The sequence below is a fragment of the Candoia aspera genome, chromosome 1 (genome assembly GCF_035149785.1).
Source record: "Candoia aspera isolate rCanAsp1 chromosome 1, rCanAsp1.hap2, whole genome shotgun sequence".
Lineage (NCBI taxonomy): Eukaryota > Metazoa > Chordata > Lepidosauria > Squamata > Boidae > Candoia > Candoia aspera.
The window spans coordinates 151,348,309-151,597,864 of NC_086153.1; the positions used below are offsets into that span (position 1 = coordinate 151,348,309).

The window sequence follows — 249,556 nt, forward strand, 5'->3', positions numbered from 1 at the left end:
GATCTGGGGCACACTTGGCATCTGCAGGTAGTACCTTAAACCAAACACATTTGCTCCTAAGATCATGTATCATCTACTTAGGGCAGTCATGTGAGCCTGGGAAAAGTCATGGCTGCATTAAGTTTTTGGGATAGGTGTTAACATGCATGCCAATGCATGCTTTGAATTCCATGCTGTCCTTCAAATCTGGATCTCTGCACAATCCTGACAATTATTTAATAACTCTACTGCTTATGTCATTGTACCAGCCTGATACTCTCCTATGGAGAGAAAAAAAATAGTATTAGTAAAAACACACTTCGTCTTCACTGTGGGTAGCAAACTGGTTTAATGACACTGCCAACAATAAGCAATGCAAACAGATGTAATCTTCCCTATATGGGTAACAGCTCCTTCAGGTAAAGATGATGCCAAGAACTCTGGTGGTTGCAACCTTACAGCTGTTAGGAGAGTGTAATATTTTCCAGCTTTTAAGACAAATAAAAATGCAAGAGAATTGACCAAGTTATGCCACTTCTATGCATCATGTCACAAACAAGCAATAATGAATTTACTAAGTGTGCATCCAGGATAATTTCACAGATTTCTAAACTATGATACCAATCTGTATTACTATAGTGTGACTGTAGTCTATCAGTGGCTGAATATAAGCAAGTCTACAGTATCTCTTCAACACTGAATATTTCACAACATGGTGGATTTTTATTTGAAATATTTCCAAAGCCTACCAGATGAAGCTTTTAGTTCAAACCTAAAGCAATGATCCTAAACATTGCTAAACGTTGGCTCATATCCTCTAATCCTGGCACACAAAACATATGCATGCATCAAACACCTGTCTTTAGCTTAAAGAAATGGTAATCATTGGTTGGGAGAAGTGAGTCCAAGCAACCCAGCCACGTATACACAAACACCCAGAACAAGTGAGTGGCACCACAAACTGAGCAACACCGACAGTGGCATTTTGGTGGGAAAAAAAGTTCACGCTGCATGGGAAGGCATTTGGGTATGACGGACATACAAGAGTTCTATTCAGTACACTGGAGAGAAATCCAACCTTGATATTGTGTCCATATTGATCTTAGGAAACCAGAGCCATACATTCAAAAAAAATGTTCTGCAGAACTCAAAGAGGCTGTCTTGCTCTCAAGTGAACGTTTTCAGTTGATGCAATGGCATGAAATGCTATTTTACATTAAGATTGGGGCAGTCCAACATGCCAGTGAGACACTAGTTCCACAAGGCGGAAGTAAACTGGAGACCCCTTGGCATCTCTCCCTGACCTCCTTCCTGGATGGTCCCTTCCAGCCCAACTCTCAGTGCTGGAAGTGCTTTTAGACTAGTGTTTCTCAACCTAGGCAGCTTTAAGATGTGTGGACTTTACCTTCCAAAATTCTCCCAGCAGAATTCTGGGAGTTGAAGTCCACACATCTTAAAGCCACCCAGGTTGAGAAACACTGTTTTAGACCTTTCCAACATAAGGGATTTCTGACACTGGAAACCACCAACCATAGATAGTGACAGGGAGAGGAGGAGCAAGACTCTGATACTGGATTTACCTTCCAAGGTTGGAGCGCTCCCTCTGACCTTGGAGAGCAAAACTCAGCCACTTCTACAGCCCTGGGGTCCTTCACGCCTGAGAAGACGACCTAATGAACCACGTTAACAAACAGCATGCAAACAAATTTGAATGTAGTGAATACACTTACAGAAAAGCAATAGTGGCAAAATGCATTACAAATCATATTCAGAGATACAAATAAAGTTGAAATTAATTCCTCATCACTACTGGACACTTCCATGATTCATTAGGCAAGGAATAGGAAGTAATTTCCTATTCCCTTCTTCCTGGAGTTTTTCTACTTCCCAGACTAGTTTATAACTCTGGGATATCCTCATGCTCTCCCTTCCAAGCACTAAGCAGGTCTGACGCTGCTTAGATTCTTAATATCAGGCAAAGCTGGCTGAGTACGGCCACCTTCTATTTACAGGTAAACCAGCATGACTTAATTAAATAATAAATATGTCTGGGTGCCAAGAATAAAACTAAAAAATTAGCTATAGGTCAAATCTTGCCTTTCATCTCATACTGGAATGCTAGGAATCACACTTCCTCTAATGTTCTCCCACTGGAGCACTCTTTAGACCCAGACCCACTTAACTTGAACGGGTTGCAGCAGACTAAGCCCTAAGAGATACTCGTACAGCAGTCATTTCATACATACGTGTGTTATCTTCCACATCTTCTACCCACCGGCTGCCTCTGTTCCTTCTATCATCTCTGCTTCACCGCCAATGCCATCCAAGAAATACTAACATAATGCTCGCCAAGCCAAAAGCATAAGCTGAATGCAAGTTAAGACTGCAAATACTGCTGAAGCTGATGGTAGAGCAGCATGTCACTATTTTTTTCAACGATGTTGAGCAGCAGCAGCAACAACATGAGAAAGCCGGTGATAAGAGGAACAGGGATATGCTTATCCTGACCTTGTATGACCACAGTAGATACTATTTAGACTTCTTCAAACAGATGAATGTCACCTGCAGAGCTAAGAATGTAATTCTCTCTCTCTCTCTCTCTCTTTCACACACACACACACACACAGTCTTTGTAAAATACATGACAAGCTAGGTCAAATGATTAAGCAGCAAAAGAAAGTAGGTAGAACAACCTGTATCTCTTTAAGGGTGAAATGTCATTGTAAAGGAAAAAAAGCAAAACCCAAGTGGGGAGAAAGATTATCTAGATTGCTGTGCTGTAGTGATTTTCCTCTGGAAGGGAATCCGTATCTGAAGGAATATCAACACAGATGAACTTCTCATCTGCTGTGATAGCTTTATCATACCAAGCTTCCATTGCTTCATTCTGCTTTATGTGTGGACCAGACTTGAGAAAAACACTTTGGAAAAAGAATTTTCCGATGCTATAAAAGGTTGTTAGCTACTTCAGACCTAAACTGTTCTGTATTTTCACATGCCTACTGAATATATACTCACCCATGCATACTGTGTAGATCAAAATGACATGTTTTCTACCAGCAGCTATTGAAACTATCACATTTAGATTCATATTGACAGAAAATGGACAGTATAAATAGAATTTGATAAACAATTCTCCATTTCATTTATCGAAAATAAGATATACATTCTCATGGATTAAAGGCTTATCCTAGGGGAGGAAAATGGGCATTTCTGGAAAAAAAATCTTTTCATTCTTCTTTTCAAGTGAATTGTATAATTCCAATTCCCAGACATCATATATTCACATGCACCCTGACCAAAATTTTTGCAGCTCCAAGAAAGAGAAAGCTACAACTGATTCATTCACATCAATTCCAATCTACTCTCTTGCTTATTACAGAGGATGGATCATATTGTCCAAGATCTTCTGATCTGGTTTCAGGAATTCTGCCATTGTCACTAGTCTAAAGTAATGTTAACTGTAATATACAGTAATCATTTCTGATTTATCCTTGTCATCAAAATAAACACAAGGTTATAATTTGTACATCCTTTAAGATACCCTCTAAAAATCAAGTTCTCTTTACAGTACAACCCAAAGCATCTTTGCCCAAACTGGGACTTATAGGGCTAACTCCAGTCCTATCGTGAAAGTCTCACTTCAGATAGTGGACCAAATGGGGCAGCAAGTTGGACCCCAGTCTCTTCGTGATTCACTGCTGGAGCTGCCACTTCACTACACCTAAATCACACAGCTCTTCTGAAGGTTTTGCTGCTCCAGTTCGACACTACAAGCAATGCTCCAAAACACCCTCCAGATCAGAGCATTTTGAGTGGGCAACAATCTCTGTTGTTGTGGGCAGATGACACGGCCACCCTGTGTCATTCTGAGGATTTCCTCAATGACCCTGATTCTGGTGATCAGGAAATGTCCAGGTGGGCAGGAGTGAGGTGACTAAGCTCTGCTGCCACCAGGGAAAGCATCTGCAGGAGTGTGTGAAAAGGACCACAAATGGGTCTCTTGCGGCCACCCTTTGGGGCTTATTCCTAATTATGAAACTTCACTGAAAATTCACACAATCTAGTTCCACTCAAATATGCCTGGGATTGCATTGTAAGGACAACTTTGTATTTTGTTTACCATTTCAGTGCTATTCAGTGTTGTGACTTATTGTGTTGTATCTGTGGTAATGCAAATCACATGTAAACAACATAATATTGGTTAATATTTTAAAATATATAATAAGCAGTGTCCTTTATGATGGCCCTACAATGAATAATGTTGAAAAACACTATTCCTAGGACAGGAGATGTGGAGACTCATATCATGAAGGTATAATTTCATTTCAGCTGACTGGGTTTTAACATGGCTGCATGAGAACTTACTTCAGAGTTAACTTATACAATCCTATGCTCAGTTATGTGGAGGAAGATCCATGAATTTAGCAGTTCTTGCCTTTCTGGGTAAACATGCATAGGATCAGTCCATTAGCTCTCCACTGAGGAACGAAAAACAATACAAATTCATGTTCACAGTTACACCAAATGAGCCACAGCAGGATATTAAACAAAACACCAGTCAATTAAGCAAAAAGCATTGATCATGTATTCCATAATGATCCTTGACCATGACACAGGATATTTCTACAGACAAGTCACAATGCCACACGCTGCACAGATCGTTCACTTTAGGTCCCCGTCGGTCTCTCCTTGAATTGATTTTTTAATGCGGAGCAACATGGTTGTAAGCCATTGATCCAAGCGGGATATTGAATCAAATTCTTTAACCTAGTTAGAAGGTGGAATGTAAATGATCAGGAGACGTTGTATAAGCAAAGAATTCACATTTTCTTCTTCATGATTTTAAGAACTTTGCCGAAGAGGAAGGCTGTAACTATGCCATCTTCGTTGTTATCCCAAATTAGAAGCAAGTAGGAAAGAACAACTGTCTGTACTGCAAAACCATTCAACACAACCAGCCACCCATTTGTGCAGCTTTAAGAATCTGGGGTGAGAAAAACTGCAAGTGAGCCAAGTTTCTTGGCAGTCCTTTTAACCTCTCCCCGGGCACCAGAGTTCCCTGCTAGGAGAGGGGAGAGAGTGCATCATGCCTGTTCTTATGTCCACCTAGAACAGAAAGCCCCAAAGAAGAGCAACGGGCCATTTCAGGAAGAACAGGGTTTTCCATCTTTCTCATCACCAGCAGACTGACAAATATCACCACAGACTAATAACGTGCTCATTTACAAGGCGGTTTCCCTCTGAGACTCTAAGCGAATTATGCTCCTGATTCTTGGCAATCATTTATACAATTTGTTCTCCTCATTCCTACATAGCCCAAAAATTAATCAATGACCCTTATAACCAGAGTTTATACATCTTCCACTGAGAAAAGATAGAGCAAAATTTTGACACAATGACTCTTCCATGAAATAATGCAGATACAGGTAGTCTTCACTTATCAACCACAACTGAGTCCAGATTTTTGGTTGCAAGTCATAACAGTTGTTTAAGTGAGTCCAGACTTGTGTTTATGACCTTTTTTTTCTGTGGTTGTTAAGTGAGTCACAGCAGACATTAAGTGATTCAAGATCAGGGCTTGTGGTTTCCTTTGGTTGTTAAGCGAACAGCGTGGCTGTTAAGCAAACCAGGAGTTATTTTGCAGTACTGTGGGGGTGGTGATAGTCATGTTTTCCACCAAAACATGACTACGGAAATGCTTCTGTGGCTACAGTAGTATTATTTGCAGTTAACATTACTGTTATTTTCAACTAATATTACTAGTTGATTATTAAAAACTTTTACTGTAAGGTCTTCATTGGAATCTTTGTTCTACAGTACAGTTCTAAACAGGTTTAAAGGTACTGTACAACTTTTTTTTCCTGCTGTAGTAAACTGCAGCTTTTGTTACTATACAGTACTGTATATAAATCTGATTTTTTATAAAACAACTGTTTTAAAAACAGTAAACCAGCATTCAGTATTGTTAAATATAATTAAAAATCAGACAGGCAGAGGATGGAACATGCATGCCATCATACGAATCTCTACTTAAGTTAAACAAAAACTGGGAACACATTAAAGGCAAGCATGCAATACTGTACGGAAAAAGTACTTACCTTTCCTGTACAGTAAGGCACGCGCACAGCTGCCTCTGCCGGCTGCTAAGTCACAGGCGGTAGTGCGACTGCGTGGCCGGGCCTGCCGCCTCGGAAATCCAGCATTGGAAGCCTGGAGGCCTTCCTGGTTCCAAAGGGCAGTCATGTGACCCAAAATGGCCACCGCTTCCAGGATGGCCGAATCCGGGTCACATGATCGCGGAGGCCTTGTGAGGGTTGTAATTTTGGGCCCCAGTCAGAAATCTACTTTTGGGTACCATCCTAACTTCGAACAGCCTTTAAGCGGCCAGTCGGTAAGTGAAGACCACCTGTATTCAAAAAAGGCTCCCTCACCCTGTGTGGCCCTGCTCTAGGCACTGACCCTATTTATTTAATTTATTAAGAAAATTTAAATACTAAGGTGAAATATGATAATAGCATCATCAAAATATTGCACATAAACCTCTACTTCAAATTCTACAAGTCAAATAAGTTAGATTCAAAATTAAATTAGTTCCACTGAAATCAGTGAAAGAAGTTAGTCATAATTTCAAGGCCAACTCCTTTCAGTGGAAACTGAACTTAGTAATGGAGGGTGCATCCAATACCCATTTAACTAGAATTAAGCCCCACTGAATTCCAACTAGACAGGCATCAGGTTGGACTGTAATGGATGCCTCTCTTGCTTAAATGCACCAGTTGCACAGTTGTGGTTTGAAACTGCTAATGAAACAAAAAGTTGACTTTTTTCTGATCTGAAACTCAGTTCAAATGTTTAATTAAAACAGAGGTCTACTTACTGCTTCAGTGTATGCTTCACAGTTTTGTTCCTCATGAGCTTCCAGTAATTTCTAGCAGGGAGATATAAAAGGATTACCAGCAAAAATAATCATTTTACTACAATTTCCATGGATGATGTGTGTGTGAAAGAACTATATTTTTGTTCCCTACAAGTGAAAAAAGGCCATTCATTACCTGAAGAGACATTTTACAAACTCTCATAATTGATAGTTAATTAATTAGTTAATTAATTAGCCTTCAACTAATTGGAAGGGACGCGGTGGCGCTGCGGGTTAAACCACTGAGCTGTCGATCGGAAGGTCGGCGGTTTGAAACCGCGCGGCGGGGTGAGCTCCCGTTGCTCGTCCCAGCTTCTGCACACCAAGCAGTTCGAAAACATGCAAATGTGAGTAGATTAATTGGTACCGCTTCGGCGGGAAGGTAACGGCGTTCCGAGTCGTCATGCTGGCCACATGACCCGGAAGTGTCCTATGGACAACGCCGGCTCCAAGGCTTTGAAACGGAGATGAGCACCGCCCCCTAGAGTCGGACACGACTGGACTTTACGTCAAGGGAAACCTTTACCTTTACCTTTAGGAAAAGCCATTAATACCCAAACCTTTTTTATTTCAGTCCTATCCAAACCCTTGAATCTGAAAGACATCTTGCTAGAGGAAGTGCTTGCAGTTACCAACACCTACAGATTCAGAGACTGTGACCTCATAATGGTATAGATATAGGCAGGGGAGTGGGAGAAGACCACACCGTTCTGAGATCCCAGATGACTGCAGGTATCACAGAGGACAGACAGCAAGATTCAGGCATGTAGGGAGGAGCCACAGAGTACCTACATCAAACTGAGGTCCCAACAGGAGATTTACTAATTGGGAAATGAGTCAAGATATAAGCATGGGGGAGAGTAAGATATAAGAGTTTTGAGGAAAGTACTAGAGAATGTCAGTTCTGTAAGTGGACCCCTCCACTACAGTATGCATTGGTTCCATATCAATGAAAGAGAAAAGAAAGAGGGATGAAGTATGGAAGAAGCAGCAGCCTCACCAACAGAAACAGGAAGAAGGGAAATACTAGATTATTATTTTTTGTTGTCTGAAATGCTTCTCCAAGTTCTCTCCTACCAGAGCAGGGATTATACAGTAGCCCAGTTGCAAATAACGTTAAAGGAAAAGGAAGTCAAACAAGAACAGAGTATAGCTTGGAGATTACACAAGACCAAAGATGATGGGGAACTTAGAATCACAGAATGTAAGAGTTGGAGAGGACCTTGGAGAAGATTTAGTCCAACCCTCTGCCCAGTGCAGGAATCCACAGCATTCTTGACAGAGGGCCATCCAGCCTGTTTCAGCAAAGGTGAGGCCAACAGTTCTAAGGCAGTCAGCTTTATTATTGAACAGCTCTTACTGTCAGCAATTTTTTCCTGATGTCCAACCACACCTACTTCCTTTCTACCCATTGTTCTTTTACCTGTCTTCTGTAGAAATTTTGTCCTGCCTTCTTTATGACAGTCCTTTGTATACTTGGAACAGCTATATTGCCTCTACACAGTCATCTCTTCTCCAGGCTAAACATTAGGCTACTCCTACATTTTTTATCCCAGTCCCCATCTTCTTGATTGCTGTCTTCTGGATATGCCCTAATTTGTAAAGACCTTCCTAAAACATAGTGTCCAGAATTGAACACAATATTCAGCATGTATTTGACCAACCCAACCCCAAAATAGAGGACAATTATTTCTTTTTATCTTTGTAGTATGCTTCTGCTGATACAGCCTAAGCTTGCATTTGCTTTTTTTTTTTTTAAACAGTGATATCACACCTTTGGTTCATGTTCAGCTTGTGAACCACAAAGACACCTAGATACTTTTCACATACCATACACTGCTGCCTGGTAAGTCCTACATTCATGCCACTGATTTTTCTTACTGAAATGTAGGATTTTGTATTTGTCCCAGTTGAAATTCATCTGACTAGTTTCTGCCCATTGTTCCAGCTTGTCAAGATCCTCCTGAGTCTCAACACTATCCTCTAAGGTCTTTACTGTTCTCCATATCTTTGTGCACCCTGCAGATTTGATGATCGTATTTTCTAACCTTTACCCAAGTTATTACCCAAGAAATGCGGATCAGCACTTCCTTTCAACTTGATATGAAGCCATTAACATACACATCTTCTTTTTCTTCTTGTAGAGGATAATGTTGTACCAGGACTGGAAGTTCCCACTAATGCCACTAACTAGAAGTCAGCAGACAATATCGTATTTCCATGGAAATGTGACAGTTGAAGTAATTTCCATAAACTACTATTGGCCAAGGACCAGTAGTGGTGATCCTGCAATGAAGACATACACCTGCTGGATACAGTGGTTGAGTTAGCTCTATAACCAATGGTAGCATAGTCTATCCCACACTTTACCACCCTCTTTACTAGAATCTCATGGGGGACTTTATACTTCACTAAAATCAATGTCCTCTGGCAATATACCTGTCCTCCATGGTTTCTCAAAGGAACTCTCAGGAACAGTCCCCACTTCACCGTGACGAGGCAGCACAACAGGATTCTTCTCCTACCGGTGGGCCCACTCATTCCTTTTTCTTCCACTTACTACCAATATAGCCAAAGAAGTACTTTTGTTGCCTTTAGCTTCCCTTGTGAGCCAAAGTTCCTTTTGCACTTTAATCTATCTATCTATAGCATCTCTCTCTCTCTATTTCTCTATATCTATCATTTATCTATCTCACTTTTAACTCCTGGCTTGATCAAAAACATCCCTATACCCCTTTAATGGCTACTTAAGCTGTTCCCCATTTTCTTTTTCATTGGAATGGTGTAAATGTACTTCCACTATCTTATTTTTAAGCAGTTCACAACAGTCCTATGTTCCCTTTGAACTAAGGATTTCTGTCTATGGGATCCCTAATATTCTTTAAGCTTGTTGAAATTGGATCTCCTGAAATCTCTAGTATGCACATTCAGTTATGCTCCAATCTCTCTTTCTGTAGTATCTTGAGCAAGAGGACATGATCACTTCCTCCCAAGGTCTCTGCTGCTTTTATTTATTCAACCAGCAAATCCCTATTGTTTAGGATCAGATATGGCTCTTCTTCAAACTTCTGGAAAATGAATTAAACAGCAAAATCACTGAGGCATTTTTGGCCTCTTGCTGTCTTGGCCAAGTTGGTTTTCCCACAAATGCCCAGGTATTTGAAGATTCCCATAATTATGTCTCTCCTCTCTTAAATGTATGTAAGCTAGTCCAGAAGGCACTATGCAGATCTTCTGCATGGCTTGACAGTTAGTAATACCCCCCAAACCCTGCTAACATCTTTGATATTTCCCCTTGTATTCTTACACAAATTTATTTATTCATTTATTTATTTTCAAATTTTGTTACTGCCCATCTCCCCCAAAAGAGGGACTCTGGGCGGTTGACTGAAATGAGCCAAAATACTCTTGACTCGACCCTCATGCTCAAATTCCTGGATCTCAATATATGTGGGCACTGTTTTCACATATAGTGCCACTCCTCCTTCCCTTCTGTCTGGCCTATTCCTTTTGAATAGTTTTATCCTTCAACCCCTGCATTTCACTTGTGAGCTTCGTCCACCAGGTCTAGTAATGCCTACTAAATTATTTTTTATTTATTTATTCATCAAATTTTGCCACCGCCCATCTCCCCCCCGCCCGATTTGCCTTCCTGCATTAGATTTTTTAGTTCTTCCTGTTTCCCATATGTTGTGCATTTATAGAGCCACAACGGAATCCTTGGGTCACATGACTTGACCTATCGCTTCTTTTATGCACTCATTATTAATTGCTTCCCCTTCCTCATCACACTTCCAACTTCCATACCCTGTACTTGCAGCACACTGCACTTTGGGTTCTCTTTTCCCTCCCTCTCAAGATTCAGTTTAAAGACTTCCAGTTCAGGTTGGCAAGGTATTTTCCAAATCCTTTCTTCTCAGTGCTTGTCAACTGCAGCCCATCCCTAGCCAGAAGTCCCCCATTTCAGAAATGTAGTCCAATGAGTCCAAACCATGGTCATTGGCACTACCTGTGTACCCAGTTGTCCATTTGAAGTATCCTTTCTTTGACAGGAAGGAGTGAAGAAAATACCACCCGTCCCTCCAGCTCCTTTACCAGCCTGGTCAGCTTTTCATAGTGCCTTGTAGTGTTTTCAAGCCTGTGTAATTTATTCCCACGTGGATTAGTAGGAAGGGAAATTTGTTGGAGGAGTTAAAGAATCGTGGGAAGCTTTCCAATCACATTCCAAAAGAACATTGAAAATAATCAACCTCTTTATCTTTTATGAGATCTTGAGTGAATGGTTCAGTCCATTTTAAGAGTTCCAACAGTATAATGAAAAAAGTTCTGCCCCCTGACTTGCAGGGATTGGAAAATAGCCTAAAAACGTATTTCACTATTTAGCTAATGTTCAAATCAAACCAAGAAAGAGGTTGTTAGTTTTTAACATGCAAACTGGGATGGTCATTCTTCCTCTCTTTTCACAGGGTGACCATAACCCTCCCTCATCATTTAATAAATAAAATACTTCTAATTAAGACCAGCAACCATACATCAATTCTGTTTTCAGCACAATGGAAAACATGCTGTTCCACTTACTTTCAATAATTTACATTCTCTTGAATCTGTGAATGCTGGGAACATTTCTTCATATTTCTCAAGAGCCAGCTGAAAAACAGCAGCTGCATTTAATTCATGTCAAACAGATGTTATCTCATGATAGATGCTTTCTCAGAAAACTAGCCAGAACCGCCATGTTGAATAGCCATTCAGCACCATGACATACACAGGTTATGCTCAAAACAAACTCACGAGATGAACCTGAGTGGCCACATACGCGTCTTTCTGTAAAGTGACAAATTGGGATATTTTAGGGTTACACCAAGCCACATATAAGAGATGAAAGCCTCCCAATATGTTTTCCTGAAAAAGAACTGCATGAGATGTTCTCTACCTGAGGAATAACAGGCAAGAGAGTGGCAGCCCCACCAGGTAGACCAGACCAGAAGATCCACACCACAAGAAGGCTAAAGCTATTTTTATTGAGAGCGGCCATAACAACAGAATCTTGCAAATCTGATTGCGCTGAACCTCCTCCTCCTCCTCCTTATACTTCAATGAATTAGGGAGGCGTCCATCCGAGCCACTTCCAAATACTACTTGTCTGTTGTGGACTTAAGATATGTTTCACCCCTCATCACTTTGGTAACAAAGTTTGAATATCTCTGTCAAGGCTATCTTCCATACTCCCTACAGAGAAACTGCCTAAGCCTTTCCCATCCCACGGTTAGTCCACTTAAAATCACCCTTGATCCAGCTGCTTTTTCTGCTCAGGGAAAATACCAGGAAGTCCCTATCTACACTATAGGTGGGGATCTCTCCATGCATCTCCTGCACGGCATGTAGATTAGTTCTCAACCTGCCATGAACTGCAATTCTTGCAAAATGAAACACTGTGCGAATAACACTTGCATTGCACATCAGTATTAGACTGAAAGATTCAATAAAGTAATAGTGATAGACACAAACATCTGCAATTGTCAAATATGTTGTTCCCAGTCAGTTTTGTTCAGCAAATACGGCCTTGCTGGCAGTTCCAGTATCTACTGTCAGCCTGCAATGGTGAAAATATGGAGCGCTATTTTTGAATCAATCTGTTTTATATTGAATTCAAACCTATGGCTCCATATTTGCAAATGATAACACTGGCTCTAACAGACACATAAATCTGTCAGCTAAGTTGTATGGCAAGTGTACAAAGCAATCAACTTATCATTTTTGTTATAGTCCTATGTTTACATAGGCAAGCACAGAAAGGGCATTCAGATTTGAAAGCAGAACTTCAATTAAGAGCAGGCATTATTGATAGTATAAAACTAATAAAAATATTTTGTTTATTCTTGGGACACCATGGCATTCTGATCTGTATGATGATGATATATAAAGGACTGCACTAACCTTCGCATTCAACTCGTCAACAATAAAGTGACATAGAGCTGCTTTAAAGAAGTAATCCTTTGCGCTGTGCTTGAGCAATGGATTATCCATTGTACTTGTACCAATCTAGGGAGATAAAAATTATATTTATAGTTGATAAAGTATGGAAAAGCAGTTGAAAACAATATGTCCATCAGTTCCTTGAGAATCCCTGTCCTCATAGTTGAAATGCATGTTTTTCCACCACAAAAGGACCCATTTTCCAAAGTTCCCAAATGTCATGTTGTTCCTTAACTTTCTCAGTAATACTTGGTATTGTAAATACTTTTTTAATTTCATAACACATTTTCCCACAACTGGGATTTACACATATTGAACCTCATATGCATTATTGCTTGGCAAAATCAATCAATCTCGCTCAATAATCAATGCCCCTCTTCAAGCATTCGATCCTAGCCAGACATTCTTATCTCATCAAATTTCCCTCTTACATTCATATTGATAGTTTAGAAATTACATATTAAAGCAGTTTGTAAGGATAATTGGATTTTGAGATTTTAAAATAATTTCAGGAGGTTATAAATATTGGCAATACTACATAGTGGTAACTCCCAGGATTTACTTCCTACAAGTTGGGGGCCACGGTGGCTCAGCGGTTTAGACACTGAGTCAGAGGACCATTAAGGTCGGCAGTTCAGCAATTCAAAACCCGAGAGCACAAGCCGCGTGACAGAGTGAGCTCCCGTCAGCTTGTCCCTGCTCCTGCTAACCTAGCAGTTCGAAAGCATGCAAATGCAAGTAGATGAATAGGTACCACTTTGGTGGGAAAATAACAGGGACATGAAAGGAGCCCCCTTGGGCGTCCCCCGGGCAACGGTGACATCACCGGCAAATCCTTTCAATGCAGAAGCACCTTGGTAGGTACTTGTGACATGGAAAAAAAAAAAACCTTCCTACAAGACCCCTTTTCCTCTGGCTCCGATTACTGAAAGCAATAACCTTGCTTAAATTGTTAATGCTAGAAATCTTCTTCCTGAATTAGTATGCACATGTACAAATACAGGTGTTTCTTTCCACCCATACCTTGAAATGATATATGTCACAAACTGAAACTTCTCTGTTGGTTTGGATTCAAACATTCTCAGCCCAATTGCTTCACTCGGCAGACTGCACAAGGTTAGTGCTTAGATTAAATGGACTCCTTGCCTCTGATTTATAGTTTTTCCTTAACAAACCAAAGGTAGTATTCTCACCTGTTCAAAAATTTCAATTGCTTTCTGATATTGCTCCAACTGAGCAGCATATCCAGCTACCTTCAGCAGACACTTGTTAGCAGAGCTAGAAGCAAAAGGCATAATTAACTGAAAAGCAGAGAAATACATGTAAGAAAATCAAAACGTACCCCTGTCAGGTGGCACTAAAAGGATCTAAGCTATTTAAGATACGAGTCATTTTGTTGAATTTAATACAGAGCCATCTTCTGATACATCTGTTCCCACTAGCCAATTTTCAATGATCATGTGAACAGAATTTCTGAGCTTTGCATTGTAATATCACAACTGTCAGGCAAATAGAATGCCAAACCAAGAAAGCTGTTTTAGGATCTGGAACTTCTATTGAACCCTCAGTAAGGGAATCATAGAATTTCATGTTACAGTAGCAAAAGAAAAAACAAAAGAGAATGAATATACCTTTAGACTGTCAACATAAAGAATGCCTTTTATGAAAACTTGCCTGTTAGATTCTTCCCCTTTGTAATAGTCTGCAGCTTGTTCATAATGGGCAATACCCTAAAAAGAATTCAACACATTCATATTCAACATTATACTTTCAGGTATTCTGGTAATAGATTGCACAGATTCAGGCCATTTCCCTATAACTGTAGGGACTTAAAGTGTCTTCATAGCATTACCCAGCCATCAGTGGAGTAATATAAAGCCTGTCCACATCACTGTTCTTTTGACTCTAAAAGACCTATAAGTTGCTAATACGGACATCATCCAAATTTACAGATGCTAAATGCATGATCAGGATATTGTTTCTCATAACAGAAGGGAAGCTCTTCAGAGATACATGTACAAAAATATTCCTTTCATATGCTATTTTACTAAAAATCCATACACTGAGAGAATTGATGAGTTAAATCCAAAAGTGATGTTCCATTCATGGAATAGACTTCCTCTGGTCACCAGGGCCTCTCATGTAGCAGAAGGAAACTGAACAAACTTGGGCAGTAGCTGTGAAATATAAAGTTATGGGTTTCCTCAATTCTTCCAAATTCAATGGGACCTCAGCAAAGTACGCCTAGGCATGAAACCCAAATCTTTTCAGATAAACACATTAGCTTACCTTTTCAATGTCTACCAGCTCAGATTCATAAATCTCTGCAATAGTAATGTGATGCTTGGCAGCAATAGTAAATCGGCCCTGGGAAGAGAAGAATTTGGCCAGTGTACTCTCTTTTTGAAAGGGGTAAACACTGAATAAAAATTGATACAAACTGAATACAACTTGAATTAATGACTTAACACCAGTAGGAAAGATCATAAACTGGAATCCCAGTCTAGCACTTTGGGTGTCTTACCATGTCTGTGTAAATATCGATGGCAGCATTTAAGCAGTTGATAGCCTCTGCATCGTATGCATTTGGAGGGAAACAATGAATACAATCAGCTCAGACATCCAAACGTAGTTATTTTACCAGCGCAAGGAAGTGGATGGTTTATATCAGCACATTCAACAGATAGATTCTCAGCTATTCTTCTATGCAAAATCAGCTGAAGACCAAACCTCTTCGCCTTTTACTGCTGGCAGTGCAGATTTCAGGTTTATAGGAAATTCATTAATTCATTCATATATAATAAAGTCCTGAAGTCCACCAAGTGACCTTGATGCAAAAAACATACACCCAGAGTTAAAGAGTTCTGAATTCAAAACCCTGTTTTGAGTGCTGAGGAGGAATAAATGTCATGGTCTTTCTACACACAAAACATTCCTAGTTATCCCTAGCTCTCTTTATTTCAGGAGCTTAGTTTTGGGCAAGAGAAGGGCAAAACGTGTTGCTGCTGCTCTTACTGAAACAAACTGAGTGGGAAACCTTTGTTGCCCCATTCACTGCAAATCACAGAGACGTCCATGGGCAAATCCAGACCTACCTGTTGCCCATCCCTGCTCTACTCTACTATTGCTGCTATCCAGCAACGCCTTTCAGGAATTGATGCTCTGGCATAGACACAGATTCCTAAGAGTTCCTCTGTATAGTTCTGTGGAAAGGACAGCTTGGTAAACGCAAAGGGGCCTGAGATCTCCATTCCCACGACTGGGGACACATGCAGGAATTTGACATCTGGCTTCCAGCACTTGAGTCTTTCCATCAGAATTTCTATGTAACCAAGTCACATCTTTAAGTTGAAGGTATGTGTGTATGAATCTTCTTGGATCACATACAGAATGTTTAGAAGAACAAGAATTGTAATTTATTCACTGAGATTTTGTCTACTCCTATTGTGTCCAAGTACTTTTCCAGATCTTTTGGTATGGCACCAAGTCTTGTTGTCGTCATTATTTTCATTCATTATATACTAACCAAGCATGTGAGCATACCCCATTCTATATTCAGACCAAGGAGAAAACAGATATTGTGAAGGGTAACCTTCATGTGTAAATCCAGTTCAGATTGGAGCTTTAATATATGTAGGAGATGTGCATTAATCCACTTTGTCCAATCTGTTGCCCTCCTGATGTTTTATGACTACAACTCTTGAAATTCCAAGGCAATAGGCCCAGTTGCTAGTCTTGATTATCATGGGAACTGTAGCTCAACACATCTGGATGGCACTAGATTTGGCAATGCTGGGCTGGCCAAAAGCCCATGTATACTATTCTGCTGAAGTATGCACAATAACTTAATTTCATGTCCAAATTAATGTTTATGTACATGAAATATACACCTAAAATTGTCTCTCATTAATTAAACTACCTCCTGATCTTCCTATACTGATCTTTTAAATCCTGTAATTAAACTTTTAAATTCTCATGAATTGGCAGGACAAAGTTAGTGATCAGCAACATATTTAGATGTACCTTGTTCAAAAAGATTTAGTTTAAAGGGAAGAAAAATCACACAGGCATTTTTTCTCAATCATACTCAAGATGAAAGAAATTTGGGAAGGCATATATTCCGTTATACATATATTTATACTCACACTGTTATCCCATCATGGCCAATGACCAACTGCATATAATAGCTGCGTGGATCAGTATTAATACTCAGTGGATCTCAAAGTTCCCTAGATGCTTTCAGGATTATTCATGTCCATCTGAAGAAAAGCGAGCTTGTTGTTTTTGTCTGATGCCTTATTTCTTTTCACACCCCCTTATAATCAGTGATGTTCCTATCTATCTCACTTACCAAGAAGAAGTGCCAAGAGAAGGCCACTCTACCCCAAATAGACCTTACCTTGAGGATCTGCCTTTTTGTAAGCATTCCCCGCATCAACAAAACAGGTAGCTGAATCGTGCTTGCTCTGCAACTGCATATGGAGTTTTGCTGCCTGACAAAAGGCATTCCCTGCAGCTGAAAAGGAAAAAGGGCCAGCAGTTATAGGTAGCCATTTGAATCAGAAACAAGCACTTCCACCTCGAAAAGAGGGGAGAGAGGATTTAAAGAACTGCTGCTGAAAACCCGCCAACAGGAAGCTCCATTGGGCTGTTAATTCCCTTAACAAAGAAAAGGAGCCTTATACTACTTCCCAGTTTTCTCTACCTGCCCCAGACACACGGTTGCTGAAATCAGCCACGCTGCTTTAAATCTTCTCTCTTGGGATTACAGGTAGTCCTCAATTTACGACCATTCGTTTAGTGTCCATTTGAAGTTACAGTGGTGCTGACAATAGTGACTTATGACTGGTCCTCACACTTACAACCCTCAAAGCGTCCCTGCAGTCTGGTGATCAAAATTCGGGCACTTGGTGACTGGCAAGTATTTAAGATTGGTGGCAATGTCCCAGGATCATGTGATCACCATTCGTGACCTTCCCAGCCAGCTTCCAACAAGCAAAATCAATGGGGGGAGCTGGATTCACCTAAGGACTATGTGATTTGCTTAATCCCCATAGCAAAAAGGTTGTAAAATCAGGTGCAGTCACATGATGCTTCACTTAACGACTGCATCACTTAGTGATGGCAATTCCAGTCCCAATTGTGGTCGTAAGTCAAGGACTACCTGTATCAGTTTCTCTAAGCAAGTAGAAGGGAAATCAGAAGTACTGGGTCTGTTCAGCCTTTTCCTTTCAACCAGAATTCTAAGTGGATGAAAGTAAATGTGGTTTGGTTACATGGAGATTCCATTATTTAGATCAGTGGTTCTCAACTTTTTGAATCCATGGCACAATATGGAATATAGCAGTAATTCTGTGGCACACCAGAAAATTATTACTAGATATTTTTGAACATGTAAAGCATGGTTCATGGGAAGTTAAACTTTTGTTTTTAAATACCTGCACTGTATTGGATACATGGATAATACAGGATATACATAATACAAAAAATTGGGAAAAAAAAGACAAAAACATTGTGGCACACAAGAAATAAGCCCATAGCAACCTGTGTGCCGCAGCGTGCTGGTTGAGAACCACTGATATAGATGAAACAGAGACTTCTCTTGTTAGCGAAGCATGTTAATGGTCCTATAACAAACCCTCAAGAATATGGGGGTTCAGGTTCATAAAGATTACCCAAAAGAGAACAGTTAAATGAAATTAACAGTTATGCAACCAATTTTCCTAATCTTTACTTAAAACGAACTAATCCTGAAAATACCACTCCTCAATTTGTATAACCCGGAGTTGAAAATATCCATAATAATTCCTAAGGAAGCATGAATCACTCCATTTCATTTTGGGAAAAAGGGACTGGATCATCAACGAAAAGCAGAGTCAATCTACTGTATGCAGAGATGGATGGGTTTTAAAATTCAGTACTAGTGGATCACAACTTGAAATACCAGACAAAGCAGCTAAATTCCCAGCTTGTGATCCCTTATATGTGCAATTAAGGAATGTCGTTTCAGGACAATGATTTTGGATTAATCACCTCAGCTATTTGCAACAGTATCTGAAGTTCTATGCAAAGACTGAGGGACCTGTAACCCAGCTCTCAGTAGCCCCAGCCAGCATGGCCAATCTTGAAGGCTGTTGGGAATTGAAGTCAAGCAATATCTGAAGGGTTACAGTACCCTCCACCCGTTGTAGCAATCTACAGATAAATAACATCCTTTTTATTTATACAGAAGATAGAAATGTCTATATATACCACTCCAATTTTTGGCTATCTTGAACATATTTGCAGCTCTTGTATACATTTCACATGCTTCTTCAAGTCTTGTATTTCCTCTAGGAGAAATAAAAGGAGACACAGAATTAGAAGCAGGTAGCTAGTGTTAATACTATGGAACCACCAGATAGGAAAACATATTGAGAGAATACAAAGAAAAGTTGTAAGAATAAACAATGCGGAAACCAGTTCCACATAAATAGCGCACGTTGCAGAGCAATGAATCCTTGGTGTTGTTGATGCACTAGAGGCTGAATTGTGCACAGCGAGTACTTGAGAAAGCCACAGAAACTTTTGACATCTTTACCAATGTCCCCTCCTGACACAGTTGTGCTTTTGCTCTCTCATACACACATACATGTTACTTGAAGATGGATCCAATCACGGCAGGATGCAGAAAACTGGGTTTTGGAACCACACTAGAAGAGAACCTGGGAGACTACATCATTAGCTATTTAAATATTAACAAAAACCTCAGAGCCAGTACAGTAGTGGGGCTAAGGTGCTGAACTAGAATGGGGGAGATGTAGGTTCCAATCCCCACTCAACGGAGCTTCTGGATAACATCGGGCGAGTCTCTCTCTGTCCAACCTACCTCACAGGGCTGTTGTTATGAATATAAAACAAGGGGTGAGCCCCATGAAAACCTTCTTAAGCTCCTAGAAGAAAGATGGATGTAAATAAATAAATAAATAATAAAATTAAATGGATATGAATAAGCAAGCAAACGAAACACCAACCTACTGGGCATGACTTAGGTGTTCCATAAAGAGAAAAATGAGAGTCATCATCACATGGAAATAGATCATGGATGATGACAGAGCCAGTTTGGTCTAGTGGTTAAGGCGCTGGGCTAGAAACCAGGAGTCTGTGAGTTCTAGTCCCGCCTTAGGCATGAAAGCTGGCGGGGTGACCTTGGGCCAGTCCCTCTCTCTCACCCCAACTCGGTGCAATGTAGACTAGCCCCTCGTGGTGCACCCCAGGCAACGTGACTTGTCACGGCTAAATAGTCTACACGTCTGGCTGCTGGACCTCACAAGGATTTCCCAGCACGAAAAAGCAGCATGAACATCGAACTGCTTTGCCATACGATTAAAAAACAACAACATGGATGCTGTTAAATAGTGCCTTACTATTATAGCAGCCTCTTTCCAAGTGAAAGTAAAGGTGCCAAGAAAGTCCATCAGGCTAAATTGGCCATTTATAGTTAGTGGAGGGCTGATCTATTTATATATGTTATTGTTCATAATGTGATCACACAATTTAAAAAAATCACTGGAATTATTTAACAAACCAAAACATTACATTAATCCTAATTTCTAATTTTGGGGTGTGGGGCAAGAAGGAAGGGAGGGAGGGAGGGAGGGAGAAAGGAGAAAACCACACTCTCCAAGCAGGATTGCCCACGCAGATGGAAGTCCACAGCTTCCTATAGTCCATGGGACACTCTCTTAAAAGACCACAAAATTACATTGACATTGTGTTATCAAATTACCTGTAAGGTGCAGATTTCCTAAGACAGTACAGGTTGATTGAAACTGTCCCAGTAGTAACAAGAATTATTACTGAAGAATTCAGTAGTTAACAAGAACTTCCCCAAATCTGGAAAATATTATTCCCTCTTAGACACTAATATGAATATTTTTTATCCTCCCTCTCTCTCTCTCTCTCTCTATATATATATATATATATATATATATATTTCTTGTATTGTTCTAATTTTTTAAAAAAATAATCATAATGCAAATTGCTGTTGCTGATAATTTTTATACAATGAGTTTTTTTAATTGCTAGTGAATTTTATTTCATTGTCAACATTGTCAACACTTTGTAATTTCACAATTACTTAAATTTTTAGTTGCAAGTTATTCTGAGTTGGATGTTATCATTGGAAAAACAAGCCGTTGAATTTAAATATCTGTATACCTTATTCAAAATAAACATTTCAAAAGAGGTTTGACAGCAGCTCCTACAGAACTAAATCAGTTTTATGGTCATTGTAAGGGGAAAAAATCCAGCTCCACTTGCTGGTTTACATGCAGAAGAAACCTCACTAGAAATTTGTAATGATTAATTGATTGATCCTTTGCTCTGTTTGCCCAGAAGCCCAAGAAGACTCCTAAAAACCACATGTTCTCTTAAACAGTGGAATCATAATATTATTAATAAAATGTGCCCTAAAACTACCAAGGATCCCTAGCAGAACATTTTTAAAAGGTCAGAACACTATATTTTAAAAAAAGAAAAACAAGAAAACATTTTTCTAACCAAAAGACCAAAACAATTTGAAGGCCTCTGCCTATGGCTTATTTCAAGAACAGGACCCCAAAGTGAGCATTCCTTCTGCCTGTGATTCACACTCAGCCCTGCAGAGTATGTCTTGCTGGTATTAAAAGCCAGGAGGGCTCCTCTAAGGAGAAAACCACCCACCCACAGATGCACTAAGCTCAGGCACAAAAAAGCCTTACAATCAAAGGCAGCACAGTATTTCTCATTTTCCTGATTTTAAAACTAGTGCCCCATTCAGAGCCAAAGCACTGTAAGCTATTCTACTGTTTGTCAAAGGTCAAGATGACTCCACTGCCAGTTCATTCCATGCATGAAATCTACCAGTGGAATCTGGTCAGAAAGAGATTTAAGGCGGCTATGCATGGCGCAGACAGATTTGTCCTCTATCATGTGATACCTTGAACATAAACTTTACTACAGCCAAAGACCAGCAGAGAATAATAGAATACAGAAGATACCAAAATAGTATACTCTAATAAGAAGGGAAAGACATAAAAAAACCAGTCATAGGATAGTGAGGACTGCCTCAGTCAATATTGGGGGGGGGGGGAGGAGGGACTATAAAGATATATGATAAGCAAGCCAGGCCTAAATAGAAATATAGTGAATAAGGTATAGATAAAACTAACACCATTACAAATTCAGCCTACGTAAAATATACTAGACAGCACATAAAACATGTAATGTGCTAACAGCTCCGACACAAATTGCCTTCCTAGGTATTGGAGCAACCACTGACTTACCTTGACACCAACAATGACAAAGACCACAAAGAAAATTGCCAGAATCAACCCACAGACCCATTTGCACTGCACTGACAAGGCTGGGAAGCAAATGGGGATGGACTGCTTCCTGCTTCCTGATGTGAGTACCTCTGTAACCTTTACACAGAACAGATATGAGATGCTGAAGACCTGGGTACAGTGGTAGAGTGTCTTAAGGAGAGGGAAGAATGGCAAATTTCCTACACTGAGGAGTTCCAGGCCGGGGGAAAGAAGGTTCAATTCCTGAAGAGCTCTGCCTGCCCTCCAACTCTCCCTAACGTGCCTTTCTTTCCCAAATTACTTCAGCATGGCACATCTGCTAACTGTAGTAAAAATATTCCTATATTGTGCTGTATACAAACAAATCTCAGGCAAGTTGTTGGAGAACTTGTAATCCAGAAGTGCAAGAAGGATGTAGTAGATCACAGTTTGCACATAGCAGCAGCACCTGGTACCAGTTTTTGCCAATTCATCTTCAGGGTGAAAGAGAGAGAATGAGAGAGACCGACTGACCTCTGACGAGTATCATCTTCATCCTCAGAGATACAGCCATTCCTGTCAACTGCAGCAACAGTGCTTACTGGCACCACCCCCGGAATCACAAAACATTTGTTTTCTCTGCATTTTCTGTTTTCTCTGCACTTAAAAGACTCAACAACTGCCAGAATTTTTCCCTGTTTTTTCCCCCAGTATGATAAGCAGGAACAGTTGCACTGAAAATGGGAACATTATGTACGGGGAACACAGAGGTGGTGTCCCAATCCAACAGTCCCCACAAATGGGTATTTTTTAAAGAAAGAAACAGAACACTGAGATACATAACCTGGGCCTGAACTATAATTTATAATGCCATTAGATTAACAAATCTAGTTTGGCACTAATTGATAGATCTAATCCCTTTAAGAAAGACAGATATAGAACTGAATTAAAAGGTTATCCAATACCAGATAATCAGCTAATAATCTGAAAACAAATCATGAAATTTTCCTTGTATAAAATAGAAAGCAGATGCAGAAAGTGTTCGGTTTGAATTAAAAATTCTTAGCCTAATTCTCATAGCAGCAACTGAAAAGGTAAATAATGAAATTACTGTACCAGTTTAGAACCATAAGTGGGATTCGCATGACTTTCCACGCTAGAGGAACACAGAGCTCTTGACTTCTAATTATTAATACAGATGATTTGGGTTATAATTTGGAAGAGCGTTCAGTCATGGACTACAGCCTACTAGGGTACAGTCTGCATACACTGGGTCATCTCAGTTGCTGTTTATGAAAACTCTCCAGAAAGATAAGCTGGGGGGGGCGGGAGGAACTGGAGAAGACATATACGAATTCTAACCTCCTTTTCTTCTTTTGCCTATTAAGAGGCTGGGTCGGTATTTTTATTTTATTTATTTATTTTATTTATTTTCTATCTCGCCTTTTTTTAATAAATAACTCAAGGTGGGAAACATACCTAATGCTCCTTCCTCCTTCTATTCTCCCCACAACAGCAACCCTGTGAGGTGAGTTGGGCTGAGAGAGAGGGACTGGCCCACGGTCACCCAGCCGGCTTTCATGTTTTACCCCTGGCCTCAGAGGCTGACTAGGAATGTTTTTCGTTTAATAGTTTTGTAATCTTTCTTCTTGATGTTCATCTGCTCACGGTGGCATGCAAAATATTAGGAAAACTAAAGAACACTAGAACAGCAATGCTAAGAGTAAACAGCAAAACAATATCATTAGCATTAACATAAAAGGAACTGAAATGGCAATTATTGAAACACAGTGCCATTAAATCACCACAAAGTGCTCTTCTAGAACCCAGAAAAGTATAGAAACATTTTTACTTTATTTATTTATTTATTTAGTAGTAGTAGTAGTAGTAGTTACACCCAGCATTTCTTCAGGGACTAAATGACAGTGCAATTGTGGGGAGGGGATGTCAAATGTTTCTTCTCATTTTATCTTCTTACCTCAGACCTTTGGGGTAGATTGCTAAGCTTCATGATTAAGCAGAGACATGACACTTGGCTTCCCCAATCCCAGACTAGTATCTTAATTAGTAAACCATATTGTAAAGATGCAAATTCTCTTTCAAGTGAAGCTGAACTCCTGGTGGCTCCCTGGGCATGTTCACATTGGGTTTTTTTTTTTTTTGGCAATATATAATAGTAATAATAATACAGAAATGGGCTGCTCCTTCCTGCCTTCTTCCAGGATGGAGTTTTGGTATTTTCTGGCTTCCCATCCCTGTGCTAACCAGGCCTAATCCTGTTTAATTTTCTAGTCTAGATGAGGTTTGGATAAGTGCTGCTACTTTAAGGAACCACACAAAACACCATCTTCCTGGTACTCACCAATCTACTAGTTTTCTCACTTGTGGATCAATGAAGAACCCTAAACAGACATTCTTGTATCCTCAAGCTGCCATGAAAGGAAATTACTGACAAATTGCAGAAGATAGCCTTTATGTCTGTTATAGCTAAGCTGCACAGCAGGTAACAGCACCTTGATGACTTAATAATCAAGTCATTAGCTTTCACAATTCACACACTACTTTGCTGCCTCCATGAAACATTAGTCTCAACTGACAGAGAAAAAAATGGTAGGCAGGTGAACCCAAAGACCATGAGACATAAGAAATCCATCCAGGCTAATGGAATTTCTATGCCAAACTTAATTCTACAGAAAATAAGAATCTAGATCATTTGCAACACAAGTCCTATTTTGGGTCCCTTATGGCAAGAGTGTATGACTTTAATGAAAGCTTCATTTACATTTACTTAAATTTAAATACTGTTTATAATTGTCCATTTATGCATTTCATAATTGAAATAATATTCCCTGTTCAGTTCATCCCACTAAAAATTACAATCTAGTAACAACTTTTTAAAGTCTCCAGGTGGTACAATCAAGGTGACTCCAAATTGTACACTTACAGAGCTAGTCATCGATATCATGAAGTCAATTATATCTGTGTTAATGCTAGTTAATTCTTATCTGGCTGGAGATGGGAGCTTGAGTCCAACATGTTGAAGGTACTGGGTTAGGGACAGCTACTGTATCGTTAAAGCTGTATGTTAAAAAGAAACCCTAGAGAGGGTTGATTGTTATGAATTAGTTATCACAAATTGAAAAAACATTTTGAGGCATCATAAACGCTGATTTTGATGGCAGCTGCATCGAGCCTACACCCCTCACTGTCCTCACATATACTAGGGTTACACCCGCTGACTTCCACTAACACTCTATGCCTGCGACCAAGCCCACGGGATAAAGTATGCGGCAATAGATCCGGGAACTCCTGTGCTGGAATTACAATTTCACCAGAGCCCCTGTGAAAATTGTTCTCATTTTGTAGACCTCTCAGAGGTGCCCCCTTACTTCACAGACTTCCTGCAGGGCCTTCAGACCTTCTCCAGCCGCTTGACAGGTGGAAACAGCAGATTAAGGCCCGCTGAAAAAGCGCCGTTACTTACAACTCCTCCCCCAACAACTCTTGAGCGTACGTGCGAATGTCTAACTCCAGATTGCCCTGCCGCCCGCAAAGCTCCGGCCCTGATGGACGCTGGTTCGCCCGCTCGAAGGTGCCACCACGACCAGAGTGTGAGCCCCTCGTCCAGCAGGGCTGCCCTCTTTCCCCATCGCCACCCCGCGACTCTTCCATCGCCCGGGCCGCCGGGCCTAACACAACCGGGGGTGGGGGGTGGGGATCGCCAAGGCCGCTGGCGCGGAAAGTGCCCCAGATCAGAACAGCCGGGGATGCGGGGAGGTAGCGCCAGGCCCGAGGACAGCGGTCCTTGCTCCATCCCCGCCTCCCGCTTCCTGCTCGCTGGCTCACCCGAAGAACCCTCTGAGGAAGGACTGGGAGGATTTGACCCGCTTCTCGGCCTCTGCCAGGAGCTGCACGGCCTCCCGCTCCTTGTTGCCCGCGGTTGCAGCATCCATCTCGGCGGCGCAGGAAGAAGGAAAGGCGGCAGACGCCTGCGATGCTCTGATTTCTGGCGGCTGTGGGGGGGTACAAGGAGAGGAAGGCGGAGACCGCCCTGCTCCCGCCCCGCCTCCTTCCCCTCCTCCGCCTCCTGGTTCTAGCGGCGCCGCTCGTTTTCCTCCCCGCCCCCACGAATGAATGTTCTGAGCAACCTGCAAATGGATTCGCCTTTATTACGTCATAAAGTTCTCCCCGCAGGCAACTCAACTGGAACGCCCCGCTCAGAACTGTGTAGCACGACTCAATATCTCCCCATTTGGCGAGGGTGGGGAGAGATCTTTGCCTTCTCTGTAGCTGTCCCCATGCGATGGAAAACCTTGCCTCCTGGAATAGGAGTGCCTTGAACCTCCTCGCCTTTCAGGAATGACAGAAGACAGTCCCATCAAGAGCTTAGGACCTACCGGTGTGCAGACTGCCTTTCAGATAAATTGTTCATTATTGTTTGCTCCTGCTTTTATTTATATGTATTCCCTAGCTTATGGAAAGGAGCCAATGGAAATGGGCAATATATAAAACTGCGAAATAGAAATGCATTTGTCAAGAACTTGCCAGATCAATCTTACCTCACATTTAGATTAGTGACTTTTTTTTTTTGTAATGGTGCCCAGGCCAGATGTGTGGTTGGGATAGGCCATAGGATAAGTGTGTTGATGTGGCTATGCGGAAGTGGCAAAGTGCAGGGTTGATCATGAGCAGAGCCTCTGTGGAAGACTTGCTTGGAGACCCAGTATTAGATCTGGGTCTGAACTGGTCTATGTGGCTGCCTGGACTGTGGGGTGAAGTGGTGGCAGAGTGGCAGCAGTCAAAGTGCTGCAGGTCAACTAACTGGCAATGCACAGAGTTGGGCTGGAGGTCCTGCCACTCAGCTTCTGTGTTGTAGACTCTGTGCTGCTGTGCTGGCAGTGGAGCTAGCCACGATCCTCATCCAGGTGGCAGCAGCACTGTTCGGTCTGCTGGGCCTGCCTCTTCATCTCGTTCAGAGCAGCGAAGGCCCAGGGACCCCCAGCCTCAGAGGGGATGGGCACCCAGATGGCAGTGCTGAACGGCAATGGGACAGAGCAGACCGGTGGATCAGCTGAAGATCTGCACCCTGTAATTACCACAAGGCCTGCCTCATTGGTAGTGGCCGTTTTACTTCAGCAGTGGTGGAGCTCAGGAAGCGGGTGCTATTTCCCCACTTGCCAGCAGCTTCAGAGTTTTTCACCTTTTGGTGCCAAAGAAGTGGTTGAGGGAAGGATTAGGGCTGGCAGAGGAGCTCAGGAGTAGTGGTGGGATTTGATGACAGAGGAGCTCAAGGGTAGTGGTGAGGGGCTGGTATTGGTAGGGTGAGAGGTGGAGGGGGTGGTATTGCCATCCGATTTGTGCCAAATTGGTAAAGTCATTGGGAACAATTTGGATTCTAGCTATCCCAGGTGGGACCAATGCAAGGGCCTGGTTGCTACTTAATATCTCAAGGCCTGGATATCTCAAAGTCCCCTCTCCCTGTAAAAATCTGCCCACCCAGCCTGGACAGAGAACGCCCGCTCAGGTTCTGACCTACTCAGAGGTGCAGTGGGAGGGACTCCAAAGAGAGCAGTTGTCTACAGGGGTTTCCCTCCTATGGAACAATTTACCCTCCAAGTAAAAGATGGCCCCCAGTCCTTTTTGGCAAGGCCTTTGGGATCGGTTCCAGAATCACTGCTGTAAGGCTTGATTTATTATATTTATATATATTATTTTATTATTTTACTGTATTATATATACCATAAACTGCCAAGAGTCCAACTGGATTAAGACAGTGTATAAATTTTATAAATAAAGAGACGGATGGCGTTTCTGAGCGGTTGTGTTTGGGGGTTAGGTTTTTTTTTGGTTTTTGGAGTTGGCTTCTACATAGAAGCATACAAACAAGCAATGCGCAGAAGTGGAAGAAGAAGACAATAGAATAGGAAGGACAAGAGACCTCTTCCAGAACATTAGAAACATTGGAGGTAAATTCCAGGCCAAAATGGGTATGATCAAAAACAAAGATGGCAAGGACCTAACAGAAGAAGAAGAGATCAAGAAAAGGTGGCAAGAATATACGGAAGACCTGTATAGGAAGGATAACAATATCGGGGATAGCTTTGACGGTGTGGTCAGTGAGCTAGAGCCAGACATCCTGAAGAGTGAGGTTGAATGGGCCTTAAGAAGCATTGCTAATAACAAGGCAGCAGGAGACGACGGCATCCCAGCTGAACTGTTCAAAATCTTGCAAGATGATGCTGTCAAGGTAATGCATGCTATATGCCAGCAAATTTGGAAAACACAGGAATGGCCATCAGATTGGAAAAAATCAACTTACATCCCCATACCAAAAAAGGGAAACACTAAAGAATGTTCAAACTATCAAACAGTGGCACTCATTTCACATGCCAGTAAGGTAATGCTCAAGGTCCTGCAAGGTAGACTTCAGCAATTCATGGAGCGAGAATTGCCAGATGTACAAGCTGGGTTTAGAAAAGGCAGAGGAATTAGGGACCAAATTGCCAATATCCACTGGATAATGGAAAAAGCCAGGGAGTTTCAGAAAAACATCTATTTCTGTTTTATTGACTATTCTAAAGCCTTTGACTGTGTGGACCATAACAAATTGTGGCAAGTTCTTAGTGGTATGGGGATACCAAGTCATCTTGTCTGCCTCCTGAAGAATCTGTATAACGACCAAGTAGCAACAGTAAGAACAGACCACGGAACAACGGACTGGTTTAAGATTGGGAAAGGAGTACGGCAGGGCTGTATACTCTCACCCTACCTATTCAACTTATACGCAGAACACATCATGCGACATGCTGGGCTTGAGGAATCCAAGGCTGGAGTTAAAATCGCTGGAAGAAACATTAACAATCTCAGGTATGCAGATGATACCACTTTGATGGCTGAAAGCGAAGAGGAACTGAGGAGCCTTATGATGAAGGTGAAAGAAGAAAGGGCAAAAGCTGGCTTGCAACTAAACCTCAAAAAAACCAAGATTATGGCAACCAGCTTGATCGATAACTGGCAAATAGAGGGAGAAAATGTAGAAGCAGTGAAAGACTTTGTATTTCTAGGTGCGAAGATTACTGCAGATGCTGACTGCAGTCAGGAAATCAGAAGACACTTAATCCTTGGGAGAAGAGCAATGACAAATCTTGATAAAATAGTTAAGAGCAGAGACATCACACTGACAACAAAGGTCCGCATTGTTAAAGCAATGGTGTTCCCCGTAGTAACATATGGCTGCGAGAGCTGGACCATAAGGAAGGCTGAGAGAAGGAAGATCGATGCTTTGGAACTGTGGTGTTGGAGGAAAATTCTGAGAGTGCCTTGGACTGCAAGAAGATCAAACCAGTCCATCCTCCAGGAAATAAAGCCAGACTGCTCACTTGAGGGAATGATATTCAAGGCAAAACTGAAATACTTTGGCCACACAATGAGAAGACAGGACACCCTGGAGAAGATGCTGATGCTAGGAAGAGTGGAGGGCAAAAGGAAGAGGGGCCAACCAAGGGCAAGGTGGATGGATGATATTCTAGAGGTGACGGACTCGTCCCTGGGGGAGCTGGGGGTGTTGACGACTGACAGGAAGCTCTGGCGTGGGCTGGTCCATGAAGTCACGAAGAGTCGGAAGCGACTGGAGGAATAAACAACATGGCTTCTACCTTGATGGATCTCAACAAGCCAAGCAGGGTCTGACTTAATACATGGACAGGAGACTGCTAAGAAATGCCAGATTTGCTAAGAATTGCCAAAGAATTGTGTCCCCATTTTTCAGCTTTTTGTTGCCGAATTTCAGCAATGCAATGCCTTGGAGAAACAAAAAGGGTTTAGGGCCATAGGCATCCCACAGTCCAAGGGTTTTCAATTCCCAAATGGTTTGATTCAATACCAAAACATTCTGAAACCATGAAGAATCTTTCCCAAAACTGGATGTGAATGTGCCTGACATTGATGATAATTTAATTAGTGGGAGGGCAGCACAGTGAATGTAAGTTTAAGGGGACTCATAGCTCTCAAACTTCTCATCAACTCCAAATGTCCCATAGAAATTAAGAGAAAATCTGTGAAAATATTGTAGTGCTCTAAGACACGTTTAGTTACTTTTCAGAATAAGTAACTAAAAAGTAATTAAATATTATGCTAGTGCATATGTGCCTTTGCTGTGCAGCTAAGTAAAAAGGATATGAAACACAATGACTCACACTACAGTCAAGCACCAAAAGACATTTACATTGCAAATATTTTTAAAAGTTATGTTTCACTTTCTGCTTGAAATCTCAAAAGACTTCAGAGTAACCAAAATGCAGTATCACTCTATATGACTTTAAAACATCCAGTAAAAAAAAATGGAAAGAAAAATGCACAGAATTACTGGTCTGGGATAATATAAGACAGTGTTTCTTCAACTTTTTTCTCGCAGGACCCTTTCCCACTTTTGAAATTATGGAGGACCCCAAAAGAGCTTTTGTTTGTATGGGTTATATTTATTGATATTTACCGTATTAAAAAATTAAAATTCATCATTCGTTGCCGTTACTACTTCTCATGATTGTTTGATATGGTTTTAATATTGTATTATTTTTCGACATAGGCTGACAAATAATTTTGATTTCATGGACCCCTGAGAGTTTTCTTGGCAAGGTTTTCAGAAGTGGTTTGCCATGGCCTCCTTCCTAGGGCTGAGAGGGAATGGCTGGCCCAAGGTCACCCAGCTGGCTTCGTGCCTAAGATGGGACTAGAACTCCTGGTCTCCCAGTTTCTAGCCTGGTGCCTTAACCACTACACCAAACTGGATCTCTATTATATCCTATCCCTGTGAGTAAACAAATTGTTATTTTCTGTTGGTCTAAAATTTGACATGGCTGGGGGGGCAGCCATACTTACTTCGAGAGACAACTTCCAACTGGGTGCCACCACCAAGAATGCCTATCTGTCTTAGGCTGCTGTTATTAATATCTCATCTTTCCTCCAAATTCAAGGTGACATTCATAGTTCCTCCCATTTTATCTTCACAATAACCCTATGAGGTAGTTTAGGCTGAGCAATTATGAGTAATCTTATCTATTCTCCCTAATCAAACATGCATACTATTTTCCCATCTAATTCAAGGTTTATGCATGAACGTGCTTCTATCTGTCCTGTTTCAGAGAGTTTTGAAAACTCATATTAACATTTTAGAGAATTAAAGCTTTCCAATTCAAGAGGTCGCAGTCAGGCCACTCACACCAGCTGGGAATTGTTGGAATTTCAGAAATCTATCAACCCAATTGAGAATAAAACATTGCGCCTTAGGAATCTGGTTTTGGAAAAATCATCTTACTGCCTAAAATGCCGGAAGGGGAATTCATAGCTAAAACGCTTTTGACAGCGTCGTTTCAAAAATTATTCTGAGTTTACTTAGGGACATGAAGCAGCCTGTTCTGCTCTCATTTGACTATCACACTTTTTCCCCACAGCTAGCCAAAAAAACACCCCTGGAAATGCTCCAACTGGCCTGAGGTGGTGAGAGAAATTAGAGGACCCAAGTTTGAAACTGCTGTTTGGCTGGCCTCTAATTAATCAAATGCGTATCATGTGCCCGAAGCTTTTGTTTCCTTCTCCTGTCAATTCTCCCAGTTCTCTAGTAAATACAGGAGCTCCGTTCAACAACATATGTATCTTTGATTACCGAAATCATGGTGCAATGAATCTTATTTTCTGGGTTTGCATGTAGGCTAAACTGTGGCAGGTTAGTTCAGTGTTCCACAAGACTTGGGCATGAAAGTTACAGGGAAAATGAGGCTGGAAGGAGGGGGTTTGTGTGGAGAACTTGGCAGAGGAATAGTTGAGCACTTCTTGGTCCAGTACTTCCTTTTCTATAGCATAGGTCCCTTCTGTTAAACAGTGTCATGCAAGAGGTGTGCCTTCTCTGTGGCAGCCCCTGCCCTATGGAACAGCATCCTACACACACACACACACACTGAGATTTGGATGGCCCTGACTCTGCTAGCCTTCCGAAAAGCCTTTTTAAAACTTTTTTTAATTAAAACATTTGGGGGGGGGAACAGTAAATAGCTACAAAAGGAAGAAAAGGGAAAAAAAGTAGTGGATAAAATTATGAAGTATCAGTAAATGGAGTTTACAGTCATTATAAAATTTAAAGTTCAGTATTTCATGAATGGATTGATTGTAAAGAACTGACTACACTGTATCTTTTTTTCCTATACAGTATATGATTTTTATTGAAACTTTAAAAAAAAGAAGATAAAAACTAATACAAACGAATACAAAGTAAGGAAGAAAAAAGAAAGAGAAAGCAAAACGTGCAAGAAAAAAAAGTTGAAGAAAAATAGAAAAGAAAGAAAAAAGATATACAGAGGTGGCTTCTGATATTCTTCACAGCAGTTATAAGTACAATTATATTTTAACCTCTCCCTCTAAAGTTACATCCTGACTCTCTTCTTTCTATAATCTATCTTGTCTAATCATCAAAGCCATAAATCATAAGTTCGTTTTTTCATTTTTTATGCAAAAATCCATAAAAAGTTTCCAGTACATCATAGTTTTTTAAAAAAAAGACTAGGAATCTCTATAAATCTCTGAATAAGATGTTAATATCACCACTGTTTATCATTATTTGAAGGATGAATGCACATAATCATATATAAAAAAGAAAATGATGTGAAAAAAATAAAAATAAGAAAACATTCTTGGAAAAGTACTTGATTTCAAATTTCCTCCCATTGTACTATACCCTGACTGATAATTATAATCAACATGCTTATAAATATTTGAAATTATTTCTAATGACAGTCTTATACCAACTCTTTTCCCCTTAAAAACCATACTCTAACTGTCCAAGTTTGCCTTCTTGTGATGAAGTCTTAAAGATTTATTTATTTATCAAACTTTATCACTGCCCATCTCCCTCACCTGGGGGGACTCTGGCTTTTCCATCAGGTATTGGGACCAGAATGTTAGCTGAGCCCAATATGTGTGTTTTATAATGCATTATGAGAGATATTTGTTTGGACCCCCAGTTGTATTGCATTGCCTTTTTAAAATTCTGCTTCCATTTCTGTATGGAGAAAATACAAGCCTGGTCCTGATGTCAGCTGATACTGGAACTTACAAAATGACACAAAACTTTATAACATTGGAAACATTAAAGGAGATCTTTGAAGAATGGAGCCAGAAATTAGTAGCTACAACATCCACAGTCAGCAGTGATGTCTGCTTCTATGGATAGACTATATCCAAAAGATGTCAATAAAGGAATGACAGATGTGGAACAAATTTTATATGACAAGACAAAGTACCAAAAGTGTAACTATAAATGACAGGACAAGAGACTGATTTGGAAAAGGATGCTTTACTGGATATACAAAAGAAACTGGAATCAAATAATTAAATTTGGAATGTTTAGCTGAAATTAAAAGGGAAATTCAAATGATAAACCAAGAGAATTGCCTGGAAAAAAAATTATTGCATTTACAAAAGGGGCTTGTTGAAGCCTTGAAGAAATTTGTGTGATGGGATAAAAAAGAATTGAAGAGAAATCAGATCAAATGTATTTTTCCCCCTCTGCTTAGAATCTTTAGTCCCCTCTAGTGTCCAGTTTCTAAAATCATAAAATAGCTTATCATTGTTATGACTTACAATAGCCAGGATAGCCCAAATAAGTCTGTTTCCCATAAGAAGCTATTTATTTTTTATAGTTAATTCCAAAATCTTAATGGTAAAAGTCAATATTTCAAATTTATTTTGACCCTTAATCCGTTTATAACTTTCTCAGATCAAAATTTTATTTAGCTTTTTGCTATTTCAAATTGTTTAAGTTCTCAAGCTTATAATTTTTCTTTTGTTCAGAGTTAAAGATGTTACTCACCTCATTGTTCTGAAGGTCCCTAATAGCTTCAAGATGGTTAATAGGCAATTTCCAAAAGTGATTAGTAGGGTGAGGATTTCTATGATATGTCATATTTTTTCTGGAACCTTTATTTGAATTTATAAGTAAGTTAACATGTTTTAGAGTAATCTGGTGAGAATTAGATGCTTTTTATTTTGCCTGAAAAGTCATATTTTGACTTTTTAAAGGTGTTATGTCATATTTCTGCTTAATTTTGTAACAAATGTCATATTTTGGTCATATATTTTGGTCATTGGCAACCCTCCTGATAAGCCAGCAAGTTCGAGCCAGCAAAGAAAGTGAGAATTTGCCTGGTTTTTTTTTTTCTTATTTGCTCCCCAACTCAGGGGTGTGTGTGAGGGAGGGAGGGAGGGAGGGAAAGGGAAAAGGCTTCTCCCTTGACCAGGCCTGAAAAAAAGGTGAGAATTTGCCTGTTTTTTCTTTTTCTTATTTGCTCCCCAACTCAGGGCTGTGTGTTTGTGTGTGTGTGTCTAGGAGAGGGAGAGCAACCTTTTTTAAAACGACTTCAGCAGGCAGAGGCTTCTCCCCTGGTCAGACCTGAAAAAAAGAGTGAGAATTTGCCTTTTTTTCTTTTTCTCATTTGCTCCCCAACTCAGGTGTGTGTGTGAGAGAGAGAGAGGTGGTGGAATCACATGAGAGTTGCAATCTGATTTCAACATGCCTAAAAGTAGATGTTCAGCAAGTGTGAAATTACGGCGTCTTGTTCAAGAATTTGGGGAGCAGATTTTCACTAGTGATGGTGATATTTTGTTTTGTAAATTGTGTGAAGTTAAGGTATCGGCCCAAAAGCGTTTTAATATTCAACAACATTGTGACACCACAAAACACAAGAGTTGTTTAGCAAGATTTGCCTTCACTGAGAACAGGCAACATCTCCTTTTTGAGAGAGGTTCTTCTTCAACTGCAGATTCATCAAATACCCAGTCAGAATTTTGTAAGGATCTCTGTACAACAATGGTTACTTCAGATATTCCCTTAAGGAAATTAGGTAGTGGTAGCCTCAGGCATTTTTTGGAGAAGTACACCAGCCACCCAATTCCAAATGAATCAACTGTAAAGAAAAATTACATCTCTGCCTTCTATGAAGATGTGTTAGAAAAGATAAGATCTGCTGTTGACAACAATAAGATACAGGTTTCAATAGATGAAACAAGTGATGTAAACAGAAGATACTGTATGTAGCCAATGTTATTATTGGCACTCTGAAATGTGACAAGCCTGGTGAAGTATTTCTTCTAACATGTGAAACTCTACAAAAAGTAAACAATTCCACTATTGCTATGCTCTTTGACGATTCTATGAAACTACTCTGGCCAGATGGTGTAAAAAGGGGAAATATCCTTGTCTATGTAACAAATGCCGCTCCATACATGACTAAAGCAGCCAAGGGACTTAAACTTCTTTATCCAAAAATGATCCATATCACATGCCTTGCACATGGTATACACAGAGTGGCCGAAGAGATTCGAAGCAACTATCCTGATGTAGATAATTTCGAATGGGAAAAAAATGTTCATTAAAGCTCCACTTTGAGTACAAATGTTAAAAGAAATTGCTCCTACTTTGGCTCTCCCTCCCCAACCTGTCATGACATGTTGGGGGACTTGGCTGAATGTGGCTATGTATTATTTCACAAATTATGCTTCTTTGGTGTCCTGTTTCACTGACTGACTCAGAATTTGAATGCAATTTAATTAAACAAAAACTACAATAACTGAAAGATCAATATCAATTAACCTGAAAATTATTAATGATTTTTAAAAAGTTAAAAGCTACAGGAAATTCAGAATACAACAAAAAATGAATTACTCTCAATAAGGTAATTAATTCTGAGGTAAATTGATTCTCAAAAGTCAGTAGAAAGAGATATAGTCAGTTGCAGCAGGTAATACAATTAAGGAACAATTCATTTGATTGTGCAGTTTTGAATTTATCAACTGAATGAAATTAATAGAAGCCGCTAACTCAGGGCAGTAACCAGGCAGCTCTGAGTGGTTTGACCACATAGAGTCAGATGCTGAGGAATCCAGTTAAATGTATTAGAAACGAGATTGATCTATGGTATGACTGGAGAGTTAAACAGAAAACTGTAAAGCAGTTACTGTGGCGATTTCAGAGGACTGAGGTAAGTAAACAAAAAACTGAGGCAGAGAATTACATCTAAACGTTTTTTGACTAATAAGTCAGACGGTCAGCGCTGAGCTACTTCGCAGTGCAGATATGAAGGCAAATGAATGGCAGTGAATGCTGAGGCAATTATTAAAGGATTGCAGAATTAGGGTCCGATGTGCTGGAAGCAGAGGGTGGTTGAATAGTATCTGTTACAGGTAAACCGGTTTTACCAAGATCACTAGAATTGTCCAAGTCCAGAAACGGTTCAGAGAGTGCTAAGGAGGCTTCAAATGTGAATGGTTGTCTCCAGCGCCCTTCTGAATCTTCCTGCGGCTTTCATAGTCCACAAGATTGCACCGTTGCCGATTGTGAACCAATCAGGCTTCACTTTGCTCGGCTCTCCTTACCTCGCACCATTCTCAAGCGCTGATTGGTGGTGGCGAACCCGATTCACTGCCTGGCCTCCTCAGCTGTTGCTTCTTTTCACTCAAGGCTTTTCTTCGCTGGTGAGTCTTCCTCCATTTTTTCCTCCACTGGGCTTAGCGGTTTTTTCGGGGTTGGGCTTAGCGGTTTTTTCGGGGTTTGACTTAGTGGTTTTTCCGGGGTTTGGCTTATCGATTTTTCTGAGTTGCCCTCTTCACTCTCCAACTCAGTCTCAATCCTAACAAGCAGGTAGTTAAAGAATTTGACTGTTGTGAATCTTCCTCCGTCAAGATTATGCAAGATTCCTTTTCTGAAACCTTGGCTGGAAACTTTGCACATATAGGAACTAACTTCAGCGGATTACCAAGAGCGATCAATCACCCACCTTGAAAGTGTAGGAATGGAACTTAGTGATGCCCTGAACATTGTAAAACAAACTGAGAGTGATTTAAAGCAAGCAAAGGGGAAAGTGGGTGAAAAAAATAGTGATACTGCAAAGAGGGCTGCAATCTAATCTGGGTTATTCAACACTTTGCAAAATAAGTAACATTCTAAATGGAATCGAAGCAAAATTTGAAGACTTTGAGCCAGAACTTTCTCCAGATGAGTTTGCTTTTTTCAAATTTGTTCCTATAACCTCTTGTGATGTTGGAGTTTCTCCAGATACAAGAACATACTGGTGGACAGCAGAAGGAGTTTTGAGTTTGATAAGCTCAAGATGCACATGGTCATCCAATGCAATTCTGTTGTTAATGAAAACTAATCCAGGGATGACCATTTTACTCTCAAAATGTTCATTTGATTCCTTCAATACTAGCACTTCTGCACTGGAAGTGAATAAACCTTTTAGTGTGTGTGTTTGTAAGCAGATTTTTAAAAAATTGGGTGCTAATTTCAGAAAAATTGTAAAGTCATATTTTTGCTTTAAAAGTCATATTTTTGCTTTAATTGATCATATTTGACCATTTAAGGTCATAAATGCTTGCATATTTCTAACATTTTTAGGTCATAGAAATCCTCACCCTAGTGATTAGAAAGCGAGGGCTGCAAACTCAGTGTCCTTAAAAGGCTTCGCCATGGTTGTGAGCATATCCCTTTGCCTCCCAATGCTTAAACCTGCAGACAACCACTGTCCAGTGTCCTCACAAGGAACAGCCATCTGGAGCACATGTGGGTGATCTCCTGTCCTCTCATCTGGAGAGGTTCCACTCACTGGTTCCTTGGTCTTTGCTGTGGTTGCCAGCTCTGCTTTTGCGGAAATGACTTCAGTTTGCCATACCTCCCCCGGAAGTCCATCTAACTTCATTTCTGCTGTTGGAGTGGTTCTTTTCCTTTTGGGTAAGGGGGTTGGACAAGATGTTGATGGCCATTTTGACCCCATTGTTAACAGTAATAGCTATTGCAGGTATGGAAGTGAGATAGAGGACGCAGAGTTAGAACAAATGCATAACATAATGGTAAATGCTTGAGTGAGGGCAGAAAGGGGTTTTGGCAGGAAGAAGTCTTGGCATATTTCTAGTCCTTTGGTGCAAACTGGCTATTATAGCACAAATTGCATAATAGTGAATTTTTTTGTGTGTGTAAAGCAAATTCTTGGATGAAAATGGTCAATTGTATACCAGCAAACTTGAAAAAAGTGAATTTGCATAAAGCAAGGGACACCTGTATCTGTCCAGGCAGCTTCTGCCATTGTAGCACTAAGTGAAACCAATATTCAGCTCTGACACAAAGATTAAACCACAGCCTTGAATGTTGAGGCAAGAATGAATGTAATACATCCTTAGTATCAGTGGTAAAGGTAGATGATAATTTAAGCTTCAGTTAGAATGGTGAGGAACTTAAATATTGCCTGTCTAAATGCAGTCTTTGAAATTCCCTGGATATCTCAAGGGGTAATAATATAAAGTATCGGAAAGTTTATTGAGTAATGGTCTGAAAAATCAATCCAGGACAGTAGAAAGCTCAGGCTCAGGGCTGCGGTATCAGATCTTTCTATGCCTAGGTGGAGAAAGATGAACAGACATTTCTAAGAGTCAAAGCTCTACAAGGGGAGGCTAGGCAGCTCCTGTTGAGAATGCTTTCACCTGGAATCCTGCAATGAACAGAGATGGACTTGGTGGCCTACATAACGCCTTCCAATGATTCAGTGATTCTGCATCTGATGGCAGTAAATTCTAGTTTAACTACGATATGGAAAGAAATAATTTCCTCAAAATAGTGTTAATGGACAAGCCTAAATTCTAATATTGGCTGGAAAAACTTCTGTTTACCTTTCCCATGCTGTGCCTCATTTTGTATTTCAATATCCCAATTTGAAACCTGACAGAAAAGGGTCCAAATAATCTGCTTCCTCCAGGATCCTCTGCAGCTGCAGCCCAAACACCTTCTCAACAAAAAGGGAAGGCTGGAGACTGGATGAGAATTGTCCAGTGTAGTAAGTTCCAGCAGTGGCCTCTGGAGGAGTGGATGCACCATCACAGCCTTCAAGGCTAGTGGCAGCACCCCCCCTCTCAAAGAGGATAACAGTACAGAATGAACCCAATTGTAGGACACCTCCCAGGCAGTTTTCATAAGCCAGGAGGGTCCAGGTCCTAACAAACAGGTGGCCAGCTTGTGCATCAGTTCTGCACACTCCTGGGTCAAGAGGCTTTCCTCATGGTCTGTCATTCACGTCTCTCAGGTCTCACTCAGGTCACCATGAGGTTGGATTACTGCAATGCACTCTACACAGAGCTGCACCTGAAGACCAACCATAAGCTGATGAAGTTGAGCTGTAATTCCCCAAAGCGTATGCCTTTTAATAAAATGTGTTAGTCTGAAAAGGTGCCTCTAGATTCCTAATTTTCCACTAAACAGAGACAAAACAATTGAATGAGTAAGTTACACATGTGGTTGTTTTTACTGCAAAATCTGGTGCACAGGAGCAATCCACCTCAAAATAAATTAATTTTCTCATGTTCTGTCATCTGGAAGGACTTATAACAACCTCCCAAACCAGTCCAGGTATTTTTTTTTAAGTCACATTTCACTTTCTAGCCACTATTCCCTCTGGGGACAAACTGACTTTTTTTTGCCAACATTTCCATGTTTTAGCAGACTAAACATGGAGATGTGTATAGTGGGAGTAACAGCCACCTTCATTTCTGAAATGAGTGTGTATCTGGACTAGTTCCATCATAGTTAAGGTAACTAAACTTAGAGGACTTTTTTTTAAACACAGGCAGCTGCTGTGCCAGATTGTTGAAGTTACCACAGTAACCTTATTCATTGGCAACAGTGAAAAATATAACCTGTCCAAACTTTTTTTTTTGATAGAGTTGAACAAAGATACCATTCCATGGGCTTTCAAACCTAAAGAAGAAAAGAAGTGGAAAAATAATCGCAGTAAAGTTCTTCTCCTGGATAAGATTGCCTAAGCAACTTACCTCCTGCTCTCCACCACCGCACAAGCCCATTTAAATGAAAAGAAGCTATCAGTGTAACTCAAGAACTAGAAAAGGGCTGGAAGGGGGATCTGCTATAGACCCCCGCGGATGTGAGCAAGTTATCCTCTGCTTCAATTTCCACCTTCAGAAGGCTGAGACCTAAGGTGGAAAATTATTTCTCTAAGAAGCACAAAATGAAAGAATACTTGCTATAAGACAACAGCATGTGATACTTGAGTATGCTTTTATCACGTTAACAAAGGCAAAATTGGACAGGATCACCTGTAATGAACTTTTGAAGAGGCTTTCAAGAACCAGGCAGGAAAAAAAATGGGACAGCTCCTTCATGGCTTTTCAGCCTTTAAGAACACAGTGACACGGAAATGTCTACAGCATGTTCCCATTCCTTTACTCTGTAGAAGCACCACTTGATGAAATAATACATACCCCATAATCAAAATAGCTACTGTAAGGAAGTTATACTTTCACATACAAATATCATGGAACATTTTTTTTAATCCAGTAGGGATTTCAAGTTACTGGCTTTTGTTTCATTTCATTCAGCTAGATTCTGCATCACAAATTTACTGCTTGAGATATAGATGGTTTTAATTTGCTGTTATTTAAAGTATTGTGCCTCCCACCTTCATTTTTATTCCCTTTCCTGAAGCACTCTGTAGCTATGCTATAGAACGATTTGCAATAATAATATATCCATCAACATAATTACATCTCAAAAATTCTATTTGACAGTATGCTTGGGGGCTAGAGAATCATCTGAACTTTCATCTCTCCTAAGGAGATCAGATTTTTTTTTTTCCTAAGACATACAAAAACCATAGACCTATTTTAAATATTTTATGAATTTTCCCCAGATAATTTCTGAGGTCTTAAGAGACAGTATCTGTCTATCTCTAAAACCAGTGATGCATCTGTTCTCATAGAACACATGCTATTTCACACAATAACATAAGAAGCTGAGCTGTTATGGAAAGCAAGTGTAAATTAAAACTAAACAAGATGGACATAGGGAGAATCTAACAAGATGGAGTATTAGAAGCTCTTCATATATATTCATATTTTTATATTAACATCAAGTAAGATTACTGATTGAACAGCATAAGGCAACCTGCTTAGCAAGTTTTTAAGTGACGAGACCCAAATGGCTGGAATCTCTTTGAAAATCTACCATCCAGAACAATAGCAGAGTAGGGTATAAAAAGCAGATGGCATAAGCAGATAGTGTTCAAATATATGTTCCTACAACAGAATGTAAGACATAATTAATTTAAATTAATTCTGACTGAGTGGTAAGATGTAATGCTTACAGTTGACTCTGGATGTAAATATTAGGTAAAGGTAAAGGTTCCGGTTTAGTTGTGCCCAACACTAGGGGGCAGTGCTCATATCCATTTCATGGTGGAAGACACTTCCGTGGTCATGTGGCCAGCATGACAGTCACGGAACACTGTATATTAGGTATACACACAGTATTTCCAAACTATTAATAAAATGCAGAGTTAGACTGAATGTAGATATAAAATGTGCTTTTATTTTTAAAGAAGGATAGTGCACAGACCTTAAGACCATATTGTCTGTTGAGGATAAACACAAAGCTTTAGAAAAACAAACTACTTTATCCAAACAACTGGGTTGTACAGACTTACAATTATGGAATAATTCATACTTAGTAATTCATACTTGCATTTATTGATCTGTAATATCAATTAGCTTTGCACAGCAGTGACAAGGTTCATATCATACAAATTGATTGGCCATTGCAAGAAAAAAATAAATATATATATAGTTTCATTTTTTATTATGCATTTAACACTTCAATAAAAAGTTAAAGAAACTTCTGTTTCAATTACCTGCTATTGTAGAGAGGTATGAGCTCAAGGACATGCAAACAAATATGTGACAAATACTCTATACCATAATTTTGAATGTTATACACAGTATACGTTAGCTAAAGGTTAACGACTATGACTCTATTACATTCTGAAAATCAAATTAAATGGTATTTTGAAACAACAACAACAACACATCTATTGGGCTAGGAATACAGAGATGATAAAAACCTCATTTTACTATCTCCATATAGAGGCTTGTGGTTTTTCAGCAAAGATGCAAGCATTTTATTCAGTCCTTACTACCCTTGCACCATGTAGCACCACAAGGGTGCAAAGACTGCTGCATACTTCTACAGCATCATGCTTAGATCTCACTGGCTTTTGGATTGTGCATTTAACATTTAAGTATAGTGGTATTTTTTCAACCCATAGTCAAACACCAGCAATTTGGTTTATAAAGATTGACAACATTCGGAAACACCAGCAAACTTTAGATACAAAAACAGTGGGGAAGGGATGCTATTCACCTGTGGGTTGCTAAAGAGATCACACTATTTACCATTATGTCTGGCAATATAAACAGAAGAGAGCCACAGCCTGAAGGAAACTGCTGGAGGGGAGGATAGAATCTAAAGATCGCAGTGTGATGGCACATATTTGTATAGATGCATGCATCAGAGTAAATGCATGCGCTTGAGGTACTTTTTCACTAGAAAAAATACTATACAGTACATTATTCTCTATTACGACTGAACTTGAATCAGTTCAACAATGATATTTGGCTGTCTGGATCCTAGCTACTTAGATAACTATTGCATTTCTGATTCTTCAGAAATTAGGTGCCTAAGTACAATGCCACAGATTCTGTCTTAAACTGCTTAAAATGTATGAGAACCACAGAAATAGAATTATTCAGGCATTTTAGCAGAATTTGATAATCTAACAACATTTAATTTTTTACAGTGGACCATGAGTTATTGCTTCATTTAGATGCAAGAAGAGTGGAGCACTGCTATCACATTCAGTGAAAATAATTAGATGTTCATACGAAACAGCATTTTTTTCTCTGAGAGTCCATTAGAATTTGGGTGCACTTTCTGCCATTCTTGACCTTATGTGACTGCTACTGCACTTACACAGACCAATATTAAAGTGGCTAACAGTGGGGCAAACACAGCTTTTAAGCTCTGGTACCTCCTCCTTCAGTCGTTCAAGCTGCTCTGTCTGGAATATATTTGGCTGTTCAGGCATCCAGTCATAAATCCTAAGGCAGACATACAAAGAAAAGAATTAAAATGTATTATCAATCTATAACAAAGCTGTACTCGAAGCCTCATAAAAGTTTAATCCTGACACTTAGAAGTCCCTTAAAATTAAACGAATCATCATCACTTAAAACGTACATTTTATACCCTAGCACGTTTGTCTGTGTCAATCAGTGATTGTTTCAAAAGTAGGAACTCAGCGTCTAGTATGTCACTAAGTGGAAGTCTGGAGGCAACAAACTAATACAATATGGATGCCAGAAATGTTACTGGTTGTTAGGCATTAATAGGTTATAAAGCTACCCAAATTTCAGACTACATGCATCAACTCGGCATAATTCCACTACTTATTATTTGCATGCTGTGTTATATAATTTGTATATGGAGTGGGGTGGGCACTCCACAGTGGCCCAGGACTTAGAGCTTGTGTTGCCAAAACAAAGCAATAAAATGGCCAACATTTGGCAAGGTATCTTGTCATGTTACCAAATCTGGGTTGAAAGAGAAATGGGAATCTGACCACTCACTTCCATAATTACCCTCCCCACATGGATCAAGACTGTGTGGCTGAAATCTGGGGGGCTGGAGTCATTTCAAGAGTGGAAACAGAAGTAGTTTATGCTCCAGAGGCTTCCTGTCTCATTCATAGCCTTAAGAACCCAGAAAAACACCCAAAGGCATGCAAACCAAAACCAAAACCAAAACCAAAGCCAAAACCCACCCCACCCCTCCCTTTGATGTGGCCACTCTTCCAGAGTTGTCACCCCAAGTCCTCCAGGGAAGGGGTCCTCCCTGACCTAAAGTCCAGTTGCCTAAAGAAAGCGCAATATACACTTCGTTTCTATGTCAAAAGCATGCCATACAAAAGGAATTAAAGAGAAAAGAAGCAGGGATCCCAGAATTGTTTTAGAAAAGCATTCTGGAAGCAAATACAAACCTGGCACATCACGTGGAAGTTGAGGATCTGGTGAAACTCTGGAGGAAGAGGAATCCATGTGTCAAGGGCTAATTAGTTGCTCGCCTATTCACAGATTCTAACCTAGCAGGCTTGACAGATTTAATGTTCTTCCAAAGTGGGGTAGACAATCTCTGTTCTACAACTGATGCTGGATTATCTGATGATTGGCAGCACTGGCTAGAATGGGAGATAGAGTCCAACAGCATCTACAGCCACAGGCACCCCACCCCTGCTTTAGATTCTTGTCAATGGGTGATAAATATATACTGGTTATTTTTTTCCCCTGTTCTCCCAAAGCCAAGAATCTCCTCAGGGCTCTAATTTCAGAAATATTATGATTGCCACTACAATGTAGTTGCAAACAGACTATTTTGTTTAAGACTCTCACTTTGGCCTTATATTTGTTACGCTGTAATGGATTTTTGATGACATCAATCCCTCCCTGACACAGTAAGTCTTAGTCTTAATCACAAAAATTACAAAGTAAAGGTAAATCTGAAGCCAAATTGCCTCTTTTTCTTTAAAACATGTCTCTTACAGCATGAGAGAAATCTTATTGCCAAATAGTTACACTGGTATATTCCAGCCTCCATGTATTTGTGAGATCATATAAGCCAACGGTCCTTCAAAGAATGAAGTAACAGTAATAACAGCAGCAACGTTCCAGCCAAAGAAAGCATTAAAGGAAGGAGATACACTCTAGAAAGATACATGATTCAACTGGGCTTTTTGTATGTGGTGCAGCATTACCCTAAAGGAGATGTGCTGTAACTGATTCTTCTATGTGCTCCTCCATTCACAACTCTGCAGCCTAGCCTTCCAGCAATAGCTGCACTTCTGGTGACAACTGGCTTATTAAAATAGCAGGAATTAAATCACCACGTACTCTTGCTTTCGAGCAGGAAAAGAAAGGACTCCATCTGCCAAGCACATGTTGCCCTGTGCTAGTGTTCTACCAGTATGTCAACAAATCTAGTAAGGTATGATAAAGAAGCAAGCCAAAGCTTACAAGTTGTTTAGTCTGACACTATTAGTTGAATTTTTGATTGAAACGGAAGATACGCTTAAAATTTAGTCTTGCATACATGAAGCTGGACAAGCTGGATTAGTGCTTGGAAAGCCCAAGTTGTAGGCCTCTCACCTTTGTGGAATATAAATTAATAGTTGTGTATAAATAAATAAAATAAAAATAAATGATGGATCCCCACTGGGTTTCAAATTAGCTTTTTTGAAAAAAGAATTATTAAAACTGGTTATGTGCTAAGTTTGTATGGTTTTAAATTTCTTTTCTTGCTGTGCTTTAAGACAGCCTTTTTAAATAGCTGTTTGAAAGTGCAACTTCTGTTTCTGAATACCTAAGAGGCAATCCTAAACCCAAATAAGTTTGCCAATTATTGACTGGATCATATGCTCAGCAGAATTACCCGCCTTTGTAACACTGACATAATACTGAGTAACTTGGTGCCTTACATATTTATCTTACACCAATGGATAGAAATATCACTGCTGGTTAATGATATCCAACAAGATGGTTTTAGTTCTGACTTCCAAACCTGAATCCTATAAAATCTTTTATTTTTTGTGTTCCTTTGTCATGCGCTGCCTACCTCCGAATAATACACAGACGCTGATTCCGTGAAACAGGCTCTGGTTTATTCGCAGTGTAGATACAGTATAGGAAAAAAGCTGAGAGTGACAGGAGCGCGCCGGTGCGGGGTTTAAATACCCCGCGCCGGTCAGCGCCCCCTCACTCGCGGCTACGTCACCCCCCTTTGTCCAACACGCTGTCCTGCCGGTAGGTGAGGGGTTGCGAGGCCCCGCTGGTGTTCCGGGATCGCCCATCATCGGTTTCCCATTCCTCCGGTGATTGCTGTCAGCTGGGCGATCTCCGTTGCGTTAGCGCTAACAGCTTGGGTGTGCCTCGCGATCCGTTTAGCCATTGTCTCTTGTCCTTCAGTCTTTGTAAGTTGATGGCTACTTATCTTGAGCCCCTTCCCGTTTCCTTGTTATTGTCATGTGTGCCATTGCACTGATGTCTTCAGCTCAACGGCACTCATGACATACTGCCCCCTGTCCGAATAGTGCCCCCCCCGGTTTTCTGGTTTTTTTTTTTTTTTTACCAGGAGAGCTGTCAAAATGGTTTTTTTTTGGTTTTTTTTTAAATTTCCCGCCGGAGTATTTTTCGCCCCTCCCTTTGTTCCGCCCTCTACCACGTGCCTCTCTAGGGTGTGTTCTTAGTGCGCATGCCCAGGTCACACCCTGGGCGTGCGCATGCTCCGGCCACACCCTGTTTGTTTGGCTCAGTTCGACGAGGAGAGAGGCGTGGCTGGTCGGGTGCTTATCAGCTCCAGGTAGGGCCCTTCTTTTTTATTCTAAGTGCGTCGCCTTTGTTATGTGTGCTCCTGGGCGTTGCCCCCAGGATGCACTGTTGACTTGCTTGCCACTCCCCCGTGGGCCCGGGGCGGGGGGAGGGTGCTGACGACCGCTTGTTACTGCCTCGTGGGCCCGGGGCGGGGGGGGTGAGTCCCGGGGCGGGAGGTCCACCCAAGTCGCGGGCTTGGGGGGGCCCTTTCCCTTGGGGAACGGTAGGCGGGGGGGCGCGGGGGAGGGGTTATGCAGATGACGGTTTGCTAGTCTTGGTTTTGGCTTGTCGGGGTATGCCCGGTGAAAAGCCCGGGTCAGGTCAGGCGCGTTAACGTTGTGCGCCGCCACCCATTCTGGGTGGGGGAAGTGTTTCCACCTGACCAAATAGTGTAAAGTTCCCCGTTGCCTGCGAGAGTCGAGTATGTCCCTTACATCAAAGTGATGTTGCCCGTCGATCATCACCGGTGAGGGCAGTGGCGTGCTTGGGTGCCATCGAGAGGTGGTTGCCGGTTTCAGGAGGCTGGTGTGGAACACCGGGTGGAGTCTCCGTAGGTTGTGTGGCAGGTCCAAGCGTATTGCCACCGGGTTCACTATCTGCGTGACTCGGAACGGCCCGATGTACTTAGGCCCCAGTTTTTTCGAGGGTTGGGGTGACTTTAGGAATTTGGTGGATAGGTAGACCATATCCCCCGCCTGGAACGTCGGTTGTTGGCGCCGGTGCTTGTCGGCCTGCTCTTTGTAGGCCGCCTGTGCATCCTTCAGCGCTGCCGTGATTATTGGCCACGATTCCGCAATCTTCCGTCCCCAGTCGCTAGCGTCCACCTGGGGTTCCGGGGGTTGTGGTAGCTCCGGTATGGGGACGAAGTCGCGCCCCGAGACTACCTCGAACGGAGTTTTCCCCGTGCTCGTGTGGACGGCGTTGTTGTATGCGACTTCGGCGAATGGGAGCAGTTTGGCCCAGTCGTCTTGGTGATAGTTGGTATATGAGCGTATGAATTGCTCTAGGGTGGCATTGAGGACCTCTGTGGCTCCGTCCGTCTGGGGGTGCCAGGCGGTGGATAGGGCCTGTTGGGTCCCCGTCAGCTTTAGGAAGGCCCGCCAGAATTTAGAAGTGAACTGTGTGCCCCTGTCGGTCACCACACGTGCGGGACATCCGTGTAACCTGTACACGTGGATGAGGAATAGTTTGGCTAGTTGTTGTGCGGACGGGACCGACGTGCAGGGGATGAAGTGGGCCTGTTTCGAGAAATAATCCTTCACCACCCAAATGGCCGTTTTCTTCTGGCTGGGTGGGAGGTCCACTATAAAATCCATGGAGATTTCCTCCCATGGGCGGGAGGGTTCTGCCACCTGTTGTAGAAGCCCCGCGGGTCTGCCTGGTGCCCGTTTGGCCCTAGCGCACGTTGGGCAGGACGCTACGTATGCTTTCACGTCTCGTCTTAGCGCGGGCCACCAGAATTGACGCCTTGTTAGGTGTAGGGTCTTAAGGAACCCAAAGTGTCCCGCTTGCTTGGCGTCGTGTGATCTATGCAAGATCGCTTGGCGTTGCGAGTCCAGGACATAGGTTCTGCCTTCCCCCCATGCCAGGTCCTGTGCCATCGTTACCTTGTCGGGGTTTGCCAGGAACCAGGGGTCGGTCTTGAGGGCGGCGGCGAGGTCCGTGCGTATCCCCCCTGGTAGTTGCGGTTGGCGTCGTCTGGTCACAGGTTGTCCCGCCGTCGATTGCGCCGTAGAGTCGAGCTGCCTCCGAGCGCCGCTTCGGGTGGTCACGGCCATCCCCAGTTGCGAGGCGGATAGGACCGTCCCAATGGTGTCTGGGGCGGGCTCTTCGTCTTGGGGCAGTCGGGAAAGGGCGTCGGCCAGGAAGTTCTTTTTTCCCGGCATGAACTTCAGCTGGAAGTTGAAGCGGCTGAAGAATTGGGCCCATCGGACCTGTTTTGGGCTGAGGCGTCTGGGCGTTCGGAGGGCCTCGAGGTTCCGGTGGTCGGTCCAGACCTCGAATGGTTGGGTGGCTCCCTCGAGTAGGTGTCGCCATGTTTCTAGCGCCGATTTTACCGCGAAGGCTTCTTTCTCCCAGACGTGCCATCGCCTTTCTGTCTCGGAAAATTTCCTCGACAGGTAGGCGCATGGTTTCAGGGGTCCTGTGGGGTCCTTTTGGAGTAGGATGGCCCCCAGGGAGAAGTCTGAGGCGTCGGCTTGGACCACGAACGGCCGTTCTGGGTCCGGGTGCGCGAGGATTGGCTCCGTGGTGAACAGCGCTTTCAGCTTGTTGAATGCGGTCTGGCACGCGGGAGTCCAATTCAATAATGTGCCCGGGTTCTTGGCGCGTCGGGTGTCCCCCACCCCTTTGGTTTTGAGGAGGTCCGTTAGGGGGAGGGCTATCTCTGCGAACCCCCGGGCGAATGACCTGTAAAAATTCGCGAAGCCGAGGAAGCTCTGGAGTTGGCGTCTGTTGCGGGGGCGTTCCCAGTTCAGCACCGCCTCGACTTTTGCGGGGTCCATTTCTATGCCGTCTCCGGAGATTCGGTACCCCAGGTAGTCTAGGCGCGCTTTATGGAATTCGCACTTTGTGGGTTTGGCATAGAGCTGCGCCCTTCTGAGTTTGTCGAGGACTTGCCTGACTAGGGTCACATGTTCCTTGTGCGTTTTAGTGTAGATAAGGACGTCGTCTATGTAGACAAGGACCCCTTTGAACAGGTGTTCATGCAGGACCTCATTGATGAGCTGCATAAACACCCCGGGGGCCCCCGCGAGTCCGAACGGCAGCACTTTGTACTGGAAGGCGCCTAGGGGGCAGTTGAACGCAGTCTTCCATTCGTCCCCCTCCCTGATTCGGATGCGGTAGTACGCCTCGCGAAGGTCCAGTTTGGAGAAGACTTTGCCCGTGGACAGGTGGGCGAGCATGTCTTTCACCAGGGGTAAGGGGTATTTGTTGGACAGGGAAGCCGCGTTTAGGCCCCGGTAGTCGGTGCAGAGCCGTAGGGTGCCGTCTTTCTTCTCCCGGAATAAGACGGGGGCTCCGACCGGTGAGCATGCTGGCTCTATGAATCCCCTCTCTAGGTTTTTATCGATGAACTCCTGGAGGGTTGCCATCTCCTTCGGGGTCATCGAGTAGATCTTCGGTCTAGGTAAGGGGACGTCGGGCAGCAGGTCGATCCGGCAGTCCGTCTTGCGGTGGGGGGGTAGTTGGTCAGCTTCCGCCTCTCCGAAGACCTCGGAGAAGTCGGCGTATTGTTCCGGTAGGTCTGCTGTGGTAGCGGCGTTGTGCTGTGTAGTCGCCTCTGCTCGTCCCACAGTGGGGTTGGTTCTGCCCGCCGGAACTGGTGCCCGATACTCGCCGTCGCCAAATGTTAAGGTGCGGGTCTCCCAGTCGATGCACGGGTTGTTTGCCGCGAGCCATGGCATTCCCAGGACTGCAATGGGTCGTCCGATGTGGGTGACGAACGATGTGCGTTCGGTGTGAGTGCCCATTTGCAGGGTGACCGGCTCGGTTTGCATCGTGGCTGGTTTCCCTCCCGCTGTTGAGCCGTCCAGCTGGTGGAATGCCAACGGCGTGGGGAGGGGGAAGCTGCGGAGGTCGAGTTTGGCGACTAAGTCGGGTGGATGAGGTTTTTTGAGCACCCCGAGTCCACTAGTGCCGCGGCCATGGTGGCTCCGTTGCCGGCAGAGAGTTTGATTGCCGCCATTATCACGGAGCTTTCGCCGTTCCGTCGAGGTGGTCCGCGCTGCTGTCCCACCGCCTGCCTCGCAACGCGTTTCAGGGCAGGCGGGGAGCGTTTCCCGCCGGCTGGTCTGGGTCTACGGCGTCCTCTCCCACCCAGTAGGCGTCCCAGCCTTCCTCTGGTGTCGCTGTGGCTCCGGTCATTCGGCGGTGAGGGGGCGGCGGCGGGTTAGGTGGTTTGGGGCTAGTTTTCGGGGTGGGTTTAGGCATACTGGTCGGCGGTCGGTTGGCGAAGCAATCTGCCGTCTTGTGCCCTAGTTTTCCACACCTCCCGCAGGGCCCCCGATTAAATTTCTTCTTTGGGTATGTGGGGCCGGCCGTCCCCACGTGTGATGTGGGTACCTTTTTGCAGGTGTTGTTCGTGTCTTCCGTAGTTGTCATGAGGAAGGTGCGGTGCGCGTGTTCTGCTTTCCCCGCGAGGTGGATCCACCCGTGTAGAGTTTCTGGGTCGTCGCGGTAGAGGGCCCATTGAAGTACGTCGCGGTTGAGCCCCCTTTTGAACATTTCCAGCAGGGTGGTCTCGGACCAGTCGTTGACCTTCCCCGCGAGCGCTTTGAACTCGAGGGCGTAGTCTGGGACAGTGCGTGTGCCCTGTTTAAGTCTTTGGAGTGCGCTTTTCGCCCTCACTTTGGCTAGTGGGTCCTCGAAGTAGCTTTTCATCTCATTGATGAAGGCGGGGAAGTTGGCGGGGGAGCTGGACTCGTACAGTTGGACATACCAGTCCGCCGCCCGGTCTTGTAGTTTGATCGCCACAGCAGCGATCTTGTCCGCTTCGGAGTCGTAGGAGTGTCCGTGCCTCCCCATGAACTCCCTGGCGTTCGTGATAAAGAACGACAGTTTCGCGGGGTTCCCATCAAAGAAGATGGGGAAGTCCTTTGGGGCCCGGGCGTTTTGTGCGCCCCTTCCTCTCGCTTCCTGGCCTGTGGTGTCGTCCGCCTGGGCCGTCTGTTGACCTTCATTTGGCCCGTGGGGGTTCGGCGCTTCGCTCGGGGTGTGGACCTGTGCGGGGACGTCGTTGGGCGGCACGGGGGGCATGAGCGACTGAAGCATGGTCCGGAGTTCCTTCAGTTGGGTCTCCATGGCCGCGAGTCTAGCTTGTGCGTCCTCGTCCGCGATCCGCGCCACCGCTGGGGCCGGTTCCGTCGGTGTGTCGGCGGGGGTGGGTTGCCGGTGGGGTTCAGTCTCTCTCGGCCGTTGGTCCGCTTCCTCCGCCGTCTGCTGGGTTGCTTCATCGTCCTCCCCCGTGCTTACCGCCGTTGGGCTGCCGCTCCACGCCTGTTGCTGGGGTGCGCTGTGGGGCGCAGGGTTCTCCGCTGGTCTCGGAAGGTATGTTGCTCCCTCCCGTGGCCGGGTTGCCTCCGTCGCCATCTCCCCTTGGGGTTGGAGCTGAGGCTCGGGTTGGGTCGGGTGGGCGTCCATGGCTCCGGGAGTCCGCGGTGCCTCTGGCCTCGATCGGTCCTCCTCTGCTTCTTGCCGTGCGGCTCGCCCCCCTTGTCCGCGTCGCGCCGGCCTCATCTTCCTGGTCCTCTCGCCGTCTACTCCTCCCGCGGCTCGTTGTCGTCCGGTGGGGCTCGGCGAGGCTGAGTTTATGACTCTCAGCTTTATGTCATGCGCTGCCTACCTCCGAGTAATACACAGACGCTGATTCCGTGAAACAGGCTCTGGTTTATTCGCAGTGTAGATACAGTATAGGAAAAAAGCTGAGAGTGACAGGAGCGCGCCGGTGCGGGGTTTAAATACCCCGCGCCGGTCAGCGCCCCCTCACTCGCGGCTACGTCACCCCCCTTTGTCCAACACGCTGTCCTGCCGGTAGGTGAGGGGTTGCGAGGCCCTGCTGGTGTTCCGGGATCGCCCATCATCGGTTTCCCATTCCTCCGGTGATTGCTGTCAGCTGGGCGATCTCCGTTGCGTTAGCGCTAACAGCTTGGGTGTGCCTCGCGATCCGTTTAGCCATTGTCTCTTGTCCTTCAGTCTTTGTAAGTTGATGGCTACTTATCTTGAGCCCCTTCCCCTGTTTCCTTGTTATTGTCATGTGTGCCATTGCGCTGATGTCTTCAGCTCAACGGCACTCATGACATCCTTTGAGTCAGTGTTGACTCCTGGCAATTGCATGGACTAGTCCCTGCAGTTTTCTTGGCAAGATTACAGACCTGGTTTGCCATTGCCTCCTTCCTAGGGCTGAGAGAAAGTGACTGGCCCAAGGTCACCCAGCTGGCTTTGTGCCTGAGGCAGGACTAGAACTCACAGTCTCCTAGTTTCTAGCCTGGTGCCTTAGCCACTACACCAAACTGGGTCTCAAACTCTTATTTATGCCCTCTTAATCTTGAGTTTTGTCTACTGCAGCATGGGATTCCCTTGGGGGCTTTCTGAAAATTACAGCACTCAAGTCAACAATCAAAACCTGGTTTCATCCCATCAAGCCCTTTACAGCATTCTCTATTTCAAGACTGCCTACTTCACCACATAATGCCTAGAGTCAACTGAGCACAGCATCCTGACAATGATGTCCTTACCTCACATTTGAACAGGGGCAGCATGATGTTTTCCAAGTAGCTTTCCAGCTGTGAACTGTCTCCAACTAATCACTGCATTTGGACAAGCATTTAATGGTTGGTCAACCATAAGATAGGTGGTTATTTTTTTTTACTCTCACAGGAAAAGCATGCTGAATGTTAAAGTCTTGAGTATTTAATAACTGAACAGCATATGGAGAAGGGAGGGCAGGGATGCAGGTGTTGTGGCATCCAGATTGACTGTCAGATAGACTATTCCTTAGAATGATTAATCGATTCCAGACCACTTAAGGATGATAAACTCAGACCCACTGCCCAATACCTTCAAAAGTTTGCAAGGTGCTACAGTCTTCTTACCCATGATCATGCCTATGCCTATTCTGCAGTGCACCAGTTGCTGTTTGTTTTGTATAACTAAATATATTCCTTCCAAATAAGGATCAAACAATTAGCACACAGAAGAACACACCAACAGCCACACCTCAAATCTGATAAACAGAATTGTTTTGTCTCCACTGTCCTTCTTCCCAGAGGAAGCCAGAGCCATTTACAAGGGGATAAAAATACTCTTAAATGAAACCAGCACAGTAAAAGAATATAATGAATATCTTCAGCATTGTTATCCAACAACTGATCTCAAACAGAGAAAATCCTGCCAAAAAACCAGAAACCAGGAAGCTGAAAGCCAAACAGATTGTTGGACATAACCAGATTTCCCACATATTATGAAATCTGTGAGGCTACCTGGGATATTCTCTCTGAAACTGACTACATCCATAACACCCTATAAGGTCAGTACACCTCCATCTTTTGCCAAATGTCAGTTATAGTCCCTCTCCCTGAAAGCACTGCAGACACCCCCTAAATGCTCTTCACAACATGCTCCTGTTAGTATGATCAAACTTCAAGTTTGCTGTTAGGTCAGCAAATGAAAAACTTTATCTGAAAGTTGTTGCAATCAGAGACAGCTGATCTACTTCTTCAAATACTTCACCAACATAGTAAAGCCAAAGTGATTGATAATTTACCAATGAATCTCAGTGCATCCTCCTCAGAGAATTTAGGGGTGTACATGAAATGGAAACCTGCCAAACAGTTGTGAGTGGGCTGCAGTTTTGCAGAACTGACACCTAAACCATTCTGGTTGTTCTCAGTTGCAGCCAGGGTAAGGCTGGTGTACCTTGCTCCTCTCTTCTTCTTCATGGCCTGTGCACTGGCCCACCCACTAACCTTCCTAGTGCCTTATCTTCCTTTTTTGCCAGTTAAGGAAAAGCTCATAGATAGTTGTGGCTATTCAAATGACCCACCCCATCTCCCGAACAACTGGTCTTCCCTTAGTCACTGATGTCCTTGCATTTTTCTCACTTTCTCCATTCCACTCAAAACTCTTCAGCTCAGAACACAAGTTTCAGTGTGTGTCTGCATCAAACACATGTTTCAACACAGAAATGGACTGCCTGAAATTAACTGTTCAACAGATGGAATGATTCATGCACAGAATACTTTGCATATCCATTACAGAAATGTATTGGAAAGGAAATCAGGACAAAATGCTTACCAAAGGTATAGATTCACATTCTAGTTATTTGTATGACCTGATCTGGATTCCCATATCAATATGCAAATATAAAGAATCCCTTGTGTAGAGCTTGACTCCAGATGACTACATGGCCACATCCATGCAGTTTACTGACCAAAATGCAGAAATGATTTATTCAGTGATATTTGTTTGATTTCCCAGTCTAATCTACAGGTCTGAGACTTCTTGGTAATCCCCCATCCAAGTACAAATCAGCTTTAATGCTGCTTAGCTTTTTTTCAAGATTAGCCATGATTGCTAGGAGTTAGTCCATAATTCCTAAGTAAACATATATTTGGAAATAAATGTTTTAAATCTGCTGCTTGCTAAATCATTTGACACAACATTGAAAGCAACTATAAATTTGGCCTAGGCAAATGTTTAATTACTGCCCTGATACATACAAAATGAAGACCACCTGCCACACAACAGTGTTTGGTGATGAGAAATGCATGTACCTTTATCTATTCTTCCTTCCTCCTTTTACACAGGCACCCCTGAAGCAAGTATAACTATTACAGTGTGCTGCTGACATCATGGCAAAGCTGGCTGCACATTTGCATACAGTTAAAACTGCAGAAAGCATTTTGTATTAAGTATGTTCATCATTCCCATTAGTGACATTAGTATAGTCACTAACCAATAGTAGTTCTAGGCATGAAAGCCGGCTGGGTGACCGTGGGCCAGTCACTCTCTCTCAGCCCAACTCACCTCACAGGGTTGTTGTTGTGGGGAAAATAGGAGGAGGAAGGAGTATTAGGTATGTTCGCCACCGTGAGTTATTTTAAAGGTGGGATAGAAAATAGATAGATAGATAGATAGATAGATAGTTTGGTTTCAAAACTGGAAGTGCAGATGACATGGATGCAAAGGATGATGATGATGCTAATAATAATTTATTAAACTTGTAGGCTGCCTGACTCTCAATGGCTCTGGGCAGCTCACAATAATCAAACAAAGAAATTACAATAAAATCAATAAAACGTAAGACATAAAACATAAAGATAAAAGATGGCAAGTGCAATGAAGTGAGGGGTCTCTCCCTCACCGAAGGCCTGGGTGAAGAGCCACGTTAGATGGAAGCAGTGAGGATACTTCTGATTACCTGACTTTGATTAGCAATCACCCGGCCTAAGATATGCAATTAATTGATTTAATTCCTAAACTAGAACATAACAACTGAAATAAATTTGTTTCTGTTTACAGTCTGCTCAGACATAATAGGGCCCAACTCAAAGAATTCAGAAAATTTCCACATATTTAAGAAAATGGCTTTGTTTATACAAAATGCTAAACATAATTTGGCTAACTTAACCCAAGTGCTATGCACAAATCTATTTCAAGAAGCCATGGTGTATCTTTGGTAACAAGCTACCATCTGAGAACAGGTTGGTTTATAAATCCTAGCTTCTTTTAATAATGGCTTGTTAGTGTATTTGTGCCTTGATTTTGTGTTCTACCTACTTCTTCTGGGAACTGGCAGAAGAAATCTAGACAAAAAACCATGGTTAACAAGCTATGACTATTTTGCTCTTCTTCAAGAGTGATTGTTTGTTCAGTAAATTATGGTTCAAATAAATTCTGGATTAGCGTTTGACCAAATTAAGCCACAACGTTGCATAACAGAAATATAACACATGGGAAACGATCACAATGGGAAGAACAAACTGGAGACAAATACATGAATATACTGGAAAAAGTAAATTAAAGGAGAAAGCAGCACTGAAAAAAGGTTTTGATTTTAAAAAGCCCCAACAGCAGAAGCATATAGGAATAAAAAGAATTCCAAGATTCACACTGAATTGTAGTAGCTATCTGTGCAAACTGTTTATAAATTATATGTAATAGTTAGAATGTTGTAATACCTATCATATACCAAACCATGAACTCCATATTCCCTCAGCTTCTTCCTGTTCTCTGGCTCATTTGCTTCATCCCCCCAGCAAAAGACAACTAAGCCACTAGATATGGCATGGTCAACATAGGATGGATTTTTCAGCAACTCTTCAGTATGTGCGTTAATACCCTGGAAAAGAAATATGAAGCGTTAAATACGTGTACCGGGGGATTGCAATGCAAGGATCAATTTGAATGCATCAGGAATGTTACACAGAAGGTGATTATGTTTATAAAGACATGGCAGTCATTACAGTACCCTTCTAGCATTTTGTTTACAGCAAAGAAATTGACATCTTTAGCAGGGGCTATGCAGCACTTCAGATCTGATCCAAAGAAAGTACTTCAGAACACACAAGCATTGCATTCATCTGCAACCCCCTGACGTAGGTGTGGGGGTGGCTGCTTTAAAGTGCTGCAGAGAGAGATTATGTTCACATTTCAAAATACCTTCTGGAGGTCAAAGCTGCTGTGCTACCTATGCCCATGAACTGGAAACAAAAAAAAAAAATTACCACCCAATCGTCTAGTTGTTTCATGACTTACTAGCAAATTTTCAAAGCGTGCGAAACTTGTAGCAATTGCTGTTGTACGGCATCTGAGATCCATGAGTTCTGGGTAAGTATCACATTTTCCTTGAGTTAGAAACAGTATGGGATATTTATTTTGTTTATGTCTGACCCTAGAAAATTAAAATAAGATAAAGTTTTGATATCTTCTGTATGGTTCTAGTAACAGATAACATTTTTCTTAAATAAATTTATTTAGAAAATTTAGAATTAATATCACTTAAGCATATGGAAATGACTGTGAAGTTCCTAAGTGTTAAAGTACTTACAAAATTAGAGAGGAGTAATGACCACCACCTAAGCCCTTTTTCTTTTTAAAAATAAAATCTACATTTTTAACAGCCCAAATAAAAAAGTCACAAGAGACTGGTGTCAGGCTGTGCCTGCAATCCAGTAAAGACACAGACACTAGCGCAGGCTTAGGTTCTGGCTTTATTGAAGAATAGAGTGCATGCCCTTTAAAATGCTGAGAGTGAGGGGAGTGCGCCAGAATGGGATTTAAATAGCCCGTGCCGGTCAGCGCTCCACCCCACCTTATTCCAGGTGCGTCCCACGAGTCCCACCGGTTTCGTCCCTGTCAGGTGAGAGGTCGTTAAGCCCCCCTGCACCCCAGGCATCGCCTCGATCACCTTCCTGAACGGTAATGATTCATTGCCGGGCGATCAGGCTCTTAATCCTTTGACAGCTCGGGCGCGCCTCTCTTGTTGTTTAGTCAATTGCTTGTTGGCAACTTTGTATCACTGTCTTCCGCGTCGCTGGTCTCGGTTGTTACTTAGTTTCCTGCACCTGTTGCTTTCCTTTGTGTTTCATAGTTGCCTTTGCCTTAATCCGCCAGGGACCCATTTCCCTGTATTGTCATGCAAGCAGTTGCGATGCCACAAGCATCGCAACGGTGATCATGACATACTGCCCCCCTTTAGGAAATCGCCGAGGGTTTGGAGGGATAGGTGGTATGGAAGTTGCGGATCAGGTCGGGAGCCTGGATGTCGCGGGCAGCGACCCACTCAGAGTGTGGGAAGTGTTTCCATTTGACTAGGTACTGGAGGGAGCCCCGCAGCTTGCGTGAGTCTAGTACCTCCTTGACCTCGAAGTGTTGCTGTCCATCTATCATCACTGGCGGGGGGCATGCGTGCGTGGGTGCCACCGGGAGGGGTCACTTGCCGGCTTAAGCAAGCTGCAGTGTAGCACCGGGTGCAGCCACTTTAAATTATGGGGCAGGTCCAAGTGCACCGTGACTGGGTTCACGATTTGTGACACCTGGAATAGCCCAATAAATTTGGGGGCCAGTTTCTTAGACGGTTGCGGTGATTTCATGAATCTGGTGGATAGGTAGACTAGGTCCCCTACCCAAAACGTTGATTGTTGGCGCCGGTGTTTGTCCACTTGCAGTTTGTATGCGGTTTGCGCCTCTTTAAGCGCATCCTTGATGACCGGCCAGGAATCTGCGAGTTTCGCACCCCAATCACAGGCGGCCACTGCTGGGGACGGGGGCTGGGGTAGCTCAGGGATGGGGATGAACTCCCGACCCAACACCACCCCAAAGGGGGTTTGTCCCGTGCTTTGATGTATCGCGTTGTTGTATGCGACCTCTGCAAACGGGAGTAGGTCCACCCAGTCGTCCTGGTGGTAGCTTATATAGGAACAGAGAAATTGCTCCAGTGTGGCATCAAGGATCTCTGTAGATCCATCTGTCTGGGGATGCCAGGAGGTTGACAGGGCTTGCTGGGTGCCTATCAGTTTCAAAAAAGCCCGCCAAAACCTCGAGGTAAATTGTGTGCCCCTATCGGTCACCAAGTGGGAGGGGCAGCCGTGGAGGCGGTACACATGTACCAGGAAAAGTTTCGCCAGCTGTTGTGCTGACGGGATCGAGGCGCAGGGGATGAAATGGGCTTGTTTTGAGAAGTAAGTCTTTGACTACCCAAATGACTGTTTTCTTTTGGCTAGGCGGTAAGTCCACAATGAAATCCATTGAGATTTCATCCCAAGGGCGGGAGGGTGCTGCATGAACATCTGTTGAAGGGCGTACTTGCCCATCGCACACACCGGGCAGGCCACATACATTTTGACGTCCTTCCTCATCAAGGACCACCAAAACTGTCGCCGAGTTAGGTGTAGGGTTTTCAGGAACCCGAAGCGGCCAGCCTGTTTGCTGTCATGCGATCTGCTAAGGATCATCGGTCTTTGTGAGTCAGGAACATATAACCTTCCCTCCGCCCATGCGAGGTCCTGTTCCATAGTTACTTTGTTAGGGTTGGCGAGGAGTCAGGGGTCAGATTTTATTGCTGTTATAAAATCTGCCCGTAGCCCACCTGGCATCTGTGGTTGCCTGCGCCTTGGGGCGGGTTGTGCCGGAGTCGTTTGCAGGGGGGGGGCAGGCTGTCCCCGAGCACGTCCCCAGGTGACAGCTGCCAGACCCAGCTGGGAGTCAGAGAGCACTGTCCCAACGGTGTCGAAGATAGGCTCCGCATCCTGGGGTAGTCGGGAAAGTGCATCTGCCAGGAAATTCTTTTTCCCTGGGATAAACTTCAGCTGGAATTTGAACCGGCTGAAGAACTGAGCCCAGTGTATCTGTTTGGGACTGAGGCGCCAGGGCGTATGGAGCGCCTCAAGATTGCGGTGGTCTGTCCAGACCTCAAAGGGGCAAGTCACCCCTTCCAAAAGGTTACGCCAAGCCTCCAGTGCTGCTTTAACTGCAAGGGCTTCCTTTTCCCACACGTGCCAGCGCCTCCGTCTCTGAAAATTTCCTAGAGAGATAGGCACATGGCTTCAGGATTCCAGTGGAATCCTTTTGCAGTAGGATGGCCCCAACTGAGAAGTCAGAGGCGTCCACCTGCACCACAAAAGGCCGTTCGGGGTCCGGGTGGGACAGGATTGGCTCCGCTGTGAACAGCGCTTTCAGCCTGTCAAAAGCGGTTTGACAGTCGGGAGTCCAATTAAGCACGGCCCCTGGGTTTTTGACCTTGCGCGTCTCCCCGACGCCTTTGGTCTTTAGTAAATCGGTTAAGGGCAGGGCAATTTCCGCGAACCCCCTCACGAAGGACCTATAGAAGTTCGCGAACCCAAGGAAGCTTTGAAGCTGGCGCCTGGTGTGTGGGCATTCCCAGCTCAAAAGTGCCTGAACCTTTGCGGGGTCCATCTCTATGCCCTTGTCAGAGATTCTGTACCCTAAGTAGTCCAAGCGTGACTTGTGGAATTCACATTTGGACAGCTTAGCGTAGAGTTTGGCTTTCTGGAGCTTAGTGAGAACTTGTCTCACTAATCTCTCATGTTTCCTCTGAGTCCTTGTGTAGACTAGGACATTGTCTAGGTAAACTAGTACGCCCTTCAACAGATGTTCATGCAGCACCTCGTTGATGAGTTGCATGAAGACCCCCGGGGCCCCTGCAAGACCGAAAGGCAGTACCTTGTACTGGAAGGAGCCCAAGGGACAGTTGAACGCCGTTTTCCACTCGTCCCCCTCCCTGATGCGAATTCTGTAGTACGCCTCGCAGAGGTCGAGTTTGGAAAACACCCTTCCCTTTGACAAGTGTACCAGCATGTCTTTTATGAGGGGAAGGGGGTATTTGTTGGATAGGGAGGCGGAATTTAATCCGCGGTAATCTGTGCAGAGTCTCAGGGTGCCGTCCTTCTTTTCTCGGAATAGGACGGGCGCTCCAACCGGCGAGTTTGTCGGTTCGATGAAGCCCCTGGAGAGGTTTTTGTCCAAAAATTCTCGCAGCACTGCCAATTCCCTCTGGGTCATGGGGTAGATTTTGGGCTTGGGTAATGGGACGTCCGGGAGCAGTTCGATTGCACAGTCCGTCTTGCGATGGGGGGGTAATTGGTCCGCCGCCTCCTCCCCAAAGACGTCCGCGAAGTCCATGTATTGCTCCGGCAGTCCTTCTGAGGGGGGGGGGCGTGGGTTTGGTCGACGATCTCTGCCCTCCCCACAGTTAGAGCGGAGGATTTCTCCTTTGTTGGTGCTTGGTAGACCCTGTCCTCGAACGTTATGGAGCGGGTCCTCCAATTTATGCAGGGGTTGTGGCGTGCTAGCCAGGGGATCCCCAGCACCACTATGGGCTTCCCCACCGGGGTTACCACAAAGTCTATGGACTCCCTGTGGGTGCCCATTTTCAGGGTGACCTTTTTTGTACCCTGGGTGGCCGGTCCCCCCCCCCCCCCGCTGTAGAGCCGTCAAGTTGTTGGAACACCAGCGGTTTAGGGAGGGGGGAGCAGGGCAGTTTTAGTGTGGTGACAATGTCTGGGTGGATTAGGTTTCTGGAGCACCCAGAGTCCACCAGAGCTTCGACCGCGATGGCTCTAGAGCCGTAAGTCAGTTCAATTTTTCCTGCCAGGATGGAGCAATCTTCACTCACCCTGGGGTTGTCGCGCCCCTCCTTTACCGCCTGCCCGGCGGCGCTGCTTAGGACAGGTGGGAGGCGTTTCCCGCCAGCTGTTCCTGGGCGTCAACCACATCCCCTGCGAGGTAGGTGTCCGCTTCCTCGTCTGGGGTCGCTAGCGCTCCTGTCAGCCGTCTGGGAGGGTTGGGTGGCTTGTGCGGCGCCTTCGGTGTTGGTCTGGGCGGGCGATCTGTCGTCCTATCCTTGAAGCATTCAGCTGCCTGGAGGCCCGTCTTCTCACACCTGGCACATTCCCTGCGGGCAAACCGCTGTTGTCGCTCTGCGTCCCAGGTCGGGCCCGACTGTGGGACTGGTCCTCTCCCGCTGGGAGGGGTTCTGTCGTTCGTGGTTGCTAGCATGAAGGTGCGCTGGGCGTGCTCAGCCTTTCTGGCCAGACAAATCCACCCGTGTAGGGAGTCTGGGTCGTCCCTATAGAGTGCCCATTGTAGCACCTCATGGTTGAGGCCATCCTTGAACATGTCGATCAAGGTGGCCTCAGACCATTCCGGGATTTTACCCGCTAGGACCTTGAACTCGAGAGCATAGTCTGCCACCGCTTTTTTCCCTTGGCGAAGACCTTTAAGGGTACTCTTGGCCCTTTCCTTTGCCAGGGGGTCTTCGAAGTATTGTTTGAGCGCGGCTAGGAAGTTGTGAAAAGTGGCCAGGGCTGGGGCTCTGGACTCCGACATCTGGATGTACCAGTCCGCACCCCTGCCTTTGAGTTTTGTGGCCACTGCCGAGATTTTGGACGCTTCCATCTCGAAGCAATGTCCATACTGGGCCATGTAGTTCCTGGCGTTCGTCAGGAAGAATGACAGGTTCGTGGGGTCTCCGTCAAACTTCACGGGGAAGTCCTTGGCGAATCCCCCAACTTGCGAGACCCCCACCTGTGGGTGGTTAGGGATGACCCCCACCGGGCTGGGACCATGAAGCCCTGCGAAAGAGTCCCGTGCTTGGCCCCTTCCTCTCGTGGTTGTCGATGGGGTGGGTAGGGTGCCCCAATCCCCTCTTGCCCCCTGTGCAGCAGCAGTCTTTGTGAGCTTGCTCACCACCGATGCCATGGCCTGGAGCATGTGTTCCAGGGCTTGTACCTTGGCTTCCAGGGCGCTGACCCTGTCTGGTATGACAGGGTCGTCCGTCCTCGGTGCTGCCAGTTGCTGCCCGATCGGCAGACCTGTGACTCCTTGCTCGGGCGTTTGGGGGTAGTGGAGTCTCCAGGTGGTGTAGGATGTCCCTGTCTGGGGTCCTGCTCTGCCGTCCCACGTGAAGAGTTGTTGGCCCCCGACTTCGTCTTCCGTCGGGGCTCTCCAGTCCAGGCTGGAGCTCCAGGTCTGGAACTGGGGTGCGGTGTGGGCAGGGAGGGAGCCCGTGTCCCATCTCGGGTGCACCGACTCTAGCAGCTGTTGGGTCTCCCCCTCTTGCGTTGCGTCCTTCACGCCTCCGGTGTGAAGCGCCGACTCCATGGCCGTCCCCGGTTCCGTCATCGCCAGTGTTTTCTCCCGCAGAAAATTTTTTTCCTGGTGGAGACTGGCAAGGTTCGTTTTTGAGACTCTCAGCTTTATGTCAGGCTCTGCCTGCGATCCAGTAAAGACACAGACGCTAGCATAGGCTTAGGTTCTGGCTTTATTGAGGAATAGAGTGCATGCCCTTTAAAACGCTGAGAGTGAGGGGAGCGCGCTGGAACCGGATTTAAATAGCCCGCGCCGGTCAGCGCTCCACCCCACCTTATTCCAGGTGCGTCCCACGAGTCCCACCAGTTTCGTCCCTGTCAGGTGAGAGGTCGTTAAGCCCCCCTGCGCCCCGGGCATCGCCTCGATCGCCTTCCTGAACGGTAATGATTCATTGCCGGGCGATCAGGCTCTTAATCCTTTGACAGCTCGGGTGCGCCTCTCTTGTTGTTTAGTCAATTGCTTGTTGGCAACTTTGTATCGCTGTCTTCCGCAGCGCCGGTCTCGGTTCTTACTTAGTTTCCTGCACCTGTTGCTTTCCTTTGTGTTTCATAGTTGCCTTTGCCTTAATCCGCCAGGGACCCATTTCCCTGTATTGTCATGCGAGCCGTTGCGATGTCACAAGCATCGCAACGGTGATCATGACAACTGGTGGCATTATAAAGTGAATATTTCAAAGAAAACTCCTGTCAAAGGTAATGTTTCCTACATGTATAACTTCACTGGATTTTGGTACTTTAATTTATTAGTATAAAAGAACTTTATAATCACACTTTTTACTTTAGGAAAGGGATTCAGAATATTTTGTATTCTTTAGGAATAGGGACTGGGGAATTTATGGCCCTTCCTAACAACTGCTGGAGTAGTTCCCTATTATCTTTGGGCAGTCTGGCCACTAATTTGGGATACTCCATGCTGCACCAGATACACTATTTTCTGGCTTAGATATTTCAAGCATAGTAACAAGAGAATTTTTGACACATGTCTGTTTCTATTAGCAATTTTTTTCTGGTAAATGTGAATCTTCTAGTTATACAGTATTTTAAATACTACTCATCTAAACGTTTCTAAGATAAAAATACACTTTGTTAAAATGCCCCTGAAAAGTATTTTAAGCTCACATTGTGCATATATCTGCATCAAATGAAGAAAATATAATCCTCCTCATTCCAGCCTTGACCAGAACAGTCTTCAAAATTATATCCAGATATAAGTTCATGTCAAAATAAGTTGAAAGGTTGCCATCCCACACACCATCCTACAAAAAATAAAAGCCACAAATGTAGGGTTATTGAAGTTTTACGGAAAGACAGTGATTTAGATAATGATTAGGCTATATCGCTTAACATATAACTTGGCTCCAATTCACTGACATTATCAGTAGAACAAAACCTCCATTTAATGGAACTCCATTTAATGGACTTCAGCAACAAGGGAGTAAATTTGCATTCAGACTTCACCCCTGAAATAACAGACAAGTCAGTTGTTTCCAAAGTCTGTCCAGACAATTGATGTCATTTATGTGATTTAGATAATGACAAAATGTGAGCATCACTTGCATCAATTTACATCATTTGTAAATTTACATCATTCGTAATTTGATGTATGTGATAAAATCATGAATAATAATGCAAATGACATAAGAACATAAATAAAGGCAATATGAAACAAGTTAGTCAGCTTAACAAATAAGGCTTCCTTGGACCCCAGAAGCATTCTCCGGATTAAGGAGAACCCCAGGAATCACCCGTGTTCTCCAGATGGCTGGTCACAGCCAGAAGACCACAAAACGGCATTTCGCGATCGACTGGTAAGCGATCAGCTGGGAGACGGGGCTGTCATCTTCTTCCCAAGCCACTCTGAAGCCAAAATGGACCTTAACGCTGCCTACCCCATTTCTACAGCACTAAGTTTTTTTGTTTGAATTTTACCAAAAAGAGGCTTTCTACAACAAAGAAATGCTGTATCTTTTGGTGACTCTATTTTTGAAAATTATTAACTTCGTAATTTGGCTTTTTATATATAATTTGTTAAATTGAGATTTAAAGAATTTTGTTTTTTTACTGCTTTTTTATTAAAGTGATTTTTGAGGAATATAAAACTTTCTCTTCTTCGTTGAATCTGCGGATTGGAGTTCTGATCTATTTGCTTTCACTTTCCCATGGGAATGCTGCTTGTTTTTAGTTTTTATTTTCCTGATTTGTCACACTGGAGATAAAAATGCTAGAGAGAGTGTTCAGTTACAGCGTTAATGACTTTACCTTCCTGAGACACTAGAGGGCACCATAATCCATCTTACTATTAAAAAAATATGGAGGAAATTAATTTGATATTTAAAGATCTCTACAGTGCTGTTATTTAAGTCTTGGAGGATTTCTCAGAATTTGTGAAGTCCAAATTGTCACAAGAATCAAGAGAAACTGATAAGGCTGAAAACTACCTTAAGAGTAAAGTGATTTCTCCAAAGAAAAAGATGAGAATTGGTGACTTACATTTAAATAGTCAAAGGAAAACTGAGTTGTCGAAAGTTGAAGATAAGAAGACAGTGTTGCCACCACACCATGATCAAGAAAGAGAATTAAACTCTAGAGGCTGGAAGATTTTGGACAATTACTTGGGCTTTTTAAAGCAGGTTGTAGAATTTGAAATTGACAAGAAGAAAGCTCTGTACATAATACTGAGACATGTAAATGCCTTGGTTTACTTTGAAGTTGGATAATTGTCTAAATGTGCTTATCAGGATGGTTTCTTAAAGGTCTGGATAAATGGTTATGCTGCTTTGAAAATACTTACATTTTTGGTAAACGCCTAGGTTATTGTTTAAATGTGGTTATCACAATTGTTTTTTAAGGGTTTAGATAAATGTTTATGCTGTTTGGATAATTTTTGTATTTTGGTTAATGTTAGTTTAGTTGGCAGATAGGAGCAAATTATAGTGAAGAAGGATAGTGTTTGTTACTGTATTAGGTTCCAAATTATGTTTGAAGAGTTTTATGTGTTTTTCTTTAATCGGGAAGGTAATTTTGTTTTAGAAGGGAATGTAATAATGAGAATTTAAATGCTTTATAGAAATAATGTTTACTATAATATGAATTGGAGTATGAGATTGATATTGATTTATGTGTATCTTTGTTACAGAAGGTTGGAAATAACTTTCTAGTAGTTTGTTTTGTGTATTTTCACAACTTTTTAGTTCTGTTTCTTTTTCTTTGTAGGCTTCTTTGTTTTAATCTTTTTAGTTTTTATGTATATTTTGAAAATGCTTTAATAAAGTTTTATTTTTAAAAAAATTGGGTTTAAAAGACACCCCTTGCCACCAAAAGGTCTGATACATTGAAGTTTTACAGTACAGTATAGAAGATTTGTTATTTTACCATTTAAGCTCAAAGCAGCAGATGGATCTTTGAGAGATTTCTTTTTCTCTATATATAAACGTTGTGTAGTATGGAAACAGCCAATTCTGAATTTCTACATGGACCACGTGCAGATTGCATATCTCCATGTTTTACTTAGGCCACAATCTTTCTTAGAAGGAAATCTTCCTCACACCAAATTATTTAGAAGCTCTAGCATATATATGTCTGCATCCACCTATGGTGCCCAGTTCATGGTCCTATACATTTTAGTAACAGATGACCACTGAAAACTTCCAACTCTACTGTTCTGTAATATAACCATTGGGTTAAAGGAAGTAGATAAAATCTAAGGTTTATGTAAACACTGTATATTAAAAATATTGATTCTTACCCTTTGCTGGCAGATCCATTTGATTTCTATATTAAACCCAACATCCTCAGGAATCAATTCTAGTACCTGAATAGAAAACGAATTCCAGTGATATAAGCACTACTGATCAGGCCAAGTATAAAACCTTGATTTACAGACCCTCCTTCAATGGCTTTTGGCTGCTATGGACAAATTCTGAATTTTGTGACTAGAACTCATGGTCCTCGGTTTCTAGCCTAATGCCTTAACCATTACACCAAACTGGCTCTATGTAATTTATATACATTCATACAAATTATCATTTTACATATACATTTTGTAAATTTTGCATTACATAATTGGTCAGTAAAATTGTATTGACTTTACTGTAATTAGAAGTGATTTTTCTGATTTAAAATATCTTGGCGGTCTTTTAGAACTTACAGGAATTGCTTTTGAAGACTTCCAAATAACTACAAATGGCAGTTTGAGAACTAATTAGATTCTCAAAGACACCTATTACATTGTAAATGAATGCTACATAGGAGATCTACCATCACATAAAAACAGGTGCAACGACTGAAAGAAGGAAAGTTTAACCCATATCCAAACTGAATCTCCTAAAGTCTGTGCTTTTAATTTTTATGCTTTGTTGCAAAAAATTGATTCTTAAAAAATGAAAATCTTATTAGGTTCACTTTATCAGCGAATGCACTATTTGCTATATTAACTTCCTATCCTACAGTAATCAGCTGTCATTAAAGAAAAAATTCTCAAGGTCTTCTAGTTATAGAAATTCAAAGAAAAATGTGCATGCAGTTATTTGACCTAACGAAAAAAAAATCAGTTTCCTGAATCTGCCTTTTTTAATCAGCTTGATGCACTGGAGTCTTCTCTACATCTCTGCTCCATTTATTCAATTCTTGATCCAGGAGATCTATTTGGCATTATCTTAAAGAATTCCCTTTGGCTTCAAATACTAGCCTATTCCAAAAGGCACCTTAACGTTTTGTCTGGTATTTATCTGCTACCCGTCCTTGATTTATTTTCATTGATTAGATCTAATTTTTAAAATTGAGTTTGATACATATATTTTGGTTATTCTTGCTTTGAGTACATTCAGATTTAAATGTATAATATCAAATTGGACCAAAATAAATTCTAACAGAGTTCCATGAGACAGAGCCATTGGAATCATTGGCTATAATCTGTTTTACCCACAAATATTAGAAGCATAAAACTGCAGCTCTGATTAAGCAACAGCTTTAAAAAATACTTATAAAGTGACAAAAACAATTGAAATCATTTACATCATCTTGCTCTTTATCTGTGATAGGTCCAGATATTATTTTAGATTTTTGAAAAACCATGGGATTATTCCTTTAGATTTTAGTACCCTTAGTGTTCTACTTCCTTCAGCAAAGGATCGTTACCTTGTCGTGGTGCTGGAGCTTGAGCATCTCAGTGATGCCATGAGCTAAGCCGTGAAGGACCACCCAAGATGGGAAGGTCATGACAGAGAGCTCAGACTAAATGCGATCCCTGGGGAAGGTAATGGCAACCCACCCCAGTATTCTTGCTGTGAAAACTAAATGGATCAGTACAACCAGAGATACGTTGGTATGCCATCAGAAGCTGAGACTCCCAGGTTGGAAGATGGTCAAAATGCTACTGGGGAGGAACAAAGGATGAGTTCAACTAGCCCCAGACGTGATGACGCAGCTAGCTCAAAGCCGAAAGGACGGCTAGCGGCCAACGGTGCTGGTGGTGAACGGCGAATCCGATGTTCTAAGGATCAACACACCATTGGAACCTGGAATGTAAGATCTATGAGCCAGGGCAAATTGGATGTGGTTATTGGTGAGATGTCAAGATTAAAGATAGACATTCTGGGCGTCAGTGAACTGAAATGGACTGGAATGGGCCACTTCACATCAAATGACCACCAGATCTACTACTGAGGACAAGAGGACCACAGAAGAAATGGAGTAGCCTTCATAATTAATAGTAAAGTGGCTAAAGCAGTGCTTGGATACAATCCAAAAAACGATAGAATGATCTCAATTTGAATTCAGGGCAAGCCATCTAACATCACAGTGATCCAAATATATGCCCCAACCACAGATGCTGAAGAAGCTGAAGTAGAGCGGTTCTATGAGGATCTGCAGCACCTACTGGACAACACGCCTAAAACAGATGTAATTTTCATCACAGGAGACTGGAATGCTAAGGTGGGCAGTCAGATGACACCTGGAATTACAGGTAAGCATGGCCTGGGAGAACAAAACGAAGCAGGACATAGGCTGATAGAATTTTGCTGAGACAACTCACTCTGCATAACAAACACTCTCTTCCAACAACCTAAGAGACGGCTTTATACATGGACTTCACCAGATGGACAACACCGAAATCAGATTGACTACATCCTTTGCAGCCAAAGCTGGCGGACATCTATACAGTCGGTAAAAACAAGACCTGGAGCTGACTGTAGTTCAGATCATGAACTTCTTCTTGCACAATTTAGGATCAGACTAAAGAGATTAGGGAAGACCCAGAGATCAGCTAGATATGAGCTCACTAATATTCCTAAGGAATATGCAGTGGAGGTGAAGAACAGATTTAAGGGACTGGACTTAGTAGATAGGGTCCCGGAAGAACTATGGACAGACGTTCGCAACATTGTTCAGGAGGCGGCAACAAAATACATCCCAAAGAAAGAGAAAACCAAGAAGGCAAAATGGCTGTCTGCTGAGACACCAGAAGTAGCCCAAGAAAGAAGGAAAGCAAAAGGCAACAGTGATAGGGGGAGATATGCCCAATTAAATGCAAAATTCCAGAGCTTAGCCAGAAGAGATAAGGAATTATTTTTAAACAAGCAATGCGCGGAAGTGGAAGAAGACAATAGAATAGGAAGGACAAGAGACCTCTTCCAGAAAATTAGAAACATCGGAGGTAAATTCCAGGCAAAAATGGGTATGGCAAGGACCTAACAGAAGAAGAAGAGATCAAGAAAGGTGGCAAGAATATACGGAAGACCTGTATAGGAAGGAAAACAATATTGGGGATAGCTTTGACGGTGTGGTCAGTGAGCTAGAGCCAGACATCCTGAAGAGCGAGGTTGAATGGGCCTTATGAAGCATTGCTAATAACAAGGCAGCAGGAGACGACGGCATCCCAGCTGAACTGTTCAAAATCTTGCAAGATGATGCTGTCAAGGTAATGCATGCTATATGCCAGCAAATTTGGAAAACACAGGAATGGCCATCAGATTGGAAAAAATCAACTTATATCCCCATACCAAAAAAGGGAAACACTAAAGAATGTTCAAACTATCGGACAGTGGCACTCATTTCACATGCCAGTAAGGTAATGCTCAAGATCCTGCAAGGTAGACTTCAGCAATTCAAGGAGCGAGAATTGCCAGATGTACAAGCTGGGTTTAGAAAAGGCAGAGGAACTAGGGACCAAATTGCTAATAGCCGCTGGATAATCGAAAAAGTCAGGGAGTTTCAGAAAAACATCTATTTCTGTTTTATTGACTATTCTAAAGCCTTTGACTGTGTGGACCATAACAAATTGTGGCAAGTTCTTAGTGGTATGGGGATACCAAGTCATCTTGTCTGCCTCCTGAAGAATCTGTATAACGACCAAGTAGCAACAGTAAGAACAGACCACGGAACAACGGACTGGTTTAAGATTGGGAAAGGAGTACGGCAGGGTTGTATACTCTCACCCTACCTATTCAACTTATACGCAGAACACATCATGCGACATGCTGGGCTTGAGGAATCCAAGGCTGGAGATAAAATCGCTGGAAGAAACATTAACAATCTCAGATATGCAGATGATACCACTTTGATGGCTGAAAGTGAAGAGGAACTGAGGAGCCTTATGATGAAGGTGAAAGAAGAAAGTGCAAAAGCTGGCTTGCAGCTAAACCTCAAAAAACCAAGATTATGGCAACCAGCTTGATTGATAACTGGCAAATAGAGGGAGAAAACATAGAGGCAGTGAAAGACTTTGTATTTCTAGGTGCGAAGATTACTGCAGATGCTGACTGCAGTCAGGAAATCAGAAGACGTTTAATCCTTGGGAGAAGAGCAATGACAAATCTCGATAAAATAGTTAAGAGCAGAGACATCACACTGACAACAAAGGTCCGCATAGTTAAAGCAATGGTGTTCCCTGTAGTAACATATGGCTGCGAGAGCTGGACCATAAGGAAGGCTGAGAGAAGGAAGATCGATGCGTTTGAACTGTGGTGTTGGAGGAAAATTCTGAGAGTGCCTTGGACTGCAAGAAGATCAAACCGGTCCATCCTCCAGGAAATAAAGCCAGACTGCTCACTTGAGGGAATGATATTCAAGGCAAAACTGAAATACTTTGGCCACATAATGAGAAGACAAGACACCCTGGAGAAGATGCTGATGCTAGGGAGAGTGGAGGACAAAAGGAAGAGGGGCCGACCAAGGGCAAGGTGGATGGATGATATTCTAGAGGTGACGGACTTGTCCCCGGGGGAGCTGGGGGTGTTGACGACCGACAGGAAGCTCTGGCATGGGCTGGTCCATGAAGTCACGAAGAGTCAGAAGCGACTGAACGAATAAACAACTCTGAAGTGTTCTACTTCAGAGTTTATGCCAGAACATACAAAATGAATGTTGACTTACTGATTGTAGAGAAGGGAATGGCTGCATCTCAGAATGTGCGTTTTCTTCTTCTCTGAATGACTCTGTAGAGAAACAATATAAAATGCTTTGAAGAAAAGTCTTAAATAAAGGCCACCCAACTTCAACAGTTAATGCAATTATCAGTGATAATTCACACAGCCTCAGGTAGAGATGTCCAATTTTTTCAGCCTGGAGGGTACAGTTCATATGCCTAACTTGTTAATGGATCACAAGCCTTCCAATGAGATCATGATGCCACTGGGAGGGACACAACTGAAAAATTGGGGCCCATTTTGGATTGGTGGATTAAAGGGGGGAGTAGGAGACCATGTACTCCCATTCCTACTCTTACATCAGTCTTTTTAAACCTGTAATTCACACCATCAACATTTGACATTCTGCCATGCATTTTCAGGGCCAAGATCTCAGGATGCTTCAGGAGCCATCAATGAGAGGCTGGCAGGTTACCTATCTATTTATTAAGGCCAGCAGTTTATTGCCCCATCTTGAGGAATGTCAATGATCTTGCTACATGAGGGAGGGGGGGCTGTAATAAGATAAACGCAATAGTGGCTACTTTAGTGATAACAGCACATCTAAATTGTCTTCTCCTATTAGTCTTCCTCCCTGACTTTTCTGAATGATAAAAAAAGTTTCAAACATCAATAAGCATCTCTGATAAAACCCATCTTAAATGCCCCTCAAAAAAACTTCCAGACCAGGAGATAGACTAAAAATATCTATAGAGTAATTGTACTTCTTCGGTAGCCCAAAGCAGAATTGCCAACTTATTGTCAAAATATAACAGGTATATCGCTCAGCTTAACCAGAAGAACTGATTCCAAAGGGATACTACTAAGTCAATTATAGAACTATGTTCCTCTAACTAAAGTATTCTGTGAGCTGTTGTTTTATTAAGATAAGAAATGGGATAGTACATCACTAAAAAGCGGGGGAAATCTCATAAATAAAAAATATATTTTGCATATTAACAATGCTGTATTATAAAATCTACTTCCTCCTAAACACACTACTAGCTATTGAAATATTAACCAGCAAGGTAATTAATAAATTCATAAACATGTATTGTGCAAGTATTATCAAGATTTTAGACTTCTACATACCTTGGCTATCTTTAGATTTCAATGCAGTCACATGTGCCAACTACAAATTGAATGAATAAATACTTTAGAAACCTTTGTTTATCAAAAGCGGCAAAATCTTTCAAAAGCCTTCCACTTATTTTCTGAACAGTATCTGTAAAATATTGGCCTAAAAATAGTCATAAACTGCCTACCTGAAAATAAAAACCTGTTGCTATTTGAACTTTTGCAGAGCATCACAAGTTTGTTCACATTTATAGTCTCATATGAACAGGAATGTATTCAACAAATTTCTATGCTGCCAAGTCTTCACAACTCACAGTGGCTTACAACAGAATATTAAAACATCAAAATACAATAATATTTATTTATCCATCCAATTTGTCCCCGCCCATCTCCTCCCATCGGAGAGGAGATTATTAATTCTTAAGGCTCAAATTATCATACTTTAGACACATTATGTCAACACCTAGCTCCCTGGAAAAGGCTCTAATGCTGGGAAAGGTGGAAAGAAACAGGACAACTAGCAGCAAGGGGGATGGACTCAATGGCGATGAGTGCACCATTGGAAGACCTGAAGAACCAGTTTAGGGACAGACCATCATGGAGAAAATCTATGTGGTCACTAATAGTTGACGCTGACTAGATAGCTCTAGAGGATGCTGTTCTATAATTCAGACACCGTGATGGAAAAGCCATCCAGACCTCAACAGCCTCCAGACCTCAACGGCATTCCTAGCAGGGCCTGAGGTAGCAATATTAAGACGAGTATCATCAGTATATTACTGATTTTGCACCCCAATAACCAGATTACCTCTCCCAGCAGCTTCATGAAGATAAGAAATAGCAGGTGTGAGACAACTGACTTTTGTGGCACCTCACAAGGGAGAGACCACTGGGCCAGCCTCATATCTGTAGGAACAGATCCCCTGCAAATGGCTCCCTAACCATTCTAGGCAATCCAGATACAGTAGATACCACTGTTGAGCCATGGAGAGGTTAATTTGAACCAAGAGGAGTATACCTCCCCATCAAAGTCCCAATCAAGTTAATCCACTAGAGCAACCAATCTGAAGTTGTTTCTGTTCCAATCTCTGGCCTAAACCTTGACTTGAAAAGGGTCCAGATAATCTGCTTTCTCTAAAGTGAACTGCAGCTGAATTACCAAAAAAAGGGAAGGTTGGAGATTGGAGGTTGAGCAATGATTATTAAATACCTCTGGATCCAGGGAGGATCCTTTAAGGAGAGGGCAAACCACTACCTCATTCAAGATTGCCAACACAATCCTCTTATGAAGAGAGATTTAATTTCCCAGATCTAGGCTGTCATGCTCATCCAGCCCTACAAAGGAGCCGGGATGTAAAGGGCACCATCATACCAGAGTATTCCATCCATGTCCTCAGAATTCACAGGCCAAAAAGAATCCCAGATTAACAGAGTTAGCTGATGCAGTAATGTCCAACTCCTTAATACAGTAAGGGAAGAAGCGTAGCAAGACTTTGTTTTCCTTATTACCACAGAATGGGCCTGAACGTAGGCCCATACAGGGGCTTGATCAGCTTCACTTTAGACCTCTTCCTTCAATGTTCTAGTCTGCTGAAGTCTATAACATTGAGTTTTTTCATCAGTTTAGGAAAGGTGCTGGGAGAATCAGGCCAGGGGAAGACTGGTGGGAACACAGGGGACTCGATGAAGGAAAAGAGTGGCAGGCTGCTCATCTTGTGCCCTTCTGGCTTCTAGGGCAGAGCTGGGAGATGGCAAAGAAGGAAGATCGGTGCCTTTGGCTGCAGGAAGCTGCAAGTAAGTATTGCTTCAGGGCACATATCGTTCCCACTGCAAGGGACAGGAGGGGTCTGATAGTTAACAGTCCTGTTAATATCTAACTAACCAACTAACTAACTAACTAACTGGCAGCTACTGCACTCAGTCCTGTAGATTTGAAAGAACCAGGAGGCCCGATGTATACTTTTCTGCATGTCTGTGGCAGCAGGCATCATTTTTACACTTTTGGATTTAATGTTCAATCAGGATTAAAGGACACCCCTCCCCAAATGGTTTGTTAAGTTAAATTTTTACTGTACTTGAAGTCCAATATTGGACAGACAGAACTCTTAAATAAAATATACACTGGTTGAGAAAATAGTTTTTGAGAAATGCTTCTTGGACCAGTCAGTACAATACCTTTAATAACTTCAGCTGAGGAAATGTAAGCTCCTTGACTGCAATCTCAAATAATTCCAGTGGCTCAGCTTCATTTTTCTTTATAGAAAGGGAGAAAAATACAATTAGATTAAAAAGTCAGTGAATGTTAAAAGTTGTTCTAAGGCTATCTGCTAGGGAGTAGGCCTCATTTAATAGGATTTACTCCCGGATGAAGATTGTGTTGTACATCAATGAAACATTTTCTACAATTTCTACATTTTCTTAATAATTATTTATACAAATTTCTAAAAAGGAATCTCATTACGTATTAATTAGTAAGGAAGTTAGAAAACCTGAACTAATAAACTCAAGTAATATTTTGAGGATAATATTAAAGGTTCCCCTTACTAGGAACTTCATGGCATTTAGAATATAGATGGCATAAAAAAATGAGAACACATAGCATACTCTCATGCAAGACAATGTCCCTTTCTAGAAAGTCACATATTTTTCCTGATTTCCCATTTGTCAAATGTTACTCTGATAAAAACTCCCTGTGATTTTTCAATAATAAAATTCATTCAGATAAATGGCTGCTTTAAACTTAAGGATTTATGGTAACTTTAACCTTCAGTATCAAGTATCAAGACAAGGAAAAAATAGGTGAAATATTCTGAAACAGAAGCCATTAATTGCACTGTATTACTATCACCAATGCTAGCTTCTTGGCCACCCAAAATGTTAACTAAGTCATGTAAAATGAATCAACTTTTACCTTTTTCATTGCAATGCAGCAAGTAAGATCATGATATATAATAGGGATATGATCTCGAGAAAGGTGTACATCAAATTCCACATAGGCTGCTCCCTAAGTCAAAAGTGGGGAAAGGTGGGCAGGGGAATAAACCATGTAGAATTTAGAAGCTGAGGAGAAAAAAAAATGCATAGAAAAGTTTTCTCCTACACTTTCTAACCCTGTAACATTTTCATCTCACCCTTCTCCAAATTTCCTAGATCAGATTCAGGAATTATAATCTCTATCTTGAACTTTTTGTTTCCTACCTATCTCAGTGTGATGGCTGAACGCATACTTTGAGAGGAATGCCAAGAATCACACTCCAAGAAGTAGGAAGGTCCAGGACACAAAAATAAAATTGATTTTATTCTTATTAATTAACATCTAATTCAACAAATGTCATACAATTCATTTCATTCCTCATGAAATTAAAAATTTCCTCCTCCTTTTCTACTGAAATTTACATTACAAATCAGCTTATTGAGATTCTGTGGGGGAACATTTTAGGTACCTGAAGCCTATACGGACAAAAACCTCAAGCAGTGTTCAGCATTATCCCCCTTGATAGAATACATGATCCCTTGTCCTATTACTATGCACTAAAATTCCCTTAGCCATAGTGTACATAATTCAGGTAAGAATTCTAAAGTAATTCCTTGACTTTGAACTGGATCTACAGTGCCTCCTTCACAAATCTATCTATCTAATTTCTATCACTGCCCATTTCTCCCAAAAAGGGGGACTTGGTTTTAAACCTGCCTTCAACTTAGAATGTGCGGGGAGACCTCTTAGGTGAGCATGAATGAATGAAGAAAGAATGCATGAAAAAATTATTCTAGGTCTAGAATAACTTTTCATTCATTCTTTCCCCACAATTTCATGTGCACCTATTCTAAAAGGTCACCACCTCTTAAAAAGTTTTTCAGCAACAGAAGAGCTAAAGAAACTGGTGCAAATGGATTCAACTTCCTTCAGTGAGAATGTCAGGTGAGCTGGCCATATCAATATGGTTTTCCAGAGGAAATGATCGTATTATCAGGAACACAATAGATATTTAATTTTTTGATGAATACTTTTATTATAATATTGCTGCTTCCCCAAATGTGTTATGAAATCATTTCTGATATTTAATATTTTTCTTAATGTTGTCCCAACATGCTTACCTATACTTATCCATTTATTATATTTTATATATTGTGTCAGCTGACAATTTACTGGCATAAGATAACTCTTTAAGGAAGCAATCAGGATCAACATTTAGGAAAGAATGCTGTAATTTCTGAGTTTTCTTTTTAGTTCTTTATGCTTTTTCAGTCCTCCTTCCGCCTTCTGTGTGGAGGGGATTGCACCATATAGTTAGAACTCTGAGGTAGCTATTAGGTTGTAAAACGTTTAAGAAATATCTCCCACTGTGAAAATTCGCAAGACAGCAACTATCATTTTACAAAGATAAATTTTGGGGTATCACTAAAACCAGGTTGAAGGGTTTGATATGTTAAAATCTCAAGGATAGCAACATAATTTTTTCATAGAAAATGTAAGACAATTAAGACAATATAAGGTTATGTAAAAATAAGATGCTGCCTTTCCCCCAACCTTTTATCTTTTATATAGGTATTGTATAATTAAACAGTGTACATGCCCCACTGACAATTTCTTTTGCTTTTTAGAGGGAGGGGAGACAGTAGTTGTAAGAAATACAAAGGAAGACTGAGCACCGATGTTTATAAAAAACAAACGTATTAATTTGTGTGTGCCATTCAAAGGCTAGCATAAAAAGATGTATCCTGCTATGCTTTCCTTGAAAAGTCACATGCTATTATCTTGAACACAAGATAATTGGTGACTATCAACAGCAGATTTTGGGAACAAAGGAAGTGGGGGAATGGCTCTCCCTCTCATTTTCCTGTTGGAAGCCTGTCAGTGGCAGAAAAACACTAGTTGGATTCCAGCCATTTCTTTTCCAGTGTGGTTCATTTATTTGGTTCCAAAACAGAAATTTCTATGTGTTAATATGCAAAAAGAAATGTAGCTTTTTTTTATAAAGTAGTATACATACATGTTTAGCAGCACTCTTTAAAGAAGCAATAGTATTTTCTCGAAGCTTAGCAAGTCTGGAGAGAAAAGACCCACATATAAGCAAGGTCAGTGCATATACAAATAAAACAGATATGCCTTACAGTGTGTAAAGATTCATCTCAAGCTGCAGCTTCCCCTGTCAATATAAGTCAATATGAAATCTTGTGCTACAGAATTTTCCTTTTTTATATTAAAAAAATTATTAAAACCAAAAACAAAATTGTATTCAGTAATTCAAAAGTCATACACAGAGTTGATATTGCCACAATAAATACTTCATAAACTGTAAAATAAGTGTTACTTACTCCAGAATTTGTAATTTATGAAGTTAGTTGAGGAGTATATATTTGGGGACAGAACTTAAGAAAGTGTTGAGTTGAAGTTCTAGCTTTTGCCTCAATAGCAATTTGACTTTTCCCCCTCAGATAACAGAGGGGAACAAGCGATTTTATTTCACACAGACCATGCTCAGCAGTAACACATTAGACCCTTCTGTTTCTCCTCATACAATTAATTAGTCTCTTTGAAAATCCTGAACTCCACCAATATAAACCCAAGAAATAAAAAACCTTATTTTCTTTAAGATTTTGATGGAACACTTCTATCTAAAGCAGCAGCAACCATAATACAGTGGCAGATTTCATACTCAGATGCTAAAACATCCATAGGTTCAATTTCTTCATATAGCAGATACTGGGAAACTCTAGCCACACAGAGTTGGGTGAAATGGGTAGCTGTATAAAACTTTTAAATAAACCAAGCAAGCAAGCAAGCAAGCTAAGTATTATGTGTAAATGTACCCAAATTTGGACATTGGCTATAAAGAAAGCAATGTGCTACAATACTTAACAACATTCACTGAAAGCACATTCTATAGAATGCTAACACATACCCAAACAACACACATTCCAGAGATAAATCACAAGTGATTTTACAAATAATGGTCATCTGTTGATATGAGTTAACATAATATAACCCCAGTCTAGGACCCAAGAATCCAACCTCCCCACTTTTCACACAGAAGGCTGTAATGTATGAATTTATAATTATAATTCAATCACATGAGCTTACTTAGTTGTGGTTGTAGAGTTTCCAGCACCCCTGTGCCCAACATCCAGTCCTGCTCTTGGTTTCCAGTATTTGGCATATGAAGCTTCCATATCACAGGAATACCCATTAATTGGCTTAATTATTATATAGTCCACTATGGAAAGAGAATAAATGTGATTGTTTTTCCGATTCTTCATTTTTAACAATTAAAGTTACACTTCATTTAAGTCCACTGGAAAGCAACCAAGCTTCCCAACCCAGAACCAGAAAGTTATACTTACAGTGATACTGACAATCACTAAACAGATCTTTAACATTCTCATTCCATACAATGCCTGCCTTCCCTAAAATTGCCTCTTGGTGCTGTGGTGGATTCATTAGATTATAACCCTCCCTTCCAGCATGCATAGAATTCTGCCAGGTGCTAATCTGAATCAGGATTTAAAAATAAAGTAGGGGGAAATGCATTTAGCCTAAAGTTCATGTTTGCACTGCCACAATTTTTTAGAAATTAAACATACCTCTAACTTTTCCTATTGTTTTCCGTGAAATTCTGTTCATAATGGGAAGTGTGAGAATACCAGAGCTCTTTTCTGATTCTGCAAGGGTGGACGATAACAGACAAGCGGAGCCCACATGGCCTGGAAGCTCATCTCCTTGGATAACGGTTTCACTAAGGTCTTCCTAAAATTACAAAGTTATTGGGTATTTGAAGTTATTGTTTTGCTTATGTAAAGTGAAAGAAGCATTTCCCTTAATATCAGCTTGGCCTAAAAACAAAACTGGAAAGGTATTTCGTTTCATTAAACCCATTTTTATGTTCGATTTACAAAGAACTCATCTGGCCACTATTTTTGAACTCTCATGCTGGATTCAGAGTTTCACAATAAGCTTTCTTGGAATACTGTAAGGTAGTAGGTCCGCATAGTTAAAGCAATGGTGTTCCCCGTAGTAACATATGGCTGTGAGAGCTGGACCATAAGGAAGGCTGAGAGAAGGAAGATCGATGCTTTGGAACTGTGGTGTTGGAGGAAAATTCTGAGAGTGCCTTGGACCGCAAGAAGATCAAACCAGTCCATCCTCCAGGAAATAAAGCCAGACTGCTCACTTGAGGGAACGATATTAAAGGCAAAACTGAAATACTTTGGCCACATAATGAGAAGACAGGACACCCTGGAGAAGATGCTGATGCTAGGGAGAGTGGAGGGCAAAAGGAAGAGGGGCCGACCAAGGGCAAGGTGGATGGAGGATATTCTAGAGGTGACGGACTCGTCCCTGGGGGAGCTGGGGGTGTTGACGTCCGACAGGAAGCTCTGGCGTGGGCTGGTCCATGAAGTCACGAAGAGTCGGAAGCGACTAAGCGAATAAACAACAAGTAGGTGATCTGCCTACACTCTATATATTTGACAGTATTGTAAGTTATCTGTGTAGAACAATAGGAGGGGCTTCTAGGAGGGGCTAATGAACTCTGGTGCTGATATTTAAGGCAAGACAGATTTCTCACTAAAATAACTCTACAGTGGCTCCATCTGGATGCTACTTTAAGTGAGATGAGGCCAGTTATAGATAACCTATTGCTGTTTGGTCATTTTGGTCTTCAGATCCCATTAGCTCTGTTCAGGCATCACCAGCAAGTGACTGTGGAAATCATAGTTCAAAATATCTGGAGGCTACTAAGCTGCCTATTCCTGCATTAATTCGAGGTTTGTTCTACATTTTATCATGTACTGCTAGCAGAGGCAGTGTTACCAAAACATATAGGGACAGACAGATCCTTCCAGTCCATAACATCTAAAAAGCACCAGGCTTCCTACACACATTAAATGAGAACTTTAAATAAGAATTCTAGTCTGGTTTCAGATGAGTATTCATTAACAAACACCTCATTCTCTTTTAGGGCACATTTTAAAAAAGGTCTGAACATCAACATTCATTAGACATCAAAGCAAAAGAGCCGAGTTTCATACATAGCCAACTCTTTACCTCAAAAAAGTCAAAGATTAATTCAAGGTTGTCTGGTTCCATGGTCTGTATGGAATATTCTGTCCACCGATCTGGCTGCAGACCATATCCACATTCGGGCTGAGAATGTCGAGACTTGAATTCAGTATCACTTATAAGTGAAATCTCTAACGTATTTGCCATTTTATGATGAAGCATAGGTGAAAGTCTGTCATCATCATCATCATCTTCACCCTCTTCCTCCAAACCTTCAAGGGTGAGTTTCACTCTAAACAATTAAAAAAAAAAAAAGCTAAGTCTGATGTTGTATATGAGATTGATCAGCTGCCCCACTGCCCCTCAAAGGCCAGCATGGAAAGTTATTACTCTTAGGTCTGCTTGATGCTTTTCCAGAAGGGTTTCACTGGCTACTATGGAAAACAAGATGCTGAAAAAGACAAGCTCTTGAATGATCCAAGTATGCTTCACAAGAAGTCCAAGACTACTCTGGTCAGTATTTACTAAAAAGTGAAATGTGAGTATACTCAGCACAGACCTTGTTCCAGAGGTTCGAGAGAAAACAGTTTCAGAACTGTAACCTCAATTGTGGGAGCACTGAGAAGTGATGTTGGCACTGATTTTTCTGTTACCCTTCTAAAAGAGTTCACACTCTAAAGCCCATACAAAAGAGAAGCACATAACAACCAATATATTATAAAAACAGAGATTCAATTTAAGAAATGATAAATGGATTAAAGTGACCATACCTAAACCTAGATTTTTTAAATTTTTTCTTCGTTATTGATACAGGTGGTTTTTCAGAGAAATGCAACCGTAGCCTTATTTCTGTCTGACATGTCAGCCATCCGGAATCAACACTCTCCACATCATCTGACAAAACAACAATACAATAGTTACCACATTGTAAAATCATCTTGCTCGCTCTGAAATGTCACTAAAACCCATCTAAATGTAGTAATCTGGGTACCGTATATACCCAAGAGTTTTAGGTTAAAAAATACAGCCAAAATATTGGGTTCCGCTTATCCACAGATGGGCTTAACCACAAGTAAAGATACTAATATTCTTTAAAAGTATCTCTATATACTTGTAGACAAGCCCATCTGAAGATAAGCTAACACTCAAATTTTTAACCAAAATATCATAAAAAATGCAACACCTGAGGATAGGCCAACTGTGAAAATTAAAACATAATGGAAATTTTGAGGGCTGGCTTATCCACGGGTGGCGCATTTTTCATGCTATTTTGGTTAAAAATGTGTGGGTCGGCTTATCCGCAGAGAGGTTTATCAGTGAGTATATATGGAACTTCTGTTTTAGCATCTGTTTCCACAGGGAAAATCCATCCTAAGCTTATTGCTGCTGCTGAAACTAGTCAACATGGATCCAAGTCAAAATAGATCTGGGTTGGTCAAATTCTAGCAACTGTTGCAGGAAATACCAGCACACTGCAAGTTAGGATTTTCGAAATCAATCGTATGCAGTACAAAGGGGACTGATTTATGTTTTTTCTTGTAAACTGCTCCATAGTCAGCAGTATAATAAGTTAAAGATGCAAAGTGGAGCAAAGAGAGCATGTACAAACACATACCCCTCCCAGTATCACTAGCAGCAAATAGATGAAGTGTACCTAGTATTGACTCTAAATTAAACTGGATGCATTTTGCAGAAGGTGGAAGGAGCTGCTGCAGAGGAAGATCATATCAGAGCCTGTCTTTCCTCCTACAGCAGGGCTTCCTACTGTTAACTGACCTGTAGGAAGGATTCTTCTGAACTATATTTTAACGTAATTGGAACTAAATTCTGCAAGTAGGATCTAAGTTATTCCTATAAACAATGTGGTACTAAGAAATTAAGAATCAAGAATTTGTACTCCGTTGTACCAAATGCATAAGAACGGTGAGTCTTAAGCAAAAATTCTATGCATACTCCCCAATTCTTAGCATGCTATAACTAAACTATATCCATTAGGAATGGAATATTTCTAAGCCACATAGCTTCTGAGGAGCATGCCTGGGACTGCATTCCAAAAAGTAGCTGGTGACAGGGCAACGAACAGAGTGGGATCAAGTTGAAAACTAAATTTGATTCATTTATTTTAATTAGTATTAACATAAATCAATGACACAATAAAGCTACATGCGATACACTTGAAAGGATCAGTGCAACTGCTGAGAATGGTTTTCTTGGTTGTCAGCAAGTTTTCCAACTTCTGGGTGAGCTATGGTGGACTGAAGATGTCTCTGCAAACAGTGGAGATGACCGCTGTGAAGGACAAAGGACTGGCAAGTTGACTGGCGCTTCGGAATCTCTCCAGAGAGGGAGAGAATGGGAGATCGCCTGTGAGTGCTCTGAATGGCAGCTCTGTGTGAGGGGACAGTAAAACAGTGGCCTCCCGAGGCTTCAGCAGCAGTGCAGCCTTTAATAAGGGCAAGAAGCCAGCCGAACTTGTTTTCTAATCACAGTCGGAAATGTTCAGTTTAACTACTTTATGCATATTAGAGACCTTAAAAATGGTGAGCTTGACTTGACACTTGAATTTTACCTTCTTCTTTGGATTTAAGGAAATTTAAACAGAGACTTAAGATATATACAATTAATATGTACACTTAATATATAAACTTAATACACTTAAAGATATATACACTTAATATATTTTGCCAATATATACAATTGGCAAAAAGCAAAAACGTTTTTGATATAAGAACATTTTAAATGGACTGGGAGACCAAAGAGATTTGGAATATTGGTTATTTTTGCTGTAATGTTTGAAAAAACAAGCATATAATTAAATAATATACCCGTAGGAAACTACTGAAACCGAACTAAACCCATATTAGGAACTGAGGCTTGATGAAGGCTGCAAATGGACACTAGAAGGAACTAAAGGACCAGGCAGAAAAGAGTTAAAATGGCTAAGCCAGCTATAACTTTTACTTGTCTTAAAGAATCCTTCAAAAAATGGGCTGAGATATTAATAACTAATATCTCAGAAATGATACAGATTTCAATGGTTAAACCGTTAGATGATGAGAAAAAATTTAAAAAACAACTCTTACCTGATAAGACATTAAAGATTTGAAGGCATGGAAGACAACGAAATTGAGATTACCAAAATAGGAATAAAAAGACAAATAAAAAAAAGGATCTGGACATGGAGCAGCTGTGACAAGAAATCCTGGATGATGCCTCTTTATGGGATTTACAGTGTAGGCTGATGAAAGCTTTGAAGACTCCTTTTGAATGCCAGAGACTGATGAAAGATCAAATCCTGTGATGCCATTGGAATGATTTAAAGCTCAAGATTGTGAAGAGCAAAAAGAATGAATATAAAGTTGAGCTATTTGATCAGGGATAAACTATTTGTTTTATATTTCTGGTAACTCCTAATGGACTTTTGCTGAAAAGATGACTGGTTTTGTTGGTTGTCTAGAAGTATGTGTGTGCGTGCGTGCGTGCGTAGCTGCTTCAACTGCAGTCGAAATGAAGGTGTCTGTGCATACTCATTGAAGCAACCAGGAGGTCTTCCAAGCAGTCACATCAAGTCTTTCATAAGCTTGAGAAGCTTTGTTTGTGTCAACAGGCTTTCAAATGCTTTCTACAGCCATAATAATCAATAAATTACTCCTTTCTTTGTGGCACACTGAAAATAAAAACGTTTTGAGGGAGCTCTAGGGGCTTTGGAGTCTAAGGTTCCACTTTTCTACCATTCTAATTATTTAAAACCAATTTTTCACTTCAAGTACAGCATCTTAATACTAGTATGTTTACATATTACATCATAGTATTTTAAAGTCAGTGACTGACCACTTACCAAAGACTCCAAAGAATCCATCATCAATGGAAATATTATCTAGAATTAAAAGGACAAAGTATTAGAATAGTTCACATTCACAGGTTGTAAACTGTTCATTTAGGCTGCAATCCTACACATTTGCCTAAGAGTAAATCCTTTGGACTTAGGCAGACTTATTTCTGATTAGACATCTCTAATTTAGCAGTATTTTCAATAGCTACAAGTAGAACATTTAAATCGTAAAATACTATTTATTAGTTTATTGCAACCTAAAAGATACTGCTTAGCTTTGTTTACTGCTAAAGTATATCTTAAACATCCTTAGTAGGATGTATTTCTTTCCAGCCAAGTTATCTAAACTTTGAAAACGGTATGTCATCGTCTTGACAATGTGTCATACATTACTGATGGAATGAATCACAAGATATCAGCTAAGAAGCTAAAATATCTGATTTGCTACATGTTTATGGTTTAGTCTTCACATGCTATAAAAATGTAAATAATGAAATCTTTAAATACAAAATGAACTCAACAGAACTACATTTAAGTTTTTGAGAACAGAACTTTGATGTCTTAAAGGTTATATTCAACCCCTCTTTAAATTTTCAAGTATGATTTTTTATAATTCATCTCAATATGTGAGAAGACGACACATTTCTTCCACTACTACGAAGAAAATTCTGTTTGGAATCATCACTGCCCTCCTCCTCCTCCGGAACGACTCGACAGGTGGTCAGAAATGCCAAATCCAGACTAAACATCTGGCTGACTGTGCGATCAACAATAATACAATAACCTTAAACTGTAGGCATTGACTGTTCTCCAAGATTAGAGTGGTAAATTAAAAACTTTAATACTAGCTGGAAAAAATCACAAGCAAGTTTTCTAAAACGTGTGCGTGTTGAGAGTCACTGGTACCTAGAGACTTAGTCCAGAAAATATTTTTGATTATAGTAAGTTACCAATTTACCTTTAAAGGCAGTTGAAAGTTATTTATCTAGACTATCAGAGAAAGAAAAAGAAACTTTTATTACTCAAGGACACAAATCCCTGATTATTTAATTAAAAAAAATCAATAAGCCACAGTAACTTATGACAGGCTTAACAGTTTTTATTCAGAAAGCCAGAAAATAAAATATGCAGTGAATACCATGTATACCTACTCAGAAGGGTCTGAGTTCAGTCTGACTTCTCCTGTGTAAACATGCACAGAGCTGTAGCCTAAGACTATCAGCCTAGGTTTAATAATTTGAAGCCTTATTTTATAATAAATGGAAATTACTTTTGAGCAATGTATTTAGACTGAAATAGAAATAATGCCTTTCAATTATGAGAAAATACTGGAAGTGTAGACTGGACAGGCCAGTGACAATATTTTCAGGTTCTGATGTTTACTGAAAACAAGCTACTTCATAAAATCATCTTTTAAATGGAAGCAACAGACCAATTTATATCAGGTTTTCATTTGCACTATTTCTCCTAAATTAACAGAAAGGTATGATTTATGCTTACAGTATGCTTATGTTAAACCCCATTTTATTCATAAATATGTTTAGCATAATATTGCAGACAAAGAATGTCTTGCTTCTGAGGTCAATGTTCTCTTTAAGAAAATTTAACTAGTATTCAAATGTCAACTTACCATAAACGATTTACAGTTTCTATCACACACACGATTTGTGAAAATGTCAGCATGGACTTTCAACCTCAAGCATAATTTTATTTATTTATTTATCTATCTAATTTATCCCCGCCCATCTCCTCCCATCGGATTATCAATAGCGTTTCAGTGTCTTTAAAAACTTCAGAGTCCACAATTTCCTTTCCTTTCTGTGAGCAGAATAAGATTCATTGCACGGAATCTCAAAATCATGATGCACCTGTGCTAGGATAATCCCCCACACCCTTTCCCTGCTTCAAGCTTGAGATAAGAGAGCTGAGATCCAACCATGTCATGCCTTAAAACCCAGATGTGCAATCACAAATTTTGGCAATGAAAAATTGTGGACATCTGATAAAATGGAGGTAGAATACTGTTCATTAAGTGTTCATTTAAAGTACTTTTGCAAAATTTGTGAAAGCAGTGCTCATATTGTACTACATGGAGGATCTCTTTGCAGCAGATGATTAATGTTAATCCTACAAAATATTATCAATCCAATTAAACCATTTTGTAACATTAGTAACCTTATGCATATGCTTCAAACAGATGCAGTTGATGCCCATACCTAAAGGGGTTATTGATCGTGCTGGTAGATGAGTCTCCCACTTGTGAATTATGACTTGGCATGGACCACCGATAGTCTGTAATTTAAAAGTTAAACGTCTGCAATAATTTTCGTTAAATTAATGTTTATCTGCGATCCCATTTACATTCTTTCATGAGCCAAATTTGCTTGTACATCCTTTGAAGTACAAAGCCTCAATTTCTACCATGTTTATTATAATCACTGATGCTACTATGATAACCTTAACCAGTGGTAAAATCAAAATTCAATCTGTATTATATTTCCAAACAAAGAATGGAGTTGGGGAGAATGTGATGGTAGCCCTTTACCATATCCCCCCATATCATCCTTATCTCTATATAGAATCTGCATATTTCAATTCTATTCAGAGGCTAGATTGAATATGTGAAAATCTAAAGCAGGGCTAATGGGTACAATCCCATCCACACGTATCCCATTCTACTGTAAATCACATAAAGAGGGCTTCTTATAAACACTGATAAAAACGGACAACTCTAGATTGGGAGTGATATAATTCTATTAACACCGTTTAGGACAACACACTTTCTGGAATATGATTATGAAGTATGGATATGTCATACATATGAAGTTTACTGTTGCACGATGGTTTTATAGTAAATCACAAATGATGCAGGTATCGCTGCCTTTGTTACGATTAATTAGGATGCAAGTCTGTATAACTTGCCACAGTCTTCAGTTGTATCAGTTCAAGGGTATCAAGCCTATGCAGTACAAGGCAGAATCTTCTATACTTTCTCATAGATTATACAGAATATTCATCCTTGAGTCAATTCTGGAAAAACAAGGATGCCTTCTACATGTGAAAGAAATCTTCTGTTCCCAGAAGACCTTTTAAAGCTCTGAACTACAGCATTGAACAAGTGATTTTTTTTTCCTGAATGTAAAAGATGCTGCAAAGCAGTAAGGGCGACTATGGAATGTACACTTTGTTATCACTGTGTGGACTCCTGTAAGAGAATTGGCAGTTATCTAGATACAACAGAAAAATCAACCTTAAGAAAATTAACTTGGTTCAACTTTTTAGTTTGAAGTATCCAAAATTAACAATAGATTCCATTGAAAGTAGCCACAAGCCTACTACTTGATTCCCTTCTCACCCCTATGGGTGGTATATGTGTCTTCCTCAACCTCGGGTCCTCTAGCAAACCCTGGGAGTTTGAGGGTTCTGCGCAGTATCTTGGCTGTTCCTAGCACTGCACTCTTTTGGACAGAGAGCTCTGATGTTGCTCCTGGGATCTGTTGGGGGTCACAGCCCTGAGCGCCCCTACCACCCCGGGACCACTTTGGCCTTCACTTTCCACATCCTCTCTAATTTCTCCTTCAGGCCCTGGTACTTCTCCAGCTTTTCATACTCCTTCTTCCTGATGTTGCTGTCATTTGCACTGCTACATCTATCACCACCGATGTCTTCTGGTCCTTGTCTACCACCACGCTGTCTGGCTGATTGGCCAGTACCTGCCTGTCTGTCTAGATCTGGAAGTCCCACAGGATCTTAGCCCTGTCATTCTCCACAACCTTCTATGGAATCTCCCATCTGGACTTGGGAGGGTCTAGCCCATACACTGTGCAGATGTTCTGGTACACAATGCCAGCTACTTGGTTGTGCCATTCAGTGCATGCTGTTCCTGCCTGCATCTTACACCCCGCCACTATGTGTTGGACTGTCTCTGAGGCCTCTCTGCACAGTCTGCACCTCGGGTCCTGTCTAGTGTGGTAGACCCCTGCTTCTATGGATCTGGTGCTTAATGCCTGTTCTTGTGCTGCTATGATCAGTGTCTCAGTGCTGTCTTTTAGTCCAGCCCTTTCCAGCCACTGATAGGATTTCCCAACATCAGCCACCTCAGCTATCTGTTGATGGTACATCCCATGCAGGGTCTTGTCTTGCCATGGCACTTCCTCTGCTTGATCTTCCTTCCATATCTGCATTCTCAGGCATTCTCTCAGCAGCTCATCTTTAGGTGCCATCTTACAGATGTACTCCTGGATGCTCTGGGTCTCATCCAGGACAGTGGCTTTGACACTCACCAGACCCTGCCCGCCCTCTTTCCAGCTGGTGTAGTCTCTGGGTGTTGGACTTGGGGTGGAAGCCTCCATACATTGTGAGGAGCTTCTGGTCTTCACATCAGCAGCCTCCACGTCCTCCTTTGGCCAGCTCACTATACCGGCAGGGTATTTGATGACTGGCAGGGCATGCATGTTGATGGCATGGATCTTGTTCTTCCCATTGAGCTGGCTCTTCAGGACCTATCTTATCCTTTGGTGGTACTTGGATGTTGCTGTCTTCCTTGCTTCCTCATCGTGGTTCCCATGAGTCTGTGGGATACCAAGGTACTTGTAGCTGGTCTGTATGTCTGCTATGTGGCCTGCTGGTAGTTCCACCCCATCAGTCTTAACTACCTTCCCTCTCTTTTCTAGCATCCTGCCACACTTCTCCAGTCCAAATGACATCCCAATGTCTTCACTGTAGATCCGTGTCAGGTGGATCAGTGAGTCGATGTCTTGTTCACTCTCAGCATACAGCTTGATGTCATCCATGTAGAGGAGGTGGCTGATAGTTCCACTCTTAAACTTGTATCCATATCCAGTTCTTGTGATAATCTGGCTGAGGGGGCTCAAGCCCATGCAGAACAGCAGTGGGGACAGTGCATCACCTTGGCATATGCTGCACTTGATGGCCACTTGTGTGAGCTGCCTTGACTTGGCTTCCAGTGTTGTCTTCCACAGTCCCACTGAGTTTTTGAGGAAGGTCCTGAGTGTCCTGACTTTGTATAGTGCCAGGCATTCACAGATCCATATATGTGGCATTGAGTCATAGGCTTTCCTATAGTCAATCCCGGCTGTGCTCAGATTGGTCTGTCTAGACCTTGAGTCTCGGGCAACTGCTCTATTTATGAGCAACTGGTCTTTGGAGCCTCTGGTGTTGTTCCCAATGCACTTCTGAGCTGTGCTCATGTACTGGCCTATATGGTCCTACAGCTTGGTGGCTATAATGCCTGATAGGACTTTCCATGTTGTGGGGAGGCATGTTATTGGCCGGTAGTTGGATCGTGTTGTTCCCTTGTTGGGGTCTTAGGTCTCCACACCTTCTGTAGTTCCACCAGCTGACTAACGTCTCTCCGAGTTGCCTTGATCTTAGCCTCCAACCTCATTTTCTGGGGGGAGGGGTATGTACTTCTGTTCTTCTTGATCATGTAGCCAAGCATCTCCAGGATCACAACAGCTATAGCATATACTAGTTCATTGGTTTGAGTTACAGTGGTAGTAGGGATTATTGTGAGGGCTCTGTTGGCATCTTCTAGCATACTATCTGATGGTATTTCTCCAATGAGCCTTGGTAATAGGTCTCGACAGTTGACTGTAGCTAGTTTATCTATGCTCTTTTGCCTCATATCAGCTGCTGTGCTCTGTAATGGAGGGGGTGGCAGTGATGTTCCAGCTTCAGGTGTTGGCTGCACCTCCAGTTGTTCTTCCGGGTCTTCTTGAGTCTGGGATGTAATGGGTAGTTGGTCTATCTCAAGTTGTGAGAGCAGCTTCCTCTTCACTATGTTGAAGTGTTGGGTAACTAGCTGTTTCTCAGTGTGGATGCGGGTCTTCTGTCCATCCATAGTTCCCTCATACGTTTCATATATCCCCTCTCATTAGGTCTACTGTAGTAGCATTCTATCAATTCCAGGTTCTTTTGTCTCCTCCATGTATGGTTTGTTCCAGTAGCCCACTTATCGTCAGATTGTCCTAACAGCCAGGAAACACGCTGAGACAAGGAACTGGTCTCTAATATTTATTGCTAGTACTTAACAGGAATCCTAACAAACTGAAGAAGCGTGGGAAAACCCAGACATATAACCCCCAAGGGTTAAGGCGGTCCCGATCTGTGTCTCTTTGAATGGCTGACCAATTCCTCAGTGCTACGCATGCGCTTGACAGCCTGGATGGGAGCCCCCTGCTCGCCATCCTTACTCATGACATCACCCTCCCCTCCAGATTCACATTCCATTTCAGCCCCCTCCCCTCCAGAGTCTTGATAAGATGTGCCGTCTGCTTCTAAAGTCCCATGGGAACTGGGCAACGATGGAAAGTCTTCAAAGGAAAACTCCTCCAAGGACGAAGCACTGCTGCTCTCCAAGTCAGATAATGCCTCTGGGCCAGGTGGCTGCTGCTGGAAAACATCTAGAGAGTTAGAAAGGTCAGCCCCCCTCCCCCCTGGGAAATGCAAGCCCGAGGTGGAGGGCTGCGGTTCCCCCTCCTCTGTAACTGGAGTGAAGGCTTCAGGCGGGGGGGGAGAAATACACACTCACGAACTCCTCTGCTTGGGCTTCTTCGGCCTGCTCAGCCGAAGGAGGAATCTCTGGTAGAGTGCGAGGCTTGGGTTTGTGAGGGAAAAGCTGATGAAAACGATGAACCAGTGCTGGTGCATGCACATCTCTGGCATTCTCCCATGTGCGCTCTTCCTCAGGGTACCCTTTCCAGTGTATGAAATATTGGATGCCCCTTCCCCTCCTCCTAGAGTCCAGAATTTCCTCAACTTCGTACTCTCCCTCCACAATTACTGGAGGTGGGGGGGGGGCAGTTGCGATCGCAAGGCACTTGGGGGAGGGTCTTTGGCTAGCAAGGCTCTGTGAAACACTGGATGGACTTTCATGGATGGTGGGAGCTGTAAACGATAAGCCACTGGATTTATCTGCTGAGCCACAGTGAAAGGGCCGACAAACTTAGAGTCCAACTTCTTGGAGGGTCTGGTAGAGATCAAAAATTTGGTAGAGAGCCACACCTTGTCTCCTACCGCAATAGCTGGCCCCTCCTGTCTGTGAGCATCTGCCGCCCTCTTGTAAGCACCCTTTGCCCTGTTCAGCTGCTCCTTTAACAACTCCTGTGCGGCTTGTTGCTCTTTAAGAAAATCAGCCGCGGCTGGGACAGTTCCCTGCTGGGAGGAGGTGGGCAACACCTGAGGGTTAACCCCGTAGAGTGCATGGAAAGGGGACATCTGGGTAGATGACTGTACAGAGTTGTTATAAGTAAATTCTGCCATGGGCAGCAGGGCTGGCCAATTGTCTTGCCGATAAGTGGTGTAACACCTGAGATACTGCTGTAACCACTGGTTAATTTTCTCGGCTTGCCCATTACTGGCAGGATGATGCGCTGATGACAGGTGGATCTGGACCCCTAATGACTGGAAAAGAGCCCTCCAGAACCTGGAAGTGGACTGTGGGCCTCTGTCACTCACCAAGTGATTCACCATGCCTCTATACCTAAAAACGTGGTCCATGAACAACTGCGCTGTGGCTGGTGCAGATGGGAGGCCCTTGCAAGGAATAAAATGTGCCATCTTTGTGAAAAGGTCCACCACCACCAGTATGGAAGTCAGGCCCTGGACCGGGGGTAAATCAGTGATGAAATCCATGGAGATAGTATCCCAAGGCCTACTGGGGGTGGGTAGGGGTCGCAAGAGTCCTGTGGGCTTCCCTGGAAGAGGCTTGGCTCGTCTGCAGGTGTGACAAGAAGCAACGTAACCCTTAATGTCTGCAACCATCTTAGGCCACCAGTAGTCTCTCAGAGCTCTATGGAGAGTTTTGAAAACGCCTCCGTGTCCTGCCGTTTGGTGGTCATGACACAGTCTCAGTACTTCTTCCCTCAATGAAGGGGGAATATACAATCGCCCACTATGCCAGAGGATTCCTGCCTCCACATTGAATGGGGAGGCAGTGTCTTGCGGGGCCCTCTGGAGGTCATCCATCCTGGCCCTGGCATATGGGTCCTGTTGCTGCTAAGCTCTGACTCTTGTAAATAGGTCGTCTGCTTGTCTGCCTGCTGCTAAAGTCTCTGTCTGGCTCCCCCTCATAGACTGATCAAAGTTGTGAGGTTGTAATATAGCAGCCTGTACCTCCTGGTGAGTGGCGGGGTTTGCCTGAAAGGATCGAGACAGGGCGTCTGCCAAGCAGTTTTGCGCTCCGGGCACATAAGAAATAACAAAATTGAAACGGGAGAAAAACTGGCTCCATTTGATCTGGCGTGGGGTGAGGGATCTGGTGTTTTGTAGAAGCTGTAAATTCTTGTGATCAGTGCAAACTTTCACAGGAAAGGTCGCCCCCTCTAGCCAGTGCCTCCACTCTTGGAATGCTGCTTTAATTGCCAGCAACTCCTTGTTAAAAACATCATAGTTTCTCTCTGCTGGTGAGAGCAGGCGTGAAAAAAAGGCGCAAGGAAGCAATGTATTCTCGGCTTTGTTTGTATATTGCAATAACACTGCCCCAATGGCAATATCTGAAGCATCTGAATGCATGATGAATTGCTTCGTGGGATCAGGGTGTCTTAACAGCGGCTGGGATGCAAAGAGCTGCTTAAATTCTTGGAAGGCTGCTTGCTGTCTCTCCCCCCAAATGAATTTTGCTCCTTTCTTCAAAAGCTGTGTGAGGGGTCTAGCGAGATCACTATAATTTTTTATGAAACGCCTATAGGAATTATAAAATCCTAACAGTCTTTGTACATCTTTAACATTTCGGGGAGGTGGCCAAGAGAGAATTGCCTGGACCTTAGAAGGATCCATGGATATGCCTTCTGTTGAGACTTTATAGCCCAGGAAATGTAATTCAGTTAAATCAAAGGCACACTTCTCTAGCTTGGCGAACAGCCTGTTCTCTCTCAGTCTTTGCAAGACATTACGTACATGGGTTACATGAGTTGTAGCATCCTCAGAGAAAATTAATATGTCATCTAGATAAATGACCAGATACTTATCTAGTAAATCAGAGAAAACTTGATTCATAAATCTGGAAAATATGGCTCCTGCATTAGACAAGCCAAAGGGCATAACAAGGTACTCAAATTTTCCAAACCTGGTGTCGAAAGCAGTCAGGTATTCGTGCCCCTCTTTCACCCGGATCAGATTGTACGCACTCCTGAGATCCAACCTGGTAAAAATGCGTGCCTTCTGTAAGCGATCTAGCAGATCCGAGATTAAGGGCAGAGGATAGAATTCCCTGTTTGTTTATTTAAAAAACTGAAGTCGTGGACTACTCTCATGGGTGTCTCCTGGGTTGCAGGTGCCAATGGGTCAGGCTTCTTTGGTACGAAGAAGGTAGGAGCAGACGCTGGGGAAGTAGATGGTCGGATGAAACCCTTTTGGAGATTGGAGTCCAAGTAATCCTTTAAGGTGGCTAGTTCCTTGGGGGACATGGGATATTGTTTCCTTGCTGGAACCTTGGCTCCTGGTATCAACTCAATGGTGCAGTCACAGTCCCTATGGGGGGGGTAGTGCTGTGGCCTCTTGTTCGCTGAAAACATCTGCAAAATCTGCATACTTGGCTGGCAAGTGGACTCCCCCTGCTACTGTGACTGCGTTGGTTGCTGGAGAGCGTGGAGCGGCTTGAATCTTGTGGTGCTGGCATTCCTTAGCTGGGAAGGAGATAGCTCCTGTAGTCCAGTTCATCAACGGGTTGTGGATCCTCAGCCAAGGCGTGCCTAGGATTACCGGCACATTTAGCGATGCAGTAACATAAAGCTGGATCCACTCAGTGTGGTCTCCCATTGTCAGTTGCACCGGTTCTGTGAGCCTTCTAATCGGCCCTGCCTTGAGCGGCTGGCCGTCAATGGTCTCCACTTCTATGGGGGCTGGCAATTCTCTGGTCGGGATGTTGAAGTCCTGTACGATCTGCACATCAATAAAATTGGTTGAAGCTCCGGAATCCACAATGGCCTCTAGCTTGACTTGGTGCTCTGGGTTGACGTGTATGAGTACGGGTAAGTAGTAAAAGGCTTGCCTGGAATCTTCGGAATGAGCCCTCCTTAATTGATTGATGGTCTCCCTGCTGAGCTCTGTGGAGGGAGACTGCTGGAGTTTCCCTGGTTGGAAAGAGAGGCGGAGCTGGTTCCTGTTTCAGCTGCTTGCCTTGGGGCTCTTACTGGAGTTGCTTGGCCTCTCGCTGGGCAAGCTCTCACCATGTGCCCCTGGGCTCCGCAGTAGAAACACAGGGCTCTCTCTCTCCTTCTCTGCCTCTCAGTCTCGGAAATCAGTCTCCTGCTTGCCCCAATCTGCATTGGCTCCTCTTGTGCTGAGTGAGAGGATGCTACGGAGAGAGCTGGAAATCCTGAAAACGCTCTGAGGGTCCTGTTTCTCCCCGGTTGCATCTGCCTGAGCTTTTCTAGTCTGGCATCTATGACCACCGATAACTGATATAAGGCTTCTAGGGTAGCTGGTGTTCCCTGGCGCACTAATTCATTCTTAATTTCCTCATCCAGCCCTTGTTTGAATTGGTCTTTTAATGCACTCTCATTCCAGTCCAGATCTCCTGCTAACAACTTAAAATCAGCAATGTAGATTCCCACCCTCTTGTTACCTTGCTTGAGCTTCCGAATCTCTCGGCTGGCCGTGGCCTCTCTGATCGGGTCGTCAAAGTGTGCTCGGAACCCTGCCAAAAAATTCTGGTAGTCGTTGAGAATCGGGTCGTTGTTCTCCACCATGGGAATAGCCCATTTGGCTGCTGGTCCCTTTAGCAGACCTAGGATGAAGGTGACTCTGGTTCTGTCTGTGGGGAACTCTGCCGGTCTGCTGTCGAAGAACATAGTGCACTGTGTGAGAAAGGTTCTCAGCTGTCCTGCTTCTCCTCCAAATTTCTCTGGTAGACTGCCCTGGGATCTCAAGACTATTGGCGGAGCTGCTGCTGCTGCTGCCGGTTGTGGGTTAATTGGAACTGGTTGTTGTAACTGCTGTAGCATGGCAGCTTGTAATGTGTTGATTTGGGGATCTACTTGTTGGTGGTGTTGTTGCAGGGCTGCTGCCAATTGTTGGATGGCGAGCCGCATTTCTTGGTTTTCTGAAGACATTCCAAACGTATCTCCTTAATTTCTTGTTCCTCCCTCTTTCGATGGGAGTAGGAGTTTGTTAGGATTGATGTCCTAACAGCCAGGAAACACGCTGAGACAAGGAACTGGTCTCTAATATTTATTGCTAGTACTTAACAGGAATCCTAACAACTGAAGAAGCGTGGGAAAACCCAGACATATAAACCCCAAAGGTTAAGGCGGTCCCGATCTGTGTCTCTTTGAATGGCTGACCAATTCCTCAGTGCTACGCATGCGCTTGACAGTCTGGATGGGAGCCCCCTGCTCGCCATCCTTACTCATGACACTCCCACTCCAAAGGTGGTGCTCTAACCACTACGCTATCCAGCCGTGCGCGCGCATGTGTGTGTATCTGTAAAGTATCAATGTTGCTCACCTGCTCTATATAGCTTTTTTCTGAAGTCATTTTTAAAATCTTTTAAAAATGAACTGTCCAAAGTCCAGTTAAACTGTAAACAACATATATAAATTTCTAGGTTAAGCATACTTCCTTCTTCCTACCCCAACAATATGATTTACAGAAACCTCTAAGACCTATTTGAACTAGCACAATGTTACTCAGGAAATTCCAATCTCAAGATTAGGGCTTATGAAGACAAACACTATATATTTTAATTTTAATATTTGCATTTTGAGAAGGAATTATGTATCTAAGTAAGCAAATGATCCAGGTTTGCCATTATGTATAGGGCAGGAGGCAATGAAGCTGCCTTGATTACAGATGCCTCAGAAGAAAGGCTTAACACTGGTATTTGAGAAGACAGTAAATCTCAGTCATGAAATGAATTAATTTAGATTGTTTAGAATTTTAGAGCAAGGCCAAATGGAGAATATAAGACAATTAAGTGAACAACAGTTCAGCTGGTAAACTGATTTTGTTGCTGAAGAGAGCATTCTGAAGCTGTAAAGTTCCAGACAGAGTGAACCTAAATGTCAGGACAGATCAGGTGTCAGAAGTCTTGCTATGAAAGGGTGAATATTTAAGCTGACAGCACAATCCAGCATCAAAAGGTTTTATTTAGAGATCTGACCAGTAGAAACATCAGCAAAATGACCTTGAAACTAAATCACCCTGCAAATTAGAAGCAACAGGAAGCAGGAAAAGGCCAATGTACTGCATCTGACTGACTGTTAGGAAAATCTGGTGTGAGGGTAGTATCCTTTTGGTGATGGAATGGTAGCCAAGAATACTATCTAATTTTAAACTATTTCATAGTACATGGAAAGCAATGTCTTAGTAACATAAATCTATTAATTTAGAAAGTCTGTCCCTGGGTGGAACATTAACTCTATGCATGAGGCATAACATCACAAGTTCAGTATTTTATATCGTTCATGTTGTTTATTTTAGTGGAAGCTGCTGAAATGTATTTTCTTTAAGATAAAGTTTGCTTAGGAGTTTTATTTAAAAAGTATCAGAGAGCTTTAATAGAAAGCTTTAATTGAAAGAGAACAGAACCGCAGATGAGGCAATTCATGGGACACAGTCATACATATTAGTGAATTACTCCACAGAGGTCTTCCACATGGCCAAAGGTCACTTGTATAGCAATCAAATGCAAAAAAACCCTTGATCTGTTAGGAGAATGACTGTTACAATACAGAAGGTCTGGTCTGGTCTGGTCAAAGAAACCTGGCATTATACATTATTTTCTTCTAATTACATGGAAGGTGGCACAAAAACTACGAAAAGCTATCCCCGCACCTACTGTTTATCATCTACAGCACACCAGCACAGCTTAGAAGGTAATACCTTTTCCATCACCCAATTCTCCACATATACAGGACTGTTCATTTTGACCATACTTCCCACTATGTTTTGGAATAAAATCTATTTAAGTAAATGGACACTTAGCCTTGTTTATGCATTTGAATTACTGACACAATCATCTGCTGAGATTTACAAGTTAAACATTTTTAATCACTTGTACCCCTGAATCATTAAGCACTGCACTCATACAATTTATTAAATGCTTGCATTAAATATGCCCATGGTCAAACAACATATTTCAATTAAAATAATTAAAAATGGAAGATACATTTTAACTGATATAAAACAGTATTTTGTGTACATTATATTCTTCACCAACAAAAAGATTACAGTAAAACATCCCAAATGAAAAACAGTCAATAAGGACATGCAAATAACTTTCCGTCTAGTGAGGCTTCTGTTTTCAAATGAACACTCAGAGATGCCAGCAAGGAGGTATTATTTTCCATTATTCAAGGCAAAAATTGCAAAACAAACAGTTCAAGAAAGAGATATCCAGTAAAAAACTAGGTTCAAATTGACAAATCATCATAGATAGGGTTTTTTGGTTAGTCTGAGAAATGGGAAGACCCCTTCTCAAAACATGAAAAAAGCACTATTTATAGGCTTCTCAAGATACTTAGGCATGGGGGGGATGACATACTGTATATAGTTTCATTTTTCTTGAAGTAAAAATTGGGTTCCTGCTTGTCATAATAAAAGCAAAAAGGGTTCATAGCCCATCTCGTATTCTGCTAGCTATGTGTCTTTAACAGCTAGCTTGTTTTTAACAGCTGTTTTTAATATATAATAATGAACCAGTGTCTCTTAAGTATCCCTTCTCAGGAAAGATGGGAGGTGATAGAAATTTGAAATATAAAATAAATAAATAAATAAATCCCAAGCTGGTGGTTTTCTATCAAGCAAGGTTCTTGAAGCATCTATCAAATGTGAAGCAGTTTTTAAACATAGTAGCAAGAATGAGAAAGCACAGTTGAGCTACTTGACAATGATTGCACAATTCAGTTTAGTCCAAGACACCGTGATCTAGCACATATGCAAGTCACCATCTCTTGGCAAATCAGTCTTCTCTTACTACTATTCCAAAAGAGGATTAAGTCAGCAGCCAAAAATATTTGAGACCAAGGGTCATTTAATCTGTGGCTGCAACAAAAAACATGGCACTTGTACAACCTGTAATTATTAAGTCCAAAAGCAAATTGCCATTTTCTTTTCTTACTGCTGTTCTAACCAATGAACTAAGAAATCAACCCTAATCAACATGTTAATTTTGTTATTATCCATTTTAGAAATTTGGTAGTTTCCAATACAATTCATGGAAAATTTAGAGTTTTGCCACTTCCTTTTTAGATCTTTAAAAAAAAAAATCACCTTAACACTTAAAGCATCAAACAATACATGGAAGTAAGTCTGCATCAGTTTCTGTACTTCCAATTCGTATTTCATGTACTTTCAATTCATATTCAATTCAACTGTTTCTGAATACGTTAAAAAAAACCGAATCCGGATTTTATCAACTCAGTCCTAAATGTAGGCAGTTTCCCTGCTACAATAAAAAGACTAAGGATTATGAAACATCTGAGAAGTATTACTGAAGATAAAACTGCTAGAAACAGACATAACAGCAAGAATCATTTATAAAAACACTATCCTATCATTAATTCAATTCTCAAGATGCATTCATTTTATACTGAATTGTAATCACACTAAACTTTTTTTTTTCATTCTTATATCCCATTTGTTTTCAGCTTGCTTGTACTGTATCCCCACACTGAAACAACACGTACTTCACTGTATGTGTTGATATATCCTCTCCCACCAACTCCATAGTTAAACCTTTGGCAACCAGGTTCATGATGGCCATTTATACTGACTCTGTATGTATGTCTCTACTCTGCTATTCCATAAAATGTCTACTTACCACAGAAGCCTCTGCATCACACGGTACTTATAGCGTGCACGATACAGAGTACCTACTCAAAGGAAACACACTTACCAATACATACTGTGAAGTTTGCATGTATTATAAGGGAATGTCTTATTACATCAGATCTAAGTTTTAATGGTTGTGTTATCTTTCATACTGCAGGTGATTAACAAAAGTACTGAACTAACTTTGTCAAGAGTTCTAGCTTATGGATTTCCTGCCTTCTATATGCCATTGTCTACTTCTAGCATGTCCTTCAAATAAGACTTCTGCCTACTTTCTATTTTGGAAAAAAGAATGTGAATGCCATATTTAATACTCTGCATTCAAATTTAAGTTAACAGCGACAAGGTGTTTTGAATGTACCATTTAAGTTCGATATTTTTCCTAGGCTTTTACCCTACACAGAAAGCAACTAAGTTGGAAAAGCATAGAATATATTACTTCTGTGCATTCATCACTAGTATACATTTGGTTCCATATATATGTGCTGGGAAGCAGTGATCAACTGCCATTTGCCTGCATGCACAGAAAAATATATGCACGGCTTTTGCCACACAGATTATGTTTACCTAAAACTGTAAATGTGCAATAAATGTGGATTTAAAAACAGTCTGCTGTCAGGATATTTGAATGGAAATTTTTTTCGTTAGCTGACTATAATGTACAAACACTCCCAGAGCTATTGCAAGGCTTGACTTATGTAAACTTGACTGACATAAGCCACATGTAAAATTTTCAAGGTTTGAAAATTAATTAGCAGTTAAATCCTTCATCTACCACCACCAAAATTCCACACTCAGATTCCTCTGGATGTAGTTGGGGCAGTTGGTACAATTCTGACTTGTGCAAAAATTGAATTAGACAAGATTCTTGGAATAGCCACGTAAGTCTGGAAGTGCCTGTAGATTACTGTATTCTTAAACACTTTACCCTCAGAGTTAGCCAAGAAGTTTGACTGATCTTTATTTGTGTATACATACCTTGGGTTCTAAGAAACATCCTTGAAAATATCGATACTGAATATGCTTTCCTCTGGGGAGGTCAACTGTAGCTTTCCACAGCAGACTGCAGAAAAAAAAATTTTTTTTTATAAATACAGGATAGTTAAACAATAACACTCACATTTGGATGTGGAGGTGTATATATACATCCATGCATAATGGGATTCTAAAACCTTTTTACTCCCTTTTCCTTTAACAGTAGAGATCACAGCTACTTTTAATTAGCTCCGTAGGTTAAAGAGAAGATGAAAATTACCCCAGTGCCCTGGCACATTATTCAGGAACCAATTCATACATTTTAAAAAAGAGGCATTTATCCTGTGTTGTTTTCAGACAAAGCCATATGCATGTTCTAGTAAGGCTCCCAAAGAACTTCTTCAGTGAAAAAGGAAACTGTTACAATTTTAAAAACAAACACAAAATCTAGTGAATGTGAAGGAGTTGTGCCATACCTTTCCTGGTGACAACCTTGACCTTCATAATGTTTTGTGACTCAGACATAAACTAAGAATGGTCAATTTATTGCTCTTGGATCAATTTCAAAAGCCCTCTGCAAATGAGTCATACCTAGGAAAAACAGTATCTTTTCCCTAGCAGGTTACTGCTCTGAAAGGGGTGGGGGGAAAAAAGGCAAGTAAGAAAGAACGTGTGGACCAACTACTGACTCGAATGTACTTCCCAAGAGAGTAGCCTTATGGGAATGCAACATAAGCAGCATTCATCCTGGCTTAAACATTGGCACTTATTCAAAAGCTTCACATATGACAACAATAGTATTGCTTTAATCTCCAACAACTACTCCTATGCTATTAACTGGGTTGATGAATGTCTACAAACGCTGCTATTCCATCCAGGCTATAATAAACCCACACCAGACAATTTTACTTCTAAGCAAATGAGCAAAATAGTATCTCCACTCACTTGGGCTCAGAGAAAAACTATTCCATGCCAAAAATTAGTTGGAAAGGTCAATTTTTTGCAAAAGAGCATTCCCTACTCCCCCAATCATGCAAGCCAATTACATAAAATGAGGAAGATAGTAATGCAAATGGAGATAACAGTGAGGTAAGGTAGCAAAGGTGTGCTTTTTGGCAATATAATGACCACTTGGGATGTACTGCTAATCCACTGTGGCTACTGTGGGCTGATCATGCTGATCCCATCATCATAGTCCTTTAGTGCAGTGACTGATAAAGCCTGTGGGCCATGGGAAGCATTTCACCTTCCTCCCTCCTGTCCTCTGCACACCTCAAAGCTACCCCAATTATACCTTCTAACCCGACACAGCTAATGCAGGCATGTTTTGGCTCTTTCTTTCCTCTGTACCAGCTTCTCTTATTTCCTAATGATACCAAACAAGCAGGGATGGAGAAGGAGCCTCATGTAAAGGCATGTGAATTTTTAATTTATAATGAAGGTAACAGAGGGATATACTTGGAAATTTACCATTTGTTGCAAAAATGGGAGGAGGAGAAAAAATAAATCTGGGGAAATCTATTTTTAAACCTCATTCAATCTGTGGTTGTGCCCCTGACGGATCCTTAGAACACCAAATATGTCAACCAGCCAAATAAATGGCCACACAATTGTTATGCTGACAGATTATTGATCAGAGTCAAAGTACTGGACTGAAATCAGGGGGACCCAAGTTCAAGTCCTCACTTGACTACAGATTGTGACTTTAGGTCAGTTACTGTCTTTCAGTCCAATGTATCTACCAGGTTGTTGTTCTGGGGATAAAATGAGGGGGAGACCCCCATGTCCAACAGCTGAGCACCCACAGAAAAGGTGGATACAAATGCAATAAATGCATATGAGGTCCAGTTTGTTGTAGTGGTTAACACACTGGACTAGAAACCAGGAGACTTTGAATTCTAGGTCTTGTCCTTCCTTAGGCATGAACATTAGCTATGTATCTTTGGGCCAACCTTCCTCATAAGGTAGTTGTGGGGAAAATAGAAGGTGGGTGCATTATACATGCTGCCTTGAGTTGTACAAAATAAAGGCAGGAGGTAAATTGAATAAACAATCAATAAATAATCCTTTACCCACAAGGCATGCCAAATCAGCTATGAACAATGTAATTACTTTAACAAGATCTAAGTAACAAAAAGCTGTCACCAGCTGAAATGTTAACATTACTACTGGTTTTCTAAAATGAATTATTCAGATACCAATGAAAGAAGTGACATATAACAGCAGTGGTCTGAATAGTGCTATTTGTTGTTGTTGTTATTGGTTTTTGGTGTACTACTGAAAAAAACTTACATATCACCAGCCTCATCCTCTGGTTGAAGGAGTATTGCACACTGAGGATTCCAGTTTCCTAGAGAATAGCAGCTTCCGCATATGGCAAAAATCTCTCCTATAAAAAATGTGTCAGAAACTAAACAATACAGCTTTCAAATATTTAGCATTCAGACTGACATAAATAATATACATTGAACCAAAATTATACAACCTCAAGGCTGTCTTTCTATTAAAAATATGAAAATAATTTTACCAAACAGTAGAACTATAAAAATTACTGTGGAAGCCCATGCTCATAGAACACAAGGCCAAACTGATACAACAGGGATTTTATAAGCTGGCTTTCTCTTACTTAGACCCCAATGTGCTGCTCAGTAATGAAACAGTAACTTCCTCTATGAACAGAATTGTACACGCAATCTTCTGTAGCAGCTAACCTCACAAGTGGGTGATGCACCCTACACTTTTCCTTCCTCAGCCTCTCCCTGAATTGATACTTATTTATCTAACAGCTAGCTAATCAATTGGCACCTCAGTGGCTGGAACAGAAAGCTGCTTCTGCAATGTCTGTGAGGGAAATAATAACCTTGATCAGGATGGCAGAAGAAAGAAGAGCCTTTGACTCTTAGCCCCTCTCTTGTTAGCCCATTCCCAAATTGATTACCCTTCTTTTAACTTGACGAAGAGTTATTTGTCATGGAAAGAGGAATACAATCTTTCCCTGCTGGGTATAAGAATATTCTGTTATCTCCGCCTCAGCCAGAAAAGCCTTTGAAATCCAGAAATGTACTGGATCACGCTGGTATGATTCCAAGTTTCAAAGAGCTCTCACCAGGCACATAGAAGGTATTAGTCTCCCTATCTGTGCATGCCCAGATGCAAATGGATAGAAGGGAACAGACACCTTTGTATATGGGTACACACACACACAAAAACACAGACGTGTGTACATGTTGCACAACCAGACTCACGAATGCATAAGGTTCTACAAGTAAAAAGGCTGCATAGTAAGAGTATACAAAATTATTTTTAACACAAACTGTTTCAAATTTGAAACCCCTAGAATATTTTTAAATAAATTGTGGCTACCTTATGATGATGGCAATGTTAACCTACCAGATTTTCAATTGGCATTTTATTTCTATGTTTTTTGGAATGAGATCTATTTATTTAAATTATTTGATTTGACTTAGGTGCTGGTCAACTCCAATTCTGGGTGGTTCACAACATACAAACCAAACAAATATACAATAAAAAAAGAGCATATAACAATAACAAGTTGGCAAATCTGGTCAACAACAAGAACATGTTATATACCATAAGGTCTTTTAAGGTCTTCTGGAACGCCATCAGGCTGGGAGCCACCTGGATCTTAGGGGAAACCTCATTCCAGAGGGTAGGCACCACAGCAGAGAAGCTCTGCTTCCAGGGTCCTGACAGGTGGCCCTGCTTAATCAAAGGAACCCAGTATGTTTCAATCCTGCTGGATTGAACTGGCTGGGCTGACACCACTGAGGATAGGCAGTCCTTCAAATAACCAGCATCTTGAATTGCACCTGGAAGCAAAGTGGCAACCAGTGCAGCTCACAAAGAAGAGGTGTCACTGAAGCATGCCTGTCACTGCCCACATGGCTGCATTCCGGACTAGCTGAAGCTTCCAGGTAGTCTTCAAGGGCAGCCCCATGTAAGCTCATTGCAATACTGTAATCAAACCATGAGGTGACTAGGGTGTGAGTGACTGTCTGAAGAGCCTCCCAATCTAGGAAAGGGCACAGCTGGGCAAAAGCCCTCCTGGCCATCAAGCAGGAACTGTGAATCCAGGAAGACCCCTAGATTGCATACCACACTTGAATGGGGAAGTGTTCTCGGTGGTTCTAACATCCACAGTCACTCAGTTTTGGCAGCACTGAGTCAGAGATGGTTCCTCCTCATCCACAGTAATGTATTACAATTACTGTCCTTTTTGGTCCCATTTGGGCAAGTTTTAGGGCCCAGGTACACTAAACTGGGATCACTGTTTCCTGCTCTGAAAGCTGCGAAGCATACTTGTCATTAATAGATAAGCAGTTACATTTTGATCGTGAATCACATGAGAATTTGACATTGTGGCATAACTCAAATTAAAAATTGTGAGGAAAATGTTCTATTGGAATGCTTGGACTAAACATACTTTAAATCGGTTGATTTCCAACAGTTGTTTCATAGAATTTTGAGAAATGGCATTTTGAGTTTTACCTTCATTATATGCTTTGCAATATAAACAGTTGAACACATACAGTACTAACTAAACAGTATGCCCTGGGTGTGTAGTGACCTCCAAGGTACCAGTACTAAAAAGTTTTAGCTTCCTAAAGATATGCAGCACCTGAGCAGAAACCAACAATTCCATTTTATAAGTTATTAACATATGAAATGAAAGTCATTATTATATATGTGAATTATGGAATGAATTGAAATATCTAATTCTGGAAAAGTGATGGGTTCAGGTGTTAAAAAGGTGAAATATACACACACTGTGTGCACAATTATTAGGCAAGTGAGTATTTTGATCATATCATCATTTTTATGCATATTTTCCACCTCCAAGCTGAATGCTTATTGGATATAAGCGTATCAGGTGATGTGTATTTGTGTAATGAGGGAGGGTGTGGCGTAAGGAGATCAACACCCTATATCAAGGTGTGCATAATTATTAGGCAGCTTCTTTCCCTCAGGCAAAATGGGCCAAAAAAGAGATTTAACTGACTCGGAAAAGTCAAAAATTGTAAAGTCTTTCAGAGGGATGCAGCACTCTTGAAATTGCTACGATATTGGGGCGTGACCACAGAACCAGCAAACATTTTGTTGCAAATAGTCAACAGGATCGCAAGAAATGTGTTGAGAAAAAAAGATGCAAATTAACTGCCAAATATTTGAGAAGAATCAAACGTGAAGCTACCAGGAACCCATTATCCTCCAGTGCTGTCATATTCCATAACTGCAACTACCTGGAGTGCCCAGAAGTACAAGGTGTTCAGTGCTCAGAAACATGGCCAAGGTAAGGAAGGCTGAAACTCGACCACCACTGAACAAGACACACAAGTTGAAACGGCAAGACTGGGCCAAGAAATATCTGAAGACAGATTTTTCAAAGGTTTTATGGACTGATGAGATGAGAGTGACTCTTGACAGACCAGATGGATGGGCCCGTGGCTGGATCAGTAACGGGCACAGAGCTCCACTTCAACTCAGACGCCAGCAAGTTGGAGGTGGGGTACTGGTATGGGCTAGTATTATTAAAGATGAGCTAGTTGGACCTTTTCAGGTTGAAGATGGACTCAAAATCAACTCCCAAACCTACTGTCAGTTTTTAGAAGACACTTTCTTCAAGCAGTGGTACAGGAAAAAGTCTGCATCTTTCAAGAAGACCATGATGTTTATGCAGGACAACGCTCCATCGCATGCATCAAAGTACTCCACTGCGTGGCTAGCCAGTAAAGGCCTCAAAGATGAAAGAATAATGACATGGCCCCCTTCCTCACCTGACCTAAACCCTATTGAGAACTTGTAGGCCCTTCTCAAACGGGAGATTTACGGTGAAGGAAAACAGTACACCTCTCTGAACAGTGTCTGGGAGGCTGTGGTTGCTGCTGCACAAAAAGTTGATCGTCAACAGATCAAGAAACTGACAGACTCCATGAATGGAAGGCTTATGACTGTTATTGCAAAGAAGGGTGGCTATATTGGTCACTGATTTTTTGTTTGAAATGTTTATTTGTAAATTTTGAGTTGTTTGTTTATTATTCTCACTTTAACAGATGAAAATAAACGAGATGGGGGAATTTTCATTTTTCATTTAGTTGCATAATAATTCTGCATACTAATAGTTGCCCAATAATTGTGCACACATAGATATGCTCCTAAGAAAGCCAAAACCTCACTTTTACTTTCTTAAATATTCAGGTTTGAGGTTTATTAACATTTTGGATTGACCGAGAGCACTGTAGTTGTTCAATAGTGAAATTCATCCCCAAAAATACAACTTGCCTAATAATTGTGCACGCAGTGTATAATTAGAAAAGAAATTAATTAATCAGAAAAGATTATTTCATGTTTATTGGACCCCCAACCTCCCAACAATGTTTAAAAGGCACAGGCATTAGAATTCTTACATTGAAGATATTGTAGGAGGAAAGCCATCTTAGTCTATGGTCGCCAATAATCAGAAGGAATCTGGTAACACCTTTCAGTCTACAAATTTTATTAAAAGGCATAAGCTTTCATGAGCTACAGCTCACTTCATCAGATGCATGGAGTAGCTTAACCATCCTGTCTCTCCCCCTTCGCCCTCATCTGAACTCTGTATCCTGAAAACATGGAATTTATCATCTCATGAAGAGCTTTGGCTCCATCAAGCCTGGGATATGGCAAACAAGATAATTTTATATAATTAGAAAGAAACTTAATCTCCTGATTTTAAAGTTTGGACCCAGGATATGAGATTGTTATCTATTTCTGAAAACTCTGTTTTAAAAATGAGAAGATGGCCCAATATATGGTCTAGATTTAATAATAAGCTTAATGATTGAATTAATTTCAAATAGATATTTATAGTTATTACATTTTTCTGTTAACTACAGTAGGTTTTTTGTCATATTTAGTTTATTTTAATCACTATAATATTGTTAGTTTTTTTTCCTTCACCATATAATCATTAATTGTGTGTAATGTAGAATTATTTTAAAAAATTATTTTGAAATGCACTGTTTAAACACAAACTAGCTGTTTCCTATCATTTTTAATTAATTATTAATTATTATTATTATTATGGAAGTGCACTTAAGTGTTTTGCACTCAAAACAGTTCTGTTTTCAGCTCAAAACATTATTTCAAATTCAAAGCACTTTCAAGATTATTAAAAAAAGCCTGTTCGCACTCAAAATAATTTGAGTTCCACATATTTTGCACACACTAACTTCACATCCCATCTTAAATAAATAACAGCAATAACAGTGTTCATAACAGAACAGGAAATTCCTAACTTTTGTCTGAACGTTACAGGAAAGGCTGTACTGAGGTATATTAAGACTACTGAGATACAGTATTGGCATTATACAGATAATGCACTTGGGGGAGCAAGAGATGCGTTTTTGTTAGCACTATGTACAAGATGTACATAGTTACACATTATTAGTTTTGTAAACATTTAAAGCTCATATGTTCTAGGCTAAAAAAAGTCAGTTGCCTCTAATCTGAGGCATCCACAACTTGCTTGGTGCTAGGGGATTTGTTATGCAATAGTTTTGAATCTGCTATCCAGTGATCAGTTACAAGATTAGACAGCATATAACTGACAGGTGCAAAGAACAGAAAACTTCTACACTGCTTTAAAAGCGGGAGAGGCAACTTGAGATGCCAAGACCACATGCAGCCTTCCAGCATCTTTTTGTATCCCCCAAGGCCCACAATTTCTCCAAATCATTACATTTTGCGTGATTTTGTGTTTGGAAACAAAATGTTAAGTGTAAGAATGTCAAAAACCATACCTGGATCACACATACATACATAAACAGTTTTTCCCAACCTAATGCCCTCCAATGTGTTGGGGATACAATTCCCAAAACTCCCATTTAAGACTTATACAGCTGGGAGCATCATACTGGAAAAGCTGCATTGAAATATACTTCATGCAATTAGCGGTGGTGGGGTGAAGGGAGATAGCTAGGTGGAGAGTTGTGGCAGCTTAAGTCTTCTGAAATATCATGCTGGTTTATATCAGGAACTACAGTATGGTGGTTGAGTGTGTTCACTGACAATGTGGTTTGGAAACCATGGCCTCTGGGTTAGATTTACTTATGAATCAGCCTATTCTAGCTTATTCCACAAACCATGACTAAAACAAATGATGACTTGGTACAGTGTGACAAGTAGCAATTAATGCAGAAAAATCATTTCTCTGTGTGAGATACTAGAAACTATCTTACTTATACTTCCTGACAGCAATGTATGTTCCATGAGCTGTCACCAATTCTCCACACTTTTGCTGGGTATGTTTTAGGGAAGGGGAGTGACGGGGAGGCGGGGCTACTAGAGAGTTGTAATGCTTCAGCAAATCAAAGTCACATAAAAAATCCTGATTGTTAACCCCACCCAGCTTGCCTGAATAATGTGGTAGAATGTCATACTGGGTTTGCCCTTGCAATTCCAGTACCCAGAAGCAGAATATGACATTGTAACAATATACCTATAGCTGAGGTTCCAGTGTGATGCCAGGGAGAACAACAGACCCATTATGACTTTTTTACATTTAATTTTTTATTATTATTTAAAAGAGAGAGAGAAGCTAGCAAGCTGCAACATACAGTGCTCAGTTCTACCATCATCTATTGCCAATAATTTGGCTTCTGGTTTCCATTGAGATCCCATCAACTTTCCTGGAAAGGAGAAATGAAGGGCAATTGCAACCCAGTGCTTTGTTTAGAAATGTTCCTGTCTGGAAAAAAGGACAAAAGTAAACAGGGCTGATAAGGAATGTCCTGCAAGACAGAAGACTAGAAGAGGTAACAGCTAGAATTCTGATAAACTGATGTTTGTATCTGATTTGTGACCTCTGCATAGCTATTCTGTGAACAAACTATTTAGAAGGTATTTTGTCATGTCACCCAAAATATGTTCCCCAAATGCCAAATGCCTCCACCAACCCCCCAAAAATATGTCTCTTATGATATACTGACGGAAGTGAAGGCTGTCACTAAATTAAACAGCTAACCAAACACTGTCTCTTGTACCTCCCCAGAAAGAATAATACTTCTCGTATCACTTTCTCTGTACGGAAGAGAAATAACTGATTTAGGAAAACATGGTAAATGAATGTGACTGGTTATTACTCGTATCAAAAATACAATTGAATAGAAGATTACTTGTTCATTTAAATAACTGGCTCTTACTTAATGTTCACTGATTGTATCTGTCAGGCTTCGGAGTGGGGTGAAGGTTGCCTTCAAGGCAGTGTTGACTCTCATTCAGCTCTGGGCTAGACTTGGCAGAAGACTTCCTCACACAACTTGCCTAGTCTAGTATCTTTATTGCAAAGATTGAAGCCTTAACACAACACTTGATTGCCTGCTGCAGAGCAGTAAGTCAGAGCCCTTGTTTATAAGGGCTCCAGCATTTTACAGCTATGTTTCTTCCTCTTGCCTTTCTGAGTTAACAGGTATTAGATGGGTTTTCTTTATGACCTTAAGTAGCTGCAACATGTTTACTTTCTCTAGTCTGGAAATCACTGGTCTCACCTTGCCACTTTAACTTTAAGCCATCAACAGTTGATCATCAAGTATGTGACTCATTACATACTTAAATGCCTATATTCTTTCAAACAGTGCTTTCAACAGAATTCTTAATGAAGATAATCTCATTTCCCCAAAGATACAGCATTTTGCCCCAACATCTTACCTAAATAATTGCTATGTATTATTTCCTTGTATGTATTGACTATCTCAATGCCAAAAAATTCTATAGATCTCCATATAAGCTCTATTGTATAAAGCTGTGATTGTATTCAAAATGAATTAAGATTCAAAGCTAGGAAAACAAGAAATAAGCATCTAGAACCTTCTCCCAATAGGTCTCCTGCCTCAGACTTTCAGAGGAACTGTTATTTTTTAAAAATGCTATTCAGTGTCTTACATTATTTTTTAAAAAGGAGCCAAGTCATTTAATTAACTTATAGCACAAGATAGCACAATTCCAGTGCTACGAGGAACAAAGTGGTTTTAATATTTATTCAATCAATATGGACTAAGTTTTAAAACAGATGTATTATAGAGTGAAACAGTAGAAAGTGGTTAGTCACAAGTTCTACCTACATTATACTGCAGAATTTTTCTGAAGCAATGTTATATAACTGGCTGGGAGAGGAAGGGAAATACAGGTAGTCCTTGACTTACAACGGCAATTGGGACCAGAATTCCCATCACGAAGCGATGCAGTCGTAAAGTGCGTCTGCATCACTTAGCAACAGCAATCCCCGCAGTCCCAGTTGCTGTTGTTAACTGAATCCCATGGTCGTTAAGCAAGGCAACTTCCTGCTGGCTTCTCACAACCAAGTCAGTGGGGAAGCCACAAGTCCCAGGTGGTTTGCAAGCAGTCTGGTAGGCAGGTAAGTGGCTGCTGCTGGGTGGGGGAGGTTGTGAGGGGGTGCATGAGGGTGCAAGGGAGGTGCAGCAAGGCTCAGTGAGGGTATGTGGGGGTGTGAGGGAGGCAGAGGGAGGGTCAAGTTGGATGTGAGGGAGGCACGGTGAGGGTCAGGGAGGGTGTGCAGTGGTGCGCAAGAGGTGCAGGTAGGCTTGGGGAGGGTGCATGAGGGAGGCGCGTCAAAGCTTGGGGAAAGTGTGGCTGGGTGAATGAGTGGCAGGGGAGGTGCAGCGAGGCTCCAGAAGGGTCCGTGGGGGTGTGCGAATGGCTGGAGCAAGCGCAGGGGGGCTGGGAAAGGGTGCCTGGGTTGGGGAGACTTACCCCAGCAACTTGCGACCTTCCCTGCTGGCTTCCCCACTGACTTTCTGGGGAAGCCAACATGGAAGGTAGTAAATGGCAATCACATGATCGTGGGGCGCTGCAACTGGTCATAATGTGAGCCGGTTGCCAAGCGCCCAGATCACTAGCAAATGACTGCGGGGGTGCTCGGATGGCTGGAACTCTGAGGACTGGTCATAACCATCATTCATTCAGTGCCATCGTAACTTCAAATGGTCACTGAATGAAGAGTTGTAAGTCAAGGACTACCTGTATTACACAAAAACTAACAAGATGGTCCCATTTTCTGAGAAAAACCATTCAGTTTAGTTGATTAGGGACTAAATTAACCAAGCAGCAGAAAAAACTCTTAGCATAAGAGTGATACTATAAGCAAGAAATATAGGTGGTAAACTGGTCTGAAGAGCAAATATGGAAATTCAAACATAATAATTGCACATACTGATAAGACATAGTCACAAAAATATTTGACAGGGCAAAATATTTGGAAAGAGTATACTGGAACAAAGGAAACTTAACTTGCTCATTAAGTTTTTATATACATACTCATTAAATGCAAATCATATCTACAAAAGGTAACAGAAATCAAATTTTCCAAAAATCCCATCTACAACTGCTTGGGTTTGTTACATAGACAATGAACTTCCAGCTCTATTGCAAGTCTGCATTAAAAAATTATTTTGTACCTGGTGGAGATACTCCTCTTAGTTCAAAGGTAACCTGACAAGGTGCCATATTCAATTATTTTTAAAGACTGTGGTAATCTGTTGAGAAAGAAAAGAAGTATCTTGTTAATACATTATTTCATTTATCTGCACCCAATCTTTCAAGGAGCCCTGAGTCAAATTACAGTGCAAGCAAAAAAAAAAAAAGGGAAAAAAGGGGAGTAGAAAATAGGAGCATAAACATGTTATACTGTATGAACAAGTCATGCAGTATGAATTGTCACAGAAGAAAATAAAAGTTCTTTACTGCACATCTAAACAAAGCCAAATGTTAAATTTCCCCGGGGAGCAGCTGCACAATCTGCCAAACTGATAACTAAAGGCAAGCTAAAGATGAGGGTCTATGAAGCCAAACTCAAACACATTCATACAGAATTGAGAGATTCTTCAAATAAAGCATATATTAAGATGTTTTTGCAGCTTTAAAAGTCAACTATTTTTTGCAAGGCTGTGGAGTAGCTAATGCACAAATTATTGAAGCTATGACCACCTTTTCCCAATGGAGCTGCATTTAGCTAAGTAGTTAAAATCAGTATTTGATACAGTGAAGCAACCACCTTCATATCCAGAAATAGTGCTGGATCCCAAACAATCCACAAAAGGTACACTTGGTTCTTCAGAGGAGATGCAATTCCATGCAAACTCATTCTGCTGATGACACTTGGAAGACGACACTCTGGAGCTCTCCCAAAGCCAGTGCTTATTTTAAGGAGAACATGAGATAAATGGGCTACAATTTCATGGATTAGCTTTCAATAAATACAGAAAAGGGGCAAACTTCCTCATTAAATAGAAATGACTTCAAGCCAAGAAATACAATTTTTTTTAAAGAAAAAGTCAAGAGCGTGAGACACTTTAATGAATTTGATTATGTGCCATCAAATCATTTTCGACTCCTAGTGACCACATAGATAGATTTTCTCCATGATGATCTATCCCTAAACTGGTCTTCCAGGTCTTCCGATGGTGCACGCATTGTCACTGTAACTGAATCCATCCACCTTGCTGCGGTCTTCTCTTTCCTTCCACCTTAACCAAACCTACAGCCTTTTTCAAAGAGCTAAGTCTTCGTATAATGTGTCTGAAGCAGGATAGCTTGAGCTTGGTCATTTGTCCTCAAGTGAGAACTCTGGGTTGATTTGATCAATGATCCATTTGTTTGTTTTCTTGGCTATCCATGGTATTCTCAGGAGTCTTCTCCAATCTTAAGCCTCTAACTACGTACAGGTATAGTCCTCAAATTACAACCACAATCGGGACTGGAATTTCCATCGCTAGATGATGCAGTCATAAAGCTAGGTGTCATGTGACTGCATTGCTTAGCAACAGCACTCCTAGCACTCCCTGCTGCTGCCGTTAAGCAAATTCCACCAGTCATTAGCCAATGACCCACCCCAATCCAAGCTATTCTGGGCCTGGTTCCTCCCAGCCTCGAGCCTCAGTAAGGTAAGGGACTGCCTCTACTCCCCCCACCTCCATATCTCCCCCCCTGCCCTTTTGGCAGCCCTGCACCCTGCCTTGGGGGTGGCAAGCAGCCCCAGAACTGTGTGGTTCTGGGACTGCTTGCCATGCTATGGCTCAGGAGCTTCTTGGAGCGCTGCAGCTCTGGGGCTGCAAGAAGCCCAAGCCGCAGTGCAGTGTGAAGCCACAGCCACCCCTGGAAGCCGCAGCCACCCCAGCAGAATGGCACCAAGCTACAGTGCCCAGGAAGCCCCAGCAAGCCACAGTGCCCGGGAAGCCCCAGCAAGCGCCAGCAAGCATTCATTTGCCCAGCTGCCTTCTCTCCCAATTCCCCGCACTGACCTTTCACCTTTTGCACCCAGCCACTGAAGCAGAAGTACCTCGTTTCCTTTGCTGTTTCCTTTTCGGACCCACAGCCGCCATACTACCCCGGGTGCTCCAGCTTCTCTGGCAAACACTTCCTACATGTGGCTCCCCAGTGCAGCCCAGCAGCATGGTGCAAATAAGAATGCCAGCCAATGGGGAAGGCAAGAAGCATTTTCAACCAATGGGAAAATGCCACAGGTTGGCTCAGGGAGCCACAGGTAGGAAGCGTGAGCCAACCTTGAGCCAACCCCCGGTGTTTTCTCATTGAGCAAAACCTGGGGCTTCCCAGGTGCTATGGCTTGGCACTGTGGCTTGCTGGTACTTGCTGGAGCTTCCTGGGCAACACAGTTCTGGGGAAGGCTGCAGCAGCTTCCAGAGGCAGCTGGGGTTTCGTGCTGTGGCTCTGGGGCTTCTTGCAGGCCCAGAGCCACAGCGCACCAAGAATCCTCTGAGCCGCAGCGTGGCAAGCTGTTCCAGAACCACTGCACAGTTCTGGGGCTGCTTCCCACCCCACAAGGCAGAGTGCAGGGCACCCAAAATGGCAGAGACGAGGGGGAGACAGGCGGGTGGGGGGAGATGAAACGCCCTGGGGCTGTAAGTGTGGGTGGACTGCTAAGCACCCCGATTTTGATCACATGACTGGGGGGGGGGTGCTGTAATGGCTGCAACTTCAAGACCAGTCAGAAGTCCATTTTTTCAGCACTGTCATAACTTCAAGCCTCTTACTGATAGGTATGGATCCTTAGTTCACACACTGTACTAAAATCTGGTTTGTTTTAATCAAGATTTGTTGAATAAGTCAATGGGGGAAGGCAGCTGGCTTCCAACAAGCAAAGTCAATGGGGGAAGGCAGATTCACTTAACGACCACTTGATTCATTTAACAGCCATGGTGATTCGCTTAATTGCAGCAAAAAGGTGATAAAATCGGGCATGACTCACTTAAGGGCCGCCTCACTTAGCAATGAAATTCAGGTCCCAATTGTGGTCGTAAGTTGAGGACTACCCGTACTCTACTTGAATGTTTTCTTCTGTACAGCTCTTAAAACTTTAAGAGCTGTAATATCCCCCTGGACATCTGGTCAGAAAACAAGGGGGAAGCAACATGAAGGGACATTTTATTATATTTTTATAATAATTTATGCTTCAGCAAAGGATCATTACCTTGTCGTGGTGCTGGAGCTTGAGCACCTCAATGATGCCATGAGCTAAACTGTGAAGGGCCACCCAAGATGGGAAGGTCATGACAGAGAGGTCAGACTAAATGCGATCCCTGGGGAAGGTAATGGCAACCCACCCCAGTATTCTTGCCGTGAAAACTAAATGGATCAGTACAACCAGAGATATGTCGGTATACCATCGGAAGATGAGACCCCCAGGTCGGAAGGTGGTCAAAATGCTACTGGGGAGGAACAGAGGATGAGTTCAACTAGCCCCAGACGTGATGACGCAGCTAGCTCAAAGCCGAAAGGACGGCTAGCGGCTGACGGTGCTGGTGGTGAACGGCAAATCCAATGTTCTAAGGATCAACACACCATTGGAACCTGGAATGTAAGATCTATGAGCCAGGGCAAATTGGATGTGGTTCTTGGTGAGATGTCAGGATTAAAGATAGACATTTTGGGCGTCAGTGAACTGAAATGGACTGGAATGGGCCACTTCACATCAAATGACCACCAGATCTACTACTGAGGACAAGAGGACCACGGAAGAAATGGAGTAGCCTTCATAATTAATAGTAAAATGGCTAAAGCAGTGCTTGGATAAATCCAAAAAATGATAGAATGATCTCAATTCGAATTCAGGGCAAGCCATCTAACATCACAGTCATCCAAATATACGCCCTAACCACAGATGCTGCTGAAGTAGAGCAGTTCTATGAGGATCTGCAGCACCTACTGGACAACACGCCTAAAAGAGATGTAATTTTCATCACGGGAGACTGGAATGCTAAGATGGGCAGTCAGATGACACCTGGAATTACAGGTAAGCATGGCCTGGGAGAACAAAATGAAGCAGGACATAGGCTGATAGAATTTTGCTGAGACAACTCACTCTGCATAACAAACATTCTCTTCCAACAACCTAAGAGACAGCTTTATAGATGGACTTCACCAGATGGACAACACCGAAATCAGATTGACTACATCCTTTGCAGCCAAAGCTGGCGGACATCTATACAGTCGGTAAAAACAAGACCTGGAGCTGACTGTAGTTCCGATCACGAACTTCTTCTTGCACAATATAGGATCAGACTAAAGAGATTAGGGAAGACCCACAGATCAGCTAGATATGAGCTCACTAATATTCCTAAGGAATATGCAGTGGAGGTGAAGAATAGATTTAAGGGACTGGACTTAGTAGATAGGGTCCTGGAAGACGTATGGACAGACGTTCGCAGCATTGTTCAGGAGGCGGCAACAAAATACATCCCAAAGAAAGAGAAAACCAAGAAGGCAAAATGGCTGTCTGCTGAGACACCAGAAGTAGCCCAAGAAAGAAGGAAAGCAAAAGGCAACAGTGATAGGGGGAGATATGCCCAATTAAATGCAAAATTCCAGAGCTTAGCCAGAAGAGATAAGGAATTATTTTTAAACAAGCAATGCGCGGAAGTGGAAGAAGACAATAGAATAGGAAGAACAAGAGACCTCTTCCAGAAAATTAGGAACATCGGAGGTAAATTCCAGGCAAAAATGGGTATGATCAAAAACAAAGATGGCAAGGACCTAACAGAAGAAGAATAGATCAAGAAAAGGTGGCAAGAATATACGGAAGACCTGTATAGGAAGGAAAACAATATTGGGGATACCTTTGACGGTGTGGTCAGTGAGTTAGAGCCAGACATCCTGAAGAGTGAGGTTGAATGGGCCTTAAGAAGCATTGCTAATAACAAGGCAGCAGGAGACGACGGCATCCCAGCTGAACTGTTCAAAATCTTGCCAGATGATGCTGTCAAGGTAAGGCATGCTATATGCCAGCAAATTTGGAAAACACAAGAATGGCCATCAGATTGGAAAAAGTCAACTTATATCCCCATACCAAAAAAGGGAAACACTAAAGAATGTTCAAACTATCGAACAGTGGCACTCATTTCACATGCCAGTAAGGTAATGCTCAAGATCCTGCAAGGTAGACTTCAGCAGTTCATGGAGCGAGAATTGCCAGATGTACAAGCTGGGTTTAGAAAAGGCAGAGGAACTAGGGACCAAATTGCCCATATCCGCTGGATAATGGAAAAAGCCAGGGAGTTTCAGAAAAACATCTATTTCTGTTTTATTGACTATTCTAAAGCCTTTGACTGTGTGGACCATAACAAATTGTGGCAAGTTCTTAGTGGTATGGGGATACCAAGTCATCTTGTCTGCCTCCTGAAGAATCTGGATAACGACCAAGTAGCAACAGTAAGAACAGACCACGGAACAACGGACTGGTTTAAGATTGGGAAAGGAGTACGGCAGGGCTGTGTACTCTCACCCTACCTATTCAACTTGTATGCAGAACACATCATGCGACAAGCTGGGCTTGAGGAATCCAAGGCTGGAGTTAAAATCGCTGGAAGAAACATTAACAATCTCAGATATGCAGATGATACCACTTTGATGGCTGAAAGTGAAGAGGAAATGAGGAGCCTTATGATGAAGGTGAAAAAAGAAAGTGCAAAAGCTGGCTTGCAGCTAAACCTCAAAAAAAGTAAGATTATGGCAACCAGCTTGATTGATAACTGGCAAATAGAGGGAGAAAACGTAGAGGCAGTGAAAGACTTTGTATTCCTAGGTGCAAAGTTTACTGCAGATGCTGACTGCAGTCAGGAAATCAGAAGACGCTTAATCCTTGGGAGAAGAGCAATGACAAATCTCGATAAAATAGTTAAGAGCAGAGACATCACACTGACAACAAAGGTCCGCATAGTTAAAGCAATGGTGTTCCCCGTAGTAACATATGGCTGTGAGAGCTGGACCATAAAGAAGGCTGAAAGAAGGAAGATCGATGCTTTTGAACTGTGGTGTTGGAGGAAAATTCTGAGAGTGCCTTGGACTGCAAGAAGATCAAACCAGTCCATCCTCCAGGAAATTAAGCCAGACTGCTCACTTGAGGGAATGATATTCAAGGCAAAACTGAAATACTTTGGCCACATAATGAGAAGACAGGACAGCCTGGAGAAGGTGCTGATGCTAGGGGGAGTGGAAGGCGAAAGGAAGAGGGGCCGACCAAGGGCAAGATGGATGGATGATATTCTAGAGGTGACGGACTCGTCCCTGGGGGAGCTGGGGGTGTTGACGACCGACAGGAGGCTCTGGCGTGGGCTGGTCCATGAAGTCACGAAGAGTCAGAAGCGACTAAACGAATAAACAACAACAAAACAAAAAAATAATTTATGATATAAAAATCCTCATTCCTGGATCGAGAAGCCCTCCAAACAGTCACTCACGCCCTGGTTATCTCCCATATAGACTACTGCAATGCGCTCTACATGGGGCTACCCTTGAAGAGTATCCGGAAGCTTCAGCTGGTCCAGAATGCAGCCACGCGGGCTATTTCTGGTGCCCCTAGGTTGGCACATATAACACCGTTGCTGCGTGAGCTGCACTGGGTGCCAGTTTGCTTCCGGGTCCAATTCAAGGTGTTGGCTATTACCTTTAAAGCCCTACATGGCATGGGGCCAGGTTACCTGAGGGACCGTCTCATCCCCATTACATTGGGGAAGAATGGTGGGCAAAGATGATGGAACTTGCAGAGCTGGCTAAATTGACTTCTTTGATTACAGAAAAGACAACATCTATGTTTATTGCTGACTGGAAACCCCTTATAGACTTTTTGCATAAAACAGGGGAAAAAAAGAACTTCTGATTTATGGTTTTGATGATTAGAAGGCATTAGATAATAGAAAAAAAGAGCTTTTTTTGTAACCATAGAGTAAGAAATAGTTTTGTAATCATACATTTACTGCAAAGGAAATTGGAAGCTGCTTCTTTCTATTTCTTTTTATCTTCCACTTTTTGCACTTTTGTCTTTTTCTTTCCTTTTTTCCTTTCTTTCCTTTGTATTAGTTTTTGTTAAGTTTTTATCTTTTTCAAACTTTTAACAAAATTTATATTAAAAGAAAACAAGAGGAAGATGGCTTGACCATCTTTCAAACTGGGATTTAAACCAGTCCACAATCTGAATGGAGATTCCTACTGATGACACTGGTTCCAGTCTATGCCTACATTCCCCAAATACATGTATTTCATTTGCTCCTTCCCCAACTGGATTCCCAATTTGGCTTAATGTTCGCACAATATTATGGTTAAGCTAAGAGGCCAAAAACACTGATTAAAGGAAACAGTTCCTTCTACGGTAATACTGATATGCTTATGTGCGAGAAAGAATCTGGCAGGTATGTCTAGTTGTGAAAAGGGACAGAGTTTGGAGAAAAGTGGGATGCTTTCAATATCCCCATCTCTTCTTGTACAGGAATTTCACTAGTAACACAAAATAACAATATTCAAAAGAATCCAAAGATACCATTTCCAAACTAAGATTGTGCAGACATTCCCTCAACTCTTCCCTTTTTCAGTGCTGATTGCTGGGTCTTTGAAAAGCAAGGACAGATGTAGCAAATGAGAATCTAAATAAGATAATGTTGCCAGCAACGGGCACATGCTTTTTAAAAACCTGGCTTTTCCTCCTTGGAATATCTTTTGTTAAACAAAGGGAGTCTGGAAAACCCTTTTAAGGCCACCAACCTTTTGGAGATTTTTTTTGTTCAGGCCAGGAGGAAAGCCATTAACTCAGTCCAATCACCTGGCCCATCCTTTTATCTTTTTCTTTCAACAGCTGAAGTCACTAAGCAGGACTGCAGAGAAAGACAGCAAGCTCTGAGCTTTTGTTCTCATTTGCCAGCCTTTTGCTTTCCCAAGAGAAAGCTTTTTAAGCATCTGAAGCCAAACTCCTCTCAGAGGCTGGACTTTTATAGGCGTCTACAGCTTCATCTAAACAGATGAATCCAGAATCAAACAAAGGCATGATATACCAATCCTCATCCTTTGAACTGGTCAAAGTCTCCAGTTCTAGGAACACCATGTCTTCACAAAGCCAAGGAGTACACTGAGCAAACCCAAAGAGCACTGGCAAAGAGTTACTGATAGGGACATGAGCTTCCACTGCTCCAACAGTTGGAAGACCAATTTAACACTGACCTTCAAGGGCCAGAAATATGTGCACAAGCTGCAAAAAATAAGGTAATTCTCTCTCTCCCCACCCCATCAATCCAGAAATTTACTTTGTGTTCCAAAGCAGCAGCCCTCCAGTATTCATTAGTGAATGCTGCACCTTGCAAATTTCTCTCTCTCTCTACTGCGGCAGAAGTCTCCAAAATACTAGCTTTGTTATAGCAACAGTCTATTAAAATACCATAAAGTGAATCACTCTGGAAATTATACCATTTTTTCTGTTCTTCTCTGAACATCTTGCCTTTGTCCCATCACATGTATTACTCTCAGAACTCCTTGCCTTTCTCTCAGTGAACTGAATAATGTGCTAAATCATCCACAGATTAACTTATTTGACTGCCCTGTATATCATTAGTCTGTATAGCTGGTTATTAGTTTAATTTTTGGATTTCCAGAACACACAAGTCTGTTTAATAGCCTTTAATGGTAATGACTCAACAGAATTAGAGCTGTGGGAGGTCCCAGTTCACACACACACTGCGATAACTAACATGTGCATCATCATTTTACCCTCCCTTGTGCACAGCATTTTAGCCAAGCTGTGTGGCTTATGGTGTCATTTAAATTCGCATTATTTTAGGTTTCCTGAAACTGATTTGAATCCTGGATTTATCATAGGTTATAAGTCTGAGTTCCCCAGAATGGGTTGTTTGGGGTCTGAATGACACAGCAAACTACAATGTTGCTTAAAGCGTGTCCTAGGAAGAATGAATCGGTGGCCTGTATTCATTACTGCAATTATCTCAACCATCCTACCTTGTCTGGTTATTGAGAACATAAGAGTCATCACCTTGGCCATCTTGTCTTAGACCGCAAACCCAGCCAATTAGCTTTATTCAATAAAATATCGCCCTACGAACAAGCGCCGGGCACAGTGTGAATTCTTGCTAATGCCTCTTCAGGTAACCGGCAGGTCCTGAGGGAGAAACGCCTTCCTCAATGGGGCACCACCGTCCCCGACCGGCACTGCTTTGAACGCCGATCTCTTCCTCCCACGAAGGGCAGGATGAGCGACTTTCAAGGCGTAGCAGTTACAGTCTGAAAAAGCCGCATTGCTGAGGGAGGAAAGAGCTCCATAACGTACCGTTAACAACCAGCCAGGCCTGGGGGATGGAAAATGGTCCCGAGGTCTCTGGAAAGAAAGCGGCGGCAGAGCCACAGCATCCCTTACGGCACGAGGAGCCTCTTTTCCTTCCCACCCCGGCCCTCCACGTGGCTCCTCCTCGTCTCTTCCCCCCTCGTCTCGCTGCTGCCGCTGCCGCCGCCCAAGCTCCGGGACTAACCTGTACCGGGAGGGGAGGGCGAGGACTGTCGATGATGGAAGCCGGGTTGTGGCAAAGCAGCAGCTCGCTCCCGCTTCCTCCCTCGGGCAACCTCCTTCCTGCAAAGGAGGGGAGGAGGGCGGCTTTAACGTCGGCGACAGCCGCGAGGGGAAAGGGTCGAGGCGCTGCTGTTTGTTGACGCCTCAGCCTCTCCCTGGCCCAAACCGGTTACAGCCGCCCGGCAGAAACAGCCGTCGCCGCCGCCGGGCGGCGAGAAAGGAAAACAAGCGGGTACCAGGAGCACGTGAGGCGGGCGGCCAATGGGAGCGCGGGGGGAGGCGGCGGGAGGGCCGGAGCGGGGAACAGCGGGAAGGCGACACTTTTCTTAGAAAGCGCGCGCGGGTGGTCTTGGGAAAAGAGAAGGGGGCGTGGCCTGCCAGGGCCGCGTGGCTAGAGAACGCGCGGCGGGAGCGTAAGACCGCGAGGGCGGAGGTGAGCGGGCTGCCGGCGCGGTCTGGTTCTTTCCTGGTACCTTCTGTTGCCGGTTTAGTTAACATTTATTATTAGAAGATTTACACTACAAACAAGCAAAATAACATAAAATAAAATAACAAACCATTTAGTTGCTTGCAGTTCATCTTCTAAGGAACGGCAGGAAGTGATCGCCCCCCGAGGGCAGGTCATTAAAGTGTAGATGTCGTTCTCCCAGTGGGTCGACTGCCGGTCGGATCTAGCGCTTCGAGTACTTTTCCAGTGAAGGCAACGAACCGTTGATGGCAAGCAAACAGGTCCGTGACGGCTCGGTGGCTGAGACCCATTGCACGAAGCCCGCAACCTGATGGGTGCGTGGAAGGGAGAGCCGCCTGCTTACCCACCCGAGCAGGCTTTTAGGGACGAAACCTGTCGTCGCCTAGTGAGCGAGCTGCACAACGAGAGCCGCTGTGTCTGCTTGCTTAGATCTCCCGACTTCCCCCAGAGATGAAAGTGGGCGTAAGCGGCAAGGTCCCTATCCGTCCCTCAGTCTAAGTTGGTGTTCTCGTTATTTCGGGACGTGGCTACGGGGGATGGGCACAAAGGTGGTCTAGCTTTCCTTTCTTCTGCACTTAACGAATTACCCTACATCTGCATAACCAACCTGTTTTCCCCTCCCTTCCACCCCCCTCATCCCAGTGTAAATTCTACATCAGTTTAGCCACCCCATGCTCAGCCTTAGAAATGCAGTTACAATTTTATTTGAGGAATATTATTTTATGCCTCGGTAAAGATCCCCAGTGACCCCATGCTGGAGAGTATTGAATATTGAAGCCATATTACAATATGTGAAGATTGCTAAATAAATACAGTAGCTGCCAGTCTGTATTCTTACAGTGTATGCATTTGAATATACAGTAAGAGGCAGTTAAGATAGCACATATTTGTGTTAGGTAATGAAAAGAATATCCCACCACTATCTCTGTTTATACAACTTTTGGGGGGGGGGTGTAATCTGTACAATCTTTTGGCCTGCCCATCAGCACAAGTATGTAAGCTGAATGTATATATCGTAGGTAGAGGTTGGGTAGATCACAAGCATGCTCATCCTCATTCTCCCCCCCCCCCCCGTGGATTTCAGAAGACATTCAGAAAATTCAAATTACTGAAGAGAACACAAAATGAACAAAGCAACAGCTCCTGTTCAGTTTTGGTATCAAGAGTTGCATGTATTGTACAGTCAGGAGTCTAATATTAAGGACATTGGATTGTATGTGAATTCATGTATCAATATCACAGATGATCTTAAACATAATCTTGTGATTACCTATATACTTGTAGCAAATTATGATTTCAAGAAAGTTTCAGAGAGACCTCACTGTTTCTGCTATGAGTGATTAAGGCAGTACTCACCATGGCTTAGTTACTCTGTGCGTGTGAAAGCAGCTATCCTAACAGTCAGGAACCACGCTGAGACAAGGAGTAGGTCTCTAGTGTTTATTACTGCTACATAAGACAGAAAATCCTAACAAACTGAAGAAGCGTGGGAAAAACCCAGACAGATAAACCCCAAAAGTCAAGGCGGGTCTGATCTGTGTCTCTTTGAATGGCTGCTCAACTCCTCAGTACTACGCATGCGTTTCCCCCCCTGGATGGGAGCCCCTTCTAGCTCGCCATCAGTACTCATGACAGCAGCAATTTGTAAGATTGTACAATTTTCCTTCAGCCTATTCAAGGGGAACATGGTGCCTTCACCACTGCAGCATTTGTAAATTACGATTTTCATGGAAGTACAACAGAACATATTTCAAGTAGTTGTACAGAGATGCACAAGTAGAGGCAACTAACTTCTTAACCACTGTAAACATGATGTGTCAGTTTGAGAATGCTGTAAAGCAACAAGTTGAGAATCGTAAAATATTCAATATTGTATGCAGTTGTGTTCTGTGGCACACGTTACATAGCTTTACATGAAAGCTATAACAACATAGAAGGTCTTGTTGATTTTCACATTGATGCAGAAGATGAGATTCTGTGGAAGCATTTATAAATGTTTAATAATGCTCACTATCAGTTCAAGTAGAACATTAATTAGTTAAACTCTGAAGATGCCACTAGAGCAGACATTATTTCTGCAGCCAATAACTCAGCAGGACTTTCGGTTATTGCTGGTGAAAGTATTGACATATCTAGGGAGAAGCTTCAGCAAAGGATCGTTACCTTGTCGTGGTGCTGGAGCTTGAGCACCTCAATGATGCCATGAGCTAAGCCGTGAAGGGCCACCCAAGACGGGAAGGTCATGACAGAGAGGTCAGACTAAATGCGATCCCTGGGGAAGGTAATGGCAACCCACCTCAGTATTCTTGCCGTGAAAACTAAATGGATAAGTACAACCAGAGATATGTCGGTATACCATCGGAAGATGAGACCCCCAGGTCAGAAGATGGTCATAATGCTACTGGGGAGGAACAGAGGATGAGCTCAACTAGCCCCAGACGTGATGACGCAGCTAGCTCAAAGCCGAAAGGACGGCTAGCGGCCGACGGTGCTGGTGGTGAACGGCGAATCCGATGTTCTAAGGATCAACACACCATTGGAACCTGGAATGTAAGATCTATGAGCCAGGGCAAATTGGATGTGGTTATTGGTGAGATGTCAAGATTAAAGATAGACATTCTGGGCGTCAGTGAACTGAAATGGACTGGAATGGGCCACTTCACATCAAATGACCACCAGATCTACTACTGCGGACAAGAGGACCACAGAAGAAATGGAGTAGCCTTCATAATTAATAGTAAAGTGGCTAAAGCAGTGCTTGGATACAACCCAAAAAATGACAGAATGATCTCAATTCGAATTCAGGGCAAGCCATCTAACATCACAGTGATCCAAATATACGCCCCAACCACAAATGCTGAAGAAGCTGAAGTAGAGCAGTTCTATGAGGATCTGCAGCACCTACTGGACAACACGCCTAAAAGAGATGTTATTTTCATCACAGGAGACTGGAATGCTAAGGTGGGCAGTCAAATGACACCTCGAATTACAGGTAAGTATGGCCTGGGAGAACAAAACGAAGCAGGACACAGGCTGATAGAATTTTGCCAAGACAATTCACTCTGCATAACAAACACTCTCTTCCAACAACCTAAGAGACGGCTTTATACATGGACTTCACCAGATGGACAACACCGAAATCAGATTGACTACATCTTTTGCAGCCAAAGGTGGCGGACATCTGTACAGTCGGTAAAAACAAGACCTGTAGCTGACTGTAGTTCAGATCACGAACTTCTTCTTGCACAATTTAGGATCAGACTAAAGAGATTAGGGAAGACCCACAGATCAGCTAGATATGAGCTCACTAATATTCCTAAGGAATATGCAGTGGAGGTGAAGAATAGATTTAAGGGACTGGACTTAGTAGATAGGGTCCCGGAAGAACTCTGGACAGAAGTTGGCAGCATTGTTCAGGAGGCGGCAACAAAATACATCCCAAAGAAAGAGAAAACCAAGAAGGCAAAATGGCTGTCTGCTTCGACACTAGAAGTAGCCCAAGAAAGAAGGAAAGCAAAAGGCAACAGTGATAGGGGGAGATATGCCCAATTAAATGCAAAATTCCAGAGCTTAGCCAGAAGAGATAAGGAATTATTTTTAAACAAGCAATGCGTGGAAGTGGAAGAAGACAATAGAATAGGAAGGACAAGAGACCTCTTCCAGAAAATTAGAAACATTGGAGGTAAATTCCAGGCAAAAATGGGTATGATCAAAAACAAAGATGGCAAGGACCTAACAGAAGAAGAAGAGATCAAGAAAAGGTGGCAAGAATATACAGAAAACCTGTATAGGAAGGATAACAATATCGGGGATAGCTTTGACGGTGTGGTCGGTGAGCTAGAGCCAGACATCCTGAAGAGTGAGGTTGAGTGGGCCTTAAGAAGCATTGCTAATAACAAGGCAACAGGAGACGACGGCATCCCAGCTGAACTGTTCAAAATCTTGCAAGATGATGCTGTCAAGGTAATGCATGCTATATGCCAGCAAATTTGGAAAACACAAGAATGGCCATCAGACTGGAAAAAATCAACTTATATCCCCATACCAAAAAAGGGAAACACTAAAGAATGTTCAAACTATTGAACAGTGGCACTCATTTCACATGCCAGTAAGGTAATGCTCAAGATCCTGCAAGGTAGACTTCAGCAGTTCATGGAGCGAGAATTGCCAGATGTACAAGCTGGGTTTAGAAAAGGCAGAGGAACTAGAGACCAAATTGCCAATATCCGCTGGATAATGGAAAAAGCCAGGGAGTTTCAGAAAAACATCTATTTCTGTTTTATTGACTATTCTAAAGCCTTTGACTGTGTGGACCATAACAAATTGTGGCAAGTTCTTAGTGGTATGGGGATACTAAGTCATCTTGTATGCCTCCTGAAGAATCTGTATAACAACCAAGTAGCAACAGTAAGAACAGACCACGGAACAACAGACTGGTTTAAGATTGGGAAAGGAGTACGGCAGGGCTGTATACTCTCACCCTACCTATTCAACTTGTATGCAGAACACATCATGCGACAAGCTGGCCTTGAGGAATCCAAGGCTGGAGTTAAAATCTCTGGAAGAAACATTAACAATCTCAGATATGCAGATGATACCACTTTGATGGCTGAAAGTGAAGAGGAACTGAGGGGCCTTATGATGAAGGTGAAAGAAGAAAGTGCAAAAGCTGGTTTGCAGCTAAACCTCAAAAAAACCAAGATTATGGCAACCAGCTTGATTGATAACTGGCAAATAGAGGGAGAAAATGTAGAAGCAGTGAAAGACTTTGTATTCCTAGGTGCAAAGATTACTGCAGATGCTGACTGCAGTCAGGAAATCAGAAGACGCTTAATCCTTGGAAGAAGAGCAATGACAAATCTCGATAAAATAGTTAAGAGCAGAGACATCACACTGACAACAAAGGCCCGCATAGTTAAAGCAATGGTGTTCCCTGTAGTAACATATGGCTGCGAGAGCTGGACCATAAGGAAGGCTGAGCGAAGGAAGACCGATGCTTTTGAACTGTGGTGTTGGAGGAAAATTCTGAGAGTGCCTTGGACTGCAAGAAGATCAAACCAGTCCATCCTCCAGGAAATAAAGCCAGACTGCTCACTTGAGGGAATGATATTAAAGGCAAAACCGAAATACTTTGGCCACATAATGAGAAGACAGGACACCCTGGAGAAGATGCTGATGCTAGGGAGAGTGGAAGGCAAAAGGAAGAGGGGCCGACCAAGGGCAAGATGGATGGATGATATTCTAGAGGTGACGGACTCGTCCCTGGGGGAGCTGGGGGTGTTGACGACCGACAGGAAGCTCTGGCGTGGGCTGGTCCATGAAGTCACGAAGAGTCGGAAGCGACTAAACGAATAAACAACAACAACAAGGGAGAAGCAGTTATTTGGTGTACATTTTGTTCAAAGCTGGTTGTGAAGAAGTTATTCAAGAGGAGTTCCTTGGTTTTGTGACACTATATGAACTAGATGTACACCATTGCCAATACAATTCATGTGGGCAAAAACATTGGGCTTAAATCTAGAAAAATTACATGGCCAAGAATTCAATGGATGCTTCATAATTGATGGAGTTTTTAAAGATTAGTAAAAGAACTCCAAGCAGCTAACAGCAATCTTGCAGAGTAGAAGTGTGAACCAAAAAAGGAACTTGCTCATTAAGCTTAATTGCATTCAGAAATAAATTCAGTCTTCACATAGTAGTTAGATGAAGAAAAATAGAGATAGCTTACTTTTATTCAGTAGATCTGGATACAGGTTGTTTCATAGTAGAAAGCATTTAATCATCACTGGATGATGAAAAAGGGGAGAGCTGCATTGTGCAGCTCTTCCTGCTTGCATGTCTGCCCATGAAGTAATGGAGATTGTTAATCCCCAAGCCCAAGGAGGAAGAGGAAGTGGAAATCAGGTGACCCATGTGACATCCCACAAACACAATAGAAATGCGTTTGCTAGAGAGACCCCCTTATGCTTATGAGACAATGCTGAGTTGACCCCTGATAATAATGACAGAAAGAGAAGGTGGTGTGCAAGCTGAAATAGCTTTTTTAACCAAGATTAAAAACAACTGAATTTGATATTTTAGAAGCTGAAGCATCTATCTGGTTTGACAGACAAGAACAGACACAAATTCTTCAAAACTTCTGATTACTCTGACATTACCAGTAACAGCAGTTAAGAGATCAATCGGTACAATAAGAAAACTTGGTTGAAGTCGACAGCAAAAGATTATCGTTTAACTGAACTTTGCATGCTGAGTGTTCATTGTGGAAAGATGAATAGAATCAAAGAAAATGATCCAAAGAGTGATTGACAAATTTGGAGAAGATCCGAAACATTTACAGTTTCTGTTTCATAAATAGCTGTTTAACTATTTTCACAGTTTCTGCTTGCAGAAGTGTTGATTTAGTGTTAAATTCTCATTATACTTTAATGATGTTGATCTATAAGTATAATAAATTTCATGGGTTGTACTGAATGTTAGAGGAGACCCATTGTATTAATGTTCACTGAGAAGTAAGTTTTAAAAAAAACATTTATTTATTTATTTTAACAAGTTTTACAAAAAGAATACACAAAATTGAAAAAAAGAAAAACTAAACAAAAAAGGAAATGTCAAAAAAAGTATTACAAAGTATACCTACCAAATGTCCATCAAATGTTTAAAATTTTCTAAATTAAATAAATGATTCTTTATGCTTATTGTTGTAAAATGTCATGAAATTGGTCGCATATTACAGTACATCACTTTTAGTAGATGATAGATTAGTAAATAAAATTGCCTTTTCAAAAGCAGCTAAATTATACAGGTAATCCTTGCTTAGCAACCACATTTGGGACTGGCAACTCCACTAATTTCCGATTTTGTGTACTCTGCTAAGCAGAAAATTACATGACCACAACGGTCTTACATCACTTCCCATTAAGTGAGTTATTGTGGTTGTTAAGCGGGACATAATGTGACCACAACTTGCAATTTTACTTCTGTATTCTCCATTAACTCTGCTCATTGGAAGCCAGTTGTGAAGCATGCAAATGGTGATCACATGACCGCAGGATGTTGTGATGGTTGTAAATGCAAGGATTGGTTGCAAAGATCATTTTTTTTACACCATTGTAACTTCAAACGGTTGCTAAATGAGGCAGTCAGTAAGCAAGGACTACCTGTACATCCCTTGAATCCAGCCCTTAATATCAGGAATAATACTACTTTTCCAATTTCTCAAAATAATTCTCTTAGCAATACCCCAAGCCTGATATAACCATAATTTCTCAAAAATAGTCAGATAAGTTAACATTAATATCTTTAAATTATTTTCCCATAAATTTACTGATATATGTTAAAGCATAGTAGGGAAAGATATCAATGATTTACAAGATCAAATCATGTGTCAATTACCTCTTGGGTTTTTTTATGTCACCAACAAAGAAAATCTGACATCTATCCTTTCAAATACATTCTTTTAGATAGTTTTAGATAGCTTTTTAAAATTTTTAGTTTAATTTTTTACTGTTGTTGGTGTAAGCCATCTAGAGTTATGGCACATAGGTTGGGTAGCCATATAAGTCTCTTAAATAAATGAATGAATGAATGAATGGGCACCATATATTTTATTGAATCGAGAAGTTATAGATTAAAAGGCTTTTGTTAACACTCTTCTGAACATCTATTTGACTTCTGTTGGGTCTTATCTCAGAGCCCGTTAAGTTATAAGAAAGCATGATCTTACCATGTTGATCTTATTTTTTTACGGCTAAACTTAAAGCACTGATAAAGTGCTGGAGCAGTTTGGCATCTTTTTGTTTTAGATCTTGTTCAATTCAGTGGGGACTGATCCTTTAGCATTCCAGTTTTTCTTTGGGCTTCCAAGCAAAAGCCAGGCCTGACAAGTTGGAGAGGTACCATTAGAAACATTTGTGTATACTACTACTATTTGTGTAGTAGTATATACAGCCAGATGTTTTAGATATATTGGGGCCATTTTCGAAGGCAATAACTTGGCCTAATTAACCTAATTAACTTTGAAAATTTGCCCAAGCAGAATGGTCCTGCCGTATCACCAGATTGCTGATTTCCGTTTGGGACATACAGGGACAAACCGATGTGACAGCTATTAAGCTTATTGTGTTACATTTTTATTATGCCAAAAAAGTGTGTTGTTTACAGTAAAATGTGTAAAGAAAAATGGGATTTTTCTTTCCAGGTTTAGAATCTGATTCTGTAATTCACATATCCCACTAAGCCATGGCTTATTTAACCTTTATTTTCTGAATTACAATTAGCTGAGGTCTCACAACACATTATGTGATAAATCCTGGTTTACAAACCACAGTGATGGAGTTTGACAACACACTAAGCCCAAATCAAGCAATATGTGAACTCAGCCTGTATGTTACACAACTCACAGTTAGTCTTCAACTTTATTAATCTAACACAACCCGAACTGCCAAGTCGGAGCTGCATATGAACCATTTATATGGGTAAAACACAACTCTTGTCAGTTTTTTTTTTCTTAAACATACAACATTTCTACCTTTGGCTCAGTGTGCCTTCTAAAGAAGCTTTTGTCTAATCTGTCCAATTTGCATCTTTCAAGATCTCAGAAGTGATTTTAATTAAGTCTTGAGTGAGAGACAGGATATGATTATGAATCCTGTAGAACATTAATTAAAATCTGTGCTACTTGAAAGGAGAGATTTATTCTGAAATGATGGGGGTTGGGCTGGTCCAATTACTACTCCTAGTAAAACAACAAGAACAATATACAGCTGAAGTTATCTGACTCCTCCTGTGTTCCAGGTTCTTGAAGCAGGTTCAGAACTAACAGAAATGGGTATTTGCATGGAGGGAAAAGGTCTCACTAGGGAAGATACAGTTAAAAGGCATAATCTGTGCATAAAAACAAGTACATCTTGAGAATACAGACTTTTAGAAGAAACCTTCTAAGATAAAAACAGAACACCACCCTCCAGGGTAAATATTTATTTCTAAGAATGTGCCCCAAATCTGCTCTATAGGCTTTTGTAGAAAATAAAAAATGATGTGTGGCTGCAGCTTAGTGGTTCATTGGAAGTGCATGTCCTTGCCCAGAAAAAGCAAGAGTAAATATGGAGTATCTTGCAGGCTAGAAGAGATGCAGTAGAATTCTGGCAAACTGGTGCTTTATTCCTCCTATCCTTCAATGACATTAATTTTATGAATGGGAAAGTCTCCCCCCCCCCACCAGCCATCTTGCCAGAGCACTCTCAACATGAGCTCTAAATTCTAAATGTCCTCACTCACCCAAAAAAAATACTGTGGAACTCTAATGTTGCTGACAACCATAAACTCCTTGGATACCAAAAATAAAATAAAACCAACTTTCTTAAATCATTTTTGGAATCCTTTCTGTTATTTTTATCCTAAACCATCATCTTTGGCATCTCATTAAAATTGATCAACATCTGATGAAACTGATTTTAATTCAGGAAGGTTTATATAACCTTCCTGAATATAAGGTAAAGGTCTTGGTTTGTAAGATTCCACAAGCCACTTCTTTTAACAAGGCATCTTTTTTTTACTTGCTTTTTTTTCATCTACTTTTGCTCACACAAGCAGGCAATGCTACTGTCACACATTAAGCCCAAACCAAAGAAACTACATTTTGGCTGTATGGACCTACAATTTAACCGCTGTGTGTCACAGGACCTTTAGATTTTTTTTCTGTGCATATAAGGTAGGAGTATGAATCATCAAACAAATCAACCCAGAGTTCTCACTTGAACTGAGAACCAGTTCCAAACTACCATATTTTGGATACATTATGTGAAGACTTTGCTCTCTTGTGAAGTTTATAATACTAGGAAAGAGAAAAAGAAGACAACCAGCAGCAAGATGGATGGGCTCAATTACAGCAACAATGGCTTCACTGCTGGAAGGCCTGAAGGGGCAGGCTGGGGACAGATCATCTTGGGGAAGGTCTATTTTTGTGGTCACTGAGAGTCAACACTGACTTGATGGCATATAACCCTTAATCATAAGATAGGAGTAGCTGTGGTTAGCACCAGCACAAGAAACTGCAGTCAAATCCAGAATAGAGAAAGGAAGAATACACGGTGTATTGTATTTTCAGATCAAAAGAGTTGTCAGCTGGCAGTTCCTGAAATGTTGGCAGAGGAACTTCCCGCCAGTTATCTGCTCTGACGCAAATGTGAGTTATGTTTTGGGCACTGTTTCTGGTTCAGCTCATATATACTGCTAATGACCTTGCTCCAACTTGGCAAATGTCTTCACTGAACTACAGCTTGCAGTCTGAACGAGACTGTTTGCCTCTGCAAGGAGCACCTCTTGTTTGTTTAAGCTAGTACTGCCTGCCTTTTTCAACTTGGTCCCTTGGGAGGAAGAGATTGATCAACCCAGAATATACCATTTGCACACTCCAGGGCAGAGAAACATAACTCTTTACAGATAGACACACCTCAAGCTAGTTTTAAGCAAAATGTGTAAACTGAATCTTTAATGCATTTTGAGAAAAACCTCACCTCTTCCAGGTTGGGGAACATTCATGCCACTGTAAATCCACATTTGCTGTGGCATTGCCTAGAAAAGGGATAAAGAATCTTTTGGGGCAGAAGACTACATTCCTCTTTGGGAGTCAGAAGGGATATACTCCACTTTTAGGAGAGCATACCACATCAGGTGGTTAACGGGGAACACACTGCCCTATTAAACCAACTGTAATCAGTACAGGTGATTTATCTGGAGCTTGTGTAACCCTGGAGTGGTTTCCATGTCTGATTAGCATTAACCTTAACTGTCGGCTCAGAGTCCCTACTGCTGGTGGTACCACAGCACCTCAGTTAAGCCTTGAGTTAAGGGCTAGACATACATCACTGTTAATATGCACAGACTTGGCACCTTACACTAATATAGCCAACATCCTATATTGAAGATGTCCCTTTCAGCTTAATGGCTGGGTTTCCGTATAAGGAAAAGCTAGATTATGGTTGTTTGGTTTTGGCTTACTATAATAATGTGGGATCCCAGCCACTGTAGCTTAGTGCTATGATTCCATATAGATTCTTTGATTTTATATGGAAGAAAAAAAAAAAGCAACGTGGAAACAGAAACAAGAGTATTGAGAAGGTGGCTAACAGAAAGGGCAGCTTCATCATACTTCACCTTTCCCCTGTCATCCAACAAGCTTTCCATGAAACTGTAGAAGAGGGAATGTAACGAAGCACAGCTACACCATCAGTTCAGCCGAGAACAGGGCAGTTCACTGTCTCAGTTGAGCAAGCTGTGATGTGGAGACATCAGCAACAGCCAGATGGGTTAGAGCAGATATTGTGCAACATTTAAGAGTTACTGCCTGAATCTTGTTTTCAAGTTCCTTCGTCATTCCTTGTGTTGTGTTTCAGATGGTTAGCTTGTGGAAGGGGACTCCCTTGCTCTGATCAACTGAGTAAACCACTCTAGGAGTTTTCTGGCTGAAAAAATGAGGCATATATGCTTTGAATAAATAAACTGATGGAGGCTCTGTGTCCCTAAATCTATTAAAAAGGGGGAGTAATGGAATTCATCTTTACTGTTCATTTTTTGATTGAAAAAATGTTCCCTTGAAAAATTTGGGCAACTTGGCATGTGCATAGGATGCACTTCTGTTTTTATATGTAAATTTAAGTAATTCTGGATTTTAAATCTGGCAATTTCTCAAGTTAGAAGAATTGGACACAAATAACACCATTACTATTAGACAGTACTTTTTTGTATAAATACTTTTTATAATATCATTAGGAAATGGGATTACATAGAATTATCCTTGGAACACAGATAATGAAAGTCTAACTTCTTGATCCTTTACAGAAGACAGTGGCCTTTCTTCTTCTTGTCATCTTGCATTGTTTTAATTAGTCAAAATTCCAGTTGACTTAAATGTTAATACAATTGTACTACAAGGGTTAGTACAAGATCTTGGTGCTGTTCATATATGTTGGGCTACAGTTCCCAGAATTGCCAGGCAGTACAGCTGTTTTGCTTTTCAGAGCCCAACACATTGGGAGGGTGCCACGTTGAGACAACTTTAGTAGTTACCTTTATGTTCCATTTAGGAACAGTTTGCATTATAATTGTGTCTAAAGCCACTTGCATAGATTGACCAATAGAAATTATGTTACCTGAAAGACTGAGGATGGAAGCATACATTCATTTTTGAATTAATGTTGAAAAGCTCTTACTTATAGGCAGGGTTAGACTATGTGGCCATTGAGATGTTGTTAAACCCCAACTTTCATGAAGACTAAAAGAGGTCAGTGGTGAAAAATAATGAGAGTTGTATACCCACAAAAATGTGTGTGGCCCCATCTTCAAGGTGTTCAGTAAGTCTTTAAAAACTTGGCTTTGCTCCCAGGCCTGGAGGTAAGATGGTTGCTTGTTGGTTTGGGTGCGTGTTTTGTGTTCTGGACATTCATATATTTTTGTTTTATTGTTCATGACTATGTAAGGCACCCATAGTTGTTTGGAGACAGGTGGCCTTTAACAATAATTAAAGAAATGGGCAATACACAGTAGACTATATATTGCCCCATCTAAGAAATGGGGCTAAATATGATGTACAGTTGTAATTGAAATTATTCAACCCCCATTGCAAATCAGGTTGTCAAAATGTACAGACCTTCAGCTGTTTGCAATGAACAAATCAAACAAAAGCAGTTGAAATAGCTCAACACAATGAATGCTTCAAGTGGTGTCCCCAAAGTCAACTGAAAATGCAACTTACAATGACTTCTCCAGTCTCAAAATTATTCAACCCCCTGAATAGAATCCATCACAACAGCACTCATACAGTATGCAAAACAGATGTTGTCTCAAGCACACCTGATGCAACTAATCAAGGGCTTCATTAGTTGCACCAGGTGTGCTTGAGCTGGAACACATGAAATACCTGAAGTGGCTAGAGGTCTGTTGAGTATCACGTTTGATTCCATGTTAGAAATACAGTATGGCTAAGTCAAAAGAATGGTCCAAAAAGGTAAGAGAAGAGATCATCACCCTTACAAACAAGGAACAGGATACAAAAAGATAGCAAAGGCACCGAATGTTCCTAGAGATACTGTTGGAAGCATAGTTCGCAAGTTCAAAGTTAAAGGAACAGTGGTTACACTACCTGGACGGGGCAGAAAAAGGAAGCTGTCAATGGCTGCAACCAGATTTCTGAGAAGGCAGGTGGAGAGAAACCCTCGAGTGACTGCAAAAGTCCTGCAGCAAGACTTGGTGGCAACAGGCACTGAGGCTTCAGTGAGCACAGTAAGGTGCGTACTAAACACAGAAGGTTCCCATGCCAGAACTCCAAGACATACACCACCATTGATCCAAAAGCACAAGAAAAGTTGGCTCCAACATACTCAAAATCATATAAATAAGCCACAGAAGTTTTGGGATTCTGTTCTGTGAAGTGATGAAACAAAACTGGAACTTTTCGGCCCGATGGATCAGCGGTATGTCTGGAGGAAGAGGAATGAAGCATATGCTGAAAAGAACACTCTGCCTACAGTTAAGCATGGTGGTGGCTCAGTGATGCTCTGGGGCTGCTTTGCATCCTCTGGCACTGGAAACTTGCAGCGTGTGGATGGCAAGATGGATTCATTGAAGTATCAGGAAATCCTAGGAGAAAAAGTCATGCCGTCTGTAAGGAAGCTGAAGCTTGGGCATCACTGGACCTTCCAACAGGACAATGATCCCAAGCATACCTCAAATTCTGTTAAGGCTTGGATGCAGAAGTAGTTCTGGAAGATTCTACAGTCATCTGACTTGAACCCCATAGAAAATCTCTGGTGGGATTTGAAGAAGGCGGTTGCAGCACGCAAACCCAAGAATATGACTGAACTGGAGGCCATTGCTCATGAGGAATGGGCTAAGATTCCTCAGGAATGCTGTCAGAAGCTGGTGTCTGGCTATGCATCTCATTTGCAGCAGGTCATAACAAAAGAGTGCACTACTAAGTACTGAAGATGTTTGCCATGAAGGGGTTGAATAATTTTGAGACTGGAGAAGTTGTATTTTCAGTTGACTTTGGGGACACCACTTGAAGCATTCATTGTGTTGAGCTATTTCAATTGCGTTTGTTTGATTTGTTCATTGCAAACAGCTGAAAGTCTGTACATTTTGACAATCAACCTGATTTGCAACGGGGGTTGAATAATGTCCATTACAACTATAGATCTTATCAACTAGTCAATAGGACTTGGTTAGCTGTTAAGACAATATGTTCCTTTGCCCTCTCTATAAAAGACATTGTCAACCAGTGAGCTTCATGAGATCTGTTTTTGTTCAATCTTTTGCAAAAGAACTCCATCTGCCCATTCTTGGCATGATTCCTGGTCCACTTTATGCCCTCAGTCTCACAGTGGTGTCCTGCCTTACTTTGCTTGTGTGTAACTCTTTGTGTTGCCTGTACTTGATTTTATTTATCTTGATTTGGTTCTATCAGGTACAACTGGTTTTCTCTGCAAGCTTCAAGTGTTTGCAGAAACCATACTTCCTGGCCAATTACTTCATTGGGCTGATGTAAAATTACAAGAGTTCCATGGTGGTCTTGGTGACTGAAATCACAAATCTGAGACTACAACAATCATCTTAGGTAAAGAGAGACTGTAAGATAGCAGATCATCTATACAACAACAGAACCTTTAAGTTATTTCTCTTTTTTAATATTCATTCTGTGCAACTGCAGCTCAAAATAAAAATGGAAATCCATTCAGAACATGATCACATGACTTGCCTTTACTAATAGCACTGTTCCTGACCAATGTATCTGTGTGTGATGGAGAAAGGGAGGGGCTGCAGGGAGTTTTAATCTAGCTTATTTTTTTTAAGGCAGCAGCAAAAGGTAAACCTAGCCTCCATAGCAGAAAGGACGAAGGTAATATCTTAGTTAAGTTTCCATTTGGCAATTCTGTATGTATAGCTTTCTGTACTGCTCAGCTGTGAAAATAAATGTTTATTCCAACAAATGCAGAATGAAGAGAGACAAATCATTCAAAATTGTATTAAGCAATTCAAGCACTCATCAGCTTTCCAGTATGTTGAAATTTAAAAGCTTGGCAGGTTTTAACTTTGATAACTTCAACTTACATTCCCCTGAGGCCTATGGCAACATGAGATTAGTAATAATGGAACAGCAAAACAGTCCATTTGAACCATGATAACTTCCTTCTGAATTGTGGCTCTTCACATATCCTTCACAGGATAGTTTACAGCAGCTCCTCAAGAGCCTCAATCAGCAGATGAGTGGGGAGATTTGGAGGCAGATGACTGGGAAGAGAAGCTGCTGTTTATCTGTTGCACTGGCCTCTAGTCAACATAAAATCAATCATTGTTATCATCATAAACCAGCATATATATTCAACATCTACTGCCAGAGAACAGCATCCCCAGGCTGTTTATAGTGCCCAACGCCAGGTACACGTGTGGTCTACTGGTGAGATCTTCGTAAAAGATTCTTGGAAAAAAAAACAATCATGCTAGGGCTGTGAATGCAATTAATAAAATAGTGAACCATATGGCCCTGGCATTTTTTTGCTGTGTTGCACACATTAAACCCTTCTATTACCAGACTGTTGAACAGCAGGGGAGAATAGGTATTGTGCTGTTCCAAACTGCCCTCATGAGGAGCCATAAGGTAAAATAACAATATGGTCCATACATAATACAATCACTTGCATCATTAAAGGGAACTAACTGGTTGTTTTTCTTATTACCAAGAGTCAATTGCATAACTAAACCTGGGAGTGTCTGTTCCCTCAAGAACTTATTATGTGACCACTGATGCATAGTAAAGGCAAACAACAAATGCCATCATTGCTGATTATTATCTCCTTTTTTACATGGTGCCCATAACTTGTGTAAAATTTATTCTCTCTCTGGTCTGGTGCTCAGATCTGATTGAATACTAGATCATGTTTATATCTGGCAGAAAGGGAGGTACAGAAATAATCATGTGGATTTACACTTAGCAATTAATGAAAATGCGAATAAGCAGAAGTGTGCAAAACATATCAAATATTGCTTTCAGCTTGAAACAGTCATATTGAGTTTGAAATGGGTCTTCTGACTATTTTAGAGGTATTCCAAGTTTACATAATCTGGGTTTCAAGTTCAAAATACTTCCTGAATGGTTGAAACAACCCATTTGGCTCAAGAAACTGTTCTGATTGCAATGGGTTGTTTCAAATTCAACAGTCTGGTTTCATACACGGATGTATGAAATTCAGCGTTCCAGGTCAGAACAACCAGAAAACACTGCAAGTTTTTGTTTCTCTTGTACACCACAGTAAGGTTGCCACTTTCTTTCCCCCACTCCCAGCACTAGGAACCTTTATAAAGGAACAAAAAGCATTTCTTGCTGTTAGTTTGATGCAGGTGAGAAATCTTAGTGTGACTTTTAAATATGAACTGTTCTGCTGCTGCTGGGGATTGCATTGATATGATTGATACTGGATTATTAACTTGTTCATTGGGCATGAATGGTATTTACGATGTATTTATTGTGTGGTATTTTAACAATGGTGTCTGAGTTTCAGTTCTGTTTTCTGCAAGACTCTGATGTGTTGAAACATCAGCATACAAATATATGGATTATCTTTGATGGGAGGGAAGGTAGTCTGAGTCATAAAAGATAATAATGTGGATTCCAAGGTGCCAGGCTTTGCAGGGTGCAAGGGAAAGCCCTCAACTGGGAAAAGGAGTCGCTTGGTGAAATAAATACGTTGCTTTTTAGGAAGAGCCCATTCCCCTCTGCAGCAGGACTATTTTCCCATCTTTGGTGTGGATTTCAACTCTCAATAATACCCAGCAATTAGCAATAGAGCTATTGCAGACAGTTCTGAGAGGACTGCCATAATTCGTGATGTTCTAATGCCTCCGCATTTTATAAGACTATAGAAGGCAGATCGTTACCTTGTTGTGATGCTGGAGCTTGAGCACCTCAGTTATCCCATGAGCTAAACTGTGAAGGGCCACCCAAGATGGGAAGGTCATGACAGAGAGGTCAGACTAAATGAGATCCCTGGGGAAGGTAATGGCAAGCCACCCCAGTATTCTTGCCGTGAAAACTGAATGGATCAGTACAACCAGAGATGTGTCAGTATACCATCAGAAGATGAGACCCCCAGGTCGGAAGATGGTCAAAATGCTACTGGGGAGGAACAGAGGATGGGTTGAATTAGCCCCAGACGTGATGACACAGCTAGCTCAAAGCCGAAAGGACGGCTAGCGGCCGACGGTGCTGGTGGTGAACGGCGAATCCGATGTTCTAAGGATCAACACACCATTGGAACCTGGAATGTAAGATCTATGAGCCAGGGCAAATTGGATGTGGTTCTTGGTGAGATGTCAAGATTAAAGATAGACATTTTGGGTGTCAGTGAACTGAAATGGACTGGAATGGGCCACTTCACATCAAATGACCACCAGATCTACTACTGTGGACAAGAGGACCACAGAAGAAATGGAGTAGCCTTCATAATTAATAGTAAAGTGGCTAAAGCAGTGCTCGGATACAATCCAAAAAATGATAGAATGATCTCAATTCGAATTCAGGGCAAGCCACCTAACATCACAGTGATCCAAATATACACCCCAACCACAGATGCTGAAGAAGCTGAAGTAGAGCAGTTCTATGAGGATCTGCAGCACCTACTGGACAACACGCCTAAAAGAGATGTTATTTTCATCACGGGAGACTGGAATGCTAAGATGGGCAGTCAAATGACACCTGGAATTACAGGTAAGCATGGCCTGGGAGAACAAAACGAAGCAGGACATAGGCTGATAGAATTTTGCTGAGACAACTCACTCTGCATAACAAACACTCTCTTCCAACAACCTAAGAGACGGCTTTATACGTGGACTTCACCAGATGGACAACACTGAAATCAGATTGACTACATCCTTTGCAGCCAACGGTAGCGGACATCTATACAGTCGGTAAAAACAAGACCTGTAGCTGACTGTAGTTCAGATCACGAACCTCTTCTTGCACAATTTAGGATCAGACTAAAGAGATTAGGGAAGACCCACAGATCAGCTAGATATGAGCTCACTAATATTCCTAAGGAATATGCAGTGGAGGTGAAGAATCGATTTAAGGGACTGGACTTAGTAGATAGGGTCCCGGAAGAACTCTGGACAGAAGTTCGCAACATTGTTCAGGAGGCGGCAACAAAATACATCCCAAAGAAAGAAAACCAAGAAGGCAAAATGGCTGTCTGCTGAGACACTAGAAGTAGCCCAAGAAAGAAGGAAAGCAAAAGGCAACAGTGATAGGGGGAGATATGCCCAATTAAATGCAAAATTCCAGAGCTTAGCCAGAAGAGATAAGGAATTATTTTTAAACAAGCAATGCGCGGAAGTGCAAGAAGACAATAGAATAGGAAGAACAAGAGACCTCTTCCAGAAAATTAGGAACATTGGAGGTAAATTCCAGGCCAAAATGGGTATGATCAAAAACAAAGATGGCAAGGACCTAACAGAAGAAGAAGAGATCAAGAAAAGGTGGCAAGAATATACGGAAGACCTGTATAGGAAGGATAACAATATCGGGGATAGCTTTGATGGTGTGGTCAGTGAGTTAGAGCCAGACATCCTGAAGAGTGAGGTTGAATGGGCCTTAAGAAGCATTGCTAATAACAAGGCAGCAGGAGACGACGGCATCCCAGCTGAACTGTTCAAAATCTTGCAGGATGATGCTGTCAAGGTAATGCATGCTATATGCCAGCAAATTTGGAAAACACAAGAATGGCCATCAGATTGGAAAAAGTCAACTTATATCCCCATACCAAAAAAGGGGAACACTAAAGAATGTTCAAACTATCGAACAGTGGCACTCATTTCACATGCCAGTAAGGTAATGCTCAAGATCCTGCAAGGTAGACTTCAGCAGTTCATGGAGCGAGAATTGCCAGATGTACAAGCTGGGTTTAGAAAAGGCAGAGGAACTAGGGACCAAATTGCCAATATCCGCTGGATAATGGAAAAAGCCAGGGAGTTTCAGAAAAGCAACTATTTCTGTTTTATTGACTATTCTAAAGCCTTTGACTGTGTGGACCATAACAAATTGTGGCAAGTTCTTAGTGGTATGGGGATACCAAGTCATCTTGTCTGCCTCCTGAAGAATCTGTATAACGACCAAGTAGCAACAGTAAGAACAGACCACGGAACAACAGACTGGTTTAAGATTGGGAAGGAGTACGGCAGGGCTGTATACTCTCACCCTACCTATTCAGCTTATACGCAGAACACATCATGCGACATGCTGGGCTTGAGGAATCCAAGGCTGGAGTTAAAATCGCTGGAAGAAACATTAACAATCTCAGATATGCAGATGATACCACTTTGATGGCTGAAAGCGAAGAGGAACTGAGGAGCCTTATGATGAAGGTGAAAGAAGAAAGTGCAAAAGCTGGCTTGCAGCTAAACTTCAAAAAAAGCAAGATTATGGCAACCAGCTTGATTGATAACTGGCAAATAGAGGGAGAAAATGTAGAGGCAGTGAAAGACTTTGTATTCCTAGGTGCGAAGATTACTGCGGATGCTGACTGCAGTCAGGAAATCAGAAGACGCTTAATCCCTGGGAGAAGAGCAACGACAAATCTCGATAAAATAGTTAAGAGCAGAGACATCACACTGACAACAAAGGTCCGCATAGTTAAAGCAATGGTGTTCCCCGTAGTAACATATGGCTGTGAGAGCTGGACCATAAGGAAGGCTGAGAGAAGGAAGATAGATGCTTTTGAACTGTGGTGCTCACTTGAGGGAATGATATTCAAGGCAAAACTGAAATACTTTGGCCACATATTGAGAAGATGCTGATGCTCCACCCTGGAGAAGATGCTGATGCTAGGGAGAGTGGAAGGCAAAAGGAAGAGGGGCCGACCAAGGGCAAGATGGATGGATGATATTTTAGAGGTGATGGACTTGTCCCTGGGGGAGCTGGGAGTGTTGATGACTGACAGGAAGCTCTGGCGTGGGCTTGTCCATGAAGTCACGAAGAGTCGGAAGTGACTAAACGAATAAACAACAACATAGAAGGAAAGGTGAAGCAAGAAAAAACTGTCTGAATATCCGTTCTCCAGGCCTCTGCAAAGATATCCTCCTCAATCAGAAGTGCTGGTTTTCCTCTGGTTGTCCTGGAGAGATGCTGTATACACCTCAAGTAAGTAAAGAATGTCTGGACTTGACCTCTGACTCATGGTGATTATATGGACACGTCCTTCGAGTTTTCTTAGCAACAATATGAAAGGAGCATGTCATTGTCTTCAGAGCAGGTCACCTCCTCCTCCTCCTCCTCCTCCCCCTGATGTACAGTAATCCTACTGTCTGACACATTCACCATGCGTAACATTTTGATTGTATTCATGTGGCTACTCAAGTCGGGGTGCAGTACCAACATTATTCATTTAATCTTTGCCTGCAAAGACCTTACAGCCCAGAGTTTGCACAGGAGACTATAAATGGATTTAACAAACAAATCACTGGGATAACTTTGGAGGGGTCCCAAATAAGGATGAGTCTATTGATTAATCTGAAATGGCTTGTGCACAAAGTACACCTTTTGTCCAATAGTTTAGCTGGCTATGGAGGTGTGACTGGCAGATGGGAGCATTGCCCGGCCTGACTCAGCATTCTTAGCCCTCTCGATCCACAATTATATATCCAGAACAATTCAGACTAGTGGCTATATTGTGATGCATAAAACTGGAGGTTTTTAGGATCCTTATTTTTTGCTTCATCCATTAAAATACGTTGGTGACCTATACATCCCAGAGCCCCTGTATTAACCAAGGAGTCTTCCTAAAACTGGAAGTTTGTGTGTGAATGTGATAGGAGACATCCCCACATTCCTCTAGATCTGCCTGCCCTCAACCATTCCAGCCCATGCATCTCTCGTGATTCCACTGGATATCCTTAGCAGCTAAGAATACAGTGCTAGAGTTCATCAGATGCTGCATACTTTCTGACTCTTTCACAGCCAAAGGACTAATAGCATTTCAAATGATAGGCAGGTCATTCTCTGGTTTACATACTGCATTTTTACTGATTCTCAAAACAGGGTCCAGAATATCAAAAGTGTTCTCTGCAGTAACTCCAGGGCTTTTAACAGAACGAATCTTTGTAAGTTAGACATCGAAGTACATTATTATTCCAATCAAGTATAAAGGATTCACAGTGGAGAAAGGAACTTCATTTACATATCAGTGCTGGCAAGATCAATTTTCAAGTCTGGGGAAATATTATTTTTCACTGCATGGCTACAGATCTTCAGAGAATCCTAGCATTCCTTTTAATCTAAAAGTGATAATAAGTACCCTGCTGGAGGTCTGTGATGCCCTATTCAGTAACTAAATAAAAGTGCCAAAAGTTATTCAGGAAAGGGGCCTCATACTGGTGAAATAGTAAAGCAATGGCTTAATAAAGCAAATAGTTTTTTTGGTGAGTGAACCGTATAGCTGCCAGAAGACCTCTATGTTTCTGGAATCATCCACTGACAATTATCCACTGACAAGCTTCAGTTATTCTGCTGACTTCAGGACAGAAGAACCAACTGCATTTTTGTCTCTGATGATAGATATACTGGGCTAATAAGTATAGGTATAAGTAAAATATATAATTAGGACCTTATGTGTCCTAATGATACTCCAGCCCAGATTCCCACCTACATCATTTGATTTCTGCAATTCTTTTTTATCTTAAAAGGGTCAGTCATGTTGCAACTACCTTTGCTGGAGTATAAACAACCATCCAGGTTAACTCAACCATTTGGGCAAAACATGTTTTGGCAGCACACATCTGTAAAAATATAACAGCTGCTTCAAAGATTGCAACCAAACCAGTGAGATTTTATTGTGATGGCCACCTACACTGGCATAAAGTCAGTTTTGATGTTAAGGAGCTCTTCTGCCTTTAAGCTAGCATGCAGACTGTTTGTTTATTTTATACTATGTAGAGGCTGCCCAACTTCACACTACTCTGGGCAGCTTTCAATAAAGATCACACACATCTAGAAGGAAACAATATAGAATGAAAAAAATGTTGCAGGGACTTGTCACCCATTCTACTCTAAGGCCTGGGAAAAAAAACCCAGGTCTTCAGTGATTTTAGGAACATCATCAGGATGGGAGACATACAGTTCTCTGCCGGGATGTTGTTCCAGAGGGCAGGCACCGCAACAGAGAAGATGCATTTCCTAGGTCCTGATAAATGACACTGTTTGATCAAGGGGGCTTGGAATGCACCCACCGTCCCTGATTTTACAGGTCAGGCAGGAACTATCAGAGATAGGCGGTCCTTCCAATAGCCAGGCCCTATGCCATAAGGGCTTTATAAGTGATAACCTGTACTTCGAGCTGTATCTGAAAGCCTACTGGCAACCAGATCAGCTTGTGGAGCACTGGTGTCATATGGGCAATCTGCTGCATTCTGGACCAACTATAACTCCTGGGTGGTCTTCAAGGGCAGCCTGATGTACAGCGCATTGCAAGAATCCAATTGTGAGATGACTAGGGAATGGTTTCCTGATCCAGGAAGAGATACAACTGGCAGACTAGATGGATCTGCGCAAAGGCCCTCTTGGCTACAGCTGCCATCTGCTGTTCAAGTAGGAGCTGTGAGTCCAAGAGGACTATCAGATGGCACACCAGTCTTAAATGGGTTAGTGCTATCTCATCCAAGACTAGAGATGGAAAGACCCCAGGACAGAGGAGACTCAAATATCCACAACCCCTTGGTCTAATCAGGATTGTCCAAGTCTGTCCCTCTCCATCCAGACCCACACAGCCTCCAGACACTGGGACAGGACTTTCACCGCCATCAAGACATACAATTACAATGACCCCAAACTGGCAGATGATCTTACACAGCAGCTTCATGTTGATATTAAACAGAAAGGGCAAAGGTGTTGAGCCCTACACTACCCCATAAGTAAGGAGCCACAGGCCTGACTTCTCTCCCCCATCAACACTGACTGGACCAACCACAGAGAAAGAACTACTAACACAGTGCCTTCTCCAACTTCCAGTCCCTGTCGCTCGTCCAGAAGGATACTGTGATTAATGTTCTTGAAAGCCCCTGAGAGATCAAGGAGCCCGTGACAGTCTTTCCCCCAGCTACCCTGCTCAAGCTCTCCCTTTCTTTATCCGGCCTTACCATTCTTTACTTTGTTTGAATCTACTTCCTGCTTGTTCACCCTAAAACTACTGCCCCAGTTTTCAGTGAAAATATTGATTTATGTTGTTCAGATTTTGAAATCATGATAGAGGCTCTGTTCACAGCAGAGGACATTCAGAGTTCTGACATAAACCAATTTCACAATGTGTGCTTGAAGCAGGAAGTACTTGAACAGATTACTGTAAACATTTAAGGTGCTGACTCTGAGACAGGCAGATAATATTACTGATTGCTGATCCAGGAGATTTGTTTATTTGCCATGGTTCTTACAGAGTAAGAACCCAAAGTTAGATTCACCCAAAGTTAAACTGCTTCACCCATACTTAAACTTTGATTAGAAATGCTCTTTCCTGCTGTTTAATATACCAGTGAAAGCAAGGTGGAAGGTACCAGGAACAACTGACAAATTTATTTTTGGCATAACAAGGTGAAGTTTTACACTGACAGGAATGTCTAACATTAATAACTTCACGCCAAGCTGTCATTCGGTCTGAAATCTTTTCTAGCATGGCTGGAAAAGGAAAACAGAAGGGAGCAAAAGATGATGACCATGAGTTGTAGTACAACAGAAAGTGCCTTGTCTGTATGGATTGATCTCCAATGTTCCTGAAAGTAGCTTTGGATAACCAGTTCATTCGACACAAAAGAAACAACACTGTTTTATTACAATCAACTTCTACGCAATACAATTGTCTGAGAGGTCTACATAATTTACTCTGCTGGATATTGTGGAATAGAACTGCTCCTATAGAAGTTCTCCACTAAAGCTACTCGTGAAACAGAAGGATAAGAATTACAGATGGCACTTCAGCATGTGTTATGTATTACTGCAGTGAACACAGTAATCGCTCTAATAACCGTAGAACAAGATGCAAAGCAGTACTTTAAAAACTTTGTGGCGGAGGGAGACCAAATGATGTTGTACAAGTCATTTACTTTGCTCAACTACTTTGATTAAGAGACATAATAATTATTCCTTTGTAAGGTTTGGGCCATGGGACACAAACTTGTTGAGAAACTTCTTCCTGGACGTAGAAAAACATACCTACCTTCCATCATTGCTGGTACCCCACCCCTTGAAGAGTGTTATTTTGTGTATCTGCCCAAGGACCAGTGTACGGGGGCATCCCAAACTGTAGTGCCTATTGTTAAAGGCATTATTGTGCATTGGCATCACACTGTCATATCCGAATCCCAGAGCAGAACCGTATTGTTCAAAAAATACAGGCCAGTTCAGTAAATTACTTCTATGTGCTCTGAGTTGCTATGCATTTTTAAACAATCGCTAAGGTGCATCATCTCAAACTAAGAGTTGCCAAGACTATGGTATAAGAAACTCAGATTCAAAAGTATGTCTACTACATTTCTTCATCTCAGGGCATATTAACCTGTAGGCGTCTGGAACAGTTGACTCAACTTTCCAACGTTTGCTCATAGTAATCAAAACCGCTACTTGGATAAAAAGCCAGCTGGGTGACTTTGGGTGATCTCTGTCAGCCCAACCTGCCTCATAGGGTCATGGTGGTGGGGAAAATAGGAGGCAGAAGCATTATGCACGCTACCTTAAGTTGTACAAAATAAAGGTGCGGTATGAATTAAATAAATAAGTACACTTTTCTGTATTAATAAAGACACATACTGTATGCACAATGCACTTTGTATATTTTTAAAAAGCCACACAAAGTAATACTTTGAAACCTGGTTGCTGGTGGGCTCTAATTTTCCTTTCAACAGGAAAGCTATTCACACCTTTTTAATTCATTTATTAGTCAATACACAAGAATTTTGCTTAATATCTGCATGACAAATCAACCCCCATTGTTTGAGCGACATCTTTGAGTGCAATTTTATCAGTACGTAACAACGTGAAATGTATCAATTGCAACAGCCATCTATACAATTTCCCAAACAGGGTCTACCTGCCACAGAGAAAGCAGTCCCGCCAGCTGGCTGGTCTAACGACATACCTATAAAACATAGTAAAAAGTTATGAAAGATGACACAGGGTGTTTTAAAGTTTCAATCTTGGCAACTGAACTGCATTGCAGTATAAACATATTAAACTGTACATATCTGTACATTCATTTGCTCCTCTAAATCTAAAAATATCTGCCCCCTTATTTTTTCCACTTGTGCCTCTCTTTGATTTAGAATCAAATTGGACACATTTTACATTGCTTCTAGGGGATCAAGGAACATTGTCCTCCAGCCCCTTCCCATCTATTCTACTGAGTTTAAATCCGTGGCTGTTTTGTCCCAACCAGATGAATATTATCGATGCTATTCACGATAGTCTTTGGACAGGAGGAATTCACCAACTGCCTTCCCTTTTTAGTTTGTTTCTCTTCCTAGAATTCATTTTCACCATGACACACAGCATCTTTTCTTTCTCCTGATCATCATGGTGCTGCGCAACAATCAGTATTTCTTGCAGCAGACTGGCCTGGTATTTGGCCACAATTAGCTAATCTTGCGCATTTTTCATCACCAATTGAGCTGCCTTGATTCTTCTGGAATGCCAAACTAATCTGCTTAGCTGGACTCTGAGTTGGAAAAATATGCATGGAGGTTTAAATCAGTGGAGCGGTTAGTTCAGAAAGTGAACAATACAACTTACACATCTGCATTTTGTTCCTGATGTCTAGGTCTTTGGATAAAAAAGAACAAGGAGCCTGGAGGTGCTTCCTGCCTTCAATGATTACTCTTCATTATATCAGATTTTAATATGACAATAATCACAGCAGAGGATTTACCCTCTTAGTCCAGTAGTTTGGGGTGCTTAGAATAATAATCAACCACAAGTCGAAGACAAATGTCCTCTTATCCGCAACTCCTTTCACCCAAGGTAACTCAGGGAGCTTGTGAGAAAGCACGGGCTCTCTTACACTGCTGTGAAGGAGGTGCTGATGTTGTGGACAACATACTATGGTTTGCTCAAATCAGCTTGTTCGTGCTTGGCCACTACATAACAGATCCAGCACGTGGCCTTGGATATCTTGCTGTGCCCAAGATAGGACTGGTGTCATGTGGGCATACTGCTGCATGGCCCCTCTCAACAGTCACTCTTTCAGGGTAGCAGAATGAACTCTGTGCACAATCCTGCTTTTTGAAAGCTGCTCAGAAAGTTTTCCAAATTAATATGTAACGTGAATCAACACTCTCTTCTACTCTAAGTTCTGGTTTAAAAAAAAAAGCCTCTCAAAATTAATGCTCCTCCTAGGGCAAAATACGCAGCAAACATCTCTATTATGATTTGCAGTTTTTGCTCATCTGCCTCCAGTGTAAACTGAAAGGTGTTATAAACACCTGTTCCTCTTTGCCAGAAAAATGCAAAAACAAACACACTGAAGCCATTCTTTCTGCTTGGACCTGCTAGCAGTCACATGCAACTGAGAAACCTGAAGCCACTTACGCCAATTCTCTGCAACGTTTCCTGTTCTCTCCTTTCTGATACCATGGAGCATTTGCTGGCCCAGTAATAATAACTACTTTCTGGTAACCAGCTACTTTCAGACCAGCACCACCTTGTAACTTTACCTTAGGTAGGTCCAAGGGCTACTCTCAAGTGACTTCAAATGGCAAACAAGTCCTTTTACTCACTGGAAGACAGCCAAGCACACACAGCAACCAGTACACATAAAATAACTAAGTCCTGCGGAAAGCAATACAGTCAATGTATAGAGCATAAGTCACGCTTATTCAGCGGTCCAAGAGGCATCTGCTAACAATTAGCCTTAAAGGCATAATACCCTTACGTTATGGACATTAGTCATGGCTGAGGGGAAGTGGGGAAAGGAAGGTCCTGGGAAGATGGGGAGCAAAGGGCTGGTTGGATATGCAGCTCTTGTGGTCATATTAGCCACCACTGCTGTCCACAGTGTATCCAACTGGCTCACCTGTCCTTACCTGATTTCCAAACATCTTCCTTCCATCTCTGATGTCCTTGGGAGATGGAAAAGAAGGGGCTGGGAAGATTGGGAGGAGCAGGCTGACTGGGTATGCCATGGCTGAAAGCAAGGATATTGGTAGCAGTGAAGAAGAGGTAAGGGAAGAAAGGCAATCCAAAGACAGACAGATAGGCCATGCAGGACTGAGGTGCACCATATTTGCCCTACTTGTTTTATATGACCCCTCTAGATTTGTTTTAGCTGAAACTTGGAATATCTAAACCCGTCTTGGAATAAACTAGTATCCATTTGGATCAACTCTGAGAAAGCCATTTCAAAACATTTGCAGAAGTTTATTAAAAAGAATCAGATTTACCTCCAAGTGCTTCTTGGCAGTTTATTCAACTAATACATTTATTATTTGGACCACATGCTATTGCTGCTTCCGAAGTTCTACAATGGTTGGGCATTTTAGCGGAATTAACTGTAATTAATCCTAAGCCATTAAGCCGTTTTAGCAGGAAGTTGAAGAAACTCATTATTTACATGACCTTTCCAATAATGAGCTTGGACACCCTGTCCTGGTCAGCCAGTGGAGCTTAAATAACGTGAAATAAGATTCTTATCATCTTAAAGTGAGATTAAGACGCCTTCCCCAAAGTGTATAGGACACCTCAGAGAACTGAGTTGAAAAAGTAATTAATATGATTTAGACTTGTCCTGTTTGTTGTTTATTCGTTTAGTCGCTTCCGACTCTTTGTGACTTCATGGACCAGCCCACGCCAGAGCTTCCTGTCGGTCGTCAACACCCCCAGCTCCCCCAGGGACAAGTCCATCACCTCTAGAATGTAATCCATCCACCTTGTCCTTGGTCGGCCCCTCTTCCTTTTGCAAACTGGCACCCAGTGCACCTCACGCAGCAACGGTGTTATATGTGCCGACCTAGGGGCACGAGAAATAGCCCGCGTGGCTGCATTCTGGACCAACTGAAGCTTCCGGATACTCTTCAAGGGTAGCCCCATGTAGAGCGCATTGCTGTAGTCAATATGGGAGATAACCAGGGCGTGAGTGACTGTTTGGAGGACTTCTCGATCCAGGAATGAGGATTTTTATATCATAAATTATTTTTTTGTTTTGTTGTTGTTTATTCGTTTAGTCGCTTCCGACTCTTCATGACTTCATGGACCAGCCCACGCCAGAGCCTCCTGTTGGTCGTCAACACCCCCAGCTCCCCCAGGGACGAGTCTGTCACCTCTAGAATATCATCCATCTTGTCCTTGGTCGGCCCCTCTTCCTTTCGCCTTCCACTCTCCCTAGCATCAGCACCTTCTCCAGGCTGTCCTGTCTTCTCATTATGTGGCCAAAGTATTTCAGTTTTGCCTTGAATATCATTCCCTCAAGTGAGCAGTCTGGCTTAATTTCCTGGAGGATGGACTGGTTTGATCTTCTTGCAGTCCAAGGCACTCTCAGAATTTTCCTCCAACACCACAGTTCAAAAGCATCGATCTTCCTTCTTTCAGCCTTCTTTATGGTCCAGCTCTCACAGCCATATGTTACTACGGGGAACACCATTGCTTTAACTATGCGGACCTTTGTTGTCAGTGTGATGTCTCTGCTCTTAACTATTTTATCGAGATTTGTCATTGCTCTTCTCCCAAGGATTAAGCGTCTTCTGATTTCCTGACTGCAGTCAGCATCTGCAGTAAACTTTGCACGTAGGAATACAAAGTCTTTCACTGCCTCTACGTTTTCTCCCTCTATTTGCCAGTTATCAATCAAGCTGGTTGCCATAATCTTGCTTTTTTTGAGGTTTAGCTGCAAGCCAGCTTTTGCACTTTCTTCTTTCACCTTCATCATAAGGCTCCTCAGTTCCTCTTCACTTTCAGCCATCAAAGTGGTATCATCTGCATATCTGAGATTGTTAATGTTTCTTCCAGAGATTTTAACTCCAGCCTTGGATTCCTCAAGCCCAGCTTGTCGCATGATGTGTTCTGCATATAAGTTGAATAGGTAGGGTGAGAGTATACAGCCCTGCCGTACTCCTTTCCCAATCTTAAACCAGTCCGTTGTTCCGTGGTCTGTTCTTACTGTTGCTGCTTGGTCGTTATCCAGATTCTTCAGGAGGCAGACAAGATGACTTGGTATCCCCATACCACTAAGAACTTGCCACAATTTGTTATGGTCCACACAGTCAAAGGCTTTAGAATAGTCAATAAAACAGAAATAGATGTTTTTCTGAAACTCCCTGGCTTTTTCCATTATCCAGCGGATATGGGCAATTTGGTCCCTAGTTCCTCTGCCTTTTCTAAACCCAGCTTGTACATCTGGCAATTCTCGCTCCATGAACTGCTGAAGTCTACCTTGCAGGATCTTGAGCATTACCTTACTGGCATATGAAATGAGTGCCACTGTTCGATAGTTTGAACATTCTTTAGTGTTCCCCTTTTTTGGTATGGGGATATAAGTTGATTTTTTCCAATCTGATGGCCATTCTTGTGTTTTCCAAATTTGCTGGCATATAGAATGCATTACCTTGACAGCATCATCTGGCAAGATTTTGAACAGTTCAGCTGGGATGCCGTCGTCTCCTGCTGCCTTGTTATTAGCAATGCTTCTTAAGGCCCATTCAACCTCACTCTTCAGGATGTCTGGCTCTAACTCACTGACCACACCGTCAAAGGTATCCCTGATATTGTTTTCCTTCCTATACAGGTCTTCCGTATATTCTTGCCACCTTTTCTTGATCTCTTCTTCTTCTGTTAGGTCCTTGCCATCTTTGTTTTTGATCATACCCATTTTGGCCTGGAATTTACCTCTGATGTTTCTAATTTTCTGGAAGAGGTCTCTTGTCCTTCCTATTCTATTGTCTTCTTCCACTTCCACGCATTGCTTGTTTAAAAATAATTCCTTATCTCTTCTGGCTAAGCTCTGGAATTTTGCATTTAATTGGGCATATCTCCCCCTATCACTGTTGCCTTTTGCTTTCCTTCTTTCTTGGGCTACTTCTAGTGTCTCAGCAGACAGCCATTTTGCCTTCTTGGTTTTCTCTCTCTTTGGGATGTATTTTGTTGCCGCCTCCTGAACAATGTTGTGGACTTCTGTCCAGAGTTCTTCCGGGACCCTATCTACTAAGGCCAGTCCCTTAAATCTATTCTTCACCTCCACTGCATATTCCTTAGGAATATCAGTGAGCTCATATCTAGCTGATCTGTGGGTCTTCCCTAATCTCTTTCATCTGATCCTATATTGTGCAAGAAGAAGTTCGTGATCGGAACTACAGTCAGCTCCAGGTCTTGTTTTTACCGACTGTATAGATGTCCGCCACCTTTGGCTGTAAAGGATGTAGTCAATCTGATTTTGGTGTTGTCCATCTGGTGAAGTCCATCTATAAAGCTGTCTCTTAGGTTGTTGGAAGAGAGTGTTTGTTATGCAGAGTGAGTTGTCTTGGCCAAATTCTATCAGCCTATGTCCTGCTTCGTTTTGTTCTCCCAGGCCATGCTTACCTGTAATTCCAGGTGTCATTTGACTGCCCATCTTAGCATTCCAGTCTCCCATGATGAAAATAACATCTCTTTTAGGCGTGTTGTCCAGTAGGTGCTGCAGATCCTCATAGAACTGCTCTACTTCAGCAGCATCTGTGGTTGGGGCGTATATTTGGATGACTGTGATGTTAGATGGCTTTCTCTGAATTCGAATTGAGATCATTCTATCATTTTTTGGATTGTATCCAAGCACTGCTTTAGCCATTTTACTATTAATTATGAAGGCTACTCCATTCCTTCCGTGGTCCTCTTGTCCTCAGTAGTAGGTCTGGTGATCATTTGATGTGAAGTGGCCCATTCCAGTCCATTTCAGTTCACTGACGCCCAAAATGTCTATCTTTAATCTTGACATCTCACCAAGAACCACATCCAATTTGCCCTGGCTCATAGATCTTACATTCCAGGCTCCAATGGTGTGTTGATCCTTAGAACATCGGATTCGCCGTTCACCACCAGCACCGTTGGCCGCTAGCCGTCCTTTCGGCTTTGAGCTAGCTGCATCATCAGGTCTGGGGCTAGTTGAACTCATCTGCTGTTCCTCCTCAGTAGCATTTTGACGATCTTCCGACCTGGGGGTCTCATCTTCCGATGGTATACCGACATATCTCTGGTTGTACTGATCCATTTAGTTTTCACGGCAAGAATACTGGGGTGGGTTGCCATTACCTTCCCCAGGGATCGCATTTAGTCTGACCTCTCTGTCATGACCTTCCCGTCTTGGGTGGCCCTTCACGGTTTAGCTCATGGCATCATTGAGGTGCTCAAGCTCCAGCACCACGACAAGGTAACGATCCTTTGCTGAAGAGACTTGTCCTATTATTGCCATATTTGGGGCCAAAATCAATGCGACTATTAATATGATTCAGTGTGTATTAAAGAGGCATGTGCTCTTGATTTTATCACCAGTATTTGGAATCTATCAACAAGGGATTTTTCAAGTATTGGGGCTCACTAAAAGAATATATCAGAAAAAAACCCGTGATTTACAGTAATGGATTGTTAATATGTTATTTTTATCAATGTACAAATTAATTTTTTGACAAAGAGGAAAAAGAAGATTTTCCAAGCAAAATAGTAAATATTATCAAGGTTATTAGTTTTGAAGTTATATGTTTAATGTAGTTCTATCTTCTTTTCTATTGATCAGTGTGACATAACAAAATAAATTACACAAAAGTCCATCCAATATTTTATTCCTATACAGGCAAACCAGATGCCAAATGGAAACCTACAAATGGAATGAACACACATCCCGTTGTGTTTCCTAGATATTGGTATAGGGAGGTTTACTACCTCTTAAAATGGAGATAATTTGGCTAGAATAACTTTTAGGCAATAAATATATGCCCAATCATATCCTGCCTCCCTAAGGTAGTTTAAAGCAATGCAGTCTTAATGCTACTAGTGGAAAATGTTTGTGTGACACTGGATTCAGAAAAATAAAATAAATATTGTTTGTTCTATATGCTACATATTAATATCCCAGGCTTGCATATGTATGCTTTTGGACCCTTACAAAAAATCAGTATTGATGTTAAAAGAGTTCACAACCATTTTTCTAATTCTTCAGAGCAGAACCATATTCAAAACTTTGTTGATTTATTCGTGATTATTTATCTTTTATCTATTTCCTTGTAGTGCATTACCTCGAACTATAGTTCCACAGTACTTACCTCTGCATCCACTAAGTATTTGCAAAACACACCTTGAATACACAAAGTCAGATTACCTTGATCTTGTAATACTGCTATGCATGTGACAGGAATGTTATGTATAGACATTGCAGGAGGAGAGCTGTATTAGTCTACAGTGGCCAAAAGTCATAAGGAGTCATAAGGAGTCTGGTAGCACCTTTTCAGACTGACACGTTTTATTAAAAAGCTTTTCAATAAAATTCATTAGTCTGAAAAGGTGCTACCAGACTCCACCCAAATGGTATACATGTAGAATAGCTATCTCACAACAGCACAGGAAAACAGTAGCACATCTGTTATTTCTTGGGTGCAAGCAGGGCCTGGGGTGGGGTGGGGTGGGGTGGGGTGGAGTATGTGTGTGTGATGGCTTGGCTATATATTTCCTCTAATTATACTTAAGAATTAATAATAGACTGAAGACACCAGATGGGAGAAGCTGTTGCTCTTTAATTTTATTTGTGTAAACTTCCTAGAGATACCGGATTGGCCACTGTAGGAATTATAGTGCCAAAAGAGCTAGACTGTGGTTTGAACACATATGGCTCTTTTTTTTGATCTGAAAAAATGGCAGGTCCATTTCTATATGGGTGAAGTACTGCACATGCTTAAATGGACACCGAGCCAGTTAATTCTGAAAGCCTGATCGTTCAAGATGGGCATTCCACAGAGATTTGCTTCAAAGTGCCATCTGTCCTACCGCTAACTTTGATTCCATATGGAATTTTAAAAGCTTCCCAAACTATTAAACAAGTAGAAGCCAATATTGTGGGCTTTCTCCCCTCAGTTATTTTATGCAAGACTCAAGAGTTTCCCCAAACTTGCTGATAACACTTCTACGCACAGCAAGTCTCATTTTAGCTACTGTACATTCATTATGGCACTCATCTCTGTGTAACAGAATAGATGAAATTATTTAAAAAAATGACAGGAACAATGACTCCAAATACAGTAGACATAAATCACAGAGGGGAAGGAATGAAGAAATGCAGTAAGAAAAAATTACAAGTGTTTTAGATATTGGTATGTACTGAGAATCATTTTAGTGCACTAGTGTTATGAAGGAATTGCATCACACCGGGGCAAGTAGAGGTTGCTGAAGTCACTTGGCAGGTTTAATTTGTTTTAACCACAGTTTCCTGACTAAAGAAGCATGGTGGCCTGGTTTATACATGACGCCAAAGTCAAGTTGTGAGAATTTTGCTCTAGTTCTCCTTCTTATTCCCTTATATGGCTACATATGCAACAGTATGCATCTCTGCATCCTAGAATGATAAGAATATTTAAAAATAGGAACAAAAACAACTATTCAAAATAAAGTGACAAGTCTGAATGGGTTAATTTCAATAATCTGGGCAACTTAAAAGAGAAAACTCTAATAGTAATGGGATTTGAAGTATAATACACTTTTCCCCAACCTGAGATGGTTTGCCCAATTATGTTTAAAACAAACACAAATTCAGCACCACTTCACAGAACTCCCTCAAAGAATAGGTGAATCTGGCAGCATATGGGAAGAAATAACCCATCACATCATGCATTCCAGTTCGCTCAATATTTTCCTCTGATTGGTTTTCTTTAAAAATCTAGATATTTAGAAATATAAGGATCCAAGGATCCCATCAGGGTGTTTTGTGTGTGCATTATCGGTCCTTTTGATGCAGTTTACTAGACTATACCCCTGCTTGCTTCTGCAAACTGGTGTGCATAATCAGTACACTGACCATATTTTCTTGAAAAAATAAAAGACATACCTGAAAAAGGAGCAAATCTGAAACAGGTTCACAAGGATAAAAACATTTAATTATTTATGTTTGTAACTTCACTTTACAAAGAAAAATTCAACAGCAAAACCACGAAAAACTTTACAAAAATGTATATTCTAATAAAAATTTATTTATTATTTTATTTAATTTTTATCCCGCCTTTAGTATTTTTATAAATAACTCAAGGCAGCGAACATACCTAACATACCTAATACTCCTTCCTCCTCCTATTTTCCCCACAACAACCCTGTGAGGTGAGTTGGGCTGAGAGAGAGGGACTCGCCCAAGGTCACCCAGCCGACTTAAAATTTATGTAAAAAATACAATTCAATCTCCATATTTTTCACATGAATGTTAAAAACTATGTATTAAGTGGTACCATTTGTACAGTAAATATTAAATGACCAAAATAAAGGACAGAAGTGAGTTTTTGAAAAATCAATCGAAAGGACAGCTTTCTGAAATACAGGACTGTCCATAATGAAGGACGGTTGGTCACTGTAATTCCTTGTAATTCCCAGGGTATAACGCATAACGCATTTCTGAATATCATAAAGAAATTGGATAAGGGCGCACTAATTTCACGCACCTTTGAAGAAGTTTCGCTTTGAATTCTCTCTATATTTGACTTCATTTTCGCTTCCTCCCTTCCCTTTTGCCCTCAACCAAGATGGCCGGAATTGCATCTCAACTTTCTATTTTCCCAACGGCTAACCACCCCCCCACGACTGTTTATCTTTTGCTTTGACTTGAAGAGGAATACAAGCTACCAGCAGCCCTCCCCAAAATAAATATTGGGCGGCATCTTCATTCAATGCTTGTCGATACGCATCACGAGCAAGGCAACCAGAAACAGTAAAATAACCCGTCCGGTCGGCAGCCAACGGGCTGCAGCGGCAGGCCCCGTCTCTGTCTTGCTCTCACGTGCTTGCACACTCACTGCGCTTCCGGGAAGTCAGCCTTCCTTCGGAGGAGCAGAAGCGAAAACTGGTTGCTCTGTCCCCGTGTCTACGGGTACGCGTTGTGCTGCGAGTTCGCTTCGAGGAGGGGGCTTGAGGAGGGAGAGTAGGAGGGCGTCGCTAGCAGATGCCCGGTAAATGCCGTAACCCCGGGCATCTGCTAGCGACGGTTTGGGGGTTGCTAAAATCTCCTCGCATTAAGGCGCCGAGTGGCCGCCACCCGTTTTGCACTGCAACTCTCACCATCCCAGGAGCCTGTAAAAAAAGTCATTCGGATTGGGAATGATGGAAATTGCAGGGATGGTGGGGGGGGGGGCCCTGGCGAAGGAAGGTTAAGCTGCTAGAGACTTAACGGGCTGGTCCGAAATACTGCTGTTTCTCCGCTAAACTAGGGGGGAGAGGCTGACCTATCCCTATTTGTCCCTGAGAGACATTTAATCCATATTATTTTTAGGTTGAGGGGTGTGAGAATGTGAGATTCTGCCCTGATTTTCTCAGCATGCTAGGCCAGTGTTTCTTAAACTTTCTTTTTTTTCTCTCAGAGCCCGTTCCTAAAAAATATGAAGGACCTGGAAAGAGCTTTTGTTTGTATGTGTTATATTTATTGATATTTAGCATATTAAAAATTATAATGGATGCTTTCTCTGCCACTACCTCTTCTCACGATTGTTTGATGGGATTTTAATAGTGTATTATTTTTCAATATGTGAGATCCAGTTTGATGTAGTGGTTAAGGGATCAGGCTAGAAATGGGGAGACTGTGAGTTCTAGTCCCACCTTAGGCATAAAGCCAGCTGGGGGACCTTGGGCCAGCCACTCTCTCTTGGCCCTAGGAAGGGGCCAATGGCAGGCAATCTCCGAGAATTGGAAATGATTTAAAAATTGGACAGATTTTTTTTAAAAAATGTTTTCGACATTGGCTGGCAAATAATTGTGATTTTGCAGACCCCTGAAAGGGTCTTGGGGGACCCCCAGGGGTCCTAGGAGCACACTTCAGGAAACACTGTGCTAGGCCATAATATGATGTGTTTGGTTTTGGTGTAACAGTTTGCATGAGCCCATTCAATATGCTTTCTAAAGCATGATTTGTGGGGTACGGTGTGTGAATGTAGCTGATTGTGGCGTATTTGATAGGCCATAGTTAAATCAGCCATGGTTAAATGTGATACATGAATGTAGGCTCTATCTTCCTCCAGCTTTGTAAAGTGTCTTAATTCTACAGTGATGCTCTAGCTTATTTATTTATCAGTTAGATTTTTATCCTCACTTTTGTTTGCATTACTTTTCTGGAGTCTGATTCTGTGGGCTGAATCTATGTGTGAGTGGTGGCCCACAGTACATGTTATTCCCATTCCTAAAGTCACTTTGGTAATTGATGTGGCATACTAATAAATTCATGAGGTGAGGAGGGATTCTTGTCTCAAGTATGAGAACTAATCAGACCAATCTATTCTGCTTTGTTAGACCTATCCTGGGGCTTTCTTGGAGTACCATATTTTAATGAGGAACATAATCCGGAAGTAGGTGACAAGGTAGGTGATGAGATGCCAGATATGTGTACTACAGTATGTGGAAGGGTTGAAGGGATTGGATATGCTTAGCCTGGAAAAGAAATCATAAGAGGCAATATGATAAACACATGAGGGATTGATTACAGATAAAATATGGAACAAATCTATTTTATTGGCTTTTTGTTGTTTAGTCGTTAAGTTGTGTCTGACTCTTTGTGACCCCGTGGACCAGAGCACGCCATGCCTTTCTGTCCTCCACTGTTTCCCGGAGTTTACCCAAATTCATGTTCATTGCTTCGGTGATGCTATCTAACCATCTCATCCTCTGCTGTTCCCTTCTCCTTTTGCCTTCAGTCTTTCTTAGCATCTTAGTCTTTTCCAGTGAGTCCTGTCTTCACCTTCAGCAAAGGATTGTTACCTTCTCGTGGTGCTGGAGCTTGAGCACCTCAGTGACCCCATGAGCTAAACCATGAAGGGCCACCCAAGACAGGAAGGTCATGACAGAGAGGTCAGACTAAATGCAATCCCTGGGGAAGGTAATGGCAACCCAACCCAGTATTCTTGCCAAGAAAACTAAATGGATCACAGAAGAAATGGAGTAGTCTTCATAATTAATAGTAAAGTGGCTAAAGCAATGCTTGGATACAATCCAAAAAATGATAGAATGATCTCAATTCGAATTCAGGGAAAGCCATCTAACATCACAGTGATCCAAATATACGCCCCAACCACAGATGCTGCTGATGTAGAGCAGTTCTATGAGGATCTGCAGCACCTACTGGACAACACGCCTAAAAGAGATGTTATTTTCATCACGGGAGACTGGAATGCTAAGATGGCAGTCAAATGACACCTGGAATTACAGGTAAGCATGGCCTGGGAGAACAAAACGAAGCAGGACATAGGCTGATAGAATTTTGCTGAGACAACTCACTCTGCATAACAAACACTCTCTTCCAACAACCTAAGAGACAGCTTTATAGATGGACTTCACCAGATGGACAACACCGAAATCAGATTGACTACATCTTTTGCAGCCAAAGGTGGCGGACATCTATACAGTCGGTAAAAACAAGACCTGGAGCTGACTGTAGTTCCAATCACAAACTTCTTCTTGCACAATTTAGGATCAGATGAAAGAGATTAGGGAAGACCCACAGATCAGCTAGATATGAGCTCACTAATATTCCTAAGGAATATGCAGTGGAGGTGAAGAATCGATTTAAGGGACTGGACTTAGTAGATAGGGTCCCGGAAGAAGTATGGACAGAAGTTCGCAGCGTTGTTCAGGAGGCGGCAACAAAATACATCCCAAAGAGAGAGAAAACCAAGAAGGCAAAGTGGCTGTCTGCTGAGACACTAGAAGTAGCCCAAGAAAGAAGGAAAGCAAAAGGCAACAGTGATAGGGGGAGATATGCCCAATTAAATGCAAAATTCCAGAGCTTAGCCAGAAGAGATAAGGAATTATTTTTAAACAAGCAATGCGCGGAAGTGGAAGAAGACAATAGAATAGGAAGGACAAGAGACCTCTTCCAGAAAATTAGGAACATCGGAGGTAAATTCCAAGCCAAAATGGGTATGATCAAAAACAAAGATGGCAAGGACCTAACAGAAGAAGAAGAGATCAAGAAAAGGTGGCAAGAATATACGGAAGACCTGTATAGGAAGGATAACAATATCGGGGATAGCTTTGACGGTGTGGTCAGTGAGCTAGAGTCAGACATCCTGAAGAGTGAGGTTGAGTGGGCCTTAAGAAGCATTGCTAATAACAAGGCAGCAGGAGACGACGGCATCCCAGCTGAACTGTTCAAAATCTTGCAAGATGATGTTGTCAAGGTAATGCATGCTATATGCCAGCAAATTTGGAAAACACAAGAATGGCCATCAGATTGGAAAAAGTCAACTTATATCCCCATACCAAAAAAGGGAAACACTAAAGAATGTTCAAACTATCGGACAGTGGCACTCATTTCACATGCCAGTAAGGTAATGCTCAAGATCCTGCAAGGTAGACTTCAGCAATTCATGGAGCGAGAATTGCCAGATGTACAAGCTGGGTTTAGAAAAGGCAGAGGAACTAGGGACCAAATTGCCAATATCCGCTGGATAACGGAAAAAGCCAGGGAGTTTCAGAAAAGCAACTATTTCTGTTTTATTGACTATTCTAAAGCCTTTGACTGTGTGGACCATAACAAATGGTGGCAAGTACTTAGCGGTATGGGGATACCAAGTCATCTTGTCTCCCTCCTGAGGAATCTGTATAACGACCAAGTAGCAACAGTAAGAACAGACCACGGAACAACGGACTGGTTTAAGATTGGGAAAGGAGTACGGCGGGGCTGTATACTCTCACCCTGCCTATTCAACTTGTGCGCAGAACACATCATGCGACATGCTGGGCTTGAGGAATCCAAGGTTGGAGATAAAATCGCTGGAAGAAACATTAACAATCTCAGATATGCAGATGATACCACTTTGATGGCTGAAAGCGAAGAGGAACTGAGGAGCCTTATGATGAAGGTGAAAGAAGAAAGTGCAAAAGCTGGCTTGCAGCTAAACCTCAAAAAAAGCAAGATTATGGCAACCAGCTTGATTGATAACTGACAAATAGAGGGAGAAAATGTAGAGGCAGTGAAAGACTTTGTATTTCTAGGTGTGAAGATTACTGCAGATGCTGACTGCAGTCAGGAAATCAGAAGACGCTTAATCCTTGGGAGAAGAGCAATGACAAATCTCGATAAAATAGTTAAGAGCAGAGACATCACACTGACAACAAATGTCCACATAGTTAAAGCAATGGTGTTCCCCATAGTAACATATAGCTGCGAGAGCTGGACCATAAGGAAGGCTGAAAGAAGGAAGATCGATGCTTTTGAACTGTGGTGTTGGAGGAAAATTCTGAGAGTGCCTTGGACTGCAAGAAGATCAAACCATATTCCAGGAAATAAAGCCAGACTGCTCACTTGAGGGAATGATATTCAAGGCAAAACTGAAATACTTTGGCCACATAATGAGAAGACAGGACACCTTGGAGAAGATGCTGATGCTAGGGAGAGTGGAAGGCAAAAGGAAGAGTGGCTGACCAAGGGCAAGGTGGATAGATGATATTCTAGAGGTGACAGACCCGTCCCCGGGGCAGCTGGCGGTGTTGACGACCGACAGGAAGCTCTGGCGTGGGCTGGTCCATGAAGTCACGAAGAGTCGGAAGCGACTGAACGAATAAACAACCACCTGTCTTCACATTAGGTGGCCAAAGTACTTGACCTTCGGCTTCAGTATCTGTCCTTCTAATGATTTCCTGCAGGATTGACTGATTTGACCTCCTTGCAGTCCAAGGGACTCTTAAGATTCTTCTCCAGCACCACAGTTCGAAAGCATCAATTTTTCGGCGCTCAGCCTTCCTTATGGTCCAACTCTCACAGCCATACATTACTACTGGGAAAACCATAGCTTTGATTATATGGACATTTTATTCCCTACTCCTGCTTTAAAACTGCACAGCCTTCCTGGGGTTGTTGAACTGCAAGTTCTATTATGCTTCATCATTGGCCAGAAAGGCTAATGCTGAAAGGAATTGGAATTCATGTTACTCAGCTGTTTCAGAGTTTAGGATCTAAATCATCTAGCTCAAATTACAAGGATGGGATTTCTGCTAATTTAGAGAGCCAGTTTGGTGTAGTGGTTAAGGCATCAGGCTAGAAAGGGGGAGACCATGAGTTCTAGTCAAAGCCAGCTGGGTGTCCTGTTCAGACTAAGCAGTAGACAGATTCTCAAACAATATTCTTTCTTAAGAACTATTTACAATAAGTACATCTTTGAAATACGAGACTGGGTTGAACAAGCCCAACTGGGCTGACTGGATTTGACTGGAACACGAAGGTTGGAGGCAACGGTTCTGGAACTGGATCAATACTGGAACGATGCTGACGCTGAATCTCCAACTCACTGGAACTGGGGTCAGAACTACGAACAGCAGACAGGGATGAACTGGAGACTTGGAGCAGGACTCGAACTCAGAGCAGGGTTAGACTTGACTGGAGATTCTAGACTAGGCTGGGTACTTGGAACTGAAGACTCAAAGACAAGACTTGAAATTGGAGCTAGGCTGGACTCGGCTGGAAGCCCCGAACTAACTGGATTCTCTGAACTGAAGGTGTGGAGCAAGGTTTGGAACCTGGAACTAGGCTGGACTCAGCTGGAAGCCCCAGACTAGGCTGGATTCTCTAGACTGGAGACTTGCAGCAAGGCTTGGAATTCAGAACTAGGCTGGACTTGAATGGAAGGACCGCGTGTGCCACAAATCCAAATCCTGAACAAGATGGATGTGAAACCTCGAAACAAGCTGGAGTCTGTGAAGTGCAGTCACGTAGAGCTGTGGACAAGTGGCACCGGGAAGCTGAAGCTGACACATGCTGTTGAGGGTATCATGGAGATTGACGGCTAGAAGTAAGGCGAAGGCTGCTGGGCACGGCTGACTCTGTGGATTCTTCCCACTCTGCTGAGTCATGCTGGAGTTTTGTTTCTCCGATTTCAGCATGGTAAGTTTCCAATCCCTCCTCTGACTTGGAATTAATTTCACTTTCCGAGTCAGAGGCAAGCTTGGTTCTGACACTATCTCCCCCAGGATCCCTCTCCCTCCTAGATTTGGGGCTTGGTCTCGGGGTAAGATGAATGAAATTGAGCTACTTTCCTTGGTGCATGGACATCAGAAGCCAATTCCCAAGAGGTCTCCTTGGGCTGTATCCCTTCCATTCTACAAGATATTGGAGTTTGCCTCTCCTCTTACGAGAATCTAGAATTTGTGAAACTTCGTACTCTGGTTCCCCATTAATATACATGGGCGGCAGAACTGACTTGAATTTTTGCAATGGACTTGGAGCAGCGGCAGGAACTAGTAGAGATCAATGAAAAACAGGGTGTATCTTCATGTGTCTAGGTAACGTAAGGCAAAAGGCCACAGGATTGACTATTGCTTCGATGGGAAATGGCCCCACAAACCAGTGATCTAACTTCTTGGAAGGCTGAGCTGAAGGTAAATTCCGGGTTGATAGCCACACATAATCTCCGACTGCCAGTCGGTTACCCTCCTTCCTATGACAGCCTGCAAACCTCTTGTAATTGTCTTTCACTTGTTCTAACTGATTCTGCAACACTTGATGACAGGCTTGAAGCTCCTCCGAAAATTGATCAGAAGCAGGAACCAATGACTGTGATGACTCCAATGGAAATAAATGGGGATGGAAACCATGCGTGGCCATAAAAGGTGTGGTTATCATGAGTACTGATGGTGAGCAGGAGGGGGCCCCTATCCAGGGGGGAAAATGCATGCCTAGTTTAGAGAATTTGAGCTGTTATTCAAAGAAACCCAGAACAGACCCGCCTAGACTTTTGGGGTTTATCTGTCTGGATTTTCCCACACTTCAGTTTGGTAGGATTTTCTGTCTACAATAGCAGTAATAAAACACTAGAGACTTTTTCCTCATCTCGGCATGGTTCCTGCTTAGTCAGAACAGTGGTCTTAGTTGAGGAGTGCACTGAGTTGTAAGTGAATTCTGTGAGAGCCAAAAGCTCCACCCAATTGTCCTGCTGGTAGTTAATGTAACACCTTAAATATTGCTCTAAGGTGGCGTTAACCGTTTCAGTCTATCCATCTGATTAAGGATGATGCGAGGATGATAGGTTCCCTTGGATTTTAAGGTTTTGAAGAAGCACCTTCCAAAATTTAGCTGTAAATTGCATTCCACGATCTGTTATGATTTGTTGGCCAGTCCATGTAGGCAGAAGATGTTTTGTATATATAATTGTGCAGTTTCTTGAGCTGTAGGTAGTCCTGGGCGATAAAGTGCGCCATTTTGGTTAAAGTATCTGTGACAACAAGGATAGCTGTGGCTCCCTGGGAACTGGGTAGGTCAGTTATAAAATCCATTGATACTGCTTCCCATGGTTTCTCTGGCATTGGAAGCAGCATGAGAAGGCCAGAGGGTTTGTCCATCTGATTCTTTGTCCTCTGACATATCAGACAAGAAAGGACATACTGCTTCACTTCATGTAACAATTTTGGCCACCAAAATTCACATGACAAAAGGTTCAAAGACTTGAAGAATCCAGAATGATCTGCAGCAGGGTTATCGTGACCAACTAAGTATTCTTTCCCGAAGTTTCCCAGGGGGAACATAATATCGACTTCGGAAGCACAGTAGTTCATTGTTCCACTTCCATAACGCTGCTTGCTCAGCTGGAAGCTTGGGCAGTTCCTCTTTCTTCCTTTTCATGAAGGGGTCCTTCTGTTGCTGTTCCTGAAGTTGCAGAATCAGATCCCCACTGTCCTGAGCTTCCGCAAATTTCTCTACTGGGATTACCAGGCAGGGTGCTAAGGGAAGAGAACCCTGCTCGGACTTCCTGGAGAAGGCACCAGCTCTCTCGTTCTGTCCACGAATATACGTGACCTTGAAGTTAAAATGTGAAAATAACAACCAACGGATCTGACGTTGATTCAGGTTTTGTGCTGTTTTCAGATGCTCCAAATTCTGATGATCCGTCCTTACTTTGATTATATGATGTGCTCCTTCTGGTGGTGTTGCCACACTTCGAAAGCCACCTTAATGGCAAATAATTCTTTTTCCCAAATAGTATAGGTCCCTTCTGCCTGCAACAATTTCCTTGAATAGTATGCACAGGGGCACAAGATGCCAGTCTGCATGTCCTTTTGCAAGAGGATGGCACCAATTGTCACCTCGGAAGTGTTCATTTCTACAAAGAAGGGTTTATTTGGATCAGGATGCCTGAGGACGGGCTGAGTCAGGAAGGCAGTCTTGAGATGCAGAAAGGCTCACTCCTCAACCTCTCCCCAATGAAACCAAGATTTTTTCCAAAGCAGGTTCGAGAGCCGAGTGGTGAGCTTTGCAAACTGGGGTATAAAAGTCCTATAATAATTTGCAAACCCCAACAGCCTCTGCATGTCTTTAGCCCAATGGGGAGGCTGCCAAGATTGCAAGGCTTCGACCTTTTCGGGTTCCATGGCCAACCCAGCATGAGATATTCGATGCCCTAAACAGTCTATAGTTTCCTGGGCGAACTGATATTTTTCCAATTTGGCGTATAAACGGTTGTCTCAAAGACGTTTCAAAACAATCATACAGACGATGGGGCGGCAGCTGTTCTGCTTTTTCATCGAAAATGTCTGCAAAGTCTTGCAACTGCAGTGGGATCAAAGGATTCTGAGTCTGTATTCTACTGGACGCCAGGGTGCCATGGATATGTGAAGAACATTGTGAACTCGGAAAGGAGATCTCAGGTTTGGCCCACTCGATGTGGGGTTCATGAGCCTTCAACCATTCCATTCCCAATACAATGGGAAACTGGGCAGTGGCAGCAAGGAGAAATTTGCTGTCTTCGGAATGATCTCCAATGCACATAACTAGAGCTGTGGTAGCATTGAAGACAGGACCAGGACTTAATAAACATCCATCTATGGTTTCCACAAGCAGGGGAGGATGAACAGATTTCTGGGGTATTCCCCATTGCGTAGTGAATTTGAGGTCCATGAAGTTCATGGTGGCTCCTAAGTCAATCATGGCCTGGGCTTGGATATCTGTGGCTTGAGACTTCAGAATTTTTTCCACCTTTAATATAACATAGAAGCTGTACAATTCAATTGAAAAATAAACTGAAATCTTTTAGGGCGAAGAAATTATTATATCTGTTTCATGTGTAGGCCTGTATATGAAATATTTTACTAAAAATAAAGAATGAAACTTAACTCTTTAATGTGAAGTTGCCCGAATTTGAAATAATTTTTTAAATAAATTGTGATCTCCCAGGGAACCCCTAGTGACCTCTCACAGAACCCTAGGGTGCCATGGAACCCTAGTTGAGAAAGCCTGGGTAAAGGTAACAAGAATTCACTCAAATGCAGCTAGTTTTCAACTCCTCCTGATCAGGGGTTTTGGGAATTTTTATTTTTTTTTCCTAACAGGTTTCACTGCCTGAAAGGGTTTATACAATGTTATACAGGACAGTTCATTAATACAGTCGGACTCTGAGATGGGCAGTGACTAAATTTGATATATAAATAAATATAAAAATGATGAATAAACTCCCAATAATTTTTGTATTGAGCCTGCTTCTTTTGCGTTGTAGTTGAAACAGTGGATTACTGTCTTCTTTGTAGGGGCTGTGGCAATGTATCTCTGTTTTCTTTCAGAAAATAAGGATCTTCTCTTAACCAATACACATATCTTTATTTGATAAACAGTGCATTTGATTTAATAAAGTGTGTATTTTGGCTTAAGATTTGCAAATGCGTCAGAAAGGATGTGATGGGCAAGTTTTATTCAATCTGTTTATTTCATTCCAAAGAGGGTGACCAAATTTCTTAGAAGAGGTATTTGCGTGACAGCTGTTGAAGCATGCTGTCTGCTTCTCCTTGGCTGTTGCCCAGAAGAACTGTTGAAATGTCAGAGTGATCTTTGTAATGCCACTGTGGGTAAAACGAGGAGCCCTTTTAGATCACCAGCTCTAACTTAGATTTCTGCCAGATCATCTGCTTGCTAATCCCAGATCAGCATTTTGGCTGTGTTTTGTAAAACTGTTGCTTGTTTTGCTTCTTCTGATTCCTGCACCACTTACTTTATAGCAGTTAATTTATAGCAGTTGAAAAGGCAAATGGATGTGATGTAAACAACAGTCATTGTTAATCTATTGCATTTATTTACAGCTTTCAGCATGCAAAAACTTGTAGTGTATTTAAATTAAAAATGTGTTTAAGGCTTGAAAAATGATTAAAATTTACGAATCCTGATATTTTTAAAATCTAATTCTTAGAACGATAGAGACTTTGGAGTATCTAGCCAAGATTTCTTGGCCTGAGTGATCACAATTTATCAGTTGTTCTCTCCCAGCACTACTCTGTTTCATTGAAAAATGGGATCTCCATCTGGGTCTCTTTGCCTGGAAGTTCACTTGCCATAACATAAAGTGTGTCCTTCTTCATCCAATAGAGCACAATTTGGTTTTTCCTCTTCCAGGCTCTTTTACATGGAAGCTGTTCTTACAGGAATTTTACCCTTGCCTCTGTTCTCTAGATCTGGTAATCAGATCTTGCTGTGATCTGAAAACAGATATTGTGAAGTTAATTACTGAGTATCACGCAAAGGGTAAGTCAGCAGCATTCTATAAAAAGAGTATCTGGGAAAGACATCAGTGTCATACAAGTAGTCAGAAAAAATCTAGTTGGTGCCTACAGGATAGATCTTGAGGACAATATTGGGATTGCTTGTCACGTTAACATATAATTTCAAGTTTAAAAATGCATTCAAATATAAAGTCTTCTCTTATATAATATTACATATATTAAGATTTTCGAGCATGTACAGCACCTGCCCTCATCAATACCAGGCTAGATCATTGCATCGCACTTTTGGATGCTACTTGAAAACTGCAATGCAGTAGAATGCAGCAGCCTGAGTTCTGGCAGATAAAAGTAGTTACAGCCATGGGTCACCTATATTCCAGTAGGTTTTGGGGTACAAGTGAAATGTTGGTTCTGATTTTTAAAGCCATTAATAACTTGGTTCCTAGGTACGTGTAGAATTGCCTTCTTCAGGGAGAACCAGCATCTCTAGTACATTCATCCCAGCCGGGGACGTCAAGGGTTCCTGACCTGCAAGAGACAGAAGGTGTGGGGTTATGAAAAGGTCCTTTTCTATGGTGGCCCTCACTTTGTGGAATTTACTTCTTCTGGTGATCAGATTGGCAACAACTTTGGTAGTCTTTGGAAAACCTTGGAGTTGTTTGACAGGGCTTTTGAGAGTTGATGTTCCCCACTGTCTATAATACATTATAGAATATGCCCTTGCATAATGACTATCATCATTTAAGAGTTTAGGTTGAATTTTTGTTGTGGCTTTTAAACTGTGTTATGTTCTTATGGTTGTAAACTGCCAAGATTTATACAGTTTTGATGCTATGGAAGGGAAATGAAATGATAAATTAAGGCCTAATCAGTAGGCTGGGGGGGTACTACTATCTGAAGAAGAACAGTATGGTAACTCTTTAGGGGAAAAGATTGGGTGGAATGTTTCCAAGAATAGGCCATTCAGGACTAGACATGCTCAACGGTGATGGAATACTGACCATACAGGGGAGGTGGAATTGGAAAACCAGAAGTATGTATATGGGTTAGGAATAGAATGAAGAACCTAGAATGCTGAAAAGGAAGATTTCCACGTATTTTGCTGAGGACCTATATGTTCCTGCATATCCAAATACGTGAGTAATTCAAATGTAATATCTGAGAAGAAAACATCCTAAACTGTTAGTAATAGATCTGTATTCCTGGAAAAAGAACAGTGTTCATCTGATGAGACCATCTGTTGATAGCTGTAAAATTATGTCTTGATGTATATTTTTAGGACAGCCATTAAAATAACTCTCTGGTGACAGTCATGGTACTAGCTGGATGAAATCCCTTGCCCACAGAAATGATTATAGTATCTTTTTGCTTGCTGCTCCAACTAGGTTTTAGTGGTAGGAAATTTAATAAAGACTATGGGACACTTCCTTCCAAGAATTTGTTGCTTCTCCTTATATACCCTTTTTAACCTTCCTTCTTAAATACCTCCTATGGAATGTCTTTTTAATTAGCATGAATTTAGCTAGATATAACCTAACTTTTTCTCTGAAGCACTTTTAATGGGTAACCAAGTGTTGAAACGTGGAGTATGTCTTTTCATTCTCCATTTTTTACGCTGGAGTTTATAAAAAAATCATTGACATTTTATTAGCCTGGATATTAGGAAGGTGTACAAATCTTTATTAAATACTTGCTGATTGATACAATGTAATAATAATAATATTTACCTTATGGCTATACCTCTGACTCTATAAGGTATCCTGAGGGCTTACAAAATTGACACAAAACCATTAAAACAATTCAGCTTGTCCATAAATAGCTACCTTGCTCAATTCTAGAAATCATAAATATCTCACAGTGATTAAAAGCTCTGTGAGAAAGTTCAGTTATAAGTTCCTGATTAGCATTAAAAAGGATGACATCTAGATATCTGGGGGCACACCACTCCATTAGGCTAGAGCATAAGCTAAAAACACTGAGTTTTGGTTTCCTCTTACCTAATTTCACTTTTGTGGGACTCTTAACCTCCCAGCTCATGACAAACACACTGGATTGGTTGGTTCTACCTGAAGGAGGAAATCCTGCAGTATGGAGGTGCCAAGCCATAAAAAGCTTTATATGTTAAACATCACACCTTGAATTGTAGTCATAAATTTGCAGCCACCACAAGACTTGTGTTATATTGCTATAGACCATTCCTCCCACACTTGGACTGTTTTAGATTTTTTCACCACTTGGATTCTTTATTTTTACCTCTATTTATATTATTTATTACTGTATTTTACTCTCTGTATTTTTGGTTATGGTTTTAATCGATTGTTGTAAACTGCCCAGAGTCCCCCGACGGGAGGAGATGGGCGGGGATAAATTAGATAAATAAATAAAATAAATAAATATATGATACTGGTGATATTCTTTCCCCCCACTGCCTCAGCAGAGGGTCACTGCATACTGTACTGATTTTAGAAAAAAATACATGGAGCAAATTAAGATTGCATGTTAGAATTGTTTTGTTATGGCCTGGATTACTTTGGAGATTTTGGCCCTTGCTGCACTCTTATTAACTAATGTAAATTATTATGAAGCTTTTTACCCATTGACCAGGAGTGTCCTATCAGCCAGGAACCAGGCTGAGACGAGGAATAAGTCTCTAGTGTTTTATTACTGCTACGTTAGACAGAAAATCCCAACAAACTGAAGGAGCGTGAGAAAACCCATACAGATAAACCCCAAAAGTCAAGGCGGGTCTGTTCTGTGTCTCTTTGAATGACTGCTCAGCTCCTCACTACTACGCATGCATTTTCCCCCCTGGATAGAGGCCCCCTCCTGCTCACCATCAGTGCTCATGACAAGGAGACTAAGAACCACTGGGAGGCTTCCTAGGGCAACCAGCTTGGCTCCTTACATCAACCACAAAAGAGCAATTGCAAAGAATTTGCTGATGGAGTTTTTAAAGGTTAATAAAAGAACTCCAAGCAGCTAACAACAATCTTGCAAAGTAGAAGCGTAAACCAAAAAGCAACTTGCACATTAAGCTTAATTACGTTCAGAAAAGAATTCAGTCTTCACACAGTAGTTAGATGAAGAGAAAAAGACAAAAGGTAGCTTACATTTATTCAGTAGATCTGGATACAAGTAGCTTCATAGTGGAAAGGACTTATGTAATGATTGGCTATCTAAAACACCATCAGACTCATGAACAGGTTCATAAAGATATCTGATTTATTAAAGAATAGTATGCAGGATCACAAAGAAAGCTGAGAATGGGAAAAGCGCGCCAAATGCAAACTAAAAAACCCTTGGTACAAACGAAACCCCTCCCCCCATAGAATCTTCCCAGGCTTACAATCCCAGGTGCTCCTAACAGCTTCTGATGGTCCGCGGGAAACGTCCTTGAGCAGAGCCCATAACCCAAACACATTCCATTGAAATGAACCTAGATACAGAGCTTGGCACAAGGTTTCACAGCAGCTCCCTCCCAACAGAAACGCGCGTCAGCACCATGGCATGTGAAACGTTACGATGTACAGTGCACATTGAAACAGTGAACATGACATACCGCCCCCCCAAAAGAAAGAAAAGTCTAAGCGGCAGGCTTCAAAGGGTAAGCTAAGTGGAAACGGTTAACTAAATCAGGAGCATTAACGTGGTGAGCAGGCACCCATTCAGGATGAGGAAAGTGTTTCCAGCAAATCAGGTACTGGAGGGAGCCCTGAAGCTTGCGAGAATCAACGACCTCCTTGACTTCAAAGTGTTGCCCATCAATCATGATCGGAGGTTGGGGATGCCATTGGGAAGAGTGGTGGACAGGCTTGAGCAGGCTGCAATGGAAAACGGTGCAAACGTTTCAAATTGTGAGGCAAATCTAACTTAACAGTAACTGGATTGACAATGCCAACAATAGGGAGAGGACCAATGAATTTGGGAGCAAGCTTTTTCGATGGCTGTGGGGACTTTATGAATTTGGTAGAGAGATAAACCTGATCCCCAATTTTGAAATTGTGTTGCATAGAATGGCGTTTATCAGCTAGGAATTTGTAAGCAGACTGGGCATCAGCCAACACTTGCTGAATTACCGGCCAGGAATCAGCCAGCTGAGCAGCCCAGTCAGAGGCAGAACAGGCCTGGGGAGGGGTTTGTGGCAGCTCAGGGATGGGAACAAAGTCATGACCAGAAACCACACGAAATGGGGTATGCCCAGTGCTCTGATGGACAGCATTGTTGTAAGCCACCTCAGCAAAGGGCAACAAGTCATCCCAGTTGTCCTGATGGTAATTTATGTATGCTCTTAGGAATTGTTCAAGGGTAGAGTTCAAAACCTCCGTAGATCCGTCAGTCTCAGGATGCGACAATGTGGACAATGCGTGTTTGGTGCCAATCAATTTTAAAAATGATTTCCAAAACTAGGAAGTGAACTGTGTCCCGCGGTCGCTGACCAAATGGGAGGGGCTACTGTAGAGACGGTAGATGTGAATGAGAAAGAGGCGGGCCAATTGCGGGGCTGACGGGATGGATGCACATGGAATGAAATGGGCTTGTTTGGAGAAAAAATCCTTTACAACCCAAATGACAGTTTTCTTCTGACTGGGAGGCAAGTCCACAATAAAATCCATAGAAATCTCGTCCCAGGGACGGGATGGGCTGGCTACTGGCTGCAGAAGCCCCTGTGGCTTACCCCCTTTCTGCTTTGACATGGCACAAACAGGACAGGAAGCAACATAGTCTTTTACATCATGCCTTAAGGTTGGCCACCAAAATTGACGGTGAACCAAATGCAAGGTTTTGACAAAACCAAAGTGTCCAGCAAGTTTGTCATCATGAGAATGCTGCAAAATATCAGCCCTCAAAGTTTCAGGCACATAAAGACGATGTTCCACCCACGCCAGACCGTTTTCAAAGGAAACATTGTCTCTATTAGCTAGCAACCAAGTGTCAGATTTCAGTGCCTGGAGAATGTCCTTTTGTAACTGACAAGGAACTTGCATTTTCCGCTTCCCAGACAGAGCTGGGGGCGGGGTTGCCTGCGCACGGGTCTGGCTCCGAGTGACGGCAACCAAGCCCAGTTGTGGTTCAGTAAGAACAGTCTCAACTATATCTGCCACGAGGTCAGAGTCCTGAGGCAAACGTGACAAAGCATCAGCCAGAAAGTTTTTCTTTCCTGGAATAAATTTTAACTGGAAGTCAAAGCGACTGAAAAATTGAGCCCAGCGAATTTGTTTAGGACTGAGACGCCGGGGGGTGCGGAGGGCTTCCAAATTCCTGTGATCAGTCCAAACCTTGAAAGGGCATTTAGCGCCTTTGAGGAGGTGACGCCAGGCTTCCAAAGCGGCTTTTACAGCAAAAGCCTCCTTTTCCCAAACATGCCATCGGCGTTCCATTTCAGAAAATTTTCTGGACAGATAAGCGCAGGGTTTTAAGTGATTATCAGAATCTTTCTGTAACAATATAGACCCAATTGAGAAGTTGGAAGCATCAACCTGGACCACAAAGGGGCGGTCAGGATCGCGGTGCTGTAAAATAGGCTCAGCAGTGAAAAGGGTCTTTAACTTTTCGAATGCTGCCTGGCATTCGGGTGTCCAATTCAGCACTGCCCCAGGATTTTTCGTGTCTCTCCCAAACCCTTAGTACATAGTAAGTCAGTAAGGGGCAACGCAATCTCAGCAAATCCCTGGATAAACTGCTGATAATAATTACTGAACCCTAGGAAACTCTGTAGTTGCCTCTGGGTGCGGGGGCGTTCCCAACTTAAAATCGCCTGAATTTTTTCAGGGTCCATCTCAATGCCTTTGTCAGATACCCTATAACCTAGATAGTCAAGTTGGGTTTTGTGAAATTCACATTTGGAAAGCTTGGCATAGAGTTTGGCATCTCTAAGCTTACTTAACACCTGGTTGAGGAGGCACTCGTGTTCCTCCTCGGTTTCAGTGTAAATGAGAACATCGTCTAAATAAACCAGGACCCCTTTAAACAAATGATCATGTAAAACTTCATTAATCAACTGCATGAAGACCCTGGGCGCCCCTGCTAACCCCAAAGGAAGGACTTTGTACTGAAATGAACCCAATGGGCAATTAAAAGCAGTTTTCCATTCGTCTCCAGCTCGTATGCGGATGCGAAAATAGGCTTCACGAAGGTCGAGCTTGGAGAAAATCTTGCCCTTTGACAAATGGGCTAACATGTCTTTCATTAGTGGTAGAGGATATTTGTTGCAGACCAAGATGGAATTTAACCCCCAATAATCCATACAAAGTCTAAGCGTGCCATCCTTCTTTTCCCGGAAAAGCATAGGGGCCCCAACTGGGGAATTTGCAGGTTCAATAAACCCCCTTGACAGGTTTTTGTCAATAAAGTCACGCAATGCCTCAAGCTCTTTCTGAGTCATTGGATAAATTTTCGGCTTGGGCAATTGAGCGTCGGGAACCAACTCTATTGCACAGTCAGTTTTTCGATGGGGTAGCTGATCCGCTTCCATTTTCCCAAAGACGTCTGCAAAGCCTTGGTATCAATCTGGCAAGCCTTCCACATGTGTCAAGCTAAGGCGCGGTGTGGCAATTGCAGCCCTTCCAACCCCCACACGTGAAGCTCTGTCTGCTGTAGGGGCTTGGTAAAACCCATCCTTAAAAGTCAGAGTTCTGTGTTCCCAGTTTATATATGGGTTTCGATAGGTCAACCAGGGAATCCCTAGAATTACCAAGGGATTGCCAACAGGTGCCACTACAAATTTTAAAGATTCACGGTGGCTGCCCATTTGCATCTCGACAGTTCCAGTGAAATGGGTTGCCGCCCCCCCGCCCCGCCGTTGAACCATCCAACTGTGTGAAGATCAACGGCTGCTGGAGGGGAAAGCTAGGCAGGTCCAGAGCAGCAACCAGATCAGGGTGAATCAGACACCTGGAACACCCAGAGTCAAGTAAAGCCCAGACCTCTATAGTCTTTGTACGGGAGCCCAATTTCACTTTTACTGCTAGAGTTGGACAGTCAGCACTCACATAGCATTTTCGCGCCCATCCTCCTCCACCTGCCTGCAGGCGCTTTTCAAGGCAGGTGGCTGGCGTTTCCCGCTGGTTCCTTAGAGTCATCTTCAACCTCTCCCAAGAAGTAGGGTACTTCTTCAGCGTCAGCCGCTCCCTTGGCTGCTGTCAGCCGCCGCGATGAGGGTGGCAATTTGGCCGGCAGGATGCCCGCCCGGTCTCCAGCCTTGACTTTTGGGCAATCAGCTGCTCGGTGTCCTTCCTTTCCGCATCGGAGACACTGACCCTTCGCATAGCGCCGATCTCTCTCCTCTTTCCAGGCTCTGTAGCCTGGCCGGGCAGCAGTTGCGGCACTTCGGGGTCCCCTCATGATGGCTGGTTGCCTTTCAGGTTGCTTGGTTTGCATGTAGGTATGCTGGGCATGCTCAGCCTTGCCGGCCAGACAGATCCATTCATACAATGTCTCTGGGTCGTCTCTGCACAATGCCCACCGCAGGATGTCCCTATTGAGTCCCTCTTTAAATCGTTCTATTAAGGTAGACCGGGACCAGTCGGTAATTTTCCCAGCTAGAGCCTTAAACTCCAGGGCATAATCAGCTACAGACAGTTGGCCCTGGCTAAGATCCTTCAGTGCCCTTTTAGCCCTTGCTTTGGCTAGTGGATCTTCAAAGTGCAGCTTTAACGCCCACATAAATTCCTTGAAATCCTCAAGCTCAGGGGCGCTAGCCTCGCTTAATTGAACATACCAGTCAGCCGCTCGCCCCTTCAGCTTGGTGGCAATGGCAGCTATTTTAGCCTCCTCGGAAGGGAAACAGGGTCCAAACTGTTTCATATAATTTTTTGCATTAGTGAAGAAGAATGACAACCTAGTTGGATCCCCGTCAAACTTGACAGAAAAGTCTTTCACCCCCGCTCCTGTTGTTTGAGTGGTTGAGCCCCCAGGTTACAGTAGTTCTCCTGTCTCGGTGTGGGGACACTGATGGACGGGCTCTGCGGGGTGGAGATTCATCCCGGCTTCATCTCTGGCCCCGCTCCACCATTGGTCCGGGTGAGGGGATGGAGGATGACTGCGTGGAGCTGGAATCTCCTTCGCGCCTCGGCTGCCCCCCCACCATGACAGAGACAGGGCTTTTAGCATGTAGTCCATCGATTCTAATTTGGCCTCTACCACTCTTAGCCTTTCAGGGGTTTGGGATATCTCCTTCCAGGACGCCTGAGACGTCCCTGGCTGGGGTTCTCCCATTTCATCCCAGGTGATCAACTCTGCGGGCGACTCACTGGGTGCCGGTTGCTTTGGTGCTCTCCCCTCTTCGGATCCCTCTCCCTCCGGGCTAGAACTTGAATGCTGCCGGGAGGCTGAAGGTTCTGGGGTGAGGCTCTGTTCTTCACTCCTGACCGTTGACTCGGGCATCAAGCTAGTCGGCTCCTCGAGTCTCCCGGTCGTGGGTTTGGCTTTGGCCATCGTTAACTGTTTTCCCTCACAAGAAACTAATCTTGGCAAGAGTTAACGGTACAACTTTGGTGATTCTCAGCTTTATGTAATGATTGCCTATCCTAAAACACCATCAGACTCATGAACAGGTTCATAAAGATATCTGATTTATTAAAGAATAGTATGCAGGATCACAAAGAAAGCTGAGAATGGGAAAAGCGCGCCAAATGCAAACTAAAAAACCCTTGGTACAAACGAGATCCCTCCCCCTGTACAATCTTCCCAGGCTCACAATCCCAGGTGCTCCTAACGGCCTCTGCTGGTCCGCGGGAAACGTCCTTGAGCAGAGCCCATAACCCAAACACATTCCATTGAAATGAACCTAGATACAGAGCTTGGCACAAGGTTTCACAGCAGCTCCCTCCCAACAGAAATGCGCGTCAGCACCATGGCATGTGAAACGTTACGATGTACAGTGCACATTGAAACAGTGAACATGACAACTTATTCATCACTGGTTCTTTGTAGACACTTTCTATGTGGAATAGAAAGTCTGCGTGCAAGCGAGGTGAAAGGACGAGAGCTGCATTCTGCAGCACCTCCTGCTTGCAAGTGTGCCCAAGAGGTAAAATGGAGATTGTTAATCCCCAAACCCAAGAAGGAGGAGGAAGTGGAAATCAGGTAACCCATGTGACATCCCACAAGCACAATAGAGATGCGTTTACTAGAGCGACCCCCTTATCCTTATGAGACAATGCTGAGTTGACCCCTGATAATTCCAACATTTGCTTCATCCTTTCCTACCAGATAGAACACCTGTATGATACCTAGAACTTCGAATTCGTGCCCAAGTTTGTTATTTTCCTGTTCTCCATACTCTTTTTTCTTTTGTGTCTTTGTGGTTGTAAGTCTGAGATTAGGAACTATCAGTGATTTATCTTTGTATACCACTGGTTGCTTGCTTGCTTGTTCATAGGCTGGCCAGCCAGCTTCCCTCTCTCTTTGGAAATGCTTCAGATAAGTATTTTTTAAAAAACCTTCTAATGTTATTAAGTGTCAGGACCAGTGGTTTGAGACTAACATTTTATGTGAAAACCGTGATTCTATTTTCAAGATGTTTATAGGTCTCTTAGAATGTTTTGGCCATCTTAAGAAGTTGATACAGTATTGAAAGATATTTAGATGGCAAACGGTAGTCAGAATTGGTTCAAGCCATTGTGGAGCCTGAGTGGAAAATGTCTTCCCTGCCCCCCACATTCCATGTGCAAGAGCTAAACAGACTTGTACTGAAATCATTCTTCCACATGGGAGATTGGATGGGGCCTCACCTTCTGCTGCATCTCAGATACAGAACAAATTAAGAACATAAAGCAGGTATTGTGGAATGCACAGCTCGATTGTTCAATGACTTCGTGGCAGAAAACTTGCTGTGCATGCATTCAGTCCTGGGATCCAGTCCCTAGACTCTCTAATGGAAAAGATCTTTGGTAGCAGAACTGTTTGCATTTTACTCACTAACTGTAGGGTGGAGATGGCTGAATACGTTTCGTTTCCAGCCAGAGTATCTGTTCTTGATCCTTAAAGGGTTGTAATTTTCATAGCTGAACAGAAAGCGTATGCTTGAACTGGGCCGGGCAATCGTTCCTTTGAGCCATTCAGAAGTGATTGTATGAGTGATATATTCCAAACATGAGAATCCCTGGCTTTGTGGCATTCATGATACTACAAATCTGCTATGGTTTTAGGTGTTGGGACAGAACAGTTCAGTGTTAAGCCCTACTGGTGGTGGTGATGGGGAGGTTAGATTTGGAGGTCAGGTCAGGTTTTCAGGGTGTTACCCTTAAAAAAAAGGGTTTTGTAAGTCTTGCCACCCTCGCTTTCATGGTAGGTACTGATACTACAGTTGCAGATTTGTTAAGTCATCTATTTCGTGTTGAAGTGTTTTCAATGTGATTGGTTTTAATCTGTGATGTTAGTGCTTTCAAGCACTTTGGTACCAAACCAGGAAGATGAGACAGACATTTCAAAATCAAATGAAACTCTTTGGTCTCTGTTTCAGTGATGGAATGGAATGGAAGCGAAAGAGCCTCAAGTTCCCAATCTGAACAAAGCAGCCTGCTGGACTTGCCTTGTGACATAACTCCAGAAAGCTTTCTATTGAAGCCAAACCCCGGGGAAGATGATGATGCATGTGATTTACTGCTGTCCCCAGCAGTTGACGAAGGTAAAAGCTGTTACTATTCTTGCTCTCGCTTAAGGAGACCCAGGCAGAGGAAGCGGCTTCTGCTTACAAGTCTAGTGAAAAAGTTCCAATCAAAAGTAGGAACCTGTGGGCAGATGTCACTGTTTGCCTCATTAGGCATTGATCTCACAGCGCTTTTTAGTTCAGGAATCAGATAGCAGCATTGTCCTGAACAATGTCGTCTTTCACAAACTCCTGTGCTGGCTGGGAGCAACCTCATTTTTGCTGGTTTTCAGCAGGCTTTTTTACCTGTCTAATTCTATCAGTTCTCTGTTTCTCAGAGGTGGCTGTCTTGCCTATGTGCTCTGAGTAGCTAATATTAGTTTCAATTTAAAAACGAGCTTTGGAATGTAATCTGTGCTTGGAAATAAGCAGAAGCATAAAGCATAGTAATGACCGTATGCTACAGTATCTGAGTTGTTTGCTTTTTTAAAGAATAGTGCTTTTTTATCATGAAGCTATGATAACTCCACTGAAAAAAGGACATTTCAACAGCTTGCTGTATAAAGAGGGGAAATGTTTGAGAGCCAGTGTGATCTAGTGGTTAAGGTGCTGGGCTAGAATCCAGGAGACTGAGAGTTCTAGTCCCGCCTTGGGCATGAAAGCCGGCTGGGTGACCTTGGGCCAGTCCCTCCCTCTCAGCCCAACTCACCTCACAGGGTGGTTGTTGTGGGGAAAATAGGAGGAGGAAGGAGTATTAGGTATGTTTGCCGCCTTGAGTTATTTATAAAAATAATAAAGGCGGGATAATTTTTGTTTTATGTGCTTGATTCACAGCACTCAGGCTTGTTAGCCTCTGTCCTTGTTCACATCTGTCAATTCCTTTTTCTTCTAAGAAAGGTGAATGACAACAACCTGCTATCAGTACTTCTTGATAAATAAAATCTAGAGCCAACTATGGCTGGGTTCACACAGCACACAAAGTTTTGTTGTGGCTTCTTATGTTGTGTAAACCCAGCTATGGTAGTGTGTAAACCATGGGCTATGGCTCAGAGTATTAGTTATTTGTGGTTTAGTTACTAAATCATGGCTAAATAAACAAGGGCTTAGTGTGTCAGTTTGTAGCAGCCTTTCTCCAATCTGGTAGCCTTTGGGCCTATTGGAATGGAGGAGTAAAAGTCCAACGCACCAAGCAAAGTGGAAGAGAACTACTGGTCTACTGGTGGGGCAGATTTCAAAGGAAAAGTCTCATTGCCACGCGCTCTAAGATAGAAAAGTGTTCTGTGATTTGTCTGTCTGTCTTCCTCATGTTTACATAGGCAGATTAAATAACATAAATTGCCTTCTGCCTCCTAGACTCATAATAAGTGGTTTGTGGGTTGTGTTTATTACTGTGTACTAGACCTCAATAAGTCATACAAGTTAAAATTCCTGTGATTTTTATATCTCATAGATTTTGTGTAAAACTAGCACAGCACTATAACTTTCTTCAAAATTGTTCTAGAGGTTAATCATGTGGTTTTAAAACAAGATTATTGTCTTTACTCTGTGCTCTACTGTTGACTCATATAGATGATTCAGGCCTCTCTCACCCCAGCAGTAGAGAATTCTGCATTCTATTTTTATCTGATTTTTATATTGTGAATTGCTGCACCTGTTGACATTGTATTGTTAAAATGATTCCGTGTATTATGTAATTCCTTCACAAAGGGATTTCCCCATAGGAGCTAACATGTTGTACCTTGTATCTTGCACTATTTAATTCCAATAATCCTGCTTCCCTTCTTTAATTTGTGTAATGCCTTTAAATCTTCCTGTATGATGGGTTCTTGTTTTAGCTGAGTTAGTTCTATGTGTTATATCTGGGGGAGAAATTTGTGGCTTTTCTTCTTTTGCTCAGATCTCTAGTTGCAGCTTCTGGATTCTGATTCCTTGCTCCACTATTAACAGAGATTTAGATTGCAAAACAGTAAGAAGGGAGTTAGAATACCCTCTCTACCAGCTCTTCTATTGCAACCATAGCTGATGCTAAAAGAATATGTTTGTCAATTCTACCTGTCGTAATTCTCTAGGGAAATAAATGATTGGTGGTTCAGCCTCAAAAGACTACAGCAAATGATTGCATTGCTTGTTATTAGTGCCTTTTTTTCTTTCTGATATAAATGTGTAAACATCTAATAATCTTTTCTAAGTTTTTTTTCTGCCTTTGAAACATGCCAGAAATACTTTATTTTCTGGCAGAAATTTATTGTGGTGGAAGTCCAGAGGAAGAAATGGCAGACTGAAGATGGTTCTGTGAAAAGTGGAGCCAATGACCAAGGCAAAGAGCAAAGAGCCAGTGAGTAGACCGGTTCTTCAGAACCTCTCCGGACAAGGAGAGGATGGGAGATTGCCCATGTATGCTCCGCACAGTTACTCCTCACAAGGAGACTGCAAGACAGCAGTCCCCGGCGAGTTTTGAACATTGGGAGACGATGGGAATAGCCATCTTGCTTGCAACTGCAGTAGGCGTTTTTAAAGGACACAAAGTTCACAAACCTCCTTTTCTAATCACATTTGGAAACTGCTTGTTAACTACTTTTAAGCTGTTAGAGACCTTCAGATCGATAAGTTTGAAAACGCTGGGTGAGTTTTCCTTCAATACGTAATGAAATAAAACTTTAATCGTAAGTTTAAGAATTTTAAAAATTTGAAATAAACTGTGAAAAGCTAAATAAGACTTTGATCCTAGACAGTTATAAACGGATTAAGAGTCCAGATAAATCTGGAATAAGATTTTGGAATTAGTCGTAAAGAATCCTTCCAGTGGGAAATAGATTTGTTTGGACTTTTGCAAGACAAAAGTAAGATAAGCAATTTTAAAACTTGGACACTAGAGGGAACTAAAATTTTTAGTTAAAGGAGAAAAATATACAAGCCTGATTAACAGCTAATTAACTGGGGTGTATAAAATGATGCAAAATATTATAACATTGAAAATACTGAAGAATACTTTTGAAAAATGGAATCAGAAGTTAGTATCAATAATGTCAATAGTGATGTTTGCTTCTATGGATAGACTGTGTCCAAAACAGTTTATGGAAGAAATGGCAGATGAGGAACAAGCTTTATTTGACAAGACAGAGATGGCATCAGAAGTGGATCAACAAATGACAGGCTACAAGAATGACATGGAAAAGACTGTCTCACCCGACACACAAAAGAAACCAGTTAATGTTTTAAAAATCAAAATGGAAATACAAATAATAAACCAAGAGAGTGACCTAGATAATTTTTTATATTGGATTTACAAAAGAGGCTTGTGAAAGCTTTGAAGACTCTTGTGAGAAGGGACAAAGAAGAAATGAAAAGAGAACAAATTCTACGACATTATTTGAATGTTAGAAGTAAAAGGAAGGAATATAAAGTTGGTCTATTTGATCAAGGTTAAAATTAGTTATGCTGTTATTTCTGGTAACCCTTAATGGACTCTCTGCTGACACCGGGCCTGAAAAGATGATGCTTTATGGATTTGTCTACAGATAAGAGATGCAATATGGGATGAAGAGATCATTAGCTGTAAATTAAGAGTGGGTGAAGAGTTACAAAAATTGTTCATACTTGATTAAGGTTGGAAGTCACTTCTTTTTATATTTCTTTTCCCTCTCTTTACTATATTCTTATTTTGCTTTCTTTTTTCTTTCCTTTTCCTATTTTTTATCTCTGCTCGCTCCTTCCTTCCTTCCTTCCTTCCTTCCTTCCTTCCTTCCTTCCTTCCTTCCTTCCTTCCTTCCTTCCTTCCTTCCTTCCTGTTTGTATTAGATTTTACTATTGTAATTTTATTATTGTAATTAAAATATAAAAAAGAAGTGTATTGTGGCAAGGCAGATAGCCCTCAGGGAAGGGCAGTTTCTCGGACTACAGGAAGCTGCCTGAGAGGGCTGTGCAGCACTTCTAAAATAATTCAGAAAAGGTGCTTCAGAGCATGTGGGAGCTGCTGTGAGATCCGCCTTCTGTCCCATGGTCTGAAGCACCTTTAGTTTAGCCTCAGACAGCTTCATGGTTCTTTGGGGGGTAACACTATCTACTCTGCCCCCACTATGGACTGGGTTTGAGCATTCACATAACCCTACCCTCCATCCCCAAGCCTAAATAAGTGTATAATGTGAACAGGGCCACTGACTCTCAGGAGCTCTGTAGGAGATTTTGCTAAGGCACATTGTTTTTGTTCGACCATTGTATGGACCGTAAAAGAATCTACTACTCAGATTGGCTAGTGATCCTCACTGTTTTGCACAGTGTGCATTGTGGCTGCTATTTGGGCTGAAGGCATCTTTTTTTAGCAGCCTACCAGCTGCTAATTGTGATGGCAAATTGGAAAAGCAGGCACATAAAGGTCTGTGTTGCAAAAATGGCAGTAAGTTGTTTGAAGGAAGAGTTCCCATGCAAGAAACTTGTGGACTGATGGTGTCTTTGAAACTCTGGAGATTCCTCTTTGGGGGGAGATGGGTGGTGACAGAAATTTGAAAAACAAATAAATAAATAAAATGGAGATCATTGGATGGGAGTACAGTATTCAACAGCGTAAATTCTATCACCAAGCAATTTATGGGTCTGCAAGACAGATCAGTGTTGCCTATTACACGTAATACAGAAGAGAGGAAACTTCCGGAATATGAGCAAGCCTGCATGTTTGTTTATGTGTGCATTATGTGTGTAACCTGTGACATTTTGACGCTTGCATAATGCCATTATTGGTTTCAACCTAACATGTTCATGTAGTCTACAAGCATGATAATGTGGGAAGACAACATTAGCCAGTTCTTCTCAGCTGTATTACTGGAATATTACTGGAGCAGATGAATGGTTATTGTGCCTATCTTCTTGGTTGGAAGATTTTCACGCAGTTAGTTTTAATAAATTAATGAGACTATTGAGTGATTATATTCTAACTTGTAAACAAGAAAAGAAGTTTAGTGCTATGAATTGTTTAAAGACACAGCTGTTGGAAGCAATCAGACTGAGATAATTAGGTAGCATTGTTCTCTCAGAACCCTTCATAAAACTGCCTTGGCTGAGCAGAGATCTCCCTTTCCTGTTTCGGAAACCAAATCCATGGAGACAAACACTTATTTCTTTTTTTGAATGGGTGATGGCTGTGTTCACATGACATGCTGAGCTAAGAAGCTTGGTTAATGGGTTTGCATGCGCTGTCAACTACCCTTGCCTTTCTGGTCATGTGCCAAACCTGAGACTGTGACAATGGTTGTTTTGTGTTTGGGAAACTGGAACGTGCAAGCAAGGTTTTTTGCTTAAGGTGTCATGCAGACATAGCCATTTACTCATCTCACACTACGTCCTAAGCCAAGATTTGCCTAATGATGTTTTACTGAATAAATGACTTGAGTTCACCCATCATGTTAAACTGTAAAGCTGTAAACCATGGTTTACAAACCTCATTGACTGAACTTGTATAGCATGCTCATCCAGACTGGCAGGGTCACAGGTCAACCTGCCACTAAATGGTTATATTCTTACCAAGTTAAGCGCAACCTGTATCATGAGGATTTTAGATTGCTTTCCATTTAAGTGACCTGGGTTTGATAGGTTAGCATAGATTTGGTATATCTCAATTTTTATTACCCTTGTTAAAATCTTCACTGATTTTTTTCTTAATTTCCAAATCTTGGGAACTTTATTTTATTTCTTTTAGCTACCAGCTTTTTAGTCTCTTTAACAACATTCGTTTTCATTGGTATTAATCTGATCCATATTTATTCAGGAGAAGTCCCATAGGGTTTTGGGGATTACTCCCAACTCAGGGTATACAGGACTGTTTCCTCAGAAGAAAGTCCTGCTGTGTTCAGTGGGATTATTTAACCAGGAAGAGCAACTACACTTGCTGAAGTCTCATCTTTTCTAAGCAATTATTTTGTAACTGATTTATCTCATCAATCCCATCAAATCGGTTTTATCTGAAATAGTTGAAAGCTTAGAGCTTGCTAGCCTCTGCAGGCAGGAGTCATGGGAAAGAGCAAGAATCATGGGAAAAAATATTTTTTAACCAGCCATATTGTAAAAATGACCAGATGTAAAGAAACTTCCACTAGGGGGCTGTCAAAGAATTGTTTATACTGCACAATATTTTGATTTTCCAGATTCCTGTGTAAGTAGCAGCAGTAGAACCCCTTGCTAGAAGATAACTGCTGTATATTTCTGCAGCATGCTGAAATCTGGCATGATTTTCAATATATTGCCTTCCAGATGTAATGCTGTTTAGATTCGGTATTTTAATATTTTTAGGATTAAAAAGTTTTCTTGGAAACTATTGTTGTCCCAGATTAAATATTAAATCTTATATCACTGTTTTATATACGTTGCATATATCTTGGTTACCACACACACACACACACACACACACGGATAAACCTTCTCCAGGATACATCCCCAAACCTTCAGGTCTTCTAACAGCGCATCCATTGCTGCTATAATCAAGTCCAGCTGCATTACTGCTGATCAGCCTCCTCTTCTCTCCACTTTTTCCAGTGTTACAGACTTCTCAGGCAAGCTGGGTTTTCATATAATGTATCCAAAAATGGTAATTGGAGCCTGGACATTTGTGCCTCAAGTGAGAACTCTGGATTGATTTGTTTGATGATCCATTTGTTCATTTTCTTGGCTATCCATGGTATTTTCAGGAGTCTTCTCCAACACCAAAGTTCAAAAGTGTCAACATTCTTTCTATCCAGTTTCTTCAAAGTCCAATTTTTGCTTCTATAGAGTACACAGGGAAAGCCATTTCCTTCATGATTCTGACCTTTGTAGGTACAGACATAACCCGGCAGCTGAATATTTTTTCCAAGGCCTTCATGGCTGCTCTACCAAGTGCTAGTCTGTGGTATATATCTTGACTGCTGATTCCTTTACTGCTGATGATTGAGTCTAAAAGGCAGAAGCTATCCACCACTTCATAATCAGCTCTAAGGCTGATTGACATACCTATTGTCATTATTTGGTCATCTTTATGTTTAATATTAATCCCATTTCTTCACTGCGATTCTTGATTTTCATTCTTAGAACTTCCATTATCAGCTTTCAGACCAGTGTCATCTGCATAGTACAGGTTTTTGATATTTCTCCGTCCAATTTTAAAACCATGCTCATCTTCCAATCCAGCTATCCTCAGTATATATTCAACATAAAGACTGAATAAATAAAGGAAAGCATCCAGACTTTGTCAGTCTGGATCCAGTTTGCTTCACCATGTTCCATTGGGACTGAGGCTTCTTGTCCTATGTATTGTTTCAAACGAGGGCAATGAGATGTTCTGGGATTCCCATTTTCCTAAGCATATTCCATGATAAAGTCAACAGAATTGAAGGGCTTCCTGTAATCAACTAAGCACATAATGTCTCCTGTTTAGTATTCTTTGGCTTTCTCAATTATCAGTCATGCATCAGCCATAATGTCTTGTGTTCCTTGGCCTTTTCTAAAGCCAGCTAGAACATCTGGCATCTCCCTTTCCATGTAGGCCTCTAATCGAGTTGGATTGTCCTAAGCATTATTTTGCTAGCACGTAAAATTAAGGATATTATATGATAATTCACACAATCTGTTAAGTCTCCTTTCTTTGGTGTTGGTATATAGACTGACCTCTTACCTGTTGGCTGCTGTGTCATTCTCCAGATCTGCTGGCATAGTTTGATCATACTACCTTTACAGATTCTTCTGTTGCATGCCATCTTCCATAGTAGATATTCCATTAATTCCTGTAGCCTTCCAACTTGGTAATAACTGCAGTGCAGATATAATTTCATATTCCAGTGCTAGAGTTTCTTGTAAGTAGGGAGTAGCTTCTAAGATATCTTGGATGTCGACATCTTTACTGTACAAAATTTCAGTATACTACTTCCACCTTTGATCTTTTTTGAAACAGTTACTATCTGTCCACTGACATCCTTTAACATACCATTCTGAGGTTGGAATCTGAGTTTGGGGAACTTCTGGAAGACTTTCCTAGTTTTTTGTAGGTCTGTTTCCTTTTTTAATCCTTCGGCAGGGAGCTCTTTAACCAGCCCCCCGAGCTGAGAGGGAGCCGAGATCCAAGTAAGGAGCATGGGGTGCCTCGGGGGGTGGGTGAAATCCTACTCTGTGCAAGCAGGCATGAAGGATTTAGCTAAATCCTTCCTGCCTGCTCGCATGGAGCAGGAATCCGTCGGCAGGGAGCTTTTGAAACAGCCCCCAGAGACGAGAGGGAGTCCTCTTGGCAGGCAGCACCAGCTTGCAGCCTTCCCTGCCAGCTTCCCCATTGACTTGCTGGGGAAGCCGGCAGAGAAGATTGCAAATGGCGATCACATGATCACGGGGCGCTTGGCAACCGGTCGTAAGTGCGAGCAGGTTTCCAAGTACCCAGATTGTGATCACGTGACTGCGAGGGCGTGGTGTGATGTTTTGCGACGGTTGGGAGTGCTTTGCAGTCCGTAAAGCACTCTTTCCGAGGCCATCGTAACTTCGAATGGTTGTTAAGCGAGGACTATTTGTACTCAAAATGACAAGCTTGATGTCCTACATATGCGCAGGAATATGTTGTGTTACTAGGCTTCATTACTTTTTATTTCATTTTCTCTGCTTAATTTCAGTTTGGTCATGTTTTGTAGGTACTTCTGGAAAATAAAAGTGAGGAGGAGCCTGGTAGCATCTTTTCAGACTACAGTAATGAATTTTATTAAAAGGCATAAGCTTTTTTTAACTACAGCTCACTGCATCAGATGCAGTGGAGTACCTAGATTGCTGTAGGATTTAAATTGGGATGAGGTGGGAGGGAGGACCGGAAGATAGAAAATGGGTTGGTTATGGAAATGCAGGTTACACAATATCTTATCTGTTCACAACTGTAATGTATTAAAAACCCATTGTGTTTGTTGAGACCCTCTGAGATAGCCTGAAACCTTTTGATGTATGTGAGTTCAGCAATCTCTTGCTTGACTGTGCTGTTAAAGTTTATTTTTTCAAGAATGGCTACTTTGAGATCTGTAATGGAGTGCTCTGGTTTTGGATGATGGTAGAAACAAGATTAGAGGCATCATCCCATGTTCTTCCTTTAATGTGATATATGCCAGTTTTTTCCCCCCCCAAGATAGCTACTTTGAGAAGTAATCCATAATTATCTTAGTTTAGATTTATGTTACTATGAAATCAAATGTCTTGGCATTCTGGATTTTAATCATAATTCTAGTACAGTGTGGTTGTAGACTTCTGTAGGTCTGAAACAAAAAATAACACTTGCCTCCAGCTATAAAGACTCATCATTTTCACCAGGCTTTTAATTATTAGGTGGTTATAGTAATCACTGTTTTCATCTGTATTTTAACTTGTAATATTCCATTTGTGTTTTTCAATTTTTGTTAGCTGCCCCCAGTGCTTGCTGCAAATAGAAGTAATAAATAATGATCGAGTCCCACCATCCAGAAAGAAAGAGAACTGCTGAAAAATCTGACTAATCTATTTATTTATTATATAGCGGTTGCCTCCTTTCTGCCCATTGAGCACTCCAGGATAATACCATGATTAATAATTTTGAAAACTGCTGAAAAGTCCATGAGACTTAGCAAGATTGTGCTCCCCAACCTTTATCCCAGCATAGATCATTCAAAAGTATGGCTTTTCCCAAGTAGTGCTTTCAAAATGTGTTGGAATTTAAAACCCCCAGAGTTGCCAACTACTAAGGAAGCCTACTACTTTATGATGTCCAGAAATATTCTGGTTGCAACCCTTTGGCTAACTTCATATATTCTCCCCCATTTTATATAATCTCTTTGCCCTTGTACTTGGGATAAGAAGAGGAGCTTAGATAAATTGCCTACCTCTCTTTGATTCTTTGAGAATTTTCCTTTGGGATAGTTAGAAGATAATTTTTCTAACCCATAGACATTGTAACTTCTGCAATTTATGTTGTTGTTTAGTCGTTTAGTCGCTTCCGACTCTTCATGACTTCATGGACCAGCCCACGCCAGAGATTCCTGTCGGTCGTCAACACCCCCAGCTCCCCCAGGGACGAGTCCATCACCTCTAGAATACCATCCATCCACCTTGCCCTTGGTCGGCCCCTCTTCCTTTTGCCCTCCACTCTCCCTAGCATCAGCATCTTCTCCAGGGTGTCCTGTCTTCTCATTGTGTGGCCAAAGTATTTCAGTTTTGCCTTTAATATCATTCCCTCAAGTGAGCAGTCCGGCTTAATTTCCTGGAGGATGGACTGGTTTGATCTTCTTGCAGTCCAAGGCACTCTCAGAATTTTCCTCCAACGCCACAGTTCAAAAGCATCAATCTTCCTTCTTTCAGCCTTCTTTATGGTCCACCTCTCGCAGCCATATGTTACTACAGGGAACACCATTGCTTTAACTATGCGGACCTTTGTTGTCAGTGTGATGTCTCTGCTCTTAACTATTTTATCAAGATTTGTCATTGCTCTTCTGCCAAGGATTAAGCGTCTTCTGATTTCCTGACTGCAGTCAGCATCTGCAGTAATCTTCGCACCTAGAAATACAAAGTCTTTCACTGCTTCTACATTTTCTCTCTCTATTTGCCAGTTATCAATCAAGCTGGTTGCCATAATCTTGCTTTTTTTGAGGTTTAGCTGCAAGCCAGCTTTTGCACTTTCTTCTTTCACCTTCATCATAAGGCTCCTCAGTTCCTCTTTGCTTTCAGCCATCAAAGTGGTATCATCTGCATATCTGAGATTGTTAATGTTTCTTCCAGCGATTTTAACTCCAGCCTTGGATTCCTCAAGCCCAGCATGTCGCATGATGTGTTCTGCGTACAAGTTGAATAGGTAGGGTGAGAGTATACAGCCCTGCCATACTCCTTTCCCAATCTTCAACCAGCCCGTTGTTCCGTGGTCTGTTCTTACTGTTGCTGCTTGGTCGTTATACAGATTCTTCAGGAGGCATACAAGATGACTTGGTATCCCCATACCACTAAGAACTTGCCACAATTTGTTATGGTCCACACAGTCAAAGGCTTTAGAATAGTCAATAAAACAGAAATAGATGTTTTTCTGAAACTCCCTGGCTTTTTCCATTATCCAGCGGATATTGGCAATTTGGTCCCTAGTTCCTTTGCCTTTTCTAAACCCAGCTTGTACATCTGGCAATTCTTGCTCCATGAATTGCTGAAGTCTCCCTTGCAGGATCTTGAGCATTAACTTACTGGCATGTGAAATGAGTGCCATTGTTTGATAGTTTGAACATTGTTTAGTGTTTCCCTTTTTTGGTATGGGGATATAAGTTGATTTTTTTCCAATCTGATGGCCATTCTTGTGTTTTCCAAATTTGCTGGCATATAGCATGCATTACCTTGACAGCATCATCTTGCAAGATTTTGAACAGTTCAGCTGGGATGCCGTCGTCTCCTGCTGCCTTGTTATTAGCAATGCTTCTTAAGGCCCACTCAACCTCACTCTTCAGGATGTCTGGCTCTAGCTCACTGACCACACCATCAAAGCTATCCCCGATATTGTTATCCTTCCTATACAGGTCTTCCGTATATTCTTGCCACCTTTTCTTGATCTCTTCTTCTTCTGTTAGGTCCTTGCCATCTTTGTTTTTGATCATACCCATTTTTCCCTGGAATTTACCTCCGATGTTTCTAATTTTCTGGAAGAGGTCTCTTGTCCTTCCTATTCTATTGTCTTCTTCCACTTCCGCGCATTGCTTGTTTAAAAATAATTCCTTATCTCTTCTGGCCAAGCTCTGGAATTTTGCATTTAATTGGGCATATCTCCCCCTATCACTGTTGCCTTTTGCTTTCCTTCTCTCTTGGGCTACTTCTAGTGTCTCAGCAGACAGCCATCTTGCCTTCTTGGTTTTCTCTTTCTTTGGGATGTATTTTGTTGCCGCCTCCTTAACAATGCTGCGAACTTCTGTCCAGAGTTCTTCCGGGACCCTATCTACTAAGTCCAGTCCCTTAAATCGATTCTTCACCTCCACTGCATATTCCTTAGGAATATTAGTGAGCTCATATCTAGCTGATCTGTGGGTCTTCCCTAATCTCTTTAGTCTGATCCTAAATTGTGCAAGAAGAGGTTCGTGATCTGAACTACAGTCAGCTCCAGGTGTTGTTTTTACCGACTGTATAGATGTCCGCTACCGTTGGCTGCAAAGGATGTAGTCAATCTGATTTCGGTGTTGTCCATCTGGGGAAGTCCATGTATAAAGCTGTCTCTTAGGTTGTTGGAAGAGAGTGTTTGTTATGCAGAGTGAGTTGTCTTGGCAAAATTCTATCAGCCTATGTCCTGCTTTGTTTTGTTCTCCCAGGCCATGCTTACCTGTAATTCCAGGTGTCACCTGACTGCCTACCTTAGCATTCCAGTCTCCTGTGATGAAAATAACGTCTCTTTTAGATGTGTTGTCCAGTAGGTGCTGCAGATCCTCATAGAACTGCTCTACTTCAGCTTCTTCAGCATCTGTGGTTGGGGCGTACATTTGGATCACTGTGATGTTAGATGGTTTGCCCTGAATTCAGGTTGAGATCATTCTATCGTTTTTTGGATTGTATCCGAGCACTGCTTTAGCCACTTTACTATTAATTATGAAGGCTACTCCATTTCTTCTGTGGTCCTCTTGTCCACAGTAGTAGATCTGGTGGTCATTTGATGTGAAGTGGCCCATTCCAGTCCATTTCAGTTCACTGAAACCCAAAATGTCTATCTTTAATCTTGACATCTCACCAAGAACCACATCCAATTTGCCCTGGCTCATAGATCTTACATTCCAGGTTCCAATGGTGTGTTGATCCTTAGAACATCGGATTCGCCGTTCACCACCAGCACCGTCGGCCGCTAGCCGTCCTTTCGGCTTTGAGCTAGCTGCGTCATCACATCTGGGGCTAGTTGAACTCATCCTCTGTTCCTCCACAGTAGCATTTTGACCATCTTCCGACCTGGGAGTCTCATTTTCCAATGGTATACCGACGTATCTCTGGTTGTGCTGATCCATTTAGTTTTCACGGCAAGAATACTGGGGTGGGTTGCCATTACCTTCCCCAGGGATCGCATTTAGTCTGACCTCTCTGTCATGACCTTCCCGTCTTGGGTGGCCCTTCACGGTTTAGCTCATGGTATCACTGAGGTGCTCAAGCTCCAGCACCACGACAAGGTAACGATCCTTTGCTGAAGTCTGCAATTTATGCTAGTTTAAAAAAAATTAGGCTTTGGCCTTTAGCAACCAATTTGGGTTAGAAGTTCAAAGAACTTCTGTAGTTAACTTACAAAATGTTCTTGTAGGAGAAGAAATACATTTTTATTTATGTAGATTCTTTTCTGATAAGTGATATCCTTCCTTCAAGACTGAACTTTCTATTTTGCCATAAGCAAGAAATACATTGAGCTGCAAAGCCAAACAGGAAATTAAATTCTAATCTGTAAAACTAAATCATGTCTTTTTTTTAAGATAGAAAACAACTTACATTTTATGTAACATTTTCAAAAGCAAAATGAATTCAAAGCATATCAGGTAGTAGTCATTGTAGGGGAAACATCTGCATATAACGCAGTTGATATCTTTTGCCAACTATTTTTTTTTCGAGAATTGAAAGAGAAGACTTTATTTTTCAATCCTGCTGAAAATGTATGCTATCTTTTGCTGTGTATGAGGTTACTGAAACTCAGTTATTTTGATTGAAAAGCCTGCCCTCCCCACCTTTTAGGAAAATTATACTTGTCCACTTTGGATGTTTAGACTTCATTAGTGTTTATGTCACAATAATTAGTTTTAAGTGACACTAAAAGAAACCCCATTGATATACACCTAGGACTTTTTTTTAGAATTGCAGTATTAAGATAGCATTTTCAATTACATAGCAGGTCAAAACATAAAGGAATGTCTTGTTAGTTTCCTTTTTTTTTTTTACTTTAAAAGTACATTTCTTACAATTGCTAAAAGAGCTTTAAAAGTGTACATATCAGGCTTTCTAGATGGCTCGCATCCCAGAACAGCTGGAGAAGTCTAGATGGATGAAATAAAGGCTAGAGTCCAGTGGTTTGTTACTGTCTAGCAATCGTTTTATAGACACAGTATGAGTTAGGCTTGTAAGGTAGTATTGTGGAAGGGCATTCTCATTGGATTTTCTCTTTCTCTCTGTCTTTTGCCTATGATCATTTTTAAAAAATACTTGCTTGGATTACAGAGCATATCTATAATTCCCAACTTCCACCATCCAGATACTGTATGTTGGGATTGCAATTCCCAGAATTCCTAGCCAGCTGTTTTATAGGATCGGGTCCATCCGCACTGATTCTCTGAGTCATGGGATTGGTACTCTCATCATTTGGCAACATTTGTCATTTTGCATAGCACAGTCCAGCTGGCAGTTCTTCCAACCGATGTAGTCCTTTGATAGTACAGGGGAATCACTGCTGAAGCCTATCTCATGTGAGTCCTTGTTCAGGGCCCCTGGTGTCTTACCATATCTCTAACCTATTTGCTGTCTGTGCATTTCTCATCCATTCTCTGTCTGATGTTCTATGATCCTCCTTGTGTGATCACCAGGATCTTTGTACCTGCTTCCATCTACTAACAGTGTCTTTGGTTATAAATTTTTGTTATGGTAAACTGACTGGAGTCATTGTAGAATAGGACAGTATCTACATGGAATAGGGCAGTGTATACATAAATGAAACCTGTGATTAATTCTGGTGGTGACTCAGCCTCCAGAGTGCATTTACCACATTAACTAAGACTGGAATATTTAGCAGGATGCCTGTGGATGTGTCCATCCAATCAATATGTTTGAAAAACCAAGAAGCCAAGAGATTGTTCAATGTTTGAATGCTAAAAATGCATTGTCATTCTGTAGCTCTAAATATGCAAGTAACTGAAAACTCAAAGGCTAGAAAAGTTGAAAGCTGTATATATTGTTGACTTGTTTGCTTGCTTATTTGTGTTGTTTATGTATCTTTTTTCCTCCAAGGAATTGGTGAAAGCACCATACCAAATTCTCTTTTCCCCTATTATGATCCCACAATTCTGCATAGCAGTTTAATATGAGAGATACTCATTGGCCCCCAATCCTAGGGTCTTTCTGCATGGCTTGGTTAAACTCCTCTCTATCCATTCTTAAGCTGGCAGAAAACTGAACTACTTCTGATTCCTTTCCTGCTTCTGAGGGTTCTGTTCAGAGTTACAGTCAAATGGTGGTATCAGGATTTAGGTGTGCAGAACATACTAAGCAAAACCATTGGTTAAACCTCTGGCTTGGCTGCCCTCCCTCTTTCTTAATGTTGTCTGCTAGCAGGAAGCCATCCACCATCACCGTGCTGCTGTAATGAGTGACAGTTTTGACAGATGGCTACAGATTTAGCCATCTGTTGAAACTTGGAATGAAGCAGCTAATCCATGGGGAGGGGCTGCAGGGGGAAGCAGGAGAGGCTTCTTTATTGTGTGTCACTCTCCCACCGCATGGATCAGCTGGCCTGTGCCCCAGGTAAGTTGCCAGGCAGTTGGTGAACCCCTTCACTATGAAGTTCCCTTACTCTGCCATTCAGTTGTTCAGGGCTGTGGGGAGTTGCAGGTACCAAGCAGATAGTAGCTGTGTCTTACTGTCCCTACTCCCAAGAGAAGAAAAATGGGTACAGAGGACAATGGCCTGGATCCCAGAGTAGGGGACTGCCCTGCACCAGCCCAAAGTGACCAATGGGTGATAGGTTTATCACACCCTCTGTGGGTCACGTGACTGTGCTGTCAGCAACCTGGCCTGGGAAGCACAGTGGATTGTTCTCATCCTTAAACTGCCACTACTTGCTGTTTACTATTTTAAAAGCAGAAGGACCAAAAATAACTGAAACTTGTCTCAGTCAAGGGGACAAGATGACAGCAATGTCAGGAGGGCGTGGCAGAGTAAAGAGGTTGCCAAGGCATGTTCCTACTGTGACTAACACAAGTGGGGGAAAATCCCTAGTAACTTTTATGTCTGTCGAGCTTGGATCACCCAGTCATAGATTAGTACTCCAAGCTATACAGTTGTATAGCTGGTCAATATTTCAAGGCCTTGGTATACAGTACGTCACTGTCTAATCATAAAACCAATCCTGTAAGGTGAGTATTGATCATTTTCACCATATTGTATGCTAGGGAGGCTGAGAAAGAGGCGCTCTGTAAAGAGTTCATGGCCAAGGTGAGAGTTGGACTGGGGCTATGGTTGAGCCTCTTAACTTCACCAGTTATTGTTAATCGTGAATGGTCCTACTAAGCAAAGTTGTTCACATTTTCTTTGTTTTCCTGTAATGCTTTTATCTATGCATTTATAATGGCTGAGATCTAATAAGACTTTTAATTGTTGTTTTATGTAGGGTCCTTATAAAGAAAAACAGGAGTCCTCCAGCTCTGAGTGGGCGAAAAAAGGCTTCAGCTAAATGTCAACAACCTTAGAAAGGAAAAGAGGTAGAGAATTAATCTCCCTGAAAACATGTTTGCTTTTTATAAAATCAGAGAGTTTGTACCCTTGGTTCATCTGAGCCTGATGGTTAAAAAGTGATTTAAGCTGACCTGATGGAAGAGCATCCTTTGATATTGGATTTCAAGCTTTTTCTGTTTTTCAATACAGAATCCACAAAGCAGATATTTTAGCTGATCTGCTGGGATTCTGCAGTTCACTTTCTGGCCATTCACATTTGAACAAAGACAGCCTTTGTAACCGAAGCCAGACCTCTATTTAAAATTTTTCCAGAAAGTTGTTGCAATTTATTTTCAGGATAAATTAACACAAAAATTATTTCCTTATCAAATAACCCACTCCCAAGAATAAGCAACAAAAGATCTCTCCTATGCTAGAAGGCAAGGCTAAGGGAACCTGTGGCTCTTCAGAGGTTACTTGACTCCCCCTCCTAGTAGCTCCAACTTACCGAATTAACAACCAGTGATTCTGGAAATGAGAATTAAGCAACATTGTGCAGCAAGTCCTCACCCTTTTTAAAGGAGTCGTGGGGAAAGCTTCATGGGGGGCTTCATGGGGAAGATGCTAGGAAGTTAGCTAACTATGTCAACTTGGATGTAACTTTTTGTTCGTTTAAGGAGATGCAAACATGCCTTGTTCTTAATGAGTTTACATTTTGATGTACTCCAAACTTTCTTTGACAGCAACTCTCCGCCATGATGCATATAGCACTGCGCTAAATAGTATGGCAGTGGGTACATCCTAAAAATGTGTTGCCTTGTCCTAGTAACAAACACCACCTCTTTTTAACAGGGCCTAATGATGCACTGTGTGTGTGTGTGTGTAAAATAGTGATACAAAAGAAAAAAAAAGTCTAGACCATACTGTTTAGGTAATACATGTTTCAGTTGTACATATAGTTGTATCCTGAAGGCAAGTTGAACTCAGAGGACCATCTTTCAAAATCTTTAAAGCAACCATTAAAAATCAACTGATTTAAAGTATTAATCCCTTGTTTAGATCAAGAATTCCAATAAAACATCTCCACTATTTTCCGATCGGAAGGTCGGCGGTTCGAATCCGCATGACGGGGTGAGCTCCCGTTGCTAGTCCCAGCTCCTGCCAACCTAGCAGTTCGAAAATATGCCAATGTGAGTAGATTAATAGGTACCGCTTCGGCGGGCAGGTAACGGCGTTCTGTGACTGTCATGCTGGCCACATGACCACGGAAGTGTCTATGGACAAACGCCGGCTCTTCGGCTTTGAAACGGAGATGAGCACCGCCCCCTAGAGTCGGACACGACTAGACTTAATGTCAAGAGAAACCTTTACCTTTACCTTATCTATCATAAGCCAAGTATACCTTGCAGCTTTCAAAGCGCAAAAATCCTGGTTTAGTGTATCTGGGCCTTAACACCTGCCAGGATTTCAGTGGAGTTACATAGTTGCTTTCCAAACAGACCCAGAGGAAAAATCATAACAAGTCTCATTCCAGAAAAATAGAGGTGTTAAGATAAAAGCTTAGTGATATAGCTGAAAATCTGGTAGATTAAAGCTACCATCCTTATAAGGCAACCATAGTTTGGTCAAATATATTCTAGGGTAATAAATGATGCATTATGGTGACAGAACTCTCAGCCCAAAAGGATTATATCCAAATTAATTGTAAGCTAGTGTTGAGCTACTATTGTGTATATATGTGGGCACATCTGTGTGAAAACCACTCATAATTCATGGTTCCACTAGATAAAATTAGCAGCTGATTTCATTTTGTAATCTGAACCTCAGACATTTAGTCTTATAGTAGTGAGATCAGGATTGGCATTGATTACTTAAGTGTCAGTGGCAGTTTCTAGAGCAGTGAGCGTTACTAAGGCTTGTACCTTATGGATATCTGTGAAGTCTAGCTCTTTAACTAATGGCGTACTCTTTAGTACACAGTAAGATTTACGGAAGTGGGGTAGGGAACGCTGCAGTTGTGTTACTGAATTGTGAGGGGTCTTCTTGAGGGGCAGCCTTACAAAAATGCAAAGGAGGGCCATCACCTCAAGCACAAATTTCAAGATCAGAAAAGTGTGTGCTGCACAACCAACCTTGTGCCCCTTAAGCTAGCTGGTTGCGTTGAGGTATAGCAGACCTGTGCTGCTCAATCTTTTTCTTCCTAAATTCCACCAATCACTCTTTCAGAGAATGTGGGTTCCACCAAGATAGAAACTAAAAGCCCACTTTTTCTAAGAAGGATATTTATGTTTATATGCATTCTCTCACTGAACTTACTGATTATGATTCATTGTTGAAGTCCACAAAAATTGCAATTACACTATTGAAAATATTGCTTTGCCTGCAAAGTGCAAAGATGAGAAGTAATTTAGTCCTCAGAGATTTTTTTTTTCAAACCTCTTTGCGAGAAACGGTGTTTGCCTTCCACTGATGAGCATCTCAGTCAAAAGAAAACCAAAGCTCTGGATCAAAGAGGTGTCAAAAGATTCTCAAAGTGGACTTACAAAAAAAAACCCCGGAACTGTTTCTCTTGGGACTGATGGAGAAACAGCTAGAGAAACAACATGGGACTTCACTTTTATACATTATTGCAGCAGCAGGACTTTTATATGCACAAAGATGGAAAGACCCACAAATTCCTACGGTGGAGGTCTGGATGATTAAACTGATGGAGCTGGCCCAAACAGCCAAGTTAACAGTGTTGATAAGACAAAATACTGTGTCTGGATTTGTTTCTACTTGGCAACCACTTTTAGACTATTTGCTTGTGTCAGAAAAAAATGGAGTTTTGAGTTCAGGTTTTGATGATTAAATGGATTGATTTGTTAGAAATAATGTTGCTAAGGTTTAACTAATGGTAAGAGATAATATTTGTAAATGCGTTTATATCTGTATTGGAGAAGGTCAGAAGTCACCTTCTGTTTGTTTTCTCTCTATTTTGCACTTTTATAGTTTTTCTTTTTTCTTTAGTCCTGTATTCTAGCTTTTCGATATTCTATATATTGTATTTTAATTATACTCTGAAAATTAATAAAGTTCTTTAAAAAGAAAAGAAAAGAAAACCAAAGCTCTGTTTACCCCAGTGCAACGAAGTATGTGTGTCTCAGTCAAAAGAATATACCTTGAATTTACAGCCCTAACTTAACAACTTCCTAAACTCCAGTAGCATCTTTATATAGATAAGCTTGCCAGCCATTCTGAAGTCCCATTCTCTGGCAAGACCTGAGGAAAGGAGGGGGCAGGAACAAAGTCCCTTACTTAGAAACTGATGGCTGTAGAGAGTAAGGCAGATGACCTTGATGGAGATATGCAGGATCCATTACCTGGGCAAAAGGGGCTGAAGCGTTTTTTAAGTCCAGCCAGGTAACATTCAGAAGCAATTCAGGCAGGCACCATTAATTTTTAATTCACTAAACTAAAAGGAGGAGGAGGAGGTACAGCATAATCAGACTTGCAAGATTCTCTTATAGCCAATCTTAATAAAAGTAGCTTTAGTCTTGTGGTGGAGTTGATTTCCTAGACTGGTCTACCTAGACCAGGGTTTCTCAACCAGGGTTCTGTGGAACCCCAGGGTTCCATGAGAGGTCACTAGGGGTTCCCTGAGAGATCACGATTTATTTTAAAAATTATTTCAAATTTGGGCAACTTCTCATTAAAAGGGTAAGTTTCATTCTTTATTTTTAGTTTAAGAGCACTGTTAATGCATATATACAGGCCTACACATGAAATGAATATAATAATTTTGTAACTTGTGGCCTGTATTTGAGCCTGAATGTGCAGGGGTTCCCTGAGGCCTGAAAAATATTTCAAGGGTTCCTCCAGGGTCAAAAGATTGAGAAGGGCTGACCCAGCGGGACTAGGCAGGGAAGAACATCCTGCCCACTGTAGTGCCGACATGGCTGTATCAAAAAGCCAACTTGTCTCAGTGCACTTGATTGGAGACTGTTTGCTCTGCCCTCTTCTCTCTGTCCCCTTCTCCCTTTCCCTTACAGGTTTCCAGAGAACCCACCATCCAGGTCTTTACCATTAGTTGGGAAATGCTGCAGTAGAGGATGCTGTCTCATTAGCAGTGCTGCAGAGAAATTCAATTGTCCTTCTAGTTGGCTTTGAAACATGAGAGGAGACAGGGTACCCATTTTTTTTTATTATTCAGCTGCAAAAATACCTGTAAAAAGCAATGAAAACCAGCCGACAGCAAAGAATGATAAGAGAAAGGGAGAAGAATGAGAATGATTAACTGTCTTCCGGTTGTCACTTCAAAATCTCTATTCAGAAGTTTCTCTTTTGCTCAGGGAGATAACCACAGGGCTTCTGTGCTAACTTTTTCTGTACGTGTGGAAAACAGTTTAGAGAGAACAGTTTTGAACTTGGGAAGGGGAGAAATGGACGTTGTTAAGAAGGCTCTCTCTGTGTAGCCTTCAGATACAAGTGGAGCTTTGAGGCTGATTCTTGAGTCCTCAAGTTCCTTCGTTCTCAGAAGGTAGAAAGAATGGAGGCAGCTATCATTCATCTCAGCAACGTGACTCCATTTTTTAATATCCAAAAACTATGCTCAGAGGAAATCCTGGTTTATTTTTTTAATTTTTTGAGGTATTCCTCATACTTCCTTAGGAGGGCCTACCACAAGCTATGTAAGTCTCCAGTATTAATGCTTGTTATCTCTACTCATGCCATAGCAAGGGGCAGCACCCAGCCGACCTGGACTGATCTTGAAAAGGGGAGGCCAGGTCAGATTTGGTTAGTAGCTGGATTGGTTAGTAGTTGGCCACCAAGCAATCCCATGTTTGTGGATGGATTGGAAAGTCGAAAAGGCCTCCTGGGAGATGGCAGTGGGAAGCCACTTCCACACTGTAGCCATGAAATGTGCCCTTATACCTAAAAGGAATTGAATTTGGCTTGAAGACAGATCCTACTTTTCATTTTGTCTATCATTATCAAAGCAGGGGGCTGCTGTGATGTTTCTTTTATCCTCTTCTAGAGTGGTTTTAGATTTTTAAAAAAATTTCTAGAGCAATTTTAGATTTTTAGAGAACCAGTTTGGTGTAGAAGTTAAGGCACCAGGCTAGAAACTGGGAGGCCGTGAGTTCTTGTCCTCCTTGAGGCATGAAAGCTGGTTGGGTGACCTTGGGCCAGTCACTCTCTCTCAGCCCTAGGAAGGAAGCAATGGCAAGCCACTTCTGAAAAACCTTGCCAAGGAAACTGCAGGGACTAGTCCAGGCAGTCACTGAGAATCGGACATGATTGAACGGCAGGAAAAAAAAATGATTTTAGAAAAAGGAAATTGAAATAGGACATGAAAAATGCTGACTACAAGGAACTGAAATATGCTTGATCTGTGGCAGTGATATTACTTTATGGGTTCTCCTGTGAAGAAAAATCCCTCTTGAGTATCAGATATGTACACACAGTTTGTATTCTCTTTATTATTTTTTTAAAATTAGAACAAATAGAACATCATGGATAAAAAAAGGATAATTCAAGAATGAGAATGTCACCAGTTCTAAAAGGATTAATATTCTTGATGTGCTGCTCTGTTGGTACAGTTCTGTCTTAGAAGCTCATCACCTCATCCAAAGCTGCAAGGTCTATTTTTTGAACAGTGCCACCAGTTCCTGTAGCGCAACATCTGCCTTGGCTTAATTGTCTGGTAACCTTCACCTATAAAGTTAAACACCGAAGGCAGCCAAGTGCTGAAACAGCCATCACTTTCATGGCAACCTGTTTTTCAGCATATTGAAAACCTAACAGCATGTTGAAAACCTTAGCCTGAAGGCTGCAAGACTTCAAAGCTGCTGTTCAGCCTGAAATATATCTTGGAGAGTTAGAAGGATGTTAATGGCGCCTGGGAGTTCTCTGAACATTATGCTATGAAAGCAAGAATATTAATAAAACGAGGAGGGAAAGAAATGGATTGGTCCTGTTCTCAGGTATCCTGAGACGCTGCCGTGTATTGTGTGCATACAAAGAAAAGGAGTGTTATTGCATCTCAGCAAGAAGATGTGTCTGAGCTTATTACAAATCACATCTGTTGCGAAAGGAATGCAGAACGGACTTTTATGTCAGGCTCCAGCAATTCTACTTGTCTATGTACATGTGTGTCCCAGGGCCACATGTGGCAAACATGTTTCTAATTCTCATTTCCAGCTTCCTTTGATACGGCGTGGACCAAGCAAATTTAAGTAAGAGGCTTATATTTTTGTCCCCTGCAGACAGTTTATAGCTGCATCTTCTGGAGGTTTAACTCCACCCTTCTGGATCCCTCAGTGCTGTCTATTGGAATATTTTGCTAAGGAGGTGTTTGCATGCTGGTGTAGCATTTACACATTGGGGCTGTTGGGATTGCAGATACATATTCAACAGGCCTAGGAAAGGCTGACTGCTGCGGGCAGGAGCTGTCAGACACATTTCTCAGGCATGTCCCAGTTATGAAGAAGGGAAGAGTTTTCCAGATACAAAGGGAAAAATAATGTATTTTCTGTGGCACACTCTGAATATTATAAAAATAATGATTGGGTTTTCACAATCCTAAGGCTAGAAATTTGGTGTTAGTGAGCAAAATGCAGATTGCCAACAAGAGATAGTATAATTCAAAATTTCAGTCCTGCAGAACTCTACCTTAATCAGGACATTGGGGTGAGCAGGAACAGAAGAGCTAAGACCTTCCAAAATCTTAACTTGTTTTTCTGTTACTTAGTTATCGCCCAAAGAACCTGGGAAATGCTTAATTCGTATTCTCCCACCACTGCATCCTGCTGGTGGTCTGGAAGGTCAAGGCAAGGTGGTGCTAGAGACAGTGAAAAAAATTGAATTGCATTTGAACAAATCTAACACTTTATAAACTAATGTGAGAGTTAGAATATAATTCTTTGGTTTCTCATTTCTCTGACAGGTGAAATTAAATTCTGTGCTCAAAGATACGTATATAAAGGAAAATAATTCAACAAAAACTTACTTTGAAATAATATTTCTATCTCATGTTTTCAAAATTACAACAATCCGGCAATTATCATTCATTCACAAAAGCTTATCCTCATGATGGGGCCAAAACCTAAGCATCAATTTAGCAGAGGGCAACTGGAATGATATATTCTCTTCTTCAGCTGGCCAGGATGTTCATTGAGCCCAATGTGTAAAGTTGGTTAGATTTTTTTTTTGTTCAGATGCTTTATTAAGAGCCTTAGTTGCATTGTTTTGTTTATGTGTGTTTAATTATAATGGGGTTTGTGGGTTATAGATATAATAATAAAAGTTATTTTTACTTTTGTGTTGTGTTGTTGGTATGTTGTTATGTGTTGTTAGTAACCTTATGTTAATGTTAATAAATATAAATATGTTAATAAAGAGCCAGTTTGGTCTAGTGGTTAAGATGCTGGGCTAGAAACCAGGAGTCTGTGAGTTCTAGTCCCGCCTTAGGCATGAAAGCCGACTGGGCAATCGTGGGCCAGTCACTCTCCCTCAGCCCAATAGCCAATCAGGCATGATATGAGAGTTCTAGTCCCGCCTTAGGCATGAAAGCCAGGTGGGTGACCTTGGGCCAGTCACACACTCTCAGCCCAACTCACCTCACAGGGTTGTTGTTGTAGGGAAAATAGGAGGAGGAAGGAGTGTTAGGTATGTTTGCCACCTTATTTATAAAAATAATAAAGGCAGGATAGAAAATAAAATAATAAATGTGGTGAGATGGGTGGCCATATAAATCATTTAAATGAATGAATGAATGAAGTCCAGTTTCTGGGCTATTGTTTCCCCATGAGATCCTTACGTTAATCACAATATCCAAGCACTAGCCCTATTTATTCACCCTTTTGTTCCTCTCTGCCCCAGACAGGTTCCTGATTCTAACCCTGCTCTGTCTGGCAGGATGTAGGGGTTTCAAAGCATCAAGGATGCACCGTGTGAGAAATGGAACCCCATAACTGTACTCAAAGACGTGGATTTTGGGCGGCAGCTCGCCATGCTGATGGCCTCTTTTATTTGATTCCTTTCATTTTGGAGCTGTAATCTCCTCATCGGTATTACTTATTGCTTTGTGCCCAAACTGTTGAAGAAACGGAAATGAAACTGTTTCAGATGGAGAGCTTTTATTAAGGCAAAAATATATAAAAATTCAGAAAAACTAGTGAGGCACAACTGTATAGCATGCAACACCCATCACTCTCTTTTTACAAATTAAAAAGCGTGCACGTGCGCACACACATATATGTATACACACACACACACAGTATATCGCAAGTTAATTACATTTAGCATTCTGCCTGAGCCTAGCTTGTCTCAGGATCTAGAATTTTTAATAACTAGACCATTGTGCAGATAGTTTTTATTAAAGTACAGACAGATTAAATTTCAGGCTATGTCACAATGCTGGTCAGCTACAGGTCCATGTGCTGCAAACTAATTACCACTCAGACAGAAGCTGATAGGAGCCTTGCTTTGCATCTGGGCAAAAACGGTGAATAGCTCCTCACATTTCTGTTTTTCTTTTTTTTTTAAAAAATTACAAATGACCTGATTTTTAAAGGATAATTTAATATGCCTTGATATTTATTGTAGCCTAAAGTGTTTTGTTGGGCTTCTTGGTCTTGCTAATCAGATTTACCTACCTCTATAATGTGATTTCTTTCAATTATCCTCTTTCTAGCTCTAGGCTGTTTATGCTAGAAAACATAGTAGTTTGTTCTTTTTTGTGGGTTGAGAGAGGGGGCCTGATTTTTTCCTTCTGCAATTCTTTCACCCTGAGAGGGAGAAGGTGCGTAGTTTTTTGAAGAACAAGCACGTCCTGCTTCATATTTTCTTCCAGGATTTGTGCGGAGGTAGCAGAATACAGTCCTGGTTCTCTCCCAGCGTGGACTGGAATCCCAATGTAAGTCTCCAACCAAGACACAAACTTTGTGAGCTTTTCTGTCTCTTGATATGTATTTGTTAATTGGCTGGTTTGGCTTTATATATTACCAGCTACTCAGGTTTCTCAGAAGTTGGCAGAAAAATAAAACTAAAGCTACTCTTGATATTAAAGTCAACAGTGAATATAATTAAAAGCATATTTTAAAAGTGTGTCTTAGGGCCTTTTTTAAAAAGAAAGGCCCCTCAACTTAGCGGGAGTTGCAAAGACCCGGGGAGGCTGTGGAGAGGGCATTTCTGGCTGAGTCACAGCAAGACAAGGCTGTGACAACTGTTAGAGAACCTCCCCAGATGATCTCCATGAGCAAGATGGTGAACTGGACCTCTGGATGATCTGGGCATTTGCATGGAAGTCTCTCTCGCTTAGGATGGGAAGGGTCTCATGAGCAACACTTTGTCCAATATTGTCTCTCGGGCAAACGTAAGAACCAGATGTTCTATTTAAAAAAAAAAGTGCTTGGCATTTTTCATATATTCAGACTTCTGTGGAAACTATACACTGATCAGTTTTGCTCTGCCATCCCCAAAACACTTATCTTGTACCAAAAGAAAGTGAATGATTACTGGCCTAATAAAATAACTGCAGAGAGTGGTGGTGCAATGCACTGCCTTTTAGACTATTTCAGATTTTAAATGCTAATTTAATATGCAGAAAAGTATAATTAACGTTTGTAATGTTCTGCCACAAGATGTGATGACAAACACGGGCTTTAAAAAGGGATCAGATAATTCATGGAGGAGGACAGAGCTGCAGGCACTTGTTAGAGGAGCTAAATGGGGCCTCCTGTTTCAGATGAAATAAATCTCTTTAACTGAGGATACACAATGTGAGAAGGCTGCTTGCTTTATATTTTGCTTTTGGGTGTCTTGGAGACATAAAGCTGGCTCATAATTGTGAGCTGGGTAGCCTATTCAACAAGGCTTATGTGTGCCAAATGTTGGCAATGCCATCTGTAAGAGCCTTCCTTCCTTTATCCTCATTATAGCCAAGGTCTTGGCAAAGGCTTATGCAAAACATGAGTCAGTGGTGCTGAGGCTTTATTGTCTGACAGGCCAGGCCACTGCATCACCGTTTCAGCAGAAAGCTGGCCTTGTGTTACCAAATTTAGCTGGATTGTAGAAATGATCCTCTGTTGCTCCTTGCTTTGAGAAGAGCCACACTGCCTCTCTCTCGGTTTGCTTTTTGGAGCAGTGCCAGGAAGCACTGGGTGCCCTAAAGGAAAAAAGGCCGGGCAGACTTTGGAAGTTTGTTTCCAGCTACAGTTCAGGTTTTCGGACACAAGCCTGCTTTCAGGTGAGCTTGTGAGCTCTGCTATCTCTAGCTGGTCTCCAGAATGAGAAATGGCTCCATTCATAGGTGATAGCTGCTTGAAGGGCTCGCATTTAGTCTCAGTGATGGCTTTCAACACCAGAGTTCAAAAAATGCATAGACCTTTCAGTGGATCTTTGCACTTTATATGAAAGTTGAGGCTTGACTTTTTTTTTTTTAATGTATAGTGCTAGCGTTCATTAGCTTGCCAGATGTGTTAGCAAAGCAAGGTTCTGGTTTTATTCCCCTTAAGGAAAAGTTCTTTCTGTATTTGTGGAAGCATCTGTTTCTAGCCTATGTTTTTCTGGCACTTTGCAGGGACATTGTTTATAGCTGTAACAGATGGGTTGTAATATGCTGTTTTAAATGCTGTTATGTAAATGAAACTTGCTTCATTATTAATTGATACCTTTGAGATTAAGGTGAAACAATTTTAGTTTCACTGAGACACATGCCTGCTTTCGTGGAAGGAATTCAGACTGGCATCCAACCTGCTAATTGCTTGACTTGGCAACCTGGAAGAGTCTTTCAGGAACCCTTCTTGAAGTCAGCATTCGGTGGCAAGACACTTTAGTATGGAGCCGAGTGGTTTCCGGATATATTATTTCAATCAGTTATTCAAGCCTTTGGATACTTAGAGTTGGGTTTTCCTATGAATTCTCATTGGCCTGGGACATCAAAGCTTTTGTGGTAAAATTTCTTTTTAAGCAAGGGTTTGACCTGGTTATATTGCATTTTGTGATGGAATTCTCTGAAAACGGACTTTTGCAAAATATTGCAGAGTGAGAATATTTTTCTGGTATCAAATAAGCAATTAGAACCCTCCTCATTAAACCAAGACTCCATCAAAAATAAGATCAAAGACAATAAGGAGCCTTGTCTTAACATTCTCACCAATAAAAAAGGACCAGAGTACACATGTCCAGTTCCCCAGATTCTGTAACCTAAGCTTTTTGCCCTTGCGATAAACCCACCTACTTTGTGTCTATGAGAATCTTGCTTTCTTGGTTATGAGCTTCTGTAAGGAGCACAATGTATTATTTTATTGGGTTTTTTTCTAATTGGTTTTAGTTTAATACAAGGTTTTATATTTTCAAGCTGCCATCAATGGCATTTTTGAAGAGAGATTAGAATTTCCTAAATAAGAAATAGATTTGCATTCCAAAGTCTTAATAATTCCCAGTCCCTCTAAGTTGGCTGTTATCAGGGTGATTGATTGATTGATTGATTGATTGATTATGTGCCATCAGGTCAATGTCAGCTCTTAGCAACCAAATAGATGATCTGCCCCTAAGCTTCAGCTCTTCCAATGGGCACATCCCCATTGCCACTGTAACTGAGTCTGTCCACCTTGCTGCTGGTTGTCCTCTTCTCTTTCCTTCCACCTTTCCCAGCATTAGAGCCTTCTCCAGAGAGCTGGGTCTTCGCATAATGTGTCCAAAGTAGGATACTTTGAGCCTGGTCATTTGTGCCTCAAGTGAGAACTGTTATCAGGGTGAGAATAGGTTAATTTATTTATGTATTCAATTTGTTGCAGTCAAAAGTTCCTTAATGATTCATCTTAGTCCAAGAATAACAATTCTTCCTAAAGGCAGGATCCAAAATTATTTTGGCTTTTAGTTTTTGTTTGCTTGTTCAGCCTCAGTGTAGACCTACAGTCATGCTTTTTATTATTCTGACTTCTTATTGCCCTGACTTGTCGTATATTCTGGCTTGCTGCTGTTGCCCTGACTTTTAAATGAATTATTTAGGCATAGATAGAGATGCTTTCCCTGCACCACAATATTAAATGTGGAGTCAGAACTGAGAGAAGGAAAAACTTGTTACAAAATGCTCTGTGAAAATTATTTACATGAGATATGGTGATGACCACCAGTTTAGATGGATACAGAATGAGATTAGCAGGTTGGTGGACAATCCTGTTCTCTATAAATCCGGGTGGCTGGTGTGCTGTCTTCTGAAGCACAGCATACCTATGACTATCTCATGCTGGGAAATGATAGTGAAGGAAGGCTACGGCCCCTCTTTCTCCTTCATGCTTTTGACTTTTTCAGATGTGTCTGGATGCCCACTGTGTGATTGAATACTGAACTAGATAGATCCTTAGTCTGTTTTTCTCCATTAACCATTGCCCTCCAGATGTATAGTTTACAGTTTCCGCCAGCCTAGCTAGAATGAACCATAGTGACTAGGAATTATGGAAGTTATCTGGAGGACACCAGGCTGAGGAAAACTCATTTAGAATAACAGTGTCCAGCTTTTCCAGACACAACCTTTTGCTCTAATTTACATGTTTTAATTTTTTACTATATATTTATGTGATATTTGATTGTCATATTGTCAGCTGTTTTCAAATAGCTCTCTATTCAAATAGCTCCCTGTTGCCACAGTTTGGACGTGGCATGATGTCTGGGGAGGGAGGTTGCCCATTCATTTAATTGGGAAAGATAATTTTGGAACTCCTTACAATCCCTGAACAGTTTGGTGTTTTCAACAAGTTTGGCCACCTCACGGCTCGCTCTTTGTTCCAGATAATTTATAAAGACAGTGCTGATCCCTGGATGACACCACTCCACATTTTTTCCAATGTGCAATTGTCTAGTTTTTTTTTTAAATTGTTTCTGGAGCAAGCTATAAAAAGTTCGTGATAAATCTTTTTCTTACTCCATCATGTATCAAGAAAATCTGCGGCTGAAAATAATTGAGGTTTGGGTTTGGGGTGAGGAAGAAAGAGATTCAATTCTGTCTTTTCTTTTAACCTTTATATGCCAGTCTATGACTATTAGTCATCTTGGCTATATAATATTTGCTATAATGTCAGAAGCTTTATGCTTCTGAATACCTGCTGCTGGGAAACAAGAACAGCAAAAGTTATTACATTTGTGTCTTGCTGTAGCCTTCCCAAAGGGAAAGATGCTGGACCAAAAAGGACTCTGCTATGATTAAGCTCACTCTTCTTTTATGTTCTTGTTATGTACTTTTCCATCTTGAAGTTTACAGAGTTGTGCTCGCCAACATAGCCTCCCCCTCCAAACATAGAGGCTCTATTTTACTGTGGTTCAGCGTTCCTAAAGAGTGGCGTTGCACATGCAAGAGAAGATGAAAGCTTGCAATTAACAGGAGAAAGTTCAAAGTATGAGGAGGTTCATGCTATGATGTCCCTTTAATAGCCACAGTGTAAGTTGAATCAGCTCCCAGGTGGTTTGTATTTAATAGCCGTGTGTCAGCCACAGGGCTTCCTTTAAAAGGCTTTCAAGTTTATATGAAATGCTGGCCTACTCATCATGTTCCAATAAATTATACAAGACTTGGTTTTATTTATTTTATTTATTTATATTTCAAATTTAGTCACCGCCCATCTCGCTCAAAGAGTGATTCTGGGTTGTTTACAATAAGACAAGAATAAATAATTGGTAAAATACAATAAAACAATATTCTTAAATGAAAATATAGTCCAAGACATAGGTAGTAAAAAGTTCTTAATTTACAGGAGCATCTTCAGGGTGCTAACCACCCCCAGGATTGGTTACTCTTCCTCCCATCCCACACAAGGTGGCAGAGCCAGGTCTTCACCCCTTTCCGGAAGGCCAGGAGAGAGGGGGCCCGCCTCACCTCTGGGGGAAGAGTGTTCCATAGCGTGGGGGCCATGGCAGAAAAAGCTGTCTTCCTGGGCCCCGCCAACTGACAGTCTCTCATGGATGGGTCCATAACATGCCCCCTCTGCCTGACCGGGTGGGACGGGTCGATGTAATGGGGGTGAGACGGTCCCTCAGGTAGCCTGGACCCCTGCCATGCAGGGCTTTAAGGGTAATGACCAACACTTTGAATTGGACCCAGAAGCAAACCGGCACCCAATGCAGCTCCCGTAGAAAAGGTGTTACATGTGTTATCCTTGGGGCACCCAAAATTGCTCATGTGGCTGCATTCTGAATCAGCTGTAGCTTCCAGATACACTTCAAGGGTAGCCCCATGTAGAGGACATAGCAATAGTCTATATGGGAGATGACCAGGGCATGAGTGACTGACCGGAGGGCCTCCAGATCCAGGAAGGGGCTCACAACACGAAGTTGAGCAAAGGCCCTTAAAAATAGTGACAGAATGGCTCTGCAAAAGGCAGCCACAAGCTTCACGAGCTTTTGCAAACCAGAGAAGACAAGAGGGCAGCAGCAGCAGCTCCTCTGTGAAACCTTGAGAATCACTTGCCACTAGGAAAAATGAAAGCAACTCATGGCACCTTAAAATGCTTACGGTTGTTGGGGCACAAGCTTTTATAGTCTTTATTCCACGAAAGCTTATGCCATTATCCAAATTGGTCAGTGTTCAAGGCAGCCCTCTCCAACCTGTTGCCCTTTGGATGAATGGCATGTAGGCTGGGAAGTATGGGAGTTGTAGTCCTAACACATCTGGCGGGAACCAGGTTGGAGAAGGCTCTTAAGTGTTGTAAAGCTCTGCTATTTTTGCTGCAAGGGACTTACATGACTACCTTTACAAAGTGGATGATTAGCACATGGATGTCCTTAGCAAAACAGCAGGTAGAAAGGAAAAGGAGGAGGAGTAGAGCCTTCCTGACAGCTTTCTCACAGGCATGTACAAAAGATTTCAACAAGATCCCTGCTTTTTCCCCTCTGCTTCAAGTAATGGAGGTAATCGAGTGCAACTTCTTCCCTGAATGTCATGCCATTTCCAAACACAGAGCTGTTTGAAAACATGATTGCCTTCATGTCACCTCCAAACTGTAGCAGCAAAGAGTAATGTTGAAAGCTGAAACTGAGATTAAGATAGTAGAAAGAAAGAAAGAAAGAGAAAGAAAGAAAGAAAGAAAGAAAAAAAGAAAGAAAAAAGAAAAACCAACTGCTTTCTCCCTTCAATCCAGGACGGGCCTTGTGAAGGGAGTGAGCTCAAAAGATATCCTTATGCAGGTTCTGTTTCATCCTCTAAGCCAAAGGGAGGCATATGGGCTCCCTCCAATTTTGGGACTGGTGCTTCAGGAGTCCTTCATCTTTTTTTATTTCAGGCTGCCTAGAGTCACTTTATTATGAGATGGGTGGCTCTATAAATGTGAGAGACAGACATCTTTTGCTCTCCTGGTTGGGGTTAATGTAAGTTACTCTAAAGCTTACATTAGCCCCAGCCAGCTTGTAGCCTCTTACTTTATGGTCCTTCTTCCAGACAATCTTTTCAAAGGTTAGAATCCCAACCCTTCCTTCCAGCTTTAAAGAACCAGGGGAATTTTCCTTGAAGACTTGTTCCCTCAGTGCCCAAATCCTACCCTTAACCTTGTAGTCCTGATGTGTTGCTCAAGTTGCTCTATGTGATAAATTAGAATAACCTTAACGAGAAGAATATTAGAATAAGTATACATTCAGGCAGAGCTAGGCAAGCTCTTGTCCTTCAGATCTTTTGGCTCATTCCAGATTAGTCCCAGCCAGCATGGCCAGTGGCAAGAGGCTATGGGAATTGCAAGCATATCTGTTGGGAGCATCAGGTTGTTTCTCCTTAGACTGCATCACATTTATGGTCATTGATGATTTTACTTATTACTGCATGTAGATCCCTTTTTTCCCCCTTCGGTGCTCAAGGCAGCATCTATTGGGGTTAGTCCTCATTTTATCATCTGAGCAGTAACACATGGCTGAGAGAATGAAAAAAGCCACTGAGTGAACTCCATGATTGAGTTAGTACTGAATCTCCCTGGCTCATGTCCAATACTTTATTCACTGTGCTAACTTGACCTTTCATGTCTTAATATCACTAATCGCTCTGTTAAAGAGCCAGGTTGCCACCATGATAGAAACAGAAGACCCAGTTTTTCCAAAAAGGCCATTTTATATATTTACAGGTATTCTTGTACCTTTATTATTATTATTATTTCCAGTAAGCACAACACTTGCTTATACTTAGTTTATGAAAATTTTATTGTTTTATTGTCCAGACTTGCTGGTATGAGCTGTTGCTGAGAACTCAAAGCTCCTCAAGTAGAGCTTGGAGCCTGGATTCAGGGCACTGTGCCATCCAGCACCAACAGACTAGCAAAGGGTTGCCTGTTTGAGAAGCAAGCCACCCTTTCTTGCAGCCATAGCTATGAAAGAGGTGAAAGTGCCCTTGGTGCTCATCTCTGGGCAGAGGACATTGCTAGTTGGCCAAAGGGCTGCTTTCTCCACCCTGATAGTCCAAAGTGTCACAGTCCTGCTCAAAAGTCTTGCCCCTCTTTCTACTGTAGTTGGTGAGCTTGCTTGCATCCCATTTAGACCACTAATTACTAATACTCATGCCACCACTGCAGTATACTGTACTGGCTTTTTAAAAACTTAATCAAAGCACTGTTTCAAACTTCTTTAAAAAAAATGTTATGCATTGCAGAGCCTTTTTAATCATCTTGTTTCCTTCCTCCATTACTCAGCCTCACAGTAATATTAAAGTTACTAGTTCATAGTTGATAACTGGAGAGCATAAAAAAAAAACCATTGTTTAGCCATAAACCTCAAGCTTTCTTCTCCAGCTACATGGCAGCACCCAGTCACTTTTGGTTGATTTTGATAAGCTAAGCAATGTCTGACCTGGTTAATAAGTGGATGGGACTCCAGGAAATTCCAGGACTTTATGCAAGACTGGGAAATTGAAAAATTTCCCCAGAAGTCAGCAGTGGCAAACTATTTCTTTATTGTTGCATTAGGCTTGATGAGACACTAGCTTTTACTAGAAAGAACAACTTCAGAGTCCTCTTTCCATCTTGTTGCACCTGTTTGTGTGAAGGCTTGGTTGCTAAGTGGTGGCATTCAGTATCCAGAGCCAGCTGCAAAAGAAAGAGCCTATCATCTGCCATTTTATAGCTGGTCTTCCTGATGAAGACTGGGTCAGGCAGACACACACCAGGTTTTTTTGGTTTAGCTTTGTTTTTTAACAGATCCCAAAGTTTCCCATTCAGAGTCAAATGGAAAATAGTGATTCAGGATGGTGGTGGAAAACCTAAGGTTTAAGAAACAGGGAACCTCTGAATGTGTGGCTCATGCTAAGTATTTGTTTTCAGTGCCAATTTCTCTTCTGGGCTCCTACTTTCCCAGTTTTCATTTTAGCAGCCTAATTTCATAGTGTAACTAGCAACCATGTCTAGTTGTTATTTTTTAAAAATGATAGTCCTGAGCAAAGGATTAACATAACCCATGGAAGAGGGAAGGGGAGAATTTACCCTTCCATCTTGAGACACACAGGTATTTTGGTCGGTCAGTCTTGGATGGAAAAAATGGATAATGGACTATTGGTCTTCCTTTGAATGGATCTTAGAAGGGCTCATCTTAGTTTGTTTAGGATTTAATATTTATTTATTTTCTATCCTGCCTTTATTATTTTTATAAATAACTCAAGGCGTCAAACATACCTAATGCTCCTTCCTCCTCCTATTTTCCCCACAACAACCACCCTGTGAGGTGAGTTGGGCTGAGAGAGGGGAACTGGCCCAGGGTCACCCAGCCGGCTGTCAGGCCTAAGGCAGGACTGGAACTCTCAGTCTCCTGGTTTCTAGCCTGTTGCGTTAACCACTAGACCAATGAGGATTTCAAGGAAAATTCTACTTTATCTACTCTAGATAAGGATTTGCTTTCTCATCCCAAATATGAATAGTGTCATTACAAAAATCCTCAACTCAATAGAAACAGCAAATGGGTTGGTAATTACTTCCTTTTGCTTTTGAATTTAGGGTATTCCACTGGCACTCATAGCCCCCCTCCATACAACTGAAATGGAAAGATTGGAGGATTTGGAACACAATTTTTCTTAATGGAACCACAGGATGAGCTAAGGGCAGGTCTTAAGGGCCAAAGGGCCACAGTGGAGAGGTGAAGGTACCAATGGAAGGTCTGGTATTTTTGTTTTCCTGGGATCAAGGGTGGTCTTTCTTGTGTTTTAAAGCTAAATGCAGCCCGTTTCAGGCCATACGCTGGTGTTTTAGTGTGTTTCCTATTTCAAAAAACCCACACCGTTTCCAATTTTCAGCCATCCATAACTGGCTCTGGAGACTGCAAAAACAAGGATTGGTGGTCATTTGTGGTATGTTGGCTTCTTCTAATATAGCTAAAACACTGGCTTGAGGGCTGTTAAAGAGCAGATAAGTACTTAGCAGTGTCTGTTACTTGCAACTACTCATTGGACCTAGGAGATGTATTGCAAACACCTGAGAAGCAATCTTTACAGTCTGGAAGAAACAGTCATATCTTAAGGTCAGTGTCAGTAATAAATAGTGCTTTTCTTCTACTTGCTTCTTGAAATTACTCTTGCTGATACGTTTAAGATGAGTCTGAAGTCAGTTCCCTACTCTTGTTTTTTAATTCGTTGAAGAGCTGTATGAGAAATCTGAATAAGGAACAAAAATGTATATCCTTCTCTATGGTAATAGAGATTCCTACATTTGTCTTTATTTTGTTAAAAGAAAATGTGATGTGGCAAGATGAGCCTATCTAATTCAGGCTGAAGCTACACTTAAAATATTACCCCCCCCAAAAAAAAGTGTGAAGGAGAGGGGATGATTGGGGAGCTTTTTCAAAACCAGCCACCCCAAAGCTGACAGGTGAGGAAAGGTACAGTATCACAAGGACTTCCCGTGGTTCTCAGAATTTGATAGACAACTTAGTGCAAACCACCATTTCAGAAATTTTTGTCCTTTTATTCAAACAACCAGTCATAAAATAAAGCAAATGACTTAGTTTTGTTCATGGCCAAGAGCTCTCTTCAGCAATCTTTTCTGGATTTGCCTAGGCCAGTGTTTCTCAACCTCAGCAACTCTAAGCTGTGTGGACTTCAACTCCCAGTACTCCCCAGTCAGCTTAAAGTTGCTGAGGTTGAGAAACACTGGTCTAGGTCCATCTTAATTGTCAGGTATTACCTCCATTTCCTTTCCCCCAGTTCTCCTTCCCTTAGTTCCTCTGAGAATGTAGGACTCCCATCACTAACGCCAGCCCAGCATTTCCAGCCGTCCCTCTCTCTTCGATGGGAATGCTTCCTGTGAGAAACTATTCCCAGCTTCTCCTTAGCAGTAAAACTAGCACAAAGCATTTGTTTGGGCATTTGCGTGGACCCTGAACGGCAAGCCACAAGCCATGGTTGAATGTAGGCTGTCACATATAGCATCTGCCTTTGTTCCAAATCCTGAACTGGGTAAGTCTGACTTTTAAAAACCTTGCATAAAATTCCATCTCCATTTCGTGCAACCCTTCCAGTCCTGCTCCAGCCAGCAGTTCAGTAGGTATATAAGACAGTTTGGGAAGAATGGATTTGCCGTATCCTTGCTAGTTCTTGTTTTCCAAAACAGACCTTGGCATACTGAGTACTCTCTTCTCTTGAACTTCTAGTATATATGTAAACCTGAGCTCCTTGGCCCTTTGTTTCACGCCTGTCAATTATGAATCTGCACCACCATCAGCATAAATAAAGCACAACGAAATTGCTATTACAAGTTGTCTTTGTTTGTTCATCTCTGATCAGCCTAACAGGCTGTTCTTATCTGCTCTGGTACATTTTTCAATACATATCCATATAGACCAGTGTTTCTCAAACTTGGCAACTCTAAGATGGGTGGACATGGCTGGCTGTGGAATTCTGGGACTTGAAGTCCACACGTCATAAAGTGGCCAGATTTGACAAACACTGATATACTATAATCCAGTATTTTAGTATAGGATTTATTTTGCTGATGTTGTTACACCCAGTGTGCAGTTTTCCTACTTTTTAAAATCTTTTCTTTAGTTAATAGGTCTTTAGAGTGTTCAGTGCCTCCCCCCGCTTGCTGTTTGGATTACATTGACCTATATTGTACAATAGAACAATAGAAATATGGGGAAGGGGAGATGGGCTAATCTTTCATACAGTGGAAACGTAGCTGTCTGTCTTGCTGCTCCCCAGCAAACACCTGTAAGGAGGGGAAAAAAATCAATAGATGTTAATCGATTAGCTGAACTAGAGATGTACCAAAAAAAAAAAGTCTCTTCATCAGGCAAGATGATTAAAAAACAGGAGGGGAAGCAAAATGTGGCTAATATTTGAGCCATGTCTATACCAGTTTCCTTTCTTAGATGGAGGGAGGGGGAGGTTCCAGACATGTAAATCACTTTAAAACTTGGGGTAATTAAGCAGCAGGAAAGTGGCAGAGAAAGCAGTAGAGGGTGTGTTGGCAGTGACTTATTGGATTGGTGCTGGGATGGCTGTTTTCTATACTTGCTTCCATATTCTCTTTCTGTAAGAAAAATAGCAATGGTGTTCTCCCTCTTCAGTGCATAATTTAAATTTCAGGTTTCTATAGTCACTTCCTTTATTTAAAAAAATTGGAGAAAATTAGACAGCTAGATTCAATATAGTTTGAATTTCATAATTGCATATAATCTGGTATGATGCGTAACTGACTTAGTGGCTGTGCTATTTTACCAACAATGCAGTCAACCTGGACATGGTCATTATGTCTGCAATCAAATAGCTCACAATAGTCTACACTTTTATTAAAAAAATCAAAAAAGTTCTAACTACTGGCAATGCTTCTACACTACATTGTTACTGAGTTTTATTAGTGAATCATCTGCATTTTCAAAGAAAAATTGAGACTATTTCTAAACCTTTTATTTCCCCAGGGAAGCTCACATCTTTTCAGCTACAGCGTTCAAGTAATAAAAGGGCTCCTAGCAAATCCAGAGTAAATTTTCATTTTGCAGTGGATGGTTTGTTTGGTAACAGGAGAGTTTTAAGCCACCTGTGCAAAACCCGCACAGGGAAGGAGTCACTCTAAATATTGATGAGACCCTGAAATGAATGTTGGTCCCTGGTGGCATAATAAATGTTGGTCATAGACTGGGATCACATATGAAATTATTATAGACTGACTGGGGCATCTGGTATCTCTTGTTGCCTACATGACAAATGTAAAACACTCTGTACTGAACAGTGTTGTTTTACTTTTCAATACAGAGTGTTTTACGTTTGTCTTAAGTCATTCCATAAACATCTTTACTGGAGGGTGAGGCTGGGGATAATGGCACTCCTAAGGCAACACAATGAACCTCAAAAATTATGTGAGACCTATTGCCATCTCTGTGGTTCTCCCTTCCAAGTGAACGGGTTGGATACCTTCATGGGGATTGTTTCCTGGATCTATGAAGCAGCATTTTTCCTACCAATACAAATGGGATGTGTAGTTCCCTGTTGATCCAGGCTATTGAATTGGCCAATTTAGGAAATTCTTCCCATTCATTGTCATGGCACTGGTAAGTCCAGAGTTGCCTAAACTTTGCAGATGAAGCGTATGAATGCTTTCTTGCCCACTTGGTGGAAGGCTCCTTCCTGCTTGGTCCAAAGGGATTTTTAAACTGGAGTTTTGCTTCAAAATTTGTCATTGCTAGGTTGGTCATGGATTAAAATCTGGGCCATACACAAGCCTATCATGCTGGTCATTGGATTGCATTCACTGATGAATTTTTTTCTGTTTGATTTTTCTTATTTCCAGGTTATTTCCCAACAGAGTCCAGCTGTCAGCTTTTCCCAGGGCCGGCTGCCAAAGCCAAGATCGCTCTGTGGCCTTGCCTCTGTGAGGGGACAAAGCCTGCCAGCTGTGGGAATACAGAGCATGGTCAGCCTAGTGAAATTGACGTTCATGAGCAAAGGGAAGAAGGAGAATCCATCCTTAGAAAATCTCTGGACACGTTCTACAGTACTTGGTGCCAGAAGAAACCCTTTGGAGGGAGTCCAGTATATGAGTCAACTTCACAGCGTCTGTCTCTTAAGACTGCAGATCTTGCAGGCAAAGAGGGGATGAAATTTACAGTGAAGAGTCTCCAAATTGCTCAGATGGTTTTGAACCGAGAGGAGAATAAAATCTTTCATCAGTCTCCTACCAACCACATCTGCTTTTTGACTCCTGTCGGTGCCAGTGCTAGTTCAGAGAAAGGAAAGGTGGTCCCTGGACTCTCAGATGATATTCTTCAATTTATCTTAAAACAGAATGTACCAAAATGACTCTGGGCCTGAAAGTAGTTCTAAATTGGTAAGATTTTTTTGAGCTAGGGAATGAATTGTTAAGAACAGCTTTATAAAACCAAGAGTATAAAGAAGGCATGATTAAACTGTAAAATGTCATAAAGCCACTGCTTTTAATGATAAGTATTCCTCACGTCAATGATTAAAGAGTAGGTTTTCTGTGTGCAAAAAAAGCTTGTGAATCAGACCCTGGTCCATCTTGTCCAGAATTATCTATTTTGAGTGGCAGTAACTCTCCAAGGTTCAAGCCCAGCTCTACCTAGCTTCACCAACAGAGATTTCTTACTTTTTACACTAGTAGGTATGTGCTGTATAAGAGGGCTGTGCAGTGCTTCACAGGGTACCCTGATTGCAACTCTTTGAAAACAGCCACAAAAGGGAACTTTTTATCATCTTTGGTGGACATGCAAAAAAGCTAAAAAAATTTGGGATCAAATACAGATTTTAATTCAGAAGATCTTAAAGATTAATATACAATTGAAACCAGAGACTTTTCCTTTGGGACTGATGGACAAACAGTTAGAAGGAACCCATGGAACTTTGTTTTTATATAGGGTGACAGCAATGAGGCTTTTATATGCCCAAAGGTGGAAAGATTCAACATCACCTACAATGGAAGAATGGATGGTGAAGTTGATGGGGTTGGCTGAGATGGCAAAACTGACAGCTTTGATTAGAGAAAAGACACTGACTAATTTCAATGCTATTGGAAACCCCTTTGGGATTTTTTGTGTGAAACAGAAAAAAATGAAATCATGATATCTGGATTTGATCATTAGAATGAACAATGGACAATAGAATTAATGAAAGCTATTTTGTAAACTTAGACTAAGAGTTTAATACAAATGTATCTGTAGCAAAGAAAGTTGGGAGTCATTCTTTTTCTGTATTTTCATTTTTTTTCTTTTTTTGCACTTTTGACTTTGCTTTTTTCCTTTTTTCCTTTTTTCCTTTTGTTCTTTTACTTTACTTTTTTCATTTCTTGTTAGCTTTTATCTTGAAATCTTAATAAAGTTTAATAAGAAAGCAGCCGCATCCTTTCCCAAGATCATCTGGCTGGCAGGCAGCCACAAAGTTCTGGGAGAAAACGAAGGTGCTCTAAAGAGTTACCGGCCAATGCTACCTTCATGCCCTCACATGCTCCAAAGTACCCTTTTGGTACCCTTTTATTTATAATTTATGTTTTTTTTTTTAGTTATATCAGCTTAAGGTCTTTAATATTGGGGTGGGGGTGGGGTTTAAGAAGGAAAAGAAAAAGACAGTAAACTAAAACAAATACACTGAACATTAATAAGTGTTATTTAAAAACCGTGTATTTTATCATGCTTGCAGGATTTTAATCTGTGCCCAGTCTCTTAATATTCTAGAAAAACAAAATCCCTTATATGCACAGATCTGGTTCTAATACTTCTTGTTCTCATGAATAAGAATATGTAGTGAATCGCCTGACAGATTACTAAAATAGCCATTTCAGCTCATTCAGGACCATCAGCAGTTACCTTTTTAAGTTTGCTTGCCAGCTGACAACATCTGGATGAAAAGGTTACCTAGCAAAAGAATGTCAATTTAAAAGAAGCAGAGTAAGAGAAGGAAGGAACCTCATAGGACAGTTGAGTCTACTGATGGTTGGGATGGTAGTAATAGCAATGATTTTATTTATTTTCTATCCTGTCTTTATTATTGTTATAAAAAACTCAAGGTGGGGAACATACCTAGTACTCCTTCCTCCTCCTATTTTCCCTACAACAACAACCCTGTGAGGTGAGTTGGGCTGAGAAGGAGGGACTGGCCCACGGTCACCCAGCCGGCTTTCATGCCTAAGGCGGGACTAAAACTCTCAGACTCCTGGTTGCTAGCCCAGCACCTTAACCACTAGACCAAACTGGCTCTCAATGATACTAGGCCAACTAGACCAACCACTAGACCAAACTGGCTCTCAATGATACTGAATATAGTAAGACTAACTTTCCCAACCTGGTATCTCCAGACAAACTTTTTTTTTTCCTGGAAATGGTGTCAAGGCCTGATGACAAACATTTCATTTTTGTGGGATGATGAGAATGGTCTAGGGTGGTGGAGAATCTTTGGACCCTCTCTGAATTGGCATGGAGATAGAGATAACAGTCCTTTCTGCTAGAGGGGCAGAATGCAATTCAACATGCCGGTGCTTACCTTCTTTTAAACCCCTTACGAATTTGGGGCTTGAGTCAAGGATTACATACTCTGATAACTATCTAGACACTTCCTCTGGGTTATCTTCATTGTCAGGCTTGATGGGTGGTGACTGAGAAGAAGTCCTTGGTAGTGACAATTTGGGTACCTTTCCCACTTCACAAATCTGAATTCTTGAAGTCCTCAGCAGTTCAGCCCTTCCCCTCCAGCATGGTGATGCTTCTTGCTTTCAGGATGTAGAAGATCTGAGGTCTTACACTCACTGGGTCCATGTGTTAGACAAGAAAGCAGCATTTGTACAGAATGGAATACCTTTCCAAACTGGTTTCAGTTGTGTTGCAAAAAACAATATGAAATTTATTAACAAATCACCAATCTTATGGTATAAATGGCTCTCTTACTATTTATAAATATATAGCCAACTTATGTTAACTTTCTTCAAGATGTACAAATCAGTAACCTTAAGAACCATTTGTGAGATAATACGTTTGAAACAGAGATAGGAAGATTATATATTTATGTTTCAGATAATATCCAAAACAGGACACAATTACAGAATTGCTGCTTATACTCACATTTGCTTATATTAAAAGCACATAATGTGCTGGAGATGATGCATATTATCACACAGGATGGTTATGCCCTTTTGGTCTCAAATATTTTGTGAAATATGAAAAAATTGACCAATGTAGGTTTTGTACCTAAAGAGAAAACTATATTTTCCACCCGGGAAGGTATTGCATAAAGGCTTATTTATTACGTTATTAGTAACTGACAGGCTAAACATTGCCAATCATTGGAAATCATGAGGTGTTTCTCTCTGTAGTTGGTACTCAAAGACTGGATAGTGTCCTGGCGAAGTAGTATATGCAGCAACACAAGGCAAAAGAGAAGTCTATTAATTGGGATTGTTTTGAAAAAACACTCCTGTTTTTAAAATTAGCTAACAAATACATGATACATTTCCATTAGTTACTCAAATATCTTTCTAGAGATCTAATAAATCATAACAGGGACCTCACCTATGTTTTTATGAAGATAAAATCTGTAGTTGTGGTCCCCCCCCCCCCAAAGGAAGCTCTTGGCCTCTTTTCCTTCATGGACAAGACTTAATTACAAAATGTGAGTTGATTTAGACTCTGCTAAAGGTCTAGGGTACTCTGCCCCTAAATTCCTTTACTATCAAATTACCCCTAGCCTAGTGGCAGGTCTCCCTTCCTCCACTCATATTAAACTGCAGCTTGAGAAAAGATATTATTTGCCCATCATGGTTCCAATCCTGATTAGATATTCTGGTAGTCACTCTTCAAGTTGAGAAAACAAGCACACCTCTTGGAATTTGTATATATGAATCATCCCTGCAAAGATTCTCTTCGCTATCAGTGACAAAGCAAAAAGTACTGGCTTAAACTAGAGAAATATAGGAAAACTAAATTAAAATTCTGGCAGTGCAATTCTATACATGTTTATTTGGGAGTATCACTGTATTTTAAGTCTATTACGGGTTGCAGCTTTCACAACTCATTCACCAGGAAGACCCACCCTCACAGCCCATTACAACACAATATCAACCTGTCTACTCTGAGGTATACCCCTTTAAATTAAATGGGACTTAGCTTTTCCTAACTGGGGGCCTTCCAGGTATGTGGGACTGCAGCTCCCAAACTCCCAGCCAATGGTTGGGGAAGGCTGTTTTAAAGCTTCTAGACCAGAGTTCTTCAACCAGGGTTCCATGGAATCCTAGGGTTCCACAAGCGATCACTAAGGATTCCCTGGGAGATCACAATTTATTTAAAAAATTATTTCAAATTTGGGCAACTTCACATTAAAGAGGTCAGTTTCATCCTTTATTTTCAGTTTAAGAACACCGTTGATGCATATAGCCTGAATGTGCAGGGGTTCCCTGAGGCCTGAAAAATATTTTAAGGGTTCCTCCAGGGTCAAAAGGTTGAGAAAGGCTGTTCTAGACTGTTCATTATCTCGCTCTCTCCTCCACCACTCTTAAATAACCCATGGACACTGCTGAAAGTATTGGTACCTCCACTCTTCCCCAACAAATCCCAATTTGCTGTGAAATAAGCTGAAACTGACAGAATTAAGTGGCATCCACATCCTTTATTCTATAGTCCATAGAGCAGACCCTTTGACTTTTGTAAACAATAAATGAAAGTGGCATGGAGATAATTATTGGTACCCCTAACCTAATATTTTATAGCACACCCTTTTGAGGCAATAACTGCAATCAAGTGCTTTCTGTAGCTCTGAGTAAGATTTCTATAACTGGTGATTTGTCCCACTTTTCTTGAGCAAACTGATCCAGTGGTCTTGGGTTTAATGGGTTCCTTCTCCCAGTCATGACTTTCAGCTCTTTCCGTAGATGTTCTATTGGATTCAGAGCAGGACTCATAGCAGGCCACATCAGGCCACATTTGCTCTTCAACCATTCTTGGATTCTCTTAGATGTAGGTTTTGGGTTATTAATCTGCTGGAGGACTCATAACCTGCAACTGAGACAGAGCTTTCTACCACTGGGCAGTATGTTTCGTTCCAGAATGCTGTGATAACCTGATTTCATTGTGCCCTGAAAAGATTCAAGCCGCCCTGTCTCTCCCCCCCACTCAGCCTTATTCAGAGCTACAGAAAGCACTTGAAGCAGTGTCTGCTCTATGGACTATAGACTAAAGAATAGTGGATGCTATTTACTTGTGTCAATTTCAACTTCAAGGTAAATTGGGATTTTTTGGGGAAAAAGTGGAAGGGTACCAATATGTTTGGCCACATCTGTGGATCATTTCCAGTACTGCAGAAAGAACTTGTTTTTATTTAAGTATCTGAACCATGTATATGGCTGCCCAACTCAAAGCAGTGATTCTAGGTGGCAAAGAGAGGTACGAAGAGATTCAGGCAAACCAGGGACTGCTGTTCCTATTATTCTTGCCAGTGTGTGTTCTGATGAAAAAGACAGTCATCCCCGTTTCTATTTCTGCCTTTGCAGTTTTCAACATTTTATAATACATGAACATGCTGCAGCATATGGTTTCTGAAGGGCACATAGAACCCTGCAGATTTTGTAAATGTATCCCTTTTGTTGTTAAGTGTGACGGTTATTGTTGGTTATATTAAAAATAGACTTTCCATTAGATCATAATAGGGTTGTTATTTTAATGATTGGCTTATGTGTTTGTTGATGGTGGATACCAAACTTTGGCACGAATGATTGGTTCTGAAGCTGTGCATGTTAATTTAAAACTGAGAGTGGATCTTCTTAAAATTAGAAATGTAAATGTTTTGCAGTGAACTAGTGTTTCAGAAGTAGTGTTGATGTGGACTCCTGATTGTGTCAGAGCTCTGAGACATCATAGAATCATAGAATTTTAAAAAGTTATAGAAGAAACTTGATCCAACCCCTCATCAGAATAATGTGAAATGATGATCTCCTACTCACTAGTTCTAATCCTGCCTCTTGGTGCAGGGTGGATCAAGTTGGGGCCACTTTTGATAACTCTTCAGATACCTGAAGACTGCTATCATTACGGCCTTTTCCCAGTCTTCTGATGGTATTTAGCACTGGTCCCTGGTGACAGTTCAGTGTTTTTACGTATTCTCAGAAATCTGGATTGCAGTATCAGCGCAACACATCTCTGATTTCACTAGAGGTTTGATCTCTATGTTCAGGAAGTCAAGGAAAAGATTATTGGGTGGAAATAGCAGGAAGCTGAAACTATTAGCAGGTTTCTTTCCATGTTCTCCTAGGGACTCATTTACTTCATTCTCCTGCACTATCCCAGTTTGCCTGCTGGCCTGTTATCCTATTCCTTGCCTGCCCCTTGCCTTGAATCATCAACCCAGTATGGTGTGATGGTTAAGGTGTTGGACTGGCACTGGGGAGTCCCAATTTCAAGCGCACCCTCAGCCCCAGAAGTTCCTTGGGCAGCTTTGGACCAATCACTCTGCTTCTCTGCCCAACCTTCCTCACCCAGAGTTGTTGGGAGTTGAGCAGTATGTAAATCTAATAAAAAATAAAATAAATAAAATAAAATAAAATAAAATAGTGAGTTCTATGTAAGCTAGATTGAGCTCCTGAAGGAAAAAGCAGAACATATATCTAACCAACAAAATAAAAAATAAATACATCCACTTGCATTTGCCAGAGGCAGCGTCTGACACGGCGAGCTTGTCGTGCCCTGTGGTAAAGGAATTAACCTTGGAAACACAAGTGAAAGGCAGCTGAATGAATCAGATGCTCCCTTTGAATGCAGGCAGCCAGTGGAGATACTGGAGTGGCAAGAGGACAAGCCTATCACTATCTGGTGCTGTCATTGGGCATGCACAAAAAGGCAGCATTTGATTGGCTGTGCTGACTGCCACTTATAGCTAAAGGGTTGTTCCTTTGTCCAACACTGTGGACTAACACTGCTGTCTTAATGTTTTGCCCAGTAAGGAATAACACCACTATCATCAGTCTCTGGGAATAATTTAGGAGCTTTCCTGGACTTTGGGACCCTGGATTAATCCTGATCCTCCACCCGCTTAGTCTGACCTTAAATGTGCCACTGCATTGCACCAAAGGTCCAGTCTTTCATGGCAGGCTGAACTGCAGCCCATGACAAAATGGCCATTGAAGGCAAACAGGAGGGACTGGAGGGAGGGGCAGGCACACATCAGTCAACTGGAATGGAGGTGTTTGTGCAGGGCAGAATGAAGTGTGGCAAGTGGACAAGACTGCCCTGCTTACACCAACAGAGGGGGAAATACAGTAAGTTTGACCCAAAGCAAGAAAACTCAGGTGGAGGTTGCTATCCCAGCAGCAGGCTGTGGATTATGTCATCCCTTCCTGCCCTCCCAAAATGGTAGGTGACCTGTCCTGGGGTAAGCAGGAAGTACAGATCTGTATTTGTATTATAAGCATTTAATCCACCTTCTTTGAAGCCTCTAGACAATTCTCAGGACACCATTACCTGCCTTTGCATGGAATGCTTAGCCAAAGTTTACTTAAACCTCGTTTACTCACTGATCCAAATTTATGTGATCTCATGGTATAGTCAACCATAAACTAAGCACTCTGAGTTACAATGTTCTTGGCTGATTTATGGTCAGTGAATATATATGTAATCCTGCCCTTAATCTTGGGATGCACATCCTGCACCACCCACACCTTCTCCCCGCAAAATGGGGCGAGGCTCTCAGAGCTCTTACCAAGTTGTGATTTTTAATATGAAAAAAGAAAGAAACATTAATTATTTGGGGAATAATCACATGATGTTATTAACTGAATTTATATTCAGCTACATGAAATCAATTTGAGTTTTTATCCTGGTCCTGCTCTATTTTTGCTCAGCCCTCCACTTTGGGACAGCACAGCCCCCACTATGCCAGTCAAAGATGAAGTGTGGCCCTCCATCTGAAAAGGGTCACGTAGACTTCACTGTGCCTGGAATGACTATTGATATGCTCAGCAGGCACACTCTGCTGTGACCCACCATGCTTGCCTGCCTCCTCCTCCATCTTTTCACAGAAGCAATGGCTGTATAATACCAAGGAGATTAAGGAGAGCTACTCTGTATTCCTTTTTCAAAGGCAGTTCTTTTGCAGAAAGCCTTCCACCATTCATCTGTGTTACCCGGAAAAATCAATACAATGAACAGCCTTCTGCTAAACACAAGAGCACTTGGAGAGACATGCTTGTGAAAGACTCTGCTTGGTATGCAAAGAAATATTGGGTTAATCGTTTTTAATGTTTATTTACTCAGCTCCGAACAGCTCCATTGGAATCACTGTTGTTGTTTTTAAACTTAAAGGTAGATTTACAGTTCTGAAAATCTAAGTCACTGGTGTAATAAATTACCCACTTGGTTGCTAGAAAAAATGTGGAATGTTCTGAATACTTCCCTTACAGGGGAGAAGAAAGGCTTACCTTACTCCCCACCACCAGCCAAACTGGCATCTGCTACCATGCAACTCTTACATCATGGTTAAGACTAGGATTTTATGCAGTTTCCTAGGGATAAAACCCATGCCAACGGCATCTCAGCTGGCCTGTTTGTAATGAAGGGGCCGTGCTAATCTTACCAGGAACCAGACCTTGGGCGTAACCAGATGGCTGTGCTAAGGTGCTTCCCTTCAGTCTGTTATCCAGCAGGTAACTAGGGTGCTATCCATTGGTTGGTATGTCAGTTTTCTGGAATGCCATAATCCTGAAGGACTCCTGGTAATTAACAACAGAATGAAAACATCCAAAATAAATTACAAACAATAAAATCCCTTCAGTAAAAGATACAAGAATCATAACAATGCAAATATAGTTTGACAACTGCAAAGTACGGCTTTCCAATGGTCCAAGAGAGACAATCCAAGTATCTCACTAGCCCAGTGTTTCTCAACCTTGGCAACTTTAAGAAGTGTGGACTTTAGCTCCATGCTGGCTGGAGAATTCTGGGAGTTGAAGTCCACACATCTTAAAGTTGCCAAGGTTGAGAAACACTGGGCTAGTGGGCGCGGCCACCCCTTCTCGGTTCAAGCATTACCTTTCATAATAAATCTTTTAGCCCTTTACTGAGCCTCACTTTTCTTCGGCAGCCCCACCACAACTGGTGAAAAGTGCTTTGCTTTAAATGATCTCTGAGCCCCTATTAAGCTCAAACGGTTATTTATTGTCCTGTTTAAACTCACCTGTCTGTTCACTTGCCATGGCAAATTATGATAAATTTTTATCTGCTTTTGAAAGATAAGCTGATCTGTCACATTATGAATTGCAAATGAAGATAATTTGCATTGAATGATTCCAGAAGTGACAACTCCAGATGTGAGGCAGACCCTTTGGATCAGATCAGGCTGTTGACAAACTATAACAAAACTAAATTAGTTTTTTAAAAACATGGCAAGAACAGGCCACTTTTAGAACTCATTCTGCTATATTTCATAGGAAGAGTGAATTATCTCAGTTTTCTGTGTGTGAGGTTTTTGCTTTTGGTGGGCTTTTTTGTGGGGGGGAGTGAATCACACATAAGCTTAATTACAAGAGAGAAGTTACAGTCATTGCCTGAGGCAAAACAAACTCAATTAAGGACTATAATGAAAATACATGAGAAACAGCAGTTTTTCTCAGAGACATACATTGAGAATGGAATACTAAAATATTATTCTTAGTTCAGTATTGTGTTGCACGAGAGATAGTTGCTATGGATAAATTATAAAATATCTCTCAACTTAATGTTCTGACAACTTTCCTTTCTACCTGAGTGTATCCAGAGATAAGATACAAACGTGAAGAGTTGAATTAAGCTGTGAGCTCTGTGCATTAAAGTGAATTGATCCATTTATTTAATTTGCATCTTGCCCTTTTGCAAAATGGAGCTCCAGATAGTGATACCATGCTCTCTCAGTTTGTATGATTAGATTGGCATATGCTTGCACTGCGCATGTAAAATGTTTGGTATGGTTATGATAATTTGTATCTAAAGATGCTTACTGATGAAGTAACAGACACACACCTCCAAAAAATAAACAAAGCATCTCAGTTCATCAAGAAAGCATGGGCTTTGCTGAAAATAAGAGGCAGCTTCCATGGGGGAGGGGGAGCAGTTCTGAGAACCACTAAGGTATAGTGGTAAAAGTATTGCCCTAGGGCTGAGCAGACTCAGACTGAGGTCCCCACTCAACCATGAAGCTTACTGGGAGGATTTAAAATAGTCTTTAGCTCTCAGTCCATGTTGTCTGATTATTGTGAGGATAAAATAGTGGGAGAAGAATCATATTTGCATCTTTTAGCTTTTTGAGAAAATGCAGGTTATAAATCTATCAAATAAATAAGCAAAGCAGTAAACATATATTCAGATCACCCCAGAAACATTCATTGCTGCAGCAATAATATGACTATCATAATCAATACATGCTGACAGGCAAAACACACAAAGATCGGTAAATGTGAAGAGACTGTACCATACCAATGGAGACTGGGTTGTTATGTCCTGGTTGAACTCAATGGGATGGGTCACCAGAGTGCTTTGCCATGACCAAATGGCTGCTCCCCAACTTCTGTTGCTTCCCTTCAGAACTTTGCCAACTTTATCAGCAGCTCCTACACCCATTTCATGTCCAAAATGGTTCTAATTACCTGACTTACTCCTATCAGATTTCCTTTCCCTAGCAGTAGCATTTGGGCAGAGTGAAAGACGAACACTCATACATGGTGATATTGAGTGATACACACTGTCCCCCCCAGCCATACCACCAGCCCCAGCCCAATCCAGCCACCTTCAGATTTACCACGATAAGGACAGCAGCCTCCTGAATTATCAAATAACCTCCAGTGAAAACTGAAGCCCAAAGGGAATTTCAAAAGCACAAAATCCCCCAGCTTTCCCTTTCTATTGAAGATTGAAAAGGTACAAGAGTGACAATGAACAACAGAAACTGAACATTGTTGTCATTGAAAGCTCCAGGCATGGCAATGGGTGGGCAGGCCAGATTTTTGCTTTTCAGCAGGTTCTTGAGAAAAGCATGAATGATCCAGGAAAGTTTATTTTACTGTATGTCTGTTGATTTAGTGAAAACTCATGATAAAAGTAGATAGGCTTGAATTATGGGATGTTCTGTACAAATACAGTAAGTCACAGTATGGATAGAACATGGTGAAACAAACTGGCTCCAGGTTGGTGAAGGAGTGAGACAAATCTGTATATTCTCCCCTTATTTATTCAGCTTGTATGCTGAATATATATTGAGGGAAGCTGGACTGACCAAAGATGAGAGTGGTTTTAAAATTGGGGGAAGAAGTCTCTAATGCTGGAATAGGTGGAAGGAAAGAGAAGAAGAGGGTGACCAGCTGTGAAATGGATGGACAGTTACAGTAGTGATGAGTGCACTATTGGAAGACCTGAAAGATCAGTTTTGGGACAGATCATCATGGAGAAAATCTATGTGGTTGGTAAGAGTCAACACCAGCTTGATAGCACAAAATCAGTCAACCAATCTGTGTGAATATAAAGTTGAAATTTAGTTGCTGAATGTGCTAAGAGTGGTATATGATGGAAACAAAACATGCATGAGAAGAAATTGAATGCTTAATGAACAGTTCAGCATTTAGCAAGGAGTAAGAAAAAGATGTGGAGTCCCTTTGGTTGTTTAATGTGTTTATGGGTAAATGTATAAGGAGGCATTAGAGATGTGTTAGATGGAATGTGATGTATGTATAATTATATACTGTTTGTAGACAATGCAAAGTACAATTTGCAGCAAATGTAAGATAGACTGAATGATGCAACAAGGAGTATAGATCTGAAAATTAATGAATCATAGTTACAGTATGTTTGATAGGGAAAATTAAGTGAATGACCGAAAGTTAAATATCAGTGGGAAACATTTACAACCAATACATGAGATAAAGTACCTTAATAGACAGGAATGACAGGAGAGGGAAGAGAAAATTAAGATGTGCAAATGCTAGTACAAAAATAATAAGTAGCATGTGATCAGTTGCAAAGAATGAATGTCAAAAGAAGCATAAATGGCTGGCTAAAAGAGTGTGCTTCTACCCACTTTTTAATATGAGAACTGAGTATGTTAAGAAAAAACGTTAGAGCAAGTTAAATACAGTGGGAATGGGTAGCTTAAGAGTATGGGGTGAAACAAGAAAAGATAGAGTCAAGACTGAATGGGTGATAAATGAACATGGATTGAATACAAAAATGGGTTACCAGTACGAAAGAAAAATATTGAAATGGTTCAGTCAGAGAAAACAAATGGAACAGAACTGCAAAGCAAATATATGAAGACCAAGTGAATTTGTTGAGAGGAAGGGGAAGGATGAGAAATATCATGGTTGGAACTGAGATCCTCAGAGAGAGCTGGGATGTTTAAAGAACAGAATGGTAATGGATATGGTAAAAACAATACTGTAATAATTTGCAAGTATAGGAAGGTATAGGGAGCTATAGTGAATGTGTAGGCATAGATTTAGTCAGATTTCCTTTCTTTTGTCTTATCTCCTACCTTTATTTGTCTTCACTTAATACTTCTTACTCTTTCTGCACTTTGTATGACATTACTTATCCTTAAAGGAAAGGGAATACTGTGATGGGTATGTATATATGTATGTACATTCTATGGAAAAGCATTGGATAACTCCTTAGGCTGTGACATATGATTTGGGCTTGAATTATATGTCCTCTTCAATTAGATGTCCTGGTTCAGGACTTTAAAGTTTATAATAAGGTTGTGTGTGTGTGTATGTGTGTCTGTGTGTCCATATGTAATGTATATTAAAATATACTTAAAGGAGATCACCGAGGAGTGAGCAAAGTCCAGTTGCAGTTGCAGGTACCCCGGGCACTACAGGGAATGTAGGCCAGAGGGCCTCCATCCCTGTGACATCACCATCACTCAATCGATCAATACTGTATGGATGATCGCTAGGAAGAAAGACGGTGCGGATCAATTTGTCCTGCCGCTCTTGGAGAAAAAGAGGGGGAGGGAGAACACAGGATCTAACAGCCCAGAGAGCGTTTTGGAGAAAATAGGACGTCAGCAGACAGCAGTCCCCTTTCTCGCTGGGTTCGTTCCATTTTCCCACATCATAACAAATGCCTGAATAAACAGGACGCAAGTATCTGCTGGCGGAACCCTTTCAAGACATGGTCACTTGGCTCATCGCATGAATCTCCCTGGGGTGAAGTGCTGCAAAAGCACAAAAGCCGCAAATGGGGCTCGGCGGGCGGAGAATCTCTGCCGAGAAAGAGAATGAACGAGAGAGCCAGTGAGAGGGGGTGTGGGCGGGCGGGTGACCGCGCCGGTGAGCGAAACTGGAGGAGGGCTTTTCATCAATGAGCTTATATCGAAGAGCTGGAGTTTCCTAAGCATTACAAGGCTTCACATGCACGCGGAGATTTTCTTACAGGGGCCCTGCAGTTTGCCTTGTACCTCACATGTCCCACTCTATAAGCAGTTTCCTGTGGGCATCTCGATCTCAGTTTGTGTATAAAGGAAGGTCTCTCGTTTTGTGAGGGCGGGGGACGTCGTCGTTTAGGAATCCTGGTCTCAGTGGAAAGGAAGGGTTACGATGAGGCTACTGAAAGAGCTTCAGAATGACTGCTTGGAGTGGAGATCAATCGGAAAATATCAGGCCAAACAGGTGGGAGGCTTGAATGAGGATAGAAAGGAGACACTTGTATTTCCAAGCGGGGCGGGGCCCAGTTGGTCCTCTTGGTAACAATGCTGTTGATGCTAAAGGATCGGGGCTTTACCTTCTCTGGGAGATAATGAGGACCAGCCCACCGGGTGGGGGGTGGGGGTGGGGGAAGGCTTTGTGCGGCAAAGAGAAAGATGGAGTGGTGATGGGGGTCCTTCCTTAGTGGCTTCTAGGGGAGGGTCTTTGTGGCCATCTCAGGAATTCTCCGCCCCGTTCCTTTGGGGTCCACCTCTGACGCAAAACTCTTCCCTCCTTCCTCCGCCTGGCTCTGGCGCGTATCCCCCCTCCCTTAAATAGCCTGGATCTGCGGGTAGAAGGGAGCTGGTACGAAGACGCTTCAGCCTTTGCGTGCCTGCTGCACGGTCCTGCCGGCCATGGTGCCTTTCGTGGCGCTGCTCAGCCTCCTCGGAGCCGCAGCTCTGGCAGGTAAGTCAGGCCAGCGAAGCAGATCAGCACCTAGGACAGCGACGACGGGATTGAGGAGCGCGGGCGATTGCTGAGAGGGGAAAAGGCGCAGTGGGAATTCCGCAGCCCTTCAGCACTGACTGAGAATCGGCACAGGAGGAGGGAGTAGTCTTCTGGCAATTAATAGCTTATACATCAGTCTGCTCGTGGCTCTCATCTCTCATATAAATATGTTTGTGCTAGAGGTTTGTTAATTAATTACACCAGTACATATTCTTTATCACACACATATAGAAACGAGAATCGGGATGCATGTATGGTCTACCTAATACCTAGTAATAGCTGAAGTATGTTCACTTCTTTGCTGAAGGAAGATCCGGCACGAGTCACTGCTCTGCAATGGGCAGAGCAAAGATCTCAAAAGTACGTTGGAAATCAGTCCAGTCAATGGGCAGCTTCTGCCATTCAGAAGTGCACCGGCTTTCCCAAACAGAACCATCCACACATAAACTGGGTTAAGTTCTTTGAGGCAGAAGAAAGAAAAGAAGACGGGGGGAAATTAATACCGTGTGTGTGTGTACATGTGTGAATGCATATATTTGTTTATATATTTGTCTCTGACATGTATATGAGAAAGGAGGCAAGAAAGCAAGCTTGGAACTCTTGTATAGTTTTGAGTGAACGTACATATTCTGTGGTAGAAAAACAAACAGACGAATATGTGGTTTAATCCTTCAGTGTTTAATTATATTGTGCAAATACTCAGATCATGTTTTTTGGAAGATAAGATAGTTTTTTTTAAAATCTAAATGCTAAAATCACTTAAGAGAAGTAACATCCAATAATTTCACAAGGATGTTTATTAGTGGTCTACATTTTATCAATTGACAAAAGCATATAAAAAGGGAGCATTTAAATAATGTTTGATTTTTCCCCATTAGCTTGAACAAGTAGATGATTAAGAAAATGCTGCTTAGTCCTCATCAAATAAAAGCAACTATCTTTAAAAAATAATTTTACTTTTGAGGGTAAATGCCACTGTGTTATTGCTCTTTCCTTTCAAACCTGTAGCAATTAGACTGAACTTTCTCTTTCTTTCTTTCTTTCTTTCTTTCTTTCTTTCTTCCTTTTCTTCCTTTCTTCCTTTCTTTCTTTCTTTCTTTCTTTCTTTCTTTCGTCTTCCCTCTCCCCTTACAAGCACATGGATTTTGCTTTTCAGGGTTTAAAGCTTAGGGAGAATAGAAAAATGTGATTCTTGAATTTCACATCTGTGTATAATGGAAATGCTGCCCATGCAGAAAAGTTATTAAACAGAAATGTATATTGTCCAAAGTGTGTGTACTGTGTAAAAGAAGCCATGTCTAAATACCAGAAATTTATCCCAGATCTAGTAAAAATAAACCCATAATATGAAATGGAATCAGATTAAGAATGGGCAACTTAAGTCCCTTCAATTTGATTGAATCTGAAATGAATTCTACTTTTACCTGTAATGAAGTGCATTCCCCTATAGGCAGCAGCTGTCTATGCATTTACCAAGGAATCAGCACCATTGAACTCAGTGAGGCTTACAAGTTAGCATTTATGTATAAGAGGACAGTCAGTTTATCATTCTACACTCACCTCGGAGTTGTCCTAGAACATAACTTGGCATATACAGTATATCATTGCACAGTAGTTGGAGATGAAGTGATGTAATAGTGTAAAAATGTAATAATTCCACCACTCCCCAAAGAAATAAAGAATCAGATAAATAGCCAATTGGTCATTTACTAGTGTGGCCTCCAGAAATATTTTGGAGCTGAATGTAAAAATTATACCTTGGTTCTATAATTAAGTTAAGGCATAACCAAGCAGAACAAAATGAATGGCTAATTCTATAATTTCATTATCCTGTGAGTTGCCAAAAATTGTCTTACTCATGAGAGCTCCCCCAAAACATTTCTCATTAAATTTTCTCATGAATGTTTATCAGCTAATATAATCTATATTAAATAACTCTTACAAAGCTCCTTTTCCTTTTCTGGAATGAAAAGGAAGCATGAACCACACAAATATATAAGTAAAAACTGTTTAGTACGTATGTACTGTATGTATCACACACACAGAATCTGAGAATGTTCAAAGGTTTCTCTGTGATCCTTAAGATACAAATATTACTCCCATATTAATATGCAGTTCAGGCAAGAAATGTGGAGAAATATCATATATTGTCATTGTTTCTGATGTTTGATAATGTCAGCAGGGCAAGGCATGATAACAATGGTATCAGTGACAATGAGACAATGTTGCTATTGACTACTTGGCTTAATGGGCAGAATGGAGAATAAGAATTCTTTCCCTTCCTTTCTCCTCTCTCACCTGAGGATTCTTGACCACAACAAGGACAAAAGCCTTGCATCCCTCTTTCCAATGTTGCTGGGATGTGCTATCGCTGATGCCTCTTGCATTGTTTAGATGCTCCGAGGCACAGCACTATTGCTGGCAACATGGGGGCAAAGGCAAGGAAGACTAGCTTTGCTTGTTGGTTGGTTTATGAGGTTTGTATACTACTCAGTCACAATATTTCAGGTTATCATCACCACAACCCTCACACACTGATTAAAATCCATATAACCTCATTAACTTAAAGCATTTAATCAGAATCTAAATCTTACAAGCTTTAGTAGTACCTGTACTGGTCAGTGGCATGGCACCAAACTGTAGCTGCTTTAGTAGGCAGAATGATTGGCACGCCAGGTGTTGAGGGATAATGAGGCAGAGTCATTCATATAACATGGAAGAGGGTCCTGGAAGGTGTCTTGACTCTGGGGAGTCATCCAACCTGCATTGCCTCTGCAATGGGGTATCAATGATTCTCTGCTCTAGGTTAAATACGATGGAAGCAAGAAGAGACAACTAGCAGGTAGACTGATTATTTATTAATCTGTTTTACTAACATTTGTCCACAGGCAATCTATTTTACAGCTTTGATCATGGTAAGACATAACCCAATGAATTAAATTAGGTTTAGTGATAATGACTTACCCAGAACCATATGGTGAGATTTTTGCATGAGTGGAAGTTGGGACATATATTTTCATATTTGTGCTCATACGCACCATGCTCTTGAACACCTCCCACCCCGAGAGGGCTGGCTCTGCATTAGCCAAATTATGCTGTTTATTTTGTGCTGTTTTCTGCTAGCTGCAATTAATTTAAAACCCCTTAATGTGATACATCATGTAGATAGGGTTGCCCAAAGTTAAAAAACATGATGGCTTTCTAAAACTGATCCACCAGAACTCACTGTTGTATAATGAAACAAAATTTTAACATTCCATTTCAAAAAAAATGAGCAAGTATAACATATTTGATAAAGACACAAAATGTGTACATTTTCATAGCTTTAGGAATTAAACTAATAACACTTATTTTATTATTTTATTTAATTTATGGCTTGAATTATTTATAAAAATAATAAAGGCGGGATAAAAAAAATCTAAAAATAAATCCTTTGCTGGGAGATGTATCATTTGTAATCTGAGGCTATATTGTTCCTACCAGGAGTAATAGTGATTTTATCACCATCACTGAGGGTTATTTTGTCCAACAGTGACCCATTTTCTCTAATCCTGAACAACCTGCATTGTAATGGGCAGATGCTATCTTCATGCATTATACATGTACAGTCATCATGTGTTGTTATAATACTACATTCACTTTATTCCAAAGGGGGCCTCAAAATTTAGCTGTAATAGTGTAGCATTTCAGCAATAACTATAACTATTACATAACAATCATAGCAGTTATAACAATTATATTGAGCAATTTCTTAATGTTTCCTTAATTCAAGACATTATTGAGAAATACAAAGTTGCTTGCAATTGTTTTGAAATTTTATTTCATTGAATTATATCCTCAAGATGAAACCTGCACTATTTCTGGTGTGAGATTTAGAACTGAGTGATCCAGACATTAGGCAGCAAACAGAATTTTGCATGGTATTAAAAATATGATTTTTGGAACAAACCTAAGAAGCTATCTTATATTGGGCCAAATGTCCACCCTACTCTATAATGGAAGCCTGCAGATGTTTTGGATTGCAGCCCTTTTCATCCTCAGCTCGCATGGCTTGTGGCAAAGGGTTGTGGCCTGCATCTTCAATTTACTTCCTCCTTAGTCATATGTGTTGTCTTTTAAAGCTCACGTAGCCTCACAGCTATGAGCACAAGATCTTTTCTTAAACTGGAGGTGCTATGAATTTAGCCTGGGACCTTCTGAGAGCAAGTGTGTGCTCTGCCACTGAGTCAGAGCCACTCCTCAGTCTGCATTAAACACTTGGATCCCGGCTGTGCAATGGCCGTTCATATATTTTAATCAGCTGTAGAAAATGGCAGGATAAAACTTAACACATTGATGAGTGATTCACTTATGCGCCAGTTAATTGTTTAATACCAGCTGAAGAAAGAACAGTCCAGTGTACTGGTGCTTTCTGACTTTGCTGAAATTTTGAACTAGCAGTAATGGTGTGGCCATGGCTTAAAGGGACACCCTTCTGCTGATGATGCATTTTCCTTTCCCAAACAACATCACCACTTCAGAGAGTAGAATATGACCTCCTCACATATCATGTTGTTATTTTATTTTGCAGTATAGCAATTTATTAAAACATCGCTTTGCCTTTATCAGGAACTGGCAGCTTAATGGATAGTGACTGTTCAGCACATGGATCTCAGTATTTGTTACCTGTATTCTACACATATAATTGTATGGTACAATCCCTCAAGATTTTCCCCTGATTAAAAAAAGATCAGAGGATCAACATTATTTTTTTCTCATGCAATAGGAGTGGGATTCCTTGCTCCCCTTTCTTGCATCCCTTCCATCTTCAAATTTGGTCCACATTCCCCAGATGTCCAGAGCAGGTGTGTGGGGCATGAGAGATGCAGAAGGGAGGGGAATCCATATAGATGCCATTCCAAGAGAAGACAGACCCAGCTGGACTCAGTACAGACACTAGATGTTTGTTGTAGAGATGTATGTTGTACTGTCTGTACGATCCTATCATGAAAAAGGATGACGGATCCGTATCCAACCTTCTGTGCAGCTGCACCATAAAAGAAGGATTTTGATCTAGAATATAGAACTCCAGCCATTTGATGCAAGGGGCATCCATCCATGAAAAGCATCAACATAAATATTAGTTGATGCGACTACCTTGGTGGTCATAATACAGTGTTTATGTAAGGAGAAAGATATGCCCCCAGTGTGTGGTGCTCCAGGGATATGGTCCAAATAGATAGTCCTCTGTGCTCTTTTGCCAGTGACAGATGGTAGCATTTTTTGTTCAGTGCTTAAATTGCTGTTAGGGAATTAAACAAACCGGACAGCAGTTCAACTGGCTTCCTACTGTGCTTCCCCTTTTAGGCATTTTTAATGGTGGTTAGTTTAGGAGGTAGTGAACCTGAGGCCCTTCCAACAGCCATCATGGTCAGTCCTCAGATACTGTGACAGTTGGAGTCCTGGAATATGCAGCAGTCATAGACTTTATTTTCCCACCTGTCACAGCACTTTGCTTTCCATTATAGTACTCTTGCATTATAGATCTGTTATGTGCGGGGACAAACATGAAATCTAGTTAAATAATCTTTACTGTGCCCTGGACTGCACTGCCAAACTTCATCCACAGATGGCCAAATAATGACAGTGCTTTTTCATGCCAACTTTCAGCTAGAAAATGCCTCAATGGGCTTATCATTATGTTCATAAAAAATAAACATTAAAAATGGGTGGAGGGGATATCAATATTGCTAGAAATCCCTTTCTCACTCCCTCCAGTGACAAATAACCTTACAGCTTAATTTCTTGTGGCCCTGGGCTGCTGAAAAATAAAAAAGATTCCCCACTCATGAATTAGTCCAAGGCTGCTCAGTCCTATAGAGGGGACTCTGTCAGCCTCTGCTTGAAGGCCTCCAGCAAGGGAGACTCTACTGCTCTTCTAGCATGTCACTTGTCAAACTGCTCTCTCCACGAAGACATTTCTCGCAATGTACAACTCAAATCTCTGTTTTAAGCCTATTAGGTCTAGTCATGCCCTTTGGGGAAGCAAAGAACATGTCTTTGCCATCTCTGATGGTATTAAATAGAATATTGATGGGTATGTTATCCCCTTTTAATAATAGCAGATATTTATTTATTTATTTATTTATTCATTCATTCATTCATTCAATTTGTCCCCGCCCATCTCCTCCGATCAGGGGGCCCCAGTATCTGCTGCATCTTCCTCTAGAGCAGTGTTTCTCAACCTTGGCAACTTTAAGATGTGTGGACTTCAACTCCCAGAATTCTGGGAGTTGGCTGGGGAATTCTGGGAGTTGAAGACCACACATCTTAAAGTTGCCAAGGTTGAGAAACACTGCTCTAGACAATGGTGGGCATCCTTTTAAATCACACTAAGGAACCTCTGTAATAGTATTCTGACCTATTGGGGACCAGGGTCCCTTTAGCAAGCAGGAAGCATGTCAAAAAATGGAGAATCACACCAGAAAATAGAATAATAATAATAAAAATAAAAAAATGGTACCACATGTGCCCTTAATGCTTGTAGTGCTTTTAAATAACTAAGAAGCATCCATCAAAAAGCATTGAGGTACATTTAAACAATTGCAAAATTTCAGTCCTGATGTGTACAGGATTGGGGAGGTATTGCAAAATAGAGTCAAGGGGCTTCATGCAGGGGGTAGTTTGCCTATTCTTAGCTCAGGAAAGGGAGAAATGATGGGGTTCTACCTACTTATGGGGAGGTAGGTGACTGCACATGGGCATTTTTTACTCTAGATCATGAATTCTTTAACTTTCAGGACCAACCCAGCTTCCCTATATAAATTATTGAAGATGAACAAGATCTTTAAGCTGAGGATGCAGCTTCCCCATATACCACTGGCAGCCCTGGTGACAGATGACAAGAATGTTGGAGTAAAAGCAATTTACCAGAGGATAAATGCTAGGAAAAATGGAATGCAGGCCAAATACACAAAGGGTTTCTCCAATGTTTTATTCAAAGCCCTTTCTAATTTGCTCTGACACTGTATTGTTACCTTTTTTTCACGGAATATCAAATATCATGTTCTATCACTGCACATTGTTTAATAGACACAGTCATTTGGAAGAGGCTGGAGCTCTGGAATGATCCAACAGGGCTGTAAATGCTGTTGTTTTCTCTCCAAAGTGCATTTCAGGCCTTGTAGCATCAAAGCTACAAGCTGATTTTGGGGTGAGGGCAAGAAATTATGGCACCTATAATTTCTGAACAGAGCCTGGGTTGCACCCATGGGGTTTGCACGACCAATTAGTGTCCTGGCTGATGGATGGCTGCATATTAGATGTTCATTCATGATTAAACTGTGTGAGCAAACCAATTTGCTCCTACTGGTGCTGTGTGTTCCTCTGCTTTCTCCTGCCTGCATTGCAGATGGAGCCAGGCACCCACGTGGGAAAAAAGGCAGAGGACAGGATGATTTCACCCACAGAGGCAGGCAACATGATCCAGCACTCCCTTGACACACCAAGTGGGGAGTCATCCCTAATGCCATCCTGTAACTTACCAGAGACTTTCGCACTGCTACCATCATAATTCACAAACAATGTGAAAGTTAAAAGATTATATTGATATTTAGTTGATCATACTTCCTTGGTTGTCTTTCTTGCTCCATGGTGGCTGTTATTAGGGAATAATAATAATAACCTTTAAAAAAGGCTTCATACAATCATCCTAGCAGAATAATACATAATAATATTCTTTATTAATAATGGAAGGTGACAATATTAGGTAAAGGGGCTTAACTATGAATGGCAAATAAGGGTGGCAACTAATATCTTCTTTTCATATTGCGGGGGAGAACTGTCTAAATAATTAAAGATACAGTTATAAAAGGAGAGAAGTAATACATACTCACTGGAACCAAACAAAATAAATCATATACATCTGTGTGTGTATGTGTGTGGGTATGCATGGGGTGGGGGGAAAGAGATCCTCTTCAAAGACTCAGAACATGTTGCTTTAGTTCTGCAAGTCCTAATCACAATGAACTGCAATGTTGATGCATGGTTGTATTTTCACTATTCCTATATGCATCATTGTATATGCATACAGGCAACCCAAATAACCACATCAGGCTGTTCTCTGTCACACTTGGCTGGCATGCTCCCAAATGAATTAGGCTGCAATTTCTGCAGTATTGGAAATAAAGAGGATGCTGCTGGCTAGGGTTTGGCTAACCTCCCAGTAGTGTCTTTTTAAATAAAGAGAATTGTATTAAATCAGAAGGAGCAGAGAGTCTGGTTGTGCAAATGGGGATATGGAAACCCTAAATCCAGGGCATGAAGCTTCTTCTAGGATTGAAAACAAATGCTTTCAAATGCAGCAAACGTTCAGTATAACCAAAGCACTTTCCATAGCGAGTTTAAAGATGTAGCCATCTTTTCCAAAGTTGTGATTTCAAACTCTCTTCTGATTTTATTTATTTATTTTGCTTTAAAGGTATTCATTCAGCCCCAATGGAAAATGATGATCATACTGGAGAAATGGTAAGCAGAAAAATTCTTAATCATCTAAAAAGTGAAATTTATTAGGTCACGCTTCACAGATTATCAGAAACCCTTGCATGTTCCAGAGACATACAAGGTGCCTTATACACAGGCACCACCATGTTTTAGTGGATGACAACTCCTTGTTTTGGAGGAAGGAACCTTCAGAACAATTTACTGAGGGACAGGGTCAGGAGTCTTTTGTCAGCAAGAGAATTTAGTGTGCCTGGTTGCTTTCTCTGCTCTCATGAAAGTTTTGGATAGGCCCATGCACTTTTTCTGGATTGTGTCCAATGCAACATTTCCGTAAGGATGCTCATGAGAGGGAATTCAACCTCTTCCCACCATTCTGTTGTCAACCAGAACATCTCTTCTAAGAGTCAAGGGATTTTTAAAATATGTGCTAAGTGGCTACAATTAGAAAATGCATTGAGAAAACTGGGTTGAGGTAGGCATGGCTTCCACTCAGTTCTTCTTTTTTTCTTCCCACCTGGCAGTCAGAGATTTTCCTGAGGGTCCTCTGAGGCTTTCAGGGAGCAGGAATGGTTAGTGATGGTGATGGTGGGTACATGGAATTCCCTTACATGATTGGTACAATCCACTGGACTCTGCATTCCACTTTGACCGCAATCTAAGACTCATTTATTTAGGAGTAACCCCCCTCCCCCAAGGTCTGTATGACTTTCTTCTGAGTAGACATCTCAAGGATTTCACTGTTAAGAGGAACACAGAATGTTTACATTTAGACTCCTTAAGTCCAACTGCAGTCATGGGAATCCCAGCAGCCTGCCCTGTCTCATTTCACAGTATTTTATGGCAAGTCCAAATGTTGGTATCCTTTACTAGGTATCCTATACTCTCCCTTCTCAAAAAGCACATCTTTCTTAGTAGGTGCTAAAATCGAGGTCAGTACAGGAAGAAGATGGGGTAGCAAGGAGTGCAGATAATGTTGATGGCCAGCTGGCTACAGGGCCATCTTGACCAGAAATTCAGCAGCATGATTCTACGGAGCATTGGATACCACAAAAATAGAGCTGAGGTTTCCATGTGGGGCTGGAGGCCCACTGAAATTAGTTACAGTGGTAAGATGTGAAAAAAATTGTTTTCTCTGGTGGCACTCATGCTTTGGAAATCTTGTGGTCTAAGCTTTTGGATTTCCTCCTCCTGTTTTATATTTTGATGGTAGAAACAAAGATGCTTTTATTTAGATGGGTATTTTTTAATTTTTTGAGCAACCATTAAATAACATAGAAATTTCGTTTTCTTTGCTTCAGGATTACTTACTAATTTGGAAGCTTCCAGTCATAATGCCGCTGTTGTTTTCCATGATTATAATATTAATCAACTTGAATGTTCAGTTGGAACAGAGTATTTCAAAACTAAATGAATCATCTTCCTTTGTTGCTTTTGCTCTAGATAACCCGATGTATTATAGAAGTCCTTTTGAATAGTCTGTCAAAAGCCAATTCTCCACTTATTAATCCACAGTGTAAGGAGCTCCTGAAGAAAAGTAAGTGCATTATCTTCAAAAAACCTAACATACTTCCCACTACCAGCCTTTAAGTAATTTGAATATTACATCATATTTTAATGTATCTAAGGTGGACTGGGAGACTTCCAAAATTGCTGAACAACTCCCAGCATGCTTTACCATTACTAGTGGGTGTTGCTGAGAACTGTAGTTCTGCAACATTTGAAGAAACAGAGGTTCCCAGTTCCCAGCGTAAATGTAAGTAACAGTGGCTTAAGAATCCACTGCTTGCTTGCTTGATTTATGAAATTTATCTGACTGCCTGAAGTGGACTCTAGATGGCTTACAGAACTTATAGGTATGGTACTCTGTATAGAGTATGGGATGCGCTGGCGCTGCGGGTTAAACCGCTGAGCTGCTGAGCTTGCCGATCGGAAGGTCGGTGGTTCGAATCTGCGTGACAGGGTGAGCTCCCGTTGCCAGTCCCAGCTCCTGCCAACCTAGCAGTTCGAACACACACAAATGTGAGATTAATAGGCACCGCTTCGGCGGGCAGGTAACGGCATTCCGTTTAGTCATGCCGGCCACATGACCACGGAAGCGTCTACAGACAAACGCCGGCTCTTCGGCTTTGAAACGGAGATGAGCACCACCCCCTAGTGTCCGACACGACTGGACTTAATGTCAAGGCAAACCTTTGTTTGTATAGAGGGTAGTAGGAGGCATTCCTGGGAGAGTGAAGCTTCCCACCAAGCACATTATGGAGAAGCTCAAATCCATTGCTTCTTTTCTGAGGAACCATATTTCCAATAATATATATACAGTATACACACACACACACACACGTTTGAAAAATCAAATGATTTTTCCACCCAGTTACTTCTTTGCAGTGCATGGCTGTTTCATTTCTTACATTTAAATCCTGCTCTTCCTCCAAGCAGCTATGGGGCAGCCTTAGCCACCTCCTTGTTTATGCTGGCAATCAGTGGCAAGACCCTGCTCGCCGCCTCCATCCCCGTCTTTTCACACGCTCCACCGGTCAGCTAGTTAGCAAGAATGAATCAGTGGCTGAAAACTGGTTCACTGAAGAGTACAAGCACTAATAGAGATAGCTATGTGAGCACTACCATCCAGAAAACTGACCACAGTTAATAGGTTCCAAGGGCAGTTACTGATTGTGAGTCCATGTGTGCCATGATAAATGGAATTCTGATCTTGCACAAGCAACACACACACAAAAAGTCTGAACAGAAAACATGATGAAGAATATTTAAAAGATGGATTTATTTGGGATGAAGACCCACTTGCTCCTAACCCTTTAGTGCTTGCCCAGGAAGTTTGTGCTAACAACTGTTCGTATTATGGCATGGGGTACATAAAACAATTCAAGTGGTAAATAAATATTTAATTTTGGTTTAAAGTTTTGGTGCAAAATTTAGTTTAAAAAGGGGGAATGAGTAGGCATACCCACATACAATCATAATGATTATCTTATTCATCAAAAATATGGACTCCCATGTTCTGGTGCCAAGTGCAAACTAAAGCGGCAAACTTACCTAGGCTTCTTCTTGAGAAACGTTCATATGAAAGAACCCTTCTAACAGGGGGTGCTCTTAAAGGAGTAAGTAGTCCTCCATGTGCATTCTGCGAGATGATTCTTTCTAGGTCAGGTTAAATATCTGTGTCCATTCAGACTGTGAATACAGATACAAAAATTGCTGGTTTCTCCCCATAGTGCCCATATAAGAGCCCCTTTGCTTTCTTTGCTACAGCTTGATGGAATGGCTGTTGCCAGGTGAGAATTGAGGGACTGTTGGAGGAATAGTGAGCAAGTGATGGAGTCACCACTGACCACTGTGAGGTATGCATAAGGTAATAATCGGCCAAGGAAAATGTGCCACGGTTGTTGATCCTCTTTGGGTGGTCCTGAACTACTAAGACCACAAAAGGGGCAAGTGGAAGTGAGTGAGTGAGTGAGTGACAGAAGGCAGGTAGCCCATACTAAGGAAAGTGGAAACATAATGGCATCATAGTGAAGAATCCACAGCGCATTTTGATTTGTTTCAGGTGATCGACAAAAACAAAAAGAACAAAATATACACCAAGGCATGGAACTTGACCCACGAACCTTATCTGAATCAGAAGAAATAAGCAAGCAGTCGAAAGGGGCTGTGAGGGAAGAACAAGATGTGAGTGAAGAAGAGTTTAAAAGACAGGCAGAAGGAGATGCTAAGTGGCACCTGGAGGCGAAAAAACATGGGGGAAGCAGCAACCAACAAATTGCCTCCCATGGGACTCCTTATGCTTTGGACAGAGCCCATAAAGAAGAAAAAGAGAATGAGAATGAAAAAGAAACTGAGGATGCTAACTATAAAAGAAATCACCACGATGGAGATGGAGGCAAAGAAAAGAAAGCCAGTGAAGAAGCAGAATCGGAGCCTCTAGAGAAAAAGTCAATTCTTACCTCTGGAAAGGTGAACGAGGATGATTACAAGCATTCTCATGGCCAAAAGTATGTGGAAGAAATAATTCAGAGTCGAGAAAGGGAAAAAGAAGACAGCAAGGAAGAAGAGGAAGAGGAGGAAGAAAAGGAAGAGGAAGAAAAGGAGAGCAGTGAAAAGTATCATCATAGTTTTCATGAAGAATCTGAAGATTCCTCAGAGAGGGAAGATGGTGAAACAGAGAAACAAGACCACAAATCAGGACATTATCAAAGGAAACCAAGACTGGGCAAGTCCTCTGAATACAGCAGTCATAATGGTGAAAAGAGGGACTCACCTGAAGAGCTTAGTGAGGAAGAAAGTGAATTCTGGGATAAAAGGAGCCATCACCCCAACCGTTATTATGGAAGAGGACGTTACTTTGTGGAGCCAAGAAACTCTGCTGAAATGCCTAGGTTTGAGGAAATGGAGAGAGCGAGCAGGAGTAAAGGCTATTGGGACCAACACTATCCCAGCCAAGAGGACAATGATGAAGACATGAAGCATCACAGTAGGGAAAATGAAAGGAAACAGTACCAGTATATGAAGAAGAGACTTTTTGGTGGACCATCAAGGGAGATCAGACATCACTATGGAGTAAGCATGCCTTACAGCAAAGCGAGGGAAGGAGATGGAGGCAAGAAACAAAGCTATGATGGCATAGATGAGAAGAGGCACCATGACCAACCAAATGCACAGCTAGAGGAGATGCCAAAACCACAAAACAAGGAGAGAGAAGATGCAGAGATGGGACGCAACAGCCAAGAAGCCAGGGAAGAAAAACACTATCCTAGTATTGGTGAAGGAGAGCTAGAAACTACCCACTACAGTGAGAGGGGAAAGCACTTGGATAACAAAAGGACTCTTCTGCTAGAGGACGGCTACCCAAGAAGCCACTATCTTGTAGAAAATGTGAAAAGAGCTTTAAATCCATATTATTACCAGCAGCCCAGGTGGAAAAACAGATCTGTGGACAAGAACGCTGATCTCACCGATCCGCTGTTGGAGAGTGAAGAAGAACGCAAGTCCCACTTGAATAAGAAGGAGTTCTTTCCCGAGTATAACGATTATGACTTGTGGGAGAAGAAGCAGTTCCTGGATGGCTTAAATCACAAGCAGGACAACAGTAACAATCCTGAGAGGCTATACAAACCCGAGGTAAGAAGGCAGTACGACAGAATGGATGAGTTGGCCCACCTTTTGAGCTACCGGAAGAAATCGGCAGAATTCCCAGAATTGTACAGCTCAAAAGAAGACATGGAAAGGGGACACATCATAAGAAGTGGCAAGGACAAATTTAATCAGAGGCCTCTGACACCAGAAGAGGTATTTATTTATGATTTTTAAGAAAGCTAGAACAATTCTTTTCTAAAAAGTCTTTTATTTTAGCAACCTAATATATGGCTAGGTGAAACATGGTAACACTCTAGGTTTATACTCACGGTTTCATACTGACAATTTCATATGTGGTCAAAGAGTATGAAGCCCTATCAGTTTATACTTCACATTCAAATAACCTACAGGACCATCAGTGTGTTCCAGTTAATAATCTGTCTTTAGCTGTCTTTCACTTAACCTTCTCTGTCTCTAGGTATCATTTACACTTGTACTTCACTGGGATGACACAACCTGCTGAAGTTGCTTCATAACTGCCCTATTGAAATTGTCAGCAAAACTGGATCTTAACAGGAGGGGAGAAAAGACCCCGAGTGTTAAAAATATCTAGGAAGCTGTCAATCAAGGGCCTAGGTTGTGATTTACTTGCTAGGCTCAATGGAACTTACTTTAAAGTGAATGTATCTGGGATTACACAATCAACTTAGTTCTTGTTTAAATTGATTTGTTAGTCATGGCATGGCAAAGCATTGGCCAGAAGGCGAAACTGTGAGAGAAGCTCTAATTGTTATTATTTAGATAATGTACAAATGACATTTCATGGGTCCTCTTGTCTTCATGAGAATGGTTAAGGCAAGGAGAGGTGACTAATTTTCTGCAAAGAACTACAGTGCTTTCTTCTGGGGATAATCTGTAACAATCCTTACAGTTATAGACAAAGGTAGAGCAAAACCTTAGGTCTGCTTTAATTTTCTTACAAAATACCTGAACAAAATGGAATCAGGCTCCTGCAAGTCATACATTTTTTTTAACAAGGGGATCCAAACTGTAAGCCACTAGCTCACTCTTCTTGCTTTAAACTGATCCAGTTAAAATAGCATGTGTTTCTGGATTGGTACCTGCTGCTCTGACACACAGGCATTTTATGTTCCCCTTAGTCTTCAAGCATGGCTTCTAAGGTATTCACTGAGTTTTTCAAGTTGAGTTCCCTGTAATATGGATGAGGACTAACCAAAGTGTTGAATGGGGATTACTTTGACCCAGGCCGCCACATACTCAGTGGTACTCAAGGTACATCTGTGTATATACATATATACATACATGTTTAGCTGCATCACTACCAACAGTACATCATCACTATAGCAACCTCTCTTTAAAATTAAGTACACTTCTTAACCAAATTTTCATTTTAGATCTGTTGGTGATTCTGGGCCACGGGCCTCATTTCCTACCATACTTCCTACTTAGAAGTCGTCAGATTTCTACCAGACTATGTTTTCAGGAGTGACACATCCTGACTTTCAGTATTACACAACGTGGTATAACTTATCTCACTGAAAGAACTGAACAAGCAAGTGTGCACGTAGTGACATAACTGCCATACTATAAATACTATAAATTGATGCCCTGGAAAAACCCTCCCGCCACATAGCTTGACAACTAATTGGACAGTGCCAAATATTCCTAACACTATGTGGATGCAGAGAAACGGTGAAAAACTGGAGAAAAGCATGAAGATGATTTCTGATCATTTTGGCAAAATGTAACCAACAACTGGCATTTACAAACTGATCCCTAGACAAACTGCAGTTCCCTATAAATACTAAGACAAACTTACAAACAATGAGTTATTACACAAACATTATAATGGCACATGTTAACATTACATGGTTGATCTCCATGTTTAGGAATCATCACTATGCTTTCATTGTAGACTCTCCTTACGGAAGAGGATCATATGAGTAATAAAAATAGAATGTACGATGAGTATTTAGAAGCTCTTTCCTACATTTCCTTTCTCAGTTTTCTTGAGTGAAGTTTGGGATATGGTTTCTGTGGAACTAGGATTTTAATGGAGAAAGTGGACCCTGAGTATAGCTTACTTACAGAATGGAGATAATCTGGATTGAAATAAAAATAATAATAATCTATGAGATCAGGCATTTACAAGATGATCTATAACACATTGTAATTTATTACAATAAAAATACAACAGTTTACTAGCATTTTGTAAGTAAGTGCTACATAAATAATTAAAATCTTATGAGATAGAACGTTCAGTTCTTATACCTGGATCTGAGAGCTTTTCTGTGATCTATTTCTTGACCTACCCTCTTACTTTAATCATGCAAATAAATAAAATCCCCGTGAAGTAAGTTTCCAAAGTTTTAAAATAAGTACTTAAAATCACGGTTTATTTTAGGTCCTTCTAGTCATGTAGTATTTTGCCCCAGGGCCTACCTTATAAAATTGGTGTGGGGAACCCATGTCCTCCAGACTTCCTAAGTACAATTCATACCATACCTAGCCACTGGCTATGCTGACCGACACAGAGTTCAACCCTTGGAGGCTCAGGTGGCTTTCCTGTCTGTCCAAGTAACTTACTACAGTTTAGTGTTTCCCAGTCCTAAGTTGTGCAGGAGGATTTAATCTGCTGATCTTAAATAGGGGATGTGCGAAACCTTTGAAAGAGATACTTAGTAATGTGCAGGAGTGCATGCAAAGCACATGTGTGCACACACAGCCATGTCACTTACTTCTGCAGGCTTTGTATACCCTTAATAAGAAAGGCCGTTGCAAGAGCCAGGAAAAGCAACTAGGGTTACATCGGGGTTAAAAAAACAAACATATATTTGCATATGAGCCACGATCAGACCTAATGTCTCTCCATGTTCAGGGAGCAGCACTCCTTAAGATGACGATCACTAAGCAGCACAATTACACAAATTTCTAATGGTCAAATTCTCAGCATAAACAGTAATCTGTGCCTGGAAGGTCATAATCTACATGGATTTCCTTTTCTACTATCACAGGAGAAAGAACTGGAAAACCTGGCTGCTATGGATTTGGAACTGCAGAAGATAGCTGAAAAATTCAACAGTAACCAGCGGGGATGAATTTTATTTGCTGTAACGTGGTATGGTGGACAGTAGCTTTATTTAAAGTCTCCTGCACTTACCAGTAAAGTCACTGCCTCAAATGTTGTTTTTCTCCTGATTAGAAATAGTTTACCATCCTATAAGTATATGATTTACCTCAGTACAAAGCATCTTTCTGTTCCAAATGTGCTAGAAAGATTTGCTCAGCTCAGCATGAATTCTAGCACTCTGAATTTTGAAACGTATGAGAATAATTGTCTGTGTCTTCTTCAGAAATATATTATCTCAGTACAAAATAATAAACTTTACGTTGTCTACATAGTTAACTGCCTGTCTTCCTGCATAGCTGCTTTATGATTTACATAGCTGGATTCATCCAAGGGGACAAAGTAACATGCTTGTAAGTCTATCGTGGAACTATTTTTTGTTCCTTAGAAATTAGTAATGTATTCTGTAGTACCTTAAACTCTACTCTGGGAAGCTGATAGCACCAAACTAGGTGCACCATCTATTCCCATAATGTTATGAGACAAATTGAGCACTCACACCTTAGTAAAGAGGTATACTGGCTGCAGCCCTCCCCCAAAAACACTGGATGTGGCTCTTAGACTGCAAAGTTGCTAAGGAACTGTATTTTTAAAGTCACAGATAGGTAAGTAGTTTGATACATATCATGTTCACTGCATTTACAGCAATTAATTTTAATTTTATATGCATTTAATTTTTATTATAGACTCACTGACTTTCGGGCTCTTTTGGCAGTATGGTCCTCACCACACTACTCAAGCGATAAAATGTTTGAGATACTCAGGCTTAGAACAAAGCACAAACTTAACTAATCTGCTAGCATCAAAAAATCTGAAGGAATTATGGTACTGAGGTATTCAACAGAATAAAGTTTCTGCATTTCATCATATTCTGATGCGGATGAAGGACTTCTCAAAACTTCCAACTTTTTATTTTAAAGCTATTAATTCCAGTAGCACTTAAGCAAATTGTTTTCATTACCCTAACCCTAACCCTATGATTCCTTTATGAAAGGGAACAGGCTTTGTTTATTCTCAAAAAGTCTATCAATGGTTTCGATTAGAACAAAAATCTTTAATACACTTATTGCAATCTAAGATTTCAGGGGCCAAGATTTCAGTACTAAGTACAGCCAACCAAGTGCATTCTGGCCTCAAAATACCAAAACCGTATTTCAGACAAATGTCCAAAACATAAAACCTCCCAAAGCTGCCATCTTGGTGCCAGACTCCATTGGAGCTGGGCAGCTAATAAATGCAAATAAACAAACAGTTAAATCTCATAAATCCTGTTATTTACAGACTGTCAGCAGCATGGTGCCTCCAGACGCCAGGTCATCTCCGACACCTCAAGATAGTCTTCAGAGCCAGGCACTGTGGCGCTCCTTTGAAGCCTTTCTCCCCCAATTACGTTTTTATTTTTAAATAATCCAAATCTTGCAGTGATTAGGAAAAAAAATCACACCAAGATTTCAAATGATTTAAAAAATATAGGGCATTCTGGAAGGTTGTGGAATACACTGGGGCACCTGGCAAAGTTACTAACCTCTGTCATTAACATTCATAAACTGGGCTTGTAATTTATTATAGTGTGCCTGCGGATGGTTATCACTCTGAAAGTGTTTCACTACATTATAACACATCTATTCTCTATTGACTGAGAAATGAAGTAGTGAAATAGGAAGCTGAACCTCCTCAAGAAGGTCCTGTTAATTAGACTAGTCCTATGTTTAACATAAGCAGAAATGCCTACAAACTTCGACATTGCACTTCTTGGCTGTTTCCCCAGGACTTGCCAAGTAATTGATTTCAACAGTTCAGATGTCATGAGTGCCGTTGAGCTAAAGTCATCAGCGCAATGGCACTCATGACAATGACAAGGAAATAGGTGAAGGGGTACAAGTTAAGTAGCCATCAACCTACAACGACTAACGGCCAACAAACAATAGCCAAAGGAATCACGGAGCCACCCAAACCATCAGCGGCAATACAACGGGGATCGCCCAGCTGAAAGCAATCAGCAGAAGAATGGAAACCTGCCGATGGGCGATCCCGGAAACCCTCACCCACCGGCAGGGCAACGCATGGGACAAAGGGGGGTGACGTGACCGTGAGCGAGGGGGCGCTGACCGGCGCGGGGTATTTAAACCCCGCACCGGCGCGCTCCTGTCACTCTCAGCTTTTTTCTACCAACGCTGTACCTGCCCTGCAATAAACCAGAGCCTGATTCGCAAACCAGTGTCTGATTGTTATTCAGGGGGAGGCAGCGCATGACATAAAGCTGAGAGTCATAAACTCAGCCTCGCCGAGCCCCACCGGACGACAACGAGCCGCGGGAGGAGTAGACGGCGAGAAGACCAGCAAGATGAGGCCGGAACGGCGCGGGCAAGGAGGGCGAGCCGCGCGGCAAGAGACAGAGGAGGACCGACCAAGGCCAGAGGCACCGCGGACTCCCGGAGCCATGGACGCCCACCCAACCCGACCCGAGCCTCAGCTCCAACCCCAAGGGGAGATGGCGACGGAGGCAACCCGACCGCGGGAGGGAGCAGCACGACTTCCGAAACCAGCGGAGGACCCCGCGCCCCACATCGCACCCCAGCAACGGGCGTGGAGCGACAGCCCCACGGCGCTCGACACGGAGGAGGACGACGGAGACACCCATCAGACGGCGGAGGAAGCGGACCTGCGGCAGAGGGACGATGAACCCCGCCGGCAACCCACCCCCGAGGACGCGCCAACGGAACCGGCCCCAGCGGCGGCGCGGGCTGTGGACGAGGAGGCACGAGCTGAACTCGCGGCCATGCGGGCTCAGCTGACGGAACTCCGGACCATGCTCCAGGCGCTTATGCCCCCCGCGCCACCCAACGACGTCCCCGCACAAGCCCACACCCCGAGCGAAGCATCGAACCCACACGGGCCAGCGGAGGGCCAGCAGACGGCACAGGCGGCCGACACCACACCCCGAGAAGCGAGAGGCGGGGCCGCACAAAACGCCCGGGCCCCAAAGGACTTTCCCATCTTCTTCGATGGGACCCCCACAAAACTCTCGTTTTTTGTGACCAACGCTAGGGAGTTCATGGGGAGGCACGGACACTCCTATGACTCCGAGGCCGACAAGATCGCCGCCGTGGC

At 41.8% G+C, this 249,556-nt stretch overlaps 4 protein-coding genes across 7 annotated transcripts; 2 read left to right on the forward strand and 2 right to left on the reverse strand.

The window, feature by feature from the left end:
- Window positions 1-309: 309 nt before the first annotated feature.
- Window positions 310-26,186, reverse strand: LOC134505958 (beta-soluble NSF attachment protein). Its single transcript, XM_063315913.1, has 11 exons — window positions 26,026-26,186; window positions 19,127-19,206; window positions 17,274-17,390; window positions 15,399-15,445; window positions 15,164-15,241; window positions 14,549-14,604; window positions 14,068-14,152; window positions 12,836-12,940; window positions 11,477-11,545; window positions 6,860-6,910; window positions 310-4,749 (listed from the first exon to the last, which is right to left on the reverse strand). Exons 1-11 carry the CDS (start codon window positions 26,130-26,132, stop codon window positions 4,645-4,647), a joined length of 900 nt encoding a protein of 299 aa, XP_063171983.1. The 5' UTR covers window positions 26,133-26,186; the 3' UTR covers window positions 310-4,644.
- Window positions 26,187-41,571: 15,385 nt separating this feature from the next.
- Window positions 41,572-120,718, reverse strand: GPCPD1 (glycerophosphocholine phosphodiesterase 1). Of its 4 annotated transcripts, XM_063315944.1 has the most exons (21): window positions 120,504-120,718; window positions 111,144-111,221; window positions 101,965-102,061; window positions 99,676-99,760; window positions 86,118-86,193; window positions 83,908-83,946; window positions 80,840-80,963; window positions 80,115-80,361; window positions 78,653-78,815; window positions 78,153-78,285; window positions 77,062-77,116; window positions 74,982-75,074; window positions 74,246-74,323; window positions 72,086-72,125; window positions 70,962-71,023; window positions 66,334-66,399; window positions 63,708-63,844; window positions 56,737-56,872; window positions 56,160-56,320; window positions 44,097-44,134; window positions 42,966-43,158 (listed from the first exon to the last, which is right to left on the reverse strand). In XM_063315944.1, exons 2-21 carry the CDS (start codon window positions 111,190-111,192, stop codon window positions 43,097-43,099), a joined length of 1,941 nt encoding a protein of 646 aa, XP_063172014.1. In that variant the 5' UTR covers window positions 111,193-111,221; window positions 120,504-120,718; the 3' UTR covers window positions 42,966-43,096. The 4 variants fall into 4 exon arrangements, with proteins under 4 accessions (XP_063171995.1, XP_063172005.1, XP_063172023.1 ...); XM_063315925.1 differs by lacking the exon at window positions 44,097-44,134 and having other exon boundaries at window positions 41,572-43,158; window positions 120,504-120,713; XM_063315935.1 differs by lacking the exons at window positions 44,097-44,134; window positions 120,504-120,718 and adding an exon at window positions 120,305-120,407 and having other exon boundaries at window positions 41,572-43,158.
- SHLD1 (shieldin complex subunit 1) lies at window positions 119,131-216,729 on the forward strand. The gene is made up of 3 exons (XM_063315965.1): window positions 119,131-119,229; window positions 177,161-177,325; window positions 215,374-216,729. Exons 2-3 carry the CDS (start codon window positions 177,163-177,165, stop codon window positions 215,880-215,882), a joined length of 672 nt encoding a protein of 223 aa, XP_063172035.1. The 5' UTR covers window positions 119,131-119,229; window positions 177,161-177,162; the 3' UTR covers window positions 215,883-216,729.
- A 12,820-nt stretch (window positions 216,730-229,549) lies between these two features.
- On the forward strand, window positions 229,550-246,719 carry CHGB (chromogranin B). Its single transcript, XM_063315969.1, has 5 exons — window positions 229,550-229,686; window positions 238,187-238,233; window positions 239,650-239,743; window positions 241,772-243,510; window positions 246,333-246,719. The coding sequence occupies exons 1-5, from the start codon at window positions 229,635-229,637 to the stop codon at window positions 246,414-246,416; spliced, it is 2,016 nt and encodes a 671-aa protein (XP_063172039.1). The 5' UTR covers window positions 229,550-229,634; the 3' UTR covers window positions 246,417-246,719.
- Window positions 246,720-249,556: the final 2,837 nt, after the last annotated feature.

Bases quoted from the DNA above. Each gene is read 5' to 3' on its own strand.
- SHLD1 (XM_063315965.1), top strand. From the start codon at position 177,163: ATGGAATGGAATGGAAGCGAAAGAGCCTCAAGTTCCCAATCTGAACAA. The intron at 177,326-215,373 runs GTAAAAGCTGTT...TCTTATTTCCAG, and splicing joins GTCCCCAGCAGTTGACGAAG to GTTATTTCCCAACAGAGTCC.
- GPCPD1 (XM_063315925.1), bottom strand. From the start codon at position 111,192: ATGGCACCTTGTCAGGTTACCTTTGAACTAAGAGGAGTATCTCCACCA. The intron at 80,964-83,907 runs GTAAGTGGTCAG...TTGTTTTGTCAG, and splicing joins TGGATTCTTTGGAGTCTTTG to ATGATGTGGAGAGTGTTGAT. The intron at 72,126-74,245 runs GTATTGTACTGA...TTCAATTTGTAG, and splicing joins CTCAGCTGAAGTTATTAAAG to TTGGCACATGTGACTGCATT.
- LOC134505958 (XM_063315913.1), bottom strand. From the start codon at position 26,132: ATGGATGCTGCAACCGCGGGCAACAAGGAGCGGGAGGCCGTGCAGCTC. The intron at 14,153-14,548 runs GCAAGTTTTCAT...TTTTGCTTCTAG, and splicing joins AAAGGGGAAGAATCTAACAG to CTCTGCTAACAAGTGTCTGC. The intron at 11,546-12,835 runs GTTAGTGCAGTC...GCTGTTTTTCAG, and splicing joins TTGACGAGTTGAATGCGAAG to CTGGCTCTTGAGAAATATGA.
- CHGB (XM_063315969.1), top strand. From the start codon at position 229,635: ATGGTGCCTTTCGTGGCGCTGCTCAGCCTCCTCGGAGCCGCAGCTCTG. The intron at 229,687-238,186 runs GTAAGTCAGGCC...TTTGCTTTAAAG, and splicing joins CGGAGCCGCAGCTCTGGCAG to GTATTCATTCAGCCCCAATG. The intron at 239,744-241,771 runs GTAAGTGCATTA...GATTTGTTTCAG, and splicing joins TAAGGAGCTCCTGAAGAAAA to GTGATCGACAAAAACAAAAA.